The sequence below is a fragment of the Colossoma macropomum genome, unplaced genomic scaffold, assembly GCF_904425465.1.
Source record: "Colossoma macropomum unplaced genomic scaffold, Colossoma_macropomum, whole genome shotgun sequence".
Lineage (NCBI taxonomy): Eukaryota > Metazoa > Chordata > Actinopteri > Characiformes > Serrasalmidae > Colossoma > Colossoma macropomum.
In genome coordinates, this window is record NW_023494790.1 from 20671266 (window position 1) to 20912657 (window position 241392).

The 241392-nt window shown below is 39.9% G+C and overlaps 3 protein-coding genes across 13 annotated transcripts; 2 read left to right on the plus strand and 1 right to left on the minus strand.

The window, feature by feature from the left end:
• The first annotated feature begins 25275 nt into the window (after positions 1-25275).
• On the plus strand, positions 25276-45482 carry kif5bb (kinesin family member 5B, b). 2 transcript variants are annotated; one of them, XM_036572476.1, is made up of 26 exons: positions 25276-25705; positions 32935-33022; positions 33288-33361; positions 33506-33610; positions 34001-34049; positions 34320-34375; positions 34454-34541; positions 35182-35306; positions 35452-35556; positions 35759-35904; positions 36047-36195; positions 37039-37229; positions 37312-37380; positions 37537-37743; positions 38444-38587; positions 38750-38938; positions 39125-39242; positions 39428-39483; positions 39783-39892; positions 40000-40101; positions 41116-41176; positions 41570-41641; positions 41860-41964; positions 42176-42392; positions 42530-42665; positions 42760-45482. In XM_036572476.1, exons 1-25 carry the CDS (start codon positions 25580-25582, stop codon positions 42655-42657), a joined length of 2880 nt encoding a protein of 959 aa, XP_036428369.1. In that variant the 5' UTR covers positions 25276-25579; the 3' UTR covers positions 42658-42665; positions 42760-45482. The 2 variants fall into 2 exon arrangements, with proteins under 2 accessions (XP_036428369.1, XP_036428371.1); XM_036572478.1 differs by having other exon boundaries at positions 25277-25705; positions 38753-38938.
• Positions 45483-47887: 2405 nt separating this feature from the next.
• On the plus strand, positions 47888-117586 carry arhgap12b (Rho GTPase activating protein 12b). Of its 10 annotated transcripts, none has more exons than XM_036572479.1 (20): positions 47888-48077; positions 59769-60543; positions 96817-97080; positions 99833-99973; positions 100152-100232; positions 101153-101278; positions 103995-104069; positions 104665-104736; positions 105938-105999; positions 106122-106203; positions 107561-107683; positions 108563-108664; positions 108798-108896; positions 109128-109230; positions 109360-109479; positions 110431-110529; positions 110685-110762; positions 111080-111214; positions 112364-112469; positions 115584-117586. In XM_036572479.1, the coding sequence occupies exons 2-20, from the start codon at positions 59860-59862 to the stop codon at positions 115756-115758; spliced, it is 2727 nt and encodes a 908-aa protein (XP_036428372.1). In that variant the 5' UTR covers positions 47888-48077; positions 59769-59859; the 3' UTR covers positions 115759-117586. The 10 variants fall into 10 exon arrangements, with proteins under 10 accessions (XP_036428372.1, XP_036428373.1, XP_036428376.1 ...); XM_036572480.1 differs by having other exon boundaries at positions 107561-107626; XM_036572483.1 differs by lacking the exon at positions 107561-107683.
• Positions 117587-133318: 15732 nt separating this feature from the next.
• Positions 133319-219624, minus strand: zeb1b (zinc finger E-box binding homeobox 1b). Its single transcript, XM_036572489.1, has 8 exons — positions 219476-219624; positions 158893-159051; positions 145344-145499; positions 142159-142361; positions 140790-140901; positions 138430-140123; positions 137471-137651; positions 133319-136175 (listed from the first exon to the last, which is right to left on the minus strand). The coding sequence occupies exons 1-8, from the start codon at positions 219531-219533 to the stop codon at positions 135394-135396; spliced, it is 3345 nt and encodes a 1114-aa protein (XP_036428382.1). The 5' UTR covers positions 219534-219624; the 3' UTR covers positions 133319-135393.
• Between the last annotated feature and the right edge of the window lie 21768 nt (positions 219625-241392).

The window sequence follows — 241392 nt, forward strand, 5'->3', positions numbered from 1 at the left end:
TATCTAATCTCCTGAAATGAGGAACATTTCTATTAGATTAAGGTCTGGACTTTGACTACGCCACTCCAAAATACAACATTTCTTCTGATTTAACCATTTTTGCCATTCTTTTCTTATGCTAGAATGCCATAAAGATCCATTTGTGACTTATCCATCCGCTTAACATTATTTCAGCATTTTTTTTGGCTCATCCAGGTGGTCTTTAGGAAACTTTAAACAGACAAAAATGTTCCTCCTGGAGAGTGCTGCCTTTCTTTATGCTATCATTCCATACATACTATTATTGTTCAGTATTTGCCTGATTGTGGACTCATGAACACTGACATTAGCCCATGTAAATGAGGCCTCCAGATCCTTGGATGTTACCCTGGGGTTCTTTGTGATCTCCCAGATCTCTTTCCTACACCTTTGTCCTGGGTTCATTATTGTTGGATGACCATTCCAGTGATGGGTAAAAGGTGTTGAATTTACTTCATTTGTACACTATCTGCCTGGCAGTGGTTAGGAAAAGTCCAAGCTCATCAGAAATAGTTTTGGGACCTCTTCCAGCCGAACAAGCATTGGCAAATAATTTTCTGAAGTCTTCAGGAATCTCATTTGACTTAGACATGGCATGCACTAACACGTGTGTGGTAAAAGACTTTGATGGTGAAGTCTCAGGTTGATGTTTTTTAAATAGGGTGGGGTCAGCCACATTCACACATGATTGACTTCCAGTTGATTGAACCTCCTGACACTAATTATCTCTTTTACCAAACTGATCATTTTAGAGATTCACATACTTTTGCCAAAAAAAACATTTAATGTTACATTATTCAGTAAACAGATGAAAAACTATATAATTGTTTGTGATATTTGTTTTATTGGGTTCTCTTCAGCTTTTGTTATGACTCAAATGGAGATCTGATCATATGTTAAGTCCCGTTTATGTAGAAATTCACAAAATTATAAAGGATTCACAAACATTCAAGCAGCACTGTGTGTGTGTGTATATGAAGACATAAATGGGTGGTTTTGTTCAGGCGATGCAGATGCTTATGAGGTTTAAGGGGCCATCAGACTACCAGAAAATAGCGTGAAAGAAATCATAAGATAATTACTCATATTTCCTGCTCACTCTCTCACACCACTGTATCATTACTGTGTGTTTTACTGTCTGTGTACTTAACACACACACACACACACACACTGCTGAACACCCTTGGTGCACTGTTTGATTTGAGGAGAGAAACATGATGAGCAAACAGCACACAGGGATCAAAGGGGAGAAGACTGGACGACTGGCGTGTGAGCTGTGTGTCCGCGAGAGAGAGAGTGAGAGAAATATTCTCAATGGCCTTCTTCTTCACTGCTGATTAAGGAGTGAAAAGAATGATGTGACCTTTCAGTTCTTCCCAGGAGAGAAGGGGAGGGTGTGAAGATGTTGCTCTGCTTTTCCTCAAGAAATGCAACAAAAGCGCACGGACTAAAGAGCCGAGTTGCTATGATACAGAACCATTAAAACATAATTTATTATTGTATTAAAAAATACTAGTAGTAACAATAACAACTGTTTAAAAACTGTTTTACCTCCAAATTTTATTATTACTATTATTATTATTATTATTGTTCTTGTTGTAATATTATAATAATAATAATAATAATTATTATTATTATTATTATTATTACTATTGATAAGCAGATAATAGAATAAAATGCTACAGTGCTGCCTTTGGTCCATACATACAGAGCTCCTCGTCATTCACGCAGCAGGGTTGTTATCCTCCGCAGAACGTAGCCGTCGTATTTCTAAATGCCTTTGTCAATAAACCCTGAAACGTCCAATGAGTCATCAAGCCAACAAAGGAGCTCTGAAAGCGGGAACAAAGTAAAAGAGGCGACTTTGAACCAACCCAGCTACAAAAGCGAAGAGGAGGAAAATAGTGTGGAATGCGTTCATTGTTTTGGCCTATCCAATTCGTCTGACTTCAGACGACTCGTCTCTGCTGGCTGATTGATTAGAAGCTGCTTTTGAGCTCCATCAGCGCTCGTGCCAAAAGTAGCAGCTTTATTACTCTCTAATAGAGCCCTAGTCGGCTACTCTGGTCACAAGCGTACACCGGTCAGAATACATTACCTCTGATGTTGTCATGACAATGTGTCATCCGTCTGAGGAGAGCAGTGGGTCAAGAGCTGTAAGGGTCAGAGAGGGATTTACTCCACTGACTCACAGCCCACAGGTGACGGGTTTAAACTGCTGCTTGTGAAGAAAGGCCCTTTCCATTGATGTCCCAGCGAAGCGGAGAGGTGACTCGTGCGTCATTCAAGCCTTAAAGTGATGGTTTGGTCAAAAATCCAATTTACACAATTGCCCCTTTGGTCCGAATGTAGTCAGCCGAGTGGTCAAGACATGTTTGGCGTCTGAAGTTTGCTACTTTGCACAGGATCTATGGATCTATGCCAACTGCATGCCTAAATCATCAAACCATGTCAAGTTAAATAAGCTAAATTTAGACTAGCTCATATTCTGTCTGACATGGTATGACGTACTGTTATCTATAAAATGGACCAAAGAATATTGCATAGATAAGAAAAAAACGGCAGAAGCAGCCATATCAGAGAGGGAATACTGTCAATGCTTGTGTCATTAAATGAAAATTACACTGTTTGTCCCCTTTAGTTTCAAAAAGAAAGATGGAAATTGGGAAGAAAACGGGTAATTTTTTTGGTTTTGAATTAAAATTGTGGTCTTAAAACAATGTACTGCTCCTCGGTTGCCCTTGCGACCAAAGATGGCCTATGTATCAAAATCTCTGAATGGTAGTGTTGCTTCATTTCATGAGTAAAAAGCTACCTTCAGGAAAACACACACACACACACACACACACATTTTTTGAAGCGCTTATCCTTTTGGGTCATAGGGACGCGCTGGAGCCTATCCCAGCAGTCATTGGGCGGAAGGCAGGATACACTCTGGACAGGTCGCCAGTCAATCTCAGGGCCCTTCAGGAGAACAGTATGGGAAAAAGTAGAACACCGACTTCAAGTCGAGGGCAGTGCCGATGGCTGTGGTGAGAGGCAAGATGGTGTTGATGGACCACCCAGGCCAAATGTGATCATTTTCTGGCATCATAGACCAATCTTTAGGTAGAATCTTTGTCTTATAATCTAGCATGCAACATAATTGACATCTGCCAGCCACAGAATTCAGCCAAGATTGTCTGGTACATTGTGACATGGAATAAACTGCTGATATGGATCAGTTTGCAGTGGGCTTTAGAGTGGAGTACAGCAGAAGAAATGCTTTGACTGAATGTAAAGAACACTGCTGTGGCCTGTTTGCTGCTCTATCCATAACTGTGCTCAGACTGCTGGTTTCAATGGGCCTCCAGCAGCCCGAGCTCTTTCCTCCTGGTGTGTTTCTCTTCTGAGAGACAGTGTGAGCAGCATGCAGGGAGGATGATGATGGAGGCAGAATGTCAAACAGCTTAAGAAACAGAGGAGAGCCTTTATTTTTACTCTTCATGTCAGATATTTAAAGAATGGGAGGAAAGGTCACGGCTGGAGGAGATGCTTCTGTGTGCGTGTGTGTGTATGTTTGTTTGTGTGTGGGGGTGTGAACCTCCACTGAGTTCAACAAAGACTAAAAAACATCCTGTATGATGTTGTGCTGTGGAGAATGTGAGAAAATATGAATTTGGAGTGTTTGTGACATTTGGCAGATAGCTGTGATTTGGCATCCACAGAGGGGATTTGCATGCACCTGTTCAATGAGGAAGAGAGAGAGAGAGAGAAAGAGAGAGAGAGAGAGAGGCTTGATTACTGAAAGAGCTTCTGTTTGACATGCACCTGCCCAGCACTCATTTACTCCAAATGGACACGAGAAAGGCAGAGAAAAAGGGGAGGGAAAGAAGAGAGGAAAACAGGATGGAGTGAATGCGCTCTCTTTCTCTCTCCCACTCTTATTTCTCTGCCTCTTCTCTTCTGTCTCTTTCTGTCTCTCTTCTCTGTTTTTTCTCCCTCTCTCTCTCTTTCTCTCTCTATCTCTCTCGCTCTCTCTCTCTATACAAGTAGATATACAAAGCAACAAAGAGGCTCTTTGTGAGATTAAAGGGAGAGAAGAGAAAAGCTGCTCTTCCTCTAGGTACCACTCTTTCTCCCTCCCCCAGCCTCTCCACTCTCTCACTCTATTTCACTGCTCTGTCCCCTTCTGCTTCTCCTCTCCTCTCTTCTCCTCCCAGCTACACAGCACAGCTATCAGGGAAGATTCTGAATGAGTTCTTGTTTTATTCCTTCTTCTCGGGCATCCATTTACATTCATTTTGCAGAAAATGATATAGTGGTAGCGTACAGTTTTATTCAGTGTAGAAACTCAATTACACCAGCTTTACTGTTGTTTTTGCATTTTTTCCATATGGAAAGGGCTCATCAACAGTCTTAGACTACCAATCAATGATCTTATTCTACTATATATTATTCTATATAAAAATATACTACACACTTGGAAAAAAGGGACGAAACTGTCACTGGGGCAAGACCCCTCTTGTCACTGGGGTGGTGCCCTCAAGGATACATCTCAGTACCTTTAGTCAGGGAACATAATTTTACCATGATCCATTCAAATGATATTTTCTAAGTTGTATTGACTCCACACACCCCGTCTCATCTCCAGGCTTTTTATTGTATTTGTACCTTATCATAACCTAATGTTAAAACATTAGGTTATGATAAGGTACAAATACATCATTTTCACCTGCGAAAAACTTATTTAAGGTACACAATTGGACCTTAAAACCACTGTTGAGGGCACATTTACATTGTTTGTACCTTGATGAATGAAAAATGTACCTGAACAGAACCTTTATTTCTAACAGTGTAGCCTATCACCGCTGTCCAGACAAAATCTCTGATTTTTGTTTGTTTTCTGTAAATTACAGTCAAAACAGCCATTACAAATTATTACAGTACAAATTGTTAATTTTTCTCCTACAGGGAAAAAAACAGAACAAAATTTTGTATCTAAAAAAAGAAAAAAACATCTTTAACTTTTTAATGGAAGATTTTTTTTCCAAGTCATTCCAAAGCATTTCTGTTGATCCGTTCATCGTGAAAGATTAAAGCTTCCGTTCTTTTTGGAAGACTTGCTTTCAGTTTTGCAGTCCTATTTTTTCATACTCCTTTCAAATACCTTCAAAGTTCAGGGTAAGTAAAGGCTTCTTGAAAGCTACACATCCTTTCAGACCCAAAGCGTTGAGTCGTCACAGTGGAAGAGTGAGAGGGTAGATGACAGCAAATAAATGAATGAATGAATAAATGAATGTAAAATTAGAAACATGTACTGCACATAATGTAATATTTCCTAAAAGGGGAGCTTTACTCTGTTTTGAAGCATGTTGTTGCCATGAGAGACGAGGGAGAAAAAAAAATCCATCTGAAGTAATTCTGTGAACGACCATGTTCTGCTGATCAATACAGGGATCAATGAGAGGCGTCTTAGTGAAAAAGCAGACTGAAGGTAATCATTGGAACTGGACACTCTGCTCTGCTCCCACACTTACTCTGACCGTTTGTGTAGCACTAAACCTCTCCCATTTTCTCTTTAGTCTTGAGGGAAAAAGAGCTTTAGAAGTAGATAACAGTTTAGTTCTGGCGCTCATGTGGAGGAGGACAGTGTCACAAATATGTTCTTTTCTTCTGGCATTTTCTCAAAGTAAATGGAGCCCATTTTAAACAATGACAATCAATTTGGCTGCTAAATTGGAAACTAATTTCATCTTCATGGGTGAGGAGCAAGAGCAGAGGCCCACCACAGAGGTCCTACAGGAAATCCCTTTACAGTTCACTGTATGTTTTTTCACTTTAAGAGTTATCCATTTGTACTTCAAGGGTCTGTAGGCCCACACTTCACTCTTATAACTACATAAATTGTGAATTAGTTCCATAGCAGCTCCTGAATAATCTAAAGTATTTACTCAATAATAAGTCTTAAGACTAATAATTGATGAATAATCCTGCACTTTACACTTTGGAAGCCTAGAGTTTGACAATTATGTAATTAAATACAGAGTTTATTTCATGATCAATTGCATTTACATTCAATTCTGTATCAGCAGGTTCTGTATGTACAATAGTAACTTTTCACCAAAATATCTCCTCGCCTGCTTACAAATGTGGTGTGGACTGAAGTTTAGAATCTGTTTTTTCAGCAGAAATATCCTATATCTACATCTTTGTTGTATTTAATTTTTTTTTTTTTCCTGAGATACATGTCTAAAATTTGTGCAGGTTTATGTGTGATAGACAATCGTAATTCATGTTTACCTGACCATAAACCAAGTTTTCTTCATCTCTTAAAATTAAACAAGGTGTTCTTGTTACTTTTCCTTTAAGACTGATGTGTAAATGAGCTCCATTTTGATTGGCTGTCCTGTATTATGCCTTATTCAGAAAGCATTACGACCTGAAACTCTCTTTTTACCTTCAGCGTGAATGGGAGGAGCTTCCTGCTGTAGGATAAATAGGTGAATATATGTATGTGTTGGTTTTTATGACATCACAAAAATAGTGTATTCAAAACAGGCTGTTTTTGCAGCATAGTTTCAATATATGGACTGTCTGGGGAGTGAAAGGTGTGTTTGCAAACTATATCAAACTCTTGGAACATTCGGTTTTCATGATATGAGCACTTCAATACAAAAGTAAAACATTTTGTTATGCCCCCTGAAAACTGCACCTTTAAGGGTTAAAGGGTTAAGTCCTTCATTAGCTGAATCGTAGAGTAGAGCAGAAGAAATGCTTGGACTGAATGTAAAAAACACTGCTAATGTCTGTTACGGCAGAGAAGCCACAGGACTAGAGTTCTTCAGTATTAGACACAATCTTGTGGAAAAGTCACTCCTATGACTGACCCTGCTGAGCTGGAGAGGGCTAAGGGTGGAACATGGGTCTGTTGTCAGTCTCAGAGGGGATAGTTAGAAGGAGAGGACTCTGGGGTGCTATACTGTATGTCTAAAAGTATAGTATTCAGACATTTCTTCTAATTAGTACAGTCAGCCGCTTTAAGGTGCTGCCGAAGGTGTTCAATTGCACATATACCGCCTAAAGAATGGGATATTCTGTAGCAACTGCACATGAGTCTAGGGTCACCATGCCCAATGCCAAGCATCAGTTAAAAGGGTATAAATGTCTCCAGCACTAAGCTGTGAAACATTGGAACTGAGCGATGGAGCTCCATCTAATACCTTTGGAGTTGGAGTGGCGTTTGTGATCCAGAACTAATCGTCCAACATCAGTACCTGACCTCACCAATGCTCTTGTGGCTGAATGCAATCAAATCCTCACAGCAGTGTTCCAACATCTAGTGTGATGCCTGCTCAGAAGAGTAGAAGCTGTAGCAAAGGGGACCACTATTAAAACGCTTGATTTCAGACGATACACTGGATGGGCAGGTGTCTAGAGATTTTTGGACGTACTGTGTATCTGCTGAGTTTGAGGACAGTGAGATTATTATGGAAACAACTGCTCTGCTAGGATAAAGATGTTTGATAGAATAGCTGGATTGGATTTATATAGAACCCACAGCTTGACTCTGACTGCCTATTTATAGAGGCTTTGTTTTTGTCTCACTCCTCCACACATGCTCACACACTCAAAGCTCTGAAAAGCTGATGCTGAGGTCGGTGTGTGTTCAGTTTAAACAACGGATGTAAATCTGAATGTGTTCTGCTGTTAGTGATCTGAAATGACGAGACCCCTAATGTCAAAGTCTGTTAGTGTGTGTGTGTGTGTGTGTGTGAGAGAGAGAGAGAGAGAGAGAGAGAGAGAGAGAGAGGTGAGTTAGTTCGTACTTAATGATTTTCACCTGTGAGTTTAATGAGGTGTGACTGGGATTCCCTACAGTACACATGCACAGTCTCAGCAGGACCCCACAGACAGCTGCTCTCTTCAGAATCCCCCCCCCCCTCCCCACTCCACTAAATCACAGCACTACTTCTTCTTCAGCTCTCCAGATCCTTTCTAAATCTCTCTCTCTCTATCTCTCTCTCTCTCTCAGTCTCAGGTCAGTGTTTAAAGGGCCGTATCCACCAGTTCTTTGAACTGTAGCGTGCTAGGCTAATGCTTGCCCCCCACCTGGCCAGCACACTAATCTCCCTCCATGTGATGTGTGTTTGTTGGGGGATTACAGTCCCCCCAGTGTGTCGCCGTTATCACAGTCCAGCTAGAGTCATCACGATGGGTGGTCTAGCTGTAGAGAACAGGATTGAGAACACAATGTAGGGATCACTGTGCTCTGAAATAGCTTTACTTGCAGCACTTATCTAACAGATACTGTACACTGGCATAAATTAGCATGCAATGTTTTCCACTGATCATCAGCCAAGACAATTACTGACTCATCTGGGAAATTTTTAATGCATATTCATAAACTCTCAGGTATCAAATTACATACTGTATTTAGCCGGGAGCTATTTCTGCTCCACTATGGTCATCATGCTAGGTGTAAATTACAGGGCTGTTAAGGGCTGTCCAATATATCGATTTTTAATCATTTTCATGATATTTGCTTATGCGACAGTCATGTCGCAGAGAGTTGCAATATGCAAATAAACCCTCAGGCCAATCAGATTGTTTTTCACTGTGTGAGGTGAGCATCCTGACCAAACACAGTTCCTGATGAGTTTCTGTGGGTGTTTTGAAGAATCAAAATTGAATTAATTAATGGATATATACTATTTTGGTCAAAGCAATGCAGGCCAGTCATTAATCATGTCACGTTTGTGATTCACTCGTGTGTTTATATAGTGATATACTGCAAGGTATATTGCAAATGCAATACAAACAGCAGTACTATCATTATGTCCATATCATGCAGCCCTTTTAATGTCATTAATTAAATAGTTATTGTCAGCATTATATTTGTGATGAACTTTTATTAAAATGTTTACCTACAAGGCTGTTCCGTTGGCATCATTTTTCCATCTTTGGACTTTTCCATCTCTCTCTCAGTCTCTGACTCAGAGTACAGACAGTCCACACAACAAACAGTCATACTGAACAGTATTGTGATTATATTGCTATGTATTGTGCTTATGATATGCCTTAAAATATAATAAAAACACAACGTTGATTCCGTTGAATAAATGATATTGTGCAGCCCTTCACAACACGAGTAGAGATGCTACCCCTGAGAAATGGCTTGCTTCTTTCAAGAGCCCTGATTCTACATTTCAGGTCAGTACACAGCACCTTCTATAGGAATGCTTCAGTACTGGATGACCAGCGGTCATTCAGCAATGGATGTTTCCATAAACATTTCTGTGATCAGTGCAAACCATGCATTGTGCTGCAGTTAGCATCATTTGTTGCTGGCATACTGGATGTTTGCTAATGTCGGGTAAATCAATTAGATGTAGCAAGCAAATAGGCTTACTACCATGGACATGCATTAACGTCTTAAAAAGAATAGCATTTGAATATCCTGAAGAAAAACTTAGTGTGTTATTAATGTAAAGCACCCTGCAGCTTTTTTGCTCATGGTAATGTCCATAATTTAGCAATTAAAGCATGAGATATTCCAGTTTGTGGACTTTTTTAAAGAAAGAATATAAAGGAAAGAAACTATGTTTCCTCCTAACACATCCCTTTGGGAGAAAATAATATGTGATTTATGTATTATGTAATATGATGTATAATGAATATATTTGAATAGAATGACATTACAAATATTTCATGTGCTCTTATTTTGAATTCAGCATGTATGTATGAAACACTTATAGCTTGTCAGCATAGCAAGGAAGAATATTGCAGTGAGGTCTTGACCAGGGTTAGCTGAGTAAGGAGAATTTAATCCCCAAACAATGTCCTAACAAACTCTACAGAGTTAATCTCAGCTACCTTATGCTGGTTGAGTTAAGCTTGGCTAAGCCTGGCATAATTACAGAGGGGAGGTGTGTATTGTGGATGCTGGAGCATCACTTGTGGGGAGTTGTTAGATCTGAAGTGACTAATGTTCTCTCATAAAGGATGTTCAGTGGAAATGAGTGCAATTTGGAGTTCTGAACACATCTGACTTATGTAGCATGAAATTAAATGTTATTGTAGATGTTGCTTTGGTTTATTGTCTAGCGTATACATTATACTAATGTACATAAGTCTGCCATGCACAGAAAGGGCCGTCGCTGCAAAAAGATCTATATATTGGCAAGGGAAATCAAGTCAATATATGTAATATTTCTCAATATGAGACTTATTTTACACTTGTTTTGTTTATTTTACTTAATGAAATTGTATATTTACACTTAATTCTGCTTGTTTTGAGAAATAATTCTAGACAATTTTCTATGGAATAAGACAATTTCTTAAGATAGTAGTACCTAAAATGAGTGAGCTTATCATTTTATTGCTTGTTTAGCTGATCATTTTCACAAAGTACATATTTTTGCGGTGTTAAAAGGATCAATTATATGTCCTGTTTAGAATGGATGTCAGCCAACTTTTTACTCCAATAACTCTTCTCTCTCTGACTCTTCTCTTTATCGCTTTCTTTCTCCTTCAAGTGCGTTTCATACTTGAGAATCGTTTGCACGTTTTCCTTTTAGCAGTTGCTTTCTTTTGGCTGGTTCTGATAGCTGTTATCCCTCTCACATGATAAAGGCCTCTTTTGAATTACTGTAAGGGGAAATAACTGTTTAGTCTGCAGTTTGGAGTTTTGAAGTCTCGCTGCTAATCTCTTTCTCCTCCGCAGGCTGGACCCGTCATTACAGTAACCTCATTCGAGTGAGAAATGACACTCATGAAACTGTGAATCTGAATTCTTTCTAAAGCAATAATCACTTAGCACCTACGGGACTGCCAGAACGCCTTCAAATGCTACTGAAGCTCATTAAAGAAATAGCCAGCTTTTCACAGCACAGATTTCCAGCGTGCTGAGTGTGAACTGAGCAGAAGAGTTGGAGAGAGGAGAGGACAAGAAGGCGAGCTAATAGATTTTTTAAAAAGGACAGGCAGAGAGAGAGAGAGAGAGAGAGAGAGAGAGAGGGAGGGAGAGAGAGAGGGGGGGAGAATATGCTGCAGGAATATGAATTTGCTCTCCCCTTTTTCTGATTTTTCAGATAAACCAGTTATACTAACAGCTTCACCACACGCTTTGTGTTATCTCCTTGCTGATAACACAGATACAGCAGACAATACTTTAAAGACTGATTTACAGTCATTGATTATGTCACCAAATAAGCCTGAAAACTCATTACAGTGAAGGTGTACTGCTCAAGTCTAGAAGTGTCTCTCACTACACTCTGAACTGAGGGACCCTCAGACAAATCGTCATGGGTTTACTCCTTCACTACACTTTAGAAACAAAGGTTCCAAAAAAGGGATCTTTCCCTAAAGAGCCTTTCGGCGAATGGTTCTTTAAAGAAAACTTTGTAAATTAAATATTCACTTGTAACAAATCATTTCTGTAAAGAACCGTGACCCTCTCCATAATGGAAAGGTTCTATACCAATTGAAGGTTTATCTAGAACCCATGTGTCAAACAAAAGGCCCGTGGGCCAGATCAGACCCACGACACAGTCCTCTCCGGCCTGCAGAAGTATTTTAATTTTCTATTAATATTAGCCTGTTTTACAATGTGCTGTACTACAGTCCCCAGCATTAACTGCAACGTTATGTGCCTTCGACTCTCCTACCCCAACAACGGTCTATGGGACAGTGGTTACATCTCAATTCTACACAATTCCACACCAGTCATGTCACCAAACACACTAGCTGCATTTCAGCTGCAGTTGAACCAGTATAAACGCTTAACGTTAGCTCAGCAGCTCAGAAATTGAGCCCAAGTCTTAATGAACTTGCAGGAAAGAGAGGATGCCAGATGTCTAGTTCAGCATATTTTGAATAAACAATGGTCAGTTCGGATTATAGCACAACATTAATTTAAAAAGAAATAAAAACTTTTTTCTCTGGCCTACAGATTTGTTGAGATTTTCTAATATGACCCTTTTACTCGTTGAGTTTCTAGAACCATATGTCAAAGCCAAGAACCATTGAGGAACCTCATTTTTAAGAGTGTACGTCTGTTGCTGAATAGAATGACAACTGGAGTTGGGCTTGTTTTATTAAAAGTAAACTTAGAGCTCTAGAATTCCACATAAACACACACACAGACATAAAATATGCCAATATGAACTGCTACTGCATTTTGTGTTGACGTAACAAAGGCTGTATATTCTGACTTTGTTTAATCAAAATGTGTCATAACTCAGTTCAAGTTTATACAACACCTGCTCATCCAGCATTTCTTCTGAAATCACAGGTATTAATGGTGAGTTTGTCCCCCTGTTGCTGCAGTAACAGCCTCTACTCTTCTGGGAAGGCTTTACACTAGATGTTGGAACATTGCTGTGAGGACTTAATAGCATTCAGCCACAAGAGCATTAGTGAGGTCAGACACTGGTGTTGGATGATTAGTTCTGGATCACAAATGCCACTCCAACTCATCCCAAAGGTATTAGATGGAGCTTCATCACTCCAGAGAACACTTTTACTGCACCACAGCCCAATGCTGAGGGGCTTTATACCCCTCTAGCCAATACTTAACACTGGACATAGTGATGTTAGGCTCATGTGCAGCTGCTCTGCAGAGCATCCTGTTCTATTGACAATGCTTTTCCATGGAGATTATACAAGCTGTTTTCAGTTGCCTGTGGCAGTAGTGAGTGCAGCTTAAAATAGTTGAATTCACTAATTAGAAGGATTGTCTGAATACTTGTAGACATATAGTGTATCTGTATGTACTGTAATCAGAGATAATATTGAGGAAAATGTACAGTGGGGTAGTCAGAGTCTGTTTACATGCAGGTCAATCACGATCTCTCTGACAAAAAAGGCATATTAACTGAGTGTGTGTGTGTGTGTGTGTGAGAGAGAGAGAGAGAGAGAGAGAGAGAGAGAGAGAGAGAGAGAGATTGAGAGGGAGAGGATGTGTGAAAAGCTGTTTTTCCGGCTGTGATAGTCCTACTCTGGCTGTGTTATTGTTTTGGCCCTCTGTGGTCCTCTGTGGTCCTCTCTCAGCACAGCTGGGGTGATGGTGTCAGTGTGGAGCCGCCTGTCACTCTAAACCAACAGGTTTAATTAAGTGAGAGAGAAAGAGAGCGAGAGAGAGAGAGAGAGAGAGAGAGAGAGGGAGAAACAAACAGATAATGAGCTCATGGCAATAAAGTGGAATGACTGATTTTAGTCCAAACAAATTTGCTCTATTATTCTGGGTGTCATTAAAGCAGAGAGACGTGAAGGAGAGAGAAAAGAGGGCGAGGTACAAAAGAGAAGGTGAAAGAGAGAGAGAGAGAGAGAGAGAGAGAGAGAGAGAGAGAGAGAGAGAGAGAGAGAGGGAGAAATAAAGGAAAAGTATGAGGGTGAAAGATCAGTAAAGCGAAGGGAGAGAGAGAAACAGACAGGTGAGAGTGAAAGAGTAAGTGGGAGAGAGAGAGAATGAGCAAGATACAGAGTGAAAGACACAGAGAGAAACGGAGGGGGAGAGAATAGAAAAAGAGAGGGGAGAGAGAGAGGAAGAGAAGTGAATGGAGAGAGAGTGAAAGAGAGTGAGAAGAGCAAGAGAGAGAGAGAGAGAGAGAGATGTGAAAGGAGAGAAAGCAAAAGAGAAAGGATTTGGAGAGTGAGAGACAGAGCAAGAGAGGTAGAGAGAAATAGGAAGAGAAGTGAAAGGAGAGAGAGAGAGAGTAAGAGACAGAGACAGAAAGGGAGGAGAGAGTAAAAGAGAGAAGGTGAGGGAGAGAAAGAGCGAGAGAGAGAGTGAGAGAGAAAGAGGAAGACAATTAAAGAGCCCTTTATTTATACTTAAAAACTTATTGCGTCACATACATTAGAGTAACGGTAGAACAGAGAGGGAGGTTAGACGTGAGAATGCCAGCAGAGAGAGAATGTTTGTGAGAGGATTAATAAAAGTTCAGATTGTTTTCAAAATGAAGTGCTGCTTGTAGATCAGCCTCAGTTACAGTCACCCATTTATATCACAGCTCTTAATTAATTTTATTCACAGACAGAGTCTGATAACATGCAGCTGAAACAGAGTTATTAATATGTGATATCAATAACAGAGTGAAGTCATGGGCGCTGCAGTAGAGCTTATATAGAGCTTTGCTACAGGCGCCACCTAGTGTCCATTCTGAGTATTACACGGAGGTCTTCACACCGGGCAAAATGACTAAAATATTAAACACGGTCTTAACTTTCACTCAGTGATCACTGACACTGTAAATGATCACTTTAAAGGCCTGCCCTGTAAATTACACAAGGAAATGGCACCACATAGAGTGACATCTTTTTTAGTGTCTTCAAATTATGTGTAATCAAAATTACACATAAATAACCAATATATTTAGTGCTCGGCATATTTTTAGAGCATTTGGTTTGGTTTGCGCAGCAGAGCTGGTCAGTGATCCAGGCCTGACAGCTCTGATCAGCTGGTACTGTCACGTAGCCTGCAGGGTCAAACAATTAACCTTGAGAATATTGAAAGCAATAGGAGAATGCTAACACAATAGGCCAGAAATGAAACAGCGGACGTTACTATAGTAACTTGCACTGAAATCTGAAGGCATTTCAGACTCTCTGCATTCACTTATTTCTGTTGCCAAGGAACCTTTTTCATTCATAATTTTCAATTGAAAATGCAGTGCACACTGTTATTCCCTGAAGAGGGAAGGACATGGCCAGTGGCTGAGGACGTGTTCTTATGAGTGTTGCATAACTCAAGATCTGCTATCTGCTTAAAAGAAAGTCAAATAACTTCAGTGCAAATTACTACATTCTGAACTTCCTCTGTTAGTCTTCATAAACGCATTAGACTTTTGTACATGCTTAGAGGCAGTTTCTACCTAAAGAGTCTCATAACCTGTGGGTTTATGATTTCAAGCATATACAACATGACTTTAATTTTTTATTGAAGGATCCATATCCTTTTTTCTTGTATTTTATTTTTTCCCATGGTGCACTTGTGATGTTTACATGGCTTTAAGAACCAAAAACAGTCAGTTTTGTTTTGTTTTTTTCATTTTAACATGACCATTTCCAACCTCTCTTTAGTCCTTAGAATTAAATATGCTGTTTTTTGTTACTGTGCCTTTAAGACTGATATATGTAAATTACTCTGTTCTGATTCGCTGCCTTGCATCAGTCCAGGCTGAAAAACACTGCTTATAACTTCAGTGTGTACAGGCAGAGCTAAACTGCTGTAAACATGCTTATTGTTGTGACATCACAAAAACAGTTAACTGAAAATGGGCTGTTTTTTGCAAATTAGTTTCTATGGACTTTCTGGACAGAAAAGTGAATGGTATCTTTTGCAACATTAACACTGTTCATGTACTACTACAACTAAAAAAGTGAGAAACATGCAATTTTCCTTGATGTGTGCATTTTAATTAAGGAGAGGAAACAGATGAATAAGCCCAGTGATGCTGCACAAAAAGTACATAAAAACTAAGCACTGAGAGGCTTTTCTGTGGATGAATCCACATCTGCGGATGAATATATTCATCTCTACAGCACAAAACACTGTGAAACATCTCAGAACAGGAAGTTTATGGAAGAGCAAAAACAATATTACTTTGGATCATTTCTGTTGGTCCATTCTTTATAAAATGATCACATATAAAGTTATGAGCTCGCTTCTGAAATATCTCCATGTTATTTCAGCTATTTAGTCCCTGTTTTTGCCTCTTAGGCCTGGAGGTGTCTGTATCACCACTATATCAATCTCAGTGGGTCAGAGTGGTCACTTTCTGTGTGTGCTTTCAGCAGACTACTCCTACGTATCAATCGCAGACTTGGTTGGATGAGATTATTTAGTCCTGTCACGACTCTGTAACTGCCACCTAATGAGGAGTTTCAGTGTAGCTATGGTAACTGGCAGCTTTAGTCACCACTCCCATGAGTGTGTGACAGGTGTGGGGTGGTCACAAGTGTTTGATTGTTGATTGCACTCTGATTGGCTGGTTTCTGTGTAGAGTGAGAGAAGGCACCTTTGTGTTCAACTTGAACATAGACTGATATGTGCGTAATTATGGGTATAATAAGTGTATGAGGTATTTTCAGTATTTTATGAGTTTGTGTTCAAATGTGCATCTGTACATATGTAAGCTACTCAGTGGAATTGTCTCCATTTCTCATACCTAAATAAAGTGTAAAAACAAGAGACCACCTGGCATTTATTTCATCTCCAGTCAAAATGGCCATTTAGTATGTTATTCATTTTTTGTTAGCATTAAGACAAAAGCAGAATGTATTCATTTAACAGAAAATTACACAGAAGCCTCAACAATGAATATAATATCATTTTTTTTCAGTATTTAGTGTCTCCACCCTTTAGTTTTAGTAGAGCTTCCATTCCATTTGGGGGATTTGCTTTCAGTTTTTGAAAGAGATCTGCAGGGATACTTCTCCACACCTCCATAGTTCAGTCTTAGAAGTTGGTTGCATTTTCTGCTTCTCACGAACAACGTAATCCCAAACACATTTAATAATGTTGCGGTCTGGACTCTGGAGTGGACAATCCATTGTATTGAGAACACCATCAGCTGTTTCATTTATTTTGCCAATGTTCTTCTTTTTTTTGTCTATTTTTGTTTCTCACAGTTTCTAACGGCTTCTTGACAGCTACATGTCCTTTCAGATCCGTAGTGCCAAGTTGTCGTCTCCCAGAAACACCTGTGGATTTTCCCCTTCCTTATGCAAGTGGATTATTTTATATCTAACTTCCTCAGAATATCCTGCACAGCACTGTGTGTGTGTGTGTGTGTGTGTGTGTGTGTGTGTGTGTGTCTGTGCGCGTGCGTGTGTGTGTGTGTTTGTGTGCACATGTGTTCATTCTAATTGGTTCCTGTAATTATGAGAGACGTTATGGCAGCAAACTGAGGACCAAATGAGTAGAACACACAGTAATGAAAACTCTTTCCCTCCTTCTCTGCTTCTCTCTCTCTCCCTCCCTCTTTCTCTCTCTCTCTCTCTCTCTCTCTCTCTCTCTCTCTCTCTCTCTCTCATATTTTGCCTTCTCATTTGCTGTGTAGTTAAGTTTCTTCCTCAGTCAAGCCAGTGTAATTGGACAGTGACACAGTGTTCTTGTTTTGGTTCTGTGCTCCAGCTCATTGGATTTAAAACAGAACAATCACTATAAGGTTAAAGTGCAGAAAGTTGCTTTAATTTGAGTGTATTCACATCTATATTGGGTGAACAACCAGACTGTTTTCGGTTCCTGCTTGTTTCTGGGGCTTTTGTCTGCAGTTTTGTGTTTTTGTGTTTTTGAAGCACTGCAGTCATGTCCACTATGCTTTGGGTATTAAGTAGTACCTTTTTACCCACACTCCCTTCTTTCCATCACTTTTGGTAAAAGTTAACCTTCATTTCATTTGTGCATAAGACTGTAATAGGCAGCTGGCACTTTCAAATCCTTAAAAAAAATAAATAAAAAAATAGAGATAAAAGGTCATGTTCCAGCAGTGACAGTATAAACACCAACCGGTTTCTCAGCATACTTTGATAGCCCCCTTTTACTCTGTTCTTCAATGGTCAGGACCCCCACAGGACCACCATAGAGCAGGTATTATTTGTGTGGCAGATCATACTCAGCACTGCAGTGACACTGATGTGATGGTTGCATGTTAGTGTGTGTTGTGCTGGTATGAGTGGATCAGACACAGCAGTGCTGCTGGAGTTTTTAAACATCTCAGTGTCACTGCTGGACTGAGAACAGTCCACCAACCAAAAATATCCAGTCAACAGTGTCCAGGGGGTAGTGTCCTATGACCACTGATTAACTAGAGGATGACCAACACAAACTGTGCAGCAACAGATGAGCTGACTTAACATCTAAAAGGTGGACCAACAAGGAGTGTCTAATAGAGTGGACAGTGAGTGGACACAGTGTTTAAAAACTCCAGCAGCACTGCTGTGTCTGATCCACTTGTAGCAGCGCAACACACACTAACACACCACCACCAAGTCAGTGACACTGCAGTGCTGAGAATGATCCACCACTCCTGCTTCTCAGCAATGTAACTAGCAAACAGTAGTGCTTGACACACCTAATGCTTTAGTTATGTCTCTGACTGATTTTGGCAAATTTGTCAGCTTCATGACGGCCTGATTTAATGACATTCTTTGGTCTTCATGTTGAGAGGCAACTGTAACAGACAGGAACAAATGTCATATTTAGACCATTTTGAGGCTGAATTGATGAAGGAGTGACACACAGTTGGCCAAGAAACAGCTGAGCAGTCAGTTGTCCAGTTAGCCTGCTTAAAGTCCTCAGAAATGGGTTGATTATGTGTAAAAATAGCTGTGAAATCATTCTAATAATTTTGCACTTTGACTTAATAGATATTCAGTCAGTTGTACAGAGCCAAACACAATTTATGTTGCTGCTCAATTACTCATAAACTGCATTGTATTTGGCTCTGTCCATCAAATACACGCCTGAGTATTTTGAATTGCAGTGATCCATTATAAACACAGGTAGGTGCTGTTTCCACTGTGACTCATTGATCAGCATCTCAGTTTTTTTGTTTTGCTTTAGAAACATCTAGATGACATTATTATTTAATTTTATAGAAAGCTTTAAAGTGATTCACTGCAAGCTAATGAATTCCAGAAGTTAAATTACAGTTAATTCACACATCCACACCAAAATACATGTATGACTCAACAGACACATGTATGAACAAATGTTAGCAATGAATGGGAGGCATTTAGGCACAGTTTCAAGTGAAACAGGTGTTTTCCTTTATGCTACAGAAAGGTTGCCACACTCATTTCACTCAGTCACAGCCCTTCCCATTGATGATATCTGAGTTGTTTGAGGAATGTATACTGATAGGACTGACCGTGTCTCATAGGCCAGCTTAAATGGAGCTAAGTTGCTCAGTATACCATCATTAGCTTACTGACATTATTTGCCTTCAGCAGTGCTTGTGTAGTGTCTCTGCACCACACATATTAGTGGTTCACACACACATAATTCAATTTGATTTATTGTTGTTACTAAATAGTAGTTACTGAATAATAAGTATTTAAGATAAACTAATAAACTAATAGCTGAATAAAAAGCCGAGGGTTTACATGGGATTATTAGAGCAAGTAAAATATTTCAGTGAGCATTGTGGGAGAACTGTCAAACGCTGGACTATCTTATTGTCCTTTCTATTCTTTAAAACTAACATTTGGTACTGCTTTCCATGACACTTAAAGGACTGCGATACCCTGAGAAAACAAGACATCATCTCTACAGAGACTGTATCAGTACATTTCACTCCACACCCTTCCAGTTTTAAAGTCTCAGACTTTAATGAACTTATGGCCTTATTTGACTCATTTGTACTGGTTTAACAGGTCAGGAATTGTCATTAGGAGGTGTATTAAATTAAACATTAAGAATTTAAAAAGTCTTTAAACCTTGTACTAACACTCAACAACATTTGGCTCCTCTAAGCAGCTGACTGAGGATCTGAAAACGAAGATAAATGATGCCTACAATCAAGGGAAGGCCATACATAGATAGCAAACTGTGGAAATCAAAGCAAGATCTCAACAACCAAGAAAACTCTTAGACAAACCTGCTATTCTGGCCAGAAAGACAAAGCAAAACCCCCATATGACAGCAAAGACACTGGAGTGGTGGTGCACTGTTCTTCTGTGCAGTGTTGTTTAAACAACCTGGATCTACCTGGAAAGGTCATCAGAAAACCTTAAGAAACCTTACCTATGACCTCATGACAAAAGTCAACATACAGTTTGTAAAACAACATCTAGATAAGCCAAAGGCATTTTGGAAATAAGTGCTTTCAACTGATTAATGAAATTAATCTTCGGTCACAGTCACCAAATGTATGTTTGGGGAGAAAAGAGCAGTATTTGATTGAAATCACTCCTTGCCATCTGTTAAGCATAGGAGTGGATCTATCATGCTTTAGGTTTGTGTGCATAGGTAGATGGATGAATGGGTTCCACTAAATATCAGCAAAATCTGAAAGCAATTGTCACACAGTCAGTCTAGAAACTGAAACTGAATAGAGGCTGGCTTCTACAACAGTATGATGAACATACCTTTTGGAATGGCTAATATGACACGTAGTGACTCAGTTGTGTTGCCGTGGTATCTTTTTTCTTTCTGTTGTGACACTAAAAGTCTATGTTTGTTTTACGTAATGTCATAAAAATTTTTGTACTCTGGTAATGATAAATATGCTGATAATTAAGAAGAAAAAGCAAGGACTGTTAATAACTGTTATGGCATAAGTCAATAAAAGATCATAGGACAGACGTGTTGAAAATGATTCCATGGGTGGTTAATCCTCTTTTTTGTCATTACTATAACTCAACAAAACAACAACCTATTTTGCGTTTAATTAAACTGTAAAGGAGAGCTGTATAATAATTAATATGATAGCCCTTTTGAAACTATGTTTTTTGACAACCATTCTACAACCCCCAAAATTATTTTGTATCTGTCCATCTCTGAATTTGTACCAGTGACTGTATTGCAAAGACTGTATGTTCCAAAGAAAAGATGTATGCTCATTTTTTTTTATTTCTGCATCATTTGGGCACAGCAGATGCCCTTTACATTGTGTCAAAATTTCGTGAGGAGTGGACCCAATAGAAATGGTCTGAAATTACCTTCTCCTGTAAAGTTACTATTATGGAGACTTTTTTGACAGCAATGATGTGCAGTTTCTCTGTATCGGATCACTCCGGTGACGTTATATGATTTTCATATTCAGGTTCATGTGAACTTTGCATTAACACAGTGAAAATACTGTTACTGAATTACTGAACATGAAAAATTAAAACATTAAAATATCTTTCTTTAGGTTCAAATTTGAGCAAATAAAACAAATTAATTGCAAGAAGCAAATGATACAATTAATCACGAGTGACTACACAGAATAATGAAATACAAAACCTGGCATGACAATCAGGCGGACAGTCAGTAAGATGACAAAACAACACAACAGAGATTCAAATGTGCACAAATCTGACTCAATGAGCCATAATTTCAATGACCTGTAAAAGAAATTTAGGCATTGCAATCTCCCATGTGTGGTGGTATTAAATCCATTCTTGTGATGCTTTATTAGAAAGTGTTAATTGGTCAAAAGCACTTCTTCTGGATGGAACAACACAGTCACCTCGCACTGTATTTCTAGTAGCCTGATAACTGTTTGTCCTCTGTGCAGGCGCAGCGCTATAGGGGCACACAGCATTCAGCACCTCCTGTAAATGTACCTGGTACACATGTGCATTCACTGAGAACACTCAGTAGACTGCTGATACAGGATTAGCTCTGCTTTAGGCTACTCCTAATCAGAAAATGAACTGCCACCCCTAAAATCCTCTGACCCTCTAATCTTCAGACAGTCACAAAAAATATATTCAATATATTCTCGTGAGACTGTGGCAGTGGATAATTTTTTGTTAGGCCTTCAAACATGGATCACTTTTCTTCCAAAAGATAATGTAAAAGTTCAGAACTAAACAGAGAATGTAAGAAGAGAGATACCAACTGCTGTCGCTTTGGGTCAGTAGGTTTCTTCATCTTCAGTACTGCATCAGTGCCCACAAGCTATCATCATGGCCTGTGGTCATCTTTTGTGGTTCCCAGCTACAAGAAACACCACAATACCAATTTCTAAAAAAAAAACAAAAAAAAACATATATTGCAGGGCTTGTGGTATACAAACTAAAACACTATCTAAATGGATCATTACACAAAGTTAATTTCATCAAAAGACTGGTGTCTGAGAGCAAAGCTCTGTAAAGAGTGAATTAACTTTTCATTTTCATTACTGCAAAGCAAATCACCTCCTTGATCGCGAAGTAATGTTGACTCACCATTGTCCAGTTCAATGCACAACTGTAGAATCAATGTTGATTTGTAGTTGAGTCTAGGTCATCAACCAAAACAGATGAAAATGCCATAATATCAATGTTGATTCAATGTTACTTTACTATCTGGGTTCCCTCATTAAAGTGTAACCTAGGGTCATAGGCACGGGTAAGTCTGGGTAAACCTGGTCCTATCTGTATTGATCAGAAGACCACCCAATCGTGGGCAGAATATTTATTAGGCTGCATTTTTAAGAGAGTGAAATTTAATCTGTTTCTGTGAGTGCTGTCACTGTATTATGGCCCATCAAAGCATTACTTTCTCTGCCTTATTCTCACAGCCTTCCAATCACTGCTTAGCAACCGTACCTATCTTTCATTACCTCAAGCCTTCGGTTTGTTATCAGCATGCCGATGTTTGAATTTGAAGCTCCAGCTGAGGTAAAAAATGCAGGCTACCTCAGGTGCCTGTCAAAGTGAGATACCATCCCCGGTAAGGCAGAGCATGTCATTTTGCACCAATCCAAAGGCAAAAACAAATTTAAACAAATAACATCATTGTCGCCACTGTGTCATGAATTTGGTACTTGTGGTCTTTAACTTCAAAAGCTAAAATAGATGGTGTCAAAATGTCAAGCAACTGTCTACTTCAATGGATCGAGTCATCAATAATAAGACATACAAATGGTTCATAAAGACTTTTCATGCCTGCTGCAGCAGTATATTTTAGATAATTAGGTTCAGATTTTTAAGTTTGCTGTGTTGTTTGCCCTTGCCTTTGTATATCTTAGCTGTCTGATTAGTTTTAACTCAATCATGTCGTCTATATTTAGTGTGCATACAAAGCTCAAGGTTAGTCTAGGTCCTGATGAAACACAGGAGGTAGAAGTGCACTTGAGTATTAAAACCTCATATTGAATCTTCTCTAAACTGATTTCAGCAAGTAGCTGGACTATGGGTCAGTATGGGTCAGTGACTGTTACCCTCACCGCTCCTCCATTCAAATATTGGCACCACAACAGCCTCAGGTATAGTAGTTCCCTCCAAATGTTTCAGCACCCTGTAGCACCAAAAAAAGTTTAATTAGGTGCCGTTGTTTTTACTAAACCCCAAGCATCCAAAGAAGTATAAAACAGAGTTAAAGGTAATTCAATATGAGTTATATCTATCCACAGCTGTTTTTCTGCATCTCTGCTGACGTTTCTCCCTCTCTATCTCTCTCTCTCTTCTTTTGGTTTTATGCACCAAAACAATCATAATTCATTTGTACATGACTGTTTTTCAAATACGGTGCTTTTAAGACTGATATATGTAAATGATATCTGTTTTCTGTGTGGTATTGTGCCTCATTCAGTAAACAGACTGGGTTGAAACACTTTATAACTTTGACATGAGTAGGTGGGGCTAAACTGCAGTAGACTGGTCCTCTGCATAATTTGTAAGTCCCCTTTTTATCCTGTTTTTAAGGACCACAGAGCAGATATTATTTGGGTCTGCTCTGACATGGTGGTGTATATATATATGTTGCGCTGCTATGAGTGGATCAGACACAGCAGTGTTGCTGGAGTTTTTAAACACTTTATCCACTCACTATCCATTCTATTAGACACTCCTACCTTGTTGGTCCACTTTGGTGTTGCAAAGTCAGCTCATCTATTGCCGCACAGTTCGTGTTAATCATCCTCTAGTCCTTCAGGGGTCACAGGATGCTGTTTGCTGGATATTTTTGGTTGATGGACTATTCTCAGTCCAGCAGTGACATTGAGATGTTTAAAAACGTCAGTATGTGTGTGTGTATATATATATATATATATATATATATATATATATATATATATATATATATATATATATATATATATACTTCTTCAAAGTGATTAATAAAAAGTGTACTTTAACAAACTGCAGGTTGCTCCTCTACAACTTTTTGTACTTTTGAAGTATTTGCTGTACAACCATAGCTCTGGTATGAGCCCTACAGTCTCCGGCAGCACATTCACAACACAAAATGTGGATCTCTGTAAATGAACAGTGGAACAGGTTTCTTGGTTTCATCACATACAGAAGCAGCAGTTTGCCCAGTTCCTAGACTTAAGATCAGCAAATATGGGCGTCTGCTCTGAACAGCTCCACAGTGAACCAATTCTGGGTGATGACTGTGGGACTTTCTGGGTGAATTATTGATATGAGAACATGATACTGTTACGGGTTTTTTCATGAGTGTTTGAGAATGTAGTCTGACAGCTGTGTTTAAGCAGCTGAGAAGAACAGTGCAGCTAAAGTTATGATGAATCTCTGAAAAAATCCACTTCATAATTAGTTTGTAGCAATAACCTGACAGCTGTGTTTTTCTGGTTTGGCTCTGCTCATGTGGGCAGTTTTTAGCTTGGTTTGCCATCATGTGTAGGCTGTGTTCACCCAGCACTTGATGTTAGTGAAATTAGGCTTCTTCAAATTCCACAGTGATGAAGACATCTGAATGAGCTCATCCCCATAATTTGAGGGTAGACTAGTCATTTATTACAGTGGTGGTCACTTTTTGACGTGGCAGTTTCAGCCAAAAATAACATTTTTTTATGGTTTGTGCCTTAGCTATTAACGTTGTAGCTATCATTAGTTTATTCATGTTGATGTTGTCAAGTCTTTCTTTAAGTCTTTTTTATTAAAGGGGTGTTCGGTTTTTAGATGTGATGTGGATAATGCTAAAATAGAGGTAAATCTGAAAAAATAAGCTTTCTTTGGGTGATATTTCACCTCACAATGCCCTGCTTGTACATTTATTCCAAGAACAGATTTTAAAAAGTACATTTTAGGTCAAAACATTCTCTGAAAACTATTATAAACCAGTGTCTCAGACAGTGTAGTTCTCATCATTTTGTGTAATAGCCTTTTGAGTGGTAGCTTTTAGAGGCATTATAGACGTCTGGTTCCTATCACCACTGTGAACAATTAACTTGGCTACCCTAGAGTAGATCATTTCACCCCAAACTACTCTGAATGACTTTTTTACATCTTAACCATTTAATTATGTATATTTTATTTTTAACTGGGTGGGAGTTTATTAATGGTTATTACTTAGGTCATAAACACTGAAAATCACTGTACATGATAAAACAGTTTAATGCTGACTGATGAAGAAAACAGTAGGATCGGTAAACATCGACATCTGAGGTTTGACAAAATAATAACTATTAGGCAAACAACAGGTCACTGTTGCCTTTTTATTTATGTGTTGCTTATTAATGATTATAAGATGTTTATGGCCTAGTTAATAACCATTAATAAACTCAAACTATTAATAAACCTCTTGTAAGCATTCATTTGGGGAGAGTCCGTTTAGTTGTTGCTAAGTCGCAGGCAACAAGGACGCGACGGTGACGTCAACGATCATCACCGGCGATCCGCCGAGAAGCGGAGCGGGACGGAGGGAGAAGGACAGAGAGAAAAAACAGAGAGAAACAGAGAAAGAGAGTGAGCGGTCACAGGTCCCCCGCTATGGCCTCGGGATCAGGGAGACACTGAGTGACACGTCGGAGGAACCGTTCCCGGCTGAGAAACCCGCTCCATTGTGAAACAAGTCGAAGCAGCGTCGAGGGGTGCGGCCTCCCTCCTCCCTTTCTCTCCCTCCCTCCGTCTGTCTCTCCGCTCAGCAGCAGCAGCAGATCCCAACCCGACTCCCCCGGCCCGGAGACTCGGGGAGAAGATGGCGGACCCGGCGGAGTGCACCATCAAAGTGATGTGCCGATTTAGGCCACTGAACGGCTCGGAGCATCTGAGGGGTGACAAATATATCCCCAAATTCCAAGGCGACGACAGTGTAATTATCGGGGTAAGTGCGGCCCTTTGTCTGTGTAAATAACAGCTGAACAGCACTGCCCAGCCCGCTGATAGCCTCGGCTAGCGTTAGCTAAGCTAGCTTAGCGGTTAGCCTTAGCGGAGTTTTTAGCTTTAGCTCGCCTGTGTTATGTTGGAAGATTACGGGGCCACTCGAGGCTCTAAGTAACGTTGGCTGGATAGCTGACACCGCTTAGCGCTGTGGTAGCTAACCGCCTGCTGCTCGACTGGCTTAATTCATAGCTGGCGAGATTTGGACACTTTTCACGTATTAAATTATGTATCTTCACTGTCACCTTGAATTGTGTCAACCCACTGCACGGTGTTAAAGTGAGGAGTGGTAACGTTAGCTGAATAGCAGCAGTTATTATCTTTATCAGTAGTAGGACTGCGTGCTAACCCCGCCGCTAGCTAGCTTTGAGCCTGGCTGGCTGGCTAACTTGCTTCCTCTGTGTTTGGTGTGTAGCATCATCATCATCTTTCGGCCTTTTGTAAAGGATTTGGCGAAAGGCGATCAGTCCAAGTACACGCTGAGTGAACTCGCTAGCTGGTTATGCCGCTGGCCAGATGGTTTAGTGCTAACCTAGCTCACTAAGGTCACTTAGTCCTTCTTTGTTATGCTTATTTTTTTCTCGTGATGCTTATTTTAGTTGAACAGATGATCATGATAAAACAGCCCGTTAGCCAGACAACTAGCCGCGATTAGACTGTCCGGTTCATTCAGTCATTCGTGTTGGTTAGTTTTTATTGAAAACCTCCACACGGGTCCTCGAAACTCTCATTTATTCGAGCTTCTTTAGAAATTCATACGTATATATAAGTTATTGTTTAATGGTTTGTACAGTTAGTATTTCATTCTTCCAGCTAAGACAGTTGGCACAGCATCACAGCTGCGGCTTGTCTATCATGATGACTTGGCCTACTTTTAATCACGCATGGCGAGCTGAACAAAGACAAAATCAGAAACATTAACAAATTAATTTCAGATATTTTGTCAAAATATATTAGATCGGAGCATTGCAGTTATCACTCTCTGTCAGATCGTATAATAAAAGAGACGCTTAAGTTGTAAACTTGCGTCTTTGGTCCTGTAATGTTTTTGACGACCGATTCTCAGTTAAAATGCATTAAATATGTCTTTCAAAAAGCAAATTGGATGATTTTCTTGTCATTGTTTGTGCTGCATCTGTAGCACTTTTATCTGATTTGGTGCTAAGTTAAAGTGGCTGTTGTGGGAGCTGTATTGACCACTAACGTTTCTGTCTTCGTCTTCTGATGAGGTCTGTCTGAATTGAAGTCCCTTGGATATATATGTTTACTGGACAGTTTCTTGACCTGCTATGTAGTGATCCTTATAATAAATAATTGGGTGCTCTATTTTGAAATGATGTTTGCAATTACATAAGGTGTGTGAAAAAATATGGATTTTGAAGATATTGTAATGTTGAGATCAACTTAATCAACAGTTGTCCTTCAGGACTTTGTTTACAGCCCATAGCCATATCTAACACACTCCAGCTATTCAAGGTATTCAGTCACAGAGGAATAATATGCTGTTGTCTTGTGTTGGAAGCCAATCACTACAGGAGGATATGTCTGCAGGAGTAGTGTTGGAGATATTCTTACATAAACCAGCATGACTTGTCCTGTTCAGTGTTGACTCAGACATCTCAGCTTTTTTTTTTTAACAACAGTCCATGTTGTCTGATATTGTTGAATGGATGGGGTGGGGTTGGTTGGGGTGGGTGTTATTTGAGGAGGCCCATTCAGCAATTCCAGGCCAACTTTTGTCAGTTTTTATTAATAGAGACAAGTCTTACAGCATATATTACTGGCCTTATTCTAGAAATACACACAAGTTTGGTACATATAACTTTTAATTCATTCTAACTCTTTCCAGAAATGTGCAAAATTAGTAGACTCATTAAGACAAATGACTTGTAACTCTAGTATAATGCTTAACTACCTAATGACTTATTGTACTTAGCTTTAGGTAAATTCTGAATTTGAGTGTGTTTGAGTGTGATGCTTGTTCTACCATTTAAGAATCATCTTTGCTTTTGGGAAACCCAGCCCACATCACTTCCATCTCTAAAATTAATAGGAGGTCCCCCCTCACGACTGGGTTAAGGAGAGGCAACAGCAGTCAACTTTCTGTTTTCATCAACCAACACTGATGGAAAATTCTTTGATCTGTGTAACATGCAGACCAAAGAGAGCCTCATGTACTCTGTGCCACACTAATCATGTGTACTACACAAAAACAAAGAGAGTTTCCTAAGAAGATATCCCTCTTTTTACAGCTTTAGGCTGTTTGTTTTTTCTGAGCTTATCAGTTTTATATCCTCTCGTTCTGTTTCTGCTGTGTAAGTACCAGACCCTCTGTCCTAGACGGGTACATCAACACCCACCCTTTTGTTTCCCAGCAGTCTAACTGGCTTTGTGTGTGTGTGTGTGTGTGTGTGTGTGTGTTAATTGGAGAGGCAACTGGTAGATGGCCAAACATGGTTGGTTGTCCAGCTGTAGCCAGTCAGCATCAGGCCCCTGAGCCAGTGCCAGCACAGCTTTGGGTAATGAGGCGTATGTGTCTCCCATTTGCTTCCAGCAGTGGCAGGTAGAGGTGGTCATGCAGTCATAAGCATCACCTACAGTTGGCTGAATTTCAACCAGTCTGGATCACATAAGCAGAGAACTTGTAGTATGTGCTTCTTAGGGCTGGGTATCGACAGCGACTTCATGATGTGATACATATCACAATACAAGCGGCACAAGATGTTATAGTGACAAAACACACCAGATGTACAAACGTTTTTGGTTAGTGTTTACTTAAAAATGTATTGAAACCTACAGTAACAATGAATTGGTAAGTACGTTTTGGGTAAATGATAATGACATGTTTTGTTAAATCCCATATCATGAAAAACCTTGTTTTTATCCCTTATTTACTTGAATTTGGTGTTTCTGTGTTGTCATGAAAACAACACATTTACATATATGACAGCCTATTCAGCCTCCAGTGTGTCAGCCCCACCCGTTCATGCTGAAGTTAGAAGGAATGTTTTAGCCCAGACTGCTTTTAAATGATGTGAAAAAACAGGCAGCCAATCAGAACAGAGCTCATTTGCATATATCAGTTTTAAAGGACCAGTAACAAAAACAGCCCGTTAAATTTCGAATGAAATTAAAGTTTAATTTGGAAAGTGGCCATGTAAAGATGAATTATAACTGATTTCAGTTCATAAACACACAAATGTTATTAATAGACCAGGAAAAATGTCAAATATTGGCCTTTTAATGTTTACCTCAGAAATAAATAGCCTATTTAAAAAATCACAACAATAATGAATACATAAATAATGACAAGGGAGCTTCTAAAAACTATAGTATATGTGTGGTTCACTCTGAGTTTCTGTTCACAGCACAAAGAGTCAAAGAGCTGAACTTTGCTGCAATTTTAATCACAAAGTCAGGAGCCTGTGAGGCAGTAGTCAGTATATAGGCACATATGCATGGGTGGGACAGTCTGTGGCTGTAACATTATCAGTGAACAACAAAATATTCTTTAACGTGCCACAGATCACATACAGCATAGTAACATCAGCTGCTTTGTTTTGACAGTGCTACATCGTGAAACAGTGCTGCGAACATGTAATTTATCTAAGCGATAATCACAGCAGTTTGCATACTAATAACTCACTACGTCTGTAAAAGTCAAACTAACTCAAGTACACAACTAACAAGGATCATACATGCTTTTACATCAGTTAGTAAATGACTTTAGTCATGAACACAACAGAAGACAAGAAACTAATGAATGCAGCCTGTGCTTCGTTTTTCCTGAATGCAAGATACACAGAAAAGAATCCACCTTCTCCAATACAGCCTGTTATGCAAATAATAAAAAGTGTAATAGATTATAACTATTAGAGCATATTTGCCATGTGTTGTATGTTATAGATGTCGGTCTCTCAGACTTTCATGCTTAGATGCCCTGTGTAAAAATAAATGTGAATGTATATTCATATTTTGAACGCAGCCCAAGTAGCCATGACAGAGCAGGCCCTGTGTTTCTCATGCTTTTCTTAGTTAAAAGCATAGCCTTTTAATTTGAACCCCCTTGCATTTTACATAAGCCCATAAATAAGCCCAAGCTTCCCAGCAGAGTTTCAGAACATGTGCTCTTTGATGCAGACTAAAATCTAATATACCTCCATCACAAACTCCCACTGACTCTGTTTAGCTGGAACAGCGGTGATAACGAGAGGCTATAACAAGACTCTGCTGTGGGTTTTATATTCAGGAGACTGGTTGGGTGACACTGGTCCAAGATACTTGCTCCGTCCAAAATTTTGTATGCATCTGCTTATCCAATCAAGGGTACAGCCTTTGCTCTTCTGGGAAGATTTACACTAGATGTTGAAACATTTGCATTGAGGATTTGATTGCATTCAGATACGAGAGCGCTAGTGAGGTCAGGTACTGATGTTGGATGGTTAGGCTCATGTGCAGCTGCTCCAGAGTGTCCCATTCTACCGGTCAGTGCTTTTCTGTGGGTTTTATAAAAGCTGTGTGTGCACAAATGAAGCCTGTGTTAGCAATGGGTGCACCTTAAAGTAGTGGATTTTTTTTTCTAAAAAAAAAAATAAAGTGTCTCTCTCCCACCTGTTGTAGCTTTCAGTCAAAAAAGCCTGTCCATTTGTTGTTGTAAAGCAGACGTTGGTGAGGTTCATTGTGCTTATCTGTGTATCTTTCAGATATGCTTTGGCCTAGATTCTCTTTGCAGATATGGTGCAGACAGGGTACCTGGTACCAATCTGTATCACAAAAAGATTAAAGGAGAGAACCAGGCAGCCCAAACAGAGCACTGAATATCTGCTGACTTGTACGCTTTATTTCATGGGTTTCAAACTCCAGGCCTAGAAGACCATAGTCCAGTTCAGTTCAGTGATTTCCCAGTTCAGACACACATTCTTAATCTGGTAATTAACTGATGAGTTGAATCAGGTGTGTTTGAACAGGAAAATCCTCAGTATTCTGATGATAATTCAGAATTCTCTTTAGGACCAGATGTCAAGACCCCTGCTTTAGTTACTGTGAAGCTGCTGTGACATTAAGGGGTGTGGCCAGTGAGGCAAGGCATGTGTATTCATATAGCACAATTTATACACAAAGGCAATTCAAAGTGATTTACAAACATAAAAGCAAAACCTAAAAAGGAAAATAAGGACAAAGTCTTTAAGTGTTATCAAAATTAAAATAAAAGCTATAAAAATGAATAGAAATGATGCAAGTAAAAAATAAATACAAATTGAAATTCCAATACTATAAAAATTCGCAGCAAAAATAGAGTGCAAGTCTTGAGCCCAGTTATTGGTACAAGAATGTTTAAGCTCAATTTAAAAATCGTTACAACTGGGAATCGTCTAAGATCTGCTGGGAGCTTGTTCCTGTTGTGTGTGTCATAATAGCCCAAAGCTGTTTTGTCCATGTTTAGTTTGGACTGAGAGCTCCTGTATCCATGAATATAAGAGGCTTACCAAGTTTATTTTCTTATAAACTTTATAAATATGTCAGTGATGTATTCTTGGCCTAAACCACTCAGTGATTTATCGACTAGTAGCAGCTCTTTTAAGACTATTCTGTAGCTAAAAAGAAGCCAGTGTGAAAATTTTAGAACTGGAGTAATGTGCTCTGTTCTCAGCAGCGTTCGGGGTGAGCTGTAGCTCTTTAGTGGTCTTTTTTAGGAAATACATTTAAGAGACCATTACAGTAGTCCACCCTGCTGAAGATAAAAACATGGATTTTTTCTAGGTCTTGATCCTTTATATTTTAAGGATGATAAAAGGGCTGTTTTGGTGATTGCTTTGATATAGCTAGTGAAGGTGAGATTTGAGTCTGTTAGAACACAGAAGTTTCAGTCTTCGACTCTGAACTCTGAAAACACGACGTGCGCTTATTTTGTCTCATCCAATGATTTATGTGTTCCGTGCATTGACACAGTGAGCCTATTGAGCCGTAAGCATCTGGTGAGAGAGCCAGGTATATCTGTGTATCATCTGCATAACTATGGTGATCATTGTTCTTGGTTTGTGGGATTTGGCTTAAAGGTAGCATGTAAAAATTGAATATAAGAGGTCGGAAAACTGATCCCTGGGGAATTCTGTATGCCATAGCAATTTTACCAGAATCCTTGGTGCTAGTGGTGAGGAAGTAACCTAATTTTCCAGCCTCCCTCCAAGTATTGTCAAATGCAGCACTAAGATTTAGTAATACCAGAAATTATGTTGTACATGCAGCTGTATACCATTTAATAGTAATAGTAGGTAAGAGTAGTAATGAGTACTGTGGTGAGGTTGGAAATCTGACTGAAAATAGTAAGAACAACCATTTAAGTTAAAATATGGTTTAAAACAACTTTGTTTTGAAGATTTGAGCCAGGTCTGTAGATGTTCAATAGAGTAGCATCCAGCGTTTTCTTTTTTTAAAAAGACTGGCTTAATGGCAGCCATTTTAGTGATTTTGGGGAAAATACCCGATAGAAGTGAGCACAAACTTTTTGCTGCAGGTCAGTCACTGCAGAACTGGAACGACAAGTGACCATTTAGACTAATTTGTTTGCGGTGTATTCTGTTAAAGCTAATGTTTATCTGTATGCTCATATAGGCCTGCTATTATACTACAAATATGTGCTACTCAGTAATTATAACCTGACCCGAACATTTTTCCCAGTGTAGGGTAAGGTGTCAGTATATTAGATTGATGTATGTCTGTTGATGAACACACACATACTTACACACACACATACTCTTTTACATTGTAATTGTTACATTGTAGTGTCATTTTAAATGGTACCAGACACATACAGAGTCCTATTAGACCTGCATGACTGATTTTTCAAAAATGCTTTGTGCTGTGTTTGTGAGTGGACTTACTTTCAGATCCTTCTTTTTAATTCTCATGTCATTTCCCTTATAGTTAATTTTGTACTAGTGGAAAGTGTAGTTACAGAGGTTCTAGCATAGTAAAACATCTCCTCATGCTATTAATATGGTATCTCATTGACTTTTCAAAAGGTAGAAGGCCGTATTAAATGTGGTATTGTGGTAAAAATGTGGTAAACAGTATTCATTATTGTGCTGCATGCCAGCACATACCACCTCATTCTTTAATCCAGTGTGATGATAAAGTAACCTTTCACTCTTAATCTTGATGTGTGTCTTTTAGGGGAAGCCATACGTATTTGACCGCGTTTTCCAGTCCAATACAACGCAGGAGCAAGTGTATAATGCCTGTGCTCAAAAGATTGTTAAAGGTAAGGTGTCAACATACCAGGAGATCATTCACCACTGGAGGGCACTGTGGCGTAACAGTATTGAACTGAGAGACAACAGTGTAGTGTGTAGCATGATGTACCACTGAATTCTTAAATATTTGATAACTTGTTTATTTATTTACTATAATCATTTGTTTATTATTATTATTTGTAAGTCCTAAATGAATGACAAAAAATGAATGTTAATAGCAGTTTTGATTGTGTTGGACATTTTTCAATTGGTCTTTTTGTCCACCTTCTGCAGATGTGCTTGAGGGGTATAACGGTACAATATTTGCCTATGGTCAGACCTCTTCTGGCAAAACGCATACTATGGAGGTGAGATACAGTTTTGCTAATGCGTTAATGAAGTGCATTAACTGATTTGGTAATGTACAATATTCAAGCAAGCTTAAGTGTTAAGGTAGTTTTGTGCATATTGTGTATTTAAGCTTGATATTCTCTTATTGTTCGTTTTCCCAGGGTAATCTACATGACTCAGAGGGAATGGGAATCATTCCACGAATTGTACAGGACATATTTAACTACATTTACTCTATGGATGAAAACTTGGAATTCCATATCAAGGTATAAATGAACACTGGACATTACTGTGCTTCCATTGCCAATTCATTGCAAGTTTTTCTATTTCCCAAAGGTCTGCCTTTAAAGCCTGCGTTATGCTTGTTCTGTGTCATTAAAACTATTCCTAAGAGACAAGCTTTGTTATTTTAATGAAAATATCCACACTCACTTATAAAATGATCCTTCTGGCCCAGAACCTTTTAATTTAGCCCACTGAATTGTGTACACATTTGCAGATGATTATGTGCCATGAAAGGTAGCAAGCAATTAAAGGGTGTTTGTCATTGTGACTTTGATAAATGTTTGTATCACAGGCTATTTATTTATTTGTAGTGTCCTTTCTGAGTAGTGGTGAAGGGCTTTTACGCTAACAGAGTTGGTTTTCATTTACAGGTGTCATATTTTGAGATTTATCTGGATAAAATCAGAGACTTGCTGGATGGTAAGTGTGATGTAAATATAGTTTAGTAAATACTGTTGCTTTTTTTAACGAATACACTGTCATACACCAGAAAAATGTTCATAGTGTCTTATTTTCTGTCTGTAGTTGGATTAATTTATGACTGGGGCCTCACACAAATTTAGCCAACTTTATCCTTAAGAAAATATATATGCTTAATTTAATATCCTAATAAGCATAAACCCTGGATGTGTATTTTGGATATTTGAAGTATTAATAAGTTAATTTCATAAATCTGCCTCTCTTTTACAGTGTCTAAGACTAACCTGTCTGTGCATGAAGACAAGAACAGGGTCCCATATGTCAAGGTGAACATCGACAGCTGAAGATCAGTTTATATGTTGGTTAGTTGTGTTCAGAATGGAGCTGACTCTTTCTTTTTGCAGGGTTGCACTGAGCGCTTTGTTTGTAGCCCTGAGGAGGTAATGGACACCATCGATGAGGGCAAATCCAACAGACATGTGGCTGTTACAAGTAAGCCTTTGCAAACATTTTGTATACATAATGTATTCTTTATCATTATATTCACATGTGTTTAGTGTTTAGATTTCAGTTGTGTTTAGATTACAAGATTCAGCATTGGTGCTCTTGGGTGTTTCCCAAAACTTCGGGTGTTATAGAAAAGTCACCTAGAAAAATTAGAGTACATCTGAATGTCCTTGAATTAATTTTTTTTTGAGGGAAATTAGTGTGAGATGGCTGTAATTCTGGGTAACTTAAAAATAAGCCAGAATGTGTTTGTTCTGGTCACTGGAGAGTTTTGACTTATGGTTGACGAGGTTAGTCCCATTGTTGTCAACAGCATTGCTCTTCCTCCTGACACTGCCTGCATCTCCTTGAGCTGACAGAGAACAAGATGACAGTTTAGGGTGTCTGTTAGGTCACAGCTGAGCAGTATTATCTTTTAGACGTTGTCCTTGGGAGAAGATGCAGCTGAAGTGTCACAGTGAAAACACATTAGCCCTCACCCTCCAGTTGTTCCTGCAGTGATGTGATGGTATTTCACAAAAATTTAGCCCAGTAATCTAAATTGTAAAGTCCACACAATTTTAGCAAAAGAAATCTTTAGCAAAATACTTTATGTAATGTCATTTTTCTTGTATGTTTGTGTCAGACATGAATGAGCACAGCTCCAGGAGTCACAGTATCTTCCTGATTAACGTGAAGCAGGAGAACACGCAAACAGAGCAGAAACTGAGTGGGAAGCTCTATCTGGTTGACCTGGCTGGTAGTGAGAAGGTAAAGCTGTTCTTTATTCCTCTCATCTTTCATGTAATTAATTCTCTTTCTTGGTTTCTTTCTGTCTTGCTTTCTGTCTTGTGGACTCTTCCTTGTGGTGATAATGCTGTGGTTCTCCATACACGGTTTGTGTGTGGTTTTGTAGGTCAGTAAGACTGGAGCTGAAGGAGCTGTGTTGGATGAAGCCAAAAACATTAATAAGTCCCTCTCCGCACTGGGCAACGTCATCTCTGCATTGGCTGAAGGAACGGTATGTTTATTACACATGTATGCGTGCGTATGTTCATGCTTGTGTTTGTGTGGTTGCTTATCGAAAGGATCGCTGTCAAAGGACAAGCCACCAAAGTGATAGTGTGTAATGTGTAATGGTTAATTAGTTTCATCCTTTTAAGGTTGTCCATTGTTGTGATGTTTCATCTATATAATGTATGAATCTCTCTCTTGTCGCTTAGACGTATGTTCCATACAGAGACAGCAAGATGACTAGGATCCTTCAGGACTCTCTGGGTGGAAACTGCAGAACCACCATCGTCATCTGCTGCTCCCCCTCCTCTTTCAATGAGGCTGAGACCAAATCTACGCTCATGTTTGGACAGAGGTGAGGTCACACTGACACAGCCTTCACTGAGACATTTATACTGACGTTATTGTATTTCAAGGTCCCATATTTCATGAGTGTCTATAATGAAACTCATATCCATAAGTGAATTGTGTATGTGTGTGCACTATGCTGTCCTCAGGGCAAAGACCATCAAGAACACGGTGTGTGTGAACGTGGAGTTGACTGCAGAACAGTGGAAGAAGAAATATGAGAAGGAGAAAGAGAAGAACAAGACGCTCCGCAACACAATCACTTGGCTGGAGAATGAACTCAATCGCTGGAGGAACGGTATAAACATGCACCCACTTCAGCTAGCTAAATTATGCTATAGTTAGAAATCACTGCTTCAGAGCACAGTATGAAATTATTAGGCTGTCAAATGACTAAAATAATAAATCACAAAGAATCACATTAGTTTGTGTAGTTAATCGCGATTAATCACTTTTGTCTTGATCTAATTTGATCCTTCAGACAGAAGAAACAGTGTACTTTGTCATAGCTATATGAGTGGGGAAAAAGCTTCATTAAAATATATTTATTGCCTTTAGCAATTCAACCTGAACATGAAAATCACATGACTGCAAGGTTAACATAGTAAGGTGATCAAAGTTTCCTTTTTTTCATCACCTACGTCCAGCGACTGCTCCGTGATTAAAGCCCTCTCACTGTCATACCGCTATTCTGGTTTTGAGGAGAACTGTAGCTTTTCTCATTGCTGTTGCTGTCCAGCTTAATCTGCTGAAGATACCCTCCGGTACTAACATTATTGATATTACTGATACTGCTGCGTCAGCATTGTTTTGCTTGTAAATGATACTTTGGACTCTTTGCTGATAACTAAATTTATGGATGGCACTGGAACCAATTTTTTATCAGTAGAGCCATCAATGAAACTTGCCATTTAATAGCTGTGTTTGAACAAGATGGCTACAGTTGTGGTGTTAGCAACAGCACACAAGCAGCTGGGTTTCAGGGTGGAACTGTTGATGGTCAAACTAGGAAAATGTGTTAACGGTATTGTTTTTTTTTTGTTTTTTTAAGTGTCGGTAATAAGTTATTGTGTAACTTTGACACCACTAAAAATGATTTTATCTTCCTTGGATGTAAAACATGTGTTTGTATTGGTTCTAGGTGAGACTGTGCCAATTGAAGAGCAGTATGATAAGGAGAAGGTGAATGCTGAGGTATTGGCTCTGGATAACACAGTGAATAACGATAAGATGGCCTCCACTCCCAACATCCCCGGAATGCGTCTGACCGACACTGAGAGAGACAAGTGTGAGGCTGAGCTGGCCAAACTCTACAAACAACTGGATGACAAGGTGAGTCACTGCTCAAGTTTGATATGAAGTAAGTGTGTGTTATGAATTTAATTCTTTGTTCTGTCTTTCTTCATCTCTGTAGGATGATGAGATAAATCAGCAGTCTCAGCTGGCTGAGAAGCTCAAGCAGCAGATGTTGGACCAGGAAGAGGTAAGAGCCACTGCAGAGCCTTCTTTAATGTTATGTCTATGTCTGATCTAGATGCTTTTTTAGCTTTGTTTCAGTAGAATTGTGACAACCTGCGGAATGAACAGTACGTAAATGTCCTGTGTACATTATGTTAACCAATGTGTTTGTGCCTGAAAGCTGCTGGCCTCGTCAAGGAGGGACCACGATAACCTGCAGGCAGAGCTGACGCGTCTGCAGATGGAGAATGAAGCGTCTAAGGAGGAGGTGAAAGAAGTGCTGCAGGCGCTGGAGGAGCTTGCTGTCAACTATGACCAGAAGAGTCAGGAAGTGGAAGACAAGACAAAGGAGTTTGAGTCCCTCAGTGATGAACTCAGCCAGAAATCGGTATTGTGTGTGTGTGTGTGTGTGTGTGTGTGTGTGTGTGTGTGTGTGTTTTTGTTTGTTTGTTTGTTTGAGGTACAAAACAGAATGACATTATCAGCGTAAAATATTTTAAAGGGCAATCGGGAAACGTACTGCCGAGGTTTAAAGAACCCCTAAAGTGGGGAGAGTCTGGTCTAGGCCTGGGCGATATAATTAGGTAATATGCAATAATTGCTGTATTTAAAAGAGAGCTGACAGAGACCTAGAGAGGATTATTATTTGTTTTTAAACAGGTAGCTACGTAAGATTAAATATGTAGATGTAATATTTTATTCTCTTACTGTTAAAACAATAACCCTAGAGTGTTAATAAACCTTTAGGCTGTGGTAAAGAGGTGACATAACCGATAATCCCATGTTTTATTTTTGTTTTAAACCAAGATATTTTAACATGGGGCCAATTAATTTTAGATATTGCCCAGGCCTAGTCTGCTCTGAGGAAAATATGGTGCTCCAGACCCAACAGACCTGTTGGAGCTAGTCAAAAGCATTAAACACCGTGAAGTGTAATATTGTCACTTTTCCCACCTCTTCCAGGTTTTTTTTTATTTATTTTTTTTTATAATTCATTTCCAGTCAATTACTGACAATAAGTTCAAATATATCACAATGTGTTGTTGGTGTCTGGAGCTGAATTTGGTCCCCTTGTGTTTTTTTTCCAGAGCATTCTGGCTTCTTTAGATTCTGAGCTGCAGAAGCTGAAGGAAATGACCAATCACCAAAAGAAGAGGGTGACTGAGATGATGTCATCACTGCTAAAAGACTTGGCAGAGATTGGTATTGCTGTGGGTAGCAATGACATCAAGGTAACGACATAGTGTGGCCATCGTGGTGTAGATGCTGATATTGAAACAGTTAGATGAAACTTTCTCGCTGTCTTGTTGCATTTGTGTTTTTTGCTTTCAGTTGTGTTTCCCACACTAACCAAACACTGTTCTTTCCCCTCTTTCTCTTGGTCTCTTTCTCAGCAGCATGAAGGCAGTGGACTGATTGATGAGGAGTTCACTGTGGCTAGGCTCTACATCAGTAAGATGAAGTCAGAGGTCAAGACCCTGGTGAAGCGCAGTAAGCAGTTGGAGATGGCTCAGGCTGATAGTAACAAAAAGATGGACGAGAATGAGAAGGAGCTGGCTGCCTGCCAATTACGCATCTCTCAGGTAACTGACATGAGTTATATGTTCTGATGAACTTGTATTACCAATATTTGTCATGTTTCAGCCAGTAACACGCTTTTTTTGTAAAGAATATCTCTTAGGAACAGTTTAGCGTGTGGTGTTAACTGTGAAGGTTGTGTGCTTTAGAAAATGCTTTGTTAATGTACAGTTTTTGCTCTGTCCCTGCAGCATGAGGCTAAGATTAAGTCTCTAACTGAGTACCTTCAGAACATAGAACATAAGAAGAGGCAGCTGGAGGAAAATGTAGACTCACTCAGTGAAGAGCTTGTCAAAATCAGTGCTCAGGGTATGTATGCACACATTTAAACAATCTATATTGCACTTACTGAGTTCAATATTAGAGAAAAGGTAATTCTTTTAGAAAGCAGTTATTTTGTTTGGTTTGTTTTTTTCTTATGTAGTGCTTTGACTTTTGCCTGTTGAGGTGTTTGTTGCTTGCTGTTGACTCTATTTTATTAATATCCTTTACAGAGAAAGTTCATGCTATGGAGAAAGAGAATGAGATTCAGACAGCCAATGAGGTCAAGGTATGCTTTTCATAACATTAGTAGCAGCTACTTACCATGGTTTTAATATGCATTATTTATTCCAGAGTACTTATAACTATAAGGGGGAACAAATAAACACAACACTTACAATCTTCCTGGTGTTCATAATACAACTTGAATTTGTTTAGCTGTGTATATATGGGCATTGTAATCTTGTAATGTGGTAATATCTTGAGGAAAGCGTATTTGGACCACAGCGCACACTTGGTGCTGTAAAATCTGCGATTTACACGATGAAAGCTTCATTTTCAGTTTGTGTGCATGTGTATGTGTTTTAGGCAGCAGTGGAGCAGCAGATCCAGAACCACAGGGAGGCTCATCAGAAACAGCTCAGCAGCCTGAGAGATGAACTGGAGACCAAGGAGAAACTCATCACTGAATTACAGGAGTACGACACACAGTGTCCTACCAAGTTAATAAGACAGCTGTACAAACCCTCAATGAGTACCTGCTCTCATCAGTTGTCTCTGTCTTTCTCTCTCTGTATGTACACAGTATGAATCAGAAGATCATGTTGGAACAGGAGCGTCTCAGGGTGGAACATGAGAAGCTAAAAGCTACGGACCAGGACAAGAGCCGGAAGCTTCATGAGCTCACGTATGCATCTCTCACACATACTCACTCAGATGTTTGATCAGCATCTCTAGTTGGGATGTGCTCGGGTACTTGAGTGCTCCGTTAGCTGTTCAAAGTGGCAGTTTTAAAGTACTGAAATCACTATACAGGTTTTCCTTATGTCCTATTACAGGAAGATTTAGAAAACATACAGACTCACAATTCAGTCAAATGACACCTATGTATTAACAATACTGTGCAATGTGTCAAGTTTTCTTCTTGTATCATGAAACGCGAGTGTCTTGTGAGCGTGTTACTAAAGATGTGACTGAGAACTGGGCCTACTACTGTAGCTGATGCTAGCTAGGTCCAGAAATGGTGAAAACATATTTTTCTGACAAATTAACATATTGGCACATTGCCCAACTGTAAGATCAGCATCAGCATCTACTGTTGTACTGGTTAGCTCTAGTTTTAGCCCGTTAGCTCAACTGTAGAAGAAGCCTGTTAGTCACCCAACACAAACACCTGCTGATTTCCATCTGCTATTTTATGCAACACCTGCTTGTCTTGTTTATTTTTTTTCTACACGTTAACCGACTATCTGTTCATTAACATATTAAAATGTATTGAAAAATAATCAGACCAAGGGCGATATGGCAAAAATATATCGTGATACTTAAAGACATATACGTGACACACAGTATTTATCACAATATTTAGTTTTTCTGAAGTTTGTTAAGACCAAATTCACCAGCAGTGCCAGGTTTAAAAGTACCGTCAAAAACTACAGTACAATGCCTTTTATTCAGTGTTTCACATACTGTGCTGTACTAAATCTAATTAATCAGGGCCAATTATTCTCTCTTTTTAACGAAACATGGGCTGACAAGTACTGACAATATCCATGATATGCTCAGATAAGCACTTTGTGGCAGAATGTATTACAGTAATGATAAAATATGTCACATTGCCCATCCCTGCTGAGAATTGTGGTCTGCTTGCATACGTTTTTGCAGTCTTTAATATCTGCTTGGCCTGTTTGTGTGATAACAGGGTTATGCAGGACAGAAGGGAACAGGCCAGACAAGATCTCAAAGGTCTGGAGGAGACAGTGGTGAGTAACTTTTATTTAAAAAAAAAAAAAAAAAAAATGTGCATGCGTCGTAGATGGGGGCTTGAGTTAGCGCACTTGACTGTCAACATATGACTTTTCCTTGACTGGCTTACTACTTGACTTGGCAATTAAAGACTGAAATATCAGTCATGAGCAAAATTAATTAAAACTGTCAGTCTTAACACAGTAAATTAATAAAACCTTTTTATTTCTGACTTTTTGTGTGCGTCTTTGCCTGTCAAAGAAATAATAGACCGTTTTTACAGTCTCACTAATGTGCGGTGCTTAAGTGAAACTCAGTAGTTCACAGCCAGACTTTAGACTTGACTTGGACTTTCATAATGTGACATCTCTTCTGCTCACTGTATACTCTTGTATATGTTTTCTCTCCAGGCTAAGGAGCTGCAGACTCTCCATAACCTGCGGAAACTGTTTGTGCAAGACCTGGCAACCCGAGTCAAGAAGGTAGATCAAAATGACCATTTTGTTTGATTATAGTCTCGTCATTTATTTTAAAGATGATCTGATGATCTGAATATTTTGTTTGATCATTCAGTTTTTTTTTTTCCCATTACTGACTATTTTTTGTGTGGCTGATGTGGCAAAATACTAGAAGTCTGCTACCTATTTGTGTGTAAAAAATATGAATGAAGTTTGTATGCAAATGAAATATTTTCTTGCAGAGTGCTGAGATGGACTCGGATGACACTGGAGGCAGCGCAGCTCAGAAACAGAAGATTTCTTTCCTGGAGAACAACCTAGAACAGCTCACTAAAGTCCACAAACAGGTACACACACCCAAACTCACAGTTAGAACCTCTGTGCAGGGCTGTTGGAAAATAAAAGGGACAGGGAGTGGGATAGCTCTTACTTTGAAAGCCCACTCCTGCATTACTTTTTTGTAAACATAACCATTTTATTTAATATTGTAATCTTTAAATTAGAATAATAGTTTCAACTAAAACATGTCTCTTGTGCCCTCTATTTCTTGTTCTCCAGCTTGTGCGTGATAACGCAGATCTACGCTGCGAGCTGCCTAAGCTGGAGAAGCGTCTGCGTGCGACAGCTGAACGCGTGAAGGCTCTGGAGTCAGCACTGAAAGAGGCCAAAGAGAATGCAGCACGTGACCGCAAACGCTACCAGCAAGAGGTGGACCGCATCAAAGAGGCCGTTAGAGCCAAGAACATGGCCCGCAGAGGACACTCCGCACAGATCGGTATGCATACACATGAATGCAGAGCTTCCTCTTTTCTTTTTTTTTTTTTTAAAAAGCTAACCGTTGGGAGGTTCTTTGTCAGATTTACCTGTTTGACCAGGTATTTCTGACCTAACTCTTATTATTCCTTGTTATAGCTAAACCAATCAGACCAGGCCAGCCCCCAGTTGCTTCCCCCACCCACCCAAACATTAACCGCTCTGGAGCGGGACTCTTCCAGAACAACCAGACAGTGGGCATCCGTGGAGGAGGAGCCAAGCAGTGAAGAAGAAAGTAAGTTGTTTGATAATGGGATTTGCCCGAATACTCTTTAGTTGACAGTTATATTTTATATTTTTGAACCTGCTTTTTTGTTTCTGTTATATAGGTTTTGAAGTCTGTAAGTTCTCTAAATGAAGTTGATATCATCCAGAAGACTTGAACTGCCCTTCCAACACTGGACAGTTCAGCAGACCTAACACCTACGATTATATATATTTGAATATAAGTATATAAATATATATATGTATGTATGTATGGAAATATCCCTACCTGGGCTGTACAGTTGTCCTCGCCACTCATATCGTTAGTGAACCATCTCACCTTTTAAACACAAAAAACACTAATGAGACAAAAAAATTGAGTGCAGTCACTGCTATGTAAGTAGCATGTAGATTCACTCCTAAACACAGTAGGTTTCTATTCATGTCCTACCATTTTAGTCCCTCACTGTGCCAAGCTGAATGTATCTTCAACATTTACAAAAGGAATAAAAAAAAATAGGCAGAAATGAATGAAAAATTTAAAAATGAACAAAAAAAGATAAATCCTAGTTAATGCATCCTCCTAGCCTTATTTATCTATGCTACCCACTATTTGTTTTTGATTGTTTTGGAGAGAGTGGTCTTGTTCTCTCTTGCTTCCACTGAATAGTTTCCATTAAACCAAATCACTTGAATGGATACGTTAAACACTACAGTCTAACTGTAAATAAACAGAGAACTTGTTTTTGTTTATTGGAATAAGTTATTAAGCATTGGGGCTTTCGTAAGGTAGAAAGTGTTGTGTTACAAACAATTATGGACAAAAAGGAATGAAGAAAGTAGAAACGAAAGTGAACGTTGTAAAAGGACACCAAGCTGCTCATTGTAGACACTCCACAGGTATATTTTAAAGCACTGTACAAAAGCATAATGGTTAATGTGCATCATTACTGATAGTGATATCAGCATAGAGAAATGTATGTAAACGCTCGGTCTTTGTGTCAATGAAACATCACCTGTTCAATTATAGATCTTGCTGTTTTTGTAGATGAAGAAAGGCTGAGGTTTCTCAATATTGCTGCTCCCTACCCAGCTGAGGTGCATGTCATTTAATCAGTCACTACTCATGAATTGATCACTATTGATCTGGTGTACTGCCCTATAGGCTTCCAGTAGTTTGACCGGATGGTTTTAGTATAATGTAGGTTAATAAAGAAATTCATTTCAACTGTAATTGAATTGAAAGTGGCATACCTCTGATGCATTATTAATGGAATTCCCCAATGAGGAAGCAGTGTTGGGGCGTTTTATGTCCAGTTTTAGTAGCCAGGCTCTCTGCATGTTATAGTTTACGTTCTTCATCAGACCTATACTGATCAATTCAGAGAATCATGATGTTTTTGGTTTTAGCTTAACTGTTTTCTGTATTTTGATGTGGATATAGAAACTATAGGAATAACTCTAACTTTCATAAGGCTAAGCTCTAGTACAGCTGATGGGCCATGTTTAAAAGCTACATGACATTGGGACATGAGCATTGGCAAATTCTTCATCATGGATTATGGCCAGTTAACATATGGTGACAGACCCATATAATCAGCATTTCACCTCGTGGGCATTGGGCATGATTTATTAAAATCATTAGCCGCAAAATGTTTGCAGGTACAAAAGAAGTATTTAAGCAGTGAGTGGGTGAGACCTTTGTTGTTCTCCAGTCATTGACTATGATACTAAAATTGTGTGTGCAAACAATTTTGATATGTACTAAATGCTTTCATAAATCTGGCTCATAGTGTTTACGCTGGCTTATGAGTGTTTATGAAATCAGTCTGAGTTTGATTGAATGTTAAATGTAGCAGTTGTGCTTGGTTCACACCTAAAAAATAAAAAAATTAAAAAATCAAAGGCAATTAATAAATACACACTGCTGATGCCTTTGTGGTTGCACTTCGCTGGATAGATGTGACCATTAGGATTTCATCTTTCTGATTTTGTCTGTTTCTGAGACTCAGACTGACATTGCTGCCTTTTGTCAGGCAAGGGCCTAGCTGAATTTAGGGAGGGGTCTATTTAATAGTTCTTTGCCATGTTTTCATTATATTGTGTTTGCAGGTGGATGTTTTTATTTATTTCTGTTTTAATATAGACATGGGAATTTTATTTCTTGTTGATATTTTCTACATGTTGTGTGTTTTTGTTTAGTTTTTTTTTGCCTCCTTTAGCTTCCACTACCATTAATTTCCGTTTTGGTGAAATTTTCACCTGTTAGTTGTCCTGTGTAAATTTCAGTAGTTGTAGCAGCGTGATGGCTTAATACCTTTGAAAAAAATAACCTTATGCGTGCAATATTGATCAGGCGTAATGCAGGTTACACAATACTGAAGTGAATTAATGGGTAAACAAAGTCAACAAACAAAAAAACTTGACTGGCCTTTTAAACTGTTTTGTTTGGTTTTTGTATGTATTTTAAAAGCACTTTAAATGTTCCATCTCAGTTGAACACCACAGATTATAATCTGAAGATAAGTATCTCGCATGTCAAATTGACTAGATGAATTCTTCCTTAATTAATTATTATTTTGAATAGAATCACCTCCAGAAGCCATGCATTTTGAAAACTGTCGGTGTCTGTTTTGGTTGTGATGGGGACAGCTTTTCAGTTTAAATGACAGATACAGTATGTATAACAATGGTGAGGGAACTTGGTGTGTATACAGTCAGCTCTCTAATGTATGCGTAATTATAGACTGGATTGAAATGCTGTGTATATTTCTTCCAAATGCTTACTGTAGGCCAAGTTTTCACCCCTTGACATGAAACGCAAATAAAATTAATGGTATAAAACGTCTTTGTGTTGTTTTTTTTTTTTTTATAGAAATTTGTTTGTTTAATCGAGAGCTCTTTACAGTATTGTGTTTGCTTAGCTAATAATAGTGCCTGGGACGTAGTCTTTGAAGGGCCCCCTGTTCCACTTGCTTGTCTCTTTAAAGCACTCATATTCAAGCACTTATGATCCATTATTGATTCTGTTTTGCATGCTAAAACGTGATCAGTGTCGTTCAGTCATGCATTTGAAAATGCCTACAAACCAACACGCTGAGCCTCTGATTAGATACCAAACAGCAATAATGTTCTTTGCTTTTGGTTTCAGTTTGGTTTCATTGATTATGTTAATGTAAAGAATCCTGCTCCTTAGCAAGCATATGGGCTGAGGGGCATTTCTTAATTTATTTTGTCATTTACATATTCAAGGGCTGTTCATTATTCTTGCCTTTACATCTGATGGGGTTGGTTGGTCCTGAGTCTTTGAGCTGCCTCGGGCTTTGTGGTCCGCCTGAGGCTCCTGACCGCAGACCACACTGGCCCAGTCAGGAATATATCCCTGGTCGTAATTGTAACACTGGGTTACCTTCATTGGATTATTCTAACCAGGAATTAATTCATAAGAAGCTTAATGAAGTATGCCGGCCCTCCACGTTTTAGTGTTTTCCCTTCTGCAGCACATCCAGTTCAACACAGGAAGGGCTTGTTTGGCTGAGCAGGTGTGTTACAGCAGAGAAAACATGAAAATATGCAGGGCAGGGGTACACAAGGACCAAGAGTTCATCAACTATGGACCTTGTGGTGCTGAATTTTGTAAGAATTGGTAGATATGATGCAAAGTGGCTAATCAGATAAATCAATTCAATTACTGTAATTACAAAATCCTGGACTGGAAACTGGATTCAAGGGACAGAGTTGAAGACCTCTAGAGCAGGGGTCTATCTTATCTGCAAAGGTCTTCTGTGGCTGCAGGTTTTCATCCCAAACAAGCAAGAACACACCTCAGCTGTTTAAAGACGGAGACCAACTGATTAAAGTGTAATCAGGTGGGCTTCTCTTTGAATATGCGTGTTCCACCTGATCAGTTCAGAAGACCCTGATCGGCTGAATCAGGTAGGATCTGAGCTGAAACTGAATTCAAGGTAGGTAGAGTTCTAGGAGGAGGCTTGGTGACCACTTCTCTAGACCTGTATTTCCCAACTGTAGTCCACCTGCACTGTACATTTTCCTGTTCTGACACACCTGATCCAGTTCAGGTAGGACTAGATCATTGTGTGATGACAGTTGCAGGGAAAAGACGCAACTGCAGTGCACGGCTTTAGGGCTGAAAGGGCTGATAACCAATGCCATCAGAAAAACGGATGGTGGCAGTATTGAGCAACAAATTCTCCCACGCAATGATGCGAACATTACATAACTGCTCACTGCTTGTGCTGTTTCATTCATCAGAAATTCAGAGACGGGTCCAGTTTTGAACTTCGCCAGAACTGGACACTGGACATGTCCACAGAATCCGACTGCACAGATACAATAAATTGACAAATAAAAATCTACAAAAAAGAGCTCATTAGTGCCTGGAGTTTCATAAAATGCCTCAGAAAAATAAAGAAAACATTTGATTCCTTGACTGTAGCTCATGTATTACTGGCAGGTTGCGGCAGAGAACTGGCGGGAACGCATGAAGGAGTCCACATGCATGTTGTTGCCACCCGTCTCCATGGTGACGTATAACGGAATGCTGATGACGGCGCAAGAACTTAGCGAGGGTGATTAGCGAGGGTGAGCCTAATTAGCTTACTGTTTTCCACCCGTATTCCCTTCCCACAGGTCCCGCCCCCAGCGCTAGGACGGGACAGTAGTTCATTCTCACGAGTCAGCTGTGGACTACTAGCCAATCCTAGCTCAGAATCCTTTAACCAATCCTGGCGGAGGAGGCGGGACCCTTTTTGCCAGTTGTAGTGAAGAAGGCGTGGTCCTCTAGCCATTTCTCACAGGAGGCGAGATCCTCTGCCCAATCCTAGTGGAAGAGGCAACATCTTTTAGCCAATCCCAGAACAGGAGGCGGGATCGTCTAGGCAAACCCAGAACATGAGGCGGGATCATCTAGCCAATCCCAGAACAGGAGGCGGGATCCTGTAGCCAAACCCAGAACAGGAGGCGGGATCGTCTAGGCAAACCCAGAACAGGAGGCGGGATCCTCTAGCCAAACCCAGAACAGGAGGCGGGATCCTCTAGCCAATCCCAGAACAGGAAGCGGGATCTTCTAGCCAATCCCAGAGCAGGAGGTGAGCTCCTCTATCCAAACCCAGAACAGGAGGCGGAATCCTCTGACCAATCCCAGAACAGGAGGCGAAATCCTCTAACCAATCCCAGCGCATGAGGCGGGACCGGTCGGAATACGGGTGGGAAAAGAAATACCACGCCATCTTAGCCGTAGTGTCTGAGGGGTGGACGCTCTCAGACCGAGCAGCGGGCTGGAAGCGAGGCAACGAGAGGAGTTGGCGCAGCACTCTTGCGTGTGTGCGGGGAAGAGTTTTACACCACAAAACGGACATAAGAAAGTTTATTTCGGACCTTCACCGAGAAGCGGGCCTGACGGCGCCGAGCCCCCGAACAGGAGGTCAGTACAAACAGCTTCTACTGTTATTTTTGTCCCAGCGCCGCGGTGTTCAAATCCATAGTAACGGTAACGCTGCGCTGCTGCTGGGGTTGATAGGTTAGCACTCTGGTGGCGGTTTGCTCCACTGCGGCTAACCGCTGCTACCACAGTCCCATCAGCGTGGGGAACTGCTTTATCCCCTTAAATCTCAACAACAGACGGAAATTTCAAAGCCGAATTACCTTATTTGGGTAAAACTGTGGGCTATTGTGTGAAATCTCTGTAAATGTGTGAAGTTGTTGAGAGAAGTCTTGGTTAGAGCTCCTGAATAGCTGTGCCGTGCTCACTGTTTTGTTTTGAATGGACTCTGTTGTGTTGTGTTGCTGGACCAGATGACTGCACAGGCTGATTCCTTCAGTGTGGTCGGAGAGAAAGAAAGCTGTGGGTTAGTTGGCAGAGGCAGCCGGACAGTTTCCAAATTCCAGTCGTATGTGGAGCCACGAACATTTTCATTTTCTCCGATGTCATTGTTGGTCAAACAACAGCAGGCAGCTTTTATCGGCGGGAACTCCTGGACAAGTTGGCTCATTTGGGTTTAGTCGGTGTTTCCCCATAAGCCCCTGTCCTGGGCAAGTTTTTTAGACAGAACTGATGTTCCCCGACACGCACACTGCTCCTCCCCCCGGCGCCACAAGCAGGTGGACTGGGTAAATAAAAAGACACAGCGTTTTTGTGCCATTGTCTCTTAGCTGTTATGATGTCTTCGGTGACATTTGGAAGTTGTTTGTAGATCACTTATGACTGAGGCGCAGTAAAGAGTTCAGTCTCTGCTTGTATTCAGTTACTGCTCTCCTCTGGGCTCCTTTAAGCTGAATGCTGGTCTGGAACAAAGGCCTGCAGGAGAGCTCTCCAGACCCACAGACGAAAAATACACTTCCACAGCACACAAACATCTAATCCACTGCTGTGATTTATCAGTCACAGGAGTGGCGGTGCTCAGTAGATTAGACTGTGGGAGGAAATAAAATACAGACATATCCTGGTTTTTATCCTGGTTATCCTACATTTCTCTTGTGGTTTTATATTTTTTCCCTGAGGTCCACTTATGACATTAGTGTGAGTTTTTGTGTCAAAACACTTATTCATTGTACTTTCATTGACCATTTTCCAATCTCTCTTCTTCCTTAGAATTAAACAGGCTGTTTTGGTTACTGTGACTAAGACAAATATACGTGAATGACCACTGTTCTGTATCGTGCCTCATTCAGTAAGTGGTCAGTTCTGAAGCACTCTTTATAACTTCACTGTGAGTAGGTGGGGATGAACTGCTGTAGACTGAAAAGACAAATATATGCCAATGTGCTGGTTTTCATGACATCACAAAAACAAGGAATTCAGTGTGGGTGTTTTTGCAGTGCAGTTTCCATGCGCCGACTGGGGAGTGAATGATGTATGAAACTTTAGCAATGTCCACATACTTCTTCAAACTCATTTATTAAAAAAAAAAGTTATTTTATGATGTGAGCCCTTCAAGTGCTGAGTGGGTTTGCTGCTCTCCCATTCTGTCTTCAGTTTCGCTGGTCTGAGGAGGATGAAAACAGCAGTTGCTTTGTGATTTCTCTGTGTTGGACACTGGAAGGTATCAGGTTCTTTAGGTGAGTAGGCCACTGAGAGCTGTAGTGGTTTCTGCTCCTGCTGTAGCAATTAGAAATTCTGACCTCGCACTGGGTCAACGTCTTAAGTTTCATACCCAGTACCTGTAGACTACAGGTGTTAGCTGATCCTGGCTTGCTTAATTGTTTTAATGCTTTTTTTTTCCTTTTCCTTGTAATGTTTGTTCTTTTGTAATAGTCCAAGCATATAGTGTATGTAGCTTTGTGAAATTTAAGTGATCAGAGTTAATTGCCTGTTGTATGGGTGGCAAAATACATCTCCACGTTACATGAAGACTTTTTCCTCAATACACAGTATCACATAGTAAAACATAGTTTTTCTGAGGTTTGCAAAACGTTGGTACAGACTGAACCAAAACACCACCATCAATACAAAAGTGACACATTAAAAAATGTTTTCTTGAAGTATTAACAATACCCATGATATACTCAGAAAAGCATATTATGAGGCCATGTCTTTGTAACAACAACATGTAAGCGTTGCCCACCTCTAGCCCACTGTAATGTGCAAGCTATAAGAGGACTTTGATCCTAGGTTTAAGGTCCTCTTTATAAACCAGGTCGGAAGATCTAAAACCTTGAATGCCATTTGTCACCCAGATTTAGCTCAAGACAAAATCATTCTAATAATAGCTAGGACAGTGTTTGACAGCTTAGGCCTCTCCAGTATACTCCCCAACCGAGGGCTGTTTGAAGTGGATGTGCAAAACAGATGGTTCATCTGTGCACCTTAGTTCTAATAGATCTTGAGAACTTTTGGGAGCCATGTGATTGAATCCTCTGCTTTTGGTCAGCCCTGAGTGAGCTGTTACACTTTAAATCCAAGAAAGTTTGAGGGACCATCCGTGATGTGCTGCCATTGTTGTCATCTTATTGCTGTCATTGCAGATCATTGTACTTTGGAATTCGGTACAATGCTCTGGAAGCTATTTATGCTTAAAATTATGTTAGCAATGTGATGGTTTTGGGAAGTCTTGCCATGGTCATGCTCTAGATATTATACTAATGAATTGTGCTGATGCATGGAGTCATATTGTTGCATGTGGTGAGAGAGATTAATTTCTCCAAAAACTTTCTAAGAACCTCAACTTTGTGTTTTTGATGCTCTGAAATGAGGAAGGTTTCAATGCACCAGACAGCAGAGACTGGGGAAGTCAAAAAATAAGATTCTGCATTTTCTGAGTAGCTTAATATAATTTCTCATTCTCGGCTGTGTTTGGGCCTTTCCCCCCCCCCAACAACACTGCAGTGATCTGATCATTGTAAGATAATTAAGACTGTATCACTTTGAGCACACTCTGTTATATGTACAATGCTTTGGGGACACTTGTCTCTGGGATCCATTTGTACCTTGTTTGAAATTCAGAAAATCCTGCTCCATCGATTTTTTTTCCATCCTCCTACTGGGTAAACTGAAATAAACCTTGGTGCAATCCGTATAAAATTGATGACCTTGTTCAGTTTAGCTGACCACAAACACGATGTTAGAGCCAGTAGTGAATTCTGTATGTTGCGGTCATAATGACCTGACACTCTCAGCTGTACTTGAGTCCTTCCATCTGCTCCCTGTTTATAGAGCCTCCACTTTGGCCCTCATTCAAACGCTGAAATGGGAGACACATGGTACGGTCAAATCTTTACCTTTTTTATTTTCTAATTAAATTAGGCTGTTTATTCACTCAGATAGATAGCTTGTTGACAGAAGCTGTCACTCAGCTGCTGATCTAGGGCCTGTTATAAAGCTGCAGAAACTGGTCCTAGAACAGCTATTGTTTGCATACAAGCTTGTTGCTGTATGGTCTCTGTGAAGGTGATAGACGTCTGATTAGGCACACACGGTCTTGACACTGAGAGGTGAGAACGTGGGACTAAGGGCATCCTGTGTAGTTTCACACCTTACTAGATTGTGTGATTAATTTACTTTGCAGAAGCTTTTTAATAGAAATATTAAGTCTTTTTTGTCTGTATAGATCAAATAGATAGGAAAGCGACTGGCTGCTTTTTGTTGCTCTCTAATAAGATGATGCTCCATCCATTGTGTTATCTGTGTTATCTGTATGTCACACTTCGTTTGTGCTACTAACTAGGTTTCACATCCATGTATTATTATACATATTTTACCATATCGGAAAAAAAAATGTTGAACGACAAATAGTGAATGTAATTGCCGAATTTCACATAAGTTTGTACGCTTGCTTGAGGTGAATACACTTTTTGCCAGTAAAAGCAAAAAGCAATAAATTATGATGGAAACACATTTGCTGAATTAATAATGTTAAGTAGAATTAAATTATAAACCTGATCACTCGCTTGTGTCTGTTTTTGCCTTGCTGTAGCAATGAGTCTCAGAAGGCAGCAGACTCCCGTGGACTAATGAAGAAATTAAAATGTATACTTTTTTGCTCTTAATAAGAAAATAATGGTAATATTAGATGATAAACAAACATAAGATGACATCTCCTGAGCCACTGCAATTTGTCTTTAATTTCTTATGTAAAATATGGCCCTAAAACTGAACAGACCAGTAACAGTAAGCTGCTCACCATTAAAGAATGTGATGTACAGAGTTTTATTCTCTTGTTCAGAGCTGAAGAAAACTCTTCACTCACCAGATTCCTTCACATTTCAGATAATCTGGTCCTACAGCCTACCAAAGAGGTAATGTAGTGGTGGTCTGTGTGTGTAGAGAAAGGGAGCTTAGATTCTGCCCTCAAAGTCTACATTCTATTCTGAGACTCAGCCTCAGCCCAGATAAATTCAGCCTTTGGTATGACAGCAGAAATAATTGTTTCAAAAAAAAAGAAATGTGCCATGATTGATCAGGGCAGTACATTTACAGTACGAATGCCTTTTATCTGAAGTAGCTGGTCACTTTGTTCTGTGTATATCCAAGCTAGTGTGTGTATAGACATTAGGGATGTTAGAATCCACATACGGATATAATTTTTTTCCAATATGGGGGCTGCGAGACAATATATGCTCTGAATCAAGCACAATGACCTTTTCATTTGCAGAAACTGTGTGATATCAGACTGGTGTTGGAATGGTTTCCATGGGTGTGTAAAAAAGGATATAAATAAATTATGATGGAAACACATTTGCTGAATTAATAATGTGTGTGTGTGTGTGTGTGTGTGTGTGTGTGTGTGTGTATGTATGTGTGTGTGTGTATATATATATATATATATATATATATAATAATAATTTGTGTGTCATTACTAGTAGTCATCTGGCCATCCAAGACGATCAGACAGTCAGAAAGGCGGGTTTTACAAATTTCACAGCGAAACGCTGTTTACCAGACCTCGCACTGGCACCCATATAGGAATCTTATGTGTCTGTTTGGCGGATTTAGTTATTAGCATCCTATGAAGATGACCCTGTAATCTATTGCACTTTGTGCAGTCCAGCTGGGTGATCTGAGCTCCGTAACAGCCTGACGGGGAACGTCCTGCTCTACGTCCTCATTTGACTTCCCTCTGTCATCGCTCACCGCTGCACCGCAATTCTCCTAAGTGCTGTTTATCCTCTCTGTTTTCATACATTTGGGTTTCACATATCTTTGCGCTTTCACAAGTGCAGAACTAAGCTTGTTGCGCTCGTCTGACAGCTGCGGGAGGTTGCCAGCAGGGATGATGTATTATGTCAGAGCGAATGAAAGTAAGTGAGCTTTTGATATCTCTGCCAAAAATACCACAAGTGCCTCTGGTGCTGCATATTTGGATATAGGAGAAGAAAGTCTTTACTAAAGGACACAAATTATCAAATTATTAAATATATATATTCAGTGTTATACAGCAGTCTATATTATCAAGTATAGCAAAAGGAGTAGCTGTTGCTTCCCAGTGGAGCAGTTAGTGCAGGAGATTGACATGTTTAAAGCAATGTTATGACTATTGATAATCACAAACACAAGTATTATAAGAAGCCCACTCCTGAAAAATGTTATATTTGTCTGTATGAACATCTGTAATTTACACAAACATTAAGCAGAAATATGAGATTCATAACTGTCTGTTTTTGGTAACTTGACATGCATTTTGCATACAGCACAGCACTAAATCCTATTAACCAGGACTAATTATGCTCTCTTTGTAATGCAACATGCAGTTGTGTACTGACTAGAGATGGACCGATCAGTGTTTTTGGGGCTGGTACCGATTACCGATTGCCTTTCAACATGATCAGCTGGTAGCCGATACCATTCGAGAACAGGACTGGATGCCACATTTAAAGGTGCAGAAGCGATTCTCAACCACAAAACAACGACCCTGTTTACACCCGGTCACTTCATGCGTCTTAAGTATCAGGATTATATTTGGATAAGGCCAAACCACATAAAAATCCAAGTGTAAACACACACATTTAAAACGGATACAAATCAAATCACTCAGACCACTTAAGAAGGAGGACTGAGAGCATAACCTGAATATAAGAGTCACAATTGCTGCTGCGCAGCTAACCACAGACATTAGCAAACGGGACAAAACAGTACTGATCTATTGATTCTGTGAAACAGCAAAAAACTCATCCAGAAACGGTGCAACGGTTCCCTTTTAATCCCTTTTCATGCCTTTAACTCTTTCAACAGCTGAAGTCAGCTTCTCTGTTACCAGATCCTTGTTTGAATTTCCCTGTTCCACCTTAAATGGCGCAGCAGTTACATTCTGGTGCCTCACGCTAGCGTAACCATCGGAATAACCAGAGCCTGCGCAGCGGCGCGGGTAACACGACAAAACAGTCCTCCTGCTTCACAAATGGGTTTTTAAATGTACCAAAAGGGCTGAAATATAATGGGTTATGTAGTTCTGTGATTTATTATTTTCAGTTCCCACCAAAGCCGTAGGTCATGAAGCTAGAGCAGTGTGAGCAAAGCTAAGGTTAACGTTGGGATGCTAACAGAAAGGAATCCTCAAAGCTTTGAGGATGAACTGTGTTAATTACAGCTCTACATGTTCACACAGCGAGTTTACAGTGTAATTGGAGCCAAATATATAATATACATCAGGAATATTTTTTTCATTCGTGAAATACATATGACAAGGCTAAAGTTGGCTTCCTGTTTACCAGTTACTTGTTTGAATTTTCCAGTTCCACCTTAAATGGTGCAGCAATTACACTCTGACACATCAGGCGAACTATGGCTCTTATGGTTGACATCTCTTATCAGCTCTCAGGATCAGCTAAGTTAGATAAATATTAGCCAATCCCATATTTGGGCTGTAAATAGGCTGAAACCGGAAAAAAGGCTACATAGCGATCAATCCTTCCAACTGTATCACTGACAATGTGCTCAGGAAAACATATTTTGACATAATGTATCATAATAACAATAAATATCATCATATTGTCCACCTATAGATGAAGTGTTAATGAGGCTAAAACCCTAGGCAGGCTTCTGGTCATAAACATTAGGTTATGCCCTCTAAAGAATTTAAAAATGCTTGTAATCATCTTATTTTGAAATGTTATGTTAATCATTACTGCAATTTGGCCTCTGCAATAGACGACAATTATCTGGTGTACAAAATCAAGGCTTCGTAATTATCTGAAATAACTTCCTCTCAGTAAATGAGCATGCAGTTTTCCGTTGATGATGCCATAAGTGTGCCAATCAGTGTCATCTGTTCACAGTGTGTTGCAGGCATTTACACAATACATAATAAATGTGGTCACCTTTGTCAACACTGTGCAAGTAGACATTTTAACCAGTCTGGTATGTTGCAGTTGCAATGGTTAGAAATATAGTTGGTCTAACACATTTTTTTTTCCTTTTATATAGACCTAAGCAGGTGTCTGTATGTGTGTGTCTGGTGCTGAGATCAGCTACTTGTAGACTAAGAGAAGCATGGAACAGAGAGCTTATGTAGAGCTTATGTGCAGTGAATTCTTATCACAACGGCAGTAGCATGGTGACTTTTACTATGGTGACATCACCTCTGGCAATGCTCCCAGGCGTTCTCTGTCAAGGTGGAGATGTTGGATTAGCAATCTTGTGGTTCTCTCCGAACACCGTTAAAGGCTGTGTTTTAATGACATACTGAATCCAGACTATGTTCTGTAGAAAGAACAAGAACTGTGATGTTTGGATGTTTAGCATTTTTGCCACAAAATAGAGCACAAAGTGTCAAGCTTGTTTATTACCAGAAGCGAGCTGGCATGGTGGCAAAGTGGAGCATTTTTGTTTTTTTTATTTGTTTGCCGCAGGTGGCGTGCTGCTAGAGGCATGCACAAAATGTGTTGTGGGAGTAAGTAGCAAAAAATAGACTCAAAGCTTAAAATTGTACTTTATGCATGCATAGCTGCTGCTGCAGGACAGAAGCAGCTAAGGTAAGGGCTGGGTCTTGTCAAAGTCCTTATGATTAAGTCTGTTCACTCAGCAGACATCTTGGCAACAGCCCTGGGCAGTTATTTCCAGTCATACAAGACCAGGGGCCATATTATAGAAACATCCTAACTCTGAAATCTTATCATGTCTGTTTAGTCACCATAACAATTTGAGTTTGGATTACAGAATAACTGTTCCTACATTAATAATCTTACCCTAACTCCAGATAAGAAAGCACTATTACCAAAACATCCTGACTAAACAAAATTTTCTAAATGCTGTCCTAACTTCTGTTTTAACCTTCCGTTTCTATTATTTTTTTGGGAAACCGTGACAGACAGCATAGTTCACAATAACTATAGCTGATGTAATGACGTTACATTTATCTATATGGCCAAATAGTGGTTTCACTTGAGATGTTTTTGTTTTCTAATTCTGCGTTATTAAAAATTCCAGACACTGCAGACACGATCTTCACTGTCCCCTCTTATTACTTTTGTGTGTTAATGTTGATGATCGTATCACAATGTTCCTAACTTCCAGTTTACTGTAGTTTAGTTTTGTTTTGATCTTTTTTTACATCAGTAACCGTAGCTGTCTAGTCAACTAACTTACATTTTGAAACATTATTTTAATGACGTTTATGTTTCAGCCATGCATATATCGTTGGTTGCTAGGTAACAGACATGACGGTTCATTGTTGCCTTTGATTGTGTAGGTTAAGATTTTCTAATTTGAGATAAGATGCTGTAGGACAAGGTAGGATTTGTTTATGTAATATGAATTTGTGAAAAATCTTATTTTGATGTTCTCAGATCTTAACTTGGGACAAAACATAGGAAGTTTCTGTAATACGACCCCAGGTTTGTAGCTCTTTGAAAGAGGAGAGACCTATAAACTCGAAACTGAAAGCTAATTAACATTTTCAGAGACATCACTGGTAAAATTGACAAAATGCTTTTGGGTTGTTCTGTCTACTGCACATGTGCATATTTCCACAACTACGGAGAGCTTTTCCTGCTGCCAGCTTTACCAGGAAGCTGACTGGCTGTTTTTATTGAAGGGTGAGACTTTCCCCGTAAACAGACTCCATGTTGAGCATTACGAATTGTACTGTTCATTTTTAACCAGTGAACTGTCTCCTTCTTTATAATGTCTGTATGGTTCAGTATCAAATCCTGAACAGTACCTTCTTCAATACCTTTGTTTAAATTGGTAACTGCAGGTGGGTGTGGCTTAAGCCAGAGGTGTTGGAAATGGCTATATTTATAGACCACAGCAGATTACAGACTAATCAAGAATCTCTGATGCACACACAATGTAATTTATACAACATCTGGATTAAAGCAGCATGCCTGTTGGCTCACCAATGCTGATAAGACTGGTTATTTAGGTATTTAAACTTTGTATTGAATGATATGGAGTATTTCAGTACTCAGTACTTCCATAGTTTGTAAGTAATTTGGTGAATACCATAATAGTGTAGAATTTCGATACCCAGCCCATCCATGTCCGATCGAAAATGTACTTGAAGGGCCAGAATATAAATAGAATAAAAATACATTTACATGGTTATACCGGTGTCATGACCAACACTGCAGTAAGCATGTTACAATCACAGTCTAGCTGGAGCTGCAGTTATTGTTCTAGCTGGAAAGAAGTTGTGACGTTGTAACTTTCACTTGCCTGTTCCTGTTGATTACTAACTGCACTTATGATGGCCTCAAGAAATGAATAGGAATATTTAATCGAACACATTACTGGATTTGCTCTTTATAAGAGTCAGTGTTCCCCTCTCTCTTTATGCTGTTGGATTAGAATAGCACACCAGTCCCTCAGAGTAGATATCGCTTGTATGCATGTGTGAGTCTTGTTACAGTATTTAGTTACATGCAGACTTAGCAGCCTCCTTTTAGCTCCATGTCTCTCACACACTGTCTCCATTTCTATTTTTAGTGCAAGGCTGTGTCACGTCAAACGCACATCCAGTATCCTACTTACAGACGGACCGTTGCACATGCATGCGTTCGTTAGGTCATGTTCACAGACACTTGTTGCTATTTCCATCGCTTGATAAGCCTTTGACTGTGAATAACTAATCCAAGGGAGGGAGAGGAGCAGAGAGGTCGAGCAGTGTTTTAATAAACGGATAAAGGATGGAAGAAGTGCCCTGATCTGCAAACGTTATCTCTTAGATAATGATATTCTATACAAATGACTGTCCAGGATCCTGCCTCCTGCCTGTTTTTCTTTCATTCACTGAATGAACAAGGGAGTGAAAGAAGAGATGAGTGCTCGCGTGAACGGATCCGACTCTGAGGCTGCTGCTGCTGCAGTCACTCATCTGCAGATCCCTTATATGAACATGTCAGTGTATATTTAAAACATGAGTTACTATTGAGGAGTGTATGTGACTGTGGTTACGTTTCATCCATATTCTGAAAACAGGTTATGTAAAAATGTTGTTCATATATCTTGCCAACAAGGCAGTTGACCTATTCATACTTTGTGCGCAAATGCGTTCTTTTGTAGCAAGTGTTACAGCAAGGTTGGACAAGCTTTACAAAACACTGGTAAAAAATTCCATTGAACCTAATGAGACATTGTAGTGCACACCTCAGTTTTTGTAAAAATACCCAAATTTAGGGCGCATTATTTATTTTAAATGATTTTTGTATGCATGAAAAAGATCACACCAATAGATCAGCAACAGCAGAGGTCACTAATAGGCGGACCGTGGTCCAAGTCCGGACCCAGACGCTATCCTATGCGGACCTGGACCTACAGACTCACAGACCAATCGCATGTGTTGTAAATATCACAGTGACGCTACTCAGCCAATCAGGTCTGTGCATTACGTTCTTTGTTTTTTGTTGTGTAATCTAATGTCAGCATAGTAGCAAAATCATTGTTGTTTTCACCCTACTTGTTTTGATTGGCTACAGCAATGTAGTCCACTTAGTAGCATGGAATTTTAAGATGGAAGCTCATTGTTATTTAGCAATGCTGCGTGCAGTAGATCTTCTCATTAGGTTAAAGGGAATTTTTGCCAATGTTCTGTAATGCTTTGCCAGATTAATCAACAGAGTAGTAAGTAAAACGGAGGATCAGTCAACAGGCAAAGGACCAATATGCTGTGGGACAACCACTGGAAAATCTCACTTGGATCAAGTCAGATCATTGACATTTTTGTGCATCTTGTGTATATGTGCTTGTGTGTGGTTTAAGGCTCCTGTCATTGTAATTTGATCACTGAGTTACTGATAGGCTTGTTGCCATGGTGTCCTCGTGCATGATTATGTTACCATGCTGATGCCCTCAATACTCAAGGATACAGGAACATTTCCTCTTCTCTTCAGGGGTGTGTCTGTAAGAGTGTGTCAGTGAAATCATTGATATTAAGTTAGATTAGGGCTGTCACTGTCTATTATATTAGTATTCTGCCAATATCAATCTGCCAAAGGTTTGTTTTTTTTTTTAAACAAAATTGAATTGTTACTTACTAGAATTAGTAATGCACATTAACACCCTGCTAACTGCTTACTTAATCATTGCTGATTTATGGAGAAGGTACATAATATTTTTTCTTAAATCAAGCCCTAAATTAGACCACTTTCTGTCATCTGTGATTGTAGTATCGACAGTGCCCACCTCTGTGTTGTGTTTTAATGTCACGACTAATCAGAATTTTTCTTCCTCTCTTCTTTGCAGAGTCGTGAGGACACAACCATAAGTGATGCGGATCCTTCCAGCCTGTGTGCTTTGAATCACAGCAGGAACGCACACACACACGCAGTGAGTCATGTCAGAGAAGGAGGGTCGCTGTGATTTGGCCCTCGCCCCGGGGCAGGTCTATGTGGAGGTGGAATATGACTATGAGTATAAGGCCAAAGACAGACTCATCTCCATCCACCAAGGGGAATGCTACATGCTGGTCAGAAAAACCAATGAAGACTGGTGGCAGGTGCGTCGGGAGGAGGGCACCAGAGCCTTCTACGTGCCCGCCCAGTACGTGCGTGAGGTGAGGAGAGCACTCATGCCGCCCCCCAAACCCCGCGCCAAGCCCCCCAACATCCTCCACATCACCCAGTGCCCTTCAGCCAACGACAACCCCCAGCATCGAGCTCCGTCAGATATGATCAGCTTCGGACGCCCGTCCCCTTCCACCACGCCTTCCCCTTTACCAGGGCAACAGACCCCACCCTTACTGCTGCGGGACACCAATCAGAACGCAGGCATGAAGGACGTGCTTGCTGAGCTGACTCTCCTTAACAACAACAACCATCATAACCATCACCATGGCAACTCGCTTCTCCCGCGCATCAGGCCGGAGTCGCCACCCAAGGAGCCGAGTTGCCGGGGGAAACCCCCGGGAGGGTTGCCGTTGGACACCGACAGTTCCTCGCCGGGAGAAGGGTCGGAAAAATTACGTAACGATTCAGAATCCGGAGACGAACTGAGCAGCAGCTCCACGGAGCACATGCAGGTAAGAAAATCACGACACGCTGTCTGGAAGCATTCATCCCACTTCAGCTGCGTGGCTTCAGATATTACTGCAAAATCTGTTCATCAGTTACTCTTTCTGTATCTCGCTCTGCATTTTCCTCTCTCCTCATCAAGGTGGTTTTCCTCACTTGTGAAAGAGTGTGGTCCTCTCTCTCATGTCCAGTGAGGTGAAGGGAAGTGGTTTGCACCTGTTGTGCTTTGTGGCAGACTTACAGAAGCCGCAAGTTATGTAACGTCATTATGTATGAATCGTGACAGTGTTTCTAAGGGAGACTTTCATAGGAGAAAGCATACATATGCATTAAGGCAGAGGTGGTACTGGTGGATAATCAGTTTGATGATTCATATGAATTAATTCAAGTGTCAAAGTGAAACATGAACAGCTAGCTTATGATGATTTCAGAACATGGCTAGATGTGGGTTTCACAGCACAGTGGTGAACTGGGTTTGCCTTTGTTCCGAGTGAAGCTTGGATTTCTCTCTTTCTATCTTTCTTTTTCTCTCTGTCTCTCTTTGCCGAGTGTTTCTGGGGGAACAAAGGGGATTGTGGGAGTGTAGAAAGTAGGTCATACCAGGCTATTGCCCCTGCCACCCCCACACTGTCACTGGGACACTGGGATGCACTAGTTTATGCCAGTACCAGAACAAGATAATTGAAAATTAATCGTTCCTTCTCCCAGTTCTGTATCTCTAGTACATTCATCAGATGAGATTCAGTGTGCTGTTGCATAGGGGAAAAGGATTTGAGTTTTGAGTTTTCAGTTTCCACTCACTGCATCTCTCGGTCTCTCTCTGTGTCACACACAGACACACAAAGCACAAAGGACAGAACAGTGTGCTGTGCTTCGAGGGATTTGTCACTGTCAGGCTTTGTTTGCAGTGTTGGCTACTAATGCTAAACCGTGCGATTACCTTAACCATTGTTGTGTCTAGATACACAAGTAACTCCTATACTTTTCTCTCAAAGCTGTCCTATTTGATATGAAAACCTGTGAGGTTTTCTTTTGTTTTTACTCACATGCTAAACGTTTTCTCTCGCTCTCTCTTTTTCTCTGCCCCGTTAAAGGATGGTTCATGTGTTCTTTATGGAATTAGGTTCTAAAGCTCTTTTCTTCACCTCTCTGCAGCTCGCTCTGCCTGAATTTAGTGCTGAAGAGCTCAGTGATTTTCAGATTTCTGCCATCTTAGAGCTGCCCCTGTCAACTGTAAGGAGCAAAAACAGCTCAGTTGTGAGGCATTTGGCTGCATGATCCTAGAACAGGGCTGCTGAGTGCTGAAGCGCATGGCACAATTAAAAATTCTCTGTCCTCTTTTGTCACACTCATTACAAACTGTCTTTGGAAGCAGTGTAAGCAACAGGAAATATTCATTAAGAGCTTCATAGATTTGGTTTCCATAGCTGAGAAGCCCCACACAAGCCTAAGATCACCATGCGCAATGCCAGGCTGTGGCTGGAGTGGTGTAAAGCACACCACCACTGGACGCTGGAGCAGTGAAAATGCATTCTCTGGAGTGATGAATCATGCTTCACTATCTGGCGGTCTGGTCTGCAAATTTGGATTTGGCGGTAAAGTTTGGTGTGAAGTTGGGTGTAGGTTTTTTTTGTAAGGAACTGTGTGCTTCTAACTTTGTGCCAACATTTTTGGGAAAGGCCCTTACCTGCTTCAGCATGACTGTGTCCCCATGCACGATGCGAGGTCCATAAACAAATGATTTGCTGGTTCTGATAAGGAAGAACTAGACTGGCCTGCACAGAAACTAGACATCGACCCCTTCAAACTTCTCTGGGATAAATTTTAACACAGAATGCAATCCATGCTTTATCGCCTAAGATCAGTGTTCAACCTCACTAATGCTCTTGTGGCTAAATTGAACCAAATCCTCTTAACCATGTTTCAAAATTTAAAAGAATGCCTTCCCAGAAGAACAGAGGCTGTTAGTGTTGTAAGTCCATATTAATGCCCATGGTTTTGTAATGAGACGTTTAACAAGCACATGTGGATGTGATATACAAGTGTCCACATACGTTTGGCCTTTTAGTGTATGATTTAACACTCAGACTCATAGTTCTTTTTTCTTTCCTGTTTCACAGTATGTGAATAAAACACTATAGTTAATTATACTTCTGTGAACTTTCAAGTATATAATGGAATCTTATATATGGATGAGCAGAGGATTAAGTAACATGGCCCCCTGCTAATGAAAGCACACGAATAGCACATACGACCAATGACATAACAGTGTCAGAATTTTCTAAGTTTGTTTTAGAAGGAACAGCTGCGTGGAAACATGGACTTTGTGTCACGCATGTGTGTTTATTTTTGCTTGTTTGCTCCTGTGTGACACGTGTGTGTGTGTGTGTGTGTGTGTGTGTGTGAGAGTGACCAGTGGTCTACAATGGTTGTTTGTAACTAGTCCTCTTAACTGATTATGTAATAATTGTGACAGGCTTATTTGTAAGGTTAATTTTAGTTCAGTTTCTCTGTACTCTTTTTTTATTTGTTTACTTTTTCTTTTTTTTGACACATTCACTTAAATATTCTTTTTCTTTTCCCACTACAGAGCTTACTTGTGGCTATTCTTTAAAAATTATAAAAAAAAACCTTAGATGTACTGACACAAATTGAAATGCTTTATACTGTTCTAATAAAAACAACCACTCCATGATATTCCTAAAAAAGACGACCGCAAAGTAAGTAAAGAACTCCCTTGTAACTTCTTTGTATTTAAGCATATATTTGGTTTTTTTTTTTTTTTGAGAAAATTACTTTGCAATTGGACTTTGACCAGAAAAATAAAAGCAAACATTCCTGGTCTTTCTTTTTTAATCCAGTATTGCGTATTGTGTTGCAAAAAAAATCCAATACAATATCACAATACAAAACCACAATCACATCATAAAATTTCGTTTCATATGAAATTTGTAGAGAAATTTACCAGCTCTGATTTTCTTTGCACTAGTAGTGATAGGAACCAGGGGTTTTAGAGGTATTAAACTTTTTGGACATATAATACAGAAACTTGTTGTCAGATCTTAAAGACAAGTCAACATATTTTTTTACATTCGTATTACAGAAGCAAATCCTTTTGTTTATTTAGGAATTGGATCGTATCTTAGAGTCTTATCTAAAGTTAGGAAATCTTAACTCAATCAAAGTCGACAGTCAACTGTCGTATGTTATCTAGCAACCAACGATACATGCACGTCTGAAACGTAAACACGTAATCAAAACTGTTAAAATTGTAAGTTCTAGCTGCCGTTACTGCTCAGAAAAAGATCAAAACACAGCTAAAGTGACAGAAAACCTGGATATTATGAATATTGTAAGCTGTGCTAGTGTTATTCCTCCTAATAAATAGCAACACATACAGCTGAGTCTCCTCATTATTCACCACCATCCCTGCAATGTTTCATCTCATGAATTTTTATCAATATTAACACACAAAGGCACTAAAAGGGGCCAGTAGAGAGTGTGTCTGCAGTATCTGGGATTTTTACATTGCGGAGTTTAAAAAAAAAAACAGTTTTTAGTATAGATAAATGTAATGTCATTATGCAAGTAGTGAACTATGCTGCCTGTCACAGCTGCCTAAAAATAATAGTTAAGGAAGGTTAACACAGCAGTTCTAAAGTTAGGACAGTATTTAGGAAATTTTGTCTAGTTAGGATGTTTCTGTTATACTGCTTTCTTATCTGGAGTTGGGATAAGATTATTAATCTAGGAATTGTTATTCTGTAATAGCTACTGTGATAAATTCAGTCCTAACTGAAGTTATAATGATGACCGAACAGATAAGATGTCAGAGAAAGGAGCTCTAGAAAGGAGCATTTCACATCAAACTACTCTGAATGACTTTGTTTACATCTTAATGGTTGAAATATGCAGAAATTCTGGAAAATCTTTAAGTGGAAGTCGTTATGCCATGAGCACTCTGTATACACAGAGGAAGGAGAAATGGTAGTGCCCACCTTTCTTTGCACTGCCTTTGTTAAGTCCATTTTTTTTTCTCTTTAATGCTCTCCATTACTTGTTGCTCACCCACTCACTGGATGTTTAAAGCTGTCATTATAAGACAAAAACACAGTAACAGTTACAGGACCTAAACTATTTTTAAGCGAGGTAATTATTGATCTAATTATTGGCTCCTTATGCTTATGAAGTACTTCATTTATGAATCTGAACTATGGTTGTTGAAGCAGCCTGTGTGCTCATTCCTTCTGGGCCATTCACAGTTCTGTACCTCTGTCCATGTGCAGACTATAAAGGAGGCCCCTACTTTTTCTCCTGAGCATTCCTTTCATTCCTACACACACACACACACACGCGCACACACGCACACGCACAGCAGTCCAGTCCAGTAACTCAATGGAGCTCTACTGATCTCTGCAGAGGAAAAGCACTCCTCAGCCTAATCTAATATTTACTCATCTATCAAAGAAATCCCTTTCTCTCTGTCTCTCTCTCTCTCTCTCTCTCTCTCTCTCTCTCTCTCTCTCTCTCCCTCTCTCTCTCTCTCTCTCTCTCTCTCTCTCTCTCTCTCTCTCTCTCTGCCCCCTTCTCTTTCTTCACCTCACACATATTTGCACACACATACAGTCTTTTACTGTCTGTCTCTGATACTGCAGAGGTGTATATATGTCCTTTAATGTTGTCACGATACTGGAAATGTACTGCATTGATGTTGGACTATGAAAAGTATTGATATTTTACGCCATACTGGGTCTCCAGTAATAGCAAAAAAAAACAGTGACTGACCACACCAAATGCAGTTACTTGAAACAAAAATCAATCACAATTTGGCTCACTGGCAATCAACAAGGCTTTAGTAGTGAACAGTCCAGTTCAACGGGCAGTCTAACAGACAACCAAATTATTTGAAATACTGCCTAGCACACTGTTGTAAGTGTACTTAAGGAGAATTCTGTGTATGTTTTCCTAGGACACACTGCACCACTAAAGGCTAAAAGATGCAAGAATGCAGTAGAGAGAGAGGTTGGCTGTAGGTTTAGCTACAAAAAAAGGACTACAAAAGCAACAGAAACTGGGAAAGATCCCTCTCTATGCAGTGATTCAGGCAGTCATGTGACATGTGGACCAATTGCAGTCAGGGGGAAGTCTCAGAACAAATGACGCTGTGATTAGCAGTTGTGTTTAGCAGTCTACGCTGCTTAAACCACGTCATTTTGGACCAAAAGATCAGAATCAGAATCGCTTTATTTCACCAAGGGCGAAACGTGCATATCCTTCACTTCTTAGATGTTGTGTTTTCAAGTGATATCAACTTGGAGTTTGGAGAACAAGTTTGGACAAGTTTGGAAGAGATGTTTGGAGAATTGGATGTTGTGTCTTGGGGGTCGACTGATTATCGGCCAGACCAGTAATTGGAGCCGATATTCAGCATTTTGCTGATTATCGGGATCAGCTTATGAACGTGATTCTTTGCCAATAAAAGCACCGTTTGTTATTCGTATACCCTCAGTGTTGTTGCTTTTTACAAAGTAGCAGCAATTTTTACTGTGTGATTGCTCAAATGTTTGAGAGACAACTTTGAATTCACCTGGAATTGTGTGTTTGTATGGGAGAGAGAATGAGTGACCGAATGACTGTGTGTGTGTTGGGTTTGATTCTGTGATGCTGTCACTGCACCTCTTCCTTTTTTCCCTCTGCTGCTCTGGCACTAGCACCTTCTCATTCTCCCTCCGTGTGGTGTTGATTTAGAATGGTTCTCATATAGCTGGAATTAAGTAAGGTAAGTCACGCCTGCACACACACACAGTCCTTAAAGATATGACACAAGCTTCCTTTTAATCCCTCCTGTCACTCAACACATCCTCTCAGAGTGTGTCTCTGATTGATATAATCAGTCTTGTATCTCAGTAAGTCTGTAGGTGCTGTATAAACTCATGCTGTTTGTTTGGCTGATAATTCATTCAGAATGCATGTGGAGTGATTTCATCAGGCGTGTTTATTTTAGTATGAGGAAGTTAAACTGATACTAAAGAAATTGATCTTAATGTACGCTTTGCGATCTTACATAATCAAAGTTAAGTCGAGGCTCAGTCGATCGCAGCTGCTACAGTCTGTACAGACTATGTTGTTGCAGTGTGTAATAATGCAGCAGCAGTAAATCTTTATATTTGAATGCAGTGTTTCCTTAAGCATTGATGTGTGCTGCTTAAAGTGTATTGTTGGTCCTTTATTAATCTATATTTCCTCACTGACTTTCATAAGACTGGTGATAGTGCAGCACTTCATGCTGCAAAAATGGGAATCATTTCATGTCTTTCTTTCTTTCTCTTTCTGTATCTCCTTTTCTTTCTTTCTGTTTCTTTTTGTCTGTCTCTGTCTTTCTTTCAATATTTTAGCAACTCTCATTTATTTCTGTTCTGTGTATCTCTCTTTCTCTTTCTCTTCTCTCTCTCTCTCTCTCTCTCTCTCTCTCTCTCTCTCTCTCTCTCTCTCTCTCTCTCTCTCATATTGGTCTGTTGTGCTGTTGTCCATTATAATTCAGTGGGAGTGAGTGAAAAGCTCTCCTAGTGCAGCCGTGTTCTTTTGTTGGGGGAACTTTCCACCCCTCGTCCTGCTGAACGGAGGTGGCCAGGACAATGGGGGGGACAGCAGGGCAGTAGAGAATGATCCGGAATCATCTGTCGACTCTGCTGTGCTGGAACAATCCACTCTGCCACCCGAATCAATGTGTTTTATGAAGCCTAACTACTGTGGGACAGTTTACAAAGCATGATGGAAGCCCTCTCCAGCTCTCTCCCTCTCCAGCTCTCTCCCTCTCCAGCGCTCTCTCTCTCTCTCTCTCTCTGTCTCGCACACATTCTGATTCTCTCTCGCTCACTCTCTCACTCACTTTTTTTGTCTCTCTCACACTCTCTCTCTTCTCTTTAATACATTATTATTGTGGTAAAAATTGGGTACTGTAAGTAATTTGGAACATTGTAACATTGCACAGTCTATTCTTCGTCTTTCATGCTGAGCTGCACTGTATTGACCTCAATGCTTTCTAGGTTTTTAATATCCCAGTAGGTTTAGATTTCTCACTGGCCCTAGCAGCGTTTTCATTAGCCATGCTCCAGAAATGAAAAATTGCTGTTCATGAGCAGTGCATTCCCAAATAACAAATAAAATTTGTATATGTATATTAGGAATACACCGATTATGATTTTTTGTGGCCTGATTCAGATTTCTTTACAGTCATTTTTTAGGTTTAGGATTTTCAGTACTTTCTATTAGCCAAAGTTGCTAAATAAATAACATTATTTGCTCTTTAACCAGCCAAACTGGCATTTTAAATTTATATACAAAAATTAGTTACCCCCTTTAAAATCAAGTGCTGCAGTGAAAGTAAGGAGCAGCTGGCTATTTTCCACAATGACTCATGCGTAATTATGCTGTGACATTTTGGTATAGATGTAGCAGCAGCATTCAAATACAGCACAAGTGCACTTACCTGCCTTACGTTTTTTATTGTAAGATTGGATCACAAATCTGCAACAACAACAAAAAATAATAATAATAACTAACTAACTAAATAAATAAATAATTGGCTAATTCTGATCATATGTTTAGAGCAAAAAATCTGCTGATTCCAATCTTGGCTGATTTAGATCCCCTAGTATACATTCTCATACTGGTGCAAAACATGGGTGCCTTGCATCATTTCCTCTCATGGAAATTGTTGCTTCCAAAGCACTTTCTTTTTCCCTTTGCTTTATAATTTGAAGCAGTGTTTTTAAAATCTGTCCTTTCGCTATAGCGACAGTAGCACTACTCATGCAGGCAGAAGCACTGAAAAATTGTAATACTTTTTAATGCGCAGCCAATGACTGCTACAGCGACAGAGCAGTGCTGACTCAAGATGAAAAGTGGTGCATCAATCAACTGGCTTGACTCTCTCCCACATAGGCCCTGTTTTGTAGAAAGTTCATGATGGCACTGCGCGTGGGCAGTTGAGCAATGTAATCACATATTGTCGATGATTGACAAATAAACCGATTGCAATGCGTAAAAGGCAAAGAGAACTGAGAGAGAATTTGAGAAGACAAATTTACCGTTAAGAAGCTTGTTAATTTGTAGGGAAACTGGTACAGTCACATCCCCAATAGTCCCAATAGTAAAAAAAATAATAATAATAATAAAAACACCTCAAAGTTTAAGAAGCTGCCTGTTGATTTTTCTGCTACTGTAATACCAGCTTTATCTACCGCTTGGCTGTTTTCCTTCTACTTATTTCGCTTTACATTAAGTTTGGTTTGAGTGCATGAAAACTGAAAATAAATACCGACGTGCTTTGACACTTCAGCTTGCTTCAGTGTGACTCAGTAAATCAGCCAGCCTGAAGTCAATGAATATTACCCCAGAGCAGCTAGCTCAAGCCCTGGAACTAGAAGTAGAGACAGCTCCTGTGATCCCTTCTTTTCTGTTTGTTGTGATGAATGTTGTTAATATTTAAATCCTACGGTACAATGGACTAATATTAGCAAATGCTAACATATTTGAAAATGACACTTGTATTTGGTCATCCTGAAATTCTTCTTATTAGCTACTGATTGCTAAAGGAGATCACTCACATACATGCTTTCCTTTTCATTGTCCTCTGGGAAATATCCTGTAAATGAACATTACTTGTGCTTACACTGCTCTAAATTTATCATTGACTGGTTGTCAACATCTCTGAGTGTTTGTGGAGCACAAGGCCACTGAGCTGTATTTGTGGCTGGTTAATCTGCTCATCGTCTCTGTTCTCTCCTGGACTGATTAATGATAGTAAATAGTTTTCGACCTGGAGACTGACATGTTCCTTGAGCCTGTGACTAAATATAAAAGGCCATTGGCTGCCAGGAGGTATGACTGACATCCTTCTGATGCGGTTTTCACACCTAGTTCATTTGCTACACTCCGTACCGGGGTTTGGGTTTTTGTGACATTTTATCTGTTTCATTTGGCTCAGTTGGTTTTATATTGCAGCAGCTGAAATGCACCAAATTACACACGAGTGTTTGTTTATTGGTTAAAAATTTTGCAGGGACAAAAGAGCTCAGTTACTCTCAGATTTGCTGCCATGAAAATAGATAAAGAAATTAGAGATGCTGAACATCTGTATATCACAGTCAAAGCAATAGTAAAGGACCTTAATATCTGTTTCTTTATGATTGGTTTGTCATTTTGAATTACACCAATTAGATCACTAATGCTTGGTCAAAAATACAATCCACAAGCTACATTCAAAAATCAAATGCTTTGCTTTGTAACTTTTATTAGTAGCAGCTTGTGCTGCAGGAATTGAGTTACTGTCAAGCCTCACAAGACAGTACAGTGCTGACGTGCTGCTAGAGAAGAGGAACGCGTGGTTTGATGTTAAATTTGAGTTCCCAACTTTTGAAAACAGACAAGACTATTAAGAGGGCATACCTTCTGCTGCAGTAACAGCCTAATTTAAATAATTAATTATTTTTACATAAACCATGTAACACAGGCTCCTATTGTTATAGGTGTGCAAGGTTTAGCACTGTTGCCAGTAAATCACTAGTTTGAATCCATATGATTGGGGGAGTCCAATAGAGCTTAACTGTTCCTGTTTAATTGGATGTAGTATTGTGCAAAACATTAAATATAAAATAAAATCATTTTTTGTGGCACTACTGTTTTGTTAGTGCACGTTCTTTGTTCCAACTTACTGGACCCCAAAAAATATTGTGAGGTGTATCGTAGAAATGTTTGTGTTGTGGTGTTATTTTTGCCATATCGCCTACGCCTAGTTTGTGTACCCTCTCAGTCTGTGTGCAGACTTCAAGGCCCTGTGGCTCAGTGAATGTTGAAGGACACAGGAAGCAGCCGGTGGATCTGCACTGTCACATTGCGCTTCCTCTAACCCCCTGTTGACTGCTGCCTGCGGTGTTACTTTGTGTGTGGGTGTGTGTGTGATGGGCAGAGAGCAAGACAGGCTGTCAGACAGGCACAGAGAGTGTTTGTAGCTTTCATTTTAAAGAAACACCTCCAATTATCGTTTGTATTATTTTCTGCAAAGAGCCTTTATTTTTCGACTTCTTTTTAACATCTTTGTCCTTTTCTTTTCTTGCACATTACCCATATAAAGCCTGCCACCTACTCGACCCATTCTGCCGATTTGCTGTGCCTGTCTCTCCATGGTGAATTACTCTGAATAGCTTTTATTAGTGACGCATAAAGTGATGCATTTAAAAGCTTTCGGTCTGAATCTCGCACAGTGCGAGAGCACACACCTCTGAGAGTCAGAGACACTAACACAGCCCTGTATAAACTACACACCGAAATGGACTCTGAGGCAGAGACATCCAACAGGTGTGTGTGTCTGTGATTGTGTGAAGAGTTATAATATCTATTGCTGTTAGAAGGGACTGTTGTGTTATGTAACAGGCGTGTCTTGTTATGGGTCCAGTAGCATAATGCAGATTGTGTGGCTCAGTTGAATCCATGGTGCTCTGTAACAAAAAAATTAGCTTTTTGCAACTCTATGGGTATTTTAATTAATCAGCACATTTATATAATCCAACAAAAGTAAATGATTGTACTCAAAATAATGCATGTAAATCTTTAACCATTTTTTTGATTAACCTATACACTTTTAGCCAGGTGTATGACAACCACATGTTCCGATATAATTGCGGTACTAGTACTTAGTAGTACTTACTCCGTATCATGTAGCCCTAACAGATATTACAGCTAGATTCTGCCTCGCTTTATGTGGTGAATGAATCATAAACATTTTTCTTTCACACCTAAATTGAATACAAATGTGAAGCTGTACTTCATTTTCTAAGTTGAAAGTGATTTGCAGTTGGAAGGGAACTGAGCCAAAGTGGTTATGCATTTCTGCTTTTTTTTTCTTGGTACAGGTCATACATGCTGAAACCTTCTGACCTTTCCTTTGACCAATTGCAATTAGCATTGCGTGTCTCTTTCTAGGAGCTGTTATTAATCCTCTGAAAACAGTCTGGACTGTACTTCCTCTTCCATTCCCAGGCAACCTGTTTCTTACCAGTCTGGCCTGAGTGAACTCTTCCTAGGTTCCTCACTGTCTGCCCTAAAGCTGTAGGCTGTGTTTGATGGCAGAAGTGGTCGTTCTCAGTTCCCTCTCCAAGCCGTAATAGAGAGCACTTTTGGCTGTGGATTCATGGCCTGCAGAGTGCCTCTTGGTAGGAATGTTGGCAGAACATCAAGCTAGGATCAGGGCCTGGCCATGATTAGTATTAGTTCTGTGTGATATGGACAAAATACTAGTATTGTGATTCTAGCTATAACGCCTTACAATATTTGATGATGACTAGGGCAGTCCAACAATTAAATTAATTTAATATGATTCATCACATTATTTTGTGTAGTTAATTAGAATTAATTGGATTTGTCTTATTTGCTGAAATTTCAGCAATTTTTTTTTACATTTTAAAGTAGTTATTTTTCTTATAGCTTTAGGAGTGGATAAAATAAGCTTCATCAGAATGTGAACGCAGGGTAAGCATGAAAATAGGGTGAATGCAGTTTCCAATTTTCATCACTAACGTCCAGTGAGAGCAACGGTGGCTGCATGTTCCAACTCCTCTAAGATTATAGCCCTTCTGCTCTCATAATGCTGCTTCATGTCTTGTTCTGAGGGGAACTGCAGCTTTCCACTTTGGATATTAATTTTGTTATCTGCTTGTTGATTTGTTCATAGTTCTCCTATGAGCACATTCCACCGTAATCTGATGGATAACTCTTATTGCTGGCATCAGCGTCGTGTTTGCTTGTAAGTGATACTTCAGACTCAATGGACTTCGGCGATAAACAAACTCTTGACAAATATCTTTGCTTTTATCAACAGAGCAGTCAATAAGACTTGCTGTTTAAAGCTGTATTTGAATGAGAAGGCTGAAGTCACAGAGTCATAGCAACATACTCCGCACAAGCTTCAGGGTGGAAGTACAGATGGTTCAAAGGGTGAAAGTAGGAAAATCTGTTAACAGTGTTTAAAAAAAGAAAAAATGAGTGTTGTTAATATTTTATTGTTACACCACTTTTTAAAAAGCATTGGAGAAACAATCGTTTTGAAAACTTTTCACCAAAACAACAACAGAAACTCTCCTCTGGAACTGCGATTGGTCTCAATGCTCACAGCACACATTTTAATATATATAACATTATGACTTTTTTTTTTTGCATTTGCATATTGCAGCCTTCTGCAATATCAATATTGCAAAGCCAATATTGTGATACGATTGACATATGATATTATGCAGCCCCAATCAGTTCCACTATAAAGTCCTTTGAAAACAAAACAGCAGTGTAGAAGTGATGTGATTACTACTGAAAACAAAATGTAATCGCTGATAGATTTGAAGTATTTTGCTGGGACATCTTTAGAATTCATTAGAGGTTAGTGGGTGTGTATTAGGAGTTGCATTATGGTTGTGTCTTTGTGTGGATTAAAGGGTCGTAGGCAACTTGTGTAATCGCCTGAAGAGAGTGATGGCATTAAAGTTGGTTTGTGTGTGTTTGACAGCAGGACCTGAAAAACACACACACAGCTCTTGCCCACCCAAACACACCCCACCCCCTCTGAAATCTTCTTATTGTACCTCAGTGTGGAAGAGGGGGTTTGTGGATGGATTGAACGGACCTGGATTAAAGACACACACACACACACACACACACACACACACACACACACACACACACACACACACACATTAGCTTCATATTTGTGTGTATGTGTCCTGCTTGAACTCTCCACACAAACACACATGCTGTTTTATATGCGCTTCACTCTTTGAGCTGTTTCATGTCTTTTTGGTGTCTCTCACTGCTTGTTTTGAAACAGAAGAGTGTGCTATAGTCTGCCAGCAATGAGCCAGTTTCTCCTTTTCCCCCTGATCCCACTTTCTTGCTTTCCTCCTCCTCTTTGTCTCCTGCTCCTCCCCCTCTCATCATCTCCTTTATTGAAAGGTTGATAATCTGCCTCTCTCTGCACTGTGTCGGCTTCTCAGACTCAGAGAAAGAGGGGGGTGTTATTTGTGCCAGCATGCACTGGGTGCCCCTAAAATGCCCCTTTTATATGGACACACAGGGGGTCTGAGGGCTTCTTTGCCAGTCCAAACACTCAGTGAGCTGTTTTGCCCCTTTTTTCTGCCTTTGACATCTCCACAATATTTAGTTTGTTTTTTGCAGCAGGCTGCCACTTTACCCCCGCCCTGCCAGTTATCAGGCTAATGAAGGATAGAAAGGAAGATAGCGGTGTCAAACAAAATAGCCTCTTTTTTTTCCCCACAAAGTGCTTTAAATAAGACTACTCACTGAGCAGTTGCCAAGAATAAGTTTTGTAAGTTTTGAGTCTCTTAATTGTGTGTGTGTGTGTGTGTTCGTGTGTGTGTGTGTGTGTGTGTGTATGTGTGGTAAGTTTTGAAGTGCTGTGTAATTGTGGTGAAGCATTTTAAGCATCTAAGGCTGAATCATGTTCAGAACACATTTTGATAGCCATCAAAACAAAACCACACTGCTTGTTGCTGGTTTGTCATTGTTGTGTTTGTGGGCAGAGATTGGTGTAAGTGGGGAAAGTCATGTAAAAATTAAATTTACTTTTTTTCAAATTTTTTTTTTTTCAGATTTACCACTGTTTCACCATTATGAACATTACATAAAAAATCTCAGAAGATGCAGATGATCGTTTTAGATGCTAAAAAAATTGTGTAGTAGACATTGTGATCCCTGGTTCCTATTATCACTAGTGTTCTAATTAAAAAATGCATCTACAAAGTTTTTCTACAAATATCACACTGAATGACTGTTTACTTCTCAATTAATTCAATTTTTAGAGCTGGATTGTAGCGCTCTGGATGTGAGTTGACCACAGTGATTAGTTTCTTCTCCCTTTATGACTGACACAAGAGCCATATGCTGTTGTTAATGGTCAATCTTCCCCATACCTCATATTGACTGACACATGGTGTATGTGCCATGAAATGCTGTACTCTGTCAGACTTCCTCAGTGGACAATAAATTTCACGAATTACTTAGTGTTTGTTGTCAGTCAAGGCATCGTTTTAAATAATCACAGTATTTATATTCATTTTTAGAAGAGTTAAATTGCTTGAGCGAGATGGGAATGCAGAGAGAGCGCACAAAGGGAAAGAGGATGAAATGAGAGTTCTGTCTTCTATAAGGACGATAGATGCCCTTAAAGAGGCACATGCAGCCTCTGAGTATGCTTTCACATGCCACACTTCCATTTTCTGTAATGACATTTTTACTCATCATGACTGACCCATAGTTTAAAGAATGTTTGAACTTTGCTCTCTACTCACTCTAACTTAGAGTGCGTCTTTCCATTCATTTCCTTCTCTGTATCCCTTTTTCTCACTGCCTGAGGAGAAAAGAGGTTGAGGAAAAGAGTGGGTGGAAAGCCTATTAGCACTGAATGATGTATTTTTATAGTTACCACCATTTGAGCTTTCTCATTGGACACATCATAAAGGCCTACAACAATGGAACAGCTGAGATTCATGACATCTGAAAGTTGAAAACAATAGCAACATTCCAGTTAAATTACCTGCACATAGCAGTAGAGAGCAGAGAGACAGAGCTACAAAGTCAAGTTTAAATATGGTCATGCAAAATTCCCTGTTTGGCTGATCAAACTTTACCAGACAGCAGGGGGCAGCTAAGGCTATAGAAGATCTAACACGCTGGACTTTCAGATCAGTCTGTGAGTCTGTCTTTTCTGTCTCTTTTCTGTGATTTATTGCATCACAGAGGCCTTAATAAATCCCTTGTATTGAGTGATTTAAATTTGAGGTTGTTTTTCTGGCCTTTTCTTGCTCTGATGATCGTCATACCCTGTGATGTCTGTGCAAAATGAAAATGCTGGTATTGTTTTGTTTATGTAAATTTTCTTCACGGTGTTTGAGTGTCTTTCAGACTCTCGCCTCTGCCCCAGACACTCTGCTCTCACTCTCACCTCGTTTCCTGTCTGGGTCGGTTCCTTGTTCTCCATTTGTGACGTCCCTTCCTGTCTGTGACTGAATATGCTCTTGGTCTACAGCATCAGCTGTTTGTTTTTCTTTTCTTTTTTTTTGCTGTGTGTGTGTGTGCGTGTGCGTGTGCGTGTGCGTGTGCGTGTGCGTGTGCGTGTGTGTGTGCGTGCGTGTGTGTGTGTGTGTGTGTGTGTGTGTGTGTGTGCGCGTGTGCGTGTGTGCGTGTGCGCGCAGCTATGCTCTCTGTGGCCATGTTGTAGACATAAACAAAATAAAATAAACAGAGCACAGAAGCCTTGAACTGCGACAGACAAAACATTTTCCTGTGCTTTGTTGCAATTTTAAGCTCTAAAAATGGACACATATGGTAACATACATGGCATCTGAGAAATTTGGGAAATACTTAAAGCTCATTGCTCAGCATTGTTTTTTGATGATATTTTAGTCCACTGTGCATGTACGGAAGTGTCATCATATATCATCAGCTATGCTAACATTAGAGTTTGCACCCTCCATGCTAGGCCTGTCACAATTATTACATAATTGCCTAATCACAATTATTTGAGATGATAGCAGTTATTTGAGCAGACTGCAGTCATTTTCTTTGTTATTTAACAGTAATATTATGCAGCAACAAACAAAAAGTGAATTAAGTGTGTTGGGTTGAGGCAAATAAGCATAAATAAAAGAAATCAGTAAATACATTCATTGAAATGCGTCATGAGACTTATGAAAACCAAGCTTTAATTCGGTGCTCTGTCAAGTTCAGCACTAAGCAATGTCTGTTTATATGCTAACATTTTTAGCGTGCCTGCTAGTTTTTTTTTTTTTCACTCTCAAGAAAAATAGAAGCTGTGCTTACCTCTACACATGATTCTGTGTAGCTGTAGACATCTGTGTACAAATTCAACAGTACTTTCAGTGTATTACCTAGTAAACACAGCTAGTAAGCAAGATGGTGATTAAGCAAACTGGCCACATTTGTCAGATTGCAAATTGTTAATCGCAGTTATTACATGACCTGTAATTGCCAGGTAAAGTTTCATGATCGTGACAGGCCTGCTCCCTGCCCCTGAACGCCAGCACCACCTCCTAGCTAGTTTAAAAAAGTCCCTGTTTGCAAGATACTTTTCTTTGTTGTTTAGGTAAGTGACACTAATGTTTATCCCACTATTGTTTTAGTACTTCTACTTACCTGAGTTAGGTTTTTGAGTTTCACGTAGGAAACCTGGTTGTTATTGCTGATGGATGATGGATATGCATAAATTATAACTTTTAATGTTGAACATAATAAATAAACAAGATACAAATTGGATTCAGAGAGTTTACCAAGACTACTTTTGAACACTGTATAGTGAGACCTGTACTCTATTTTTATCTTTTTGATGCTATTGCCATTATGTACAGGACTGATTATAAAGTTAAATGAAATTTTGGAACTAAATTGAAGTGGCAAAATCCTCCAGAAATTCTTACTTATTTAACTTTTAACTTTATTTAACCAAGCAAGCCTTTAAGAATAAATTTGGTTCCTGTAAGCAACAAGATATTAAGTTGGAATGATGACTTAGCACTTTATAGATTTTTTTTTCTTCCCTGTGGTGCAGATCAAAGCTTTGTAAATAAACATCTTTACTCTGCCTGTGAGGGCCAGTCATCACAGTTTCATCTGGGACACGACGGACATTCAGAAGAAACAAACTAGCATGATAACTGTTTGAGGATTCATTTACTCAGAGTGCCTGGAGCACTAAGATAATGTGTTGACAGCTCTTTTTTGTCTCTGGGTCAAATGTTAAATGCACTGATGCACTTTTGCCATTTACCTGACTGCACTTTTGGTGTCTGATTGCAGTCTGCAGTGTTCACTCCCTCTTCTCTTTCACCCTAAACTGAGTGAAGCAGGAAACCGCTATCTGGTGGTCTCTTAAGCACTTACAGCTTTCAAAAGTCTCTTCTATTAGTTTAGAATTTCAGCTGAATGGATGTGGACAGAACTATGCGAAGTAGGCAGTCAGATTCATTCTTAGAAAAATTGAATTCATTACTTTGAATCTAAATGCAAATCTAAGACATGAAATTTAGCACATTATTTTGAATGGATGGGATTGATTTGGATTTGGTCTGTGTCAGTTGATTTGACTTATTGTTCTTTTGTGTGAAGTCTTGGAAGCCAGCTGAGTCTTTATTGTCTGCTGAATGTAGATGCTGGTTTTGCGCTTTAAAACTTCTGGGTGGATTGTGTATTCTGAGTCATGTTTTTGCTGAAGGAGAGGAAGAGTGCACTGAGAGTGATGGACAAAGAGAATGAGGGAAGGATGTTTGTGTGCAGGAATGTATTTTTGTCATTTTCACAGGTGATTATTAAAGCAAAAATTATATGATTTGATGTGAGAAGGTTTGTTGTTTTTGTATGTAATGTTGATAATGGAAAAATACTATACACATGACTTTCTGCCATAAATAGATTTTAAAAGGGGTTGAGCAATACAATAATAACATATACCATGGTAGTTAAGAGTGATGCCTGTAATTAAAAATGCTAATGGTATTTCAAAATTATGATGTCAAGTTTGTGTTTCATGTCTGAAAGGCCAAAGAAACACATTCCATCCCTTTTATATTTTAGAGGGCTAAAAAATCAAAGTCAGGGAAGACCTCAGAAAAACTAGGCATGATAGCAGCTCAGCAAAGGCTTAGAGCTGCACACTCTACAGAACACGTTCAGTCTCTGCTTTCACGCTAACACCAGTCACTTATACATTCGGCCTGCTAACCAAGCTATCGTTAGCTCAGCCAAAACGCTTACAGACCCAAATTCCACAGGACAGTTTTGATTTTGGTAGCAGCACCAGTTACTTGACTTTTTTGCTCTCTCAGACATTAGTTTTCATCATCGACACTTGTTTCAGCAGAACACCAGTTAGTCAGAATCAAACCTGTACTGTGGTGTGTGGCTCTGTTTCTGTAGCCTGCCTGCAAAGCTAACATTAAGTTAGCCAATCAGGCTACAGATCCAAACATGACGGAACAGGTTTAATTTCACCTTTGTCTCTTCAACACCAGCTTTGTTAGCCAAATTCAAACGTTCTGTGGTGAACAGAGCTGTTATTATGCTGGCTAAGCTAATGCTAACCAGTTCCTCTCTCATAGTTAGCAACACTGTTTAATATTTAGCATTTTTTAGATGGATGGTTTGACATTTATTGATTTTTGATTTTTTTCAATTTTGAAATAACGCAGGACAAGACGGCACAAAAGAGGCATAAATGATTTTTACACTTTTCCAACCAACCAACCAACCAAACCCACCCCCTCCACCGCTTGAAACAAAGGAATACTGCCCAATCCTAAGCCAAAAACTTTTCAAAACCATCGTTAATGTCTCAGACATCAGGCAGCATATTCATGTAAAACTACTTTCTGTGATGTGGCTTTACGAGACATTAAATGCTTCATATGTCTGGCTCCTATCACAGGTGTGAACAATTTTGACTCATGAAGCATTTCACACAAAACCAGACTTTTTTTAGTTTTGTTTTAACCATTATATTATGCACACATTTTATAAAATATGATGGAATTCCCCTTTTAAGCAAGTATCAGTGGTAAGAATTCCTTGCTATCACACACATACAAGCTAAACAATTGCTGTAATTTTATCTCTTGTATTATCTATTGGAATTTAAAACTGCTTGACAAAGGCACAATTACTCAAAGTGATGGTGTTCCAATTAACCTAAATTTTACTCTTACTAATGCGGGTAATCTCCTCAGTGACTGTTTGTGATCGTATGCACGTGTGTGTGTGTGTGTGTGTGTGTGTGTGTGATGTCGGACAGAATTGGCACATGCAGATCCCTTTCTAACACACACACACACACATTACGTCTACTCCATCAGCTGATGAATGTGCTTTAGCTTGGGGATTTGGCCTGGCTTTGGAGAGTTTGATGAGCGGGCCTTATTTGAGGAAGTGTTGAAGTTGAGATGAACACATGGCAATGCACAAACAAACACAACCAGAGGATTTACATCAGGGATATATCATCTACACTGACACACAGACAAGACTGTATGCACAGGAACACATAACTAGCACTTAACTCCAACAATAGCTCCAACTGTGACAATAGCTATGATCAGATTTGGTTGCTCTCATAATTATGACTAAAGAGTACATTTTTGAGGGGAGTGTGTGTGAAACCGCCAAGAAACCCAAGTTGCAGCGAACATGCCTGCATTCCTGGAATAATCCAAGCATGGATCAGGAACGCTTACACTTCCAAAACCCAGAGACAAAAACATTCAGCTTAGGAACTGCCTCATTTCTTAGAATTAGGACGTAATCCCAAGATGAAAAGTTTTAAAGACTTTGGTACCATTTGTGATTGTATTTTTACCATTTAAGTTAGTGTCCCATTGTGACCTGTGATGAATTTTTGTTTTGCTCTTTTACTAAGTTTAAGATAAAGTAACCTGCTAATCAGGTTCTGTATGCATTTCACATGATGTACAATACTGTGTAAAATCTAGAGAACACCCTTCGTTTATTTCATTACCATTCAAAACAACCATTATGATTTTCATTTTTCAGCAAAAATTACACAGAAGCCAGAAACATAATATCAGTGCTCCCACATTGCCTGTTGCCTATTATTAAAGCTTTGTGTTTTTTTTTGTTTTTGTTTTTGTTTTGTTTTTTTTGTTTTTTTTTAGGAGACTTGCTTTCAATTTTTTAAAGAATTCCTCAGGAATATTTTTCCATATCTCCAAAGTTCAGTCTTAGAAGTTTGTTGCGTTTTCTGCTTCTCACGGTCCAAGTAACACTAAAATGATGTTGAGGTCTGGGGTGGCCAGTCCATTGTTCTGAGAATACCAGCAACTTCTGTGTTTGATTTGCAGATGTTCTTCTTTTTGTCTGTTTCTTAGAAACAGTTACTTGACAGCTACACATCCTTTCAGACCCATAGCTTTGAACTTCACACAGTGGAAGGAAGGACAGAAAAACCTGTTTTTTAAATCTGAAACAAGAGTGAAGCTTGATTTTCTCCTCTCTCTCTTAGAGATGAAAGCTCTAAGTACTGTTTATCTGATGGGGTCTGTTGTGGTGGTCTAGCAGGTCTTGCACGGTTGTTAAGAGTCCCATTTTCTCTTTATCTTTTGACTCCAGTTTCGGAAATTCCCTTTTTTTTTACATATTTTACTTTGACTTTCACCTTCCTTACGCAAGTACGTTCTTATATCTAATCTCCTAAGACATAAAAAAGTAACTTGCACTTAATGGCTTTTTTGACTGAGAAATAAAATAAATAAAGGATGGACTTCTGCACAGTACTGTAATTTAACACTAATTGCCATACTGCTTAGCTTATTCATTAAAACTGCAAAAGACATTAACTTGCATGCTTCACATCCTGGCACTTTTAAGAATACCGAGATGTTTATATAGAAATGAAATGAGATTCCTGTTCCTCTAGTGCAGTTTAGGCAAAACGGAGCTTAATGTGGGTTAACCCAGATTTAGTCATCAGTAGTTTGCCAGAGAAATGTAGGCAGCATGCAGTGTGTTCTTAAGTGCGGATTGTGAGAATGTATTACATCTTCTGCTTCCAGGCATAATTGTTCCAGTGTCTGACTGAATTAAGCATGTTTTTGAGAATCAAAGTACGGTTAGACTTTGTTTCAGTGTTTGTTTACTAGAGAGTTGGTATTTTGATGTTGTCATTTTCAGTTGGTGAAGGTGTTCTATATTTGAGGGACATGAGGTTGGCCTTCAAAAGGCCACTGAAGATGAGCACTGAAGAAATTTTCTTTTGTTTTCAAATTGCAGTTCACAGCTGGCCTCAGAATTACATAAATTATAACTAGTCATGCCCATAATCTCCATAATCTTATCCTATATCAGAAAAGCCATGTTTTTCTATTTTGAACTGTAGGCATTTTGTTTGTTTCCAAGTAGACAGTATTAAAAAAATGAACAAACCATTATGTAACACTTTCATTTCCTTCACTTGGTTGATCCTCTGGCATATTTACAAAGACACACAAACACTCCTTTACACACTCAGCAGGTGATCAAACGCCACTCTGCTTCTCTGGAGCGTGTGAATTGAGACTCCAGTGACCCTTAGAACCATGACCTTTGACTTGGGTGGAGTGCCAGCAGACCCCCGGAACACTCTGGGATATCAGTCCTGCTTTCTTTCTCTCTCTTCTCTCTAGTTTCTGTCTGTCTTTCTTTCTCTGGCACTGCCCTTCTCTTAAATGGTTAAGGACAGTGTCCTAATGAGTGAGCCTATTTAAAGTGAACTCTGTCAGTGCTAAATATAGAAGTTAAGATGCTGCTTCTAAGCTCAGAGCTGCTTCCACCTGCCTCATTGTGGCTTTGGGTCGGAAAGCTGCTACTCTCTTTCTCTTCCTCTTTTTCTCTCTGTCTGTCCCGTTGGTGGAATACTCCATACATTCCTGAGTAGGGCCAACCTTTGGCCCCACATCTAGAGCGGACATGTTCTCTTACCTGCGAAGCCCTCATTACTTGGTAAGTATTCCAAAATAAGCTAGAAATGGAACACCGAGAGAGAAGATGTGCAGCTGAAGTAGAGGTTTAGCTGGGTTTACACCAGTGTGTTTGGGCTGCATAATGTAGAATAGCTACATATTGTAATTAGCTTGTGCCTTGCAGTGTTAAAAACACGTTGATGTAACAAGGTTATAATACCGAAATAACTTGTGTTTGTTGGATTAGATGAATTTCTTGACTCTTCAAAACACAGAAACTAATCAGGAACATCTCATATCATTCAGGAGGTTCACTGCACAAATAGTTTTATGATTTATTTAATAGGCATATTGTAGCCATTTTTGATGTATGTGACAATGACTTGCAATATATTGTGCAGTCCTAGTTTGTGTGAAGGTCACAGCCGTGCCATATAGAAGTGAGCGGTAGTAGTGATGGCGTAACTCCTCTTAGGTGTCAAGAACCAACAGCAGATTTTTGCTCTACTCTGGCACTGAGATAGACGAGAGCTCTGGACTTCTTTATGAATAGAAGTGTACTTTCAGTGTTGGCCTCTCTTTTAAAGTACTGCTGCACATTACTGATAAAATTCAACATCATAGTTTTCAAATATATCATGATTTAAGATGATATTTAAGTTGATGTTAATGAAGTTAATGAACCCAGTCCTGCTACGCTACACTTTCTGACATACCTGAAAATAACTGACAGCTTGAATTGATTCTGTTCTGCTTCTCTTAAAATTGCACAAACAGCATCCTTACACAGTATTGTTAGCCTACACAAACTACATTTCCAGGAAGGGGTCTAACAATACACTCAGCCTATTATTTGATTTGATTTATATACTAGATACTGGATTCACAATTTAATATTTCCACAATATTCTGAACAAAATGTGAATGAAGAACAATGGCGGCTGTATCCATATTGCTGCACAAAGTACTAAAAAGAAGAGAGCTTGGAGGCGGAAGGCATGTGATGTATGACATTGATGTGCTGGAGTGGGTTGTCGATTGGTGCTTCTTTGTGAACTTTGTTGTTCAAACAGTGACAAAACCTATGCTGGTTTAGGTGATGTACCACCTAGCACTAGCTTAATGTGTGTGTCAAAAAATGTGTGTGTCAAAAGTCATGTGTGGGTAAGAGATGATGTCAGATGCTGATTGAAAGGAGATGAGAGTTCAGGCTACATTGGCAGAGAGACGAGTGAAGGTTACATCAGTGTGGTCACTGGCGCCTGTTTTCTGATTAGACCATGACTTGAATCTTATCATGTGGACATACACTTTGTCGTGTGTGTGTGTGTGTCTATTTCTGTATTTCTAGGCTGAAGAAAAGGGACAATGTGGTCTGATTCTGAGACCAGTGCTTTATATCCTCTTGGGGCAAGCATGGGTATTCTTTAGCACCTGTCAGCATGTTGCCCTATTAAGAGTAAATTTATCCTAGTTGCACAGGAGGAATGCTCATTTTAGTTCCTTTTAGCTCAAACTAGGACTGTGAGTGCATCAGTGTATTGTGATGCATTTATTTGAAGGTACTGATTCAACTACATTGATTTTGACATTAAATAAAATATTAGGGTTGCACTGATACCAATACTTGATCGATACTTGACACCAGTACCGATACTGATACTTAACCCTCAAGCATCTGCTACTAATACTAACTCTATTCAACCTAAATACTCAATATGTGTATATATGTCATGATATTTAAACAATTCCTCTTTTATTTTATAAATAATTCCACACTACCAGTTGATTGCTTCAGTTATGATCTCTCTACTGGAGTGCATACGTGTCATTCTGTAGTATACGAGTGCATCAGAATTTCGCTCAGGGTATCGGTATTCTCTGTTGCTGATACTGATACTGTGTTAAAGTGCAGCATAAGCGCTGATCCTGATGAGGTATAACACTATCAAATATGTGCACATTTTTTGGCTAAAATAAAATTCTTCCACTGTAAAACCAAAAGAAGCTTCTTTTTTTCAGTGTCTGAATTTCACTACTAAGTAAATTGTTTCATTACTTATCGTCACTGTTGTAACAAAACTTTTAAGCAGAAGGAAAAATGAATGAGATTTTTTTTCCAAGTAATTTTGGACCATTTCTATTGGTCCATTCATCATTTCAGTGAAGTAAAATATTTCAATGTGGTAGCAAGTAAACTTCATTTTTGTATTTTCAAAATGATGTAAAAAAAAAAAAAAAACTGTTTTGATCTGACAGTAATCATTTTTGTATGAAATCTGATTGATTTATTTTTTAAATTTATTGAGTCATACCAAATTTGAGGTTTTGTAATGCTTTCAATATTTTTGTTTGAAAATCATAATTGAATTGAATCCTTGTGAAGACAGATTTTCACCTTTTGCCCATCTGAGCCGTATTAGCATTTAGCAATTTTCTGTGAAAAGTATTTGATCACAGTCTTTCAATTGATAATGTGCGTCAGCACGTCCAGCATACCATGTGATCTGCACACATTTCTCATAACCCTTTTTGTCCCCGTACTCTCCCCCCCCTCTCTCCCCACTCTCTCTGTCCCTCTCTCTCTTCATTGTCTTGTCAGTGTGAGCTGAGGTTCTGAGGGCAGGCCTGGCTGAATAGCCATTGTTTAGTCTGTACCAAGGGCTGTTGTCTCCTTTTAGTGTCCTTTCAGAGAGACGAGCAGAAAACCTCAGCTCTCAAATGTGTTGTCAGTGTATTTGTCCTGTCTAGAACAAATAGAAACCGTGTAGTAGAACTTTTGCTGGTAGTTATCAACCTCTCAAGACAAAGCACTGTTATTTTTAATCATTGTTTGCTCTTCGTGTGTGAGAGAGAGAGAGTGAGAGAGATTAGGTAACCAGTGAGCAGTTTAAATGTTGTGGTGATACAAATGTGAATAAAGTAGAATCAAATAAACGTATTTAATTCTGCAGGACTAACTGGCTGAAGACATGTCTTCACGGTAGCTTGTACTGCATTGAAATACAAACAGCAGCTGTTTGGGTCTTCATTGTGGCCAACTTAAAAAAACTATTAACCAATCTAATGATAGGTCTTCATACACCACAATACCGCAGTATGTTGGCTGAATTGCACTGAAGATTGTGTGTGCGCTTGGGTAAACATGAGCTTCAAAGCCAGCTGTGTTGCTTTATAAACTGGATGTAATACTCTACCCTGCACAAACAGTGATTTGTAACATCAGAGGGCCTGAGTTTATTATTGTAAGGTTTGGGGAAGTGTAGTGCACATGCTTATACTTCAGATGTAAGGCCTGAAAAAGACTAGACATGGACTCTGGAGAGTCAGCCTATATATCCTTACATGGCAGTTTTTCTTGTGTCATGAGTAACGACTAGGGCTGTGTGTAGGGGTTATATTGGTCCGATTCATTTGTTGGAAGTTGGAAATATCAGATCTATAGACTAGGTTAAATCAATTTTTTTTTAATATTAGTAGGCTGTGCATGTGTGTGAGTGAAATTCACTTTCAGTCTGAAACAAGTTTCTATCAGGTTTCTTGAAGTGTCTCCTAAGCCAAACACTGCTTCCCGCTGCTCTGTTTGCTTTAACTCCTATTAGGCTCGCACTGCTTTTGCAGAAACTGGGAGCCTAGTGGACTGGGCAATATGCATTTACTCCTCATTAAAATGCCTCTATATGTCAAAATGTTTCTAGCATGGAGAGACAAGTGTAAATCTGTGACCTCATTTTGATCTTCACAAAACAATTCAGACTCCTCATTGTGAAATTTGACAATGTGTTTAGATTAATATCTTTATTTAAAAAATTAGTGAACACAGTAATGGGACTGGAAGAATAGTAGTGGAATATAAACAATAAAACCATTTTTAAAAAAATAGCCTTTAGGACTTTATTTTAGCCTGAAAGAGAGCGCATACTTTAATGAGCGTCATTACAATTGCTTGTAATCAACTCAGACATTACAAAATCAGTGCATGATTGCCACCTTCAGATTTATTTATTTATTTTTTTGTACTTCTGATATTGACCTCAGCAGCATGCCATCGATCATCACATTCATCTAAATATGGTCAGGTGTGACAGTACCATGTAATAGTGTAGAAACTTGTCCTGAGCTCATGCAGGCAGGGCTTTTTATGCCTGGCTGTGGCTGCTTGCCCCACAGGTTCTGACCTCCATGTGGCAGCGTGGCCAAGCAGCATGGCTCTGCCACCTTTTACATAAGACCAGCGTCAGTGACCGTGCCACGGCATCAGTGACAGCCCTGCTCCTGACACAACCGTCATCGCAGCCAAGCAGAGCCATCCACTGCCCTAGTAATTAGCTACAGCCAATAGTACCGAAGGAATTAACGAGGGATTTATTCATTAGCAAGGCGGCTTAAGCCACCCAGGGCTGTCTGTGCGGAACACCCGTAATTCCGTCTGATAGGAGGAAGAGGCTGGTGGAGTCACTGCTAGTGTCATGTACAGCAGATTGTCGCTGTTGCAAAAAAACTCTCATATCTCATTAATACTGCATTAATACACAGTTTTATTTTATGTTATTTTGGACAGTTTCTGTTGATTCATGCATCGTTTCATGCCAATTTTCTAACAATGCAAAGAGCAGATCGCAAAAAAAATAATAATAAAGAAAACCTGGAAAAATGCATTTCAAAGTTTTGATATGACAGCAGATGCAATTAAAACTCTATTATGGCTTTCATTCAAGTATGTAGCTTCAAAGAGAGAATATGATTCCAGTTTAATCACTTGTAAGGCCCATTTTTACAGGAAACTCTATTTTAAAATGTTATAATTGTTTGTCCCTTTCTGTATTTGAGGTAAATGCCAAGCTCTGCAGCCTGTATGCCTGTACGTCCTGTCTTCTTCTTCTCTATGTATTTATTTGTGTTTTTGGGGTCACCGCTGTGCTCTTCTGTTGCTCAGAGCTCATGACCGTCTGCATAACTCATCCAAGGCCTCAGGCCAAGATGAAAGGTCATCTTAGAGGTCAGATGGGTCAGGATTAGTAGTTTAGACCCAGCTGCTTCTGAAGGCTGCTCCCTGCTGTCCTCACATGCTCTAATGAGTATTTACAGCGTTTACAACATTAACAAGCTCCTTTTCTGTACATTAATTAAAATGTATAAAACGAGCTCTTAGAAAGTAAATAGCAACAACCGACAAACTGAACTCTACTTGAAGTTTAGTTATTTACAAACATGCATTTTGCTGCAGAAGTATTTCAGACCACAAATGGCTGGTTCAAACCTACTGTAAGGTCATTGCTTGATCTAGTGTTTCGAAACAAAAGTTGTTATCCATGCTGGTTATAGAAATAATTATGTAATTAATATATGTTGTGTGTGTAATAGTGTTTGATTTGGTTTGTCAGTATTCTATATATTAGGGGTTGTACAGACTAGTCGACTACAATATCCACTGCCCAGTCAAGGACAGTGCCTGAGTTTACTAATTAAAATACAATGGCAGAAATAACAATAGTGAACATGCAGGTGGAGAATCCAGAGAGCAGTTTCTTTTTCTGCTAAACACAAAGCCTAAAGTACTTTATTAGTGTAGAGATTATACGTGAGATGAAACCAGTTCCACCTCGAGCTGTGTAAGACTGCTGAAAACAGTCTTGTAAGCCAGACTTAAAGGTATCAAGAAGCATCCGCTTTGATAGAAAGAGGCATATGAAAAATGACCAACCACAAACCATTAGATTTGGGCAGTACATGAAATAAAGTTGTACACCGGTGGGTGTACAACTTTAGATTTAAGGGTGAAATCAGTGCTTAAGGCTGTGCGTAAAAAATCTTATTGCTATTAACGGCTTCAAAGTTTTAAAATTGGGATGGCATTAATATTTTTTTCAGTTTAGCAACTACATCTTGTCCGTGTACCTTTAGACAGAGTGTCTGAGCTAGAGGCTAAACTGAAATACAACAAAAACCCAATGCGTAAAACGTAGCATCTGCTACTAGCCTATTGGAGTAAGCAACTAACTACTAGATACAATCTGTGGCCTACATTTGGGTAAGCACATTCATACAAAGCAGATTCAGGATGAGCGTGTGGGATACACTGAGAGAGGTTAGAAGCAAATAAACATCTCATCAGGAGCCCTATCTTTCAGTTATGAATAATTAATGATGAGATTTGAGGGGAGAAAACGTGAACCAATGAGAAAACGGGGATTTGCAACCATGATGAGACGAACCTTCTGCTGTAGTGGATTTGGGGTCAGCATCAAAGCTGGCTGCCCTCAGGGTATAGACCCACACGTTCACTGTAAATGCGGTGTCTTTACTAATAACTGATGTTTCCCTGCCTGTTGAAAGAAATGTGTCTGTCGGTGCAGATATATCAGATCTATTATAGTTACTTGTAAATATGTATGAATGTGTGGAATGAATATGTATTCCAGCAGCTTCATGAAAATGTCCTGTTTGAAAATCAAATTAGATTTAAGGGTGAAATCAGTTGTGCGGTGCACAGCCTTAAGCACGTCCGCTGATCTAGAGCATGATAATTAATGCTGCAGCATATCTGCTCTACATGCTCACATATTACTTTTGAACGGAATGAGGTTTAAGCAATTATATGCCAGTATCATAATAACAGCAGCAATGCTGTGTGCTACTTAAAATTAAACCACTTTTCAGATTTAAAACTGCTGCTTCACAAGCACACATGCACAAACAGAAGAGAGCTGAAGAGGAAAACAGACTGCATATAGCCTCAGGATTTTCTCTCTCAGCCTCTCTGTTCTTTACATTCATACATTTTTAATGCAGTACAATAGTAAACAGCGTAGTAGTGCAGTAAACTCTATCTAGTAATCAGCCTGCCTTCAAAACTCAAACATTTATATCCACAATATCCTCCGCCTCCCCTCTGGCACATATCTGTTTGTGTACTTGCTTGTATTTTGTTTGAGATTTAAGATTTTAAGGTATGCTGATCTTTTGAGAGTTGTCTATATTCTCTTTCTCTCTTTCCATATCTGTCTGTTTGGCCGGTCTCTCTCTCTCTCTCTCTGTCATTGTCTTTAGTTCTGGAGGTCTACTTGAGGTCTGAAAGGTTAATTGTCAGCAGTAGTGTGAGCGTGGTTAAACTCACTGAAGTGTGAAATAGAGCTAAAGGTCGGCTTAAACTAAAAGAGACTAACACTAAATCACACTCTCCTTCAAACAGTACAGCACACTTTACACATCACTGTAAGGTACCTTTACCCTGACTGAGCTCCAACACAAAAGACTAAACACAGTGTGTAGATTTACATTGCTGCTTCAATTCTGAGGACACACACACAAAACACACACACATATATACACACACGCCTGTCTTATCACATTAAAGGATGAATCCGGGGCCATGCACGAGGAACGAGACAAGCACACATGGCTTTGGGCGGGTCTTGGGGGGCAGTGGTGTGTGTGTGTGTGTGTGTGTGTGTGTGTGTGTGTGTGTGTGTGAGATGTCACAGATGCATTAATGGGGGTCTGAGTGGATGTGTCCTGACTGTAAGCAGTCGTGTGGAAATGTAGGTTAAGCTGGTCATCCATTATCAGCTAGAAAGAGAGACAGAGTGAGCTGAGAGAGAGAGAGAGAGAGAGAATGAAAGAAAGAGTGAGCATCAAGGAAAGTTGGAGTTATGAGATACAGTATGATTTGCGTCAAAAAAGAGGATAGTTGACAATGAAAGATGAGTAACAGGTAAAGAGAAGACAGGTTGTTTTTTTTGTTTTTTTTTTTAAACAAAATTTGTCACTCCCTCTCTCTCTCTGTCTCTGTCTCACTCACTCTCTTACTTCTCACTCTCTTGCCCTCTCTCTCTCTATTTCACTTTCTCACATTTTACCCTTTCTTTTTCTCTTACCTCTTTCTCTCTCACCCTCTGTCTCTGTGTCTCTGTATCTTTCTGTTCCTCTCACTCACACACTCTCTTGCCTTCTCTCTCTCTCTCATATATGACTATAGCGCAGTCATGCTCAAGCTGTTATGCAACCATGTCTCAAGCGCTGTATAGTGGATCTGTCACACACATGCGCATGCGTACACATATGCACACACACAAGTGTTAGTGCCTAAAGGAACATATTGTACACACACAAATGACCTCAGTAACCAATACACACTCACACACTGCAGCATTTGCAGGCCAAGTTCTGTGTGTGTGTGTGTGTGTGTGTGTACATGGGAGGATGAGGAATGCAGTGGGTTACCATGTTTGCATAGAATTCCTCCTCATTTAGACGCATATAGACCTCTAGTGGGTGTTTAGAGCGACTGCAGGCTGCTTTTTGACAGGGCGGCAGTTGCGTTCGCATTTTGTGTTTTCTGAACCTGGGAGTACACGGACTGTAATGAGTGCAGATGGTATTCTGTCTGATTGGGTTGTGCTGGGTGTAACAATACACTTAGCCTACGATGTCATCCAGTTTACAATGCTGGGTTCACAATTCAGTATTCTCCAGATATTTTGAACAAAATTCTAATGAAGAAAAATGCTGAGCATATCATGTTGTTACACAGCTTGGTAACAACACTAGAGCTGAAGGGCAGTAGGTGTGCTAGACTGAGCTGTTGATCCTTCACAAACTTTGATTTTAAATTAAATAAATGAAATAAAATAACCGTATTAGTGGTTACTACCACTATAAAGTAAGGTTATCTATACAGTGTACTATTTCACCAACTCGAAGGCTGAATTATGCAGAAATCACTGAAATTCTCCTTTAAATTTTAAAAACTTCTTAAACTGAAATAAAGAGCAGAAACTCTGTGTTAAGTAATGTAACTATTCTAGCACTGTGGGTAGAGCTACCCAGAATTCTTTTTTGTGTTATTATCATCTTATTCTTATGTTTTGCCCCATTGTTGGAAGTTCAATTCCTGGCAATGCCACAATAAAAGGTGATATTTTTGCCAATACTGATAAAACTGTGGGTCATCAACTTCAGTCAACATTATCGGCCAACCAGTATATCTAGTACCAGTCTGTATAAATGTGATATGAGGCAGAATGGCGAATGTGAGGAAGTGTGTGTGTACATGTGTGATAACCACAGAGGGGCTCATTAGCATCAGTTAATTCAAAACATCTCCAGGGCAACAAGCACACTGCATCCACAATTTAAAACCCAAAATATCATTTCAGAGCTGCACTCAGGTGTTTGAACACCTCTGTTTAGAGCTGAGTTTCTCTGTTTTGGCACTCACTATAAGCTTTTATGTTCTCTGATCTTCTCACTGCAGCTTTTTTTTAATTTTTTTTCATTTATTTATTTTTTTAAAAACAGAAGTCTATTCTCTTCAAAGTGACAGTGAAAGAGTACGTAGAGAGAGTGTGTCACGAACTCTGGTCTTGGAGATTTACCTTCCAGTACACAACACCTGATCCATCTGATAACTGTTTTCAGAAGCCTCAGACTAGCTGGATCAGGTGTGAAATTTGTGTTGGCGGATGAAACCTGCAGGAAGGTGGATCTCCAGGAGGAGGGTTGGAAACCACTGGTCTAAACTCTTGTAGTCCTGTATGGTGCATATAAGAATTATATGCTCTCTGTGAAAATATGTTAAGGCTGATAATGGATGCTTGATGATGAGTCATACATCCACTGGCCACTTTATTAGGTACATCTGCCTTGTGTCTACACTCCCTGTCAATGTCCCTGTTATCAGCTCCACCTACTATATTGGTGCACTTTGTAGTTCTACAATTACAGACTGTAGTTTATCTGTTTCTTCATACTTTGTTAGCCCCCTTCACCCTGTTGACTGATGGTCAGGACCTCCACAGGACCACCATCGAACGGGGATTATTTGGTTGGTGAATCATTTTTAATACTACAGTGACACTGACGTGGTTGTGATGTACGTGTGTGTGTTTTTAAATAACTTTTTAAACTACGCTCAGTGAGGGTGGTGGGTCGTTTATTTGAATATCCCCTTGGTTGTGAGGGTCCCCTTGGTTGTGAGGGTGTTCCAATCAATTTCCTCCCCAAATTTAGTCATAACCGGTTCCTAGTTAGGACTCCCCCAATCACACGATACCACCAGCACTACGAACGCTTGGAGGATAACACTAAATGCCAGTTCTGTAACGTCAGCTAACAGACGCTTGTCTGACTAGCATTTTGCTGAGTGATGGAGGGAGAGGTACGGCCATTCTGTCCACCCAGAGAGAGCAAGGCCAGTCGTGCTGTCTTGGACTCCTGGCCACTGGTGGCTGTAGCATCACGTGGGAACGAACTTGCGATCTCCTGATGATAGGACCAAGGATGGTTCTGCCACTCGGGAGCCCCAGTCTCTGTGGTTTGAGGTCAACATGATATCAATGTGTCTGATTCATTGAGAGACAAACCAGGGCAGCATTCTCACTTCCTCTCTAGTGTGTGTGTGTGTGTGTGTGTGTGTGTGTGTGTGTGATAGAAACTGTGAGGAAGATATAAACAGAAGTACCGAGAGGGCACTCTTGTACTTTGCTGCTGTAGGGTTGAATATAACTGGAAAACAAGCCAGCCAGACAGAGCAGTTGAGAAATACAGCAGTAGAGACGCAGTGGCGCAGCAGTGCTTTATCTCACCATGCTCAGCTTCAACACCTTTAAACGCTACAGCAGAGATGAGGAGGAATATGACGACGTGTTTATCTGCAGCGGGACGCAAATGGTAAAAGGAAAAAAAAACTGTTACATAATTGCTCTTTAGTTTAGCTGCACCTGTAAGATAAAAAAGGTACTGTAAAACAGAACGAGTGCGAGTGAAGTGTCTACCAGTGGCTGACCAAGCAAGCAAAAGAGTGACTCTTCACTAGCTGCTTACTTTCCCTTCTGTTTCTCTCTTAAATTCATTATTTTTACATTTCAGCTACTGCACTAAAGTATCCTAAATGGAAACTAGAAAGTGTATAAAGGTTCCTTAACTACTAAACAAATAGATTATTGCATTGCTATTCACAGGATAAATTCAGGAAATCTATACCTCTAATTTGTTCTGTATTATTATATATGGGAACATCTTACTTTTGCTGATGATGTGCTCTGCTTTCAGTTTGTCAGAGTGAATGTATTTGTATTTGTATTGGGACCATTTACACAGAACATTCCTTCATCAAAACCAAGAGTTTAATCTGTGACTTAGTAAAGCTAATTAAGCATGTAATGATTTAAATACAGTATTGAAAAAAAAAAAAGCTGTATCTCTGAACTTCTCTCGCTCTTTTGAAAACTAGCCATCTGGGTGCATCTGATCTAGTTTCGTTGCTCAGTTGCATTGTCCTATAAGATCATTGTTTTACACAGTGGCATACTACTTTGTAATGTTTTGTTTTTAAAATAAAAATTGGGTTTTCAATCAGTCAAGACAATCTGTGTAATTGGACCTCATGTAGAATCAGGGCACTTTTAGCTAGGACACTTTAACAGTTTGGAGAGGATATCTAATTGCGATTTTCGGCCCAATATTATGGCTGCATTTTAAATTGTGAGCATTCCTGTAAATAAAGGCCTATTGTTTTGTCATTTAGGCCTGTTGTTTTGTCCACGAAGACCAGCATATGGTCAGCATATCCACTTTTTCTGGCTTTAGGCTTAAACACTGCCAGTTATTTGTGGTTGTGGTGCCATATATACAGCACGTGCTGTGTTGTTTTTGGTCTAAGTCATCTACATGTTATTTGGTTAAATTTCCCCACCTGAAACATATGACCATAATAATTATTGTTAATAAAAAGGGCTGTGAGTAAATTTGCAGCTTTTGTGGTTTGAAAATTGCATTTTTCAAATTGCAATTTCAGTATAAAAATGAACCTCTCAGTTCTGCTTTTAACACACAGTATAAAAAAAACATCTTGAAATTCTAAGTGAAATCATATAGAATCTGAAAATAGATGTTGTTATATCCCTAGTGCAAATACACACTCAGTTTCATTCATACCATTTTATGTGAAATGACTCCTAAAAGGTAGAGCATGTCGGCTAAGCTTGTTTAGCTAATATTTTCCACTTACTTTAATAGATCAGGGAAAAGTTCTCACCTGGGATTCCAAATAGCATGTTGTTTCTGTAGTTTTCCTGCTATAAAATATCAAGACAGAGTCATTCATGAATGGGACTAGGTGTATAAAGGCAGGAAAAACAGGAGAAACTGTGCAGGAATCTTTGAATCTTAAACACTGGAGAGAGGAACCCCTGATTATTCATACACTTAAGACTTAAAGAGAGAATAATACACAACATGTTCATTGAAACATGTTGCATTGCCAGTTTATTTTTTTTCAACAGTCTCCGTGACGGAGAAGGAGGAGAGATGAAATGAAATGTCAGGAATCTCTCTTTTTTCAGCACTACGTTGTAATGCAGGATATTGAAGAATTGAACATGGAGTCCATCATTAAGGCTTGTAGCGATATTTCAGTATGACAGGAAGTTCCACATGTATCCGTCTGTGAAGAGCCTGGATTCATCCGAATCCTACTTCTCAAAAATGCCATCTGCCGGAAATAGCTAGCCCATGGCTTTTGGCATTTGAGTGTTTTGTATGATTTGGTACGGGTTCAGCCTGTAATGAGTTACTGCTTGGGATTGTGGATTTCCCTTGGGGCCGCACAACAGGAACAAAATACTAGTATTATGGTTGTATTGTTACATGTTGCAATTGCCGTGGTCTCAAAAGAGAAATGCCTGAGACACATTGGTGGATATTGCCATATGGTTAAAGATTGGCCTACTTTTGCCTCAGCAGAATAATAATAATAACTTTTGCGTGATTATATAAATAACTTGATTTATCAAAACGCCAACAGAAATTCCTCTAGAGCTGTGATTGGTCAGGATGTTCACAGCATGCATTTAAATTATTGGTTTGAGGCTGATTTACATATTTTAGCTTTGTGTGATAACAGTATTACAAATGATAATATTGCGATAACAATTAACAAATGATGTGTATTGTGCAGCACATAACTGTACCAGGCTCCTGTCTCTCTGTTGTGGAGGAACAATACTGAGAACTTTCTAATTTGCAGAACTTTCTAGTTTCTAGTCAGATGTTGTCCTTTTCTAGGGGCCACAGACACTGACTTGCTGTTTGAGTAAGGCCACGATTTAAGAGAGGGAGCAGGAACAAGTGTAGAGAGAACCGAGAGAACAATGTAGAATTCCTCAGTAACCTGGATAACTTGGGTATAAAGTGAGGATTGTCCTGTAGGAAAGTCACTCAGCTGTCCTCCTATTGGACAAGCTTGACTTTTGGCTTAAGTTATTTCACTAACTAAGCACTAGCTATAGGGCTGATTGGAGAATGGAGGCTATTTCTGTCCTTCCACTGCATATTATTCAGGGTTTAATCTGATGGTGTTTGAATTGTGTGTTTTCTTAACCTCAGTGCTCACAATGGCTGACGCCGAAACAACACTGCACTGCTGCCATCCCTATTGAGACTGCTAAGCATGCTGTGATGTGTGTAGAGGGGCTGTATGTGGTAATAGGTTTTCAAACTGTCTTTTGTTAGTTTAGTCTTTGTAAATAATCCCTCTCTTAATCTGTCTTGACCTTTTATGCTGTCACTGTATTTTTCTTCTGCACCTTGTCTCTGTTCTCTGTTCCGCACTTCCACATTTCTGTTTTTTCTAAAGAATTCTCCTTTTCATTCTGAAAGTGGTGAGTTACGTGGTGAGTTATGATGATGTACATTTACTCAGCCAGCATTCTTGCAGCACACGTCTACTTAGAAATGTTACTTTTTACAGTAATTTTGTTTCAGTTGTGGTTTTGTTATATATTATAATATTAGTATATCACAATAACTAATGTTACTTTTATGTCAGTTTGTTGGACCAAAGGGTTGCCTGATGTCCTCTTATGTGGAACTTCAGTATAATCCGTGTCGAGTACGGCGAGTCCAGTTGCAGATGGACACAGTATGTTGTAATGTTTCTCTGGACCATGTGATGTCTGGTTTCCACGGCAGCACTTCCTCTCAAATCCAGGACTTCCTCCCTGTTGCCAGGTTGCTGTTAGTGACCTCTCATTTTCTTCCCCATATCTCACCTGTGAACTCTGCAAAATAGTTTTTGTTTGTCTGTTTGTTTTTTTGTTTGGTTCTGTTAGTGTTTTTGTTTTTTAGTTTTTTTTGGCGAGCTATCAGAAACGGTTGACTCAGTTAGAGCTTGGCTCTGTGGGCGGCAGCAGACGAATTAGTAGACATTCCTTGGCTTGATCTAATGGATCCAATTTGCAGCCTGTTCACTGTTCGGAACAACAAATAAAATTTGTAATACTGTTTTTTTTTTGTTTTGTTTTGTTTTGTTTTGTTTTTTCTGTGGGTGCCCTTCAGTTGGTTCGGTTGTTAGGAGTTTACCTTTCGTTAACATAGAGCATGGCTATTTATTGATTCTTGAAAATGCCCTAGTCTTTTTCTCCAGACCCTTAGAAGAAATTGTTGGCAAAAACAAAGGCATAGTATGATTTGAAACCAACAGAGAAATTCTGTTCAAACTTTCAAATGATACCACATTTATTAGTAAGTAGAAGAGAAACTATTTTGAATACAGTGTTGTACAGTAGTTACATTTTTTCTGTTTTTTCTATGTTTCTATGTTGTCATTGACATTGAAATTGAATGCCGACTCAAACCTGTCAATATGTAATGTAAATTGACTGTAAATGTAATTAATTGCATAACTAACCATGTGAATATTTGTCTTATTTAATAATTATTCCTCTCTCTTTCCCTCTCTCTCACTCTGCCCCTCAGACGGTGTCACCCACTGGACAGGGCCGTCCGGAGTCCCCCGTCTACACTAACCTGCAGGAGCTGAAGATCTCTCAGTCCTCTCTGCCCCCCATCCCCTCCTCCTCTCCCCTGCATGTGCTGGGTGACTGGGAGACGCATAAAGACCTGAGTGGGAGGCATTTCTACTACAACCGTACCACCCAGGAAAGGACCTGGAAACCACCCCGCTCACGAGACACCAACGGGAGCAGCCGCACAGACACAGCCAGCACTGGAGACATGGAGGTAACCCACACACAGATGTGAATACTGACAAGAAGCATAAATAATGTAATTTTTTAAAAACTGGAATCACTATTCAGAATTTTGCAGTTGCAGAATTGCAGTGGTTTCAATAATATGAAGGCAAATTTGGTGCAAATACTTACATAAAATGATTAAAATGTGCCGCTACTACTGTACTTCATATGTTTCAAATCATTTAAAGGAAGGTGTAAAAAGTGTTAAAGAGCCCATTTCATGGAAAACTGAATTCTCTTCACTTTTTCTACAAAAGAGTTAAACTTCCTGTTAAAGTTTCAAACCATATATTTCACTTCCTAATCCACGCAGTTGTATATGTAATCTATTTTCAGACACTTCAAGAACATGTTGAATTCATTGTTTCTGTGATGTCATGAAATTATATACAACATTATTTACATTTACACTTTTACATTCACAGCAGTTTAGCCCAGTATGTTCATGTTAAGGTTATGTGTTTTAGTAAAGATTACTTTTTGAATTAGGCACAATGCAGGGCCACCAATCAGAAAACTGGTCATTTGCATATGGCAGTCTTAAAGGCACAGTAACAAAAACTGCCTGCGTAATTCTGAGGGGTGAAGAGAGAGGATGGCAAATGGTCATGTAAAAATAACGGATTGTGTTTGGTACATAAAACCACATCTAAGTGTTGTAAGTGGGCCTCTAGAAGAGAAAATAAAATACAGGAAAAATGTAAGATAAATGTAGAAAAATGGGCCCAGGGTAATGAATGAAGCAGTAAATGCAGTTATGCAGTAATGCAGTTAACATCTGTAATATAATGTGTTTTAAAACCAGTGATTGAATTTCAAAGCAGAATATTTGGCAAGAAATTATTATAAGTGCAATATTTTATTTACTATTATCGTTATATATATTTTCTTCTGTCAGGTTGAAACTATTTCAGTCTACACTGTATGTGCTAGTCATAAATATAATAACAATTGTTCGTATAGCAATTCCAAACCTTTAACCAGTAATGCACAGCACAGTAGCACAGTACACTGCTGCACTGAAATATTGTAAGCTTACAGTGGTACATATATATGTTAGGATCAGATCTATAGTATGCTTCAAAATTCATACACAACCTCAAGCTGAACGAGCAGGACATGGAGACATTTCAGAGTAACTCTAACAGCATGAGGTTTTTCACTTGCAAACCTCACTGTTGTGCATTACAGTGCTAGTCGGATGTCCACAAGAATTGACTTCATGCAGAACTAGACAGCCTCTTCACTTATCCTTACACACACACACATTCACACAACACACATCATCTGTGTCCATAGAACTGCTTAGTAAAGTTAGAATGGCGTCATTGTTGCGTCAGTCAGACAATGTCGATATTGTGTGAATTGTCGCAGTGTTATCGTGGGCAGTGCTGTATCGCCTACCCTTAGTGGCTACGCAGTCAGAGTCAACAGTTTATATTCCACACCTCAGAGATGTCCAGTCACTGCACTTTTTTGTTCTCAGTCAACTCTAAACACATCTTAGCCACGTGACCAAGGACTGAAGGCTGATTAAACTAAGCTCAGGTATGTCAGAAGCAGAACACAAAAACTAGAGACTGGTTGGGGATCCCTGAAGACTGGATGGACTGGAAGCCTGTTAATGTGTTTAAACTAGGGCAGTGTTGAAGTAGGTCTCTATTCTATAATTAAAACTTCTGAAAATCCTATCCAGATATTTAAGATCCACCAGATTTTAACTGACCTAGCTTTTCTGTGGGTGTCTGAATTTTTGTATGTACATCTGTTATGGTGGAAATATGACTGAGACAAGTTCTTCAATGTGCTAGGTAAAGTTTTGCTGTGGTTACAGAGTGGACTAATATGAGCTTGTGCCAGTCAGTGTTCCAGAGGACAGAATGTGCCCTGATAATGCATGAGATGACGTGATGACGTGCGTGTGTGTGTGTGTGTGTGTGTGTGTGTGTGTGTGTGTGTGTGTGTGTTTGGACCCCAGTCTTTTGGAGAGGCGGAGAGTATGTTGTGCAGGGTTAGATCAGCATAGATTTGTTCTAGCGTAACACTGCCATCTTGAGGTTAAAACAGCAGAACTGTCAACTGTAAACTGTTGTGAAGTTGTTGGATGACTTCATGTGTTTGTTCTCAGATACATCATCACTGTTGTAACAAAACCTCATAACTCCAAAGTGGTAACTTTAAAGGAGAAGAAAAATGTTATTTACTTTAATACATGTTAATGTAGTAAGATAATTAAGTCATTTTGGACCATTTCTATTGGTCGGTTTGTCATGAAATGTTCAAACAAGGTAAAGGGCAACAGGCATTGTCAAATTCGCACACAAATGTTGTAAAAAAATAAAAATAGGTAGCTTTATTCCTAAGTGTTGTATGAATTAAAATATACTTTGATTTGGCAATCGATTAAGCTTGTTACGTGTTAATGACCCTTCCAGATACAAATTATATTTAAATGAATGTATTAATATTTGATAGAAAGCAAAGCATTTGTATTTCTAAAAGAATCTAAAATAAACACTTTTTTGGTCACTGCAGAATTACGTGTTACTACATAGTTTTGTTACCTTCACTATTATTCAAAAATGTGGAAAATAGTGAAAATAACATAGTATAATAGTAATAAACCCTTTTCCCTGGTAGGCTACATATTCTAGAAGTGCATTGCACCTCATCCTGGACTTTGTTTGAATGGCTTCTTAACTCATTTCTCTCTTTTTCTCTCTTTCTCGCTCTCTCAGCCGCTGTCCTCTGAAGAGAACTACCTGAGCACTCACTCCAGTCAGTCAGACAGTCAGTATGGATCGCCCCCTAGAGGCTGGTCCGAAGAACTGGATGAGCATGGCCACACACTTTATGTGTGTGAATACAATAATGAGAAGGTTCCCGTCCCTTCTTTTCCACTATCTCTATGTGAATCATACATTTTTAGTTTATTATTATCCATCTTATTTTGGATTAGCGTTGTCATTTGCATTACTTTGTTCATTCCTCAAAAAAGTTATTATCCATTCTGACGGTACTTTCTGTGGGTTATCTCCCTTATGTGTCGTGTTCTAGTGGATAAAGCATGTGGATGAGCAGGGCAGGCCATACTACTACAGTGCTGATGGATCCCGCTCTGAGTGGGAGCTCCCCAAAGTAAGAAAAAAAAACACCAACACACACATACTAGTTGTAGAACGTGTAGACGTCGCCTAGTTAGTGGAATAATTCATTGATAAATTGTCATTTACCACAACGAAAAAAGTAAAGAAAAGAAATCACTTGCACTTGGGATTTACCTGCTTTCAGGACCCTCCTGCATGGACTACTGCTTCTGCCACCAGAATGTTTTATTATAAAGATCAGGCATTATTCCTGACAAGTCATTAAGACACCCACAGCACTGACTGGTGGTTATATTACTCAGCTATGCAGCCCTTAACACATGTACATAGACACATAAACCTGGACAATCACAAAGTTTAGTGCCTCTATGTGTCCCCTTCATGCCCTTTACGTATGAGTTTTTGGGGATACACCACGTATAGGCGCACGCAATCACCTTAACCCTCCATTTCCCTTTGGACCCCCTGTGAGCTGTCGGTGCATGGCCAGCGGTGCAAGATCCACAGTGTTGCTAGCTAATCTAAAATTAACCCTGATTCTCTAATCTAGTTAATAGATCAGACATCCAGGCGCTCAGCTTGAGACTCTAGACCACACCTTGTCTGACTGCAGGCTCACACCTCATACCTTCACATTCTCTTTAACACAGCACACGCATGAAGTAAGCCTGGGCGTTGTTTGGGGTGGGGGGGTTTTGAATGGAGTAGGGAGAGTGGACCACGCATGGTGTTGTGGCCAGCGAGGGGAGAGGTAGCTATTCTGCTCTTCATTTGAAAAATGATGTTTTAGTGTTTAGTCTGTTTGTGGATGATCAGATCTTTGTTTAAGTTTTTGTCCTTTCCCCCATTTTGTTAAACATCTAACAAAATGGGGGAAAGTTCCTGCTTGACTCTTTTATACCTCTTTTGTTCATTATTACCTCTTGTCTTTCTTTTTTTGTTTCTCTACAGTACAATCTCTCCCCTCCAAATGCTGGAGATGCTCCCAAAAGTCGCAGTTTAGAAAGGAAGCAGCCAGACCCCATTGTCCTCACTAAGTGGAGATACAGCACCTACGTACTTGACCTTAGTGACAAGGTACATTTACACACACTTACAGCTGCTGTATGTAACTTGTATATGTTCACTGTTGGAAAAATGATCACTTTACAGAAAAAGGAAAGATGTTCTTAAACTTTAATGTAATTTAATGCAGCCGTTATTTATTTCAAGTAATGTGGACCATTTTGGATCATTGGTCCATTTATTATTAAACGTCCAGACATTTACTACTGTTAACTAGTCACAACAATATACTAGTGTTGTGTTTTATGCTTAGATTTGGTTATTTTTGGTTTAGTTGTTGTGTTTAGTTACTCTGTAAAGTCAGTAGACAGTATTGTTGTTCCTGTGCTGAGTGAGAGTGGCTGTGTTGAGCAGCTCACTCCTAATCAGCTCTGACAGCGTTCTCCTGAGACTCAGCACTCTCGCCACCTAATCCACCACAACCACAAGCCTCCATATTCCACTCTGGCTAAGATATGACAAGCAGACAATACAAGCAGTCATTAATGCTGCTTGCTATGGAGGCATTAAACTATGTTTGAAGAGGACAAGTCATGTTTGAAACCAAATCATTTTTGATTTTACATTAATTTTTTCATACCGGCTAACAATATTCTGAACACCAATTACATCACTACTTGATCATTTATTATTTAAGATATTGGTGTTTTGTAGTAACGGGGCAATATATTGTTTTGTCAAGGTCATGTTTGTTTGCTTCGGTCTCAGTGGATAATGCCTAGTTAGAAAGGTGCACCCAAAATACTTTTCATGCTGAAAGGACTAAATATGCATCTTCTGTTGAAGACTTCTTTAGTGTCTTACTTTGAAAACCAGCATGCCATCTGAAAGCCAATTAAGCACCTTCCGCTGCTGTCAGAGGCATTTCTCACTGCCCACAGATCCCGCTGCAGATTAACACAGCCCAGATTAGTTAAGCAGCCTAGTTTAGCTGTTAGTGGGCCAGTCTGGATTTTTGGCAACTAGTGATTGGTGTTGAGGTGTGGAAGCCTGATCTTAAATCAGCTTTCCCAGTTTCTTCTGCCTCTCCATTGAGAACCTTTTAGCTGTTTGGTTGGGTGAAATGTAGAGTTGCAAAAAGAAAGTCAGTGAATACTTTGTGATTGTCTTGATGTCTGTATGAATGGGGTTGTTGGGTTGAGGTTTTGGTGCTGGGACAGTTTTTTTCCTGTTCACATGCTGTGTACGCATTATGAAAACATTCTAACTATTTGTGATGAAGTGACATGCTGTTTTAACCTTTTCTAGTCCGAGGAGCTTCAAGTTTTTCTTCAGAGTTTTTCTGACCGTCTCTTTTGATTGAGAATATATTGCCCTTTAACAGAGCAGAATTGTCTTTTGAAGAGGTCATCATCTTTGTGACTGAGGTTTTCCATCAAAACCATGTGTTTGATAAAAATATGATAATACAAGATATTAAGTCATCTTTTTTTAACCAGCCTTTATTTTTTCATTATTATGATGACCAGATTACCTCTTTTGAAAAATCAAATACAAAAGGCCACACATCCACATTTATTCCCCATGCTTTCAGTGGACACTTTTGTTTAGGTGTTCAGTTGCTCACTTTGAGTTTAATAAAACTATTTGACTTAATATATGGTCTCTGAGCCTCACGTTGTGGCGTTATGGCGTTGTGTTGAGGCAGAGTTAGTCCCAAAGGAATATTTTATTTACATGGATTTTTAGGGGTAACAGTGACTGTAATGAGGATGGTGAGGTTTCAGATGTAGCGGTTGGAGATAAGGCAGGATCCTGTCCACTAAGTCTTCACATGAAATGGATAGAAAGAGAAAATAAGAAAGTGTCAAGTGAGAGCATCTCATCAATTATATTTCCCCCTCTGTTTCCACTGGTGACACTCTTTTGTACATCTCCTAGTAAGTGTGGGATGGAGAGCACTGGTACAGATCAGTATCTCAAGCCATGTGACAAAATGCTGTCCTCTGCAGCGGTGTTGCAAGTGTATGAGCAGCTGTCCATAGTCCTGCACAGTGATTGGGGACAGTGCGGTGATTCCCTCCTGGGAGGGCCATCTGATAGTGGATATAGTGACTTTCAGATGCCATTTGAGGCATAACCTAGAACAGTGGAATTCACCCCAGTCCTCCGGACCACCAGACAGTCCACATTGTTCTCTATTGCAGCTGCAGGCACATCTGAACCAAACCATTAAGAACACTCAATACCTGATACACGTGTACCGAAACCTGTGGTACAGCCAAAATGTGGTTCATCTGATGGGCGTCAGGACTGGTTTGAAAAACAATGGCCTTCACCAGACACAGTAAATTCACCATTTGGTGTGCTGTGTTGTGCCCCCATGCCATTTGCTTCTATGTTAATTAATGTAGCTTTTCACACTGACCACAGCAGTAATGTGCATATAAAGCGCAAAATGGCTTTGTCACTTTGTGTACAAAATTCAGTATTCTTGCTATATTATGCGTTAACGTGGTGTGCATGAGTCACATCTGATTTGGAATAAAAAGTGTTGTGGAGCACTGTAGTCACTCCTAGTGTAAAATCAGCATCACAGATTGCTTTGTTTGAATTGATTTCTATAACATATCTCCTTTCACAGTTTTGTACCTCTCCTTTTTTTGCGCTCTTTTTGAAAGAGCTCTTTTTTGTCGTTGAGATATTAATGATATTTTGTAATGAAACAGTACATTTTGCTGGTAAGAGCAATAGCTGAGTCATCTACTGTACATTGGTTCTTTTCCAGCTGTCAGTCAAAAGTAGGCGGTTCACCTCGGGACGCCTGTCCAGGGCTTTTGGCCTGTCATTGTACAGACAACAAGTTAGTGCCCAAACCCTTCGCTGAGCTATGACCAATCAGAGTTGATTACTGCTTTTAATGGAATCAGAGAACTAGAACAAATCAGGCACATTCTGCTCAGACTGTAGACTCCCTGCACTTTTTGCTATGTGAGTGTGTGTGTGTGTGTGTGTGTGTGTGTGTGTGTGTGTGTGTGTGTGTGTGTGTGTGTTTGTGTATATGTGTGGGTGTGTGTTGGTGTGTATGTGTGTGTGTGAAAGAGAGACAGAGAGAGAACAGTGCTTGACTAAAACAAAATCATGTAGATCAAACTAACCCCTGCTATAGCCTGACGGTGTGTCTCTTCCTGTATGTCATCTGTGTGAAACATTTAGAACAAAATTTCACTAACAAGCCTGCCATTTGTCTCAGTTCAATGGAAAAGAACAATTAAATAACAAAGTAACAAAATAAATAAAAAAGAACAATCTTTTCCATTGTTTTCTGTTAGTTCAGCTCTCAGTAGATTCTGACACACCTTCAGTCTGGCTCAAATTTACTGCTTTCATCCTCTCTTTCTCTTCTTTTCCTCGTCTAAGCTAACCTCACTGTTTCTCTTCATCTTTTGGGTTTGTAGGAGTCTGGAACCAACAAACACAACTCTCCCGACTCCGACTCATGTCCCTCCTCACCTAAACACCCCTCTACAGTTAGTATACATACTAACATGTATGTATGTGTGTCTGACCACCTGGTTGTTTCATGTGACTAGAATCTGAATTGTAAACCTCATAAGATTGTAACCACATGCATTTATGCTTGTTAGTCAAATGCAGTTCTGGTTAGTCAGATTGAAGTCTAATTGCTATGTGGTACATAATATGCAAATCTGTTTAAATATAACAACCAATTTCCTATGCTGCTTCTCATTTTTTGTTCTATTCAGAAGAAAATCATGATTTTGTCAGTCAATGTTCACAAGAAGACAGCTGTTTAGAATAATTGGCCTCCAGTCTTAGTCATCTCAGCCATGAGCCATGTGAGTTAAAAAGCAGCGTATGGTGGGGAGACAGTAAAAAAAACAAGGCGAAAGTAAATGTTAGCTAGCTTCACAGAAGGCCAGCAATGTTAGCTATGGAATTAAACTCAGAAGAGAAACTCATGTCAGGAGTTTAATTAAAGAAGCAGCAATGTAACAGCAGAGACAGGCACTCTCACGGTATTGGGAAGGGTTTTGGTTATCGACAGTGGCTTGGAGAGATGGATGCAGATTTAAATGTATTTTAAATGTGCCTTGGGTGCATTTAACACATGCATTTATGTATGCATAATCACTATCTGCATACAATCCAGATACTCAAGACACAGGAAACAACCAGGTGTAAACAGTGTGTGTATTTACTGCATCTTTAATCTGCTTAACCACATCCTTACATACACTCTCTGTGTGTATGTGAGAGAGACAGATTTGGAAATGTTTCCAAATTGGTACTATGTCCAGATTATCAGATATTAGGATTTAACCACTAGATAATCTTGTGGCAAACTGTAGTGCAGAGGATTATTTTAATGGGAAATCTACCCAGTTTAATTTGAATTGTTATTGGCTGTTTTATGCTTAAATATGAAAAACCTTAAAAATAAAAATATTATTAAAAATATTAAATATTGACATTCCTACTTGATCTGTTAACTCCATGAAATGAACCCCAGGTTTATTATTAGGTTATTAATCATTAGCTGTATTATTCTGTAACTACTCTGAAATTATTAAATTATGTAATTATGAGCATGAAAATCTGAAGTTTGGACCAAGGGTTTAAGGAGTTAATACCACTCTTAGAAGATTGCCCATTGCCATAAGTCAACAACTGATTATGCCTTGGTTTCATTTCTTCTTTCTTCTTCAGCCCTCAGAAAAGTGTGGCGTCCTCAATGTCACCAAGATCACTGAAAATGGAAAGAAAGTCAGGTACGGATCAAGACTTGCACACATATATGCGTAGGTGGGCATATGTCAAGTTGTGTTCTTCTGTCTTGTATACTCTGCTTTTTTTCTGAGTTTTGTTGTTTTTCTCTCCTTTTGCCCTTTAGGAAGAACTGGATGTCATCCTGGACTGTTCTTCAGGGGTCCACGCTGCTCTTTGCTAAGGGTCAGACCAGCAGCAGCAGCTGGGTATGTTTGAACTTTACTCGCGCCTCAGTGGCTGTTCCCTTAACTGTAATTTTCTCCTAAAAGTCATTTTCCTTCATTGTGGTAGTTAGAGATGTCCTGATCCAGGTTTTTCCTGGTCAAATTCAATAGTATTGAGCACCAGGTAATACAAATAAATAAAATGCTGCAGTAAAATTTTCATATTTGCAGAGTGGTATGTACTTAGGTTTTTGTGAAGTAGTTTTTGAATATGGTACGATTTAGAACATATTGTTCTAACACAAGCTCAGTGTTACTGCTGTAGTGACATGGCACAGACGTCAGTCAAGAAGAATGTTTCACAACTTTTGAGTGGAAGAACATCACAGGAGTATATTTTGAAAATGCTTTTGACAGCATTCCACTTGCAGGATGACAGAGATGGACTAGGTAGCTAATTCAAACACAGTCAAAACACTGGTGTTGCAGATATTGCAAGTTTTCATTATACATTTTAAAATGGTAAAAGTAGTGTTAGGTAGAGCAGAAAAAAACAAATGATCAGAATTGGATTAGCTGTGTTGTAGCTGTGACTAAATGAATGTTAAAGTAGTAGATTTATCCAATTTTCCACTTCTCAGTTGTAGTTGATCAGCCAAGACATGTTTTTTGAAATTTTGTCCATATGTTGCTCCTGTAGTTTAGACCTGGAGCTACAAGGCTAACACACCTAACAAACGCTCAAATAGCCCAAATTGTTTCTGTAAAAATTTCAACCTGCTTGAACCACACCAGGTCTTTACTGGTGCACTGTGATTTAGAGTATAGTGTGACTGATCTGTCAAAATGAACAGGCAGCATTTCAGATAACACCAGGGCTGGTATTCACAAAGCAGGACTGATATTGGACCTAAATCCTACATATTTATGATAGTCAGTATCACACATACTGATTCTAGATCAGCACTCCTACTTCTGAGGTGGTTTGTGAATACAGATCCTGTAGAGACAAGTGAAATGCTTTTATGATGTTCCAGTTCTGAACTACAGTCGCAAAATTTGGATTCCAAACGTATCTCGGCCAATCAACTGCGGAAAAACTGTTTTAATTCGTTTTTTCGCAGAACCATTTCTTTATCATGTCAGTCAGCTCTCCTGAACTGGGAAATATAAAGAGCAAAGTTTATGCACCAGCCAGGTGCACCCTTTATACTGGTACTGAATTAGCCTTAAACTAGAGTCAGTGCATCCAGTACCTCCTTCTTGAGTACCTGTATTTCATCTCTCCATTTTTTATTTCCTTCTCTGTGTGTGCTGTGATTGTGAATCTGTTCATGCATCATCACTCTCTCTTTCTGTTCTGTTCTTCCCCTCCTTCCTTCTCTCTCTTCTCTCAAAGTCCTACTACCGCAATGGCTCATTCCCTGAGCTCCTCCTCTCGTTGCTAAGCAACTGGAAGCGTTCAGTTAAGCCCCGCCCTGCGGTCTCCTATAAGCACTTTGGGCGTGGCCAGCCTTGCTCTGTATGTGTCAGTGCCTTTTCACACAGGAAGCCTTCATGCAGATTTTTGAACAGTTTACCTTACTCTAAAAACTACTTGTAGTTAATGTATACAGCTGGGTATCTTGAATTCTATTTGTGCATATTGATTGGAACCTGCTGTAGATGTATAATTGCAAGCCAGTACTTTCTTGCTAAACTTAAATATAAAAAAGAAAATTATTTGGAATGAAATTCAGCTAACATTGAAAACTGTTTTAAGCTGCTCAAATGGGGCTTCCTGCTCACATTGTCTTTGCATGTCTGTCCTTCTGCTTGTCTCTCATGCTTACACCCTCCCCTCTTGCTTGCTTGGTCTTTTTATTCAAAAAAGCTAGATTTGTTGAAAATATGATTTCCGTTAGGATAGGTGGGTATGGGAAATGGCTGAGAAGGCCATGCACTGGCATGCATTCTTACATTTGGAACATGATCATGGGTGAACAGAATTGTTCTTTTAAAGACTTTTTGCATGTTGGTTTTGGGCAACTAGTTTCAAGTCTGGTTAACTGTTAGAAAGTAGGATAACAGCCTGGCTTGTGCTTTGCAGAGGTGGATAAAAACACTTTTGTGAATGTGAGAACATGGATGAGCTCTGAGTTAGTAAAGAAGGAACTTGCCTTAACATTGAATTAAAGACTTTCCCTATAATACAAAACTAACTGGCACCTAAAGCGTGTTGTAGCTGTGGTCAGTAATCTGGTTAAGCAGCACTCAATAATGAAACAGTAACACTGATGGAAAAGATATGATATATCAGGTATTGTAATGTCTGTCAACTCTTGGGTTGACCAGTGAGTTGCAGATATTACAGCGTATCCTAGTGCACAATGTTTATGTAATTCTCTTTTGCCATTTGAAGTTTGGAGGAAACCAGTCAAAACCGGAATTCACTGTGGACCTGCGTGGTGGTTCAGTGGAATGGGCATCCAAGGAAAAGTCCAGTAAGAAACATGTCATTGAGGTAAAAAGTGATCAAGCTGTGTATATCTTACATAGTATCTAGTGAAATGTCCTATAATGTGTTTAAACTTTAAGCTTCAAGTGCTTTGAGTAATCTTGCTGCCCAGTGACCCCAGCTGACCCTTTGATTCCAGCTAAAGACACGTCAGGGCACAGAGCTGCTGATCCAGTCAGAGATAGACAGCGTCATCACCGACTGGTACAAAGCACTCACTGAGGCCATCAATACACACGTGAGTGTCTCACAAGGCACACATTTATTTACATAGCATTTGCAGTCTCACTTGGTAACCTCAGCTAAAATGTGAGAAATAAGCTCTTCTGATACTTGCCACTATGTATAAACATTCAATTTGTAATAGTAGTTAATCTAATATGCATATTATTCATACAAATATCTCAGTCTTTACTTTCCCTAATTATATCTGCCTGCTTCTGTGTATTTTCATATATGCTGTATGTAGGCATGGGAATCAGATGAGGCCATTGAAGAGGACATGCCTGAATCTCCTGGAACTGAGAAACAAGACAAAGAGAAAGATCACAGAGATCTGAAGAAAAACAAAGGTAGAGAAGAACATACACACTCCTGGATACAAACACACAGTGATTAATCCTCACACATCAACACTTCAGCACATCACACCTCATCCATATTGCTCTGATTTGTTCAATGGTGTATGTTCCTGTATATAGCAATGAAGAGTTCCGCCAGTATGGAATCATCAGATCAGAAGAAGACCAGAGTAAAGCTTAAGAAATTCCTAACACGAAGACCCACCCTACAGGCTGTCAGAGACAAGGGCTACATCAAAGGTACACTACTCCCCTGAAGCCCCATGCACACCTGCACTTTTGCCCAGGAATTTAAATATAATTAAATGGAAAGTGTTAAGTGTTTACAGAAACTGGAATCAAAATCCCAGTAAAGTTTATCTTAAATTACTAGGACGGCTTATGTGAACAGAAGTCACTACATTACAGGGGCGCCTAAATGTTACAGCTGGAAAAGCTGAACGTTTTTGTGAGCTGAACGGTTCTGCTTTTTTTTTTTTTAATGTAAATGTTTTTTGGTTTCGTTTTTCAACTTCGCAAGAGTGTATTTTGTGCATTATTCTAGAGAAAAGTAGAAAAAAGGATCCTGATAATGTCCGGGGTTTTGAGTGGGAAAGAGGCTAGAGACAGACAGAAATACGTGTCTAGTGATTTTAAAGAATAAATGAGTTCTGTTAGTTTGGGAATTTTCTCTGAGTACAGACGTTTGGACGTTTATAAATTGTTTCTGCAATGACCTATGCATGCTCCGCCTACAAGAGCAGTCTTTCATAGCTGATGTTGCAAGATTGGACTAAGTGTACAGAATGCTGGCAAAAATTCAGTTCAGCTTAATGACAAATTCTAGCACACAGCTTATACTTTGTATACATGTGAAGGACCACATGATTAGATTTTTGTTGTGTAATAGAGATTTTTCTTCCTTGCCCTCAACCTGCTTAATTGTGTCTAGCTTGCTAGCGTAGCATTTTAAACTATAAACTCACTTCTATATAGTGACTATGAAAGTGTGTTACAATTTCCTATTAGGTTGATTGGGATTTTTGCTGAAGGTCTGTAAAGTTTGTCCAACCTGGTAAAAGTTCCAAAAGCAAAAAAAAATGCTTTTTCTGAGGAGAGCGTGGATAGGCAAATTTCTGTCTACATTATGTAATATATCCTCCTGACGCTGGCTGGATCTATGAATCGTTCTTTTATCTGCTCTGTTTTTAGATCAGGTGTTTGGGTGCAGTTTGACCAGTCTCTGTGCCAGGGAGAACACCTCAGTACCCAACTTTGTCAGGATGTGTATTGAGCATGTGGAAAAAACAGGTACTCCCAAACTTATTATTGCATCTGAGTGAATTTTAATGTTAGATTGGTTATTTAGTGCTGCAAACTAAGTAAAATTGATACATTTAACAGACCTAAGGGTTGGCTTAATTTCTCTCTCTCCCTGTCTCTCTCTCTCGTGTGTTTTTCTACAGGCTTAAATATTGATGGCTTATACAGAGTCAGTGGCAATCTGGCTGTCATTCAGAAACTACGCTTTGCTGTCAATCATGGTACGGATAGTGTGCATTTAAAGATTTACATTATACATTTTTATAGCTGAACATAACTAGTCTCTTATACATTTTAAATTTCCCTGTGATGGACACTGAAATTAAAATATTAAGTGTGTATTTAAAAGCACATCTGTTTATACCTAAGCTAAATTGATGTAATGTATGTAATAAAAATTAAATACCAAATTATGACGGTCATATATCAGTTGACTTGTGGTGTTATCTATTAATTTAATGCCAATACCGTTACATAAAAAATTAAATATCTATGGTGCTACTATTTGTTAGACATCTCTGGTCTTTGTGTATGACAGATGAGAAGGTGGATCTAGAGGACAGCAAATGGGAGGATATCCATGTGACCACCGGTGCTCTGAAGATGTTTTTCAGGGAGCTTCCAGAGCCTCTCTTCACCTATGCCTCTTTTAATGACTTTGTTAATGCCATCAGTGAGTTATAGCCTTTATCCTTAATAGTCATGCATCTGATTTATACAAGAGATAAGACATCAACAATTAAACACTAAACAAATGAACATTTTGGGCATTTCAGAACTAATAGCCACACTATATGGACAAAAGTACTGGGACACCTACAGCTTTTATGACATTAATATGGAGTTGGTCCCTGCTTTGCAGCTATAACCGTTTCCACTGTTCTGGGAAGCTTTCTACAAGATTTTAAAGAGTGTCTGTGGGAATTTCTGTCCATTCATCCAGAAGAACATTTCCAAGGTCATACACAGATGTTGGACAGGAGGGCCTGGCTCACAATCTCTGTTCTAGTTCATGCCAAAGGTTTGAGGTCAGGGTTTTGTGAGGGCCAGTCAATTTCACCAATGCTTGTAATGGCAGACTGCATGGCTAGGTGCTTGGGTTTATACACCTGTGGCAATAGGACTGAATGAAACACCTGAATTCAGTGATTGAGGTTTGTCCCAATACTTTTGTCCATATAGTATGTGTGGATTTAGAGCACACACATAATAAACACACACAGTAACATTTATGACAGACCATGCAACTACAACTGAGTCAGAAATCATCTAGGATTCAGCTAAAATATGGATGAGTGTGGAAATTTAGCTGAAACATAACAGCAGTAAAGCATTCCTTTAAACATCTTCAGTGCAAATTATTAAAACAAGGTGCAGCCTGGAGAAGTCCATGTTGCTGTTAGCAGCATGAAATTTCTGTATTTAAATTTCTCTTTCAAATTTCTCAATCATAAGTTGAATTCAGACACTGAATCTGAGTGACTGACACTGTCACAGTAGTGTCTGTTTACAATAAAAGCTGAACCTGCTTAGGTTAGAATAGTGGCAGAGCAGTTGTTCATATTTTCCTATATGTTTCACCTTAAATATTTAATGATTAGTAATGTGTTAGACAGTACTGAAGATCTCAGTATTTATTTTCTGTAACATGAAAAATCTACAATTCAGAAAGTAGCCACAAGAGGGTGCTATAAGATATGTTTTGCAAAGAACCTGTCAAAGCAGTGACTAAGCAGAGAACCCTGAGGACAGTTTTGCGAACAGGCCATGAGGCAGATGCTAATCCCTTTCTCTTTCGTTTTTCTCTCTGATTTTTCTACAGAAAACTCTGACTATAAGCAGAGGGTCCAGGGCATAAAAGACCTAATCAAGCAGTTGCCAAAACCAAATCAGGAAACAATGCAAGTCCTGTTCAAACACTTGAAAAGGTAACCTCTCTCCCCTTATCTGACACCCTTTTTGGGGTGGTGGGTGGGCGGGGGGTCGTGAAATGGGGCCTTGAATCTGAATTGTGATAGATTTGCTCGTTTGTTATGTAAGATTTGGAAAGGATCCGTGCAGATTTGTGTTTGTGTTTGTCAGAGGTGATTCGGGTACAGCATGTGTTCTGCACAGGCTGCCTGTATTGAGTTATCTCACTCCATCCATTACTGGGACAGACCTGGACATGAGCCAACTACATCATTATGAGAGAGCACAGGAGGAGGGATATGGAGGGAGATAGGTGATAGACCACATCCTCTTGACACCATGGTGTGATGCATGAGTGATCAACATATGAGAAAGAGAGAGAGAGAGAGGGTCGAAGAGGGTAGAGGTTGAGTAGATTGATTACATAAGGATAGACTGATGGTAGGTATTGCAGTTAAGAAATGCTTGAGTGTGTGTGTGTGTGTGTGTGTGTGTGTGTGGTAGTAATGTAATTACATTACAGCATTGAGGGCGTGTAAGAATCTGTACCTGCATTAAGCAGCAGAGAAGAATAAGGCATCTGGTCATAGTGCCTTACCAAAGCTAAAAAGGGGTGGGGTTTGATTATGTTTGATATGTTCACATACTCACTGAGCATCGTGACTCACTTTGTGCTTAACCCCTTTTCACAGTAGCTATAAAATGCAATTTTGGCCTGTTTTGAAGGTTCCTGAGATTTTGCATTATGCATTTTTTCTCTTGAACAATGTTATATTCTTATTTTTCAATGAAAATATGTTTGATTTACAAAACCGAAACTGGATTTTCATCTTTGTAGGTGAGTGAACAAGTCCACATTTGTACAAAACAAGAGTATTCCTAGTTAATCTGATAGTTACGGGGAAAAATATTTTATTTGATTATATGAATTACAAATATCTCTGACTATTTCCATTTCACTGGTGGAAAGAAGTTAAAGAACCTTGAGGATTACAATACAAATACGACCACAGTCACGGCATAGAGAAGGTAAAAACAGACTCCTCAGGAGAACGGCTTCTTGTGGGTTTGTGTGATCTTGTGAAGAGACTGTAGTGCTGGCATATTACAGCTGATGTGTTTTTACAGTGTTGTTACGGTCATTAAAGGGTGATGCTAAGCGAAAATGATCTCATGAATGATAGTAACCGTTTAATGGTTTTACTAGCTTGGCGCTATTGGAATATTTTACCACATCTCACAATGTTTTACCGAGTTTGGTTCATTTGAAAAAGACCTATGTGTGAAAACACCCTTAAACTCTAAACGTACCTTCATTCATCATCTAAACTGCTCCATCCCAAGCTGTAAAATAATCATGAGTTGTTAAGTTGGCTTCCCTTGAAGCAGGTGAGATTTGGATGAATCTTTCATCAGTTTGAGCTTTGAGTGGAATCTGCTTTAGTGAAGCTTTAACCTCCAGATTACACTGAACATGTGGAACAACCAAAATGGAAATAGCTTTCACATTTGGTTAAGAAGTATTGTGTTTCATATGCAAGTCAGTCATTGCCTTCAGGTGTTGGTCAAACCTTGTTGTTGTGGTTACAGTGAGAAATAATCACTGTGCAGTGCAGGCACAGTAAGAAACTACTTTCCATAGAGTTTAGTGTTGTCTGCTCCACTAACTTCTCCACTCATATGCATTCAAAGACTCTTGTAAAACTATGGCAGTTTTGAGGGACTGTACCATTTATACTATACTGGTCTTTTAGACTCCACCTGTGAAGTGATGGGAATTTTTCTTAATATATTCTTTAATATAATTTAATAAAATTTTTGCCATATCTTTTTTGTTTTTTTAATGCTTGCCATTTATCTGGCATGTGTGATGCATTTCGATACATAGTCAAAGTGTTTGTCATTTTTTCCTCCTTTTCTCTGAAATTGGTTTTTAAAACAGCTCACCATTCATACAGTAAGAGAGAAAGTGGCCAACCTCCCACAAGGCAAAGCAAAAAACAGCATGTTTTCATAGTGACTGAAAGGTTCTAAAGCTGAGTGTAATCTTCAGGCAGGTGTATCACCTCCATCTTTTTGAATGATTGTCACTTAAAGCTGGCACACGCATCTTTTACACAGTGCTTTTACTGCAGTTAGTTGTAGATGAAAGAAAAGTGAGTAGCTGGGGGAAGAAGAGCACTGAGGGGGAGAGTCGTTCATTTCTGATCAGTACAGGCTGCTCTCTCACCCTCAGTGAAGGTCTATGTTGGTACTGAGCTCAGATTGTCATTGCCATATCAAACACACTGACATTTGCCGTTGCTTCCATTTGCATTTAAATGACTCTCAGTCCACTGTAACTGCAGATGGAGGATGGAGGCAGGCTGCTTCATAAATGATATGGAACCATTCCTGATACCTCATATTCTCCTGCAGCAGGATATTGGATCCATATTTGGGTGTTTTTATGTTGGTAAAAGAAATCAACATTTATTTAATAGGGTTGTAAGAGTGAATCAGCGTGATCATTTGTTATCATTTAGTGAGCAGCATCGCTTCTTTAAGAAAGGTAAAACTTTTGAAGGAAGACAGTTTAAAACATGATGGTGGCAGAAAAAGTGGATCAAAGAATGAAAGGGTTTCTGAAAACTCCTAGCAAGAATGAAACTCCTGGACTCTGTAACTTGGCAGTTCTGTAAAAGTATTTTATTTGCATAGTCCTGGTGGTCTTGTCTTGGAACTCTGTGATGCAGTTTTTCAGATCACTTTTAGCAGAAATGTCCTTTTTGAGATTTCCCAATGCAATAGCTGCAACACCTCAAGTCAAAAATGATGTGGCGTAGTGATGATAGGATAAGACAACTTTAAAGCCATTAACAAATATCGAACATATCGAAGATGCAGTTTTTTCTTCAAAATCAGATTTATGAAAGCAGTAATCAACAGATTAATTGATTATGAATAGTAAAACTGAACTACAGCCCTGCACATTCTGTTTAGCTTTGTTTTTTGCATATGAGAGCACTTTAACGTGCTGTACAGCCTTTGTTCTAGATAAGCTTGAAATTGCTCTTTAAATGTTTAGCTGATGCTGTTTTACTAGAGGTGGCATCAATATGATTTTCTCTCTCTCTCTTGCTTTCCATCAGAGTGATAGATCACGGAGAGGCGAACAGGATGACTACTCAGAGTGTGGCCATCGTCTTCGGCCCCACGCTCCTGCGGCCTGAGACCGAGACGGGTAACATGGCCGTCCACATGGTCTACCAGAACCAGATCGTAGAACTGATCCTGCTGGAATATGAGAACATATTCGGCAGGTAGAGCATCTGTGGTGTGTAGAACATCGCTCGCGTCACCTGCTCGAGAAGGGTCCAGAGAACACCATGCCGAAACACGACCATCGCAGAATACACCATGTAAAAGCAAAGGCAGGCTTTCATTCGCTATGGACCAAGCTTAGTAGAGAACATACACAAAGAGAGGAATGACTGAGTTATGGAGGGTTGCAAAAGTGGTTGAAATAATACAAGAGTATAGAAAGGTACTTTATGCACTTCATGCTTTGAGGCTTTTGATGATGTACAGAATTTTTGATTTTCTGTTTGGTTTACCATTCCTGAGAAGAAGCTGCTTCTGCTCTTGACTGAGAATAAGCTGGATTTTTTATTTTAATTTTTGGACAATTTAAAATTGGAAAAGTCTCCATTTGTGCTTTTGCAGAGGATGAGAATAGACAGTCATTGGATACTGCACTCCTGTCTTGACCAGTACAGATGGCCTGAAGAAGACTGCTATGGGCTGAGGACTATGGGAGTTCTTTGAGGTGTATGTGTATAGTGAATACTGAAGAAAGGCTTCTGAAACTGGACTAATTTTTGCTCAGACGCCCTCTGTGCTTTGGGCGAATCTGCACTTGACGTTCTGGACCTTTTTTTCCTTCATGAAATACAGTGGACTGTTATGGCAAGCAGTATTATTTCTCAGTGACTACTAATCTATGGAAAGGGAGTCATTTACCAGGCTGAGCTAAATAAATATGAATAACGACTTACTGTCAGTATTACAACTGGACTCTTTCAGGATCCAGAAGGATTGGCATGGCTTACTTGGATGTGTTTTTCACCTTTTTTCTTGCTCTTATCAAAAAGCTTATAGCATCTGCCCTTTTGACTGCAGACTCTATTCTTCGAAAGAACCGGAAAGAACTGCCTCTTCTATCTCCAAGACTGGATACTAGATTACTACCTTGTGACAGCATCTCACCTAATAGGATCTCAGAACAGCTGTCTGAGCTTTTCAGGAACTCTCCACTGTAACTCTCTAATCAAGTAACTGGACTGTGACAATATGATGGCGTGTGTGTGCTGTCAGACCTGTGGTTAAGACTGTGCTGCTTATGTGGGATAAAATGAAGCATTCACGTATTACCTGTGGAACAGCTGGAAGTACATGAGCGGATCTTGTAGGGGTTGTACCAATTCGTAATTTGTTGTCTGAATATGTTCGCTATGCCTCTGTGGGTGAAAAACACAAGTGGCTATGGATTAATTAGAAATTTGGGGAATGTGTAACTCCTCACTCACCTTGTTTGCCCTGCCCCCTTTATTTTTCTGCTTCCCCTTTCCATCCTTGTTCCTTTGCTTTCCAACTCTAGTGTTACTGGAATTTGAAAGGGGAGATGTTTAAGTTTGCATTCAGTCTTACCGCTTCAATTTCAGATCAATAGTGGTACTCCCCCTCTAATCTTCTCTCTGTCCCGCTTTCTTTAGTCTCTACGTAAATATGAACAGCAAAAGACAGGAGGGCTCGGGGAAATAGTGTTGTGGTGTGACTGTACACAATGTGAAGATTCTTTTTTATATATGAGATTTCGAAAGCGAGTGTACAGATTACCTTTAAAATAATACTTGATGAACCAGTTGTTATAAAAAAAGAATGCAAATAGCGACTGAAGTGTGAACAGATTGCTCTAATATTATATACATTAAGAATAATAATAAATATTAGATATTAATTGCTTCAGAAATAAAGAAGGGTTGGTATCGCAATGCATTGTGAGCAGCACATTTTGAATGTAATTCTGAGACTAACTACTGTTTCTGACATGGACGTGTCTAATTCTAATTAAAAAGAATACAAATCACATAAACGGTATGTGGCTGATTTGCTGTGTCTACTAGCTTCTCTCTCATTATTCCATTTGTATGTTGGTATTGTTTTGTTTTCTCATCTCTTTGAAAATGAAGTTAGTCTTCATTTTTTGGAACCGTTTAGAAAAATCTCAGTTTGCAGTGGCCAATGAACAACATAGGGTACCCGAAGGTACATAAGGTACATAAGTTACTCTCTTATTAAGGTCTTTATTTGTTTTCCAAACCAGCTTTTATATAGCATTTGCTCTGTTTTTCTAACAGGAGAGACCACCTTGAATTGGAGAAAAGTAAGACAAATGACCAGGCAAGTATAAAATCACAGGCCTGCTTGAGACCACAACCTGTGTAGCAAAGGCAGAGGGGGCAGGGAACAGAATTTCCAAATGAGAAAACAATTAGCTCATATCCATAATTCATAACTCTGACCACAGTCTTGAGCAGCCGGGGCCCTAGAGGTGTGTGACGTGTGCACCATATGCTACTGCTTGTTTCTGGGCAGCCATGCCAGGAAAGCTCCTGGCCTCTCAGGTCCACGGAGGCCAAAGTGTGGGGAGGTAATTTGAGCATGCCATTATGACCCATAAAACATTCATCACCTTGGTGCTCTCTCTTTTTTCTGTCTTTCTCCTAAAGTGTTTCTCTAACACTCAAACAGCACATTACTCACTGACTGTCTCTACACCTATCGGCCCTCCCAACACTCACGAGGCTTAATCTGTGTTTCAGCATCCCCCTGGCACTTATCTCGGCCGTATTAGTTATGATACCATAAGCTAAGTTTCCTTCCCTTCTTGATAGGATCCTTTGTAGTCTCAGGAGTAGTTTCTGTATTTCCTGTAGCGAAGCCACACCTAATCTGCGTAATTGGATTCATTAGGAAACATGTGGAAACATTTATATCACTTTCAGCCGTATCCATGGGGACTGTATTATTGTACACTGAAAAGCGAATACAAGCCAAGCTAAATGTGTAGCGGACAGAACCGATCCCAAATAGTAAACTTTCTTGCTGAATCCGCTCTTATTTATCTTTCACAACCTCTATGAATTAATTTATTTAACAAGATAACTCCTCTCCTATATATTTATATAAATGTGAAAAGGAGTTAAGGGGCCATAATTCCCTAGTCAATCAGTCTAGCTGACACTTAAGAGTGTTCCAGTCTTTAACTATTCATCAACTTTGCCTATTTGCATACATACTGGATAACTAATACTTCTTTCAGTTAGTTTAGTATACAGTGCTGTGCAAAAGTCAGAGACCACCCTTTTTATATGTCTATTGAATTTCCAGTCAAAACTGCTGTTAAGTAAGTTATTAATTTTTAAGCATTAGGGGAAAAACAGAATACACACCACACACACATATTCAACAACTAAGTAAAATCCCAGGTTTTTTTCAGTATTTAGTGTGTTCATCCTTTACGTTTTTTTTTACAGCTTCCTTTTTTTTTAGGAGACTCTGAATTGATTTAAAGAATTCTGCTGGGATATTTTAATGCACCTCCAAAGTTCAGTGTCAGAAGTTGGTTACCTTTTTCTGCTTCTCTCAGTCCAAGTAATCCCAAACATATTCAGTGGTCTGTGCTCTGGGGTCCATTGTTCTAAAAACACCCGCAGCTTTTGTTTTTATTTGCACATTTTCTTTTTTGTCTTTTTTTTCCCTCAGTAATAGCTTTTTGACAGCTACACGTCCTTTCAGACCCACAGTGTTGAGCTGTTCTCTCACAGTGGAAGGATGGACAGAAACACCTGTGGATTTCAGACTTGAAACAAGAGTAAAGCTTGATTTTCTCCTCTCTCTCAAAGATGAAAGCTGTAAGTGCTGTTTATCTGATGGTGACAGTGTGGGTGGTCTACCACCCATTCTATCTGTAACTTAGTTTCTTTTTTAATTCAGTGTTTTTTCACTTGACTTTTCCCCTCCTTATGCAAGTGGATTACTTTATATGTAATGTAAGTACCTCCTGAGAAATTATTTATTTGTAATTGATGGTTGTTTTGACTGGAAATTAAATTAATGAGGGGTCAACGTTGACTTTTTCACAGTCCTGTCTATGATTGCGGTAACCATGCTGACATTTGCAGTGAATGAATAATGACTTCAAATCAAAAAAGAGAATAAATAGGGTGGTATTTGTCATATTGACTAGTGTTGTGTCTGCAGAACCTGACTGATTTTATTGTGTGGAATTACTTATCAATATGTTTTTCTCAGGTATTCAAATAACTCTTTATGCTTCTGTACACAGACCTGCTTGTGTCCACATCACCATCAATTACATATTCCACTCACTCCACTATAAAGCTTTCACTCCTTGTGTGCGAGTGCTTTGTTCAAGCCCTCTTAGCAAATACTCTCTCATAAGCCTGCTTTAAAATAGGGTTCACATGCAAGCAGGCCCGGCTGAAATAATCATGTAAGTATTTCAAATGTCATTGGCCATGCTCCGCTATTAACGAAGTTCGCATGGCTGGACTTGATGGCTTTGCATTGCAAAATCCAATGCATTTTAAACACGTTCTTATCCTGGATTTACATAAGGTAATTGCAGAAGGCTGGAAATACAGGGTCAGTATATCTATATACCCCCCTCCCCCGCCCCCAACCCATACACACCTCTCTAACCACACACACTCGCCCCTTCATTCACTAATACAATCAACCCCATTAAGTAGGCAATAAATATAAGGTGTAGTGTATCAAGCCTGACAGATAATGGACCTTTCTGCACATCCATTTAGTGATGAGGGCTGCAGTGTGATTGGCCTGGCCGTGCCGCATTACCTGGGCCGCTGTTAAAGAGTCTGGGGATCCTGCCAGGGGCTTTACCTTGTGATGTGAATTGCGGCTCTAGTCAGTGATTCACTTTGGTTGGCTCAGCTCACTGGCGTGTTGAATTGATCTGTTTTTGCCCATCATGAACTTTAATTCTACCTTCTAATTAACATCATTTATTTGCATTGTGTTTATAATAATTATACAAAAATGTTTGAATAATAATGAGAACAGCACTTGAAGTCTTGAAGATAAGCAGACAAATGATAATTGTCTGTTTTCACATTACCTAATGTTACTAGCCTAGTCACATTGTATTTCACCTCATACCTTTTACCTCAAAAACAACAAATTCACGAAGTTAGCAGATTCCAAACCTCATTAATTCACTAGTGTTTAAAGTGTGATGAAATCTATACGAGTGTAAAATGAACATGAGCTTCATGTTTATCAGCACTTTTCTGCAATGCTTCTTATGTGTTATAGCTGACCTTTTATAGTTCTGGCACTGTGGTGCTTCTCTGGTGAGTGGTTGCCTTTAGGCAGCTGCAGTAGTCTTTCTACTTTCTGTTTTTCCTTTTTACTCCACCTCTATCCAAAACACGGATGCAGGATCTTCACTGCCCTCTAATGGCGTATAGAGTTCAGACATTTCATGGTTCTTAAATATGAGAACATACAACAGGGGTGTCCAGTCTTATCCACAAAGGGCCGGTGTGGCTACAGGTTTTACTTCCAACATTTCCAAGCAGGACTACACATGATCTGTTGTTTGAAGGCTGAATAACTGATTATACAAGTGGATCAGGTGTGCTCCAGCTCATTTGGATTGAGAACTTGCAGCCACACCAGCTCTTTGTGGATAAGATTGGACACCCCTGACATACAACATTAGAGAGAAGCTAAGTTTCATTCGAAAAACTATTCTATTTGACAGTATTCAACTCTATTCGATACTATACTGTCTGATTCTTGCATTTTTAAAGGTCTATTCAAAAACAAACATTCTGTCTTGTCCCTAATGTGGATGAGATGTTTCACTGGGATGTGTTTCGCTCCCTGCACTGATGCATACTGATGCATAAGTGAATATTGATTCATTTTCAACTAGTTATATTTGCTTCAGCTACCAAACAAAAAGGCTAATACGCAAATCAGCTCCCAACTTTAACTGAAACTGACCAACTTAAAGAGCCAGCTTAGTTGGGAACAGCACGTCACTAGTTCACCTGAAACAGCCTGCCTGTAGCTCAGTGGGGAGGAGGAAAGTGCTGGTGCTGTGATTTAACTGTGGTTTAAACTGCATGTCTCTCTCTCTGTCTCTCTTTCCTCACACTCTGCTGGTTCGGACTGTTCCTACATGCTAATTAGTTTGTCTTGAGCTACTAATTTGCTCTTGCTTCTGCTTGAGCAGGGCAGGCAGGGTGGTGGGTGTCTCTCTCTCTCTCTCTCTCGCTCTCGCTCTCTCTCCCTCGCTCTCGCTCTCTCTCTCTCGCTCTCTCTCTCCCCCTGTCTGCTGAATCGTCTTCAGGCTCCAGCAGTGGTGCTGGTCCCAGTCAGCAGCTTATTAGAATGTGGAGTCAATAACAGAGCCTGTGAGAGTTAATGATATGTGTTTCAACAGCTAACCTCCTTATTAGTGCTACTAAGTGACGATCACGCTTATAAATAGCGCCGTGTGCTTCTTAATTAAAGCCTGAGAAATCATAGGGTTGTTCGGGTGGTGGTGAGTGTGTATGTGTGCATGCACACACTTCTGAGTGATAAATGAGGGGTGTTTGCTCTGGTATTATGACTGCCTTTCCCTAGAGTTTACTTTACACTCTTTGCCCACCCAGAGACATCTCATACACACACACACACACACACACACACACACACACACACACACACACCTTGTTGGCGAGGTGATTTATGGTGGGTACTCCAGCAGCCGCGGTGCGGACTGGAGCTGCTGCAGTGTGGCTGTGAGTGGCTATGAGAGATCAGTCTAGTAGTCTCGTGAATACATGCAGCGTCCACTTAAACAGTCTTACCCTGTAAGCATTTGTAGGTTAGGAAGAACATCAAAAAAGACTACCGCTGCTTTCAGTTCAGATAACTTGAAGAATTACACCAGATTGAAATAACTCCCTGACACACCACCTATACATGTGTATAGAATTTAATCAAATGTGTTGAATCTGCTAAGCTGATACTGAACACCCTTGGGACTGTGCAACCCATAGTTAAGTAGACAGCTTAGTGGATGATCCCAGTCTGTCTTTGTAACACGCAGAACTAGTGGAGTTTATTGACGTATTGTAATGTGCTCCATTTTTTCAAAGGGCCCAAATCATAGAAAGCCTATTTAATAAGACTTTGCAGTATGTAAAATTATAAGACATTCCATTTATACAGTCCATATACGGAAAATGAGCTTTATAAATGGTCTGTCTGAATTAGACTTTTTGATGTCATAAAACCCATTTATAAATGGACTGTTCTACTGAATTAGATCAGACTGCAATTATTTTTAATTATGTAATCAGACCTTATATATTTACAAGAATTATAAACTTTTTTAAACCTGAGGCATGAATAGAGATAGTAATAAGCTAAATATATACAAAATCATCATTAATATGGTACTTTCTATAGGGAGGTAGCTGTCCCAAATCCTAAGCTCTGAATTTCAACTTGTGAAAATAATACTTTTTTTGCATTTTTTTATTGTTGTTTTTTAAAAGTTTTTTTGGATTTCTTTTAAAGTGAATTTAAAAGATTTTGATTTATCATGAGTTTCATTTTTAACTTAAAAAAAAAATTACTGTCCCACATTTTAATGTCACTATCGAAACAGAGTTTTAGTCCGTAGGCAGAGCCCTATTTTGGCCACACCCCTGCATTGTAGAGCAGGAAGTGAGACTCCTTCCATGTTCTCATGTTCGTAGAGTCAGCAGTCAGATCTCAGTGGGCCTCGTTCACCAACCATTCCTAAGAAGAATTTTTTTCTTAAAACCCACTTAAACATTTTTCATAAAGATTCTGACATTTACCAATGTTTTCTCATTTCGGATTTGTTCTTAGGGTGTTCTACACCCTCAAGAACACAAAGGTGATACCAATTCTGCGGTTTAAGAACATGTCATGAATCTGATGTACACTTTTTTCTTAGGGCCTTTCTCAAGAACAAATAAAAAAAAAAACGTACTGAAGATATTGGTGAATGAGGCCCATTGTTTTGAAATGTATCCCAAAGTCTGAAAATCAGTCCTTAACTTTAGGAATCATTAGTGTTTCACATCTGGACTGCTTTTAAAATTAAAACTGCTTTTAAAATGCTTGTTCCATTAACTTCCATTGAAAGTTAAGAACATTATTTTTCCTTCTCCTGTAAAGTTACTTTTTTTGTTGCAACAGCCAAGGACGCATGAAGTGGGGGTGCTGCACCCTCAGGTTTTAGGATTGTTTAACTTGTTTCATAAAAATAACTTAGATCTGAACTTTGATAATTTGAATGTAGTAAAGACTTTTGTGTGCTTGTTTTAGAGTGGAGTTTGAATTTCTCTGTTTTATTCATATATTTTCATATACTACAGTTATTTTCTTTACAGTGAGCTGAATCACTTCCCTCACCCACTGCTGAACGCTTTGGGGGAGAGTCATTCAAACACAAGCAGGTTGAGGTGCAAAGAGAGAAGGAATAAACAGAGCTGTAGCCAGACCTGAGCCTCAAAGCAGCTTAATATTGTTTTTTAATGTCAAGCGCTTTGAACATTGTTTTTCATCTACTGTTTTCTGATTGATCGGCACTCTGCTCATTTGCATAAAATTAATGTGTCCGTTATGTGTATATTATATCCTCTCGTGACATTAAAGCATATTATTACACATTCTGCTCTATTTAATACTAAAAAAGAAAAAAAAAATATATCATCACTGTTCATGTCATGCCAATTTAAAACACTTCCCTGCATCCCTGGCAACAGTCATAATATATCAGTCTTGAGGCCGAGGTATTCTTGATTTAACCAGAAAATGGCTAATGAGGAGAACTGCCACTCAGTTATGTTTTCTGGGTTTGTTGGGCGCTAGGGGGCGCTCCAGAGCGAATACAAAATGAATGGGCTCTTATAGAACTTTTGGGCAAAATTGTAGTTTGTAAATGCTGAATTGTTTTTTATGCAGAGAACTAATGAACTAATTTTCAAAATACATAACATATAAAATGTAACACATCGCATAAAATATTTCAGCACTGTTATATTTTCAAGCACTTATTTTATAATGCGCCTTGTGTATGTTCATAAGCGAACCACTTCACTCTGCCAATGAGCTGATCAGCTAACCAACCAATCAGCACTCAGTAGCTGTCACGCTAACCAATCAGCACTCAGTAGCTGTCACTCTAACCAATTAGCACTCAGTGGCAGTAATGCCAACTAATCAGCACTCAGTAGCAGCAATGTAGGGATCTGCACACCCGTGGGATTCCCGCTGGACCTGCAGGACCCACCACAACTAATTTTTACTTTAGGTGGAAGCGGGCCGAAGCGTGCATGAAGACAAATGCCGTTCGGTGAAGTTACTTACAGTGAGCCTGATAACCATGACTGCATGTTATTTCAACAGAAAACTATGTATTGGTGAATAGACTATGTCAAATATAGTATGTCAGTTCACCTTGACGAAGCTGTGCAGGCTGGAGCAGGTCAAAACACTTCGGTTGTGACAAAAGATTCCAATTTTCTGCGGGATGAAATCTTGCGGGGGCAGGTGGGAGTGGTACTAAAAAAAACTGTCCCGTGCAGACCTCTACAGTAACGCTAGTGTCCTACTGCCCAAAATCATTTTGCTGTAGAAAAATGTAGACATGTGGACGTTTTCTTGATTTTAGTGGAACACATCCTTCTGCTTTTTAGAATTAAAGGACGTTCCTGCACAAGTGGTTAGAAACAATTTTTAACTTTTGGTTTTTATCTGTTTAGCTCCATTCACCTTCAATCATTGAGGTCTCTCTCATGGGCGCCCTCTAGTGTTTCACAGTCATGTTTGTGATATAATAGGAGAGATAGGAAGTGACGGGCTCCTCTTAAACAGGTGTTGTAACAGTTTGTCCTACCCACTGAGTGGTCCTACCAAGCATGCGATAATTATTAGTGTAGTGTAGTAACTTAATGTTTTAAATGTTAATTCAGTACAGACTCAGCTTAATTTTACTACTTACTTCCTGACACTGAGATTTAGACTATCAAAATATCCTAATGATTCTTTTAATGCTGGTAATGTTTTCTGATATGGAGATACAGGTTATCAAATTATCCTACCTATATATTTCAAATGCTCGTAGGATTTTTCTGACATGGTGATTTAGGCTATTGAAATATCCTACCTAACAATTTATTTAGAGCACTACCTACATGCACTATGGTAGGATTTTTCGACAAGGTAGCACAGAACAGAACAGCAGCTCTGATTTAACTACATACATGCGTAAGTACGATTAGCTGCCCTGCACTTGGCTTTGATTGGAGCGTAGATTAGGCACATCCTCAGAAATGAATCGTGCCCGAGATGCAGTTCAAACATAAACCGTGGAGCAGTATACCACATTAGCGATGTTGGCATGCAGGCTGATAATCCGTTAATAATCCGACTATAGCGCAGTCCATGTCCATGTATACACCTCAATCGGGATAGACTAGTCCAATTGAGGCCAATTTCTATTCAATTGCACGAGGTGGGTAATCATGTGAATGATCTGTTAAATAGAAGAATAATAGCCATGTAAAGGCTACATACATGGAAAGTATGTTCTGCACATGTGTATTTGCGTCATACTGGAAGTTCATAACGTTCAACCAGAGAACTTGTAAAGAGGAAATTGCCACTCTGTAGGGCAGGGGTGCACAACTCTGGTCCTGGAGGGCTGGTGTCCAGCACAGTTTGGTAGTTTCCATACTTAAACACATCAACTAAACCTGGCAATTAACAGATGAGTTGAATCAGGTGTGTTTGAGCAGGTAAATCACCAAATTCTGATTTGGTTCTCCTCTCGGGGTTCTCAAACGCTAAAGGCCAAAATGAATGGGTTAAGACGGGGCGTTTGCATAATGCATACATTAATTTCCTGAACACGGAACAGCATAAAACATTTTAACACCGCTGTTATATTTTAACTGCTTTTGATTTCCAGTTATAGGAGTTTAAAACGGCGCCTCATGTACGTCCATGACGTCAGTGAGCGAGAACAGCCAATGAGCTGCTCCGCCCGCCAACCAGTCCGCACTCAGTAGGAGTAACGCTGGTGTCCTGCCGCTCAAAGCCCGTTTGCTGTAGAAAAAAAGAAAACATACAGGCAAGTTTTATTTGTTTTAGTGAAATACATCCTTCTGAGTTCCAAAATTAAAGGAAAGATGTGGGCAAGTGATTAGAAAGTACTTTTTTTTTTTTAGCCGTTTAGCTCCATTCACCCCTATTAATTGAGGATTCGCTCGCGGGCGCCCTCTGGCGTTTTGCAGTCATGTTTTTGATATAACGGGTGAAATAGGAAGCGGCCAGGCTCCTCATTAACAGGCTCTGGTTTAACATGGCGGGAGCCAGAAACTGGTCAGCAGAGGAAACGACGTTTATGCTTCAGACTTCAAAAGACATAAAAACGGTTACCACTACGGAGCCTTAAGGCTCGCAATAACGAGCTGTTCAGAAAAGTCTATGAGCAAATGAAGGACAGTGGCTTTACACGAACTATAGGGCAAATTAAAAATGCCAGCTGAGCTCAGGTAACGAGCGACACTGTTGTCACAGTAACGTATTTACGAAGTGGTGCTCTACGCATGCGCGTAAATTGCGATCTGTTTATTTGTAGTGTGTGAACGGAGACTTTAATCAGTCTGTTGAGTAGCGTGTGTATACAAACACCTCGGTCTTCATCTAGAACCGAAATGAATTCAATCGTTTTGGCAAACATCTTTGTATGTAAACAGCCACTGTGTCGTGAAGCCTCAGCGCAGTGAATGGACCATGAAAACAGTCACTTCTGCCGTCCGTTCTGTTGATTCCTCACCATGAACAATAATAAAGTCTCTTCAGGGGTTATCAGGCTCGCTGTTGATGTCCTAAATCAAAAGTCATCATTCTCATACTAACAGGGGATGTTTGGGGCTCCGATCTGCACCCTGATGGATGCAGATCCTTCAGTCCTCCAGATAGACAAAAGAAACGCAGACAAGTCTGTGAACAAGGCTGCTATCACACACACTGTTGGTAAGACCTCGTATAGCACTGAGCAATAACAAAGCCAGCCAGTTTAATTCTGAAGGATTAAAGGAGGCTGGAAAATGGACGTGTAAAATGAATTTGGCTATATAAACTCACACAAACGTCACCTCAGGTAAAGTGGACTCAGGGAAAGAGAAGTTAAAAATATAAAATGAAAAGTTGTTGAACGTTTATATAAAATGTTTCGATGAAACAAGTCCTGAGAGGTGCAGTGCTGCTCTTCTACCACAAGGGTGTAATGAAGGTCATGTTTTGATTCTGAATCATAATCCATACCGTCAGCTCTGTTCTTTTCTCCTCAGATTATCCCTCTTTCAGAAATCCACCTACACCTCCCACACCCTCCTATCCTCCCTCCCTCCTTTCTCTCTTTCTCTGACAGGGTTTACCAACACAGAATAAATCTGGTTTGATGTTCCTTATCATTCCAACTCCTGTCCAATTGAATGCCTGTGTGCTTGTAATACAGTATTTAGCATAGCTCTGGTGATTCATGTACTTCCAAACAAACCCAATGCTCAATCTCTCTCTCTCTCTCTCTCTCTCTCTCTCTCTCTCTCTCTCTCTCTCTCTCTCTCTCTCTCTCTCTGCTATAATGAGGTTAGTGTGGGTGGAGAGATGGAGAAGTGGATTACTGTAGAGGTGATGGAGGGATGGCAGAAGGAAGAGAGGGAGAGAGTGATCTTGCTGTGGCCGGGCTTGAGGAGGGGCTGCTGCGGTGGGCCGGGCTGAATTCCCCCTGCCCCTTAGGTGGAGCTCTAATTGATTTTTCTCTTCTGTGCCATCTGGCTCTGAGTGCAGCATGTGTGTGCAGAGGGAGGAGGGGAGGAAGGAAAAGAGGGAGAGAGAAAGGAGATATGGATGAAGAGAGAGAGAGAAAGGAGATATGGATGGAGGGACAGATTAAGAGAAAATGAGACAGACAGAGAACCCCTAAATCTGATCTGCAGATGGACATGGGTTGTTTATATTGGTCTTAGTGTTTCGCAGTTACAGCAGCAGTGGTGAGAGGATCTCGAGGGAAAAGGAAAGAGTTAACTGACCCATTCATGACCTGTAACCTTTCTCGGGCGTAAAAGTTCAACAAACCAACCTGGTCATGTGCCTCAGAGGTTAAAACACCTCAGCACACAGCAACCCTGACAAACGTGTGTGTGAAACAGAGAGAGAGAGAGAGTGTGAGGGTATGTAGAGGTGATGATATTAACAGGTAAAGGGGGGGTCGAAGGTGGGAAATCAGTGATCTAACAGTACAGCTGAGAGAGGGAATATACAAACCCCACTGCAAAAAAGTTGTGACCTGTATTTAAACAAAAAAGTACAAGATATCTAATGTTTTATCAAATTCAAATTGTTTTTGTGAACATGTGCTCATTCTGAAATTGCTGCCTGCAGCAAGTCTCAAAAAAGTTGAGATGGGGCAATTTAAAACTAGAAACATTGCAAAATGTTCAAAACATATTTTAAACAGGTGATGCACTCATGTTTGCCTTGGCCTAGTTTATGTCAAGGCTTTCCACTTTGCCAAAAAATGCATCAGCAAATAATCCAACAGTTTCAGAACAGTGTTCCCCAACAAGCGATTGCAAGGAAAGTTTAGGTTTTCCACAGTCTGTGTTAATTTATATAATCAAAACATTTGAATCTAGAGAAATCTCTATGTAAAGGACAAGGCCAAAAACCACAACTGTATGCATGTGACCTTTGACCCCTCAGGCACCCCCACATTACAATCCAGCATGTTTTTGAGATGGATATCTTTGCATGGGCTCAAGAATGCTTTGACAAACCATTTACAGTAAACACTGTTCGTCACTGCATCTACAAATGCAAGTTAAAACTGTATTATGCACAGCAGAAGCCATATATCAACAACATTAAGAAACGCTGCCGACTTCTCTGGGCTCGAGCCCATGTAAAAAGGACTGATGCACAGTGGAAACGTATTGTTGTCTGACAAGTAAAATTTTCAGAGTGTGTTCTCATATCCTCTGAAAAAGACAAAAAGGACCATATAGATTGTTACCAGGGTAAAGTTCAACAGTTTGGCCCAGACAGAACAGCCTTAGTTGTCTTGGTGTATCGATGAGCCTTGGGCTCCCAGCACTCTGTCACTGGTTTGTTACTCTCAGGTGATTTTCTCAGTTTCTAGCAGTGACAGTGCAAAGACTTGTGCTGTGTCTTGTAAGAGGACTGACCACTGGCTACTTCACTGTGTGTTTGTGTGTGTGTGAGAGTGTGTGTTGGTCAGTGTTGGACATCACATTAGACGGCATTAAGACTGTGTATGTCTGAAAGGGGGAGGTGTCCTGAAACATGCCTAAAATTGACTTAGCACTTGATTGAATTACAAGAGATGAGGAAAGACAGGAATGGAAGGAAAGAGCAGAAAGAGACTGGGAGAAAGAACAGAAAAAAGCAAAAAGAGATTGGGACAAGGAAAAAAAAAGGGAGAGAGAAATTGGGACAAAAGGAAGTTTCGTGTCAAACTGAGTTGAGTGGCAGGAGAGGGCTACAGTGGTGTGCAGTAATGAAAGAAAACAGCATCTGGAGAATTAGCAGAGTGGGCAGATTCTTAATGACTGTATGCTGGATATCACCTCTAATCTTTGCTAAAAACTAGAAAAACAGGTTGAGAATCTTGAGCCGAAATGAGTCATATTTGTGTTAATTTACTAATATTTTGGGTATATATAGATTGGTATAAATATCAGGTTCTGCTTAAATAATAATTTGATAGTTTGATAGTTTTAACTATTGTTAAAAGCTCATTTGTACACATGCACTGTCTGTGACAGTTTTTAAACATTGATTCAACAAAATTGTTTAAATTTTGTCATTTTTCTGTCTTTTTCTTTCTTGAATAATCTGTAAAACTGAAGGAGCAATGATAGGTCTTAACATGGGACTAATGCTGTATTCATAACACGTTGGAGCTCAGAATTTTTGAACTTGAAATGAAAGCGTGAAGTTTGATCAAAAATATTGCACAGAACATCTTAACCTTAGTTATATTATACCCAATATTCCCCAAGTTCATCACCAGAGTGCACAAATAGCACATGACACTCAAAACTGTTTCAAACACAGAAAAACACTTCGAAGTTCTGACTTTCTGAAGTCAAAACCTCCAGGTTTCCCCTTTTACACAGCATAATAATGCCATACTCCACGATTTTTTTGTTCTTGTTGTGGCGTCAGCACACATCAGCACTCAAACCCTTCAGCTTAAACTACATTTAAACTACATTTGAGCCACAAGAGTTTCAATATGTTTTTTTCAATAACACTTTGGAAAAGAAAGTCTTAGTAAATAACTGATCTAGGTGTGTATAATAAGGTTGGTCAGCATTGTGTAAAGGGAGAACCAACAGTAGCGATTCTTTATAGGCAGCATAACTGATGGCACACTAGGAAAAAGCCATTGATCACAAACCAATCAACATTTCAGCATCTCATTTCTCTCTCTCTCTCTCTCTCTCTCTCTCTGCTGTTCAGGTAAATGAAGCTGATGTGTACGTGTAGGGTAATTTTGTGTGCGTGTTTGTTTTTCTCTAAATTTCCCAGGGGATGTTCTGCTTTGAATCTACTTCCTCTCTTGGCCTCAGTTGCAGCTTTACCAGCTTTTCTTCATCAAAAACCAACTGCATTCAGCCTACACTCACACACACACACGTACACACCCACACAGAGTGGACAGCTTACACAGTGCTGTGTGCTGTATATGGGCATGTGCCACACTTGGTATTGACAAAAATATAGGAAAATATTAGAGAAATTTACAGTTTTGTGCAAAAGTCAGAGACCACAATTCATTTAATTTCCATTCAAAACTGCTGTTAAGTACAAGTTCTTCATTTTTCAGAAGATATTTCTGAAGAGATTAGACATAAAATAATTACCTTGAATAAAGAAGGTGAAATTCAAAGGAAAATAAGTGGAAAAAACAGGAGTTTCCGAAACAGGAGTTCAAAAAATTATTAAAAGATACAGAAACAGGGGCCCCTAACAACCATGCAAGACCTGACAGACCACCAATACTGACATCGTCAGATAAACAGTACTTAAAGCTTTCATCTTGAAGAGAGAGGAGAAAATCAAGCTCCAATCCTGTTTCAGATCTGAAAAATCCACAGGAGTTTCTGTCCATCCTTCCACTGTGGGAAGAACCCAACACTATGGGTCTGAAAGGATGTGTAGCTCTCAAGAAGCCCTTACTGAGAAAACAAACAAGCAGCTGGTGTTCTCAGAACAATGAACCGACCATACCAGAGTCCAGACCTCAACATAACTGAAAGTGTCTGGGATTACTGGGATCATGAGAAGCAGGAAGTGCAACCAACTTCTAAGACTGAACTGTGGAAAAATAACTCTTTGACAATTTCTTTGAAAAACTGAAAGCAAATCCCCCCAAAAAGCATGAAACCTGTAACAAAGGCAAACAGTGTGCACACTGAAAACTGAAAAATGGAGAAGTGGTGTTATATGTTGTTGTTGAGGCTTTTGTGTAATTTTCTGTTAAATATATTTTTTTTATTCTTTTTTCTTTCACTCAGTAATTAATAACTTTATGGCTGTTTTGACTGGAAATTAAATAAATGAAGGACAGTCTCTGACTTCAGCACACTATTGTATGTTTCTTTTCTCAAATGAGCCTGTGGTCTGATGGCACACATGACAACGTATTGGCTCAAACATCTGCGCGCACACATACACTAATGTCTCCCAGGAGAGATCAGGCTCTTTATCTGGCTCACGCACACAGAGCACAGCACATCAGCAACCGTTTAGCCGTACAGTATCAGAGAGAAGAAGCTGGTGTGGCATCATTTTCAGACTTTTCATCAGATTATAGATCTGTGCTCCAGTGCATTACTAATTCATGCTCCCTGGCCCAAAAGCCAGCCTGAAACCCAACCCTGATCAATGCCAATAACCTTGGGGAGTTCTGAAGGTCAGGCCACATCTTGTTCTCTTTCGCATCTTTGTGTTTTCTTATTTCTCTTTCTGATGTTTCTCCTTTCTTCTTCCTCCATTCTCCAGTCTGCATTTCATATATTTCTTCTTCATATGGCTCAGGCTTCAGCTCCTGTTTTGTGGGAAATGGATGTCTAGGCTGGTTATCTCCACCATGGGATTCATAATTCAGAAGTATTGTATTATGTAAATTGTTATAAATGTTATAATGTGTGTGTGTGTATATATATATATATATATATATATATATATATATATATACACATACATACACAGTCAGCTTCATAATTATTGGCACTCTTAGTAAAGAAAAGGCCATAGAAAAATGTCTGGGCAATTTGCTCAATCTCACATGAAATATTTAATATTTAATTAAAGTAAATCTTCTCTAATTTACTTTAATTTACTCTAATAAATTTATTAGACAAAAAAATTGTCACAATTATTGGCACATAATAGCAATGACTCCTCTACTATAATGCTATACTATAATGCCATATATATGGGAACATGCTTCAGTTACATTTCGTTCATCATAATGTGCTTTTTTATACTTTAATTAAAGGTTCTACCTCTCAAACGTTGGGTGTGAGATTGAGCTAACAACTCTCATTACTAAGGGTGCCGATAATTAATTATGGAACTGACTGTGTACTGGCTATAAAAACAACCGAAACAATTTGAAATGGACTCCAGTCAGCTCTTGATCAATTCTTGATGTATTTTATTGTGAGATGGGGAGCCATAAAAAAACAAACAAACAAAAAAACCTATCTATAAAAAAAAATACATAACCATAGATTAAAACAGGGACATATAAAACAAGTTGTGGCCTTGACGTAGACGAACAAAAAACACATTGGCACAAAATAAAACATAAAATTGACATTAACAACATTTTGGCTTCGTAAAAAGGGCAGCACAGTTTCATGGTTAAGGACAATCCTTCAGTACAACAGCAAAGACTCATGCGTGTATAGCATACAATTCGTTTATCAATGTTCAGTAGCCTCGAAGTCTAGTGGGGGAAGAGACAGTAACATGAGAATGAGCAACGTGAGAAGATAAAGGTCAAATCCTTCATTGGGTGGTCTTTTTTTTTATTTTATTTCTTTTTTTTTTTTAATTTTTTCAAATAATTGAAAATTTGAAAATAATACTTTTTCTATTTTAAAACACTTTGAAATGCTAGAGTTTCTTCCCCAGCTTTGTATTCATTTATCTTCGAAATTATTCTTCATACTAAAATATATTATTGTATTAATACAAACTACAATATTGTACACTACATTGTGTAATAAATAACCATAAAGAAAAATATAAAAATAAGACACATAAATATAAAAGGTCTCTAAAACTAAACAAAAGTTATACTGGTGAGGGGGGTGAGGAATAATACTGCCATGACTGCAAACAAACAATACACAATGTTTCACTGAAAAACAAACAAACAACAAAACAAACAGAAAAGACAAAAATTAATACTGACTGTTATAAAAGTAGAAAAAAATCTACAGGTGAAGGTAATTGTGGGTTCATATTTGCTTATATTTGTTACCTGAAGAAAAGGTTTATGTGCAGCTAATCAGATAAAGAAGTGCACCAAACGGGGAAAAAAAAAAGATAAACACTTCAAGGCTGGTAAAGAAACTGAACTTTTCTTTTTTGTCCTTTGATTGCTTCTCCTGAATTGATGATAGACTACATGAATGTGTTAGAAAAGAGGCAGTCTTGTCCTTTGGTTAGGACTAGTGGTTCAGGTTCAGGGGTTTAGATTTGCTACCACATTAAAGACAGCGCCAGCCCACAGGTTAACATGCTGCCTGGTAAGTGTGTCTGAGAACGGCGAGAGCGCTGTCAAATGGCACTTCAACATGCATGCTTTTGCATAAGGGAGGGTGGGAGGTCACAGACTGAAGAGTGAACTTTTGACTCGTGTGAAATCTTGTACCCCAAATCTGGGGGTTTTCTCAGAAATATCAGTTCTCAAAACGTTTATTTTGGATTTAAGATTAGGTTACTACCACCCTGCCACCCCACCAAACCCGTGTAAATCTTTTTTTGTCTTTTTTTTTTTTTTACACATTTAAGGCTCACAGACCACTTCAAAAACAAAACAGACAGGTAAATGTTGAGCTAGCACAGGCTAGCATGGCATAGGGGTTAGCTCTAGAGTGCTAATACTGAAAGGTAGACAATAAACAACGCAAGGCCCACAGAGGTGATCCATCGGTAAACTGGGAGAATGGTAGTGCACAGGATTTTTTTTTTTTTCCTTCAAATGCAATAAAATACTGAGTTTTGTTCATTGGCAATAAAAACATATAGAAATCTCTCTCCCAACTGTACAGCTTTTTAAGGTTTAAACAAGAGTGACAAAAAATTAGTAACACTGATAAAAAGAAATTGACCCAAGGTGTTTTAGTAATAAAACATTATTAGCTAAAACGTGTCTAGCTTTCAGTCCGTATATGCGTCAATTTTTGTTTGTTAAACTTTGTATTTATACAAACCATATTCATAAACACTGGAAAAGCAACTAGTTTTGTTTCGTATTATCAGGCACACCAGGGGATTTTATACACAGTAGTGGGCTAAAATGCAGCGTCAGCGCTCCAGCGCTCCTCTCCTCCTCCTCCTCCTCCTCCTCTCTTCATTACTGCACAGTCAATACTCTGGAAGAGACGGCATCTGCAGTCTTTGTTCCTTCAAATTAGTAACATTTGTAAAACGATGTAGCAAAGGATGGGGGCGACAAAAGCCCAGCTGTTTATCTTTTCCTCTTCATTTCACATCTCCATTTTCGCTGGATGTGTTTCCTTCATTTGCACCGTTCTCCTTCACAAGTTCTCCTTTCTCCTCACCTTCATCCTTCTCTCCTGCATCCCCTGCTTGTTCCTGCTCCTCGTTCTCCTGCGTGTCCATCGGCTCTGCGTTTTCCATTTGTTCTTCTGCTCTTTCGTTATCCTCCTCTTCCTCGCACACCTGCATCACCACAACCTTCATCATCTCTCCATCTTTCTCTCCCTCTCCTTGTCCTTCTTCTAGTGTTTCCACCGTCTCCTCTTGTCTTCCGTTTTCCCTGACGTGTTCCTCGGCTCCTCCCTCCGTCTCCTCCATCCTCTCCTCTTCTTCCTCCTCCTCCTCATCCTCTCCTCCTTCCTCCCCGATCCTGACCACCTGGATCTCGTCCTCGTCCACCACGCTGCCAGAGCCCATCTCCTCCTCCTCTTCGCTCTCCTCATCCTCTCTGGCGCTGCTCCCTCGCTCGTCCGAGTCCAGCTGTGATGGAGGTGACGCTGCAGTGCTCTCAGGCCGAGGCTGTTCTTCATTGTGGTTCTCCTCCTCCTCGGTGCTCTGCGCCATGCCCTGCCCATGGGCCTCCTTCTTGCAGTAGGAGTAGCGGTGGTTCATGTGCTGCGAGTACGAGCCCGAGTGAGAGAAGCGTTTGCCGCACTTATCGCACTGGTACGGCTTTTCTCCTGAGTGCAGACGCAAGTGCTCGATCAGGTGGTGCTTGTGTTTGAAAGCTTTGCTGCAGATGCCACATTCGTGAGGCCGTTTACCTGCAAGACAGAAAAAAATTCTGTTTATATTTATATTTATATATATTATGTTGTGTTTTTTTTTTCAGGACAATAATGTGATGACTTTGTAGGAAAAAAAACAGAAACTAACCTAACCTAAAATGTCGGCCCTATAGTGTCAGGACTGACAACATAGTTCTGACAGTGCAAAGTACTTTTTACAAAAGTTGTTTAAAAAATGTTTAATCCATTAAACTTTTCTTTTCCACAATTTTTTAAGAACATACTTCTATAAAAATTCCTCCATTCTTCCACAAATATTTGTAAAGGCAATGGGACTGCATGAAACACCTGAATTCAATGATTAAGAGGTGTGTCCCAATACTTTTGTCCATATAGTGTATGTGTGACCCCATGCCTTGACACTGTATAAAACATGTGTTTGCGTCTGTGTGCACAGTACATTTATTTTCCCCTTTAGCTCTATTGAGTAATTATCACAGGATTACCGCCCCCATTACATCCCCTGAAAGTTACAGAGATGAGTGTCTATGTGGAGGGAAATATGAGCTTTTCAGAGCTTGTTACACAAGCAGTTTAAAAGCCACCGTACACAGCCCAAGCTTATGAAGCGCCTCAGTGACAAATACCTCTGTATTAATCTCCACAGCGCTCTGTAAGCCAGCCTTTCCCAACCCGCGCACACCGAGCTTCAAAGGATTAAGCGCTACGTGTCATTATGTATCCATGGATAATAAAACCAAACAATGAATCAAAATAAGCAACAGAGGGTGAGACAGCTCCGCTCCACCGTGGGCTGGAGGTAAGAGTTTCATAAACTGTGGCTTTGGAGGGAAGGATAAGAAAGTACAAGCTCATGGTTCAAGGCACAGTGATGTCATTTGGATGTAGGCAGCTAACTTTTGGCTTAGAATTTGAATAGAAAGAAAGAGAGAGAGGTGAGCAGCTCTTTGGCTTGGATACGATCTTATAGCTCCCAGAGAGAGAGAGAGAGTAAATTACTAACAGAGTTCTGATGTAACAGCCTGGGTTCGATGTTAAAAGGTAATACTTTTGGCCAGCAAACGACAAGGGAAAAATAACTCACCGCACCCTCCAGCACATGTAACAGCATTTGGAACTGTGAATTCCACCCTGTTAAATGTGTAAGGTAATAATAATGTTGCAATTTAAATAGCTCTGTCATAATTTCCCCTTCAAATCCATTTTGCCTCATAATTTTTCGGAGGCCCAGCAGCTAAATGGTGAGGGAACGTCTCGGCCAGGGTGAGAACGGGCTAGTTAATCTGTCTGTGTGCGTATGGAAATGATACCTGTGTGTTCGTATTTATGTCGAAGCAGTGAGCTGCTCTTCTGGAAGATTTTGTCACACAGGTCGCAGGCATACAGGCCATTTTCAGTCTTCTTCATCTTCTTCCTCACTGGGCCGGAGTCGGAGTCTGTCTGCTCCTCCAATACAGTAGCCACCTCTGAACTGCTCTCCTGCTTCTCTTCCTACACGCAAACACAAAGCATGGCATATTTTGTTGCTCTCATATCGTATCTGAAAATACTAACTGCACATTACAATGTGTGAACACTTGGTATAGTGGATAATACCACTACCCTTTGTGCCATAGTTCAGGTTCGATTCCTTTCCCAAGCAAACACAGTATGCTATACTGAAAAGAGCTCTTGGGTGAGACTCCTAATGCTTCATCTGCCTACCTCTGCCACATGTACCTGTAATTCACTCTGGAGAACATCTGCAGAATGTGTACATGTAACTTTAAAAATGTAATTTTATGATGAATGGACCCACAGAACTAGTCTAAAATTATGTGGAACAGCGTCAGTGTTATAACATTAACATTTATTTAATATACATTTAATAAACATTAATGTTTTTTCTTTCTCCTATAAATTTACTATTTCAGAGATGCAAGCATTTGTTTTGACAATGTATATACTTATGCCACCTTCACAGGATATCTGATGTGTAAAGAAAGATTCCCAAGCAAAGATTAGTAAAAATAGCCATAACATTTTTTCAAAAACTATCTGTAGTTCTCAAACTGGGCCTCAGGGCCCCCAATACAGTTTACATTTTGCTCTATTCTTAGGGTGAGTTGGGATAGAGCAAAAATATGGTCCATCTGAGGGACCCAAAAGGACCTCTGGACTTTATAATTTTCTTATTGGAAAAAGAAGTGAATTTCAAGCACGTTTGTTCATATTATTTGCAGCTGTCTAATTCTGGAGCACACTAAATATCACCTTCTTATGTTCTCACCTTGATGCCGTTGACCTGCAGTATGGTCTTCTGTTGTGTGTCGCCCCCTGCTGGGCTGGAGGCTGTAGTGGTGTAGGTGTAGGCCAGCTGTGGAATCAGGATGGTCTGTTTAGTGGTGGTGAGGGCACGCAGACACTGCCCATGGCCCTGCTCGGTGATAGCCACCAGCGTGGGCAGTTGAGTGGTCACAATGTTAATGGGATTGGCACTTGTTTGGCTGGCATAGACTGCAGCACCGGCGCTTGCATTGCCCAGCGCTTCCTTCTTTGTGCAAGTCAAGTTCAGTGGCTCATCCTGAGCCGAGTAAACAGTGTTAGCGTGAGCGCCAGCCGCATTAGCTGCAGCTGCGGATTTAGGGAGGGACAAATCAAGGGGTCCCTCACCCTCCTCTGCGGTTCGGGCTGGGACGGGCCCGTCTGCGGATAGGTTTAGTGGTGAAGGGGATGCTGAGCCACTTTCTGTCCCATTGGTCCCAGCTGTAGCTCCCTCTGCTGGGCTATGAAGTTTGTTCTCCTGCTCTTCCGGGCTCCTTTCCTCATCCTGCTCCAGGGTAGACTTGAGGATTTCCTCTGGTGTTCCGTCAGTGTCTCCACCAGCGTCCTGCTCGTCCTGCGGTGCAGGAGAGGACGATTCCACAGGAATCTGCCCAGACTGCATCTTCTCAAACCACTTCCTGACCACTTCGGTAGGAAGGCTGACCGACTCTGAGATCTTGGCCAGCTCCTCCTTGGTGGGCTCAGCGTTTAAGGCAAAGTAAGCCTTGAGCAGTGACAGGAGGTTCTTTAGTGGTGGCTGCCCAGGACACAGTCCAATATCTGCTTCAGTTTTCTCCTCCAGGTGCGTCCCATTAATCTGCTGTCCTTCTTTGCCACAGTGTTTGGATGCTGCATCACGTCCCTTCTCTTGCTGCTTCTCCTCACCCACAGTGATGGTGGTTTTGTCCCTGCTTGTCTTGCTTTTGACTGTCAGGTCCTCAGGCAGTCTCTCAGCCTTGCAGGCATCAGTGTTCTTTCCCACAGGCTCTTTCTTCAAGTTCTGTAGGGCTGCCTGGGCCTGTGATGGATCCAGGCTGTAGTTGATGATAATTTTGGCCGTTCCGTCCTGGTCCACTATTGGAAGACTAATGGCTTGGATAACTTGCTGTGGAGCCTGGGCTATAGCCACTCTCCCAGCGCCTGCGGGCTGGCCTTTGGTCTGAGCGTTCTCCAGCATCTGCCTGATCACGTTCCCATCCACCGCCACCTTTAGCATATTCTGCAGGTCACCCAGGTTGATGCTGATTGGCGAGACCAGGCCCACAGTTGGCAGAACCACAGCCTGCACCGCCCCCTGCAGAGGGGCTGCTGCTCCGCCCTGGAAAACCCCATTCACTCCTCCAGCAGCTGGGGCCACCACCACAGGCTTGTACTCATAGTCCTGTGGCTCAGACTTGATCTGTGTGAGTGGGAGCTGCTCCTGTAAGGGCTTACTGTGGTCCAGTTTGTCTCTGAGCTGAGTGCGTGCAGTGGCAGGGGAGGAGGGCAGGGATGGAGAAGGGCACTGAGGGGTTTTGGCGCCACCTGTGGCCGGGGAAGGCCGCGGCCGACCGTTGACGGAGATGAGGCCGATGCATTTCTTGCTGCTTATGTGGGAACTGTAGGAACCGGAGTGGGAAAAACGCTTCTTACAGTTAGAGCACTCGTATGGCTTCTCTCCTGTGAGACAAACACAGACAAATCCTGTTACACAGAGAAGATAACAAACCAGGAGTGTTTACACTGGCAGTCAAATCTGATTTTTTTTTTTTTGTCTTTTCTCAAAAATATATATCTGATCTTTAACTTAGTCTAATCAGCAAAGAATTACATCTAACCCCATTTATGCAATTCTACTGTAATACACTTTCATTTCATAGTCATTTCAGCAGCTGGCCAACTGCTGATAGTATCTAAACTTGGATCGTGTGAAGAAGAAAAACAAAGTTAATTTGCGTATTTCATCCACAACCTGAATAAAGTCTCTGACCGTTCATAAAATGAGGACCTTTATGCTATGTAAGTTAATAGACGAAAAAAAATCTGTTCATTAGTTAAATGAAAATGAAAAGATCTTCATAATAAATAAATGCAATAAATTTTCTATGAAAATAAACAAAGGAGACATTCCAAAACAAGGAATGCACCTGATTTCTGTTATCTCTAGAAATAAAAGTCTGTACAATCAGGCTGCTTAAGAGCCAATACAAACACAATCATGTTTCCTACTTCTAAAGGTTAGCCAGAGACTACATCTGCAGGACTTTGATAGAGCATACTGATGTCAAATTACCTTATTAACTAAAACAAAGTACAAACACTGACACACACACACAGTGCACTCACCACTGTGGATGCGCAGGTGTTCTTTCAGGTGGTGCTTGTATTTGAAGGCTTTGCCACATTCAGTGCATTTAAACTTACGGTTTCCTCCACCCCCTGTTTGGGTTACATGCCGCTAAACAAGAGGAAGAAAAAGACAGTGAGAAAGAAGGAAACAAAACATTTTATGCTACTAAATTATCAATGTAAGTTTAGTTATGGCCTGCAATTTATCCATATATGTCTACAAACTACATGGAAAAAATCCCAATGCTTAATAATTAACAAAAAAAGAGAAATTAGTAATGTGTAAAGTCCTCTTGTATATGTAAGAATTTACACACATCAGCTTCACTGCACACAAATGTACACTCACAACAAACAAATTAAGGAAGTCATTATAACCTTAGGATATCTAAAAACTGAATTACTTTTTATGTTCCTTCATACTTTCAAAAATTCCATATTCTGTATATTGTTAGAATAATTATGATGTGGCACATTTGTAAAAAGCACTGTCTGAGCATATGATGGATTTAGAGTCAATGGTTACATCATTACTCACTGTCATAACTACATACTTGAGGTGGGCAATAAGGCCAAAATATAATATCACAATACTTCAAAACATTTTCACTGTACACAATAGGCCTGTCACAATTCTTACAAAATCACAACTATTTGTTGTATAATCATATAATCATAATTATTTTAGCTGACCGTAATTATTTTCCACAGTTATTAGCTTTCATAATCATGTTTATGTCACATCAAACAGAATTTAATTGGGTGCAATTTCATCAGTTGGACTGAGTGCAGAAAACACATTTATCAAGCCATGGGTCTCACAAAAACAACAGAAGTGCTAATTATAACCATAAATTGTAATTATAACAAGTTCTGCTATAACACCTTTAAAGAGAAGGGGTGAGTAATGTTTGTTTATTTGAGCCCACCCTATGCCTGTACTCAACTGTTAATCACAGAATTTCATAACAATTACAGGGCAATTAATTGTCAGCTAAAATCATGATTGTCACAAGCCTAATACATGATATTAGTGCAACATATAAGAGGAGAACAATTTTATTCATACAGTGAGCTGCACTAAATCCAATTAAACAAAATTATGCTGACTGTTATGAAACATGCAGTTACTCAGTGTTCTTTAAGCACTGTTGATAACCACGATATGATCAGAAAAACAAGTTGTGACATACAGTGATGTAGTATATCATAATAACATCTTATATAGGTGCAGATATCATCATATTGCCCACCCTTATACCATCGCTTGCATATTAATTTCATAGCTGTTACCACATAATTCATAGCTGCTAAATGAATGGGTCTTAAGATTAACGACTGGCTGTAGTTTAATGGGTTAAAGTACCTGATCTCTGTCTGCTTTGTGTGCGGTCATGTGCCGGTCGAGCTGGGTGCGGTAGGCGAAGGTGTAGCTGCAGAGTGAGCAGCTGAAGTTATCCTCACTCTTCTCGTGCCTGTACTTTATGTGCTCCTTCAGAGACGTGTAGCGCTTGTAGCCGCGAGAGCAGTATGGACAGGTGAGGAGCTGGGAGAACGCATCGGGTGTGCCTGAGAGAGAGAAAGAGAGAGAGACAGAGAGAGAGAGACAGAGAGAAAGAGCAAGGTAAGTACAGAGGGGTAAGTACAAGGACAAAGATACAAGTCCAAGGACAAAGGCTTGTGTGTGTTTATATGTCCATCTCTCTCACACATACATAACACAAAGTGTGCTTTTTCTTATGACATGAGCTTCTGAGATACAGAGAAAAAGATGAAGGAAACCCTTGATTACAACTCTTGAGTCCTAAGTGAAAGGAGAGATAAGCTCATTGTTACAACACTGATATAACAACACGACACACAATGTTTAGTACAGTTAATAAACTGAGTGCACGTATTGTGGCAGCGTACATACAAATGATGTTAAGCACTTGAATAACCCTGAGCCGCCTTTGTTGCAGATGAAAACGTGTGAATGTATTAGTAAGAGAGCGTGTGCGTGTGCACAAGTGTGTGTTTTGTGTGTGTGTTTGTGTGTTATTGTGCTGGTTTTGATGACACTGGTTTTGAAGAGTGCAAGCTGAAGTAGGGGAATATGTGAACTTCAATCACACAATGTAATGTGGAGAGGCCTTTGATGTGTGCTGAGTGACAGCTACGGCGCAACTCAACAACTTTCTCTCTCCATCTTCAGCACAAAGAGAAGGATGAGGAGAAAAAGAAATGAAAAGCAAAAAAGAGCAAAGGCAGCCCGATAATCAAAAACAACAACACCTGCAAAGAGGTGTATAATTACGCGGCTGAACAATGAGCTGCAGAGGGAAGCGCTCTTTCAGCCTGGTTAAAAAATGAGCTGCTGGAAGTGTGGAAATGAGTGACAGACCTCACGAAGACTGTGTTAATAAATCAATATAAATCACAGTATTAGAAGCATCCAAACTATACCATACATTACAGTGATGAGCATATTACTGAGGGTTATGGCAGATACTCGCCACACTCATTTAATAAAATTAAGCCTGAAGTTATCCAACTACATTATTTGGTAAAAAAACTGTTTTATTGTGCTTGTTATTAACAGCAAATTTTATGTATTGTATGTTTTTCCATATTGTATTTCGCTGGTGCTTTGTGTCATGCCTAACAACATCCCTTACAGCAACACTATTTTTATTTAATCATTTAACCATTGCTAAACCTGTTGTAAATATGCCTTCCCATCCTCTATAGTGATGCAACAATAGTCTAGAGAGTGAGATTTTCAGATTAAAGATAAGGAAAACTCCCTTCTGATGATGTATCTTGAAGGTAGGAGGAACTTCAATACAACTACAGGCAGGTTTGGATGGGCTATTATTTTTTCTTTCGTTCTTTTTTTTTTTTTGGAAAATGCAGAACGAAGCCCGGGAGGCCTAGTTAATAATACTGCTAGGAAAACCTGAATATAAAGTCTGTATTCATTAGACTCTATGTAAGTGGTACGTCAGAGTATGAGGGATACAGTACTGCACAATATATTACATAACATGACAAATATTTTAAATGCTAGTTTTAGGGTGAAACGTCCCTTTAACAGATGTAAAACATCACTGTAATACACACCTTTTCATAGCTGAATGCCTTAATACCAATGTAACTGGAATTCCACTTTAACAGTAGACTGTAATTGTACTGCAAGAGACTATAAATATAGTATAAATATAAATATATAAATTGAGGTTACACACTGCTGAAAGGCATACCTATATGTGTACACTTCATAATAAATGCATTCATTTACAGTTGTTCCTGAAGATGGAGAGCGCACCTGGCCAACATTTCCACCAGCCTCTGCCTGACTTTTACTCAGGTAACATATTACCTGTTAACAGGTAATGTATTAAACTTTTCCCCTGGACAGGTGTAAAGCTCCCACACCCACACACGCTCTCCGGAACGTGAGAAAGTCTCTCAGGTATGAGAGATTTGCTCAGGTGCGTTTTCTCAGTGTCTGTTCAAACAGGTGAGCAGGGGTGGAAATGTTTGAGTCATTAAAGGTGAGCTTTGTAAGGTCTGTGCTTCATCATGACAATGAATTTAAAATGGTGTGTTTGTCATGACTTCTATTCTCCTCTGTGTGTAAATATTAGTATATACAGTCATAGGCAAAATATTTGAATTGAATACCCCCACTCAAAGTACATGCCTTGTTGATTTTCTCAGGGAAAATAAGTTAAGACATCTTAACTCTTATGGGAACAAACTTATATTTGGCATTTTTTTCTAGTGCACAATTTGTATGTATTTGCTGAGCTGTACATATTGGAAAAATAAAACAAAAATGTAAAATGTGCCAGAACTTTAGCCACATTTGATGTATTATTTGTTTATCCTTTTTGTTAAATTCAGTAAATAAACAGTAATTGTGCATTAAAATGTGCTGAAGTGTGTTCTCTGTAGAGGATGTTTTAATTTATTTCCACTTAGAAAATCAACAAAACATGTCATTTGATGAAGGGTGCTCAAACCTTCCCACATGACTGTATTAGTCTGCCAATTTATCAGTATCATCATAAATCTCGCTGTTAAAACAAAAGCAACCTATATTTAGATCTTACATTTTATATTGTAATGAACATTTACTTCTATAGCAAGGAATGCTGTTCATTACATAGAGCCTGCTAACTAAGTCTCATTTCTATTAGACAAATACAGGCTGAACTGGTAAATATGAACCAATAACAACATCATAGTTCAAATAAAAGTGTAAAAGCCATCTAATGCATCTAACATGATGATGTCCGCTAAGAACAGAACCTTTCTAGGAAGCCCTGCACACTGCACTGCAACATTTATATTATTACATTGTGATCAAATGATTTGACATTTCATAGTTGATGGTTTAAAGTCATATCAGACAGTAAAGCGCTGTTTAATAAGAACTATTAGAGTCTGCTTTGACTGTATTAAAGTATACCAGCCAGTGTTATTGGTTATTTGAATTTTTAGCACCTTAAATGAGGTATTGGTCACAAAACTTTCTTGTTGGTCAGGCCTTTGTGTATTATGTACCGTTCTCATCATGGCCGCTGGTCTCTGGTGTGCCCTGGCGAGGTTCGTCCTCTGGTGCCTCTGGAAAAATGACTGCTGTGTCTCCCTGCTGAAGCATCTCCTCAACCAGAGCATCCCTACTCCTCTCATCCTCTTCTGACACACACTCTTCTTTCACTGCAACACACACATGTACACACGCTAGAAAGACTCACAACACAGGCTGGGATATTCTTTGCTGTTATAAGAAAACAAATAGATGAGCAAGAAAAACAAATTGGGTTTTAAAATGTAATAAATAATGGACTGAGCCTGAAAACTCGTTAGGTTACCTAAAATATGACTTCAAGGCTGGGAACACATAAAATACATTTCTACAAATCATGTTTTGATCTATGCAAGCCGGTGTAATGAGGTTTTGATGTTCAACAAAGGTGCTTTGGACCCATCTCAGGGACTCTCCACTGTAAGACTTTGTTATATTAATTCCAACCCTAATCTAACACACCTGATCCAGCTAATCAAGGTCTTCAAGAGCGTCGGAATATTAGAGCCAGGTGTGTTCCATTAGGATGGGAACTGAACTCTGCAAGACCATAAATCTCTAGGAATATATAATGGGAACTCGGCTGAATCCTCCGAGAGCTGCGCAGTCTACGGCTATTGGTCCTGACCACCCACCTGATTTTTCTAATTAGGTTTCCGTCCTTGTTGGAGAGGAGATATCATTAGTGGAGTCAGGTGGTGTTGAGCACATTTGGAACTAGAACTGCACAATATGGACAAAATGCTAGTACTGCAGTTATGCTGCTACATACTGCGGTCTGACCTACAGTATATTAAAACATGCACTACTGAACCATGAATTTTTTTGTCCAAAATAATTAGCCTTTGCTGGACTACATAAATGCCTTGATTCAACAAAACACAAGAACATTGATCTAGAACTGTAACCCTATTGACATCTGGCTTTTTCTTGCAACTTGTAAGCGTAACGTGTCCTCATAAGATTAACCACATGCATTTACATGTGTCTTCGGTTAATCATATTTCAATCCAAATTTCATACAGCATGTAATATGCAAATCAGCACAATATGACCGTTTAATCTATTCCTTTTCATTTTTTAATTCTATTCAACAGATGGCTGGCACCCTGAAAATCACAATTTTGCATTGTTGTTTTTTTATTTTTTACACTTAGAGGCTAACTTTGGCAGATATTGCTGGAATTTGTTGTTTTTGTCACCACAGTTACGAACCTCATGCATTTTGATGTAATGTATTAGGAGGGGTTTTGGATCTCATGTGACCTGGAGAGATGAATGTATTTGCACCTGGCTAAAACTTATCTTGGACTCCTGAAGTTCTTTCTGGTGCCTTTATATCTGCATTCATATATATATATATATATATATATATATATATATATATATATATATATATATATATATATATATATATATATACTGCACTTTGCAGCCTTCAGCGATATCAGTACTGTAATAGCAACTATTGTACGTTGTACAGTCATGACTGAAACTAGTATCTGTAGATAACATGGCTGAACACCACAACTGTCCACAGTGCTCTTCTAAAGTCTCAGGACATGCATGTTGATTGCAATGGATGAAGCTGCAGTTGCGCATGAGGGTGTAATAGATTCATATAACCGGCTCCTCAGCATCAGTTTTGTTTTTCAGCTTTGCTATATGAGTGTTGTGGGCTGGGATAATGCTATTGCTTAAGCCAAGACTAACTCTCTTTGGAGGGGAATAGGGGCAATCTATCCACCAATTATTTTCATCCCTCTAATCCTCAGTGTTTTCTTTTCATTCGGTTCCCCACACACAGTGCAGGAAATGGGTCATTACAGGTTTTCTTATGAACTTCAGGTGCACGCCATTACTCTCAAGGGCTACGGTGCTCTGTAAGGGCCGAAGTGATGAAGGCTGTAATACACAGTATCATGATAGTGAAGCACAGCATAGTAATGCACTGATCTGATATACTGAATCCATATAAGACAGATGTGAATACTTCACATTTGATACCATTACATGAGCATTATAACTGTAACAGAGCCACTTTATAAACTTTCTAGAACAAGATTTTGTGTTGTGTAATCATCTCCACTGAGGTACATTAGCCTCTATTATACATTTATGTTTATATACTCTGCTAGAACATGAGTGCCTTAACTGAGCTTTGGTACTTGTGATGCAGTGAATTCAGATTTTGGTACTGGGAGAGCAGAAGTTGGGATTTGTTCATTTCTAGTATATATTCCATGTCTTCACAACACCACCTGATTTCCTCACCAGGGATAAATATCTGTAGCCCTTAATAGACAGGTCAGTATCATATATCCTAGCTGCTGGGTCTTGTAGTGAGCAACATTAAATACACTGATGCATTCTTGGGCACATCAAACAGGCTCCCTTTCATACATTAGAAAAAAGAGATGTTACCTTCAAAAATACACAGAAATGCATTACACCTGACCGACGATTTACAGACAGAAAAGTGGAAAGCACTGTTCTGGGAGCATGTACGGTGCAGATTCACATAGTTCTAAGATTATAATCGTAAGATCAAAGTCATACAGGCAAAGGAACAACAAAAAAGACATTAAGTCTCAATTGCGTATTTAGCCCACTTATAAAGCAAACAAAACAAATTAATCCTAAATAACTAATTCAATCGCTAGATTTCCCAATATGCCTTAATGCGCAAACTGTGCTCAACCTCCTGTAAAACGAAGAGCTTAATTGGAGCACCGCATTCTACTTCTTTATCGCTCACTAACGAAGGATTGGCTCCACTAACGAGGGCAAATGAGGAAATGAAGGCTTTGGGAAAAAGCAAGCCCCGAGGCTACACACACACGTACCTCTGCCTGAGCTGTGCACTTTCTCATGCATGCACACTCGAAATGAGTCCGCAATGTCAGCAATTACAACTAATGGCATTCGCTCGCAACTCAAAACAACATTCGGAACACCTGAGGACATTTGTGCATTTGTGTGTCAGAACGATTTACAAAGATGAAGGTATGGGGGTGTTGGGGAGGGGTAAACAAAACGACGCTCTCTCTTTCTCTCTCTTTTTGGAAAACTCTTACATTGTCAGTTTTGGTGATTCCATGGAGGACAGCTGATGTACAGTAGCAGTGCGCGTTTGTCCAACATGCAGGATTTGCGTGGTTTAAATGAATGCATCAGAGAAAAATGAATGCTGTCAGTCCCTAAAGGCTTTCAGTGTGAAAAGAGGGATTTATAGACAAAACAAAATTCAGATTTTCCATGTTAGAAGCTACAGATGAATAGCATAAAGATAAGAGCGACAGCAACTAGGCCATTTTTTACATAATCCATTTCCACATCCGAATCCTACCACCTGGCAGAAATGATGAGACCGAATTAAATGGTTCAAATTAGGCCTGGCTGATAAAATGGTAATGACAATTATCGAAATTGAACATTTTTTTCTAGTACTGATAATACCCTTGAGGTATTTTCAATAAAATGATTGTGCTGTTCAGCTCTTCAATCCAGTACTTAGCACAAGGCTTCGACTCCAACATGAAAAATGGTTACTTGCAACACCACAAACGATGAGGACAGCTGGAGAGTTAGCTATGCTTGTTAAACGTATGCAAAGGAACGTGTGAAAAGTGGAACAAAATGAGATTGTGGCAACAAGAAGGCCTCACATCCTCTGCCATGTTCATATCAGATGTAACAGAACAACCAGAATAAGCCTTTTGTTGTCTTTAAGTTTCAAAATAACATTCAGCTTTAAAGCTGCACTATGTAAGTTGTTGTTTATGTTAAAATTGAAAGAAGCAGCACTGTTGAGCCAGGAGCGAGAAGAAAAGCTAAAATATAAGGCCTGTCCTCCACTGCGGGTCACCCTGTAAAGCCTGAAATAATCATTTAAAAGTCAGAGGCGTTGGGTCAGATTTCGCAGAAGTTTTCGGGCTACGTCATACGTCTTTATGTATTAACGTCATACACACAGCTTCACTAACACACCTGATTCAGCTCATCAGCTAATTAGCAAGGCCTTCATGAACTGAATTCAGAGCCTTAGATGAGGGTATACACTAATCCCTGCAGTACTTTGGCCTGGTAGGTTCCCAGTTTGACATGCCTGCTCTACATTATATACTGATGAAGATATGATGACAGTAGTAGATCCAAAGCACAACCTGTGTTACAAAATGTTTTCTGCACATTGTGTGCAATTACACTTTTCCACCAGAGAGGTCGCCAAATTGCCTAAACTTACATAGTGTATGTTTAAAATTGAGCATTGGGAAATGCATGTAGGCAATAATTATTGAACATAATGAATGGACAAATTATGATCACCGTGGCAACATTTTTTTGCCTATATTACCCAGCCCTAGTAACCAGTCACTTCACTGCTATCACAGGTTATAATGGGCTTCTACTTCAGCCCATGTTTAAGGTTGGGTTGCCCTGTTGTGAAACAGCCTACAAGAAAAGTTTAAATCATTATTTAAACTGACATGTGGGATGTTTCTGTTGTGTAGTAATGAAGGTAAAATTCACATAAATAGCAGTTTCTCTCCCGCTGGGCCTTGCTCTCCTGTAACACACACTTATGACATCACTGTTCGCCTGGCACTGCTCTGATCACACATCAGCAGCGGGACCAGAAAGAGAAGGATGAATACTGCTTAAGAATGGATTATATTCCTTCCTTTTAAAAAGAGAGGGAGGAGGTAAAGAGCCTTGCAGCTGTTGGCACTCCTCTCTGTAATCCTCAGCTGTCCTGTCCAGCTCCTATTTACAGCACCTACCAGCCCTGCATTCCCCACAAAACTCTGCTGAAACCCACTTAATCAACCACATGACCTTATGAGGGAGAACATGAAAGCCTGCATGCTACAGCAGGCTGAATCTAATGGCAGAGACAAACAGGAAATCTCTGGCCAGGCCTCCAGCTCCCACTGAACAACAAGAAATGGTACAGGGCTGCAACATGTGGTTAAGTATAATGTGGTTTAAAGGCTAAAGTAACACACGTACACTTCCTCCACTGCTTAAAACACACATATTATAGTAAAATGGTAAAAGATGAGATAAAGTCGATGAATAGTGGGTCAATCGACACAGTGATGCAATGGTGTTAGCTTGAGTCAGCACACCAGTGTGAGTGTCCAATACAGGATTGCTTAACAAATTTTAAATCAAATTCAATGCGTTTTAATACCTTTTTAAAGCTGCGTTCACACGTTGCCGTTATAAATACCGTTGCTCTGTGCCGCAATGGTATACATCAAAGGTGGCATACAGCCATAGCAATGTTGCCATGCTGATGTTACCGGCAAAAAGGGATGATATCTGAGAAAAGCTTTAGCAATGTTCATTTCTTATTTAAGGCGCTTTATTTTTTATTTTTTTCTGGGTGATCCCGAACTTCAACAAGGAGACGTTCAGCATTCATGGTTCCCCAAAAATCAACATCCGGTTTTTCCACCATCGCAGTCGACAGCAAAGGTTGGAAAAATTTAACTCGATGTAATTTTCCATCGCTGCTTCACTGAAAACGATAGAAAATCTTGTTTGCTGCAGTACGTCGACCATCAACAGCAAAAGACCTCATCACACGCAAATGCAAATAAAAAACTGGAAATATGCTTTGAAATTGTTTGATCCTTTCAGTCTTTTCAATGTTTTTGACTTTATCTGTCCTGTTTTTTGTCCTCCAATCTGATCCAAGTCTTTGAATACTGAGTATCAGCTGATACAGAAAACTGAGCTTTTTATATTTTCATACAAAAAACATAACTGAACAATTTTGTTAAGATTGCTAATCTGCTAATTAATACTACAGTAAAAGAAGTTTTTGTATGTGCATAATGTGACATTCTGGACTGATTTGTTTTTTCCTACTTTTTCAAAATGAACACTCTGAGTGCGTTATTGGCTTATGACCAAATTTGATTAACTTCCCTGATTATCTGGCTTCCAGTTACTTTAATATTTCGCAGTGAAATCGCTTCATAACCCTGAACTGATAGCTTTTGTTTTATCTGACTACTTAGGTGAAAATGCCATTTTATTTGATCATAAATATGCTACTATTTCATATTGCTCTAACATGCGCACAGCAATCTGCTCCTTTCTCTCCATTTTGAATGTATCTGTATTTCTACTAACACCAGTTTAAAACCAGAAGCAGCGCAGACAGTAAAGCAGAATGACGCCATCATAGTTTCTTTTTCAACTGGTTGCAAATTGTGGGTGAAAAACATTATAGAAGTGTATTTATTATATGCTTTTGATGGCGTATCACTCGCAGCAAGCAGCAGAAAACAATCTCTAGCCATAATAACCACACGCTCACATTTTACATACCCATGTTTAAACAAAAGGTGCTACTTTAAACACAACACTGGAGCTGTGGATATTATAAATTTCCCACTGTAAAGTAGTTCATCCCTAAATTTAATACCTCTAATAGTAAAAAATATTTTCACACTTTTTCAACATTTATTTTAAGACTTAATAACACCTTCGAAGTATTCACAGGAACCATGTTAATCACAAGCCATACAATAGTAGTACAAAGGATTTTTTAACGCCTTATGCTTCTTCCAAAATGGAAATGTAGAACAGAAATCAAAAAAAAATTGTAGAAGGGTTTTTTTACTGTAATTATCTGTTTTTTGCTTTGTTTGGTTTCATTCCCAGGAACTAATGGAGGGGAAGTACGTGGGTGTCATGGATTAAATGTAATCATATGGGCCTGATCAATTCTCTTAAGAATAAAACAGGTAATTTGACACTATTTGTAAATCCTTTAGATCAAATGCACAAACCGATTTTATACAGTCCTGTTCTGTAGTGATTTGACTGTATTGAGGGTGTACCCACTTCCTTTAGCACATATGTGATGCACACAAGGCCGGGAACTGGCACTATAATTCCCAGAATGACCTGTACAGGTTTCAGTGGAAGTTCCCTATGACTCAGCTGCCTACACTTCCACAAGGTTAAGACAGCAGTGACACTACAGTATGTTTCTTCACTGTACAAACTGTGAGTCAAATTCAGCATCTATTCCACAGATAAAATCTTTCAAGAGAAGGCAAAATGACACCCTTTGCCTTCTTTTGAAATTCTCTAAATAATGTCTGAGGTTCCCTGCTTTTTTTTCAGGTAAGATCTTCAAACATCAAACAGTTATTTGCTAGTAGTTTGAGAATGTTTTGCAACACTTAACTTGGAACTTCAAACTGCACAGGGACCAGTGAACAGTGGTTTATCACTTTGCAGGAAGTCGCAGCAAAGTTTACTCAGTCACTGCATTCCCTTAAAAAGCACCAATGCTTAGTGTTTGATGATGACGTTGCAGAACATTCCAAATGAAGGTATTCAATCAACTGTTCCCTTAACTCACTTCCTGTTTTCAGTGTATAGGGCAGTGGTCATCAACCCTCTTCCTTGAGATCTACTTTTCCCCCAGAGTGCTGTTTCCCCCTTACCTAACACTACTGATTCTGATCCAGCCAATCAAGGACTTCTGAAGAAGTTAATTAGCTGGAGCAGGTGTGGCAGATTGTGGTTGGACCCAGACTCTGCAGAAAGGTAGATCTCCAGGACCAGCGTTGGTGACCACTGGTGTAGGGAATATAAGGGTACTGCTTAAAGACCCTGCAGCTATATTGTTGCTGTGCCTTTCCAAAGGGAACGGAAGATTTTTTTTTCCAATATGGCAGCAGCTACAATCAGCCTGTTAATTGCACACAGTGAACAGAATGTGTTGGATTGAACTCAGCTGTTTTAAAAGGCTGCCATTTTGTTCAGTTCAGACAGTGATTCAGTGCTGGGCAGAGTGCTGTTGCTCTGGCAATCGAGGTTTGTATGGCCATATATATATATAAAAAGCAAAAAAGAAAAGACACACCCATGCACAATAAACCTGAAAGTAAAAACAAGACTTTTCATTTGAGCTGGAACAGACTGAGTTACTTACAGTGCTTTCAGTATCTGCTTTCATAACCTCCTCTGTTCTTTCTTGCAGTGGCTGGGACCCAGGGCCTGTCTCACCAAGCAGGATTTTTTGCTTAGCGTGCTAACTTATTTCAATCTAACTCTGGATTTTCTGTCTCATGACAGAAGATCACTCTTTTACCAAACTACATCACATTGGCAACTTACGCTTGCACACCTGATCGCTCCGGAGCAGGTTAGTTTCTGGATTTCAGATCATAAACAGCTCTTGTACCAGTCAGGATGATGGAGGTGGTTTTCTGCATGTTTGTGCAGTCAATCACATGAAGAATTATTATTCCGATAAGCACTAGCCCGGTGATAGCATAGCTTTTTTATCGTTATAAATGCTTTACTTTCTACATATTTATGTAGATTTTTTTTTTCCTTCGTAAAATCAGCCACTGACTCCTCTTCATGTTTCATGTGATTGGCTGTTTGTAATAGTCGAGTCAAGTCAAGGTTTATTTATATAGAGCTTTTTACAACAGGTGCTGTCGCAAAAAGCTGCTTTACAGAAAAATCTGGGTCCGAGCCCCCCTGAGCGTCACCAATGCCGACAGAGGCAAGGAAAAACTCCCTAAGAGAAAGAGGAATAAACCTTGAGCCAACACTCAAAAAACCAACACTCAAAAGGGGAACCCATCCTCCTCTAATAAACATCACTCTTATGCCTGGGCACAAGGATTAATCATAGCTTGAGAATCTAGTCCTGGGTTAACATAGAAAGTTGAACTTGCTGTATGAAACAGTCCCTATATAGAGAGCTATAAAGAACACATTAAACACACTGTGGTTCCTGTTGAATAGTCTCTAGGACTCTGCCCTGGAGTATCAGTGTTATTGTAACATGAAGGCTTGATATGTAAGTTGCCCAATCACACCAACAGCTTGGGCAGGGTCATCTGGCATGAGCATTTTGCCAACTGGGCTGTGGGATGTAGCACTTAATGAATTGTGAAACATTTGTACAATCTTTGCAAATGCACATCAGGGAAGGAAATTTGTAAGCCAAGGGTGAAAGCACCTTAAGACATCCAAGTTGGAGAAGGGTGGAGGTAAGAAGTGAGAAATGAGAATACAAACTCTCTACTTTTCATTTCAAGAGCTAAAGTGGTTCTTCAGGCGTTCTTGTTATGTTTATATCGGCTAATCACAATCGTCGTTCGTCGTTTTGACAGAATTCCTGAAAACAAACCTATGGTGAGAATAGTGGTGGCAGAATTATTGAAATAAGAAATGGTAGAAATGGGTTAATGAGGAATGTAATGCCTGAATGCCTGACAAATGCTATTTTGGTCATCTGATGCTGTATTTATTTAATTCCTGAAGCTGGACGTTTTGCATTAAACCATATGGATGACCAGACACAGCTCAATAACAAAACTATTAAGAGGCAGTAAAAGTATGATGGTAAGCTAAGCTATATCTGGGTTAATGCATTTGCTAAAATCACTTTAATGTGATAAGTAACAATAACGTTACAGAATAATGTTAAGATCAATTAGCTAACTAGTTAGCTTCTCTTAACCTAGTTGCTGATAGCTTGGTAAATCCGTCTGATTGAACTGGACTGTACAGAGCTCACATTTGTGATTAAAACAATGTGTACAAAGATAAACATTAATGCACCTGTACACATGCCATGCTTCTACTGTTTCATTAAAGTCTGAAAAGTTTGCTCATGTAAAAGACTTGTTCTCCTCAGCATCATCTCCTCCTCCTCCTTCTCAGTGGGTCAGCTATTAAACTCTCTTTTGCATGGATTCTTTGTCATCTTCTTTTTCTTCTTCTTCAGCATATTATTAATCAGGTGTAGTCTCCATGATGGAGAACCGTTGTATGTACATAGACCCTTTTTAGTTAAGAGTGTATTCAGCTTTATAAGACTGGAAAAAAACACTTTCTTTTGGTCCTCGGGCCACTAACTTCTTTGGCTGCTCCCAAAAAGGTCTAGTGGGCGCAGTCCTAATGCTTGTGCAATGACTCGAGGCTGGATTCCGGGCTGACAGTGCTGTGTAATGTATGAACTAGTGCAGGGCCTGTGTAATAGAGAAGTGTAATGGCTGAACTGCTTCGCTGTGAATGGGAGTGGTGCGTTTTCATTCCGCAGAAAATGAGAGCCGACAGCGTGCAAGCAGGCAGCGATGGCTTCTAATCATGAAGGTTGAGAGCGTGAGAGCGAGCCTCTATTGTAAAGAAGGGAGGATGAAGTGGAGGTGTACTGGGGGAAAAAAGAGGCTTTAAAACAAACATAGAGACCACAGAGAGTCAGTCTGTCTGGCTCTGTTCTAGGTGGTGCTGTGGAGAGCAAAGACAAAAAAGAGGATGGAGCACTAAAGAACAGACGAAGAATGAGTGGGAGAGACTGAAATCTGAGATAAACATAAAAAAAGAAAGAAAAAAGAGGGTTGGGCTGATGTTGTAGAGTGGATACTGCTAGTGACTGCTTTACAGCCTGGAGGGCTATGAATTATGGGTAGTGTAGGCAGAGGAGTGTATATATCTCTAACATGTGATGTGGGTGCAGAGAGCAATGCACATTACATCTCGACAGGCCAGTTTCTCTCAGTGACACACCTAATATCTCGTACATCTACTGCCTCTACTACAGCCCCTCCCCCCTTAAGGGAGGGAGAGAGGGAGAAGAACGCTCTGAGCTTTATCAATAAAGAACTGAAAGACAGTGGAACAAATTCAGAGCAGGAGCAGGACTGTTTTGAGTAATGATGATTATCTGATGTCACTGTGAGGGAAAAAAGCAAAAAGAATGGTGGGGGCCTATGGGCGATAGAACATTATGTTATTGTTATACTGATAAATTACATCACGACATGCTTTCCTGAGCACATCACAGGTATCATCAGTATGACTAAAACAATGACTAACAGAAATAAAAAAAGATTTAGAGCACCTCTAAACGAGAACAAGTGGTGTCAGTATCAAACTAAATCTGCATAGTAACAAGTCAATTGGATATCGGTCTAGTATGAAAATATGATAATTAATAATTTTGTATAATACATTATTTTGTTAGAAATAATCTTTTTCTCTTTCTCCTTATGTTTAACAAAACAAAATACTTATAGTTTTAATACATACAGAAAGAGACCAGAAGGAGCATCGTCAGGGTATCTGAAAGTAAATTAAATTGAATGCTTTTTATATCAGCTTTAATGCTGAAATTTCGAAGAATTAATGCTGTTTTATGCAGAAACCTTAACTATATAAGTAGTCTTAGTACCACTGTCACGCTTATGCTAATTTATACTTGCACTTCTAAGGGAATTTCGATGTTAGCACCAAGCTAGCGGTGGTGTACATTCCCACACAGAAGTTAATACTGCTTAAGCCAGCTCTACTTAAACATGGATACTTGAAACTTGTAACAGACATTCAAGCGGCATATTCTTTACTTTACATGTTGCAGTACAGTTTTTGCAAACCCTCTGGTAAAGCCTCTGAATATTACTGTACAATACATGTGTATTATATATGATACAATTTTACTTCCTATGCCATGTACAAACATGCACCAATCCTGCTGGTGTGGGTTTCCTCTTTTTTGTGATGCACACAAAAGTACCTTGGCGCTAACAGATCCCCCTGGAGAATGCTCAGTCAGTAACCATCGCTTTATAGTGACCTGCAGAAACCTTGTTAACCATTCAAACTGTGAACTAATCATTGTCAATTCATCGAAAACATAAATCTTAAATGATGATTTCTTATATTAAGTAATTCATTTGATTAAGTCATTGCAACAGCCTTAATGGTAATATGTAATACAGTGGAGTCCAAAAGTCTGAGACCACACTGTAAAGTTTGTATTTTTTTCATTTAAACTTGGAAAGAAACAGAAAGTTTTAGAATCTTGAAAAATTTAAAACAAAAAATTCTATTATTAATTTGTTTCAATTTGAAGAAAATTAGAAATTTACCATGTTAAGGCCTTTATACAAAAAGGTCAGACTGTCTTATTAGTTAGTTGAAAAACACATGTTCAAACAACTCTCAGGTGGATCTGATCTACTGATCAGAAGCTTTTGCATAAACTTAGAGAATCCATGCCAGCTTGTGTGCACATTGTCAATAAAGGAAAAGAGGGGCATACAGTAACTACAACTTTTGGACCCCACTGTATGTATTGTGAGTCTTCAAATATCACAATATTACGTTTTTTTCCCATGGCTCCTACTGTCCCATTACTGTGACAATGACAATGTCAATGTCACATCGTCCACCTCTAGGCTACTTTCTCTTATGTTGGCCTACAGGGAGAGAGAGAGACTCAGATAACCCCTACTTCTGTGAAGTGTTTAATGTTAGGAGAGCTCAGCCAAAACTAATGACATTCCTTTACTCTGAACCTCCCCGCTGCAGAACACTGCGTCAAGACATGTGAGAGTGCATGAGAGCTAGTAAGTTCTGTACTAGCAGTGGTTTTAGTGCCAGTGTATGACCTGTATTGATGTTTGCGTGATGCTAAGCTAACTTTAATATCCAATACTCACTCATGCAGCACACACACACCAGCTGAACACATTTATACTTCCACTCCACAGCAAGCACTCAGTATCACTACATCATTCATATCAGCTCATATCTCCTCCAGAACCGCCCTAATCACAAACGTTCCGCACTACCTCATCCATCTGCTTACAGCTAATCATCAGGAATTCGCCTGAGCAGCGCTTCAGACTATTCGTCTCACAAACTCTACCTGAAGACACGGCCAAAGCCTGAAAACCCTGAAATTTTTCCTCCTGCACCTTCATCTTCTGCAAGAAAAACAAGGCTTCCTGATCATGGAGAAGGTAGTTTCTATATAGCACAATACAAGCAAAAGCCTCTCAAGTCATTGGTAGGAGCAGGTGGTGTTGGCCTCAATCAGCACCAATGTGGTTCAAATTAAATGCTTTTTAAGTCAGCTTTAATGCTGAAATTTTGAAGAATTATTGCTGTTTTATGCAGAAACTTTAACTATATAATTAGTCTTAGTACCACAACCTTGCTTATGCTACTTTATACTAGCACTTCTAAGGAAATTACAATTGCTGCCATAATAAAACCAGAATGGTAAGATTATAGGAGAAGGAAAAATACATTTTAATGTAACTTAGGAACCTTGAAAGGTTTGTTTTTCATGTTTTCTATCAGTTTGTCCATCATGAAATATTCATATACTGTAAAGGGCAGCGTTTTCAAGAGTCACAAGGTTTTCTTATAGCATGACAACAGATTAGTCTAGCTACTTTTTTCAAAATCAATCAGAAAATTCAAAGTAGAACAAAAACTGGATCAGCAAAGAAAAAGCATATGATGGCTGTGGTTCTTAACCCAAATACAATTCCAGAAAAACTAGGTGGGGGTGGGGCATGGACCACACCTTGCAATGCATTTCAAGATATGGTCCATGCTTAACTTTATGTGTTTAAGTGAGTCCTCCCCTCCATCTCCTGGGGCATTTCTCAGTAAGATTGCAGATTCACTGTCTTGATGTGTTTTCTCCTCTAGAAATATGACCTACTGAGACATTACCTTCATCCCATCTGTCTTCAGGGCCGTTGGGGTCGTCGTCATGGGCCACGCTGTCTCCATCAGCTCCATCCAGGGGGCTCCCCTCTTCTTCCACGATGTGAAGCTTATCCTCATCATCAGAGTCTGACTGACCTTCTAGTACATGGCTGTAGTTACTCACTGCACACAGAGAGAGAGAGAAGGTAGAAAATGTTCAGATGTGTTTATAATAAGAATGCAGTGGAGGGTATAGAGAAAGAGTGGAATTGAGCGGTTAGATAAAATGAACAATGAATGAGTAAAGGTGAGTGAGAAATGAAAAGTAGGAATGCTGGAGAGTAAAGAAAAGGAGAATGGCCAACAGTGGAGCAATGATTTCATCCAATCTGCCCCCTGCGAGGTCGGACAGAGAAGGGGGGGTAATGGTCGGCGCGCAAAGAAGAAAAGGCTGATTAAAGAGAAATGGCTGGACAGGGAGAGGGAGAGAGAGAGATGGAGGACGGTGCTTCAGGTAGTAATTTGTTTCTTGGGCTGGGAGCAGTGGGCAGTGCCTGAATGAGTTTATCAATAAGCCAATGGACGAGAGACAGAGGACGAGTTAGACAGAAGGACTCGCGATTACATCAATCAAACTCTGGGGCAGGTTGCATGCAGACCGGCCCATGGGCATACCCACATACCTGCAGCACAGTCACTGAGTCTTTAATACACACTGAGAGATTAATGAAAGAGTCACAGTAATGTCTGTGACTTGCATTATAACCTACTGGCTCTTAAATTGGGGTCCAAACTTAATGGACAGAAGGAATAATTTTACACTACAGGTAAATCTTAAAGACCAATAAACGGGAGAGAATCAGAAGAGTGTTGATCCAAACACACTCAACCATTTTTTTTTGGTTTATTTTGCTCAATCTCTGTCATAATTATATTACGTAAATACGTGAGGCAGTTACGATGCATTTGTGGTGGATCTGAATGCTGCTGCTAAACCTATACCAAAATGTCATAACATTATGCATGACTCTAAAGCAAAACAGCCATATGCCTCTTACCTTTAATGAAGCTTCTTATTAGGTTCATGTCATTTAAAAAGGAAACTAAATTTTTTCAGCTTAAAATGGCAGTTTGACCTGTTAAAGAGCACATATTTATTAATATTGTGGCTTTTGGCTGACAGTAAGTACTGAAAATGAGTTAGTGTGTTTCATGTGTGCCTGTAGCCCACACACTGCAAACTTCAGGTTAAAAGTAAACAAAAAAGCTGATAAAAATCAGAAAAAAATGCCAGTTAAGCTGTAAAGACATCAGAAACGGCCATAAGAATTCATGATCAAACTAGAACGCAAGAGCTGAAGTTATTCAAACATACAAAGGTGTTGTTATTGTTACAATGCTGATATACTTGAAAAGTGTATTTGTTCAAATAGTTTACATGGGTTGTAAACAACATGCTGCAAATCCACATAATCAGTAAAGCAAGGCTGCCGATGGTCCCTGAAGAGTTCACATCTCTTTATACGTTATTTAACTCATACCCACACTGTAAAAATGATGCAGTTTTTAACTTAAAAAAGTAAGTAACCTGGTTGCATTGAACTTTTACAAGTATGTTAACAGAACAATATGTGTTTTACACTCTGTTAACTCAATAGTAGTTCAATGACCTCAAAATTTTAGGGCAACCAGGTTACTTTTTAAATTGAATAATTTTTTTACAGTGCATAAAGACAAAGCAAGTCTTTCAACTATTATTACCTACTTGAAGTTATGAAGACGGTCTAGTCTGAGTGCTCAACTTGATCATCAAGGGCTGCAGAGCTACATTTGCTCCAGCCATGCACAACACCCCCTGTTTTCACTAATGAGCTCGCACACTTAACTAAGAAGGGAGCCTAATTAGGCAAATTAGGTTCTCTGGCATATAGCTGGAACAAATAGCGGCAAACATTGTGGAACTTGTTGAAAAAGTCACAGGATTTGTATTCATCATTTTACTATTTCTGTTAGTCATCAAAGACTGACACCCCATTTAACATAGTTCTAATACAAAGCCTACTGCTGTGTACAGATCTTACTGTGTAAAGGATAGAAGGATTTTGCAGAAACGTAAAGTAAATTCAACAGAATACTGAACTCCTATTACCTTGATCAAGACACCCCAACAAAAAGAGGGCAATATGGCAAAAATATAAAGGTGCTTGAAGATATTTAAATTATGATACTTGGCCCTATATGGCTCACTACGCACGTTGCAAAGGGCCCCGCAAATTAAAGCTGCTCACTGGTCATCTGGTCAAAAAGAAAAAAACAAAATAGGACTGAATTGTGGGAACATGTGTTCTCTCCTCTACAAATTTGATGTAAGCAAACAACGATAATGTTTAACAAATAAAAGTTGATGTGCCAGCTGGGCAGTGCATCTCTCTCCTGTCTGACTGTCTCACTAACATATTACGTTTGATGGATGACAACAGGTAACAGTGTTTACAAACTGAAGCTTGTAAGAAACAACTGCGTCACATGACGATAAAAATCTATTCATATGTGCGTGCGCGAAATGAAACTGGAGACCAGTCGTGTCCAGACAATATATGGGCATGATGACACACTCCTCATAGGTGCGCATAATTTTAAAACAAGACAATGTTTATCTGGTGAGGATTGTAGTGGGAGCACTGGGGTGTCAGGTATGACTGTGTGGTAAATGGTTTACATGGCTCACAGGTCAGGTAGGAGGGCCCCTTTATAGAATTTTGCTTAGGGCCCCAGGGAGGTCAGGACCGGCTCTGTAGTTCATTTTTTGACATTTTTTTTTTACGTGATACAGACATTTGACAAGTCACCTTAAAAGCTTAGTGAATATCCATTTAAGAAACAGTCTACGTAGCACTTCCAGACAACCTTAACCCTGACTAGGGTTTCTTTATCATTTCACATCTGATCTCACCCTTTTCCGTCCTACCACTAATGTCTCTTTTCCTTTTTTTTTTTTACTATAAAAGGAGAATTGAGTGACCTCCATCTCTGCGCTGTACACCTGAGGGGACGATAGATAAGGGTAAGCAGCATTGATTTTTCTGTAGCCAGCCAGACGACCTTAATTAGCAATGTGTGTGGACACGCACGTGTTTGTGTGTGCGCAAGAGTGAGTGCGCTGGGCTCAGCGTGACGTGACATTCTATTAGAAGAGCGAATGACGGAGCGCTAGCCCTGCCTAACGAGTTCTCATTCGTTAAGGTAAGTGCTGCTTGAACATAGCCACTAATACTGGCAGCATAAATCAAGCTTAAAGAGTCAGATTCTTAGCCAGCGTCAGCAGAGTGTGAGAGAGAGAGAGGGAGGTGGGGCGGAGGAGACATAACCTTAAATATGAAGTAAATGATATCCTGGAATGTCCTCTGCCCGCCTACTGGTGTAATCTCAAATGAAACCAAGTCGGGAAAACAATGATGGCAATAAGATGATATCACTTCAGCCACGATATGCCTTTCTGAGCAGATCATGGGTGCAATCAATACTTGAACACTGAACAATAAACATTCCCTTTGTACAATAATTTGAATCTATTGGTAGTTTAAAGATGAATACAACAGAAAATATTTACTTAATTATACGCTTTACAAACAGATCACCTGAGTAACTACACAGATGCATACTTTCAGTTTGGCAAAGGATGCTGAGGTACATCCAAAATGAAACAAACAAATGCCAGTACATCAGATCTACTCTATGGTAGAGAAATGGAAGAGCTTGTCCAAAGGAAGGGTGCCAATGCACCAGTTTGGCAATATTTTAGTTTCCAAACAAACAAACGTGGAGAACCAATGGATGTTAACATTGAATGGTTTAACCAATAGGTGTTAGCATGCCATCTGTGCAGAATATTGTTATTATTATAAATTATAAAGTAATATCAGGAGCTTGCCAAGTTGGTAATTGTGTTGTAATTATATTACCATCAAGGAAAATTCAAGCTACGGGGTAAGGCTGCAAAATGCTCATACGTGGTACTTTGTAACTAAATTTGGATGACAATGACATATTTTATTGCAATACCAACAAAGCTTTACATCCTGTGAACAACAACAATCAGTGTAATGGCGTAGACGTGTACATACATGTAGTTGACTGAACGTCACCTCACAATGCCATTATCTTGTTTTATTTATCTTTGCTATCTTCTTTTTATTTTCTTCCTGTTCCTTTTTGATGGTTTATAATCGTTTGCAAATGTTAATTTTAAAAAATCATCGCACTTTTAAAAATCACACTTTTTACAGCCTTTTCTAAATGTGATATTTTGTGGTGTATTTTGTCTGTTCCAGCCCAAAACACAAAATACTGTGATATACAGTGTAACATAATGTCTTCATGACTCGTGTTTTTTTTCCAGTATTTCCCCCTCTTGAGAACTAGCCTCCATGACTACCTGATAGCTCTGAAAAAAAGCTGAAAAAATGCTGGGATTTTTACAGTGAGATTCACATTATGAAGCCTACAGGTCCTTCTGGGTGTAAAGCAATAAGGAGGTGTTTGCAGCAACCACATCTTTACTACCTTGGAAAGGCTCCCAATTCCTGTTAACAGACCCAACAGAAGACTATAGTAAAGAAAATGAGTGTGAACGTGGATGTTCAGACACACTGCCTGCAGGAGGGAGAGTACGTAGGCCTGTCTATAGAGCACTGCATGTGTGCGAGTCTGTGATAGCACAGCTTTAAGATAAGTGAGTGGGTGAACCCTGATAATGCACTTACAATGAAAACAGTTTCTCACACCCTCCTGTGCTCCTCCAGTGTGTTAAAGAAGAGGGACGTAACAGTGTTAGTATAAAAATCAACATATTTCCCTCTAACAAAGTCTGGCAAAGCATTTCTCAAAATCAGTGCATATAAAAGCACTCAGTGGAAATTTTAAGTGAAAGTGTTTGTGATAATAAGAAAAGTGTGAATTAGAACTGGAAATATTTGCCTGAACCTGACAGGACCTCACTGTTCATAAGGTTCCACTGGGTTTCTCAAATATTTGTGGAGCTCACGTCAGGCTCAAATTTTATGTTCAGGTTTCTCAGTCTGTCTCCAACCTTTAAAGGATTGTGGCCTGCGTTTGCCCCGTGTTCATTTTCTTCTCCCTACTTTGATTCTTTCTCCGCACTTTAAACGTTTTTTAATCTGGATCGCTGGAGTCACTGTTGCTGGCAGTTAGGTCAACAAGACCACCAGGAAAACCTCATATTATGTAGCTTCTTCCACACTAAATGAACACTAAAAATTTTTTTGGATGCCTTTGACTGACTGATAAATTGCTAAAGTGGAATTCAATCATAATATTAGATAGGTGATTGTTTTTATTTTGTGTATCAATGCTCTAATGAGGGCTATTGCTAATTTAGGGAAGCACCGATATAGAAACTATGGCTTAATGCTGATATTTGATCATTTTCATGTATATATTTGCTAATGCCAACACATAAACATGTATTAAATACAGCAATTTGGACCAGGTCTACCTGGATTAGCCTTATGGAAAAAAATACCATTTATTTCTGAGGTTACGAATGCAGTAAAATGAATAAAATGCTGATATTTTAGCATAGCAGCCCAGCCTCACCTAAACAATCTGTTCGTTTGAAGTACAATAAATAGTTACTTTAAAATATCAGTCGAATCTAAATTTCTTAATGGCATTTTTTTAAGCAAATATCTGCTGATAGTGATATGATTCTGAGATCATCGTGCATCCCTAGTCTCTGGTTGGTGGTATTCAGGCTCGGATTAGTTGGGTCAGACTGGGGCAGACTGTTCTCGGGCTACATTCAGGTTCAGATCAAAATTTCAGACCTAATTAAAGCTGTAAATTCATGTAGGTGCGTGGGTTCCCCCAAACAGGCAGCTAGAACGCTGAAGGTGTGCCAAAGTACCTCCATCTTCTTTACCCACACACTCTGTCCGGCCCAGCCCCCTCCATCTCATCCCTCTTTTCCACTCATCTAAGTACCTCTCTCCCTGGCCCGGCCAAATCAATTTTCCTCTGAGAGGCGCAAAGTCAGCACAGGGCTTGGCTACAGAGCTGAATATCACACACACACACACACACACACCATATCTCTTCACTGCTGGCCCGATCTCGTACATTTACATTAAGCTGATTTTGTGCTTTTTTATGCTTGCACTCTATCTAACACACTCTCCCTTTCAATCCTATTCTCCCTCTCTACCCTGTACACTCATTCTTTTTAGTACTGTAAGCAAATCTAGCCAACCCTACACTTGGCGTCATCCTCTCTATTTTTTTCCCCTCCATCTCTGTCTCTAGTTTGTTTCTCTTTTATTCTGAATAAGGGCTGCGTGATATGAGGGAAGAAGTCATGTTGCAGTTAAACTGCTACAGACCGCAAATGTGATTCGCTTTGCAAACTAGTACACACATCTGATTCATTAACTTTTGTTAGCTCATTTGAACCCACTGATTCATCAAAGAGCAGGTGCGATTGGTCATGATGCTCCACAACACAACAAAACATTCAGTGATTGGTTAGATGGCTCATTTGCACACTGCAGACTACTGTGATATCAGTATTGTGAAGGCTGATATCATGACAGCTATTAGATAACAATATTGCGCAGCCCTCTTCTGAATCATGCACAGGTTCAGTTTAAGCTGGAACTAAAAGCCATTAACATTTTCCATACTTCAGTTACTCAGAGCTACTAATCTTAACAAACAAGCCTCCTGCATTCCTGCAGTCTGACTAGCTCACACCTCCATAAGAGCTGCCACAAACCTTCTGATGATGTAGGGTGAACTGAGATGTTTCTGAGTTCTCCTAAATGTAAATCTGTGAAAACTGTATTGAATATAGTTTTTATTTAGATATTATAGATGCTGTAACATGGTCAGACACTCTTTGTACTTGAACTGCTTTTTCAGGTAAAGTGGGACAGTACTTTAAGCTTACAGGACACTTATCTGAGACAGCTCACTGGCAGTGCTTCCTATGTAGAGCAACAAAACTAATCAAATTTGGCTGAATGAATAACAATCATGAACTGAACTGGCTTTATACAAGATGTGTCCAAGGGTGGATTTCAGCTTTTTCCTGCTCTCCAAGGAAGTGCAGATTGAGTCAGGTTTCCTCCCTGACTCAATCTGCTCTCTTTATTCTTGCATACTCATTCTGTCCTCTCTCCATTGACTTCAACCTTTCCCCTTCCTTTATGCTGTCCTTTCTCTCACTGCCTTTTTTCCATGACTGTTAAAGGGAAGGTACATTTTTATAAAAGTGATATAATGCTTGGTTTTGTGGAATTAGGTCTTCATGCAACACAATTCCTCACAATAGTTCATTAATATAGAGCATGTAGACCTAAAAAGAATGAATCTGCCCTTGTTTCCCGTGGCCTTCTCTAACCACACTACACAGAGGCCTCAACAGGACACCACCAGTTGCCTATGCACAGCCGTGGCTTAAGTACACTGATTAATGTTATATGCCATGGTGGTTAGTATGGTGGACAGTACTTACAATTAAACTTTATCAGATTAAATATACTGATAAATTATGATTATCAAAATATATGTTTTCATTGGCCTGGCTGACCAATCATCTTTTTAAAGAATACAAGAGAAATTCTTATTTGATTTCTCCTCTTATACATGCTAATTTGTCAGTCCAGTCACTATGTGCTGAGTGAAAAGCATTCTTGTGGTAATTATTCATGATAGTTACATTTGATTGGCTCCTGTCACTCAAAGAGCAAAGCAGCATGACACGTATTCATCCTAATATACCTGATGTTTTGCTGAACTCACCCTACACTTCTTGTCAACTTCAAACATCAGTTAAAACTACACATCCCATCAGGCAGTGCAGCCAAGGGAAACAAAAAAGAGCCCTTGTCAATAGGACAGAAACACCCACAGGGCTGTGCAGGGTGGGCTGGATGGGAGTGATCCGTGACAAACCATCACAAGCCCTGTTCCACTGTCACACCTGAGAGATTTCATTACAGCCTGCGGGCGCTACATGCAGGAAAAGTGACTAAACAAACACTCAATAAGCAGAGAACATTAGTTTGGCGACAAACACAGAGACCGCTACAGAGACCCAATGGAAAACTGGGGTCATTAAGCACCGCACTAATTACCGGTATGAAATGAGAAGTCACAACAGAACCTCAGCAAACACAACAGAGCACATTACTGCAGATGTTTTTTTCCAAAACAGTGTAGATGTGACTGTCCATCTAAGAGCAGCCCTTTAGTCACAGTGCCTACCTGTTTGAAAGCCACATCCAAAATCAGTAGAATCTCATTAGAATCCCAGTAGAAGGACCATAGAGCTAACCGAGTACACTGTGTGATTGGAAGTTTGAGAAACTCTGCGTTGCCAGTTTATTAGTTACACCTAACTTGTACCAACCCTTACTGGCCATTTTATCAGCTACATACCATGTAGTTGCAATTTTACACACTGCAGCCCACCTGTTGCTGGACAGTTCATCAGCCCACCTCTACCCCATCCATCAATAAAGGGACTACCAAACAACCACTGCTACATACTATTTGAGTGGCTGACCACTTCCAGAACAGCAGTGATACCAACATAACAGTGGCTCATTAGTGTGTGCAGGGCTGGTACAAGTGTATACCATCATTACCAAACTCCATTCCCATTGCAGTAAGTAGTCAGTAATGGTGCTTCTATGAGCAGAACCGCTCATCAGTTTGACAGAATGTAAACTGGCCATGCTCCCTCTTTTTCCTTATGCGTGTGATGCTGTCTGTTCCCAGAAGGTCTCCACCCTACTTCGTTCTCTGAAGCTCCTAATGAAAGCCAACACGAGTGTCTGCATTTCAGGTGCCCATTAAAGCCTCAGGCCTGCGGGCCGACACCTGCCGCGGCCCACCGATAAATGCCACCCAACCTGGGACCTGCATAATCCTACAGAGCGCCCAGCCAGACACACAGACACTTCTAGATCACAAAAAAACATACACAGTCTAGACCAAGATACTCATCTGCTAATTATAATACCACAAGGGCCGATATTACGACATTGAATTGATTCGTCTAAATTTTTTCCTCAAGATAAAAGACACTAGAGAAAAACAGACAAGAGGTATTGATTTGGCATTAAGTAGAGCTGTGAATTTCCTGTGAGCTTTTGTTACCAAGAGGATGTCAATATGTTTGAAGCAAAGACCTCAACACCACTGTACAAAAAAGTAAGAAATTTCATGGTCAAAATACATAGTATAGGAAAGAAACCTCTGTCTCCTTGTCTGTTTGCTTTGTAGGCTATTGTGCATTACTTGTTTTAGCAGTTTTAGGCAAACGTGGGCCCATCATTTCTATACATCAAGCTCTTAAGTGACGAAAGTATGCAACTCAACCACTGTCGTTGCACATGAGCCACTCAGCTGTAAGCAGGTAAGCTGCAGATGAGATCTCATACATATGAAGCATCTCTTAGCAGGACTTAGCATCTCTGGAAAATCATTATCAGGCATGGTGCACTGATGTGAATCACTTAAATTTGAGTTCATCTTCTTCAACTTTGCTGACATCATTACTGACCATTACACTGCCCATCAAAATTTTGAGAAGTTTTTGATTATTAAATTAAGAAAAATGCACAGTGGCTTTGTTGATAACACTAATACTTCAAGTATGTTTTGCAACAGTCAGCATCAAGTTCATTAAAGTGTCTTACTTATTTGTACTTATATATTCTCTATTATATATTTGGTAACTACAGGGATGGCAATAAAAAACTGACTGGGCTATTCTTAGGTTATAGAAGTGTGTAATAAAACTTTGGGCCCACTAGCGGGCCATGTAAGGGGTTAAAAGCATATATTGAAACTTTTGGCCAAAAGGTGTTTTGAAGAGTTTAAAGATTTGAGTGCTGACATCACAACAAGGGGTTAAATGTGTGAGCTTTGGCATTATTATTACAGTTTGGCAGTTCTGCAAAGAAACAGAAATAACTGAACAACATTCTATTTAATATGTTATTGAAAACTGACAAAGAAATCAAGCTTATTTACTGAAACATTTTGTCCCTAAACTTTTGCTGGGCAGCGCTAATCTTAACCATGGTATGAAAAGATAATATAATTCTAATTATGATTATAATTATAAGGGTATGAGAGGTAAAATCTGACCCTATATCAGCTCTGTCATACATATTAGTGTGTCTATAGGCATAAAGCCCTGACCAGAACCCCACGGCTTCTCCATAAGCATGGCTACCTGTGCCTGCAGTGCGAATTAATCAGCATGACCAATTCTAAAAAAAGGCAATATAACCCTTAGAAGTCTGTTTGTACGTTTTAATGGTGATGGAATCTCAAGGGGAGGTACAAGTGTGTTAAATTGCAGAGGGATTTCTATTTCGCTGTGACGAACAGGTTCGCCTCCCGGAGTGTGCGGCTTTTCTTTTTCACCTCTCAGCAGACGTGGCAGTTTACCTGCAGCTCTACCTTCAGCAGTGTTCAGAAAACACACGGCATGCGGGCTCTGAAAGACCATAATGCACCATAATAGTGTTTTCATTACAAGCTTTGTTGTGTTTTGGGCTCATTTTAATGTCAGAGGGAAAAGGGGTGTTTGTTTAAGAGATATGTCTACAGTGCGAGAGTGATGGTTAAACTTTTTTTTCTGTTGGGTCAGCGGTTGAGGGTCGAGGCTGCTCGCAGCGCGTTCGTCCTGCCCTGGGGAGTGTAGCTATGCCAGGAATGTCCAATCATAACACTTTCCCAGAGTGGCTCTGTCATGGCGACAACTCAGTGTATCAGCTCTTCCTACCTTCATTACCACAGACTCTACAAAGCTACACAGGCAGATCACAGCACTGTCACTAATCCGCATGAATTTGGCAAAAAAACGCAAAATGGTCTGATTACAGGCCAAAGGCAAGGATGTCTTATGGGTGGCAGTGATTTGATCTTTCAGTCAGTTAAACAGGACCTTCTGGGTGCAACTTTGTGTTGTTGATGTGGCTTTTCGAGGTCTAAATCTGCCCTCATAGCAGTTTGATTTAATTACAAATCTTTAGAAAGTGACTGAGTGCATCATGATATCTCAAAGTCCATCATCACTTAATTCCAGAGGAACTGCTGAAATATGGACAAAATCATGACACAATGCTTTTATTGTTATTATTACAATTTAAAATAGCTTTAATGTTGGCAAAAATATCACATACTTTATTGATGACAGTTTATTTGAAGGCTACCTACATTAGGACATCATAACACATGAATAAGCACTAAATAACTTATTTATAAAGCAACTTAAACAGTATAAAGTACTTACGAGTAGCCTATATGAGTTTTTGAAAGATTTATAAAGTACATTATATTGACATAGGGAGCCTTAAACTAATGAGTCTCCTCATCCCAAAATCGATGCAGTTAAATCGGCACTGTCAGACTGATGCATCTCGATATGCTATGCACTTTTACACTCCTAGTGTATAGGCCTGTCACAATCAATTTTTTTACTTTAGGTGGAGATTAACAGTCATGAAAATAACTGCAATTACTGATTGTTTTGTTCATTTAATGAAACTATTAAAGTACAAGCCTAAAGCGACCAAACTGGCTAATTATCTTTATTTAGCGGTTTATACTAGTTTGTACTGACAATAAATATCATTCTACACTGTTGTGGGCGCACACACTGAATCATGTATATTCAAACAAGGCTTACATGCAACTTTTGAGTGTTTAAATGTAAGAAGCATACAGGCTAACAATGTCAGAATTAGTAACACAGCTAATAAACAAACAGTACTAGAAGTTAGAAGTTAGAACTTTTACTGTTTCTGTAAAACCCATGATGTGTCTCAGTAAATGTATTACTGTTTCGCCTCAATTCACATTGTTTCTTTCAATGTCAGCAGATGATTGTGAAAGCTTACAATTGTGGAAAATAACTGCGGTCAGCTTAAATAACTGTAATCAGATGATTAAGTAATAATTGTGACAGGCCTACTAGTGGTTACTACTAAAGACACCATGTTACCTAGCAGCAACATTTCTTGACTGCTTCAAAATTCATTAGTGATTACTTGTGCAATCTCTAGCACCATCCATACCTCTACACTGTGTATCTGACCTGTAGGACTGAAGCCTGGTGCATTGTTCAAGTAATAATAACAATGCACACAGTAGCAGCAGGGGTAGGAATGAAGCTACACCCTTCACTCCAGATATAAACAAACGCTGCACCCGACGCACGCGAGCGCGTACAGAGCCGTGCATTTCATCTCCATTCGGCTCCAGTCATAAAGACACCACAGAAAAGAGAAGAAAAACACAACAAAACCTTCTGGACGTCGCTTAGTCTACACCGCATAGGCATACCTACTTCAGCATTCCTTTCATACGCACACACAAACACAGTCGCAGCCTTAACCACATCCCCACCCAGCATTCTTTTTTCTCTTTCTCTCACACACATGCTAACCACACGAAGATGGAGCCATCACATCAAACAAAAGCCAGATACCGCACACACCTCCGTGTTACATATTTGAGCAGAACGCTTGTGTGTTTCAGAGAAACTTCTGTTCATAATGCTTATACTTATCTGTACAACTGACCATATACAGACTGCAAAAAGTCCACTGCAGAATCTGCTCCTGCCTGTAGGGGGCTCTTTATTCCCAGGAGACAGAGACTAGTGCAGTGGTGCATATAATGGAGAACTGGTCTCAGTAACCTGCTGTGCGTTGCATTTAACAGCCACTCACTTCACCACTCTCATTTATAACCACAAACAAATGGGTTATGCTCCTTTGGCTAAGTGAAGATGCAACATTGGAATATTTACAGTAAAAGCCAATTTAAGTTGTCTTGTATTCTTTCCCTAAAGACATACTTTTTCACTCAGGTCCACTTATAACATTTGTGTGGTTTTATGTGGCAAAAACAGAATTAGTTTTTACATAACAAATTTCAGCCTCTCTTTATGTCTTAGAATTAAACAGGCTGCTTTTCTTACTGTGCCTTTAAGACTGATGTATGCATATAAGCTCTGCTCTGATTGGCTCCACTGTATTGTTCCTCATTTAAAAAGCAGCCTGGACTGAAACACTCCTTATGGCTTCAGCATGAATGAGGCTAAACTGCTGTAGGCAGATATGTATGTGACATCACAAAAACAATGAATTCAAAATGGGCTGTTTTTGCAGCTTAATTTCCATATATCGATTGTATGAACTGGTGAGTTAACAGTACACACTGAAACTTACAATGTTTACATACTACGTCAAACTCATATATTTAAAAAAGTGAGAAAAAATGTTTTCCATGATAAGGAAGATGTAGTCTAGTGAAATAACTGATGTTTGAGGGGAGGGAACATGCCTGAAACCCCTCCTCCTTCCAATCTAACGTCTTATAAATTTGCATTCTTACAACAAAGTACTTGCAGTCCCTACAGTCTCCCTGTTCTTCAGTCCTATAACAGCCCTACCTCAGTTACAAGGGGGTCCGTCCTAATAGCTCCAGACAGAAGCCGCCCAGAACTCAGAAGCTCTCGGAGTTCCCTCCCTCAATCATTCCTCCCTCGTAACTCACAAATGAATGTTAATGTATCAGCATCGGCACATATGTACATGAAAAATATCCGATATCGGCATCAGCAGACGTGCACATAAAAGATATTGGCTTTGAAGCAAAATTCCCATATTGGTGCATCCCTAAACTGAACACATTAGAAGAAAAATACAGATGATCTGATAATTAATTATTGCAAATATCTTAAAAGAAACCACTTGATCTCTCTCTCTTTCTCGCTTTCAACTTCTTTTGATGACATGAAAAAATAAGGCTGTGTTAGACCTGATGCTATGTTAGAAGAGCTAATTTAGTTAGATTATAAAGACTGACAATTATATTCAGAATCACTGCAAATACCTCAAAATAGACATCCTCCTCCTCTCTCTGTCTATCTCTCTCTCTCTCTCTCTCTCTCTCTCCACTTCTTTTAATGGCATTAATAAGTAAGGCTATGTTAGACCCGATGCTATGTTAGAGGAGCTAATTAAGTTAAAGTATAAAGACAGGCAATTTCATTCAGAACCACTGCAAATACCACAAAACAGTCCTCTTCTTTCTCTCTCTCTCTCTCTCTCTCTCTCTCTCTCTCTCTCTCTCTCTCTCGCTGGTGTCAGAGGGGCTCTTGTCCTTGCTAATAGTGTCACTTCTCATGTGCATAATTTTCCAGCTAAAGCCGAGAAGCTAATTAGTCTCGGCAGGTCGCTCCTTCTCCTCCTCACTATCGTGCACACCACGCACACACATTGCTGGAATTGCTAGACATTTTCCACTCAGTACAGATACAAACAGTGATATGCAAAGAGGGAAATGGGAATATCAGTCAGAGTGTGTACATGCTGACATGTATGTGTGTGTGTGTGTGTGTGTGTGTGTGTGTGCGTGTGTGTGTGTGTGTGTGTGTGTGCGGCGTGTGTGCGCATGTAGGTGTGTGCGTGGGGTTGTACGTATTTTGAGCTAATCTTGCTCGGCTCCACTGGGCTCTTCTAAATAAGGCCAGAGAGAGCGGTCATACCTGCGCTATGATAACAGAGCCAGGAGCAGCAGTGCTGAGCTCGGTGTGTTTACGTTTGAGGTGAGACCAGTCCCATTCCCGGGCAGAACACTACCACCACACACACACACACGTAGACACACACTCACCAACTGGTCACACAGACAGTGAGAAATCCATGGTGTAAATGACAAACATGAAGCAAGATCCACAAAGTACATTCGCCCCTGCTCTGAGGAATGGGCGGTATGTTACAACAGCCATTACTTTATCAGAACACTGACGGCTGTTCTCTGTCTGCCCACGCTGTGTGTGTGGGTGTGTGTGGCTGTTCTGAAGGTAAAGTGAGGAAACATCTGTTGTGCCTCCTTGTCAGTGCAGTACCTGTAGACATGCTTGACTAAGCTGGACAACCCCATCACTCAGTTTCACTACCACTTCTCTCTCTCTTTCTCCCTCTCTCTCTGTCTTTTTCGCAAAAACACTTTCTATCTGTGAATTTCCTTATATAAAGTTTACTCTCCCTTTTGCTTCAGTTCCAGGAAAATTTTGCTGAAAGACCCACATCAACACTAACAGTTCCACATTTCTTCTTTAGACTTGTGACTTTTGATTATAGTATTAATGAAGTGATCTAGTCAGTGCTTTGATGATCAAGTAATCCTAAAAAAAAAAAACAGAAAATGACTCAAACAGTAACAAATCATGTATAACATTTTAAAGGTTGCAAAATACTTGAACTAGGAAACATTTTAAAAGGGCACTCTGGTGACATATTTAAACAAGTTTTAATTAAGGGGCCATCACCAAATTCTCAGAATTGATCACCGGTGAGAAGTTTGGTAGGATAGGGTTAATAGACTAACTGGTACAGCCCTAAAATCTTTTCACTGCTTAGGCGCAATCCCATTTCTTACCTTGCCCCTACCACTTAGCCCTTAGCCCTCCATTTTGCATTCAGGCCTCGGGGTAGGGTGTCCCAATTTTTGTTCAGATAGAGGGGTAGGGTGAAGAGCTACGGCTACATGGCCCTGCAAACTGAGGTTTTTCAGAGGCACACTCTGACGGAGTGTTATGAGTAAAAAAGAAAAACTGGAAAGATGGCTGTGGGAGCGACCAAAGAAAGTATTTTCTTCGTTAGAAAATTACAATAACCACTGTATTACCTAAGTTGAATGTCATCCCCCCCTTTGAAAACATATGATGGCTTAACTTCAATTAAAGACCAGCAGTGAGGTTGCTGAACTTTACCCTCCTCTGCTATCACTGCAGACTGGCAGAGTCGCCTACAGAGCAGCGCTAGTAGCCTCTCAATGAAGTAATGTTCTTTTTTATTTGAGGGTTGTCCCATTTTATAGGGATGATTTCAACCACTACCCTTTGTAACTCAGTTTCAAGGGGTAAGGTGACACTCAAAAACAAGGGGCAGGGGTGAAAAAAGGAAAAGCCTAATATTCCCATAATCTCTTAGTGTTTGTTATTATAAAAGTCCGAGAGGCAAAATCTTTTTGACATACCTTAGGGCTCCTACTCTGGCTGAACACCACTGCTTCTCCATGAACCAGAGTTAAAGTGTAGAGCTGGTAACTGAACCTTGCATTAGCAGGGAAAACCCCGCTGCTACGGTAAATCTGCTAAAATTAAAACTGACAACGACATCAACACCAAGCTGATGGGTGAGAATACACAGACACCAACACACACACACACACACACACACCCACACACCTGTGACAACAGGAAATGGGGAATTCTCTTCCACACACACACAGACACACACACACACACACACACACACACACACACACATACTGCAACACAGGACTTTCTGCAAAGATAGATTGCTTCTTCTCTTTCTCTCTCTCTCTCCTCTCTTCCGTCATCCGTCATGTCCAATTGAGACAGACTGAAGTCTTTACTCTTTCTTTCTCTTTTTCCTCCTCTCTTTCTCCTTATGAACACAAAACAATCATTCTATTTATAGCTTTCCTTCTTTATCCAGTTACGTAAAGCTGCGTGTGTTACGCATACCTACACGCCACAGCACACGTTTCAGTTTAAGCGGAAACTCCTGCCCATTACTGAGGGCAGAAATGGTCAATAAATGAAAGAGTAAATCAGCAGGCCTGTCCAGTCTAGACATGAAACTGTCTGACCCATCCAAACCAATGAGCAGTACTCACACACACACACACACACACACACACACACACAGTCTGAGACAAATACAATTACTGCTGCTCACACACACAAACACACACATATACACACAAACAAGTGCTGTGGGTTACAGGTTGACTAAGAAGGCAGGGTTACTCACACTGAGACCGTGTGTGTGTGTGTGTGTGTGTGTGTGCTTGCAGGGCATTTCCCCAATACCACGTCAGGTGAGCTGACTCAGACAAAGAAAGGAAAACAGAAGTGAAGCAGAGTGAAGTCCTGTTAGGTCTCGCTTTAGTGGATGGAAACACAGACGTCAACTTATTTTCATTCTTCACAGAGCAGCCCACCACAGAATGTATTTTTCAACACGCATCATCCCGTGTGCTCGTTGCACACTTTCATTTATACATCCTCAATGCCTCTTAGGGCTTCAGCTCAAGCATTATAATCTCTCTATCTCACTCACAGAAACATGCGCACAAACACACCGCAACTGAGCTGTCCTGATACGGAGAGTTCTGTGGGTTTATGAGTGCAAACATAAACGTAAGCACGGAGCTGTGTGTGTCAGTATGTTTGGTGTCCTGTGCCTGGTGACAGTTAACCGCAGTAACAGCCCCCAGTAACAGTACAAACTCATTTACTGGCAAACATGTAGGGTGACGTGATGTCCTTAATTAACACCTCATTTATCACACCTAGCACTGATGATATAGAAAAGTGGCTGCTGAGCCGTGCTGGTTGAACGCGCTCCGTGCTGCAGACAGATATCACGCCTGTACAGAACGCCGCCTCTATGGTACGGTGTATATTTTAGTCCATTCTCAGACCACAGGTTTCAGACAAAACAACTTCAGGCCTCTGAAAAAAACACAAGTAAAATCATGTCTCATACAACAGGTGATGGCTTCAGAGAAGAAGTTAAGCTAAGTGGTCTCAGTCGGTAAAGTTAATGTGATATTCACAATTCCGTTCTTTATTACCAGAGTAATTACAGTTTCATCACCAAATGAAATATAATAGTATACTACAATCACAAGTTTTACTAAACTGTGTTTTTCTTACATACTGTATCGGTATCGGCGCAGATATTGACACTTAAACGCAGCATCGTTATCGATGATAGGGATACAGATGCATATGACCAATACCACAAAGCAATTTCTGACGCGTGCATGTGCGCCGGTAGACAGAACTTAACACGTTAGCAGCGTGGGACGACAAGCAGCAGTAAAAATGATGATGGCAGAATCTGTATTGGCAATTTTTGGTTAAGAACACGCTAACGGAGCTGCTGACCTGAACGACTGAGCTGCTTCTTTCGGTAGTCACTTGCCTGCCACTATAGTGTCTGGTCACTTCCAGTCTGAGTTGATGTTATTGAGAGCAGAAAGAACCACCAGACTATTGGCATAATGGTAGCATTTAGCCTCGATTTAGCCCAATAGACCTGTGCGTCCACAAGCCCCTCCGTCGGTCAGCTATATCATTCAGCAGTGGGCTCTTGTGGTCTGTCACTTCAACCAAGCCAGCAAAAACACTGAAAGAGGCTGATAATGACAACGTAAACAATGGTGATATTTACTGAACTGATGCTCAGATGCAGCACAAGTGAACAAGACACACATATGAGACAAATGACCTGAGAAACTTGGATGTGAAACAATATTCAGCTCCGTTTTTGACCTAGAGTATCAGCTGCTGTGTGCTGATGTGTCAACACCACCGGTTTATCTGTATACTATTTAGTTCTGTTTTTAACTGTTTTGCACAATAAAATATTTACATTTACTTAAGTTGTTAAATATTGATCTTATTACTAATTATATGATAGTAAATACTAAATATATACAGTAAATAAACACAAATGTTTTCTTAAGCATCTAATAAGTATAATCCATCAAGTAAATGCTATTTGTAATGCAGAACGTAGATTTTACCAAAATAAAATATTTATATTTTATAATATATTTTAAAAATATTTAGTCTGTGCGAGATGGTGAATTGGTATACTATGTGTGCATGAGATTAGGTACACATGCACGTTATAAGTCTACACAACAAAGTTTATCAGGAGTATCTGGAATGTCAGGTACGTCTGTGTGTGCGTTGTCGTCTCTGCAGCCATGAGCCTTGTGCAACCACGCTCATGCAAGTGCAAAGGAAATTAGTACATTTTACTCACACCTATGGGTATTTTTAAATTGAGGAAATAGCTACTACAAGCCCTCTGCAGTATGTTTCTCAATTTCAGAACAGTGTAAGAATGATAACACAAGCGGTAAAGCATGCTGTGAATATGAGCTTGTGCTGGTTAAGTAAAAACTAACAACAAACACTTCCAGTTTAAGCTGTATTGGTGGTTAATGAGGTCAGGATTATGAGAACTCCACTGTGGCGAGGGGAAATTTGGCAGTGTATGGCTATGGCTAACCTCAGGGGGGAAAAGACTTTGTTCGATATGAAGGTATCATATGAATACATTATCAGATATCATTAAGGTATCATAAGGTATTATTAAGGTAAAGAACTCAATGCAAGAATTTCATTCCAAAATGCTGTATATCCTTTTGTAACGAGAAGAAGTATAACAGCTAATGCAGGAAGTCTAATAAAGGCGGTGTTAATCATAACATAGCACTGATATTACTTATATGACTAAAGCCCACTCCCAACAACATGCATCATGGGGTAAAAAAAGAGAATTCATGAAAAAATGGCTTTCAGTGCATTTTAGAATAAAACTCTTCACATACTGAATGTAATTGAATGCCAAGATATCCTTGTTACAAGCCATGCGTAGTTGTTCCTCATATTAATACACAAACGTTGTAAATTGGTGCATAACTACACCATATTTTCTGTCTGTCCCCTTTACTAACAAATGTACCCCAGCAAAGATTTCAGTATTTCAGCACAGGCAACCTGGAGCAATTCAGTGATTATTCAATTAATCATGCACAGTCCTAGAACATACCATGAAACATGGCCTAGCAGGATCAAATGCAATACAACACACAGATCTTCAGAACCAATGGGTCTTTATGAGGCCTGGATAAATGTGGAGAAAAGAGAAAAAGAGACAGCAAGACAGAGGACTGGGAGAGAGCAGAGCATGTAGGAAAACTGCTAATGACTTAAAAAGACAAAGCATCTCTGTCAAAGTCAATGCACATCTTTACTGAGAGATCCAGCCTGAGGCAAGACACTGTCACACACGCTCGCACTCACAGAGGAAGAGAGGGGCGGGGAGGAGAGAGAGAAGTGGGGACACACAGAGAGAGAGAGAGAGAGAGTGAGAGAGCAAAAGAGAAAAGACGGAGAAAGTGGGAGGAATGGAGTGTGTGCACTTGCTCTTGTTTTTAAAGGTCAGGTCTCATAAAGCAGAAGAGTCAGACAGCCTGACACTTACAGAGGTGAAGAGACGCCACAGGCAGCGCACACACGCGTGCATGTACACGTCACACACATACCAAAGTGCATATACAGAGGCATGCACACATGCACGAAGATGACTCAACTGAGCCAACACAGAAACGCTCTCTCACCACAAGACCCCCGAGCAGCAACAATTACGCTCACTCTCTCTGCCTGACTTCATCACTCAGTTCTTCTTCTTTGCACATCAAAAGGCTTAAAACAGCAATTCAAGCAACAGTGTTTGATCATATCTCATTATAGCTCATTCTCATACTGGGCATATCATACAGTACAACCTAGCAATTAAACTAAATATTCAGGGGCCAGATGCTTAAAGGAATAGGTTTGGTATCCCAAATGCAGTTACTCAGCCAAGACATGTTTTATTGTTGTTCGTTCAGCGCTCTATGAGGCGAAGTATCAATTGGCATTGTTCAAACTGCACGCCTAAATCATCGCACACTTGCCTCAAATCATGACAGACTGTTGAAGCTGCACTATGGTGGCCTCTCTGGTGGAAATGTGTAATTGCATGCAGAACGTGGAAAACCATTTCATACCAGCAGTTGTGCTTCCCCAAGCTGCTGAATCTGATAATTGCAAGTGTGCTCTGGATACAGAGTGTTCAGAGAAAGTCAGTCAAAACTTGGTGAAGGATGCGTATTCTGAGGATATAAGTGAATTGTCTACTACTGTCATCATATCTTTAACAGTATAATGTTGTTTTTGAATTTGTGGCCTAAAAATGAAACTGGACCTTCTTTTTGAGCCTGTGTGTGATACAAATACATAAAAATGTATGACGTGGCCCAAAAATCTCCCATAAAATCCAAGCTGACACCTCAGACCTGACTGTTAGATTACTGTTTCAAGCTTTACAGGGTGACACACACACAAACACACACACACACACACACATCATATTTTAGTGTTTTTTTCTTCTCCTGACTTATTAATGCTACTTCTTTCAATTTTAACAAAACAATCTTTCAGCTGCTGCAGCTTTCAGTATCACATAGCTTGTTGCCGATACTGTGCGTAGCATTCTGTATGGCAGAGCTCCAGTGCTACTTCAGCTGCAATGCAAAGCAAACTCTGGATGCCTGTCCTGGCTGATTGACTACATTTAGGGAAAATAAAATTTTTCGCAGGAGCTTTGCTTTAACAACCGCCAATAATCGTCAGACCAAGCTTGCATGACGGTCATGCTCCTCTTCCAGCAACCGCACTAATTTCTCTTTCTGAGACTCAGCAGGGTGCTTTGGAGTGGGGCAGCCTGCACCCACCCTTTTGGAGTTTTCTGAGCCATTTTCTATTACCTCAGAGCACACATACACACACACACACACACACACACACATACACACACACACACACACACACACACACACACATACACACACACACACACAGACAGCTTAACCATCCGTGAGAATGGGGGGTTTCTGTGTTTGGTGGAGCACGGTAGTAAGGGTCTGTAAAACTAACTAGGCTTGAGAAACAGGGAGCTATATTAGGGTCAATCAGAGAGAGAGAGAGACAAAGAGAGAGAGAGAGAGAGAGAGAGAGACAGACAGACAGGGAGAGAGAGCAGTAGGCTGCTGTAACTAATTAAAGAGGCTGACGGGGGTCACTTATCTTGACTTTTCTTTGATCACTGTGTTGGGTTTAAAGTCCTCTACTTAAATACACATAGACACACTCACATGCTCTTAACACGAGTGTGTGTATGTGTGTGTGTGTGTGTGTGTGTCAAAGAATGCTACTCAGTGCTAATCACACAATGTGGAAAACAGCGGATGTGCAAATATGTGACGTCACTTTGAGCTCACAAATGAAATCTACTTATATTGGTGGATTCTGTCCATATGCAGCACAAACAGAGGTGACCAATGTCTGTGTGATATGTGACAAAAAATCGACATTAGTGCTGACAGTAATGACATGTCAATGGACAGTTCTCCCGCTGTTACTGATAGCGTCAATGACAAACTCTATATTTAAGATATTAGCACAAGACAAATGACTTAAGAAATTTAAATGTGAAATAGTTTTTAGCATCACTTCTGCCAGGTATGCATCTTGTTATGTGTAGGGCTAGAAAGCATTACTGTCTTTATCTAAATATCTAAGTTCCTTTTTTACAATTTTGTACAATAAAAATATTTTTTATTTACTTTAGATGTTAAATATGGTTGTTATTAAAAGCGAAGGGACATCACTTTATTAAGATACTTAACTTAATATGTTTTTGGTCAAATTGCCCACGACTAAATCTCAGCTTCACTTACCTGTACCTGATACTACACACACATAGTTTCAGCTAATTCTATTAGCCAACGTGACCCTGAACACAGCCCTTCCTGTGCAAGGTTACAGTGTGTGTACATAACATGAAGAGTGTGTGTGTGTGTGTGTGTGTGTGTCTGTGTGTATGTGTTTAACGTCCTGTATTTTACTTTGGAGGTCCTTAGACTGTTCAGGAAACCAACACACACACTCTGGCTTTTAATAAACACAATAGGTATGACGCAATAGTCTCATGAAAGGTAGGTGTGTGTGACTGGTGTGTGACTGATTGATGGTCAGTTTGGCCCTGATTCTTTTTAAGCTCAGTGAGGAAAACAAGACAGGAAGAAAGAAGAAAAGTAAAAAAGTAAAAAAGCAATGCTACTGGTCACTTTTAATATGGGATTCTAAATCAGACAACATGCAAAGCATTTCCCGCTAAAAGATAAGAAAAAATGTAATACATAACACCACAAGATTCAGGCCAACTAGGTCTATGCTGCTGAACTCAACACTGCCAGAGTTGAGTAAGTTAACCCCTTAAGTGCACACTTATTATTTAGTTATTACTTAGACTCACATAGTTAAAATGGAATCCAATGAACAGGGGCTGAAACACCCACCGACTCTTAATATTGTGTGTTTTGAGACATCAGGGTTTCTACAGCACATTACTTTAAGGGGCTAAAAGGTAGTTACACAGATTTTCCAGAATCTCTGCATAATTAAATAGTTCAGATGTAAACAAAGTCATTTAGAGTAGTTTAATGTGAAATGATCCTTAACTCTAAAGAAACTTCTTGATTCAGTATTGTTCACAGTGGTGGTGATAGGAACCAGACGTCTGAAGAGTTTACTGCCTCTAAAAGCTCCCTCACAGATAGTTATCGCTCGAGAGAGTCACACATACGCTGCCTGATGCCTGAGATATCGTGAGAGGTAAGGTATTGGCTTAAAAGTTTTTATTTTAATCCTTTCATGATGGAGAGCTTTGTGATAGCATAAGAGGTAGTAGATTTATCAGTATTGTACCTTTATCAACATTACATACTAACACATTAAAGACATGCAATGGATCCCTGGTTGTTTAGGATTGTAAATAAAATGGCTATATTTGCTTTGTCTTCAGTACCTTTAGTTAGGGAACACTATTCTATTGTACCATATTGCATTGTAGTTATATTTGTTATATATATGTCACATTAACTCTACACACCCCATCTTTACTCTAAGCTTTTTATTTATTTCTATTTTAAAGCATTAGGTTTTGAAAAGGTGCAAATATTGCTCTCTGCCCTGGAAACAATGATCGTGTATACCTTTAAAACTCATTTAAGGTGAACAATTAAGACAACTGTTAACAACTGCTCTTTGATAACAAGAATGTCACAAAGATGGCTCAAGGCTGTAAAATAATCTTTAAAAACCTCTATATAGGCTAAGCTTAAGCAGGCTGTCTATGAGGCTCTCAAATACCCAGGTTGAGAAACCTTGCTACAGAAAACACTGCACTTGTATGCACACACATAAAAAGGCTTTAAAACGTTCTGCAACAGGCCGACCAAGAGCATCTCTCAAAATCAGTCAACATTAAATGTCCTATCATAGCACTAAAAAGCAGTAAACATGTCTACAACATAAACTCAAACATTCTATAAAACAGCTGAAGTGTGTTATTAACAAAAAGAATGGAGCGGAAAAAATCAAGCTGCGTTTGTGCAGAGCGTCATGGCAGCGAGGCCTATAGAGAAATGAAATTTGTAAGGAATCTCAGGCACTCCTCTGCTTATTGGGATAATGACATTTGATTTTTGTATCTAGGCAACACTCCCATACATGACATTTACCTACCAGGCCAAATAACGTGCCTTGTGGGAACACAAACACGCACGCACACAGTATGAAATCAGCCTTGATGCTCTAAACCTGGTAAGTACGAGCAGACTCGATTTCCTCTCTTTGTCTGTAGAATTAGTGAAATGGTGTTCACAGTTCATCAAAATGGGGTCACTGATAAAGTCAGGCATCTCATCATTTCATCACATTGTTCGTAAATACTATGAATAAATACAATGGAGCATTTTTTCTTTCTTTTTTTGCTTCTTGTTTTTTTGGCTTTTTTACATTGTGTGAACAACGACAAATAACCAACAGACATGTTCCTAAAGTCTGGGATACCTCTCTATATTAACTTACGCTGAAGTTAAGAACCTTTTCTGCTTGTCTTGTAAATTTAACATGCCACGATATGCAGTGATACGCAAGAATGGATACACGCACATGCCTCAATTAGTGTGGGTTCAGAGGAGCGCAACAGTGGAGTAAACATCCGCTTAATCTGAAACAAACAGCACAGCCAGACAACACAGGGATTAAGGATTATCAACAATACCAAACACATGTGCACACCCCCTCACCTTTTACCGCACAGCCTCACAGCCTCACACGAGTGAAAAGCTAATGATGATGACAGAAACAGACTAGAAGGAAGCTACAGTGACTAAGCTTCTGAGTTAAATACTACAAAGGTCCTGCATGATCTGTGTGTGTGTGTGTGTGTGTATGTGTGTGTGTGTGTGTGTGAGAATGTGCGTGTGTGTAAGAGAGAGGTGTGAAGTAAGGCTGAAATGCTCCATTGCTCCAGAGGGAAAAAGCTGACCTGCTTGACCCCTCTCTTTAATTGTCTCTAAGAAACAAACTCTACATAACCAGCCCATCAGCCCTGCACTAGGGCTGCGCGATATGGACAAAATACTAGAATTGTGATTATAATACTCCATATTGCAATTGCGATACGTCTTGCACATCTGTCGTGTGTCTGTCTGCGTATATTAGCTATTATGCAGCAGGTTTTATTATCTTTTTAAACCTCGATGGATCTACAAATTGACCTTGTAAATATTGAATATTGTTAAAATTGAAAGAAGCAGCATTACTGAGAAAAAAGAGAAAAAAAAACCCACTAAAATATGGTGTAGTTGCGCAGCTGCAAGACACCCTGCAAAGCCTGAGATAATAGTTTGAAAGTTAGAGTTGTCAGGTCAGATTTCTCAAGAGTTTTTCAGACCACGTCATACGTCTTTACAGATTAATGTCACAGGCATAGACTCAAAAAGGAGGTCTGGCTTGACATTTAGGTTTCAAAATGCATGATCAACATTATTTTGATTAAGATATGATAATAATTTACTCACATCCTCACATCTTAAGACATGTTCTTCATCAAGTTTCTCTTCTCAAAGAGTTCTCATTGAATTCTCTTTCAGCACGCTCACAATAATCAGATTCATCTGCTGGATGTCCAAAGCACAAATGACATTAGAAAATGTTCTCATTGAGAGGTCTCCAAATCCCAAAAGCTTACAAAGTCTAACTTTAGCATTTATTTGCTTGGAAAAAAACGCCAACATTAGAATAAACACAAATAATACTAATACGATAAGTAGCGATTTTGTGTCTGTCACTGTGTTCACTTAACTGTGTTCACTTAACCATTTAACCTCTCTTCAAGCAAGCCCAACATTATTTGCATTTATCATCTAATGGCAGGCTCCATCGGTCCATTAAATTTAATCAGGTGTGCTTGTGATGGAATTCACCATCATGTGATGGTCTCTGTGATGCGATCTATGTGATGGCTGGGGGCTTCGAAGGGAAATTTGGAACCAAACCTGTGTTCTTCTAACTAGATAGCAAACACTTTACTGAAAACAAGAAACTCTTCTTAATTTTTTACTGCCTTCATATTTGTTTGTATTTATTTTGAAGTTATATCATGTTTTTACAAGCAAAGCCACACATACTGAACATACATATCTATCTACATAAACCATTCTACAATTTATAAATGGTCTCCCTTTATTTGGATAGTCCACTATAGTCCCCTATACATTATCTACACATGTTCAAATTGTTAACGAACCATCTGTGTAAACTCAGTTGATTCTAAACAGTGGTGGGATTAGGGTTAGGATTTGGACCAGGGTCAGGGCTAGGACCAGGGTGAGGGTTAGGTTTAGGTTTTGGGTTGAGGTTAAGGTTAGGGTTGGGATTATGGTCAACTTAGTAGATGTTTAGTTGAATGTAACTTGAAAGTAAATTATCTACAAAGTGGACTATCTAAATAAAGTGTTACAGTATAAATTGCTACAACAGAACTCTTCCACCTTACACCTTCTTTCTGCTTCTTTCTCTCTCTGTTTGTTTCTCTTCTTTCCCTCTCTCGCTCTGTGTTGTTCTCTAAAGCTGCAGTCGTTTCCTTCTCTCCATCATTTCCCATTAGCTGCTAGCAGATGTGTTTGAGGAGTGTACAACACTAATGGAAACTGAAGAAATACAGATGAACAGTGGATGCATACAAACACCCGCGCTTCTTCCTCAGAAGCCTCAAGCGGTTCACATTCATGTTCCCAGGCGCGCTGACTAATCATGCCAAACCAAATCCAGAACCAAACTCCACCACCTTGCTGCATACACACACGTGTGTGTAGATGTGTAAGCTGTGCTAATGAGTGGTTAAATAAGAGTCTCCATTACTCATCGTCACTCCACCTCTGATGAGATGTGGAGACGTTGCTGGTGATTTCCAGCCTCTGCTCAGAACACACACCACTGCTGTGCTGCTGTTGTTATACACACAACACACACTTTTGCCAAGACATGGCAACCCAGCAAAGCATTAACAACGTTTCTACATCCTCTAACTCTCCAAAGGCGGCAAAGAGAGAAGTGAAAACAGCGTTTGTTGACACTGTGCTTAGCCACCAAACACCTTCACACCAGGCTTTCTCTTCTGATCATTCTGGAGCGAAACAACACCACAGCATGAACGATGTACACAACAAAACACCACATCAAATACAGACAGACACCTTCCCTTCAAACATTTACACTCAAAAGATGAACCAAGCGAGCTGACTAAAAACTAAAAACATGTCAATATTAAACACAACTGCAGTTTAATAGTTAAAACTCCACATATGCTGACTCAACACTGTCTGATTGAATGGAAATGTGTGGGATATTTAAAATGGGTTTATAAACTGAGTTTGTTTCATCATTTCGTTCTTTTCTAAACCTCACAGTTTAGACGTAGCATGTCAGCACCACCTGGGAGTATGAAACCTGCCGCCACATAACAGAAAAACACACCGTCCCAACCCCCACCCACCCACCTGCTGTACAAAACACATGTAGGGGAAATCATCCTGTGTGTTGATGTACCAGAACAAATTAAAAAGGGTGGAAGAGAAAACAAAAAACAGAAGGAGGGAAGGAAAAAGAAGAGGAAAATACAGCTAACCTACCAAATAGACACAGGCAAATCGACATAAGCTACCAACGTCTATTTGAAGAGAGAAAGAGAGAGAGGAAGAGACAGAAAACAAAGATAGAGATAGAAGGAGGAGAGGGGAAAAAGGGGAAAACAAGAGAGTGACAGAAAAAGAGAAAGAGGAGAAGAAGAGATATAGACAGCAAGAGCAAAACAGAGTAGAGAAACAGATAGAAAGATAGAAAGAGGGAAGAGAGAGTGAGAGAAAAGGAGAGGAGAGGAAAATCAACAGAAAAAGAAGAGAAAGAGGGGGATAGAAAAAGAGAAAGAAGAATAATGACAGAAAAAGAGGAGTGGAAGAGAGAGAAAAGGAAGAGAGAAAGGTACAGCAAGAGCAAAACAGAGAGAAAAGAGGCAAAGCGAGAGAAAAAAGAGAGAACAGGAAAAAAGAGATAAGAGAGAAAGAAAAGAGACAAGTAGGAGAAGATCAAAGGAGAAGAGAGAAAGAAAGAGTGAGAAGAAACAGAAGAGGGAGAGAGAAAGAAAAATAGAGCAAGAGCAAAACAGAAGGGAACAGAGAGACAGAAAACGACTGAAAGAGAAGGAGAAAGTGAGAGAGGGATATGGAAAAGAGAGAAACAACAGAGTGAATGACAGACAGAGTGCATATAATAGTTACTACAGTGGTAAATCCTACATTAAGGCAGTGTTAAGCTGGATGAACAGGACGGTTAGTAGAGGAATGTGGTGAGAAGATGCTGCTGTTCCTCAGCAGAGATCGTTCAGCTGTTCCTCAGCTGGGTTTTAGAGCTGGAGGCGTTGAGCACGGAACGTCATCTGTGTGTGAGCAGAGGGAAAAAGAACAGAGCATCCTATGTTTGACTGTACTTGGCTTGTCTTCATACACACACACAGCGTTCAGAGCTCTCTCTCTCTTCCCGCCCTTCTCGTGACACGAGTCACAATAGTTGAATTCGCGCCAGTCTTTATCTGAAGTAATCTGCTTCCGGGGTCATGAACTTGGCACAGGCACCCATGACTTCCTGTTGAACTTAGTCCGACCTAAAATGTTTCCCTATTGCTTTTCCATTACGTGACGATCCACAGCTGCTCCATGCTTGAAGCAGGTTCCCGCAACATCAGCGATTTCACTCTTCCTGCGGCACTGTTAATGTCAGCTACTAATTTACTATTACTGTAATTCAATTACAACTGAAGCCCATTTGTAATTGTCCACTCTGGTCAAATTCAATCACTGTGAAACACAAAATGAGGGTCGGCTGATGTTGTGGAACTTCACAAACCCTGCAGGAAATTTTAGTAACAGGTCATTTCAAATACATCAAAATGAGAATGAGAATCAGAATCAGAATCAGAAACAGACTGAATCAGAAACCGAGTCAAGAAGAATCATAAAGAGAATCAGAAGCTGAATAAGAATAGAATCAGAATTAGAATAAATGAGAATCAGAAACTGAATCAAAAAGCCAAATCAGAATGGGAATGAATCAGAAACAGAATCAGAACAAATCAGAAACAGAATCAAAATGAATCAGAAACAGAATCAGGATGAATCAGAAACAGGATCAGAATCACAATTAATTAGAAACTGTCTCACAATCACAATGAATCAGAAACAGAACCAGGATGAATCAGAGACAGAATCAGAAATTGTATCACAATCACAATGAATTAGAAACAGAATCAGGATGAATCAGGGACAGGTTCAGAAACAGAATCAGGATCTGTATAATTAGTTTCTTCATCACTTGCATCACTGGAAAACAGTGGGTCCATTTTTGGGATATAAGCTAAGGGTGAGTGATGTGACAAACATGCAACATCATGATTTTTTAATAGAAGGAGATAATGGTACAACAGGCTGACGTCCAATCAACTATAGCTATTCATCATACACTGTTGCTGATTACAGGCTCTCTATAAATTAGTTTTATCGCGCAGTTGTCCAGTGTTCTTATCATGATAATAGCATATTATACTGCCCACCCATGCTAAGAGATTTGAAACAATCACAGTACAACCTGCGCACACACACACACACGCACACACATCTCTCCCAATAAGGGCAGTTTATGTAGCTGGTGTATTTACATTCCACACAGTCCTGCTCCTCTGAGGATACAAAAACGAAGCTCAGCACACACACACTCAGACAAGTGTTCTGTCAGTCTCAGAAAGCTGTACGGTGGGGTTATGTAAATGTCACTGCCATACCTGTCAGTCACTCCGTGGCCCTGAGAAGGTAAAAGACCCTGACACTGCGACACGCACACACACACACACAGTGAGTGGAGGAGGTGTGTGTGGTTAATTGGATGTGCTTCGGGACGTCCGAAAAATTGCAGCTCCCACCTGCACCCTCACATCAGAGTGACTGGCCCTTCCCTCCCTCAGGGATGACCTGTCCACACACCTAATGATCTCTCACACACACACACACACACACACACACTCTGCACAGGTCTTCCTACTTGACAACTCACATCCTCACTAACAGTGCAGCTCCTCCAACTACTGAGACCAGATCAGTGAAAGAACTGTCGAGCTGAACCCTGACCTTCATCACTACGACATGTACACAGTGTTTGACACAGAACATACAGTCATATGAAAAAGTTTGAACACCCCAGATCAAATTATGTTTTGCTGATGTTCTAAGTGAAATTAGGTTTAAATATCCTCAACAGAGAACAAACTTAAATATGTAATTTTCTGGACAATTTCTATTTACTAAGATTAACATCAAATATAAAATATGGCATAACATTTGCACAGGCCACATTTTATGTTTTATTTTTTTCCAATATGTTCAATTCAACAAATCAACAGTAACTGTGAATTAAACGGTACAGAGGTGTTCTCTGTAGAGGACGTGTACTTATTTTCACTTTAACTTTAAAAAGACCAAAATCAAAGTGACTAACACACACGGAGTTATGAGTTAAGTCATAGTGCTCATGCTCTGAAACCGCAATTAAAATCAACTCTCACTGACCTTCAGAAATGTAATGAATGGCTTCTTCACTTTACCCTGTGAACACGAGGCCTGCTGTTCAGTTATTAATCCTAAAGGGGAATTCCTCAGTGGCTGAGATATAAACAAAACTGTTCAGAGTATTTGGTGTGAAATGGCTCCCTGTAAAGTGATTCACCAACTAAGATTTTTTTTCACAGTGATGGTGAAAGAAGCGAGGGTTTGTGATGACTTCAATTAAAATATGGCAATATGGCAAATATGGTGTTGCTGATAATGGTAAAATAGTGGTGAATTAAAAAAAAAAGTTTGGGTGCTTTGGGTGCTATTATGTCCTGCATGTACACATTTCACATCAAACTACTCTTATTGATTTAATTCTACATACTACAAAATCAGTGGAAGACTTATTAGTTAGTAACTACTATGAAACTACAAAAGTTATGAGAGTGAGGACTGGAAATGGAAACCCATAAACAGGTCCTTAAGAGTTTCAGGCCTCATGATTTATGTCACTAAACTCAGTATAATATTAAGAAACAAAGCTGATGTTGAAAATGGAAGAGAAAGAAAGAAAGAGATGACACTCTGCATTGCTACAGTAGTTGGACTCGGAGACAGAATGACATTCCTTGGATGACTAAACTCCAGCAGAGAGAGAAAAAGAGAGAGAAGAAAACAAGGGTCAGCAGAAAGCACTGAGTATAAAGTGAACTGTGCTAACTCCAAACTGACCAGTACCACAAACTGCCCTGCACAGGAAGGGTCCAGGACTTCAAGCAGTATATGAGGCTGAAAATGGATCAGTATCAGTGGACCAAAGTATGTGTTTCTGGTCCAGACTCATATGTCCCTACCTGCAGCGAGCATGTTATTTCCCCAAAGTAAGGACTGTGAAATATGTGAATCTCTTTAGTTGCAGCCCAACTGAAGAACAGATGATAGAGTGAAAATGAAAAGCAGTAGCGATGCTGTAAAACTACACTTGCCAATTCATAGTCCATTATTATTTTCAGTTATCAGACAAGAGAACAGAAAATCTGACAGTGTGACAGCCTCAGCTTCTGCAGCAAACATGGCAAAGATAGAGAGAGAGAGAGAGAGAGAGAGAGAGAAAGAGAGAGAAAGCGAGAGAGAGAATCTCTTCTCTGAGGTGCATGAGCTGAGTGATAACCGTTTAATCAATAAAGCCCTGTTTCCACGACAACCCTGATCTCCTGTGCTGTGTCCTCAGACACAATGACTGTCTCAGTGTGTGCGTGTCTGTTTGTAGGTCTGTAGGTGAATGAAATAAAACTGTTATATACTGGTCAGAGTAAAAACAGCTAAGTTGCCAAAGTTACTGTAATGCACACAATAATAGCCTTCAGATTCATCCTTTCTCTTTTTAGGCCTTTTCTTCACCGTACTATTTCCTGGACAGTTCAACTACTCAACAAGCCAGGGCTGTTTCATGAATAAAGCTTCTGTAACTACTAACAATAATAATAACTACAGTAATAATAGCAAGTTTCAAAGAAGTAGTGAAGGCCTCACTCACATATTTACAGAACTGCCCATGAGAACAGTGTTTAGACGCCCACTTACATTGTCCTTTTTAGCAACTTTTGCTAGATTGGACAAGCTTTATAGAACATTTGCAAAAATCCCATTTAACCTAATGAGGGATTGTAGCTCACTGTCAATTACACAGCATAATTAATTTAGTTTTTGAGTAATCAAGCTAATGTTAGCATGGTGGCAATTTATTGTCTTACCTGCCCATTTTCAGCAGCACAGCATTTTAACTGGAAACTCAGCATTATGTAGTGCATCTAAACTCCAACCTGAGTTCTTTAGGTTAAATGGGATCTTTAACAGCCTTCTATAAAACATGCTGAACCTCACAACAGTTGCTATGAGAGAACACAGCACAGACCGGCCAGTTGCTCAGCACAAATCAAGACATGATCCAGAAAGAGAGAGATAGTCCCTAAGACAGACAGCAGTTACTATAATCTTTTAAGTTTTTTTATCCCCACTCCTCCTACTTCTGAAAGAGATCCAACATCCACACACACACTCTCAGACACCCACACGAGTAGACCATTAAGCCTTCTCTTTTTCTTGAGTCAGAAGGTTGTGCAGCTATTTCAGCCATACAGCAGATGCACAGAGTGGTGCTAATCGCTCTGGTGCTCCAGAGCCACAGAGCCAGGCTGGGTCAGGCCAAGCCAGCCCGGCTCTACTGCTACTGCACAGGGCAAAGAGCTTACTGTGAGCCATCCTGAACTCCGCTTCAGATTTTCTTCCCCTTGCACACCCTCAGCTTTCGGCATCAGCAATAGATGAATTCTGAAAGACATGCTAGATATCTGTCATGCATCTCCTCACTGAAATCGAAAAGTCTGTTCGATTTCCATTCAGGTCAAAAGAGCACAGCTAACAGATCTGAGCCAAAAAGTCCACCTTACAAACCTCCATTAAAGCATGCAGGGGAGCTAGTAAAGACAGGCTCCAGTGAAGTGAGGCTCACGTAGGCCAGCAGAGCTCTGACTGAGTCAGCATGATTTTAGCTATTATCATACTTCCTCTTCAAAACATCTGAGAAAATAATCGTAGCCTCTGATGAGGAGCTAGTTTTGAACACCCGCAGTAACCACCAGTGACAGATTAAGACCCAGTATGCTAGTTTTGTCACTGATATTGATTTTAAAAGGTAACAATTCTAAAGATAAATAACATCAGCTAATGTAATTTTCTATGTTCAAAAATTAAAAATAATATAAGAATATTTTAGTTAAACAGTGTTTTTAGTTAAACAGTGCTTCACTGAATGACGATTCAGTTTTCAACTGCGCATTGTCAAAAATGAAGGGAAGTGTCATGCCTCCCGCCGGCTTAGCAGAGACTAACACTCCTCACTCTGTTCAGAACTCAATCTCCCAGAATCCTCTGGGGGAATTACAAGACCACAGACTCTCAACCATCCACCTATCCATGCTCCTGTTCACCTGATTATTTATTGTTGACACCTGTTCTAATGCCTATATAACCAGTTTGTGTCCGTAGCTTCATTGAGAAGTATTGTATTTAGCCTTTTTTCCTGTGTTTGACTTCCCACTTTGTTTGTTTTTCACTCGTTTTCTCATTCTCGATTCTAGAACTCAATTTGATTCATGTTATGTAAATTTAGATTTTTCACATATACTTTTAAAATGTCAGTTTGGCCCATTAAAGAGCAAATCATGTCATTTATATTTAGACTTCGGCTAATAGAAAATACTGAAAAGGTGCTAGTTTGTTTCATTTTTTTATTTAGCCCACACGGTGTGAACTTTGAGTTTAAAAAAGGCTAATAGAAATCTGCCAATTAATTTATCAGCTTATTTAGATGTAAAGAAATTGGAAATGGCCATAAAAAATCAAGTTTGATCCAATTCAGGTTTGTGTGCAGAAACTCACACAATGTTGAACTCTCAAACAGAAGCAAACTGTCTGACATTTAACATACTCATGCAAGCAAGCAACATTTAACATAAGTGGTCTTAGTGGTTTTCTTATAGAGCACTGAAAGAGACAATATCATCATTTCATAAGCGGAATTTCCATTGATGCTGATCAACTTGTGGAACATTAACTTGGGTTGATTTTAGAGGTCAAACAATACATCAGTCAGGCCCTAGTAGAGATTATTATATCAACTTGTTTTTCTGTTTACCTTCACATCTGGTCTGGAAAGGGTGGACTGGGAAAGTACGAGCATGTGTGTGCCTATGTGTGTGTGTGTGTGTGTGTGTGTCTGTGTGTGTGCAGTCATGCTGGCTTTGGCCATCACTGTTTGTGTGTGTGTATACTGGGGGAAGGGAAGCATCAAATGTACAGAGATCAACCTCAATACAGAAGATTAACCATAAACCAATCAGCACTCTCTATCATGCGTGCCTCAGGTATATGAGTGTGTGTGTGTGTGTGTGTGTGTGTGTGTGTGTGTGTGTGTGTGTGTGTGTGTGTGTGAGTGGCAAACAGCATCAGGCCTTTACTATAGAATGCATTAAAGCTGTCATACTCTCTACTAATCTGAGATGGAGCCTGCTGGCAGACATTAATCCCCCGTGTTTATGAATTAATGACCAGCTAGGCCATGAGATCAGTATACCACACTGTGCGGCTGTAGGTTAATCTGAGTATATGGAATGCTACATTGCCACCCACTGACACGGTCAAGCCTGTGATTGTGTTGTGATGGTCAGAAACATGTTTATAAATAACACAAATCTAATGCTAACATTATTGACATGATGCCAACATTAATAACACAATTGACCTGTCCATGCTACACCCACAAATGCGTTCTTTCAAAGCTATTACAAGGCTGAGCAAGCTTCACACAGCGCTGGCAACTTAATGAGAAATCATGACATAAAACTCAGTAGTAGTCAAAATATGAATATTTACTCTGCACTGTTTATAATAATGTGTAAGCCTGTGAATGGTTTTAGGATAGATCAGATAACACTTTCAGGACAAATTAGATAATGTTAGCATGATGGCAAAGTTATTTCCAACAACAACATAGTCCATCTCAGTAATGTAGCATTTTACACTGGAAACTTAACATTATGTTGCAAATCTAAAATCCAGCCTAAATTCATTAGGTTGAATAGGATTTTTCGCAATGTAAATTCGTCCAAACTGGTTTGAGATTTTTTCTACAAAAAAACAATTTGTAGAGAATAAATAGATCAGCTGGTCACAAGTGTGATCTGTCTGTTACTGGTTGTTTGTTTATTATCTAGTATAATACTATCTACTAATACTATGGACCATCTGCTAAGCATAACAAAGATCAGAGCCTCTTTCCGGACTAAGCCGAGGGTGGTTTAAGAAAAGAAATAAGGACAGCTAGGACAAAATTCCTCTGGATCATCCTTGCCCCATTGACCATGAAAGTCTAGACATGCCCAGCGTCTCTGGGCCTAAAGACATTTTCCTTGATTTAATAGATTTATTAGGCCGTGATTTGATTAGGAGAGTGAGGGGGCTTAGCTCTAAATGATAGCTCAAGCACAGGACACGCTGGCTGCGCTGCAGGCTAAATGAAAGGCTAAGTACACTCTGGCCCTCTTGCTTTTGCCTAAGACCCAGTCCCCTCTTTCTCTTTGGAGATTTCAATTTGGCTAACGGCATCTCTAATCATTCTCATTATTCCAGGCATATCGGGTTTTGAGGCCGGCGAAATCTAATTGTTGGCTGTTCAATTTTCCGTCCGTGAGCTGAGCTAGTTTACTTTCCAGTGGGGTTTTGTGATACCGGGCCAAGGTGTACCGAACAGGGCAGAGAGAGTTCTTCGGAAAAAGGGTTTCGTGAGTGTAAAGCCACATAAACTTTGGAGCGAGAGATCATAGGCAAAGAACTACTCAAGGAAAAAGCCTTCTCACATCCTTCTGAGCCAAAAGCTAGCCCACCACATCCCCCCTTCTTCTTCTTCTTCTTCCTGTTGTTCAAATTCCCCTCTGCTCGTCATCAAGCAGTTCTATTATCTTATCACCCTTGCCTCAGGGTGTATAACACGGGGCTGCGGTTAAAAACAATGTATGTGTCTAGTTTTGTAGGGGTTCTTTATGCCTACACACGAAGATGTACAAGTCCAGTTCATATTCAGGTCAGAATCCAGGTGGAGGTCAGGAATGCATGCACAAAACCAATTCACACACACACACACACACACACACACACACACACACACACACACACACACACACACAGAGTCACAAGAGTCACACAGGCCAACCATGTGAGTCTCACACGGTTATCTCATGGAAGCATCCACCCCTCCTCCTTTGCCCCGTACGCCTTCATTCCACCTCTTTTCTTCTTCCTCACTGTCTCTTTCCTCCTCCTCCTTTTATTTATCTAGTTTTCATCTATGCTCTTCCTTTCAACCACTCCCTCTCTCCCTCTCTCTCCCTTTCTCTCTCTCTCCTCCCTTGTTAGCAGAACAGGCACATTAACTGCAGGAAGTCAGCTAGCTTCCCTATCAAGATGAACTAAAAAAAGGATGGCTCCTGAGTCAGAGTCCCAGTTTAAAAGCAAATTCTGCACTTTTTGCCGTTCTGCTTTTTCTAAAGCAAAGGCTCTTCCATTTGTCTGTCATTATATAATTCATTACATAACAAAACGAACAGAACCATGTTTTCAGGTTTTATTTGGGTTTGTTTAGTTCTGAAACTGAGAGAAATAAAATTTACACAATTCCTCTTCCTTTCTACACTTCTCTCAACCCTCTCTACTTGCATCCAGGTCTTCATTACAGTTATGCAGACTTGCTGATGTGTTTGAAGACACAGCGTGACTGTGAAAATGAGCCAAACTTCACTGTGTAGCTAAATGCTGGGGGCAGCCACTTTAGTCAAGGTTCAGCCTCACAGTAAAGTGAGGCTGAACCCGTCCTTATTTATATTTATAGTAAGTCATACCTGGATGCAGTTTCAGCAGATGAGGAGAAGTTCTAAGGGATGTATTTACAAAAAAGATTTGGGTGACTACTGACTTTAGTGTTTGTTAGCAATGTTAGCTCCAGTGCTAAACTAAAGAAGCAAAATATGGGCACCAAACATGTCTGATCAACTACATCTGGGGTAAGTGGAACACTGTGTAAGTATGATTTTTTGCCTTCCTTTAGAGAAAGCACAACCTGGCTGACCGCTTACTTCTCCTTATTAAATAAAAGCACACTTATCATGTTGCTTATGATAAAAAATTAATAAGCTGTTTGCGTATTTTGTTAGACCACCTGAAAGTAACGTTCATGTTAAGCACAAATTTGCTCAGCAAAATAAGGGAATAAAATAAAGTTGACCAGTGCAAGATTTCATTTGCATGTTAATGGGCCACAACCAGCTTTTATTCCTTATAGCAACTGCACCGTTTCGGATGAAGCACCTCCTGTAACGGAATCAAGATTCAGCAAGAATGAGTCAGTGGCCCCCTGTGTGAGCTGCGCTGGCATTGCCAACCTGGGCTAGCGGATGCCAGGCAGGAGCATGGCGAGGACACAGTCAGCAGCAGAAAGGGCAGAGCCAGGCTTTCAGTGGTTATGAACGAGGCTTATTTAGGTCCTCGCATGAATGAGGCCAGTCAGTGAATGCAGCACAAAGGGGACAGAGGCTGCTTGGCATGCAGGCAGCGTCAATACAAGAGCAACACTGCAACACTTCGACGTTTGTGTGCGGAACATGATGAAACGGAAACACAGTGGAGTCATGAGTGTGTTTCTGTGAGAAAGAGAGCAGGATCATGTTAGTATTAGCGTCAGTCACGGTTCATGCTTCGTTTTGATTTGTTTAAATTCATCTGTTCGTATCAGTCAAAATTTGTTGTAGTTTTCACATATTAACCCCTTAACGGTCTGTACTACGCTTGTACTACAATTCCTCAATCTCCGAAATACGTAACCCACATTCGATTCATAGCAGGTAGAAAATAATGTGTACTAGTTGCTGAATAATAGGTCTTAAAGGGCCCTCAATTATATACAATAAAAGAGTCTGATGTAGTATTGTAAACACTGCGAAAGTTTCAAAATGTACTGTTCATTCCCTAATCCACACAGTGCACAGACAGCTTGTTTCAAACTAAATGTTTTTATGATGTATATATATATCCACCCCACCCATTAATGCTGTTATGATTTTTAATAAGTTTTTCAGCACAGACTGTTTTTTGAATGAGATTCAATACAGGGCAGCCAAACAGAACAGAGCTCATTTACATATATTAAGTCCTAAACGCACAGGAACAAAAGGGATAAAGAGAGGTTGGAAAATGCTCATGAAAAATTATATAACGCTTGTTATAACTGGATCTCAGGGTAGAAAAAAACAAAATATCCAAAAAATGTAGAATATGGGCCTTTTAAGACTAATTACTGAACAATAAGCCCAGGATTCTATGGGTTAAATGAAGAAGTCATTCATATCTTTTCCTCTGGTCAAAGATGGTTTTTATTGTGGTTCTAGTCAACAAGCACCATGATTTAACACTTATAATGGTGATCCATTATGAAGTCTAAGGTAACACAAATGAAGGTAAGGAGTCCACAGGTTAAACCTTTGAAAGACAGCATGAGGCCCACACTGACCAGGATACACACTTCCTTGTTTTTTCAGGGGGCAGAACTTTGAGGCTGTGCATCCTGGGTAGGTGATCTCTTTTGGCCACTTCCGGGTTTTGTTTGTATTGGATGAGGAACACATTTAGAGGCCAAAAATACATGAACTATTCCAAACATACACATGGACAAGGTTTTGATTTTGATCTAGGTAAAACTGAGCTAAACTAATCGTGTGAGCACATGTGCCATGCAGAATGGTGTTTTCTTCATGACGTTGGTTGTGTGGGACTGGGGCTGCTTACAGCAGTGTAAATCAGAGAATGAGCAGATTCTATCATCTATGCACCATATTAGGCCTAAAGGATATGGATAAAATTGTGCATTGCAATTATTTTGCTACATGTTTTGATTATAATATAATTCCTATTAACCCTTTTTAACAGTAACGCAATTTCTGACTGTTTCAGAGGTCCCTCAATTCATGCATTTTCTTTTCTTGAATAACATTGAGGGAATACATTTCAATGTAAATGGGTACTTACTATTGCTTTATGGTGTGAATATTTTCCACAGCAGGGTGTTTTATCCCACCTTTTAACCCTCACTGCTCGCTAGCAGCTCAACACAAAGGCAGAAAAAAGTCACAACACACAAAGTGTCCCAGTTAGTCAGTTACAGGGAAAAAAATATTTTACTCGATTATATTGATTAAAAATATGTGAGTCGATTTCCAGTTTTATTTCCTGTTTTATTTTTGGCCAAAATGACTTATGTTTGTGGGATCATGTACATGTTTTTATTCATTGAAATACCTACAGAAACTCATCTGAAGCATGTAACGTTGGTCAGGATCTTCATAACACACAGTAAAACACATAGAGATTGGCCTAAATGAAGGGTTCAACAATCTTATCCACTAAGGGCTGGTGTGGCTGCAGGTTTCCAACCCAATCAAGCAGAAGCACACCTGATTCCACTTGTTTAATCAGTTGGTCTCAGTCTTCAAACAGCTGATTAGTTACATAAAGCATGCTCCTGCTTGGCTGGAATGCAAACCAGCAACACCGGCTCTTTGCGGATAAGACTAATGGCCCCATGTGTTAAACAGTCATTGGCATATTGGAGTCTTTTATCAGTATTGCAAAAACTACATATTGTGCCAGTCCTCCATCATATTTCATGCAAACGTTTATTCAAAAACATCAGTGCAATATGTTTTGAATTTCACATTCTAAGGCTCAGCCAAGACCCTAAGACTGAACACACTTTTATACCCCTATCAAACCACGTATCGCTCAGGCTAAAACTTAGTTATTACATAAAATGGAGGGAGGAACCAAGTGACTGACAGAGAGATGAACGAAATAATGATTTGCTTTCTTACAGATGCGTTCAGTCTTACCTCTTCCAACTTCAGGCTGTGTAAATAAGCTCTGACAGAATCTTACCGAAGCAGACCCCCACTATAGTAATTCAATTAATAACTTTATTGCGCTGAGTGTTGATTCATGCCCAATCTAACATGATTAATGTGCGCCATCTTAATTATCATCCTGCCACTTTTTGAGACACTCACTCAATGTCATTACCAACGACGCTGGCGGCTTTTAACATCGCAATTAACACACTCGCCCAGTTATCTTTGCTGTAATTATGAAATCAGAGCAAGAGAGAGTGGAACAATGCCTCCCCCTCCTTTTATTTTAATTCACGAGCACTCTTGCGCTGACCAGGCTCTCTCTTTTGTATCCATTAGCCAAAAGCATCCATTTTGCTTTAGAAGTCTCTTTCGGTGACCTCTGCTGTATCACTTAACGTCTAACATAAAAGCACAGATTAGGCGCATGAGACATAAAATGGACACGTCATAAAAAAGACAAACGATAAATTGGGCTTTTAATCTTGACTGCTGACTGAAAGTGAGTCTTGTTAAAAATACATAGAAAGTACACACGTAAGTGGCTGCCTTTGAGGTTTGTGAAGGCATCAATATTTATAAGAACTACAGAGGAACTCTTCATTTAGGCTACACATATCCCATAGGGTCAGATCAACGGCTGAAATAGGTGATGAGATACCTAAAGGTCCACTTCACTAAAATAACACCTTCTAGCCGTATCTACAGAACATCAAGTGCAAATGATATACTGAAGCGTTGAGATTACAAGGACTAGATGATCAATTTTTCTGCTGTTTTTTTGTTATATTGTGTTGAATGATCCTTTAACTCCTTAGATTCCCAAGCTTATTACATCTTAAGGCTTTTTTTAGGAAAAAAATAGATTATTCTTAGGTTATATGAGTAAGAAATGGAAGCATCTGGCAGTTCCTGGTCATTTAAGGGGTTAAACTGAGTTATGCTTAGAGGTTTGCATGAAACTGATGATCAAATCGGACCCATTCTCATAACATTCAGACCCAACCCAACCAGGCCCGAATGGTAAATTTGAAACCTGACCCAAACCTGCTCACATGCAGCAGAGACAGATTATAGCAGACACGTTTTTTCAGAGCTTTGCTTTGTTACAAAGCTCCTGAGACAGAAAATGCCATGCCAATGCCATAAAGTGCTATTTTATACCTCTGTAATGTACTAACAGTATTTATTATCAGTAAATGTTTGCTGAATTGCCGATCATACTGGACAGAGAACGGCATCCACCCTCCTCTGATCAACTGTTAGCCCTGCTGTGCTAAAGCTCCTCACACTACTGCTGCTACTTGCAGAGATGTTTCTTCGGCAAGCTTAACAAGCAAGAGGAAAGATCTTTCCACCAACCCAACACATCCTTCAGTATCCCTGCTGTGACTGCGGCTAATGCACAGCTGAACTTCGCTTCCAGTTTTATTCAGGGGCACGTTAACCCACTACTCAAACACCAGAGCTGTTTTGAATGCAGCTTTAGATTATAACATTACTACTGAAAATTAAAGAGAGAGAGAGCAGAAGCGCAAGAGAGAAAAATGTGTGAGAATTCCTCAAATAAAAACAAATCTACTGCATAAAAATCCAAAAACAAATTTGAGCCCAAACCGAGCCCGATGTACATGAAAAATCTGAAACCTGATATTTTTGACAGGCCCCAATCAGGCTTGGGTGAGGTAACAGATCTCTAGTCATGCTTACTTCTAGCAAATCAGTGCTTTCTGGCAACTCTGCTTTAATGTGCTCACATCCGACATGAGACACACCCTGATACATCTCCAGAGGAACTCTTCAGATCCCTGCTTCATCTTTATCTCCCCGTCTCACTGAAATTCTCTTTCTTCATCTCTCTCTGGTGTATCTTCCTCTTTTCTACCACACCTTCCTCCATCTGATACCTTTTTATTGCATACTGTCTCCCATCCCTCTGGTTCTTTCATTTTTATCTCTTTTCTCCTTCTTTTTTTTTGATTCAACACATTATGTCTGCTTAGGTCTTCAAGCCTCTTAAATGATCAAAGGTACCTCAGCTCTCTCTCTCTCTCTCTCTCTCCTTCTTTCTTGCTTTCTCCTTTCTCTTTCTATTTGTCTCTCTCTTTCTTCCTCTCTCAATCCTTCTCTCAGTCCTCTCTCTCTCCTTCTCTCTCTCTCTCTCTCTCTCTTTTGTCAGGTGTTATTTATGAGTCGTGTAGCGGAATTCCTGTGAGCCCTCAGCACCTGCTCTTGTTGGACTGGGAGAGGAGAGGCAGCTGCCAGGCTTTGGGAGTGTGAGGGGGAAACGTTGAGAAAGCTTTTTGATAATGTTGCCTAAGTGTCGAGGGAGGCCGTGAACATTGAAGGAATATTGAGAAAGCACAGTGGATTTGTTGAGGGAGGCTGCGAGGCGGCAGGGGAGCACTGAGGAGGCATTGTGAGAAACGTGAAGGAGACTGAACATCGAGGCAACGTTGGGAAAGTGTTGTGGAAACGATGTAGAGCTGTTGTGAAAGTGTTCACGGTGGTCACACTCAACACGAGGCTAAACTTACGCAACCTCACCAAGTGTTACTTTTTCTCTTCCCTGCAAAGACTTTTAGACGGAGTTCAAGTGCAGCTAAAGATGAATGAAAGATAGTAAAAGCTAGTTAGCATTATGAACATCAATCATGCTAGTTAGCACTGTTTACACAAATCATGCTACCTGTTCACCCTCTGATTTTAATCAGTATTATGTCTTTACATATAGTATATCCATATTCGTATTCATATTCAATAATAACTTAAACAGTACAGATTTAAATGTTATAAACTAGACATGGTTGACATGGTGGTGGTGTGTTAGTGTGTGTTGAGCTGGTCTGAGTAGATCAGACACAGCAGTGCTGCTGGAGTTTTTAAACATTTCAGTGTCACTGCTGGACTGAGAATAGTCCACCAACCAAAAATATCCAACCAACAGTATCCTTTGACCACTGATGAAGGACTAGAGGATGACCAACACAAACTGTGCAGCAACAGATGAGTTAACTTGACATCTACAAAGTGGACCAACAAGGTAGGAGTGTTCAATAGAGTGGACAACGAGTGGACACAGTGTCTAAAAACTCCAGCAGCACTGCTGTGTCTAATCCACTTGTACCAGCACAACACACACTAACACACCACCACTACGTCAGTGCTGAGAATAATCCACCACCTAAATAATACCTGCTCTGTGGTGGTCCTGGCCACTGAAGAACAGGGTGAAAGGGGCCTAACCAAGTTAGCAGAGAAACTGATGGACTTCAATCTGTAATTGCAGAACTACAAAGCGCTCCTATACGGTAAGTGGAGCTAATAAAATGGACAGTGAGTGTAGATACAAGACAGGTGTACCTAATAAAGTGCTCAGTGAGTGTACATAAAATTAGTATACCTAATAATACATAACTGCTATTTGATTGGCTAGATTCAATCACACTTTTTGGACATGAAGTATTCTCTATTAATAATACAATCTTCTTACAAGTTGTTTAAAACCTATAAAATATAGTGTCATATGACAATCATTGTACAGATGTATCTGTTTCAAATTTGTTTTTATTTTAATTGGAAACACTGATATAAATTTTTTAACTGGTGATTCAAACTTCTGAATGGTAGTGTATGTCAGAAAGTACCGACAGCGTCCTGAAGCTGTGCCATTGAGTTTTCTCCATTAAGGCGCTAGAACAAAAAAGAGGTGTGTTTGTGTGTAATCACCACTGATCCCACACTCATTGCTCAGAAAATGGCCTCTGCTTTCAGCTGGGCTGCTAAACAAAGCATGAGACTCATTGGCTGTGATCTGTGCTGATCAGAAGCACTAAGTGCTGGACAAAAACTCACTGTGTTTAACAGTGACTCATGAGTTATCAAAATGATTAAAAACTGCTGTGTGCATGATTACACTGCTATCTCTACTAATAGTGCCACCAAGCAAAAAACAATTTGACCAGGTAGCCTTGCTTTTTTGACCTTTGTTTTGCTGTGTGGTCTCGAGCTCAACACCTCCTCTTGATGTCGTAACCAGGTAAACAGCAGCACACAGGTGAACACGGCTAGGCCAGAGTTTATTTTGACTGCAAACACCTGAGTCCATGTTCTGGATTAGGACTTTAGCCTATTCATGTGATCCCCTCAGTGAAGTGAACACAGGGAAAATGGGCTTTAATAACACTACTATGACCAGTATTGCGTCCAGCGCAGAATCCTGTTGATTTGCAAAGATTCAGACACATAATCTGACATCCTGACCTAAATACAGCAGAAGAATGTTTACGTTTAACATAACAAGATACCTGCTTCACTGACCAGGTCCAGCCATTTGACTCTCACAGAGTAAACTGGTGAGGCCAAAGTGTGTGTACTGCAAACACGTGCATAGCAGTTTTTCTACAGTCGCTGGTCAAAACAGGTGGGAGTCTCCAGCACCAACAGGTACCAGGTACATGGAGAGAGAGCGAAAGAGACAGACCATGAAAGAATGAGGAAGGGAAAAAGGCAGGGCAGTGCAAGAAGACAGAAACCACAAAGTGAAAGGAGGGGTTTCTAAAAGTTCAGAGGTTCATCCGTGAAGAGGAACACAGAAAGACACACAGAAAGAACCTGTAACCAATAGCAGTAGCTCATCTCCAGCCTTAATATAAAGGGTATTATGCAGGTCCCAAAGGTAAGATGACGTGACCACAAGCTGAATTTTATCTAGTTAACCTTTTCCTCTAGTACCAAAAAATTCCTATAGTCTATTTCAGCCAATCAGTGTACTCTTCTCCATGAATAACATGCCACATTTACTTTGATACGTAAAGAACGTGATCTAACAAAGCTGAAAATTCATACATTTCTTTTTGTTTGTGTCACAAACTTCAGTTTTGATCAAGCAAACAGGAATATGTTTCACACTTCAGTCATCTTTTATTGTTACTCTTATTAAACGAATCAATAAAAAGTCTTAGCAATCTGAGGTGCATTCTGATAAATGTTAAAATTCGAGTATCTGAGTTAATGAACAGATATTCGGTTAACTGAACCGATTAAAGAAGAAAATCAACAACATTTCAACAACAGCTGAGGGAAACAGGCTGATTATTCAAGTGGTCATGTAAACAGCATCCTCTGATTTCTTAGATCAGAGTAAAGTCTAGAAATCCAATCAAGAAATCTGATAAATAGAGCTGGGTTTTAGCTAAGTTATCAGATTTCTCAGCGCATGTATACTCTTACTCAGATTTCTTTCAATTGCTCAGTCTGCAAATATGCTTGATGAAATGATCATTATCTTCCAGATGATGTTCATTTTTTCAGGTAAAGTGACTCAATGTCAAAAAAAAAAGCTGTGGCATGAAGTTTGAGTTTACATTACATTTACACCACATATTCTGTGAGTTTATTGGCTGGTTGCAAAGCAGAAATCCAATTACTGCCTGACTCATGTAGACCCGGAGTTTCCCATTATCTGATTACTCAAGAGCATGTAAACGTGTTTATCAGATTACTGACAAAATCTGATTTTCTGCAGTTACCAGATTATTAAGTGCACGTAAACGCACTCAATGTTTCTTGACCTAGCTAGCATTAGCTGGTGTAGTTAGCTAGAGTCGTCCATTGTATTTCTGCTTTTTCAGTCATATCTTTAGTGATGTGTCCTTGGCAACATGCTTGCATTATAGCACTTGAGTTTCATAGTATCAAAGTGTAATATAATAAGTACACTTACTCACTTACGCTTACATAATTCCACATATTAGCAAACCTTTCACATTTTACAGCAGTGTCCTCCAACCCTGGTCCTAGAGACTGTCTCTACATGACGGCATTTTTAATCCCATAATGATACACATAATGAATACCCGAATAATGATTTCAGTATTCGAATGCTGGCAACTCGAATGGTTTACTAAGTACCCTAGTACCTGTTCACATCCCCATTTCAGATTCTAATCACTCAGAATCTGTCACAGTGCATCCAAGGATAAAGACAGCATCCTGCTTCTTTTATGTAGTGATAGAAAGCAAAGCAACAGACAGAAAAGTCCAGTTCCTGTGCTGGTGCATTAATGCTCACTGTAGACATGCACACGCTCCGACTAATCTGGAGGCAGATCTGAATGAGTTAAAGGAGACACAGCCTCTAAAAGTCTCTGAGCGTATTGCTGACGGTACATAAGGTAAGAGGGGGTTAAAGTCACACTGGCCTCCAGACTAATTAGCTAGTGTTGAAGGTGAGAAATTCTTGGTGAGCTATTTAGCACATGACATCAGAGAGAGCCTGTGGGGAGCAGCTCTAACATATGGAGCTCTATAGCACGAACAAACAATTTACTGAACACCTCCCAAGCACATCCATCATAACATGACAGCAACACAGCCAACACACCGTAAACACGCACAGCCACACAGCCATGGCCATGAATAATTCCCTTTGGTATGGACCCTCTCGTCAGGGTGTGTCACTGAAAAAGCCAAACACAGGACGTTACACCTGTTTACAATTAGACCCAAATATGACTCAGTGCACGTATGAAAGACAGGAAGAAGAAAGGAGGCAATAATATGTAACTTCAATCAAACCAGAACGATAAAAATAGAGTGATGAAATGGTAAGAGTATAAACGAGTGACTGCTAAATGCAACAGGGGTCTCTTTTTTTCCCTTCCTCTCCCTATAACTCTCTTCCTCTCTTTCTGTTTTTGTCTTTCTCTCTCTGTCTCTCTCTGTCTCTCTCTCTCTCTCTTTCTCTCTCTCCTTGTCTACCTTGCTCTCTTTGGCCATCCTGTTTTCTCTCACACTGTTCTTTCTTTCACCCTCTCTCTTTCTTTCTTTTCCTTCTTACACTCTCTATCTCTCTCCATCTGCCTCTCTTTCTTCCTCCTTCTTACACCCTCCCTCTGTCTATGTTCTCTCTCTTTCTCCTTCTCCTTCTTAGTCCCTATCTCTCCCTTTACCTGTCTCTCTTTCTTCCTCCTTCTTATGATCTCCCTTTCTCTATGTTCTCTCTCTTTCTTCACCTCAAACTAGAACGATAAAAATAGAGTGATGAAATGGTAAGAGTATAAACGAGTGACTGCTAAATGCAACAGGGGTCTCTTTTTTTCCCTTCCTCTCCCTATAACTCTCTTCCTCTCTTTCTGTTTTTGTCTTTCTCTCTCTGTGTCTCTCTGTCTCTCTCTCTCTCTCTCTCTCTCTTTCTCTCTCTCCTTGTCTACCTTGCTCTCTTTGGCCATCCTGTTTTCTCTCACACTGTTCTTTCTTTCACCCTCTCTCTCTTTCTTTCTTTTCCTTCTTACTCTCTCTATCTCTCTCCATCTGCCTTCTCCTTCTTACACCCTCCCTCTGTCTATGTTCTCTCTTTTTCTCCTTCTCCTTCTTAGTCCCTATCTCTCCCTCTACCTGTCTCTCTTTCTTCCTCCTTCTTATGATCTCCCTTTCTCTATGTTCTCTCTTTCTTCATCTCCTTCTGTCTTACTCTATCTCTCTACCTCTCTCTCTTTCTTTGCTCTCTGTTCTCCCTCTATCACCCTTTATTTCTCCCCTCTCTCTCTCTCTCTCTCTCTCTCTCACTCTCTCTCTCTCTCTCTCTCTCACTTTCTCTCATGTCCGAGGCGGTGTATGGCCTATTCAGCATTTTTTTTTTCACTTTTCTTTCAGGCTATTCTTTTTTTGCCCTCATCAAGCCTCTCAAGATGTTTACTGTTTCTGACATTCAGCGTAGCAGCGAGCCACACACTATGTGACTAACACACACACACACACACACATACACACACACACACACACACACAAAGTGACTAAGTGTTTCTTCCACAGCAGTGTCTGCATCCTCTGATCACAGTCTGACCTAAGATTTTACTCACACACTCAGCCCTCCGGGGAGCCAGAGAGTCGAGGACACACACACACACACACACACACACACACACACTTACTGCTCCGGGGGTCTCTGATAGTGAGAGATTATTAAAGGAGAATGCCCTTTTTGGTTTCTAGACAAAAGGTAACACGTCTGCTCAGAAGTGGAGAGTAAAGCTGCAGCTCCCCTGACATTTCATACATCACTGTGATATATTACTGTATCAGCTCTGCTCCTCCGCTCTGTAAGAGCTCTATTCATACAGCACAGCAGAGCCTGCAACTAGCAACACTGTGCACTGCCACCGTAATCACCACACTCTTCACTTTATTATTATCAATCCTTATTCTTAAACAGATTGCACTGGACATTAACAAGAAAAAAATCACGAAGAATTGATTTTTTTTATTATTCCATCACCTGAATAAAGGAATATTCCAGTATTTTCAATCTAATCTCTGTCTGCACACAAAAGACAATCTTTTCAAAGCATTTATCTGTAGAAAACATTGAATTAAAAAACTAGATATGTATCAATACAACGTTGCATATTACATCACACTGTATTGTGGCTAGTGTTAGCTAATGGCTAGTGCATTAGCCTGGGACTAACATAACAGCACGTCAAAGAGCGGCTTTTGTTTAGTGTTTCTTTCTGCCTTCAAGAACTCTGAGAACTTAGGCTGGAGTTCTGGGCAGCTTCTGCCTGTAGCTAGAAGGCCAGAACCCCCTCATAGCTGTAGAAGGCCTGATGTAGGACTGAGGAGCAGGGAGGAGATGGGGTGGCGGTGGATTGAATTATGAATTGTTAGACCTTTACAAAACACTCATAATAGCTGCTTCAGTCAACAGGTTTTCTGTTCTTTTACTAAGTACAGGGAGACAAACTGATATTGTAGCCTGTGATCGAATGGCACTTCGCAGAAAGAGCAGACAGAGAACACGCTGCAAAAAGATGGAGTATTCCTTTAAGCAGTACTGCAACATTGGAAAGCCTTGTTTATGTATCCATGTTATTTCTATCCTCACACATGCTGACTCCCGTAACTGGAGAAAAGCATGGCCTATTTATTTATTTATTTATTTATTTAAGCCAAGAGAAAGAAAACAAAAACTGTAGCCTGGGCAAGACATGTATGATGCCGAGATATGTTTGTTTGGTGAGTTTTTTTTTTTTTACTGACTCTCTTTGTAGCCTGAGGTTGAGATAAGAGACAACAGGCCGAGCGCTGATAACTGTGTGCCAAGGACTCATCCTGGCACGGTCCGTACAGCAAGGTGGCAAAAGGGCTTTCATTTACCGCTCCACTGACAGCAGAGAGGGGGAGAAGGAAAGAAAGAAAGAAAGAAAGAAAGAAAGAAAGAAAGAAAGAAAGAAAAAAAAAGAGAGAGAGAGAGAGAGAGAGAGAGAACAACTGTGCTTACTGAATAAACACGTTCTGGTGAGGAACACCGTTCCATTACTTGTTTTGAGGGGTGTGAAAGAGAGACAGACAGAGAGAAAGAGATATTTAGACAGAGACACAGACATAAAGAAATATAGAGAGTGAGAGAGAGAAAGGGAGAGAGGGATAGAGCGAAAGAGAGAGCAAGGCGGGGGAGAGAAAGTGAGACTGAACAAAACAGAGGGAAAGAAAGAGAGAGAACAAGACAGTAGGAGAGATGGAGCCAGCGAAAGATAGAGCAAGACAAAGAGAGCAAACACAAACTGAGAGAGAGAGGAGAAGAGAGAGATTCCTTCAGGGACTTGTTCAGCGCTGAAGCTCAGTCCCTGGAAACATTATTAAAAACAGTGAGTGTATCTGCAAAACAGACGTGCGCTAAATTACCCCTCACAACGGGCAATTACTTACTCTCTCAGGTGTGCTCAATAAAAAAAGAGCCCAACAGGTGTACACACACACACACACAGACACACACACACACACACACACACACACATCTCCCCTCAAGAGTATACCACTTAAACTGTCAGCCCAAGAACAGAATCATTTAGACAGGTGTACACACACAAACTTAATATCATCCCTTAGGAGAGAGACAGAGAGAGGGAGAGAGAGAGAGAGAGAGAGAGGGAGGGAGAGAGAGAGAGAGAGATGAGGGAGAGGAGTGAAGTCTTAATTTCCTGTGCGGTGTGGCACTGACCCTGTGACCTTGGCTGCATAGGTATACACACTCTGAGAGAGGGCAGACTGTATTAGATGAGGTAATGCACCTCACACACCTGTCTGTATGAGTCACACTGACAGCAGAGTGGAGGAGAGAGAGTTTACACAGGAAAGAATACAACCTCCACACCCCATCCTACGGACCCCCAACACGACACACGTATGAAAAATAATTACAAATATATCATTAGTTTGCTAATTAGTATAAATATAATGATAAAAATAATAATGTAATTATTATATTTATATTAATTATTGTTGTTATTATTTGCATAGTGCTTGTTGTTATTGTTATTGTTACTGTTCCAGTGTTTTGGCAACACAGTACATGACACAGTCATCCGGTAAAGCTATTCAGAACTGAACTGAACTAAACATAGCTCTATACAGGTAAACTCACATGCTCTCTCTCTCTGTCCTTATCCCTCTCTCTCTCTCTCTCTCTCTCTCTATCTCTTATGCAAACAGAGTACAGGAATGACAACGCACTGCAATACTGGTAAAACACTGTGCGCACATACACACATACAAATACATACACACAGTCGAGAGTCTGCTGGTGCTTGTGTGTTCAGGCACTAACACTTGTGAAAGACTATGAATGGCTGCTGCTATTCTGGGGAGGTGACTTTCTCACACACACCAACCTGCTTCTGTTCACCATCACCTGTGTGCACTCTAGTGCTTGAAATATTTGTCTGAACCCAGCAGGATCCAACTGCTCGCAACAGGATCGGCTGAGTTCAGATGTCATTTTCCACGTAAATGTCAGGTTTGGGTTTAAATTTGACGTTCGGGGTCTCACAGCCTGCCTCCCAATATTACCAGATTTTACCCTGCCTCAGTTTTTCTCCTCTCTCCACTTTCATTCCCTCAAAACTTTTTTAATGAGGCATGCTGGAGTTACCCACCCATGAATGTAAGCACCAACACCCACAAGGCCCACGCTCATTAGAAAATGGATGCACAGGAAATAAAGTGAATTACGGAAAGTTTATCCAGACTAAAACTTTTGGGATATTGTTCAAAAGCATTGTTTGATATATAAATTCATTAAAGCAGAATTTAATTTTAACAGCTCACTGATTTATTATATCACATTATTTTACACATATATTTTTTTCTGTGATCTAATGATCACGTCTTTGGATGATGATGGGTTGGTTCAGGTCAGTTTTGGACAGAATTTTCTTGATCAGAGTTAAAACGTGATGATGTGGTTTGTGTCGGGTCAGGTGCGGACAAAACTTGGCCAGGCTCAGGTCAGGACTCAAAGGTCGATGATATGGTTTGGGTCGGGTCAGATATGGACAAATCTTTGTCAGGCCAAAAAATTCACACCTGATTTAAGCTGTAGTGAGCATATATACGACCAATTATTTGCCACTGCTTCTCAATCTGTTAATGTGTGTGTGTGTGTTACTAATCACTTGCCATCTCAGGTTGTCACTACGGCTGAGTGTGTTCCCCTCCCCTATCCAGACACCTAGAATACTTCTGTCCTCAGAACACTGCTGACACTCATCACCCCGAGTTCAATGCCTGCACTTCAATCTCACCTCTCTGCTGTTTATACTCGACCCTCTGTCGCTAATCAGAGACGCCCAGTCTCACAGACAAACCAAAATACTTTTCAGGCCTGTGAAAGAGATCAATGTACAGCTGCAAACAACTATTTCTCTAATCCTCCTCACACTTCGCTCATGTCATACATTCACCATCATTCAAAGTTCCATTTGTGCAACAAGCAATGTCTTCTCATTGTGCAACAACACGAAGAATGATCACATGAACGTTAATGATTGGGGTGACATTTTTCTATTCTGAACACAACTGATTCAACGGATCTATTAATTGCCCTGTTTAGTAGGAGTGTTTGAGCAGGGAAATCCCCAAACTGTGCTGGACCCCGGCCCTCCAGGACCGCAGTTTGCCACCCCTGTTATAGATCGTTACAGAGTGCTTTTGTTTTTAAAGGCCAATTTCTTTAATTATTTTGATGTTTTGCTTTTTTTTCCATTATGATATCCTGTCTGGGTTTATGTACCAAAAACAATCATAATTATTTTTTCCATGACCATTTTCCAACGTCTCTTTATCCTTCAGCGCTAAAAAGGCTGTTTTGATTACTGTACTTTTAGGATTGATAAAGGTAACTGATTTAATTGTTCTGATCGGCTGCCTTGCATTGTGTGTCTTTCACAAAGCAGTCCAAGCAGAGAGAATAATTCTGTATAACATCAACGTCAATGGGCGGGGTTAAACTCACGTAAAGTAACAGGCAAATATATTTGTAAATGTGTTGGTTTTGTGACATCACAAAAACAATGAATTCAAAAAAGGCTGTTTTTGCAGCTAAGTTTACATATATGGACTGTATGGAATGGGGAGTGAAGAGAGTGTCTTAAAACTTTAACAACATTTATATTCTACATCAAACTTTTATTTAAAAAAAGTCAGATAAAGTGAGATTTTCCATGAGATGGGCTCTTTAAGTACACAATTTGTCAATGTTTTATCAAGAACTGACATCAACAACTAACTGACTTTGCTGCCTGGTTGTTGCAGCCCAACATAAAGACACATTCAAAACAAACCAGGCAGGAAAAAAATGACAAACTAGCCTCATATGCACGTGTGCACACGCAGCAACCCACACAAACACCACAAACACCAGGACACCTCCATATTCCAGACTCCCTTGCTGCGGCGAATGGGTCATATGCAAATGGGCGTCCCGGCATGGGCAGTAGTTTCCCACAGGCAGAGAGAGAAAGAGTGTTCCTCCCCTCTCCGCACTTTTTCAATAGAGCTTTTCTTCCGCCGCTGAGCCTTCTCTATGGCCGCCAGTGGCCCACTGCATAGGTAGTGAGACCCCTTTCTCTCCACTTCTCTAAAGCCTTAATACACAATAGCTCACTTAAGCATTCTCACACACACACACACACACACACACGCACAAACACACACATCGGCCAATAAAGCACGACCATGCACAGCTAAAAGGGGGTTCATGAGACTTGGGCCCTTTTGTAGAAGAGCGAGAGAGAGAGAGAGAGGTAGAGAGAGAGAGACGGAATGTGGAAGAGAGAAAGAGAAATAAAGCTCTTTTCTTGCACAGTTTCTTACTCCTCGTCCATGAGAGCCGAAACGGGGCTAATCATTAATCCCTATTCGTAAAATACAGGCAAGGTTGGAGTGCTATTCACCTCCAAAAACACTTTGGCAGCCCCAATTCCTCTACACAGAGGAACTAAAGCAGTGCCTGATATTAGCCCTTCCTGCAGCAGGGTTCTTGCGCATATACTTGGCTATTGTGGTGCGTTAACTTAGCTTTACATCATTCTGACTATCTAAGCTCTATTGTAGCCTAATGTGTATTGCTTTAGCCTTAGGCGAAGGAGAAATGCTTACTTTGTTGAGGCCCGTTTCCCTTTCTGGCCTTTTCAGCAACACTAATTAACAAAACAAAAGGTGCCCGTTTCCTTCTCTGAAACCCTAAAGAGAGTCAAAACAAGGAGTGATACGCAAACATCCAAACACAAAACTGAACTTCGTCCAACGTGCTCTTATTTACGCGCTCAGCGCTCTCACATACGCACTCCTGCACAAACGCGGACTCACACATTCTCACACTCTGGCCTTTCTCGAGAGGGTGTCCATGTTGTTATGCAAAATGCAGGAAGAGAGAGGAGTTAGCCTGCCAGTTTACAACAGGCCTTCAATGAGACCTCAGCAGGCCTCCAAAAAACTGACCCCCTGCCTCCTGCAGGCCCTCCCCCACCTGACCTCCATACGGGGGGGTGGGCCTGAGCTGCCCTGGAGGGGGTGGACTGAATGGGGTAAGGCAGTAAGTATGGGAGAAAAACAGAGCCAGCCCCAAGCCGAGATCCAGCCACAGTCCGTTTGTGTGTGCGAGTGAGTGTGTGCGCGCTGAGAGCCTTAACACACAGCCAATTTGTTACGCTGGACGCCTCACAATGGCACAGGGGGAGAAAGTGAAGTCATACTTGAGGCAATGCATGGACGCCCATGGCAAAGGTCACTCAGCATCGCCTTGCTACTGTGTCAGAATGGAGGAGAGAAGAGATGGGTCAAGGGGTGTCTCCATTATTTGATTAAAATCAATATATTTTGTACTGTGCAAAAGACAGCGATCCTTCATTCAGTTCAGGAAACATAATTATCAGAAAAGTACACATTACAAAGCCAATCTTCTCAGGTGATTTGCTTTCGGTTTTTCTGCAGGGATATTTTTCCACACCTCAGTTCAGTCTCAGAAGTTGGTTGCTTTTTCTGCTTCTCATGTATCTGCTATCCAAGTAATCCCACACACATGTAATGACGCTGAGGTCTGGCCTCTAGAGTGGTCAGGCTTTTGTTCTTTTTCTCAGTAACAGCTTCTTGACAGCTACGCATTCTTTCAGACCCACAGTGTTGAACTGTCTTCTCATAGTGGAAGAATGGATTTTTTCAGATCTGAAGGAAGAGTGTCTCTGTCTCTCAACGCTTTAAGTGCTGTTTATCCAAAGGTGGCAGTTTTGGAGGTCTATCAGATCTTGCACAGATTCCCATTTTCTCTATGTCTTTTTTTTTTTTTTAATGAAATCCAGTTTTGGAACTACATATTTTCGTACTGGTCTCTCTGTCAGTAAGAAACAGAGCTTCATGGATACACTGATATACAAGCATTTGTTTTTATGTATACATTTTAAAGTCTTCATAGTTTAAGCTTTTCCAGTAAAGTATTCTGAAATCTTTGGAAGGAAATGTATAGTTAGTTATCGTTCAGTCCATTTTTATTGTTTGGCCTTTTCTAAGAACCAAAAAAAAACTTTTAATTGGTCATCAAAATAATCAGCAGATAACGCAATTACTAATCTAACTGTTGGTGACAGCCCTAGAAGAGAGGAAGCAAGATTGAGAGAAAAGCAGAGCAAAAACATTCCAGGAGAGAGGAGGTGAGAGGGGGAGAGAAGAAAAAAAAAAAGTGGGCTGGCACAGGGGGATGGAGCATCAGACGTCTTTTTCCTGACTCGGCAATTTCAAACGGACTTGTGGAGGAAGTCAACAAAAGACGGCAGATAAATGAAAATTTCCTCCACGGCTTGACTGCACACACCAGGGGGAGACCCTTTAAATGTTAACAGATGGCTTTTAAAATGTTCAAACAGCATGTCATCTCACACAAACGTCCCCCCAAACACACTCCCAACGGCCTTCGCGACACACGCGCACAGCGATACATGCACACTTCTCTTGAGCACAGTGTTACGACCTAAAACTTCTGTTCCTGAAGTCAGAGCAGTTTCAAAAGTTGCAGTTTAACAAATGCTGTAAGAGTTTTTGGCTTTTACTGTTTCAAATCCTAAATGATTACATGCTCCATGACTTAAGGTGGGGAAACAGCCCAATGCAGTAACTGAACATTCATTAGCCAAATAAAGTCCACAACACCTACCACACCTACCAGCTCTCCAAAACACACGCCAGTAAACAGAATTACTCTTTCACAACTAATGTGGGCATGTGCACGTAGGTGCGTTTAAAACTGTTTGGGTTGCCATGTTGAAAGCGATCGAGTCAAATTATGTGTTTCCAGTCGAGTCAGAGGTGTAAATTCGAGGCTTTATAGCGTCTCAAATTATACCGAAAACATACAGCCTCGCTAAAGTTCCTTTGAAACATAAGCTTCATTTTGCAAAGCCACTACAAAGAGCAGCACGCCCATGGAGCGCTGCCCTGTTTATTTTCTTAGCCATGCTAATACCGGTCAGCCACATTCCTCTGCTCCAAACTGGGAGGTTTCAGATTGCCCTGCGGTATTCCTGCGAGTGCGAAGGTGGAGGAGGGAGGGAAGGAGAGAGGGGAGCAGAGATGAGTGTGCCTGCCCCGTGAACGACAAACACCTGTCGCCTCGTCGACCGTTAGCACCTCCATGCTACGGTTCGCGCTTCTGACTGCTTGGTAGGTCATGTGATTTGGGAAGGCCACATGGTCACAAATGCCGACAGGTCTGAGATGAGATGAGCAGACAGGTGTTGAAGGAACAGTATTGTGTACAGTACTGTGCCGCCAAGCTACTTGGAGAAAAAATATATATTGAGCTGTAAGCATTTATTTGCTCAGGAAAACACTAACAATAAAACAATACAAATAAACATTAATCAAAAGTGGTCAACCAATATTTCATTAGGTTAAATCAGGTGTGCTGGTGGTAGAATGGAAAAAGCCAGAGCAACGGCTGAGGTCATTTTCACAAGGCTCTCCAATCCAAACTAGACTGCTGTTCTTGTTGATGCCTTTATTATTTCGCCATGCCTATGTGAAGGCATATTAACACGGTCTATCAGACAGCTTCTCTCAGATTCTACAGAAAACTTCAATTGGAATGACGTAAAATACTTGTGTATCCAAGTTTTCAGCCTTTCACTCTAAAACACAAAGTCCACATCTGAACAGCCGATTCTCTTTGGGCCTAATACAAGGCTCAGGTAGCTCAGCACCTTCTGTGCCTTCAGAGTTCCTGAACCAGTCATACTGACACCAGATCAAAAGCACTTCATCAGTTTCATGAACACCGTCACATTAAGTTTCATGTGCAGTCACACTGAGACCGTTTCTGTCGTGTCGTCCGAAGTGTTTCACTTTCTGGTTTGGAGCTGAGAGAAGCAGCTGTAGAAGTTCAGGTAGACTGGTAGTATGTGAGGAACACCCTGAAGCTGCACTCCCACAGTCTGCTCTAATGAAGTCTCTCCTGGCTGAAAAATTCTTCACCTGTGGCCTAACAGCCCCTAGTCTCTAAATAAGGGTAAACAGCTTTCCCTCACACAATGCAACGGCCACACCAGAGATTTTTCACCTGGTGGCTAAGTGCTACCTCCTGCTCAGTCAGGAGATGTGCTCTCGCTCTGGCCAGAGATTCAGCACAAGGGGACAAATACCCCCCCCCCTGCTTTTTTCTCTTACTGCCATTTGGCAGGGAGCACTGTGACAAGATACAGAATCATAATCTAACCAGAACCTAACAACAGGTTATATTCAGGATACACTTTGGTTCAATACTACAACCAACACATTGAATGCTAGTGTATATGCAGCTAACTACGTCGCCTAATAGATGATCACTGAGTCCTGGGATTGGTTAAAGGGAGATTTGTTTTCAAATGGGAGTCAGATGGTCAGTTGTCAGCACAAAGCTTGAAACACCTCAGAACACCTCCTGAGGCTCAGTCAGCCATGCTGTGACCACTTGTGAGAGTTTGGGAGGTGCTTTCCTCACTAGGCCACTGGCCACCAAACCTACAATCACATGGGCCTGCTGGATTTTTGATCTTTTGTGAAGGGTTAGGACTGTGAGTTCAAATTACTGGGTTTCCACAACAGTCAATGTGGATATGAATATTAGACTGTTCCATAAACAAATAATACAAATAAAGAAAAGCCTTTTTCAACTGTGTGAAGTTTGTAAAAAAATATATGAATGACTTTCATTAGAGAGGAGCTAAACACTTCCACAGGAAAAAGAAGCTGACTGCTGATAGGAGTATTTCACTAACAGCCACCTTCTAATCATTCATCTGATCATCAGCGCTCCGGGCGTAGACGCGGGGGCGGGGCCTATGTTAATGACGCAGGCATCGTCATCCAATCCAAGAGGTGAGTATGAGTCAGCTCCGCCTTTCAAATCACCGCAGCAGCCAATGGAAATCCGTCATTAGTGAATTCTGTACCTTACTCAGCTCCATAAGGTAAAAAACGAACACGTTCACTTCAGCTTTCAAGCAACCTTTGTTCCGCTGCCAATTTAATTTACGCTTGTTGTATTTGCATATTGCAACAAGCATACTGTTGTGAATATATAAAACAAAAACTTTATTTTTTAAATATTATTAGCCTACTATTATTATTATTATTATTGTTGTTGTTGTTGTTGTTATCAATGTCGTTATCAAAATGAAACTAACTTCATTACGATATTCCCCGCAAAGGGACTTTATTCAGCAAAATGGGTTTTTCCGTGTGTGTGTGTGTGTGTATATATATATATATATATATATATATATATATATATATATATGTATCAGATTCAGATTCAAAAAGAGTTAAATGTCTATTAAATAACGCTACTAAATCGGGTGTTTCGCGTGGCTCAGGTGCGTCTCTGTACCTGAGCCCTCTCTATGTCCACTGCCCGGTTTAACCACTAACCACACAGTTATAGCATCAAGGGAGGAACCCAGACCGCAGCACTGCTAAAGTACACCATGCTAACACCTCCTCCACCTCCGAGCGCTCGTTTCCAGCATGTCTCTGTTCACCGCTAACGGCAGGTAAAAGGGTGGATGAACAAACCAAAGCAGCGCAACAACACGTTTCCTGCGCTCTGCGAGCTCTATGATGGTTAGATCAGCCGGCACGAAACGCAGCAGATACATTAAACGACACCAAGAGCGACCGACAGCATGCGAAAAACACCAAAACCGTCTTTTTTCTACCTGCACAAGTTGACATTTTGGTGCAAGGCGCGATGGACGCCTTCCAGCTGCTGGCAAAATGAAAAAAGCACACGCTTTTCTGAGAAAACGATCCTCCTGCGTCCGCGACTTCAGCTGCAGCGCATAGAAATCGATTGCACGGTGTTGGCGATGCTTTATGTGCTGTATGTGCCTCTTTTTTTTTTTATCTCAAACCCCCCCTCCGCGCTGTTACCTCCCTCCGATCAGGTGCACGCAGCCTGCGCGCGGAGCAGCACCGCTACACGGCGCGCGAAACGCTTCCCTCACAGCAGACCCGCTTCATAAAGTAGACCACTGGAGAACGAAGCAACCCGTGTAAAGGCGTGAGTGACTTTTAAAGAAAGTATTTATGGGGAAACGATGGAGACCTAACAGCCGAGCAGCACGAGCACTAACGCAACACCTCACCGTGACCACGGTGGAGAAATGTGCCAGCACAGCGACTCATCCCTCAGCTAACGCTACATCTCCCAATAACGTGCGCATTAGCCTATAAACAAGTCTAGGCTACCCTGCATACCCCAAAAATACAGAAAAAGCACGGAGCTAAGTCTCAAAAACTTTAAACAATGTAAACAAATAGGCATGGCTGGTGAGAGCAAGGCAGTTAAACCAGAACCAACAGCTGCAGCTGCGTGAACGCCAAATTTTGAGAGCATGCAGAAAAAAGCGCAGTAGTCAGAAAAAAAGCCAAGTTCAGTAATGGCTGTGTTAAGTGTCCAGCAGTAAGAGCCTCTCCTCGCCCAAGCCTGAGTGTGATCCATCAGTATGGATGCATTCCTTATATAGGCTGCTGCACTCGGACTCCCAGTCCTTCCCTCCTCAGCCGTTACCACCCAGCCAGCCAGCAATGTGGCAGCCTACAGCCAACAAAAAAACAGGTTGCCTTCTGCCATATATCTCCTTTAAGGGCTAAAAGATGCTTAAAGGAACACGTGTGGCGTCAAACACGCCCTTACTTTGCATCGAAAACTTTCGACAAACTTTCCAGGCTGACATAAACACGGTGCGGACTTTTTTCTTCTTTCGCTCGTCTTGGGTGCGACTGTTATATGTGTTTTCAATGCAGCAGCAACGCGTGTCCGTTAACCCACCGTTATCTCTCATACAGTTACTGAGGCTCGGCTAAAACTGGCACCTTCTTACGTTCTGAAAGGAAAACACGTCGGTTTATCGAGCAGGTCGACTTCAGGAAAAGTCCCTGTGTGTGCAACTTGTGTAAAATGAGTGAAAAGCTGAGAGAGATTTTCGCTCCGGAGCCGTGCCGTTTCTCCTCAACACTGACTGAGTGTTAGCTCGCTAGCTAACGTTACCTGCTACCACGCAGGCTATAGCGGAACAGCCCGCTGGAGATAAGTTTACACGGGGCAAAAACGGCACCGTTTAGCAAAAAACACCCATTTAAACACGTTCAGACAAATATTTTGATGACATTTCGACCCCCGTTTTCTCCGTATGAAAGTCGGGAGGGCGTAGACCACAAACAGGTACATTTAGGGCGAATAAGTTTGAGTCGGTGAGAGGAGGAAAAAACGACAAAAATAAACATACACATGTTGAGTAAGACAGTGCTGATTTAGTGTTGGAGGACTTTAAAAGTGAAAAAGAACAGAGAGTGGAGAGAAAAAGGGCTGAACAAAAGCGCCTGCTTTTATACCGAGGGACCGGCTCCGTCTAACGGTCCGCAGGTATAACGGTACAGCGCGAGCGCTACTTTTCCACTAGTTTGACTTGAGTCAAAGGAAAACACGCACTGCCGTTACAGACACGCGGGGCTCGGCGGCTCCGCTCACAGAGGTCGGCGGGTGGAAAGAGAGGAGTCGTGTGTTTTTAACTCACCGCTCGTTCGCCGCGGGTTCGCCTGCTTTCTGCGCTTACACCTGGGGCCATCCGCCATGATCCTTTCGCTGTGTGTGTGTGTAAATGCTTGCCGGAGAGTCACCTCCTCTCGCCCCCACACCTCCCCTCCGCTCCACACACCTCCCTCCCTCCCTCCCTCCTGCCTTCCACTGCACCTCCCCTCCTCCCCTGCACCTGGTTTACGACACTGCGCTTTGCGACATTTACCTTCTAGGCCCGCTTACACCTACCCCCCCCCCTTTTAGCCCTCCTCATCCTCCCCCCGGAGAGGGGCAGGACCCGCCCCCTCACACCACGCGCGCTCCGGCTTCTTCCGCCCCGAGACCCCGCGCGCACGCGCTCTAACACACACACACACTGACATATAAACACACACACTGCACAGGCAGCGTGTGAGAGATGGATCATTCAGTGTGATCACAGTAAATGCCCTTTCTCTCCATTCTAGTCAGTAAATGGTTAAATAGTGAAGGTGGGCAGAAAAGCCTAAACTAGGGGTGCCCAAACTTTTTGTCTTGGGGGAGTGGGGGCAAAGGGCAATGTTTATGTTGGGCCAAGGGCCAAAAAGACAGCATACAAAAAACGGAAGGTAGGTACACTCTTAAAAAGGATGGTTCTTCAAGGGTTCCTTAGGAAAGACAAGGATTCTGCTGCATGGTGAAATGGTTCTTCATAATACTGATGGAGAATGTGTTTTATGTGGTCCTATATAGAATCTTTTTGAAAATGGCTTTATATAGCACTAAAAAGGGTTCTGTTGTTACAAGCATGTAACAAGAAAAGAAGCTTTTTTGGTGCTATCTAAAACCATTTTCAAAAAGGTTCTATACAGAACCATATACAATACATTCTCTTTCTGAATGACAATTTCACCATGTAAAGAATGATTTAAGCATAAAAAAGGTTCTATATAGAACTCATGGTTCTAAAAAGAACCCTTGAAGAACCATCTTTAAAATAAAAAATATATATATATATCAGAGTCAATTTCCGGAGCTTGATTGACTCTGACCTCAGCTTGTCATCTTGTTGTGTTGATGTGTTTGCGGGGTTTCCCTGACCACAGCACTTCTGCAGCGTGGGTGGCAGGCAGTGGACGCTACCTACACTGAATAAATTGATATGTTGGCAAGTGAATCATTTTAAATGTAGTCGATATCTAATATGACTCATTTCGAGACTGTCGTGAACAGAAATTCCCAGACTTTTGTTTTGTGGTCAGAATGTAATGTGTGTGGTGAGCCGAGGGCCTAAAAAATGAAACAATATGCAAACAAATGAGGTGGACTGGCTGCAAATAGAGTTTTCATGACTGTATTTTGTTTCTACTTACTTAAAAGCACAAAAAAGAAAATAAGTTAATAAAGAAAATAATTTAGTAAGTTACATAGAATGAAAAATCTGTTTTTTTGTCTCACTGGGTGAGGGGTAGGGTTAAGGCTAATGTGTAGAGGGTCAAATCAACCAACTTTCACACACAGGCCAAACTTTGGGCAGCCCTGGGAATAAAGTTGTTTTACTAATTTGTAGATATTTCTTACTTGTTTAAGTCATTTTATCTGGTGAAAATGTTTGATTTATTGTTTTTTTTTCTTGAAGCAAAAATCTGTCAATATTAAAAAAATCCCTAGATAAAATTATTCTAAGCAGCTCTTACAATGGTCTCATAATATAAGATATCTTATATCTTTAATAGTAGATTTAAGGTGTTTTGACTTGTAAAGATACCTTATTTTGCGATGGACTTCCATCTACTCACATCAGTGTGCAATTATGACGTAGGTGCACAATTTATGTGATAAAACATTTTTATTTATACTAAAATGTATTTGTGAGAAAAGAGGTCTACCTTTTCTTGAGTTCCATTTTTTCTTTACAGTTTTTTTTTCTTTCCGTTTTCTTCATTTGTTTTTTCTTTTTTTGTGTGTTTAATTTCATTCTGTTCTGAGGCTGACCGCTCCTGGACAGCTTTAATATTGGTCACACTGCTCACCTTTGAGCTTTAGTATATTTTGTTGGACCAATAAAGATCTTAAAAGGAGAAGAATAGCACCAAACTTTAGTTCCTCTGCTGATAGATGCTGGATGTAGTAAGAAGTTTCACTGCAGTTCTGTAAGCTTCTCTGTACTGTTAAATGGCCAGGAAATGTTATTACACAGTTCTGTAACTTAACTATAACTCTTCATATTATGGTCCCTGTAGTTACTGAATAATAAGCCTGAGGATGCAATAAGCCTGGAAGTTTAAGGGGCTAAATTTGATGAGCTGCTACTTTTGTACTTCTACAAAAGGAGCAAAGGATACACTTAAAAAAGACGGTTCTTCAAGAGTTCTTTAGTAAAGGAAATGGTTCTATATAGAACCATGAACGCTCAAAGAACCATTTGCATGATTAAGGGGTTCTTTGAATTATTGAATGGTTCTTCAGATTGATGGAGAACATGTTGTAGATGGTTCTAAATAGAACCTTTTTAAAAGGGTTCTATATAGCACCCAAAAGAGCTCAAAAAGATCCCTTTTGGTGCTATATAGAACCATCTGCAGCACATTCTAGAGCCATAATTTTTAAGAGTCTACTTTTACTTGAGAAGAAATAACAATGCTTTTGGATTGAGCCCAGGGATGCCCGATGTGCGGCCTGCAGGCCAAAGCTGACCAATGAGGATATTTGATTTGGTCCACCAGAAAGTTATTTTTGGGGTGTCTTAGTAACAAAAATATAGTGTAATGTCATAAAATAAATAATAAACACTCAGTTTGAAGCCTACCTACAATTTGTATTTGTACATTGTTTTGTTTTTTTGGTTCTTGGTCCACCACAAACACTGCACTTCGGCCCACCAAGACAAAAAGTGTGGGCGCCCCTGATTTTATTATTGCAGATCAACACTGTGAGAAAAAAGGGTACACTACAGGTCCCCTAATCCACAGACAATGTAGATGTACCCTCAAAGGTGCAACATGGTCATTAAGGTGCAATTTTGTACATTAAATCAGGGTTAAAGGTGACCTACGTTCACTTTCACAGGGAAACGGGACATGTTTGTACCTTTTCATGACTTAACTTTTTTAAAGTAGAAAAATATAATAAATGAAACTAAAAAGCCCAGAGTCAAGACAGGTAATAGGGGGTCAATTGTGGGCATCATCTGTACCCTGAACAGTAAAAATTACCACCTTTTCTCTGGGAGTGAAGAGTGCACTTAAAAGAAGAGAACAGCTATGAATGAACTTCATTTGCTGACAGACAATAGAGACTGATAGAGACTGCTATGTGTACGTCTATTCAGGTCACTCATTTGTAAAGGTACATTTACTTCTTCCTGAGTCATTATTTCATGGAAGTAACAACACATTTGAGTATGGGTTAAGCCCAGCTCTGCTTAAAGTATGCCCAAAGTTGGCCTGTGAATACACTTGATAAGGCCCACCAGAAAATTACCCTAACCTCCACCCCCTCACCCAATGAGAGAACACACTTTTAAACAATATACAACTCCTTAAATTCTTGTTTTCTATCTGTATTTTTGAAGTATTTTGGTAACAATCTAGAGTGACTATATAAAATATATTTCAAAAACTCTGAAACTTACCTGCTTTCTTTATTTTTATATCTTTTTGTCTTTTTGGCCCACAAACATTTGCCCCCTGCTCGCAACAGTCTGAAAATGAGTAATACTGAATATCTTGACTATAGTTAAGATGATTTAATTTGCCAAGTATGGGCACTGTCCATTGCATGAGCAAGAAGGGACTGTCCACTCAGCCTGTAGAAGTGCTGTGGTCAGGGGAACCAGACAAAACGCAACAACACAACAAGACGGTAGAACTGAGGCCAAACTCAATCCTGCACTGGAGTGCTTTGTGAAAACAACAAAACCATGAGCTTAGGCATGGTTTCCAAAGCTGTGTGACAGTATATGTCTGAACCTGACAGGATAATACAGACTTTAAATCTTTTATTGGACACTTTGATTTTCCCAGAAGTTGTAAATTATGCATTACTTTTTTTATTTAGACCATATTCAAATGCAAAGGAACGTGGGCAGAACTTCAAAGTGCTGCCATTCATTTATCAATTATTTACTTTGATCTCACCTCATTGATGATATCTGTGGCTTGTGTTTTTAAACACACAGTAAAAGTTTGGCAATTTCTGGTGTCTGAAGAGTCAAACTACACATAACCTGCTGCCGCTAAGTTTGATCTAAGGAGGATTAAAAAAATAACCTTCTAGACTCAGTTGGCAAAGTAACTGTACACACACTGAAAGATTCAAATGAGGTTTATGAAATAGTATCAAGAAGTCAAGAACAAACTGTAAAAATATTCTTTTTTTAACTTAATAGGACATCAAACAGTTAACAGAGCAACTAACTCATTAACTTTTGTTAACTAATAAGACTCAATGAAATCTGGATTTTAAGGTTTCTTTTACTTCTAAGGTTACTTACTTTCTTAAGTTAAAGGGCTCACATCCTGGAAAACTGAATCTTCCTTGCTTTTTTGAAATAAAAGTGTTTGATGTAGTATGGAAACATTGTTTACTCCCCCGTCAGTATCCATATGTGGAAAGTGAGCTGCAAAAACAGTTTATTTTGAATTATGATGTCATGAGAACTCATTCCCATATATCCACATTCAGCTCACAGTAATTTAGCCTCAACCATTCACAGTGAAGTTATAAGGAGCATTTCTGTTAATGTTTCTGTGGCTGCTCTTTGAATGAGGCACGATAGAAGGCAGCCAATCAGAACAGAGATCATTTACATATCAGTCTTAAAGGCACAGAAACAGAAGAAAACAGCATGTTTAATTCTAAGGGATAAAGATAGGTTGGAAAATGAAAATGTTATATATAAATCCACACAAATGTGATAAGTGGACCTCATGAGGGAAAAATTAAATACAAGGAAAGTGTACATGAGCCCGTTTTCTCTAAGGGATAAAGAGAGGATTGGAAGCTGGCTATGTAAAATGAATTGACAGTCTTTGTTACACTAAATTAATTTAAAAAACAGCAAAATTTTAGGATCTGGGATCTTTATAGCATCAAATTATTTTTACACAGTACATTATTAAGAAAAAAACATTTACTGGTTTAAGTGTATTTTACAGGCAAAGCAAGCATTTTGTGGGTCAAGCTGTGTGTGAGTGCATCTGTAGGAAGAGGAATGTGAGATGTATCCCAAGGCACAAGGAGGATCATGGGACCCTTTCTGCGATGATTCAATCCTCCACCCAAAGAAAGGGCTCGCTGTTCCTCAGGGACTGTTTATACTGTTGCACCCAAGCAGAGGGAGAGAGAGATGCAGAAATGAAAAGAGAGACTGAAAAACAGAGAAAAGAGCCAGTGAGAGAGAGAGAGAGAGAGAAGGGGGGGTGTGGATAAGAAGGAAGCAATGCCAGAAACGCTTAGCTGCACATCCAATAGCACACCCTGGATTTCTTACGTCTTATCACATACAGGCCTCGATAAAAGTTTTCAGGCCTCTGTTCACATGTAGAGCGTTTCTGCATAAACATGAAAAGCTTGAAGGCAAAATCTGAAAGAGCACATTTGTATGAAGAACAGCAGAACAGAAGATCTATGTGAAGCTATAACTTGTTCAGGTCTGCGGTCATTTCCTCTCACAGGTCACAAAAGCGTGTGCTGCAGCAGTGCGGGTGCTGGCCAGGGCAGTGCTGGGCTATTCTTGTACCTGCTGATGACTATCAGGTTTCTGCCGGACCTCAGCTGGGTGTGGTACACTCCAAGAGGCTTGAGTGGACAGTCTTCACTGATTGAGGACAAAAAATATGCACACTAAAAACACAACCAAAATCCTATGAGACTTTACATATATACATATAGATATACATGCTTGTACTCATTGGCCACTTTATGAGAAACATCTGCTTTAAAGTTTCACCTTGTTCATGTGCAGTTAGCGATTATAGCTGCTAAATCTTCATCAGTGGTCAATTTCTGACCACAAGGCAGATCTTGGTTGGATATTTTTGGCTGGTGGACGACTCTCAATCTAACATTGATGCTTTGTTAGCATGTTCCTAATATAATGCTCAGTGTAAAGGCAGCCCTGTGCCTGATACATTCACGCCAACACCACACATACTACCATACTACTACCATGTCGGGGGTCAGTGCTGTGCTGAGAATAATAAGGCCTGTGGTCAGAAAATGACCAGTGATGTCCAGGCTGGAGGACAGCTGATAGATAGGCTGCAGTCTGTAACTGTACACCTATAAAGTAGACATGTAAGGCAGGTGGACCTCATAAGTGGCCTGTAAAGGTCAGTATTTAAAAGAAAGTGAATAATCTATATATATATATATATGTGTGTGTGTGTGTGTATATATATATATTATCAGCTTGACCTTGCACTGAAAATATGAGGCAAGTTATTGAAGTTATTATATATATTAATTATATGAACATGCACACGTCTTACCAGAGTCTACAGAACCTCTAGAAATCCTTATGAACAAAATCTAATTGACATTAGAGACTTTGTAGTTCTACAATTACAAACTGTAGTCCAGCTGTTTCTCTGCATATTTTGTTAACCCCCTTTCACCCTGTTCTTCAATGGTCAGGACCCCTACAGGACCACTACAGAGCAGGTATTATTTGGGTGGTGGATCATTCTTAAGTGGTGGCATGTTAATGCGTGTTGTGCTGGTACAAGTGGATCAGACACAGCAGTGTCTACTCAAAAGCAACTTTTTTAAAGGAGTAATTTGGCAAAAAATCTATTTTACATAAGAACAGCAGAAGAGAAGAACACCTTAATGGTGCAATAGTCTCATTGCTTCTTTTTTTATTACTGTACGTGTAAGCTTTCCATCCTAAATGCAACATTTAAGGTGGAAAGCTGAATGTAAACGAGAAGCCAAGTTCAGCTTCAATACACAATGCATTGAGTGCACTTTATGTATGTAGGGGTGTGTATTAATAATGCACTGATTGTTGTTTAAGGATAGTTAGATAGTAATGCCCTTCAGTATTTCCTCTTCTCTATCTTTGTACTGTATATGTAAAAATATTTTTTTGGTTCAGATTGATGCATCCTAACGGGGGTCGCAACAGAATATTCGGGGCCTCTTTCGAGTGAATCTCCCTGTAATATCTCCATTCTTTTTTTTGCATAATTTGAAAGTGCCAGCTACCTTTTACATTGCTTCAAAATTTCATGATGAATGAACCAATAGAAAAATACAAAATGACTTTGAATATAATCTTGTTAAAGACCATTATAGTTACTTTTTTGGAGATTTTGACATCTATGTTGAGTTTTCTATTATAGGCCTTCATCTGGTTTTCTCTGTCATATTTGATCTTTCTACATTTTATTTTGGTTTTATGGACTTTGGTTTTATGGCCTAGGCCTAGGCCCTCCAATGGCATCCCCATTTATACAGTCCTAAGCACAGCAGCATTGCTGGGGTTTAACCCCATGAATGTCACTGTTGCTTTGATAAAAGTCCACCAACCAAAAAATCCAACCAACAGTGTCCTGTGGTCAGAAACTGACCACTGATGAGGGGCTAGAAGATGACTAAAGCAAACTGTACATGAAAATAGTTGAACTATAGTCTTTAACTGTAAACCAGCAAGGTGGACCAACAAGTCTGTCTAATAAAGTAGTAAAAACAACAATAATAAAAACAGTAAATGTACATACTGTTAAAAGCTCAGGCAACAGTGTTGTGCCTGATACACTTTCACTAGTCAGTGTAACTGCCATACTGAAAATGGTCCACCCCCTGTTTGATATCTGGTCAGTGGTGGCCCTATGGTAGTCCCTATTTTAAACCTACAAAGTGCAACTGAATAGTAGAGGGGTTACAGTCAGTAATTGTATATGTAGAAAGAACACCTAAGTGGTAGTTGTACCTGATAACATTGTATACTGTTGATTGTCCTTGCAGGAGTATGTAGTCTATAGAAAAAACACTTGGGATAAACAGTTATTACCAATATAAGTCAATGTAGATTTATTTGTCAGTCAAGATTTCATTTCATTTAGTGACCTATGGCCCTTAAAGTGAATTGGTATATACTCTAAATTTCCAAGCATAATGTATATTTACACAAAGAAAATTAAGTAGGATCATGAGCAAATAAACTACAGTGACAGCTGGGTGACAAATGAGTTTGACTCATATTTCTCTTTCAAGCATAGATATTTGTTAACTCTGAAAAAAAGAGTCTGTCAACTGCAAAATCAGAAAATTATACGGGCTGAGCAGCAAATGCATGAAGCTATTTATAGCTAAAGATAAATTTTAGATGATAAAATATTTTGTTGTTCAGTTTCTATGCAATAAAATTCAGATCCGTATTAGATTTGCAGCTGTGTCTTCGGCTATCTGCCCAGCCTCCCTGCCTATGAGCTCCTTCACTGTATGGAGGTCAGACAGGGCTGAGGAAGGTGCCTGTCCCCTTGTCACTTCACTGCTTCCCCCTGCCTGTGGCTGTGCACAGTGAATTATTCAGCAGAACAAAGTGCTCCGTGGCTGGGCTGCGGCCTGAAAGAACAGATAACGGGAACATTAACAGTCGTAGCATCTGATAAAGTCTGTTAGTGCTCTGCTGCTCACCATCAGCTTCATTCAATGTTGCCCCAAATTTGATGCATATACTGAGTTTATTAGGTACACCTGCCAGCCCACTACCTGATCCATCAATTAAAAGGACCACCGCTTACCACATAGCAGCACAGCAGTGATACTGATGTGGTAGTGGTGTGTGTTAGTGTGTGTTGTGCTGGTATGAGTGTGTCAGGCACAGCAGTGTTGGTGGGGTTTTCACATACCTTAATGTCACTGCTGGGTTGAGAATAGACCACCGACCAAAAATATCCAGCCAACATTGGTCCTGTTGTCACAAACAAGGCCTATGAAGGCCTAGAGCAGGGGTCGGCTACCCAAATGTTAAGAAGAGCTATTTTGTCCTTTCAACAAAAATCAAACCACCTTGGGAGCCACAACATTTTATGTCCATTCTTTCATCTTGGTTGTAAATATGTCTCAGTATGCACTAATATACTAGTATAGGCTAAAAATATAAATGAAAACGCAGACTTACTTTGCTCTGCTTTAAGCTTTAGCTTTTGCAAAAGTGGAAATAGTTTCTCGTAAAATGTCTCTCAATGTGCGACTTTCCTGAGGCTAAAGTCAGCTTGTTGTTCGCCAGCTTCTTGTTCGAATTTTCCCGTTCCACCTTAAATGGTGTTGCATTCTGGCGCCTCAGGCACCATTTAAGGTGGAACGGGAAAATTCAAACAAGAAGCTGGCGAACAACAAGCTGACTTCTGTTTCATGACTTTTCAGTGTTTGACAGTTTCTCGTTGCAGATTAAACGTCAGGAATCAGGAAACCAGCTGCAGTGCTTATAAATGCAAATAAGTCCATTCATCTCCAAATTATTAATGTAAATCTTTCTCTTTGCTTTTTGTTGGCTGCTAACTAGGCGAGATTGTTGTTTGTGGTGCTACGGTGACCAGCAGTCAGGAGGATTATTTTATGTTTACCTAAAAATCTAATTCTGCTGTGGAGCCACAACAGGGCAGTAAAAAAGCCGCATGTTGCCGACCCCTGGCCTAGAGGATGACTGACACAAATCTAACACCAAATGTGCATGGAAAAGGATGAAATTAAGCGTCTAACTGTTCACCAACAAGGTTGTTTATGTGATTTTAAGTTTTATGACTTAAAACCACATAAACAATATAAAATAAAATTCATGAAACTGCAAGTTCTAAAGAAACAGCAGCAGCAGTCGACTTCAGTGGATGAAGCTGTAATGAAGCAGACTGCAGCAGCTGCCCTGCTGAGCAGCCTCCGGCTTCTACTAAGGTCCAGCAAGCTCAGCCATGGGCAGAACAGCAGCTAGAGTGGAGGCCAGCACAGCAAGCCTGGAGCCTGACAACTAACAGGCCCTGAATCACACAGGAGGGGAAAAACAGACTCCCTGGCTACGAGAGAAAAGAGTGGAAAGGTGCTTTGGTAAAGAGCGGGCATCATCAGAGATCAATGAGGAGGTGTTTCAGAAACCACACACGCAGTCTCTTTCTTGCTTTCATGCTAGAACAGAGCCGAGCGACTGGAAAAAGACACAGCCATTATTCAATGGAAAGTCCGGTCTTTTCCCATTTTCCTTGGATGGAGCTGTTTTAGCATGAAGTCATATTTTCTTGTGCCGATGGAAAACAAAGAGTAAAAATAATGCTGCCACAAATATGAAACTGCATATAGACATCCCGTGTGTTATTAAAGCGGTAGTCAAGATGTCAGAAGCCTCTATTTTCGGTTGCTGATGATGGGACCACCCAAATAGACCAAAATATAACTAGACCTGCACTCCCAGAGCTCCTGAGCCCACTGTGCTGGGCATACAGAAAGCAGCAGGTTGATGCTGCTCAGTGACTTCATTGACCAAAGTCTTATTTCTTGCCCAGCGTTAAGTAAAAATGCAGGATAACTGGCCTTGTATCCTTGTCTGTCATTTTCTCCTTTTCCCTCGTCCTCCCATTTTTATTTTCGTCTCGCTGTATTCATATTCACTCCCTATTACAGAAATAGTGACCTTTTTGAACTGCCAGTGATCGTTCAGAGGTTGTTCCATAGTTAGTTCATTATACACTTGTAAAAATAAAGGTGCAAAAATGGCATGGAGGAGCCACTTTTGGTGCTTTCCCTGTAGAACCTTAATGGGTGGTTCTGTAAAAAAAACATTTTTGATAAACGCCATGAGAAGAACTTTTTAAATCTGTTTTCAAAGTGACTTTTCAAATAAAAAAATACAATTTCTCCCTCTTTAGGATAAGGTCCCTTAGTTGAACTATATATTTTTCTTTAATAACATTAATGTGATCAATTTTGACAGACATGCGTATGATTTTGTTGTGTTCAAATGCTATTTGCTGTTTTTTGATGTCAAGAAAGCTGCAGGTGTGCTACCCATTTTATCTCACTGCTGCTGTCTTTGTCAAGAACTGTGAATTGTTTTTACAGCAGGAGGTTCTCACTCCTCCTCTTTCACCCTGCATTGCTCGCTAGCAGCTCAACACAAATATTTCACACACATTGCAAAAGTGTCCTAATTAATCTGTTAACAGAAAAACATTTTGTTTGATTCTATAAATTTCCATTCCACCAGCAGAGGGGCCTGCAGAAAGAGGCTGCAGTTTAAAGAACTTCCACTTAATGTAAAGTTTCAATAACAAAAGCATGTTCTATGACTGGACATCCAAGCCAAGAAGCATTCAGGAGCTTCTATATTTGAGAATATGCTATGTAGTGAATAGTGAATGATTTAGCCAGATAACCATTCTGAAAATGGCAAACATGTCCGTTTCTCTTCCCTTGTCTTCCTATTTACCTTCTCCTTGTTTGTAATATACAGGAGGAGGCAGACAGGGCTGGTGGGCTTGAGGGGGTGGGGTTGGGTTTGGAGGCAGAAAGCCATACTCCGTGCTCTACATTAAGGGATCAGGCTGCGTCTCTGTAAATGAGTATTGATCCTCCTCCTGGCGGGATCGTTTAGGAGATTAATGCTGGTAGTGGGGTTGAGGGCGAGGGTGGGTTGGTGGTGGTGGAGGGGGGGCTTCTCCAGCAGAAGCAGGGAAGCTGACTCTGAGCTGCCCAGGACAGGGCAGCCTGCTGTGGGGCAACAGGGAGCACCCACCCCTCACTACTCTCCACACCATCTGGACCAACAGCTCAGAGCACCAGCTGCATGGGGGAGGGGGAGAGAGGGGGAGAGAGAGAGAGAGAGAGAGAGAGAGAGAGAGGGAGAAAGAAAGAGAGAAAGGGAGGGGGAAAAAGAGAAAGACAGAGGAAGAGAGAAAGACAGTAACAGACTGAAAAAGTAAGAAAAGAACAGGAGAAAAAGATGAAATGGATGAAAAAAGTGTTACAGGTGAAGGAGAACAGAAGAAGAAAGATGCAGAAAGAAACCAGGTGAAACTCCAAAACAAGGAAGTAATGGACTGTGAAAGAGAGAGAAGCAGGCATCAGAGGAGAGGAAGAGAAAGAGGGAGATGTGAAGGAGAGTAAAGGAGAGTTGCAGGTGGTAGAGATGAGTGCAGAAACAGAAATACCAGACAGAGACAGAGAGAAAGAGAGAGAAAAGTAGAGTTTACAGAAATGAAAGAAAACTAAGAATGAAAACATTTGATTAACAGAGGCAGAAACGTGGGGAGTAAAAAGACAGGTCAGAGCAAGAGAGCGTGAGAGTTGGATGGAAAGAATGAGAGAGTGTGAGAGTGAAACAGAGAGAGAAAATGAAAGAAAGAGACAGGTGGGAGAGGGATCGAGCAAAACATTAGAGGTGATGAGAGAAAGACGGAGAACAGAAAGGAGGAAATCAGCCATGATGGATGAAAGGCAGAAAAAAAGAGCGAGTGAGAGGAGTGGCTAAAGTGACCCTGGGGAACGAACCCAGCGCCAAGCCTGAGGAAAGCCCATTACACAATTACACCCAGAGAGAGAGAGTGTGTGTGTGTGTGTGTGTGTGTGTGTGAGAGAGAGAGAGAGAGAGAGAGAGAGAGAGAGAGAGAGAGAGAGAGAGAGAGAGGGAGAGAGAGAATATGCAAAACATATATGAGCGTTAAACTAACATTTAAAAAATATATACAAACCTATTTAAAGGATACAGCGTTTTTTAAGAATTCTAACCCTTTAAACTCTAAGAGCCTGTGTTTTATTGACACTTCAGTCCTCACTCTCATAAATACAGAACCTACAGAGTAGTTTCATAGTTACTGAACTGTACATGAGTGTCCAGTGGTACCCACAAAAGGCAGGTTTGGCTGCAGGTTTTCTCTTCAAACAAGCTGGAACACACATAATTCTACTTCTTTAATTAGGTGTTCTCACTCTTTAAAGAGGTGATCAGGTGTGATAAAGACCTGCAGGCACACCGGCCCTTTGAGGATCATAACAGTTTTTAAATCATAAGCCTGGGGTTCGAGGGGTTAACTGTGTGGAAACACAGCAACACAGCTTAAAACATTCATTATACACTGGCTTTTAGAGAGTTTAGGGGACTCTTAGTTTTTCAAAATGGTTTAACCCTCAACAATCATAGGCCCATCAGCAGGCCTGAAATATTATTACATACCTGTCTATATATGTATCAAAAGAAAGCAAAGTGTCCCCAAACTTTTGATGGACAGTGTATGTGGTCTCCCTAAACACCACATGCACAAATCTAAATGTGTTAAATGAATGCAAAGCATGTTAAAAGACATTGTTTTTCGCGTAAATAATGCATGATCAAGAGCAAGTTGCACACTCTAAGCTCTCTTGTAATGAGCAACAGAATTATAAGCTTACATGAAAGCTGAAAGCATTGAGCTGGGATGGTGTTTATGTGTTTCACAAGCTCATGTGTTTGAGCGTGAAGTCACAGCAGGCCTGGGAAAAGCCAACTCTGAATGTCATAATGCTGAAACTATTCCAGAGCCATGCAGCCCTCACAGGCCAACAAAGGAATGTTTTTAAGGCAAGATCAAGATGTCAGTCTCTCGCAGCTCCCCCTCCCCAGAATGAACAAGCTATGAGCTCACTTCCTGCTCTGTAGAGTGTCCCTGGATGCGGCCGCACTTCTGACGCCCAACAAGATCCAGCCGCACCCACAGCAGAACATCAGCAGAACCATTGCGCTGGGCTTGAACATCTCTAACACAAGCATTTGAAGTAAACACTGTTTTCTATTTGCCTGTTGTGTAACTAAGTATGAGTCACTAAATGTAAACCTGCCAATCAATCTAATTATTAAATAGGCCATAAGGTATTAAAGAACTGAATACTGAATTGTCCTTGATATTTTGGTTAAAACCTTTTATGTGCTATGCAAACTGAAACATACCACAGAAGTCTGAAGTTACTCTGTAGTCACTCTGAGTCTAAGCGTTTTTTCTCAATGGTGAAATGAGTCATTCTCTCGAAATTACCTTCTATTACTAAACAAAAATTTTGTCCTGTGTTAATTTCTCCCCTAAATACCACTGAATCATTTGAAACATGCAGCAGCTTAAGAGTCAAATTACGAATAACACCCCTGAGTGCTGAAATGACACCACATGAAAGTAAGTCTAATACTGTACTTCAACTCTATTCTACTCCAGCTTCTCAAGCTGCAGGTTGCTAAGACACTTAAAGGTGCAGTATGTAAGATATAGTGGCATCTAGCAGTGAGGTTGCAGGATTGCAACCAGCTGAACACCCCTCCCTCACCCCTCTCTTTCCAAGCGTGTAGTAGTAGTTATGGTGGCATCATTTTTTCACCTCTTTGATAACGAGGATTCACCCTCTCTTTCTTTTTTCTTGTACTAAATACTTTTATTTGAAAATTTTTACTTGTACTAAAATGGTTAGCCAGCATCGGCAGCAAACACTGATTCTGCTTCTTTCTACATCTTCCAACCGGTGCTGTTGCACCACTAAATTCAAGCTGCCGCTTCAATGTAAAAATGCGAGAGGCACTCTGTAGAACCAGTGTTTGGTTTGTCCATTCTGGGCTACTGTAAAAACATGGTGGCTTCTGTTGAAAAAGGACCTGCTGCTATCTAGCTGTGAAGAGCTCATTCTAAGCTAACCAAAACACAATGATTTGTAGTAACAGGTGATTACAGACTTAGGAAAATGTGGTTTTGTAAGCTATATTCCATTTCTGCTAATAGATCTCCCTAAATCTTACACACTGCACCTTTAACTACCACTATTGGCAAATTTAGTTGGTTCATGTGGGGTATTTTGGTGAGGCTGAGAGTCTTTATGATGTCAAATCAATGCATCTTAGCTTCAGCCTCACCAAATGCCCAGTCAACTACCTGTATTGATAGTATTAGCAAAACCTGAAAAAGCATCCGGCAGCCATGTTGTTGACATTCTGTCATCATAATGAGCAGCCAATGCCAGCTATGGGTTCCAAATCAAGATGTCAAGAAAAAGTCAGTTTGATTGAAGGTGTTGATCCATACCAAATCAACACATTATCTTTGAGTCCTCTTCATGCATTATTATCTGTGATAACAGGTCCATATACCTGTAATTACTATATTATAGTCTATATATTACATATAGTACATATTATATAATAGTGTAATATAGTAAATACAGAATCAGCCTGTCTACACATCACAGGAGATAAAAGCATACAAATCAATAGAATCATATAATTATGTCATCTGTGGAAGGGTCAGCAATATTCTGTCATTACCATCAACAACACCATCAAATGTTGTGATTGCCAAAGAGATTATTAGCTGCATTTCTCTGTTTGATGGGGTTAATCAATGTTAGTTTGACCTTAGATTAAGTTATGTGAGCCCTGCTAACGTTCTGGTGTTCACTGTGTTTATTGTCCAGCTAAAGCAAAAGAGCTCTAGACATAAATAGACGGCAAACATCAATTATCAGTCATTGTTGACTGTCAATCATAAAAACAATTATCAACACTCTAAAATCAAAACTACAGAATTCATCCCTAACCTAACTGTATACCTGTGACAGAATGATGAGAGTTTTGATTCAGGGAGATGGTGAAAACTTTTCCTGTTCATTCTCACTGTTCAAAGATTTCTCCTTTCCTCTTCTGCCTCTTTACCTCATGACGTCAGACAACTGGGATGCTACAAAAGTCAATCAGACACTATCTATAATTGGTGCACCTCTGCCCTCCACGCAGCACTGGGATTTGATCCCACACATGAGCAGGCACCCTACTCTATACCTATAAGAGTCCTTGGGCAAGACTCCTAATGCCACCATCGCCAACCTCTGTAAATTGATCAAACTGTATGTCACTGTATGATGGATAAGAGCATCTGACAAATGCCATAAATGCAAATGTATATGACAGTAACCCTCATATCCAAAGCCTGTAAACAGTTTTACTCATACCTGTTTATACTTTTACATTTCCAACATGAAAATCATTAGCAGCAACAACAATTTGACCTGTTTTTTTAATACTAATTACTTTATACAAAGTAAACATTTATTTTTACTTTACTTCACAGTTAAACAGCTAAACAGTCTCTCTCTCACTATGAAATTAGCATTCAGTAATGAGCTGAATGAATAGTCTGTAGCATAATCTGTAAAATGAGATAGAAACAGAAACAACAATCTGGTGATTACAGCACACTTTTTCAATTCTTGTGAGTGAGACTCTAATGACTTGGCCTGTTTCTCATGTGAGGTGATATTAGTTTTGTTTTGTCTGTGTATAGCAAACACATGATCACAAAATTTCACATAAATCAGTACAGCCCTACCAACATTGAGGGAAAAATGTGATAAAGTTATTAGTTAGTCAATAATTGTTCTTGCCAATCTAGCATTATACAGTTTTATAAGTTATATAGTTATAACTATAAGTTAATGGGGAAAAACTGTATTACACTAGATTTACATACATCAGTCTTACATGGCCACATACCTCCAAAACTGTGGAAAAAACATATTTTATATGAGTAAACCATGTGGGTTGGCACCTTTGTAGCTTGCATGTAGCAATATTTGCATTTTGGCTACTTAATGACTTTGTGATGACAAGGATCCATGATATTTGGAGGACAAATGTACACGGGGTGTATCAGTTTTGCAACAGCCATTCATTTTTCTTATAGGGAAATAAGCCTCAGACCCAGATTACCCTATATGAGCATATAGCCGACTACTAAATGACAACATTAAGCTTCAGAGGTATATTCACTTTGGAGTCTTTACAGTCCATATACGGAAACTGAGCTGAAAAAAGCTCAGCATGAATTCACATTCACTGTGGTTGTGATGTCACAACCATGAGTATACTTACATATGACTGCCCACTCAGCCTGCAGCAGTTTAGCCCACTCATTTAAGTTGAAGTGATGATGAGTGTTGTTTCTGCTGACAGTCTGTAGCAGAGTTATTGGAGCAGAAGATGTAGGGAAAAAACAATCAACCCGACCCTAGTCCTGGTGATCTATCATCCTGAAGAGTTTAGTTCCAATACACCTGACTCTAATATTCAGATGCTAACTGGATGATAACTACATCAGGTGTATCAGATTAGTGTTGGAACTGAGCTCTCCAGTCATTGCAGCCTTCCAAAGGATTCTGGTATGCAAAAGGGTGGGCGAAGCTTGTTTTCTAACCTGCCTGAGGATTTTGGGCCAAACTTGACAGCTTTGTATGTTTCAGCAAGGCTGCAGTTTGAACGAGGCACTATTAAAACAGGGCAGACAATCAGATCAGAGGTCATATATCACTCAGAGCATGAGTCATGTACATGTCAGTCTTAAAGGTACAGTAAGAAAAAATTGTTTAATTCTAAGGGATAAAGAGAGGTCAGAAAATGGTCATGTAAAAAATGAATTATGACTGCTTCTTGAAAACATTAAGAAAAATGTGGAATTTGGCCGTCGCTATTGAGTACTTAATTGTGCTGCTGTTTTGAATATTTGAATTGTGGTCCTGCTAGTAAGAACAGGCTAAACTAAAAAAAGCTGCTTTTTGGTTATATCATGATTTTGATCTATGAAGGACTGTAGCCACTGATCCCTCCTCCACTACAACTGCCACTGAAGGCCTGTCTTAGCTTTGACCTGATTGGTCAGCACAGAAAAATTGCTGCTCAAGGTTACTGAATGCTCTGAGTTTTTTTTTTTTTCTTCAGGGAAAATAAAACCAGAAAAACTGTAGAATGTGGCGTCTTTAATATCAATTGAATGTTTGATTGCTTTTTTGAACATTGCAATCCACAATCCAGTTTCCTCTGAGCAAAGCACTAATTGTCAGCGAGTGGGTAAGATGGCGCTTCACATCACTGATGAATAAGCAACACTAGAGTTAAACTGATCAGTGATTTGTGTGTCTGTGTGTGTGAAAGGCAGAGTGAGAGAGACTGTGTTGGACCATCCAGAGAAAGTGGGTAAGCTAAGTCTGTCATGCAGTTCAGCACAGATTCCAAATGTTCCATCAAAAAATCACCTCACAACCGCAGCTAAAATTTATTCTGTGTATGTTGGAACTGTAAGCTTTTTCTACTGCTCATTTGCTGGCGTGACTACCTGGAAGAATTACGAGATTCTCTCTCCCTCTGTCTCTCTCTCTCTATCTTTCTCCCTCTGTCTGTCTCTCTGTCTCTCTCTCCTGTACATGCGCATATGGAAAGCTCTGTATATCATGGCTGTTTTTGGACCCCCCATGTTTGAAGTGAGGCATATGTAAAAACACCTAAGAGAGAGAGAGAGAGAGAGAGAGGGTACAGAGAGAAGGTTGGGAAATTGGGGAGAGAAATAGAGATAGACGAAAAAGAGAAGGACAGAAGGAGAAAGAGTAGGAGAGAGAATGACAAAGAAAGTAAGAAAGACAAAGAGGCAGAAGGAAAGAAAAGAGAGAAAGGGGTGACAAAGAAGAAAGAGAAAGTATGAGAGAGAGGGAGAGAGGGAGATTAAGTAGGAGAGAGAGTAAGAGAATGAAAGAGAGAGGATAAAGAGAGGGACAGAGAGGTAAAAGAGAGCGACAGAAGGAGGGAGAGAGAATGAAAGTAGGAGAGAAAGAGTATAAGAAAAAAAGGAGAGAGAGAGACAAAGAGAGAGACAGAAAGAGAGACAGAGAGAGAAAGAGAGAGTGACAGAGAGACAGGGAGAGAAAGAAAGGAGGAGACAGAGAGAGAGAAAGAGAGAGAGAGAGAGAGAGAGAGATCCAGAGGTTTTAGTGCATTTTTCCAGAGAATGTACTTCGCTGCTTTCGTCTGATTTCTGTTTCCGATGGTTCAGTCTGTTCCCGTTACTTAGCACTTAAAGATTTCCTTAATTAGCATTTTCTTCTTTTTGTCTTTACTCTAAATTCCTAAATTCCTTCTTTTAAATGGTTGATGGTTAATTTTTGTTGATGTTTAGTTAAGATGGCATCATTTTCAAACAAGCTTTACCTAATATTTCCCTGTTTAGTTTCATAGTCAGACTGCTTTATTGTGTGAAAAATGGACTGTGCTCTGACGTCGAAGAATAACTTGAGATGATTCTCAGGCTGGGCTCTGGGATTCATACACCCCGCTGCATTGAGTTCATCTCATCAGCTAATTATCAAGCCTAATCATCAAGTTCTTCATTAGTTGAAGCAGGTGTGTTAGCAGAGTGAAAACTAGGGAGTGCAGGGTCATTAAGGACAACTGAGGAGCAGAACTACGCTACACTATTAAAAACACAAAGGTGCCAAAAAGTGTTCTTCAGGACAATGATAAAGAGCAGACATCTTCAAATCTGAATCTGATCCAGGTTCGGGTCCTGTATTTTGTAATCACTGGTAGTTAACTGGACTGTTGATGTAACTGATTGCCCACCCGTTTGAAGGCCAATTGTGTCACAGCGGCGCGGCTAGGCTGTCCCATTTTGAAGGCTCCTTCATAAGCGACCAGAGAAATGTGTCCTTCTTTTCCATGGCAAATAAGGATCCAACAGTCAACATATCCTGAGGTTTATTGCGTGCCAGAGAAGAATCGAAAACATGGCGGCATGAGCAGAGGAGTGAATGGAGGCTGAGGAGTGCACTTGTGTAAGTATTCGGTTTACACTGAGTCGAATAGCTAATGATACAACTATTAAAAAAGCCAGTGTGGTTTGGAGCAAAACTTACACTAATGTTTTGTTTTGTTTTAGGGACCAATGAGCAGACAGAGAGAAGCATCTCCAGCTCTAATAAATGAAACAATAAAAAAACTAAAAAAGTTTCTCTTTCAATCTTCAAAGAACTTCAAAAGATAAAAGCGGCATTTTAGAAGCGGTGCTGTAATGCAAACAGAAAATCCGCCATAGAGCAGACTGCCTCATTTCAGTACAGCCTTCACGGGGCTCCACAGCCTTCGAAGGACACGCCTTTGTAGACCTTGTCCTTCAAAGGATGCAGCCCCTGAATTGGGGCACAGCTATTGTCATACCTACCAGTGATTGCAAAGTCCAGGACCGGAAACTGAATTCAAGGTCCGGATCTGAAGGCCATTGAGAGACTTTGTTTGGTTCCTTAAAGAAACTTCCAATGGATGGTTGTTTAAAGAACCATTTTTGAGAAAACGTTTGTGAGTGTGAAGATCACACATTTGTAAAGAAGTTTAAAGAACCCCCACTTCATGTAAAAGTTCAATACTATTTAAGAATTTCTCCTGAAACTGTAAGTCCAGGCCAAAGACCATTTAGGGACCTCTATTTTCAAGAGTTTAATTGAATGGACAGGAGTGTGGGCATGTGTGAGACAGATTTAGGTGGTAAGAACAACATTTCTAATCTGTGATAGGTGAGGGGCCACTGAATTTGTTACTTCAGCTGAGAATTCATGCTTCTAACTACCTACACACAGATGTGTGGATACACACACACACACACACACACTGACACAACAGGGAGGACTCAGGGGTCAGCAGTGCATGAAAGCAATAACTGTCCGCAGGTCCAGCCTCTCACCCCATAACTTATGATGTGTGGTGAAAGAGACGCGGAATGAAGGGAAACATGTTAAACGAGTAAAATCACTTTTACTGCACTTTTCACCACATTCACAGAGCCACACTGCGTCATGAACCGCATGGCACCTCTGTGGTGAAGGAGGATGAGGAGGTGGAAAGGATAATGATAGCACAGAGTCCAGAGGAAAGTGGAAAGTGGACAGACAGAGGCCGTGTTTAGTACATAAGCCTTTTAACACATTCAGAATTTAATTTAAGTCCTTAAAGGGCAATTCTACTAAGTTTTCAAAACTTCTGCTCAGGTCAGTCGAGATATGTCACTCAAAGTGGTTTGATGTGAAATTGTTCACGGTAGAGAAACTTACCGACTCCGATTTCCTGACAGTGGTGGAAACTATAATACAAATATAGGCAATTTATTTACTATCCAAAACCATCAGTTTACCTACATGTGTCTTCTAAGTCTTTATATGTAATGTTAATAATGCTAAAATAGTGGTAAATGTGAACAAATAAGTCTTCAGGGGCTATTTAACTCCCTGCACGTACTTCTCCACCATGAATGGATTTGAAAACAGGCTTTAGTCCAAAAGCTCATCTCAGAACTATCACAGAACAATGTCTCAGGCATCAGGTCATGTATTTGTAAGCACTTTGTATAATAGCTTTCTGTGAGGGAGTTTTTCAAGGCATTAGATGATTCAAGCCTCTGGTTCCTATCATCACTACTGTGAACAATTCTTACTCTCCAAGTTTTTCTAGAATGGAGCGTTTCAGATCAAACCACTTTGAATGACTTTGCCTACATCTTAACCATTTATTTATGGTGGACTTTCCCTTTAAACTGCCAGGGCCCGAATGTGGACTTGAGTCTGCACTGTTTTCCATTTCTTTCAATGTCAATAAATAGCAAACATATGGCAAAATGTAAAGGATGTTTTTCTTTCTGCAGAACATGACTGCACTCACAACAATAACTTTTCATCAAATTCAAATCTTAATAAAATCTCTCTTTCTACTTATGAACACAAATCTGACATTAATTGAAAGTCTTGAGTCAGAATGCAGAAGTTACAGCAGGATTTTGTTATTGCTGAAAATAACTGTGACTCACTTAATAACTTAAAAAAATGTAGAATTTTTTGTTAAAATTGAAAAAAGTAGCACTTTTGAATCAGGAGGGAAAAAAACATGCTAAAATATGGTGCATGTGCACTGCTGTGAGTCACCCTGTAAAGCCTGAATTAATTTAAAACTCTGAGGCGTCGGGTCAGATTTTGAGGGAGGTTTTTGGACAACGTCATACATCTTTAACATCTTAGCACAGGCTCAAAAAGGTCTGGCTTGATGTTAAGGTCTTAAACGCAAAACCAATATTATACTGATGAAGATACGGGTACAGTAGTAGATAATTCACTCACATTCTCAGA

Excerpts from the sequence above, each read along its gene's own strand:
- kif5bb (XM_036572476.1), top strand. The coding sequence starts at position 25,580 with ATGGCGGACCCGGCGGAGTGCACCATCAAAGTGATGTGCCGATTTAGG. Across the intron at positions 38,939-39,124 it reads GCCAATTACGCATCTCTCAG|CATGAGGCTAAGATTAAGTC; the intron begins GTAACTGACATG and ends CTGTCCCTGCAG. Across the intron at positions 41,965-42,175 it reads TCACTAAAGTCCACAAACAG|CTTGTGCGTGATAACGCAGA; the intron begins GTACACACACCC and ends CTTGTTCTCCAG.
- arhgap12b (XM_036572479.1), top strand. The coding sequence starts at position 59,860 with ATGTCAGAGAAGGAGGGTCGCTGTGATTTGGCCCTCGCCCCGGGGCAG. Across the intron at positions 106,204-107,560 it reads AGACCAGCAGCAGCAGCTGG|TCCTACTACCGCAATGGCTC; the intron begins GTATGTTTGAAC and ends CTTCTCTCAAAG. Across the intron at positions 109,480-110,430 it reads AGACAAGGGCTACATCAAAG|ATCAGGTGTTTGGGTGCAGT; the intron begins GTACACTACTCC and ends CTCTGTTTTTAG.
- zeb1b (XM_036572489.1), bottom strand. The coding sequence starts at position 219,533 with ATGGCGGATGGCCCCAGGTGTAAGCGCAGAAAGCAGGCGAACCCGCGG. Across the intron at positions 159,052-219,475 it reads GAACCCGCGGCGAACGAGCG|TGAGTAACTACAGCCATGTA; the intron begins GTGAGTTAAAAA and ends CTCTGTGTGCAG. Across the intron at positions 136,176-137,470 it reads ACATAAATACGAACACACAG|GTAAACGGCCTCACGAATGT; the intron begins GTATCATTTCCA and ends TCTGTCTTGCAG.